Source organism: Erinaceus europaeus, chromosome 11 (genome assembly GCF_950295315.1).
Source record: "Erinaceus europaeus chromosome 11, mEriEur2.1, whole genome shotgun sequence".
NCBI lineage: Eukaryota > Metazoa > Chordata > Mammalia > Eulipotyphla > Erinaceidae > Erinaceus > Erinaceus europaeus.
The window spans coordinates 6,160,778-6,409,954 of record NC_080172.1 but is presented as its reverse complement, the minus strand read 5'-3'; the positions used below and the strand labels follow the sequence as shown (position 1 = coordinate 6,409,954).

The following is a 249,177-nucleotide window of genomic DNA, read 5'->3' as shown; positions in this document are numbered from 1 at the left end:
TTCACCATTCACAAAGCTTTCCCCAGCAGGTGTGGACTGGGGGCTCGAACCCAGGTCCTTGTGCACTGTAACATGTGCGCTCAACCAGGTATGCCACCACCCAGCCCCTGAACTCCACTTTTTAGTGGTAGCCATGAAATGTGTGAATCAAATACAAAATTTCATTTTTTAAAATATTTATTTATTCATTTTCCCTTTTTGTTGCCCTTTTTGTTTTATTGTTGTAGTTATTATTGTTGTTATTGATGTCGTCGCTGTTGGATAGGACAGAGAGAAATGGAGAGAGGAGGGGAAGACACAGAGGGGGAGAGAAAGAGAGACACCTGCAGACCCGCTTTATCATCTGTGAAGCGACGCCCCTGCAGGTGGGAATCCAGGGCTCAAACTGGGATCCTTACTACTTGTGCTTCATGCCACGTGCGCTTAACCCACTATACTACCGCCTGACTCCCCTATTGCTTCTTACCATATAAGGTGTGGTAAGCATCATTCATCTGCCAGCAATAAATGAAAGGTACTTTGGTATCCTCTGGTATTTGACTGATGACCAATATGTGTTTTAATTACGTTAAACAATTAATAAATCACTGTACTTTCTGTTGGTTACCTGTTTATGTCCTCAACACTATGTAGAGGATGGGGGGGGAGAATAAACATCTCTATTCTGAGCATGCTCAGTCTATTAGAAATAGCAATTAGGGGGACCAGGTGGTGGTACATCTTGGCAAGTGCACATATCACATACACAAGGACCTGGGTTCGAGCCCATGCTCCCCACCTGCAGGGGAAATGCTTCATGAGCAGTGAAGCAGATCTGCAGCTTTCTTTCTCCACCCTTCTCTGTCTCCCCTCCTCTCTCACTTTCTCTCTGTCCTATCAAATAAAAATAGAAAGAGAAAAAATGGCTGCCAGGAGCAATAGATATGTAGTGCTGGCACCAAGCCCAGTGATAACCCTGGAGGCAAAGAAAGAGAAATGAAATAGGGTTTAATATTAAGGTTCTCTTTACCTGGCTGCTCTCCTAATGCAGGGCTCTCCTGAACCCTGCTCCGCTCAAAAAGAGAGTTTATAGTCAGTAGGCACACAAAGGATCCATGAGCATTACCACGATGAATCTAATAACTGTTCTTGCTTGTGACAAGGATATGGACATATCTGCAAATACTAGACGTTCACAAGATTGGAAGCAACCGCTGGGCAGTCTAGAAAAACTGTATCTGTGAGTCTCTGCAAAGTATGTGTGGACCTTACCTCCTCGTCCCTGGAATGGTGCCATCCTGAAACACAAAGAGGGGGATCGAGCAGTAGCGCAGCAGGTTAAGCGCAGGTGGTGCAAGGCTCAAGGACTGGCGTCAGGATCCCGGTTTGATCCCACCTGCAGGGTAGTCGCTTCACAGGCGGTGAAGCAGGTCTGCAGGTGTCTGTCTTTCTCTCCCCCTCTCTGTCTTCCCCTCCTCTCTCCATTTCTCTCTGTCCTATCCAGCAACGAACAACATCAACAACAACAATAATGACCATGACAAGGCTACAACAACAAGGGCAACGAAAGGGGGGAAAGGTAGCCTCCAGGAGCGGTGGATTCATGGTGCAGGCACTGAGCCCCAGCTGGAGGCCAAAAAAATTTAAAAAGAGGTAGGAACTTAGGTAAATGAAGACCGCTCCTTCCCAGATGATCAAACAGGTTGGCAAAAAGGAGTAGGTTCCACGTGTGGAGACATGGTTCTTCCCTTTTGCATTCAGCGAGTTCTGTGAATTTGTTGCTCTTCCTTCTTAACACTTCCTGGACTCTTTCCTGATAAGGTCAGCTTAAGTTGTTTTTTAAGAGCAGCAAGTATTTCTCACTAAAAAGAATATAAATGTCTACTTTGCCTGTTTCTAGAAATTAGCCATGTACTGCTCCATCTGGACCTTAATTACCAGTTGTAAGAGACATTATCCACATCATTTGATTATAAAGAAAGGAGTAGAGGGGGAAGAGAGAAGGAATGAAAGAAATTTTTATTCTGAGTTATTCAAAACTATGATGAAGAGAGGAGAGGTAGGGGCAGGGAGCTGATCCCCAAGTGTAAAGCCTAATCAATAGCTTTTTAAAATCCCTAACTCAAACGTGACATTTTTAGGGGAGGGTTCTGGAGGTGTCTGTCTTTCTGTGACAGAAATTAGAAGTCGAAGGAAATGAAGAAGCAGATAAAGCAACAATAAGGAATCAGGCAGGGCGTGGAGAAAGTAGTATCCCAGGAGACAAATGAAGAAAATGTTTCAGAAAGAGGCAGTGATCAACTGTATCAAATTCGGGAGCTAGGCAGTGGTGCACCTAATTAACCATTCAGATTATAGTGCACAAGGACACGGGTTCAAGGCCCTGGTCCCCACCTGCAGGGGGAAAAGCTTCACGGGTGGTGAAGCAGGGCTGCAGGTGTCTGTCTGTCTCTCTCCCTGCCTCTCCCTCCCTCTCAATTTCTCTCTGTCTCTATCCAATAATAAATAAATAAATAAATAAATAAATAAATAATTTTTTTTTAAAAAGCACATCAAATCAAATTCTCATGCCAAGGTAGATATAGATGGGAAACTGACCACTGAATGTGACAATGTGGGACCATTGTTGTTGGTCATTGTGATAACTGCTATTTCAGCATAGTGGTGACGATAAAAAAGACTAAATAAGGTGGTACACACACACACACACTCTCTCTCTCTCTCTTTCTCTCTCTCTCTCTCTCTCTCTCTCTCTCTCACGATCTGGCTGTCACACTCAAATCCAGGATGTAGATCAAAATATTAGCAACACCTCTATTGACTCACTTACATATTCCAGACAGGAGAGTTTAACACTGAGGTCATCCCACTCTGAGCTGTTGAGTTTCAGCAAGTGGATAAGTACTAAGGACTTCCTGACATAGTCAGGTCAAATACGCTAGAACTTAAAAAGAAAACAGACATATTTTTTTTCCTGATGAAAACTGTCTAGACAAATAGATAAAAACACCACGTTCCTTTTCTGGAATATAAAAAACACTGCTCCCTAACCTTTCTGCCCTGTAACTAAAATTTGGACTAAGGGAGATGGGCAGGTGTGATGGTGCCTGTCAGTGCATCGGTCTCTGTTCTCTCGTCTCATCTGTAGTAAGAGTGAAACCATCAAAGTCATGAAGGTCACAAGATGGAAGGAACCAAAGGTCCAGAGTCCCTGCTTAGCTGAAGTTGCTAGGAGCAGTCCAACCTACATGAATTATCTCTCTTTATGTATTAGGTAGGGACAGCCAGAAATGGCAAGGGAAGGGAATGACGGAGAGGGGAGAAACAGACACACCTACAGCACTGCTTCACTACTCACAAAGCTTTCCCCCGCAGGTGGCAGCTGGGCATCTGAACCCAGGTCCTAACACATTGTCATGTGCACTCAACCAGGTGTGCTACCACCTGGCCCCTTGAAACTATGATGTAAATGAAACAAGTATGTCTTGTCTTAAGGCTCCGAGATGCTGGATATCTCTGTCTCTCCCCTCTGTCTTTTTTTATTTAAAGGATCAACATTTAAAAATTTTTAATATTATGCTTATTTATTGTCGGGAAATTGTGAGGATGTGGTTGAGCTTGGCAGGGTTTGACCTGAGGAGTGTGTCTATCCTGTTAGTCTCTCTCTCTACAGAGAGGTTGAGCAAGGAGGGACAGGAGTAACCCCAAAGGTTTGCCCTATCTATCAGACTCCCTGCCTTACAAAGCACCCTACATTCCTGATACTATGGTCATTAGATAAAAAGAAAGGGGGAGGGGTCGGGAAATTGTGAGGAGCCTCACAAAGCGTTAAGCCAGCTCCCCTGCCCCCCCCCCTGCATTCCTGATGCTATGGCCTATCTGCATAATCATTGTTTTGCCAGGGAGATTCCCCACCCATTCCATTCCTTTGATCTGTCTTCTTTCTGCCCTCTGAACCTTAGTAACAGTTGCTGGGGGGGGGGGGGGGAACTACCATTTCCAGCCCCTCCCACCTTCCCCCACCCCTCCTAGCCATGTATGGTATTGTCGAGCCACTTCTGTTTCTGTCTTGGCTCTTCAGTGTCCCGACCTGGAGGAGGGCGGGTGTGCAGACCAAGAGGCTGCTGCCAGCCATTGCTGTTGGCTCCACGTGGCTTAACCAGTTCTGCCACTGCCCGACTCTGGGGCGCTCACATGAATAAAGATTTGAATAGCCTTGCCGCCTCAGTCTTGGTTCCTGGGTCATCTCTAGCGTGCACAACGCTAGCCTGACACATCTGAAGCCCTGCTTTCACCACTTGTGAAGCTCTTCTCCTGCACGTAGGAATGGGGCTGAACCCAAGTCCTTATACACTGTACTGTGTGCATTTAACCAGGAACACCAGGATCCAGTCCTAGTCTATCTTTTTATAGATTATTTATTAACTTATTTATTTATTTATTGGATAGAAACAGAGAGAAACTGAGAAGAAAGGAGGAGATAGAGATGAAGAGAGAAAGAGAAACACCTGCAACACTGCTTCACCAGTCAAGAAACTTTTCCCCTGCAGGTGGGGACCAGGGGGCTTGAACCTTGGTTTTTACACATTGTTAACACGTCTGCTCTGCTAGCACAGTGTTGGATCTCTTATTACCACAATTAGTGTTTCTTCCCTTAACTAACATGTTTCTCTATGAAATTGAAATATTTCAAGAGATGGTTTAAGGTTCATGTTTTGCATATGGTTATCTGTTTCAGCAATTTGTTTGAAAAAGAAAATTCTTGGGAGTCGGGCTGTAGCGCAGCGGGTTAAGCGCAGGTGGCGCAAAGCACAAGGACCGGCATAAGGATCCCGGTTCGAACCCCGGCTCCCCACCTGCAGGGGAGTCGCTTCACAGGCGGTGAAGCAGGTCTGCAGGTGTCTGTCTTTCTCTCCTCCTCTCTGTCTTCCCCTCCTCTCTCCATTTCTCTCTGTCCTAGCCAACAACAACGACAACAACAATAATAACTACAACAATAAAACAACAAGGGCAACAAAAGGGAATAAATAAATAAAATAAATATTCAAAAAAAAAAAAGAAAAAGAAAAAGAAAACCTTTTCCTGTGAAATTATCTTGGTAAAATTGAAAGGAGATTTCTCCATTCTCTGGGTTTTTCTCAGACTAAATAAGCAACCCAGACACGGTTTGATCAGTAGATGGGGGAAATCGATTGGATAGCATACATGGGACTATTATGCGTGATGTGAAAATCTCTCCGTTATTAAAGTAGAGAAACAATTTGTATTCAAAACTACAACTTCATTGATGAAGAGAAGAGGCGACCTAGGTTCAAATATAGTCCCTGTTTCACTCCAGTGCTGTGTTATCTTTCCCTTTCTTCCCTCAACCCCGTCCTCTTTTCTGCCTGGAAAAAGTCAGTGTGAAATCCTGGAGAAAACAATAACAATAAAAAGCAAACAAAAACATTGTGCAAAGTGAACCAAGACAGTACACATCAATATCCACTTGTGCATACATGTTTATTGTAATGTGTAATCTTTATTGTTATATGTGACAGAAAGATAGAAAGACAACAGCAAAGGAACAAAACAGAGCCCCCAAACAGACCCAAATATATATATAGCCACTTGGTTTTTGACAAGGAAACCAAAGCTGCTTAAAACAGACTATCCTAAATCTTAGATCTGGTCTTCTCAAGAAAAGCAAAGCAAAGCAAATGCAGGGCCTGAATTTTCCAGACTAGCCAGCACTCCCCCACCCTTAGCAAAGTGAGCACATCATCATCATTATCTGCTTTCAGATTTCAGAAGAAGCCTTTGTTATTTCCCTTTTCCCTCTCCGTCTGTCCCCTGAAGGTCCTCTCTTCTGCTTCATTCAGTCCATTACAAATTTTAAGTAAGAGTTTTCATTTATTTTCTGGTTCTTTGTCGACAGTAAATAGAAGTAAAAATTATGTTGACATACCAGTCCTGTATATATGCGGTTAATTTCTTGCAAACTTTTCACAGATTATTTCAAATTTTCTATTCAGTCATTTACTCTGTTAATATATATATATATATTTCCTCCTCCAGGGTTATTGCTGGGCTCGGTGCCTGCACCATGAATCCACCGCTCCTGGAGGCCATTTTTTCCCCCTTTTGTTGCCCTTGTTGTAGCTTCGTTGTGGTTATTATTATTGCCCTTGTTGACGCAATTCGTTGTTGGATAGGACAGAGAGAAATGGAGAGAGGAGGGGAAGACAGAGAAGGGGAGAGAAAGATAGACACCTGCAGACCTGCTTCACCGCCCGTGAAGCGACTCCCCTGCAGGTGGGGAGCCAGGGGCTCGAACCGGGATACTTACGCGGGTCCCTGTGCTTTGCCACATGCGCTTAACCCGCTGCGCCACCACCCGACCCCCTAATATAGATATTTTTAGTTTTCCTTTTATATCAGTAGATCTTTTACTTTTTCTGCCTTTTGCTACAATGAAAAATTAATTAAAAAATTAATTTTGCTACCTCTAGAAAAATTAATTATGGGGCCAGGCGGTGGCACACCTGGTTAAACGCACATAGTACAAAACACAAGGACCCCTGCAAGGATCCCAGTTTGAGCCCCTGCTCCCCACCTTCAGGGGGGAAAGCTTCACAAGCAGCAAAGCAGGTCTGTGAGTATCTGTCTTTCTCTCTCCCTTTCTATCTCCCCTTGCCTCTCAATTTCTCTATGTCCTATCCAATAAAATGGAAAAAAAAAAAAAAAAAGGCCACCAGGAGCAGTGGACTTGTATTTGTATTGCTGCCACCAAGCCCCCAGACATAACCCTGGAAATAAATAAATAAATAAATAAATGGGGTACACGTAGTTAACCTTGCTTGTTACTAGTCTCAGGAGAAATCAGTCTTTAAAAAAATATTTATTTTACTTGACAGAACAGAGAGAACTTAAGAAGGGGTGGAAGATAGAGAAAGACATCTGCAGCACTATTTCACTACTCATGAAGCTTCTACCCTGAGGTGGGGACCAGGGGGCTTGAACCCAGGTCCTTAGGCATGGTAATATGTGCACTTAACCACCACCCAGCCCCAAGAAATCAGTCTGTTCAACTGGTAATATGATACTAGCTCTAGGCATTTCAGGTGCTTAAATCTTCAGGTTGAAGAAATTCCTAGTGATTTCTGGTTTACTGAGAGCACTTTTAAATCATAATTGGATGTATAATTTTAACAGATGCTATTTCTGACAGTCATGTGGTTTTTCCTTTTCAAATTGTTCAATATGGTGATATAATAGTTGTTGCTGTTTAATGTTAAACAAGCCATGCTTTCGCATGATACCTGCTGTTTTTTAATGTATTTAATAATGACTGACAATATTGTAAGATAACAGAGGTATGATTCCACACAGTTCCCACCACCAGAGTTCCATGTCCCGGTCCCTCCATTGGAAGCTTCCCTATTCTTTATCTCTCTGTGAGTACCAAAATTCTTTATGGGGTGCAGAAGATAGAAGGTCTGGCTTTTGTAGTTGTTTCTCCTCTGGACATGGGCGTTGGTAGGTAGATCAATACCCACAGCCTGTTTCTGCCTTTCTCTAGTGGGGCAGGGCTCTGGAGAGGTGAGTTTTCAGGACACGTTGGTGAGGTTGTCTATTCAGGGAAGTCAGGATGATGTCATGGTAGCATCTGCAACTTGGTGGCTGAAAGTCAGTAAGATATAAAGCAGGACAAATTGTTTAATAAACAAGAACCCTAAAGCAGGAATAGAGCAGATGAAACTAGGAGTCTTTGTATGGGAAGGATACCTGGTACTAACCTTGTCCAGTGGAAATTTCATCATCAAACTGCACTTTTTTTTTTTTGCCTCCAGGGTTATTGCTGGGGCTCAGTGCCTGCGCTACTAATCCACTGCTCCTGGAGGCCATTTTTCCCCATTTTTGTTGCCTTTGTTGTTACCCTTGTTAATGTTACTGTTGCCATTGCTGTTATTGGATAGGACAGAGAGATGTGGAGAGAGAAGGGGAAGACAGAGAGGGAGAGAGAAAGACAGACACCTGCAGACCTGCTTCACCCCTGCAGGTGGGGAGCCGGGATCTCTAACCGGGATCTTTATGCTGGTCCTTGCGCTTTGTGCCATGTGCGCTTAACCCACTGTGCTACCACCCGCCCCCTCAAACTGTATTTTTTCATATCAAAGGTTTGATTTGGGAATTTCTGTCTTCTATTTTCCTTCCTCTTATGCGCACACTCTCTTCTCCTTGAGCCTATAATTATGTGTTGATTTATGTATTGGATAGAGACAGAAATTCAGAGGGTGATAGAGAGGGGTGGAGAGACAGAGAGACACCTGCAGCACTGCTTCACCACTTTCCAAGCTTTTCCCCTGCAGGTGGGGTCCCAGGACTCGAACCCAGGTCCTTGCGCACTGAGACATGTGCACTCAATCAGGCGCACCACCACCCAGCCCCACTGAGCCTATACTGATTGTGGGTGTTTTAATGTCCTCATCTACCATTTGTCTGGGGATTGTATCACTTCTGGGTTTGCCTTGCTGATGGCATTTTCTCTTTCCTGTGAGATGCATTGGCCTGCTTCTTTGCTAGATTTGGTTGGGTGCCAGATATTGTGAAATTTGCTTTTGGGGGGTTAGTTGTTACTTGTTTGTTGTAATAGAAGCCTTTATTTGTGCACTTTTTATTGGTTTATAACTGGTAAAGAGATTGAAGATAATCTTATCAAAATGAGATTCATTTTTAAATTTAAAAATATATTATTCCTTAAAATATGTTTATGGTTATTTATTGGAGAGAGACAGCCAGAAATCGAGAGGGGAGGGGTGATAGAGGGCGAGAGAGATGGGGCAGGGTGGTGGCACACTGGGTTAAGCGTACATAGTATGAAACACAAGGATCCCAGTTCAAGCCCCTAGCTCCCCACCTGCAGGGGTGCTCACTTCCCAAGCAGTGAAGCAGGTCTGCAGGTATCTATCTCTCCCTCTCTATCTTCCCCCTCCCTTCTCAAGTTCTCTCTGTCCTATCAAAATATATATATATCAAAAAGATGACCACAGGAGCAGTATATTCCTAGTACAAACACTGAGCCCCAGCAATAACTGTGGAGGCAAAAAAGGGAAAGAGAGGGAGAGGGAGAGGGAGAGAGAGAGGGAGAGAGACCAACAGCACTATTTCAACACTAGCAAAGCTTTCCCCCTGCAGGTGGGGACTGGGGGCTCAACCTCGGCTCCGTGTGCATTGTTACATGTGCATTCAACCAGGTGCGCCACCACCCAGCCCTGTTTTTAAGTTCTTTAGGCTGGACCAGATCAGTCTTTATGGCTTAAGTAAAAGTAGCACCCCTGTCAAAGAATTCTACTTCATACCACCTACACTGGAAACCCTTTTCATGCTGACTATAGCACTTTCTGTAAACTATAGCAGAAAAATTCTGCAGATTTTTCCTCTTCTTGTTGGAGGTTCTTTTTCTGATTTTAGAGATTTTTCTCATATGCATGAGCTCATCACGGCTCGGATAAAGATTTGATTGGGCCCTTCTGCAGATTCTCCTGCAGACTGGAGCTGTCTCCCTAGGCGGCTGTCCCCTCTCTAGCAATCTGTCCTTTATATTCTAGCCAGTGGCTTCCCTGAACTCTCCATCTTTGATCCAGTAAGGCCTAGAGACCTTGCCACTGTCCCTCTCAGCACTGCAGCTTGACAGCTGTCTACTGACTATGAGGAAACCTTGACCACAGAGGTATAGTGCTATCCAGTAGGACCCTGGAGGCATGAGATGAACTGAAATGAATCAATTGGAAGAGGCAAAAGATAATCATTCTGAGCAGTCTGTTTGCAAGAAATGTTTGGCAAGAAGCAGTTAAAATGTTAAAAAAAAAACTCACACCCCTAAAACATTCTTGCTTGCCTTCAGAACAACGAAAAAAGATAAAACCTGTTGGAAGCTCTTTTTTTGTGTGTGTTTATTTCTTCCTTCCTTCCTTTTTTGATTTATTACATTTTATTTCTTGTATATCTTATTTAAAAAATATTAGTGATTTAATAATGCTTAACAAAGATTGTGGGATAACAGGGGTACAATTCTGTACATTTCCCACCACCAGAGTTCCGTGTCCCATCCTTTCCATTGGAAGCTCCCCTAATTCTTTATCCCTCTGGGAGTGTGGGCCAAAGTGCTTTTTACGGTGCAGAAGGTGGGGGGTCTGGTTTCTGTCATTGCTTCTCCACTGGACATGGGTGTTGGCAGGTGGATCCACACCCTCAGCCTGCTTCAATCTTTCCCTAGTGGGGCGGGGCTCTGGGGAAGTGGGGTTCCAGGACATATTGGTGAGGCTCTCTGCCCAGAGATGTCAACTCGGCAGGATTTCGTTTTGTTTTGTTCACGTTTCTCCCTACATGTTGGAGGAAGTACCACAGGAGTGGTAGGAAGAGTTCTTGAGAGCACAAAAGAAGCACTTTTACACTGTGGGAGGAGCCAAACCTGGAAAACAGTAGCCAATGAGGAAAGACAGGTAAATCTCAGCGAACCAATGAGAAGCGTGCTCCTGGTGGGACTGGAATCAAGAATTTAAGAGAAAGGAGAGCACATGCATCCAATTACTATTTCAATATGACTTCTACCTCACTTCTTCATAGTAAAATATTTACACGTGGGGGTCGGGCGGTAGTGCAGCGGGTTAAGCACACATGGCGCCAAGTGCAAGGACCGGCATAAAGGCCCCGGTTCGAGCCCCCGGGTCCCCACCTGCAGGGAAGTCGCTTCACAGGCAGTAAAGCAGGTCTGCAAGTGTCTGTCTTTCTCTCCCCCTCTGTCTTCTCCTCATCTCTTCATTTCTCTCTGTCCTATCTAACAATGATGACATCAATAATAACTACAACAAGAATAAGAGGGAGATAGACCATTGCAACCCTGCGTCACCACTCGTGAATCTTTCCCCCTGCAGGTGGGGACAGAGGGCTTGAACCTGGGTCCTTGTGCACTGTGGTGTGAGTGCTTAACCACGTGTGTCACTGCCTGGCCCCAGCATATTTCCTTATTTACTGCTACTCCTAAATCTTGGTGCTTAGACATTCTTCCTCTCTGCACGCACACACACACACACACACACACACGTATCTTTTTAAATCCACTGCAGTTTCAAGTTCACTTGAGTACTCGAGGGTGGAAGTGACAAACTGCCAGATGACCTGGGGCTTAACATGTTGGAGCTGGTCAAACCTTTAGTAGGCAGTTCAATTTCCATAGACTATCTTAAATTGTAAAAGTTTTTATGTTCCAAAGAAGTAAATGTGTCAGTCAAAAAAAAAAAAAAAAACTACTCAGAGTAACATATGTCTTGCCTAAAGCAAATAAAATGAGGTTCCTTGACTGCTACTCTTCATGCTCAAGTAGTGCGGGAAGTGAATCTCAAAATGTGGATTGTTATTCTTTGTGCAGTCTTTCATGCCAATGGCAAAATAAATACAAAGAATAATTGTGTGTGTGTGTGTGTGTGTGTGTGTTGATATTATTCATCCGCCATTAGAATACCATGTGCTCTGAGGTGATTTTCCAGAGCCACAGATGGACTTAGAGCTGCGTCCACATTCCTTTCTGTCAGTAGCATGGTTATAAGTCCCTGAAGAACAGGCCAGAAAAAAATGCCACCCTTTCTGAGTCATCCCTTTTCGTTTATCATTACTTAATCCCTGTGCTCTTACTAAAAGTGCATCTACTTTGACTAGTGGTACCCATCATTGCAGGAATGGCTTTATCACTCATAGTCCCCCATACAAGGAACATACATAGAGCATTATGAATACCTTGTATTAAAAAGAGGAAAAAATCAGATGGGATGGGATACAGAGCTCTGGTGATGGGAACTGTATGGAATTGTACCCTCTGATCCTATGGTCTTGTCAATATTTCCATTTTATAAATAAAAATTTTTAAAAAGAGGAAAATGGGGGGGAAGGAAGGAAGAAGTATAGATCTACAATTCCAGGCAAAATATATAGTTAAAAGCAGGGGTAAATAGCATAATGGTTATGCAAAGAAACTTTCATGCCTGATGCTCTAAAGTCGTGGGTTCAATCCCCTGCACCACCATATGCAAGAGTTTATCAGTGCACTGGTACACACACACACACACACACACACTAAAATTGAAGAACTGGGAGAAGGGACTTGGGGAGCTGGTATATCACTCAGGATCCAGTCAGAAAGTTTACAAATATGTTATCTAAGAGGACTTGATTCAGGGAAGGAAGACCATGAGCTCAGCATGATCTAGAGTAGGAAAGCAGAGATAGATGAGTTACCTTTCAGGAAGCCACTATAATTTCTGGATAAAACAGACAAAAAGGACAAGAATAACTCCTGGGGGCTACCGTGTCCTGGGAGAGCTGGAATCATGTGGCCTTGGGCAGGTTGCCCAACTCCTGGGAGCTGAAGCCATGATGGAAACTTGAGCACAGGAGTGAATTCCAACCAAGCTTTCAAACTCCACAGTGCCTCTCCTTGACTAAATTCAAACACCGACTGCTCAATGGAGACAGACACGGAACACACAAGTCCCAAAGTGGCAGACACCATACAGGAATGCTTCGTGACTTAGGTAAGGAGTGGCATGCTCAGAGCACAGGCACTCTACCCTTAGACTTCAAAACATACCACCTTGCAGTCAGCTCTTGAAAACTCCTAATCTTCTTTGCTCAATCTAGAAAGATTACTCTGTAGCCAGCTTGATGGTCTCTGTAATCCAGGTCACTAACAGGTCATTACATTCCTCTAGCTATGCAGGAAACAAGTCTGAATTAGGCACCAAAGCTTCTAAGAGTTTCTTATTTATTTACGTACACGCCTTTCTTTTCTTCTTACTTCCTTTTTTTTCTTTTTTGGTTGTTGCCTCCAGGGCTGGGTTGGCATTATGAATTCACTGATGCTCCTGAGAGCCATGTTTTTTCATTTTATTGGATAGATCAGAGAGAAATTGAGAGAGGAGGGGAGACAGAGAGGGAGAAAGAAAGACACTCGCAGATCTCTTTCAGTGCTTTGTGAAGGATCCCCCTGCAGGTAGGGAGCCAGGACTTGAACGTGGATCCTTGAGTAGGCCTGTCCGCATAATACTGTGACCAGTCAAGTACATACATAGCTGTTCATAGTACAAAGCAAGTGAAATGCCGGAAGAAATGTTACCTACAAGTACTAGAATGATATGGTCACTGTGGTGAGTAATGCAAAGAAATAGATTCCAAAATACAATTTGTGAGTATTTCCCAAACTGTTGAGATACAGTAAGACAGAAAATGAGACGGAGACTTGATGAAACTTATTAGTTCTTTTTTTAAAGTTTTATTATCTTTATTCACTGGATAGAAACATCTAGAAGAATGGATAGACAGAGAGGGAGAGAGACAGAGAGACATCTACAGCCCTGCTTCACCAGTTGTGAAGCTTTCCCCCTGCAGGGGGGGGGAACAGGGGCTTGAACCCAGGTCCTTGCACATTGTAACATGTGCTTTCAATCAGATGCACTACCACCTGGCCCCATTTTTTTTTAAATTTTAAATAACAGAAGCCCATGTTAAATTCCCTCAACCAAATTCTATTTCTGCCTAGAGTATACCCACATTTCTTCCCCTGACACCAGGGACCCACTATGATCTGCTCTGCTTTCCAGATTTCCTTCAGCTCCTGCCCATTCAAATACTAACCTCAAAGATTAGCCTCCAGTAACATCCAAATGAAAAAAAAAAAGAGCGAGTCTCTGGGATCTTCAAATATGTCATCTCCAGCAATTCCAAACTTGTAGTGGATTTCAGCTTCTACTGTGTTTCAAAGTGTAGTCTGTGTGTGTCTCTCTCTGACCTCTCTAGTTCCTGATTTGGTTACTTTTGTAGGCTCAGCCTTCACCTGGCAAGCAAATGCTTATTCTCCGAGACATGGCTTGGTGATTACTCCTCCTCTATCGGGGCTTCACAGATGTTCCAGCTGGATTTAATATTCTCTTCACATGTTCCGGCTGCATTCTTTCACGTGGCCTTTACCATACTGTTTGGGAATTGTCTGCCTGCGTGTCTGTGTCTGACATGGGAATGTAAGCTCTAGGAGGTCAGGTCTTACTCATTTCTGAGGCTGAGCAGAAATACGTGCCCTGGTTACTATAAAAAGGCTTAAGTGCAGAACTTGGGCTGGAGTTGGAGTATGGCACCAAAGTCAAAGACTCCGCAGTAGGGGGGAGGGTTCAGGGCCTGCAACATGATGGCAGAGAAGGACCTAGTGGGGGTTGAGTTGCTATGTGGCAAACTGGGAAATGTTATGCGTGTACAGACTATTGTATTCTACGGTTGACTGTAAACCATTAATCCCCCAATAAAGAAATTTTTTAAAAGGCTTAAGTGAATGTAACCTACTATCCACATTAGTGACTTCTCTACTTCCTTTTCCTCGCTTTTCTAGAAGCGACCTCCTACTTACTCCGGCCAGCCAGGACTTCTCATTTTTCCTAAGAGAGACAGGCTCAGGAGCTGGTGTGTGATATAAGCCACTCCAAATCAGGGTGACTCTTATCTAGGATAAAGTCTGAGATTTCTTTCCTTATCGAAGCACTGAGCTCTAGTGATAACCTTTGTGGCAAATCAAAAGGAGGGGTTAGAGGGTGAAGAAGACAGGAGAAGAAGAGGAGGAAGAGGAAGAAGAGAGAACGAGAGGAAGAAAGAAGTATAAAAATGTGTTGAGAATAAGAGTATTCAGACCAGTGTAAACCAAAAAAAAAAAAAAAAAAAGTTTACCCTGTTGAAAAATATCTACCATGACCAAATACACCCATCCAAAAAGATCTGTGTACACCTGTGTTCATAGTAGCATAGTTGGTAATAGACAAAACCTAGAAGCAACCCAGGTGTCCAACAACAGATGAGCGGCTGAGCAAGTTGTGGTCTATATACACAATGGAATACTACTCAGCTATTAAAAACGGTGACTTCACCCTCACCCCATCCTGGATGGAGCTTGAAGAAATCATGTGAAGTGAGATAAGTCAGAAACAGAAGGATGAATATGGGATGATCTCACTATAGACAGAAGTTGAAAAACAAGATCAGAAGGAAAACACTAAGCAGAACTTGGGCTGGAGCTGGTGTGTTGCACCAAAATCAAAGACTGGGGTGGGGGGAGGGTTCAGGTCCTGGAACAGGATGGCAGAGGAGAACCTAGTGGGAGCTGAATAGTTATGTGGAAAGCTGAGAAATGTTGTGTATGTACAAACTATTGCACTTTATTGTCAACTGTAAACTATTAATAGTCCAACAAAGACATAAAAAAAAAAAAGGAAAGGAAAGGAAAGGAGAGGAAGGGGAAGGGGAAGGGGAAGGGGAAGGGAAAGGAAAGGGAAAGGAAAGGAAAATATCTACCATGGTCGAAGAGGTGGCTCAGAGGATAAAGAATTGGACTCTCAGGCATGAGGTCTTGAGTTCAATCCCCAGCAGCACATGTACCAGAGTGATGTCTGGTTCTTTTCTCTCTCCTCCTATCTTTCTCATTAATAAATAAAGAAACTAAGAAAAAGAAAAGAAAAGAAAAGAGAGAGAGAGAGAAAGGAAGAAAGAGGGGCCAGGTGGTGGCACACCTGTTTGAGCACACATGTTACAGTGCACAAGGACCCAGGTTCAAGCCCCCAGTCCCCATCTGCAGGGGGAAGCTTCACAAGTGGTGAAGTAGCACTACAGGTGTCTCTCTGTCTCTCTTCCTCTCTATTCCCCTTCCTTCTCTTTTTATATATATTTTTATTTTTATTGTATAGAAACAGCCAGAAATTGAGAGGAAAGGGGGAGACAGGGAGAGAGAGAGAGAGAGAGAGAGAGGGACACCTGCAACCCTTCTTCACCACTGACTCACAAAGCTTTCTCCCTGCAGGTGGGGATCAGAGGCTCGAACCTGGGTTCTTGTGCATTACAACATGTGCACTCAACCAGATACACCACCACCCAGCCCTTCCCCCTTCTCTCTCAATTGCTCTCTTTATCCAATACATAAAGATAATAATAAAAAATTTTTAAATAAAGAATGAAAGAAAGAAGAATATTTACCTAGCCCCTTGCTGGATTGCCACAGAGGATACTGAAATTAAATTAATTTTTGGAGTAAAAAAACAAAGATGTTCCCACAGACATGAAAGTTGAATGTTCATATCTTCCCATTATCCCTGTGAGAAGCTGTTAGAAAAAGTATGGAATTAGGTGGGGCAGTGGCACAGCTGGTAGAACACGTGTTGCAATGCACAAGGACCCCAGTTCAAGTCCCCAGTCCCCGCGTGTGGGGGTTAGGGGGGCACCTCCATGAGTAGTGAAGCACTGCTGCAGGTGTCTCTCCTTCCCTCTTCCTTACAGTCCCCTCTCAATTTTTCCCTATGTCTATCCAAAATAAAGAAATTAATAAAGCACTTGTTCCCCCAGAGTTATCACGGGGGCCAGGTGCTGGCATGAGTCCACTACTCCTGACAGGCATTTCCCCCCATTTTTATTGGCTAGAACAGAGAGAAATTGAGAGGGAAGATAGAGAGAGAAAGAGAGACACCTGAAGACCTACTTCAGTGTTTGTGAAGCGTCTCCCCTGCAGGTGGGGAGCTGGGGTCTCCAACAGGGGTCCTTGCACGGTCCCTTGCACCTCATACTATGTGCACTTAATCCGATGTGCCACTGCCCAGACCCAGAAATATTTTAAAAGTATAATATACTGATGTCCCTGTGTCTAGAGGGATAGTTTTAGAATAAGAATGTCAAATAAATTCTGCTATTTAGGGGCTATTTGGTGACGCACCTGGTTGAGCACACATGTTACAATGTACAAGGACCCAGGTTTGAGTCCCCGGTCCCCATCTGCAGGGGGCAAGCTTCACAAGTGGTGAAGTGGAGCTGCAGGTGTCTCTCTGTTGCTCACCATCTCTATCCCTCTCTTTCCTCTTGATTTCTGACTGTCTCTATCCAACAAATAAATAAATAAAGATAATAAAAAAATAAAAAATAATAAATTCCACTATTTACATCTTCCCAAACATAGGTAACTCTGACTAAATGAACACAGAAAGATAAAGGGGTTAGTTTGAAGCGATGAACAGTCCTTTTCCTTTATCAGTGAACTTGGACGGTTAGATACAGATCTTTAGCAATATGAAAAAACTAACTGGTGGCAATTAACTAAATGTGTCCTTTTTGAATTTTGTTTATTTATTGAATAGAGACAGGTAGAAATTGAGAGGGTAGGAGAAGATAGAGAGGGAGAGACACCTTCAGCCCTTCTCCACCACTCGTAAAGCTTTCCCCTTGCAGGTGAGAACTGGGGGCTCGAACCCATGTCTTTGAGCATTGAAACATGTGTGCTCAACCAGGCATGCTACCACCTGACCCCAGCTGTCTTCTTTTCTATCAACAATTATGTATTCTTTCTGTGCATATAACATGTCTATCGGGGAAGCCATGACAGAAGCCAGACCTTCCGCCTTCTGCATCCCACAATGCCCCTGGGTCCATGCTCCCAGAGGGATAAAGAATAGCAAAGCTGTCAGGGGAGGGGATGGGATACGGAGTTCTGGTGGTGGGAACTGTGTGGAGTTGTACCCCTCTTATCCTATGGTTTTTGTTAGTGTTTCCTTTTTATAAATAAATTTTTTTTTAATTGTCTATATAACTGAAGCCCAATTCCCTGACAATGGGCACTGTCTTATACCTCTACTTGGCTCTGAATAACCTCTTCAATAAATTTCTCTTTTTCCTAAACTTTAGATTCACTCCCTAGCAGTGATTATTTCACCATGTGCACTGCCCGCCCCCAGCAGTGTTTATTTCAATCAACACCAGCAGTGCTTATGATAGCCCAAAGCTGGAAACTTCCCAACTGCCCATCACCATTACAACAACTCTATCAAATGTGTACAATACACAGCAATAAATGAAAGGATAACTGCATGCTACAGTATGGAAGCATTATGCTGAGAAAAAGGTCCAACGTGAAAGAATATGTAGTATGATTCCGTGCGTGTAACGTGAAAGAGCAAGCAACACTGACACAGGGTGACGGAACACAGAACTGTGGAAAAGTTTGTGGGATTACTCATCAGAAGGGTCTACGGGAGAGCATTCTAGGCTGCTGGCAATTTTCGAAATCATGTTGTGTTTGCTCGTTGCACTTTTTTTCCCACTTTGTGAAAATTCAAATAGCTATGTGTTTATGAAGCAGGCACAGTGTGTGTGTGTGTGTGTGTGTGTGTGTGTGTGTGTGTGAGAGAGAGAGAGAGAGAGAGAGAGAGAGAGCTCTGTTTCATTGAGGTAAGTCAGAAAGAGAAGGATGGAATTGGGGTGATCTCACTCATGGGTAGTAGTTAAGACACAAGAACAGAAAGGGGAAACATAAAGTCAAACTTGGACTGGGTTTGGTGTATTGCTCCAAAGCAAAGGCAGGAAGGGAGAGGACCTGGGGGGGGGGGGGAGTGTGGACTTGGAATCCTGGTGCCTGAAGATGAGAAGGGACCTAGGCTGGGTGTGAGAGTGTTTTGCAGACACCTATGTTCCAGCAACTGCCCTGTAACCATGAGCCCCCCCCCCCCCCCCCCCCCCCCCCCGCCTCCAAACAAAGAAAGTTTACTGGGGTCGGGTGGCAGCTCACCTGCCTGCTCGCGCATGTTACAATGCACAAGGATCCAGGTTCCGGCCTCCTGTAACCCGACCTGAGACGCGGAGCTTGGCAAATGGTACAGCAGTGCTCCAGATGTCTGTCTGTCTCTCTCTATTCCCCCCTTCCCTCTCAATTTCTGATTGTCTCTATCCAATAAATAAAGGTAATTGGGAGTCCGGCAGTAGCACAGCAGGTTAAGCGCACGTGGCGCAAAGCGCAAGGACCGGCATAAGGATCCCGGTTCGAGCCCCCGGCTCCCCACCTGCAGGAGCGTCGCTTCACAGGCGGTGAAGCAGGTCTGCAGGTGTCTGTCTTTCTCCCTCTCTGTCTTCCCCTCCTCTCTCCATTTTTCTCTGTCCTAGCCAATAACGAACAGCATCAACAATGGTAGTAACGATGACCAAAACGAGGCTACAACAACAAGGGCAACAAAAGGGGGAAAAAAATGGCCTCCAGGAGCGGTGGATTCATGGTGCAGGCACCGAGCCCAGCAATAACTCTGGAGGGGAAAAAAGAAATCAAGGTAAAAGTCTACTTAAATATGTGAAGAGTAGCGACATAAGTAATAGACATGACCAGTTGCCTTACTTTGTTTTCTCGCTCCCTGACCCCATTTACCAGTTCTCGCTTATGAATAAGTGAGCCCATCTGGTATGTGTCCTTCTTTTTGGCTTATCTTGCTTAACAGGATGTTTTCAGGTTCCCTCCAAGACGACGCAAAGGAGCTATGACTTCACTGTCTTTAATACTTGAGTAGTATTTCATCATGTATCGCATCAGAGCAAGGAACTCTAGGCAAGGAGGGGTGGAAGAGAAGTCTGGGGTCCCAGTGCATAAGGATATTACACTCATGTCACAGTGACTGTACAGTAAAGCATTAACCCCCTCAATTAAAAAGAAAAAAATGAGAAAGGGAGCTGGGCGGTAGCTCCCCAGATTAAGTGAACAGGGTACCAAGTTCAAGGACCTGCACAAGGATCCTGGTTCGAGCCCCCAGCTCCCCACCTGTGGTGGGGGGGTGACTTCACAAGCAGTGAAGCAGATCTGAAGCTTCTCTCCCCCTCTCAGTCTTCCCCTCTTCTCTCAATTTCTCTCTGTCCTATCCAACAATAATAACAGCAGCAGCAACAACAATGAAAACAAAACAAACAAACAAACAAAGATGGCCACCAGAAGCAGTGAATTTGTAGTGCAGGCACCGAGCACCCGCGGTAATCCTGGAGGTGATAATAATAATATTTTAAAATAAATTTAAATAATGAAAAAAAAATCTGCTCAAAAATACATCACCAGTTAGTTGTTCTCTTGCCATCCCCAGTATTGAGTGAAGAAAATACATCCTTCATTTTCATCCATCTCTTTCTCAAAAGCAGCAGTGGTTCTCTGTAGATGAGTAATAACTGAGCTTCTTAAAATTGTCCTGCAAGTTTTCACAATTAGGCCTCAACTTTGGTGTCCATCCTAGACTGAACTCGTCTGCCCGAACCTCTCATTTGAAGATCACCAGCTTTTCCAGAAGGGCCAACTAGACCCCGCTCTTCCCAGGGGGGCCACGCATGCTCAGCCTGTGAGCCCTCATCCCCCAGCCTCTTCTGAACTCCTCTCCTATACAGAGTTGGTGAAAATGCTCTGGCAATCCAAGTGACATCTCTTGAAACCTGCCTCCGCTTTTCTGTAGCTATCACTTTCATGCATTAAAAAGGTACTACTAGTCAGACTGTGTGTGAACTTTTGAAGGGTGATTATAGCTCACTCATCTATTTTTCCTGTTTCTGTGCCGGGTCTGGTCCAGGTAGGCAGTTTTCAGTAACATTTAGTCACATCGTTTCTGATTAAAAAGCTCAGGTTCCAGCAATGGTAGGGACAGCCCCACTTCCTCCAAAGGGAGGCTGGTCAGCCTGCTCTGCCACTCAAGGAAGACGGGTCCTGACATGAGTGCAGCCTAGAAGGTTCCCAGCTGTGACCATGGACTGGGAGCTCAGACTGATAGGGACTCAGAGGACACACAGGCTCCTGTGCTCAGTAGGACTAGATGTGGGTCCTGGGTCAGATCAACGGGCTAAGCAGTCAATGGTATTTACATACTTTTCTCATTTGACATGTGTGGGAGCTACTCTCTGCCCTAATCCAGATTTCTAGCCCTATTCTCAACTCTGACACCATCTTCCCAGACAATATTTTTAGTCTACCTGCATGTTAGCTGTCAGGCTGAGGCAAAAATTACTAAAGTCATGAGCCCCTTGGAACAGACCTAAAATAAAATAGACTTACTAGATTCTTCCCACACACAGACCCCTAATTTCATCTTCTCTATTCCTACTTTGGGGTTCCTGTTTATTCAACAGTTTGTCGTGCTTTACATCTTACTGCTTTTCGGCCGCCAAGTTGCAGACACTATTATGATACCATCTGACTTCCCTAGGCAGATGACCTCACCAACATGTCACCTGCCAACATCCATGTCCAGTGAAGAAGCTATTACAGAAGCCAGAACTCCCACCTTCTACTCCCCACAGAGAATTTTGGTCCAGGGCAGAGGGTAGATAGCATAATAATTATGCAAATAGACTCTCATGCCTGAGGTTCAATCCCCTGCACCACCATAAGCCAGAGCTGAACAGTGCTCTGGTAACAAAACAAAACAAAACAACATCAACAACAAAGAATTTTGGTCCATAATCCCAGAGGAGTGAAAGAATAGGGAAGCTTCCAGTGAAGGGGATGGGACATGGCACTCTGGTTGTGGGAACTGTATGGAATTGTTATCTGACCTCTGTTATCTGACAATCTTGTTAATCATTATTAAATCACTAATAAATTAAAATTAAAAAAGCTCCTGTTCCTGGTTCAAAGTTCACTATCACTTGCCGGCTATGACTCAAGGACTTGGGATCATAAAACATCCTTGAAAATGATCCTTTCTTTGCTAATGATAACTGACGTGTACTTCGCCAGGCAGACTCATAGGCCATGCACATCAGCTGTGATGAATAATTTCCTTTGTTCTTGTTCTTGTTGTTTTAACTCTTGAACATTTTTAAAGCTCACCAGGAATCAGAGTACTCAAACATACAGAGGATGGAGAGCCTGACTTTAGGTAGAAGAGAAGAGGATCTTTGCCAGTGAAAGGTTCAAAGGTGAGGAGACCAGGAATGTGGACTTCAGCACACACATGGCCAGCCCTCAGGACCCAGGTTCAAGGACCCAGCCCCCCACCCGCAGGGGAGAAAATTCACAAGCTGTGAATCAGCGCCGAAGGGCTCGCTCTCTCTCCTCTGTTTCCCCTTCCCACTCAACTTCTCGCTGTCTAGCAAATAAAATAAATAAGCAAATAAATATTAAAGCAAGGTGGCTGGGCAGTAGGGCACCTGGTTGAGTACACAGGTTCTAATACTCCAGGTCCCTCAAGCTCTAGGGGTAAATCTTTGAGTGGAGAAGCAGTGATGTAGGTGGTAGGTGTCTCCTCGTTCTCTTCCATTGATTGATTGATTGATTGATTGATTGATTTAGCCTCCAGGGTTATCGCTGGGGCTTGGTGCAGCACTGTGAATCTACTGCTCCTGGAAGACTTTTTTTTTTTTTTGCATTTTATTGGATAGGACAGACAGAAATTGAGAGAGGAGGGAGAGATGGAAAGAGAAAGAGAGACACCAGCAGATCTGCTTTACTGCTTGTGAAGTGACCTCCCTCGCAGGTGGGTAGTGGGAGCTTAAACCTGGGTCCTTGCGTGGATCCTTGAACATAGTACTATGTGCGCTTACCAGTTATACCGCCACCTGGCCCCCTTCTCTTTTTTTTCTATTTTCCCCTTCCTTCTCAATTTTGCTGTGTCTCTATACAATAAATAATAAAACAAAAAAGTAAAAAAAAAAAAAAAGAAGAAGAAGTGGCTTCAAGAGTTGTTGCCTGCTGGAGAGAGAGCATAAGGTTATGCAAAAAAGACTTTCATGCCTGAATTACCAAAGCTCCCAGATTCAGTCCCCAGCACCACGATAAGCCAGAACGGAGTAGTACTTTGGAGGAAAAAAATTAACCATGTTTTCAAGAGTCCTTGCTCAGACTTCTGTGTAGCCCAAGCTCTGTGTTGAGCAGTGATATTAATCTGACCTGGCCTAGCACATCTTAAGATTTATGTAGGAATTCATGTGGACAAATACATTAGAATTTGTAGAGGTTGATTACTTCTGACTTTAATTTTCACCCAGCTGAAGTCCACAGCCACATAAAAATTAAAAAGCATTATTTTCTGGGAATGTCAAGGGTGGTCATGATATGCTTGCATAATAGTAACCTCAGACTCTGAAGTCAGTCTGGGGGGCCAGGTGGTGGTGCACTTCGTTAAGTGCACACATTACAACACGCAAGGACCCAGGTTCAAGCCCCTGGTCCCCACCTGCAGGGAGAAAGCTTCATGAGTGGTGAAGCAGAGCTGCAGGTGTCTATTTCCCCTTATTATCTCACACTCTCCTCTAATTCTGTCTGTATCCAGTAATAAAATAAATGAGTTTAAAATATGTATATATAGGGAGTCGGGCGGTAGCACAGTGGGTTAAGCGCACGTGGCGCAAAGCACAAGGACCGGCATAAGGATCCCGGTTTGAGCCCCTGGCTCCCCACCTGCAGGGGAGTCGCTTCACAAGCGGTGAAGCAGGTCTGTAGGTGTCTATCTTTCTCTCTCCCTGTCTGTCTTTCCCTCCTCTCTCCATTTCTCTCTGTCCTAGCCAACAATGACGGCAATAATAACTACAACAATAAAACAAGGGCAGCAAAAGTGAATAAATAAATATTAAAAATTTAAAAAATGTATATATATATTTTTTCTCATCTTGTTGCTCTTGTAGTTGTACTTGTAGTTGTTATTGTTGTTGTTATTGATGTCATTGTTGTTGGATAAGACAGAGAGAAATGGAGAGAGGAAGGGAAGACAGAGAGGGGGAGAGAAAGATAAAGACAACTGCAGACCTGCTTCACCACCTGTGAAGTGAGTCCCCTGCAGGTGGGGAGCCGGGGGCTCAGAATGGGGTCCTTACCAGTCCTTGTGTTTCATGCCATGTGCGCTTAACCTTCTGTGCTACCGCCCGACCCCCGTGTGTGTGTGTGTGTGTGTGTGTGTGTGTGTGTGTGTGTGTATAATTTTTTTTTAAGTCAGTCAGGTGAGGGGTTGGCTCCTGGCCTGACCATTCATCAAAAGCAAGACTTGGGGAGCAACTTTATGAGTTGATGCCTTGGAATCTACTGGAAATGTATCTACAATTTCCCACACCTGTAAGGAAGGACGATGATGATATAATAATGATGGTGACATGGACCTCAAGACCTCAGAGCACTGCCATAAGAATTAGCTGATGTCAATGCTTAGCACAGTGCTGGGGGGGGCACACTATGCTTTCACTAGTGGGCTATCATTATTCTACCCACATAGTAATTCTACTCTATTTATTATTCCAAGACCATAACCCCGGGTTCTAGCCTGAGTGCCAAGAAAACAGCAGAAGCCCTAATTATCTCTACACAGCCTGCCTCCTTTGATCAGTCTCTAGTCATTGCCTTAATCGTTCATTCTTCATGAGGCTTTATGGTAATGGACAGCAAAGTATTTCCTGTGGGATAGAGTCGATCAGATTCCCTCGGCTGGGGACAAGCTCAGTTTCCTGAGAAGGACCAGCTGGCACTGCCCCAGGCTGTACTTTGGAACCTGGAACATTGGGTGGCAGTTTGCACAGGAGTGTTTGTTTCATTTTCTCTTCTTGGATAGTCATATTTCATTCAAATGACAGTTCCCAGTTCTGTTCTCTTTCAGGGCTGGGATCAAATGAACTAGCTGAGCCTGAAATGCACATTCATTTGTTTAAGCTGTAGTCTCTATGTCCCAGCAATCTCTCTCTCCCCCCCCCATCCTGCCATGCCTCCCTCCCCCTCCTCCTCCTCTTTCTTCTTCTTTTCTCTCTCCCTCTCAATCTCTCTCTCTGCCCCCAGGGTTATTGCTCCCCCCCATTTTATTGGATAGGACAGAGAGAAATTGAGAGGAGAGGGGGAGATAGAAAGGGAGAGAGAAATAATAGATACTAGCAGACCTGCTTCACTGCTTGTAAGCGTCCCCCCCCCCCACAGGTGGGGAGCCGGGGTCTCAAGCCTGTTCCTTTTGAGGGTCCTTGTGCTTCATACTGTGTGTGCCACTACCCAGCCCACTGTACCAGCAATCTCTGTATCTTGACCAAGTAACCTCATTGAGTGCAGGCCCCATCTAGGCCCCAGCTGCAGGGGGAAAGCTTTGTGAGTGGGGAAGCAGTGAGTGATGAAGTAGTGTTGCAGGTGTCTCTCTCTCTCTCTCTCTCTTTCTCTCTACCTCTCCTTTTCCTCTCAATTTCTGGCTGTCTCTATCCAATAAATAAATAAAGATAATAAAAAGAAGGCAACGTGAACTGACAGACACAAGGACAGAAGCCTCAGGAACCCTTCTACGTTGGCCTAGTAACAAAAGAAACTCCAGAAGACTTGTGTTCTGAGAGTTTTCCTACTATCTTGATTATGCGTTTTCATTTACTTCTATTTGCCTCTGTTTGCATGAGTTGTGTGATGTCATCTGTCAAAGAGTTTATTTATTTGCCTCTTCGGGTGTTGTAGTTGTTGATAGCTATTCACTGTGATCATTACTTATGACGAAAGTAACTCCTGTTGGTAAGCATCATGGGCTTTCCCTCAGTACAGTGGTGGCTGTGTTGTTTTCATCTCAAGTACAAATTGGCAAGCATTCTAATTCTAGGAGAGAATGACTTACAGATTAAGAAGCTGACTTATACATTGTCTTTATGGAACACAAAAATAACTAGGGCATACTTTGAATCATTAAAAAAATATTTTTCTTTTTTTCTTTAAACCTTTTGTTTATTTATTTACTGTTAGATAGAAACAGGGAAATTAAAAGGAGAGGGGGAGGTAGAGAGGGCAAGAGAGACACTTGCAGCACTGCTTCACCACTCGTGAAGCTTTCCCCCTGCAGGTGGGGACCGGGGGACTTAAACCTGGGTCCTTGTACATTGTAACATGTGTGCTTAACCAGGTGCGCCACCACAAGGCCCCTGAACCTTTTATAAGACGATAGCATCTGAGGAAAATTGAGAAACTTCCCCGAGTATAAGAATAACCCCCCTACCCCTGGATTTGATGGTACCATTTTGGAATTAAAAAAAAAATTGAATTTCAGCTGAGGATATCTTGGTCTTCATGCGTTGTTGCTGTAATTTCTTGCGTAACCAATGGAATATGTTTGAAAGCTCATGGAAACATTACAAATACATTCAGGAAGCCAGGAGATATCTCACTGGGTACAGCAAGCCACTTCCTGTGCACAAGGCTCTGGGTATGATCCTGGCCCCACAACAGAGCACCATGGAAGCCCAGAAGCTCCTCCTTGGGTAGTGGGGCAGTGCATTTGTGTCTCTTCCTCTCTCCACTCTGTCTCATCTTCTATTCTCTCAGCCTATGTGTATAGAATAAAAATATCAGACCAGGAGGCTGCTTGACGGTAACACACACTTATCATAAGGCCTTTGGTTTAATACTGGACACTCCATTGAAAAAAATTACATTTGGGGGCTGGGCCGTGGTGTACCCAGTTAAGGGCACACAGTACTAGGCTCAAGGACACGTGTAAGGACCTTCGCCCCCCCACCTGTAGAGGGGACCCTTCATAAGTGGCAAAGCAGGTCTACAGGTGTCTCTTTCTCTCTCCCTCTCTATCACCCCTTCTCCTCTCAATTTCTCTCTATCCTACCCAATAAAATGGGGGAAAAAAGGGCCTCCAGGAGCAGCAATGAGCCCCAGCAATAAGCCTGGTGGGGAAACAAAACAAAACAAATCAAAACAAAAGTACATCTCTGTGTGTGTACAGCAGTGTGCAGGTGTGTACACTTTGTGCAGGGCTGTGTGGATTTAGAAAAAGAGCTTCTCCTGTTCAGGCTGGCACAGGTGAACAGATGTCAGGATGCTGGGGAAGTTGAGGTTTCCAGTTGTGCTGGGGGCTTTAGTGCTTATTTTGCTGTGTGACATAGCAACATCCCTTGGGCATTTTTCCATTCTAAATTACAGCACTGGTCAAGAACACGTAATGACATTATGTTTCCAGGTCCTTTATCAAAGGCTTTTCTCTGATTAACTTGGGGTCGGCCCCACAAGAAGCAGTGAGACGTCTCCTGGGTCACATCCAATTTCTTCAGTGGCACCATTCGAAGCTCAATCTGAAGACTCATTGCCTGTGGAGGCTGGAGGCTGGGCCACAGTGACACTCCCACTAGAGCAACTGGCAGAATTATTCTCGGGCAATCGCACTTTCTGGGATTTCTAGCGGACATTTGTTTTAAAAAATGTATGCCAAAATGTGCCTATATGTCAGACTTTGGAAATACATGAGTCCATCTAGTTCATGGTTCTCAAATCTTGCTTTATAAGAAGTAGTACTGCTTCTCTTTGAAATGTGAAATGGACCATGTAGCACATTTGTAGTGCCATTAATTTTACGGATATTTGAAAGCCTGCACTTTACTCTGAAAAACCTGTCCTCCCTATTTTAGACATTAAACTGTCCTTTTAATATAAAATACAGCGATTATACAGATAACAGCTTTCTTAAATATGCCACCTTAAAGGAGAGGATTTACACACTAAGAATTACGAATCAGTCTTCAAGGAAATAGAAAGAGATACAATGAAGTGGAAAGACATCCCATGCTCGGGATTAGAAGGATTAACATCATCAAAATATCCCACCTATCTCCCATCCAGAGCCATATACAGATTTAATGTCACCACCATCAAAGTACCAACAAACTTTTTTTTTTTTTAAGGAATAGAACCAAAACTTCAAAAATTTATCTGGAACCAAAAAATCCCCAGCATTGCCAAAACAATCTTAAGAAAAAGGAACAAGACCAGAAAAAGGCACCATACTACCTGACCTCAAGCTATACTACAGAGCTACTAGAGCCAGAACTGCCTGGTACTAGAAACAAAATAGATGCACAGACCAGTGGGGTAAAATTGAAGATCCAGAAATAAACCCCCTACATCTACAGTCACCTAATTTCTGACAGGGGGCTCAAACCATTAAATGGCAAGAGAAGAATCTGTTCAACAAATGGTGTTGGAAAAACTGGATTGAAACATGCAAGTGGATGGAATTGAACCATCAGTTATCACCATACACAAAAGTCAACTCCAAGTGGATCAACGACATGGACATTAGGTCAGAAACTATCGAATACATAGAAGAAAATATTGGCAGGACACGTCACAACCTCTGCTTCAAAAAAACCTTCGAGGATAAAATCCAACAGCAAAGAAAACAAAAGGTAAAATAAACCAATGGGACTACATTACACTGAAGAGCTTTTGCACAGAGAAGGGTAGCAACACCCAATTAGAAATACACCCTACAGCATGGAAGAAGGTCTTTACACAACACACCTCAGGGCTCAGCAAGCTAGCACCAAGAAAACAGGCAACCCCATCAGAAAATGGGGCCAGAACATGGGCAGAAATTTCACTTAGGAAGAGACCCAGAAGGCCAGCGGATATATGAGAAGGTGCTCAAAGCCACTGATCAGAGAAGGGCAAGCAGAGACAGTAAGATACCACTTGGCACTGGTGAGGATGTCATTTATCAGAAAGGACAGAAATGACAAGTGTTGGAGAGGATGTAGAAGAAAAAGGACAGTTCTGCACTGCTGCTGGGAGTACAAATGGTCCAGTCATTATGGAAAGCAATTTGGAGACTGACTGGAACACTAGAAATGGATCTACCCTAAGACCCAGCAATTCCTCTCCTGGGGATTTACCCAAAGGAGACAGAAACATCTATCTCCAGACAGAAGAGATATATGTATACATATATTCATGGCAGCACAGTTTGTAATGATCAGAACTGGGAAGCAACCCAGATGTCCAATACCATATGAGTGGCTAAAAAAAAAAAAAAAAAATACCATTCAGCTGTTAAAAGTGAAAAAGTTGTCTTCTTTGCATCCTCTTGGATGAAACTTCAGGACATCATGTTGAGTGAGGTAAGCCAAAAATAGAAGGCTCCATGGTCTCACATATTAGTGGGACTTAATAAAGTACGGTACAGGGAGGGAGAGTACCAAGTAAAACACGGACTGGATATGGTGTATTTCACCAAAGCAAAGGACTCTGGGGAGGGAAAGGGAAAAAAACACCTCTGGGGGCCTGGTACATAAGGAAACTGTATGCATATGTCAATGACTACACTATAAAACATCAACACCCTCAGTACAAATAATAATAATAATTTTTAAAGTGGCATCTTAGCCACTGGGAGATAATTCCCAGGGCAGAGATATCACTTCATCCTTTGAAAGGACTTGGTTCAATCTTGCCACCAGCCTGTGACAGCATCATGCAGGGGGAAACTTCAGGAGAGGTGGAGTAGTGCTATCCTGTCTCTCAAAATTTTGTCTCTTTACCCCTTTCTCTCCTTTTATGTCTGTCACACTGTAGATGGAAAAAAAGGTGATCTTAGCATAATAAATAGAATTGAAAATTGGGGCCAGGCGGCGATTCTCCCGAAAGAGCACAGACATTACCAAGCACAAAGACCAGAGTTCAAGTTCCAAATCTTCACCTGCAGGAGACAAAGATTCAGGAGCAGTGGAACAAAGATGCAGGTGTCTCTCTTTCTCTTTTTTAAAAATTTTATTAGTTTTCTTCTTCTTTTTTTTTTTTTTAACCAGAGCACTGTTCATCTCTGGCTTATGGTGATGTGGGGGATTGAACCTGAGACTTTAGAATTTAGAATTTGTTTGCATAATCATTAAGCTATCTACTCTCCACAAACATTTTATTAGTGATTTAATATTGATTTACAAAATTACATGTAACGGGTATAATTCTACATGATTCCCACCACCAGAGTTCTGAATGCCCTGTCTCCCCACTGCAAAGCGCCACAGTTCCCCTAAGGCTGCAGACATGGGCCAACCACCATCTCTACAACTGTCTGTCTGCATTTGTACATAATTGCTCCCTTTTTCTTCCAGGTCCAGTCCTCTCTCCCCCTCCAGGTCTCTCATGACCCCATTACTACCTCCATATGTCCCTCTCCTTTTCCTCCTCTCTCTCTGGGTGCTGACGGAGCCGGAGTTCAGAACCCTCTTATCTTCTTCCTTCTATTACTTCTCCCCCACTAGGAGTATGGATTAAGATTGTTTTTGCTGTGCAGGCAGTGGGAGTTCTGGCTTCTGTCATTGCTTCTCCACTGGACATGGACTTTGACAGGTGGATCCACACCCCCCAGCCTGTTTCTGTCTTTCCCTAGTGGGGCAGGGATCTAGAGAGGTGAGGTTCCAGGACACATTGGTGAGGTCGCCTGCCCAGGGAGGTCAGGATGACATCATGGCGGCGTCTGCAACTTGGTTTCTGTGACTACAGATGTCTCGGTTGTAGTTGCTGGCTTTGATGAGGTCTTCCATTGTAGGTATTTGTTGTGTTTTTTCTTTTGGAGGGGGGAGGGGTCCTTTCTGTTCCCTTTTACTTCACTGCCATGCCTCCTGGGAGTCCCTAGTGTCTCTCTTTGTCTCTGTCTCTCACCCCTCATCACAAAAAGAAAATGAAAATAAACAGCCACCAGGAACAATGAGGCGTGTAGACACCAAGCCCCAGAGATAAAACTTGGGTGGCAAGAAAAAAAAAAAATAGACAATTGAAGTCATCCTCTGCTTTCCAACCTCTATTAAGCAATTCTTTGGGTCCACTGATCTGTTCTTTGCACAAGTATATCTGGACATTTAGGTCCTTCTCATGGACAGGAACCATGCTTCACTTATCTGTGTGTTGTGAATTCCTGGCCAGTGCCTGACACTTTGAATGCAGTAGCTTTTTGATAAATATTTGCTATCTGACTATTTTTTTTCCTTCTCCATTCATAGCAAAAACATTGCCAAGGGGAAACAGAAGGCAGCCTTTATTGAGTGGCGGCCAGGTAGTTTGAGATCCGATTATAACAGCCAAGTGGAGTACACGGGGAAATGGAGTCCCCCAGCAGACGGCTGGCTGTCGACTGCTCTCAACGTGCCTCTGGTTTTTAAGACTTTAGCTTCCTTTTCCTCACTGCTTTGCTTCTCCTTGGACTTGATTATATCCAATATGATATAATCAAAAAAAGTGGCCCCTTTTTGTTTAGCAGTATTGCATCTTGACTCATCTTGGCTCCTTCCTGTGTTCCATCAGGGATATCTGGAGGCTTAAGCCTGGTTTCTCATTCATGGTAAATTGCAAACTACCAGATGAGCCATTTCCTGGCCCCCACAACACATTTTAAAGGTTCTTTCCTATTCAATCATGCTGGTTTCCTGTTACATAAGTTCACTGTTGCAATATTTTGCTCTTATTCATTACTATAAAGAATTTTAGTTAGATGCAGGGTGGCACAGGCTTTATGAGCTTACCTCTAAGCCAAAATGCCTCTCTGTTCGTCTTGTTTGCAGAAACAACTGCACCCTAAGTAACCAGCTGGTTAAGTGGTAGAGAACTAGCTTTGCTGGGCTGAGGCTGTTCTGCAGACACCCATCATGAGACATTGTGCCCATGTATCAACAACTGAACTGTTAACCATTAACCCCAAATTTAAAAAAAGAGAGAGAGAGGGGTTTGGGTGGTGGTGCACCTGCTGGAGTGTACATGTCACAGTACACAAGTACCCAGGTTCGAGCACCCCGTCCCCACCTGCAGGGGGAAAGTTTTGCGAGTGGTAAAGCAAGGCTGCAGGTGTCTTTCTGGCTCTCTTCCTCTCCGACTCCCCTTTCTCTCTTGATTTCTGTCTGTCTCTACCTAATAAATAAATAAAGATAATAAAAAATTTAAAAAAGAGTACAGGCTCTTTGTACACCATTGACTATCATGAACCTATGACTTTGTTTTAAATAAAGACAGAGACTGCAGAGAGAAAGACAGAGGGGGTGGGGGAGGTAGGAGAGCACCCCAGGTTCCCTCAGCGCTTAGGAATCCGACTGGAACTATACAGCTCACATGGCAAAGCCGCACACCATCCAAGTGGGTTGGTTATCTCACTAGCCCAAGTCCGTTACTCTTATTCATCACGTGACGTGCAGCAACAAAGCTTTTAACTACAATGTGATGACTGTCCTCTCCACTATAGATATTTCATGATTTCTGTTCAGCTGATGCAAGAATGGAAATGCTCCAATAACCAAAAAGCCACAAGCAATCAATGACATTCCCTATCAACTCAGAGCATTAGACCGTGCAGAGAAAGTTTCACAGGACAATGTACAAAAGCAGCTCCTTCTATAAAATTATTCTGTATCTTTTAATATTAAATTTCTTTCTTAAAAGTTGTTTTCCTTAAATTTTTTTTTATTATCTTTATTTTATTTATTGGATAGAGACAGCCAGAAATCTAGAGGGAAAGGGGTGATAGAGAGGGAGAGACAGAGAGACACCTGCAACATTGCTTCACCACTCGCAAAGCTTTCCTCCTGCAGGTGGGGACCAGGGGCTTGAACCCGGGTCCTCAGCATTGTTACATGTGCGCTCAGGCAGGTGCGCCACCACCTGGTCCCTTTCTTAATTTTTTTTATGATCCTTATTTATTGGATAGAGACAGAACTTGAGACAGAAGGGAGAGATAGAGAGAAAAAGAGACAGAGAGACATCCGCAGCCCTGCTTCACCACTCCTAAAATCCATCCCCCCACCCCGCAGGTGGGGACCAGGGGCTTGAACCTGGGTCTTTGCACACACTGTAATGTGTATGCTCAACCAGGTGCCCCAACACCCAGCCCCTTATAGAAGATATAACTTTGAAAAGATATAACTTTGATTCAAGATATAAGTTTGATTAAGATATAACTGATTCAAGATATAACTTTGAAAAGATATAACTATGATTCAAGATACAAGTTTGATTAAGATATAACTGATTCAAGATTTAACTTTGAAAAGAATGTTGTGAGATCACCATTGCAAGAAGCAACAATACTTGACCCAGCAGTAGATTAACTGAAAAAAAATGAAAGATACAGAGAGTGGAAAAGAACCATAAACACAATAATAAACTACTATCTAATTTGTCATAGCCATATTAAAATAGGATAAAATGGATTAAAAATAAGATTTTTTTTTTTATGAATCTGAATTGGATTATTCAGGTAGAAAATCTGCACGACTTTAAGGACAAGTGGATTGTTCTTAGTGCATTTTTTCACAACAGTTACAAGGATTTTTATTAAATATCTATACAAGATGAGTTTGTATATTTGTCTTAGCTACTAGATTAAAATAAAAGTATATGCCAAAATAACTAAGATATTAGTTAAGTGTCTCCAGAAGATTACACTTAAAACAGAACATTCCTATCTGATGTCAAAAAAGTCATTCAGCCACGGCAAAAAGAAAAAAGGTAGTTTCGCAGGCTAGTGGGGTGGATCCACCCGCCAACACCCAGGTCCAGTGGAGAAGCAATTACCGAAGCCAGAACTCCCGCCTTCTGCTCCCCATAAAGAATTTGGGTCCATGCTCCTCATGGGGGAGAACTGATAGAGGGAAGATGACCAGAGGGCTCTGGACTCCAACTCTATCGGGAACCAGAAAAAGAAGGAAAGAGGGAGAGACATTTGGATGTAGTAACAGGTGTAGGTGTGACTTGGAAAGGAAGAGAAGACGGGACCATAAGGGGGAAAGGGGGGTAAACATAAAAAATATAGACAGATAGTTGTAGAAATAACAGTCAACCCATCTCTACCACCTTAGGAAAACTGCTGTCATTTATAACGGAGGGCATGGGGGCTCAGAACTCTGGTGGTGGAAACAGTGCTGAGTTGTACCCTTGCTATCTTGTCATTTTGTAGATCAATATTAAATCACTAATAAATTTTTATTTTTTAAAAAAAGGTAGTTTTAGATACTTCTTTAAAAAAAAAACAAACTCATACAGATGAACAAGAGGCATGTGGAAATAAATGCCAGGGAGCCAGGCAGCGGCACATTGGGTTAAGTACACATAGTAAGAAGCACAAGGGGGGTTGGCTGGCAGTGGTGCAGTGGGTTGAGCGCACATGGCATAAAGTGCTAGAACCGGCTCAAGGACCCCTGTTCGAGCCCCCGGCTCCCCACCTGCAGGGGGTCGCTTCATAGGCGGTGAAGCTGGTCTGCAGGTGTCTAGCTTTCTCTCCCCCTCTGTCTTCCCCTCCTCTCTCAATTTCTCTCTGTCCTATCCAACAACAACGAGAGCAATAACAACAACAATAATAATAACAACAATGATAAAACAACAAAGGCAACAAAAGGGAAAAAATAGCCACCAGGAACAGCGGAACCCAGTTCCCCATCTCTGGGAGGTGTGTGTGTGGGGGGAGGGGTTTACTTCACAAGTAGTGAAGCAGGTCTGCAGGTGCCTATCTTTATCTATCTTCCCTTCTCCCTCTCAATTTCTCTCTGTCCTATATAATCTATCTATCTATCTATCTATATATATATATGGAAAAAACAGTCGCCAGGAACAGCGAATTTTAAGTGTAGGCACCAAGCCCCAGCAATAATCCTGGAGGCAAATAAATAAATAAGAAAAATAAATGTTCCACGTCACTTACAATTAGAGAAATGCACATTTGAACCACAGTGAGATACCACCACCTATCAGAATGGTTGACTTTTATCAAAAAGACCAGAAACTTGTTGGAAAGGAACTCTACTAGTGTCTTCAGAGGACACAAGCTGGAGCCGGCCTTATGGACAGCAGTCTGGAGAGTCCTTAATTGTACATACACATCTGTGAGTGTGCAACACACTCCAGAGAAGGTGCCCTAAGACTGACCTCCTGGTTCAACTTCTGTCATCAAGAACACCAGCTCTTGCTGGTGGCATAGAAGGGGGCACTTGGCTTAAAAGCCCGAGATTCTGAGTTCAGTCCCCGGCATCACGTGAGCTAGAGTGATGTTCCGCGTCTTTCTCCTTCTGTCTCATCAGTAAACAACTAAATGAATAAACCTTTTAAAAATTAACACTAGTTCATCTATCCTTGCTTCCACTGACATGGGCACACTGGCATTAATCCTCTTGGTTACATTTCCAGACACAATATTCTTAAATGATGGCTTCCAAAGTTAAGTGTGGAGTTAAGTGGACACAAACACCTTTCATCACTCTTTGCAGAAAGGGGGAAAAAATGCCCGATTTTTCTTTAAAACTCATTGTTCAGAACTAGGTCACATACTAAGTTGTTCTGATTGGCTCAGAATCATCTAACTATTAGTTGGATCCACTGGAGTTGGGATGAAGTTGGTATTCTATTATTTATGAAGAAATGGCAAAACAAACAAACAACAAAGGCCTTTTGGAAAGAGTAAGCAGATAAATAATGAGAAACCTAAGCAAGGTGTTATAGAGACATCTTCAATGTTAATAATGGCGCTGTAGTGTGACTGAAAACAGGACACCAGTCAGGACAGGTAAGGACAACTTGAAGAAGAAACAGCTGCTTCCTGTTCAAGTTCCAAGTCTATTGTGAGGCAGTCACTCCACTCCCTGCACAAACCCAGTGCTCACACAGTAGTGTTTTTCTTTTCTTTTTCTTTCTGTTTCTTTTTTTTAAATCTCTTTATTAGGGGGATGTGGGGTACAGTAAATGGTTTACAATACAGCTGCTGACACACGGACACAATTTCTCATCTCCCTGTGGTAGGTGTCGGCAACCTGAGATGTCACTTGCTCGAACAGAGGAATGAGATGAAGTGATCCAAATGCTGATTCTTAAAAGTTTCTTCCCTAAAGCGATACATATCTCTTCTGTTAATAATTAATGGCTCACAGAAGGTCACTTGGCTAGTCCTGAGACTAGCCAAGACTTCCTCCTAAAGAGGAAGACACACTCAGACAGGGCCAACAAAGACTGCCTACTGATACTGACATCTACCAAAGAGAGTAATGTGTCAGCTATCATTCACTTCCATACAGTCATGCACATCTCTCAGCACTAAGCTGCAGTAAAGCTGCTGTCTCCAACTGTGCTGTTGACAGTCAAAGCCTACCAGCCAGATATTACCATTTATTCTTTTTTTTTTTTTAATACAAAGGAAACACTGACAAAACCATAAGATAAGAGGGGTACAATTCCACACAATTCCCATCACCAGAACTCTGTATCCCAACTCCTCCCTTGACAGCTTTCCTATTCTTTATCCCTCTGGGAGTATGGACCCAGGCTCATTATGGAATACAGAAGGTGGAAGGTCTGGCTTCTGTAATTGCTTCCCTGCTGAACATGGGCATTGACGGATTGATTCATACTCCCAGCCTGTCTCTCTCTTTCTCTAGTGGAGCGAGGTTCTGGGGAATCAGAGCTCCAGGACACAATAGTGGGTTGTCTGTCCAGGGAAGTCTGGTTGACATCATGCTATCATCTGGAACCTGGTGGCTGAAAAGAGAGTTAACATACAAAGCCAAACAAATTGTTGATTAATCATGAACTTAAAGGCTGGAATAGTGCAGGTGAAGAGTTGGGGGAGGTCTCTGTTTTGTAGATAGCTGGTAGGCATATTTTAGTTATATTCCAAAGGGCCTGTGGCTATACTAGTTGTTTTGTATTTCTCCTCTGAGCCTGAAATCTGAGATGCAGGTGGAATCCAGTTGTTGTCTGGCTGGAAGAAAAAGGACCAGAAAGCTGAATCAGGGAAGAGAGTAGCTCACAAATATGGGAAAGGTGTATACATATTGTTGACTGTAAACCCCACTGATTTGATGTGGAATCCAGTTGTTGTCATGGCTGGAAGAAAAAGGACCAGAAAGCTGAATCAGGGAAGAGAGTAGCTCCCAAATATGGGAAAGGTGTATACATATTGTTGACTGTAAACCCCACTGATTTGATGTGGAATCCAGTTGTTGTCATGGCTGGAAGAAAAAGGACCAGAAAGCTGAATCAGGGAAGAGAGTAGCTCCCAAATATGGGAAAGGTGTATACATATTGTTGACTGTAAACCCCACTGATTTGATGTGTGATCTAGGGCCCATATTCAACTTAGGAGCCTATGTGACCTCTGCATCCCTGTAGATCTGAGCTCACATTCTGTGGTCATGAGTAGGAATGTTCCAAGCTGCCCCAATATCAGCACCCATCTTCCTCAGGTGTAGCATAGAGTATGTTGTTCAGCCTCCTTCAGAGGATGGAACATTCTCTACCATTGTTGATCCAAGTTGAGGGTAATGGGAGCCCACAAAGGGGTCTACTGTGTTATTTCTGATAGAGATGACTGGTTAATAATGGAGAGAGATTACCATTTATTCTATGATAGGTCACTTGAAGAACCAAGGAAAGAACCAATAATGTTGTTTTCTCATATTCATGTTTTTTCAATAAAATAATCAATGCTCTCAGAGGGAGGCCAGTCCTGAAGTGAGTGCAGCCTAGAATGTTCCCAGCTGTGACCATGGACTGCGAGCTCAGACTGACAGGGACTCAGAGGTCACACAGGCTCCTGTAATAAATAGGACTAGATATGGGCCCTGGGTCAGATTGATGGGATAAGGAGTCACTGGTATTTATATACTTCCACCATGTTGGGGAGCCACTCTTTGCCCTAATCCAGATTTCTAGCCCTATTCTCAACTCTGACACTATCTCCCCAGACAATAATTTTAGTCCACCTGCATGTTAGCTATCAGACTCAGGCAAAAACTACTAAAGTCATGGGTTCTTTGGAACATACCTAAAATAGACTTTCTAGCTTCTTCCCACATGAAAACCCCTAATTTCATTTGCTCTATTCATAACATTGTGTTCCTATGTATTAACTAATTTTTCCTGCTTTATATCTTACTGACTTTCAGCTACCATGTTGCAGACGCTACTATGATTCCATCCTGACTTCCCTTGGCCGACGACCTCACCAATGTGTCCTGGAACCTCACCTCTCCAGAGTCCGACCCAACTAAGGAAAGATAAAAACAGGCTGGGGATATGGATCCAGTTACCAATGTCCATGTTCAGTGGAGAAGCAATTACAGAAGCCAGAACTCCCATGTTCTGAATCCCACAAAGAATTTTGGTCCATAGTCCCAAAGGGATAAGGAATAGAGAAGCTTCCAATGGAGGGGATGGGACATGGAATTCTGGTTGTAGGAATTGTATGGGACTGTACCCCTGTCATCTTACAATCTTGTTAATCATTAAATAACTAATAAAAATAAACATTGCCACCATAAGAAAATTATTTAAATGGCCATGACACATTTCCATTTCTCGATTTCCATCTCTTCTTTTCACCCTCAACTTTGAGCTCTTCTGAGTGAAGAGAGCATTTTAAACTCTCCTCTGAACACCTTATGCCCCCAGCCCATCTAGAATTAGGCAGGCTTAAGGCCGGGTTCTGATAGTCATAATATGTAGTTTATACAGTCATAATAGCCTAATCTTTTACAGTTCAGATATGGCCTTGCTGGAAAACCTTTGATGTTTTCTTGCTGAAAAGTCTGTTTATACTGGGGACCAAACCTACACTTTTTTTCCCCCTTTTGTTGCCCTTATTGTTGTTGTTGGTATTATTATTGTTGTTATTGCTGTCATTGTTGTTGGATAGGACAGAAAGAAATCGAGAGAGGAGGAGGGGAAGACAGAGAGGAGGAGAGAAAGACAGACACCTATAGACCTGCTTCACCGCCTGTGAAGCGACCCCCCTGCAGGTGGCGAGCCGGGGGCTCCAACTGGGATCCTTCTGCTGGTCCTTGTGCTACACTACCGCCCGGCCCCCACTTTCTAAAGCTCTATCCCAGTCCCCCCAGGACACAGCCTGATAAAGGCCTTATAAAGCAATTCTCCTAAAGGATACTTTGCTTCATATTGCTCCTGTGTTTGCAGGCTGAGAATCAGGGAAATTGTATAACTCTGCGATTTCTCTGCAAGTAGCTATGTGAGGGAGGAAATATACTTGTTGCCTAGGACTTTGCAAACACATTTGAAACAAACATTTCACACTTGCATTTTATTTTAATTTAGTTTTGACTGACAAAGTTCTGTGGCAATATATTATACAGAAATCCTATATGACTTCTTTGAAATAATTAGTAGATTAATCTATCTGTTCATTTTTTGTTTTGTTTTTCCCTTTTGTTGCCCTTGTTATTTTATTGTGGTGGTTATTATTGTTGTTGTTATTGATGTTGTTGTTGTTGGATAGGACAGAGAGAAATGGAGAGAGGAGGGGAAGACAGAGAGGGGGAGAGAGAGATAGACACCTGCAGACCTGCTTCATTGCCTGTGAAGCGACTCCTGTGTAGATGGGGGGCCGGGGGCTCGAACCGGGATCCTTACGCCGGTCCTTGCACTTTGTGCCATGCGCACTTAACCCACTATGCTACTGCCCGACACCCAAAGTAAGGTATTCTTAAAACAAAGGCTTTCTAAGAAAATACCAATCATCCTTCACAAACTTCCTGATATATATATATATTTAAAGGCCTTGTCAGTAGGAATAGTGAGTGAATTCATTCTTCTTTAAAAGAAATGAGCTGGCCCTGAAAAGTATGACTAAGATTTGAATTGGGGTCAACAATTTTGCCCAATAGTCATCATTCAAAAGGAAAGATTCATCTTCCAGGAAACATGTGAGTGAAACAAAAGATCTCCTCCACTGAAACCAATAGGGTCAAACACGAAGAAGGAAGATGACGTTTATCATAAAATCAGGCAACCAGGACTCACTCGATAGACTCTGAAACACACTTGTCAAATACACTGAAACTCAGATTAAAATAATAATAAACTGTCTATTTTCCTACCATGGTTTCTCTTTGTCCCTCCTCTGCAGTTTCTCTCCTATTGGCCTGTCATTACCAACCTATCCCATCATCTGGGGCCCTAATCAGGGAGTCCTTGGATTCCCATACAGATAGGATGGGTCTAGACCTCTAATGGATCCCTCCCTCCACCATCACTGGTCACTTCCATCAGGAACATCACTGTAAGCCCTCCTGTGGGCCCTCTCCAGGTCCTTGCCCTCACTGTAGAGAAGCAATGGTAGGAACTGCCCCACTCTCCAAAGAGAGGTTGGGTCATGTACCCTGCCACTTGAGAAAGACAGGTCCTAAAATGAGTGAATCTAGAAAGTTCACAGCTGTGACCATGGCATGTGAGCTCAGACTGATGGGGATACAGAGGTCACACAGGCTCCTGTGATAAATATGAACAGATATGGGCCCGAGGCCAGATCGATTTAGTTAATGGTATTTACATCCTTTTCCTATATCCGGGAACATCTCTCTGCCCTTATCCAGCTTTCTAGTCCTATCCTTAACTCTGACACCATCTTCCCAGATGATACTCCTAGGCCTCCCGCATGTTAGCTGTGGGACTCAGGCAAAAATTACTAAAGTCATGGACCCCTTGGAATATGCCTAAAATAGACTCCCTAGCTCCTTCCAACATGAAGACCCCCACATTCCAACTGCTATAATTTTACCTTTAGATTCCTGATTATTAAACCAATTGTTCTTTTTTAAATCTTAAATTTTTTTTTAAATATTTATTTTATTTATTTATTCCCTTTTGTTGCCCTTGTTGTTTTATTGTTGTAGTTATTATTGTTGTTGTCGTTGTTGGATAGGACAGAGAGAAATGGAGAGAGGAGGGGAAGGCAGAGAGGAGGAGAGAAAGATAGACACCTGCAGACCTGCTTCACCGCCTGTGAAGCGACTCCCCTGCAGGTGGGGAGCCAGGGTTCGAACCGGGATCCTTCTGCCGGTCCTTGTGCTTTGCGCCACCTGCGCTTAACCCGCTGCACTACAGCCCAACTCCTCAATCTTAAATTTTTTTTAGCCACCAAGTTGAAGATGCTACCATGATGCCATCCTGACCTCCCTGGGCAGACGACCTCACCAATGTGTCCTGGAACCTTACCCCCCAGATCCCTGCCCCACTAGAAACAGGCTGTGGGTATAGATCCACCTGCTAACACCCATGTCCAGTGGAGGAGCAATTACAGAATCCAGATCTCCCACCTTCTGCTCCCCATAAAGATCTTTGGTCCGTACTCCCAGAGGATAAATAATAGGGAAGTTTCCAATGGAGGGGATGGGACATGGAACTCTGGTGGTGGGAACTGTATGGAATTGTAGCCCTGTTATCATACAATCCTGTTAATCACTATTAAATCAATAGTAAATAGATAAATAACTGCTTCTTAAATAAATGAAATTTTAGAAAGGGGTGGGGAAATATGGCCACTAGGAGCAACAGATTTTTCCTGTAGGCACTAGGTCCCAACAATAAACTCTGGCAGTAATAATAAATAAATAAACTATAAAGACCACACAGGGCCTGATCAATGAGAAAGGTTTCCAACCAAGAATATTCTATCTTTCTAGAGTTTAATTCAGATTGGTCAGAAGACACACAGCTTTTCAGACAAGTGATAGCTGAAAAAAATTTCTCTCTACTAAAGTGGCTTTACAAGAAGCCCTCAAGGGAGGCATACTTAAAAAATATATGCAAGGACACTCAGGGCAATAAGATCTCTTAAATCCATAATTTCCCCCAATGTTAATGGCATTAACTCACTCATCAAAAGGTCTAGAGTAGCAGAGTGGGCCAGGGAACAAAACCCAACTATGTGCTGCCCTGTCTAACTTGGCGTGCCAAAAATGGGCTCAGCATGAAAGGTTTGGAAGGCAGTCATGCAAGCTACTGGGCCACAGACAGGACAGGGACAGCCATACTCATGTGTAAAACAATCGATTTTAAGAAACATAAATAAAAGATAGGGGTAGGTTTTTTTTTTTTTTTCCCTTTTGTTGCCCTTGGTTTTTTATTGTTGTTGTAGTTATTATTGTTGTTGTTATTGATGTCTTCGTTGTTGGATAGGACAGAGAGAAATGGAGAGAGGAGGGGAAGACAGAGAGTGAGAGAGACAGACAGACACCTGCAGACCTGCTTCACCGCCAGTGAAGCGACTCCCCTGCAGGTGGGGAGCTGGGGGCTCGAACAGGAAACCTCTGTCCTTGTGCTTCGCGCCACATGTGTTCAACCTGCTGTGCTACCGCTCCACTCCTATAGGATAGTTTTTGTTGTTGTTGTTTGTTTGTTTGTTTGTTTGTTTTTTGCCTTCAGTCATTGAGGCACTACAAATATACCACTCCTGGGAGCCTCCCCCCCATTTTTTTCTTTCCACTTTATTCAATAAGACAGACAGAAATTGAGAGAGGGGGAGGAGATAAGAGAGGGAGAGATGAAAGACACTTGCAGACAACTTCACTACTCATGAACCATTCCCCCTGCAGGTGGGGAGTTGCTGGGGCTCAAACCCGGGCCTGTGAGCACAGTACTTGGTGTGCTTACCTTGGTGCACCACCACCTCACCCAGGTAGGCATTATTTTTCTTAGTGATTCAATACTGATTTACAAAATAATGAGATAACAGGGGTATAACCCCACACCGTTCCCACCACCAGAGTTCTGTGTCCCCATTCCCTCCATTGGAAACTGCAGTAGTTTCCTGAAGGTCACAGATAGGGGGTGACTATTATTTCTATAACTATCTCTACTTATTTACACTGGCCCATTTTTTTCTATAGTTCTGCCTTCTCTTCCTTTCTAAGTCATACCTACAGCTGTTACTACTTTTTAAAAAATTAATTAATTAAATTTTTATTTAAGAAAGGATTAATTAACAAAACCATAGGGTAGGAGGGGTACAACTCCACACAATTCCCACCACCCAATCTCCATATCCCACCCCCTCCCCTGATAGCTTTCCCATTCTCTATCCCTCTGGGAGTATGGACCCAGGGTCGTGGGTTGCAGAAGGCGGAAGGTCTGGATTCTGTAATTGCTTCCCCGCTGAACATGGGCATTGACTGGTCGGTTCATACTCCCAGTCTGCCTCTCTCTTTCCCTAGTAGGGTGGGTCTCTGGGGAAGCTGAGCTCCAGGACACATTGGTGGGGTCTTCAATGCAGGGAAGCCTGGCTGGCATCCTGATGGCATTTGAAACCTGGTGACTGAAAAGAGAGTTAACATACGAAGCCAAACAAATTGTTGAGCAATCATGGACCCAAAGCTTGGAATAGTGGAGAGGAAGTGTTAGGGAGGTAGTCACTGCAAACTCTAGTGTACTTCTGCTTTCAGGTATATATTTTGCAGTAGTTTATGGATACGTGTGAACATATGCTCTCTCTCACAGAAACTAGTGTATATCTAGGTTTTGGGACTTTGTTAGAAAGTGAACCACCTGAGATATAATTAGAGTATACTATGAAAGGAAAGGTCTCACCCGAGTAATGAAGCTGAAGGGTTGTCATTCCACACGTGAAGTCTATGGACACAGTCTGAGGTGAAGCACGTTAAGGTGGCAATCGTTGTGTTGGTTAGGTTGTGATCGGCGGATGCAATATTATTTGATATGGATTGGGAGAGGCATACGGGAAAGTGGGCCCTATCCAAGGGTTCCAGGACTGGGGGAAGTAGGGGCTCTATAGTGGAGATGTGAGGTTCCTGCTGTCTTAGGGTTCAAAAAGACAATCGATAGTTAATGTTATCATCACATTATTTGGTAATTGGGTTAACTTTGAAAAGTCTTTTTGTTAGGGTTTGCTGTACAGTATCCAGTATCTTGTATATAGCTGTGCTATTGGATGCTTCTGATCTACTTGGTCTAGGCTTTTGAGAGAGTCCGCATATCAAATACACAGCCTGTAGACTTTTGAATGTCCTTCCTTTTTTTCCTCTGCTCTCTCTGCGTCCTGATGGAATTGGACTTCAGAGCCCTCTGTAATCTTCCCCTAACATTTCTCCCCTCTGGGAGTATGGACCAGAATTCTTTATGGGGTGCAGAAGGTGGAAGGCCTGGCTTCTGTAATTGCTTCTCTGCTGGATATGGGCTTTGGCAGGTGGATCCATACCCCCAGCCTGTTTCTATCTTTTCCTAGTGGTGCAGGGTTTTGGGGACTTAAGGTAGAGACAGGTATTTTTTAAGAAGTTGGTATTTACTGGGGGCAGGAACTGAAGCCCATAGAGAGAAGGTGATTAGTACAAATGATAGGAAAGCAGAGGTCTGAGCACAGAGAGAAAAGAGCAGCCAGTCAATAATGACATATGTAGCAGAAACGCAGACAAAGAGGAAGTGATTTACTATAACAGTAAAACAGATGGCAAAGAGGGAGAATTAGAAGCTTGATTCAGACGAAGTGATAAAATAACAGTTTGCAATTAATTTATTTGAACACAGGTCAACAAATTTATGCTAAATTTCTGTTCTGAAGGAGTCATTTTAGTTTGAAAAGATCTTAATTATGATTGGGCACTTGTGCAAAACTTGCCTTCTTTGGGGGGGCCAGAAATTCAATTGCTTGGATATAACTAGGCATCTTCCAATTGGCTAGCTACACTCACCTAGCGTCCATGAACACATTCCTGACATATAATTTAGATGCATGAAAGTCTCAAGGACTCACCTCTGTATAAGTTAGTTTTTTTCCAGTTTGTTTCTTCCACTAAACACAGAATAACTTTCATACTGAAAAAGAAGACAAACCCAGTAACTTTCTTTTTTAAAATTGTATCTCACTACGAAGTTTTTATCTGCGTAGGATTAATTGTGCTGGGACCATGTAACAGTCCAGGCACAAATCAAGTCACTGCTCACCAGTGTTACTGGCAGTAGGACCTGCACACCTGTTAGTTACAATGAGTCATTTCGCAGGCCCATCAGAAACTCTCTTCTGATTGACGCCATCATTGAATCGCATGTGAGAAACATCATTTTACAACCTAGCTTGTATAGCTGGCATAAATCTCTTGCTGAAAAATTATAGCGCACAAGGTCATGAAGCATAATTGGCACTTAGGGATATTTTCATTATTCCATTTTCTGATAATGTTATGTTGGTTGAAATGTTATTTAGAACATAGAGAGCCATTTAGCAGAGACTCTAGGGAGAGTCTGAGGACCTCTGCACATTCTTTAAAGGCATTGTTTTAAATCTCACAACATAACTCCCACAGCTTGAAATGTGCTTTTTTTTTTTTCTGATAAGTCACTAAAGAGAAATTAAAAGTTTGGAAAAATTAAAGTCTTGATACTATTTATGCTTTTTTTTTTCTAAGTCACTAGAGAGAAATTAAAAGTTTGGAAAAGTTAAAGGCTTGATACTATTTTCACAAGGGCCAATTACAGAATCCAGAACTCCCACCTTCTGCACCCCATAAATAATTTGGGTCCATACTCCTAGAGGGATAAAGAATAGGGAAGCTTCCAGCTGAGGGGATGGGACACAGAGCTCTGGTGGTGGGAATTGTGTGGAACTGTACCCCTGTTATCCTACAATCTTCTTGGTCATTATCAAATCATTAATAAATTTTTTTAAAGTTTCCTTTCTGTAATTTCTGCTTATTTATTTATTTATTTATTTAATTTTGCCTGCAAGGTTATCACTGGGGCTCGGTGCCTACACTACAAATCCACAGCTCCTGGAGGCCATTTTTTCCCATTTTTGTTGCCCTTGTTGTTGTTATTGTTGTTGTTACTGCTGTTATTGTTGTTGAATAGGAAAAAGAGAAATGGAGAGAGGAGGGGAAGACAGAGGGGGGAAAGAAAGATTGATACCTGAAGACCTGCTTCACTGCTTGTAAAGTGACCACTCCCCCGCAGGTGGCGGGGAGCTGGGGGCTTGAACCGGGATCCTTACACAGGTCCTTGGAACTTGCACTTCGCGCCATGTGTGTTTAACCCGCTGTGCTACCACCGGCCCCATTAATTTTTCTGTGAACTAAAAAACTGCTTTCGTTAGTGACTATCAGGTCACCCCATCATCTGGGGCCCTAGTCAGGGAGTCCTGAGATTCCCACACAGACATGATGGGCCTAGACCTCAAATAGATCCCTCTCTTCATTGTCATTGGCCATCTCCATCAGGAACAACACAATAGACCCCTTTGTGGGCCCCAATAGGACCTTGTCCTCAGTGTGGATCAACAATGGTAGGGAATGTTCCATCCTCCAAAGGGAGGGAGGCTGGACAACATACTTGACCACCTGAGGAAGATGGGTCCTGAAATTGGGGCAGCTTGGAATGTCCCTACACATGACCACAGAATGTGAGCTCAGACCTACAGGGATGCAGAGGTCACATAGCCTCCTAAGCTGAATATGGACCCCAGATCAAATCAATGGGGCTTATAGTCAACAATATTTACACACCTTTACCATATTTGGGAGCTATTCTCTTCCCTGATACAGCTTTCTAGCCCTTTTTCCAGCCATGACATCATCTCTCCAGACAATAACTTGGGTCCACCTGCATATCAGATGTTAGGCTCAGAAAAAAACTATTATAGTCATCGGCCCTTTGGAATGTAACTAAAATATGCCTACTAGCTACCTACAAAATTGAGACCCCAAATCTTCATCTGCACTATTCCAGACTTTGGCTCATGATTAGTCAACAATTTGTTTGGCTCAATATGTTAACTCTTTTTTCAACCACCAGGTTCCAGATGCTACCATGTTGCCAACTGGACCTCCCTGGGCAGACAACCCCACCAATGTGTCCTGGAGCTCCAATTCCCCAGAGCCCTGCCCCACTAGGGAAAGAGAGAGGCTGGGAGTATGGATCAAACTGTCAACGCCCATGTTCAGCGGGGAAGCAATTACAGAAGCCAGACCTTCCACCTCTGCATCCCATAGTGACCCTGGGTCCATACTCCCAGAGGGATAAAGAATAGGAAAGCTGGGCTGGGTGGTGGCACACTGGTTGAGTGCACGTATTACAATGTGCAAGGACATGGGTTTAAGCCTCCGGCCCCCACCTGCAGGGGGAAAGCTTTGTGAGTGGTGAAGCAGTGCTGCAGGTGTCTCTCTGTCTCTCTCCCTCTCTATCACCCTCTTCCCTCTTGATTTCTGGGTGTCTCTATCCAATAAATAAAAATAATAAAAAATATATTAAAAAAGAATAGTAAAGCTATCAGGGGAGGGGACAGGAAACACAGTTCTGGTGGTAAGAATTGTGTGGAGTTGTACCCCACTTATCCTATGGTTTTTGTCAGTGTTACCTTTTTATAAATAAAAATTAAAAAAATAAAAATAAAAAACTGCTCTAAGTGTAGACATAGCTTTACACCCATTGAGGTCACAAGATGAAATCAAAATGGATCATATACTTAAATGTAAAATACAAAAACATAGTATAGACATATAAACTCTTAGGTATGACTATGGCTTCTTAAATACCACACCAAAAGCACAATCTATGGGAGAAGTTGAGACAGTAGAGTTCCCCCACCTGGCAGACACATATCAACACCATGTATGCAGCCCTGGGTCTTGACTCTGCACCACACGGGAACACTATGGCATTAAGGGAACGGTGCTCTCTCCCTCTATTTAAAGACAAAAAGATGGGGCGGGCAGTGGTAGTGCAGCGGGTTAAGTACACATGGCGCAAAGCACAAGAACCAGCAAAAGGAACCCAGTTTGAGTCCCTGGCTCCCCACCTACAGGGGATTCGCTTCACAAGCACTGAAGCAGGTCTTCCAGCAGGTGTCTTTCCCCGTTTTCCCCTCCTCTCTCCATTTCTCTCTGTCATATCCAGTGACAGCAATAATAGCAATAATAATGACAACAAGATAAACAACAAGACAACAAAGGGGAAAAAATAACCTCCAAGGGAGTCAGGTGGTAGTGTAGCACATTAAGTGCACACTGTGGAAAGTGCACGGACGGGAGCAGCAGATCACTTTCTCTCCTCTCCTGTCCTCTCCCGAATCAACTAGGAATACCAAAGGAGACCACCTGAGACCGAAACAAGACAGGACTAGAATGACCACAGGAACCCAGTAAATCACCCATGAGTACAAACACGTGTGGCTGGTGACAGAGAGGAGAGAGGAGCCTAAGGAGAGATTAAGTGACTGCGAACAGTTCAGCAGTTTATCAGTTTATCTGCTCCACCAACAAGGGGACAGCTTAAGGGAGGAGAGGACTCCTCAGAGACTCACCAAGTGCAACTCTGAGTCTCCATTGCTACTACCCTCAGAATCTGAAGCAACGACAGGGAGGGACACCAGGGGACAGAGATCTAACCGGGAAACTCAGGAGAAGACCTATACCTCAGTGGCATAGCTGAGGGGCTGTGAAAGTCTCTTTGCATAACCACTGGATTATCTCTGCCACACCCTGCTTTATCTCTTGGTCAGGAGTCAGTGATTAAGCTAAGAAGCCTATTGATAGTTTAAAAGCCCTCAGGCTCCCATAGCCTACAGGGAAGGAAAAAAAAAAAAAAGAAAGAGGCTTTTAAACCACTGAGCTCCAACTCAGGGATTGAAACAACTGTTAACTTCCACCACTATGAACCCTTTAATTAACTTACTTAGATACAAGTCAATCCAGGCAATAGTGATCAATAATTTGAAAAGTACTGATACATGAAACTCATAACATAATATATAAAATGGTTAAAACAACAAGAAACAATATTGGAGAATCGAACCAGGACAAGAGTCCAGCTAAAAGTCCTCCAGAGGGTGAAGCACAAAATAACGAGTTCAACATCCAAACATTAGCTAAGGAAATAATAACAGGAGTGAGTAAAGAATTTGAAAAAAATTGTAATCAGAAATGCAGGAACAACAAATGAGAATATGGAAGAAAATACTAATTATCTCACGGTTATTAGAGAGCTGAAAGCTGAAATCGCTGAGCTAAGAATGCAACTAGCTGAACAAGCTAAAACAGTATCAGAGCAGGGCAACAAAATAGATGAACTCCAGAAAGCAGTAGAGGGCAGAGAGAATAGAATCTATGAGGCTGAAGACAGAATTAGCAAGATTGAGGATGAATTAGAGACAACTAAAAAAGAAGTAAGAGATCTCAAAAAGAGATTAAGAGATGCTGAAAACAACAACAGAGTCCTATGGGATGACTTCAAAAGAAACAATATATGCATTATTGGCATACCAGAGGAAGAACGAGAAGGAGAGGAAGAAAGTATTTTCCAGGCCATAGTAGTTGAAAACTTCTCTAGTCTAGACAACATCAAAGACATAAAAATTCAAGAAGCCCAGAGGGTCCCAAACAGAATTAACCCAGACCTAAAGACACCAAGACATGTCATACATAGAATGGAAAGGAATAAGGATAAAGAAAGGATCCTCAAGGCTGCAAGAGAAAAACAAAGAGTCACCTACAAAGGAAAACCCATAAGATTAGCAGCAGACTTTTCCATACAAACACTACAGGCCAGAAGAGAATGGCAAGGTATCTATCGAGTGCTCAATGAGAAAGGCTTTCAGCCAAGAATACTATATCCTGCTTTACTGTCATTCAGACTAGAGGGAGGCATCAAAACCTTCTCAGACAAGCAACAGTTGAAGGAATCAACTATCACCAAGCCTGCCCTGAAAGAAGTTCTGAAAGGTCTCCTATAAACAATCAGACCACCACAAATAGGACATATATCAAAACATTCTAAAACTCTACAAGAATGGCATTAAAATATCTTCAATCTTTGATATCAATAAATGTCAATGGCCTGAATTCACCTATTAAAAGACACAGAGTAGGAAGATGGATCAGAAAACACAACCCAACAATATGTTGTCTACAGGAAACCCACCTAACTCAACAAGACAAACACAGACTTAAAGTGAAAGGATGGAAAACTATCATACAAGCCACAAAAAAGGGCAGGAGCAGCTATTCTCATATCTGACATGATAGACTTTAAAATAGATAAGATTAAAAAAGATAGGAATGGACACTACTTAATGCTCAGAGGAACAGTCAATCAAGAGGACTTAACAATTATTAACATCTATGCACCCAATGAGAAGCCATCTAAATACATCAAACTTCTACTGAAAGAGCTACAGCAATATATTAACAGTAACACAATCATAGTAGGGGACTTCAACACCCCACTCTCTCAACTTGACAGATCATCCAGGCAGAAAATCAATAAAGACATAAGGGAGCTAAATGAAGAGATAGATAAACTAGAATTATTGGACATTTTCAGAGTCATTCATCCCAAGAAACTGGAATACACATTTTACTCAAATCCACATGGGTCATTCTCAAGGATAGACCATATATTAAGTCACAAAGACAGCATCAGCCAATTCAAGAGCACTGAAATCATCCCAAGCATCTTCTCAGACCACTGTGGAATTAAACTAACACTTAAGAATCAACAAAAGATTAGTAACAGTCCCAAAATGTGGAAGCTCAACAGTACACTTCTTAACAACTTCTGGGTCAAAGAGGAAATCAAGGAAGAAATCAAAATGTTTCGAGAGTTCAATGAAAATGAAGACACAAGCTATCAAAACATTTGAGACACAGCTAAAGCAGTCCTAAGAGGGAAGTTCATAGCTATACAAGCACACATTAGGAAACAAGGAAAAGCACAAATAAACAGCCTGATTGCACATCTTAAAGACCTAGAAGAAGAACAACAAAGGAACCCTAAAGCAACCAGAAGGACAGAAATCACTAAAGTTAGGGCAGAAATAAATAACATTGAGAACAGGAAAACCATACAAAAGATCAGCGAAAGTAAATGTTGGTTCTTCGAAAGAGTAAACAAAATCGACAAACCTTTAGCCAGACTCACAAAACAAAAAAGGGAGAAGACCCAAATAAATCGGATAGTAAATGAAAGAGGAGATATCACAACAGACACCGCAGAAATTCAACATATCATGCGAGGCTTCTATGAACAACTATATGCCACCAAGCTAGAGAACCTGGAAGAAATGGACGATTTCCTAGATACCTACCAACTTCCAAAACTAAGTAAAGAGGAAGTGGATAACATGAACAGGCCCATCACAGCTAATGAAATTGAAACAGTTATCAAAAATCTCCCCAAAAATAAAAGTCCTGGACCAGATGGTTTTACAAATGAATTCTACAAAACCTTCAAAGAAGAACTAATACCTCTACTTTTAAAAGTCTTCCAGAAGATTGAAGACACTGGAATACTCCCTGCCAGCTTCTATGAAGCCAACATCACCCTGATAGCAAAAGCAGATAGGGACACAACCAAAAAAGAAAACTATAGACCAATATCTCTGATAAACATAGATGCAAAATATTGAACAAAATTCTAGCCAACCGGATAAAGCAGTATATCAAAAAGATTGTTCATCATGACCAAGTGGGATTTATCCCAGGCATGCAAGGTTGGTTTAATATACGTAAATCAATCAATGTGATCCACCACATCAACAAAAGCAAGAACAAAAACCACATGGTCATATCAATAGATGCAGAGAAAGCCTTTGACAAAATACAACATCCCTTTATGATCAAAACACTACAAAAAATGGGAATAGATGGAAAATTCCTGAAGACAGTGGAGTCTATATATAGCAAACCTACAGCCAACATCATACTCAATGGTGAAAAACTGGAAGCATTTCCCCTCAGATCAGGTACTAGACAGGGCTGCTCACTATCACCATTACTATTGAACACAGTGTTGGAAGTTCTTGCCATAGCAATCAGGCAGGAGCAAGGAATTAAAGGCATACAGATTGGAAGAGAAGAAGTCAAACTCTCCTTATCTGCAGATGACATGATAGTATACATGGAAAAACCTAAGGAATCCAGCAAGAAGCTTTTGGAAATCATCAGGCAATACAGTAAGGTGTCAGGCTACAAAATTAACATTCAAAAGTCAGTGGCATTCCTCTATGCAGACACTAAGTTAGAAGAAATTGAAATCCAGAAGTCAATTCCTTTTACTATAGCAACAAAAACAATAAAATATCTAGGAGTAAATCTAACCAAGGAAATGAAAGACTTGTATACTGAAAATTATGAGTCACTACTCAAAGAAATTAAAAAAGACACAAAGAAGTGGAAAGATATTCCATGTTCATGGGTTGGAAGAACTAACATCATCAAAATGAATATATTACCCAGAGCCATCTACAAATTGAATGCTATCCCCCCCCCCATCAAGATCCCAAGCACATTTTTTAGGAGAATAGAAAAAATGCTACAAATGTTTATCTGGAACCAGAAAAGACCTAGAACTGCCAAAACAATCTTGAGAAAAAAGAACAGAACAGGAGGCATCACACTCCCAGATCTCAAACTGTATTATAGGGCCATTGTAATCAAAACTGCTTGGTACTGGAACATGAATAGACACACTGACCAGTGGAATAGAATTGAGAGCCCAGAAATGAAGCCCACACCTATGGATATCTAATCTTTGACAAAGGGGCCCAGACTATTACATGGGGAAAGCAGAGTCTCTTCAACAAATGGTGTTGGAAACAATGGGTTGAAACATGCAGAAGAATGAAACTGAATCACTGTATTTCACCAAATACAAAAGTAAATTCCAAGTGGATCAAGGACTTGGATGTTAGACCACAAACTATCAAATACTTAGAGGAAAATATTGGCATAACTTTTCCACATAAATTTTAAAGACATTTTCAATGAAACAAATCCAATTACAAAGAAGATTAAGGCAAGTATAAACCTATGGGACTACATCAAATTCAAAAGCTTCTTCACAGCAAAAGAAACCACTACCCAAACCAAGAGACCCCTCACAGAATGGGAGAAGATCTTTACATGCCATACATCAGATAAGAGTTTAATAACCAACATATACAAAGAGCTTGCCAGACTCAACAACAAGACAACAAATAACCCCATCCAAAAATGGGGGGAGGACTTGGACAGAATATTTACCACAGAAGAGATCCAAAAGGCTAAGAAACACATGAAAAAATGCTCCAAGTCTCTGATTGTCAGAGAAATACAAATCAAGACAACAATGAGATATCACTTCACTCCTGTGAGAATGTCATACATCAGAAAAGGGAACAGCAGCAAATGCTGGAGAGGGTGTGGGGTCAAAGGAACCCTCCTGCACTGCTGGTGGGAATATCAATTGGTCCAACCTCTGTGGAGAACAGTCTGGAGAACTATCAGAAGGCTAGAAATGGACCTACCCTATGACCCTGCAATTCCTCTCCTGGGGATAGATCCTAAGGAACTCAACACATCCATCCAAAAAGATCTGTGTACACATATGTTCTTGGCAGCACAATTTGTAATAGTCAAAACCTGGAAACAACCCAGGTGTCCAACAACAGATGAGTGGCTGAGCAAGTTGTGGTCTAGATACACAATGGAATACTACTCAGCTGTAAAAAATGGTGACTTCACCGTTTTCAGCCGATCTTGGATGGACCTTGAAAAAATCATGTTGAGTGAAATAAGTCAGAAACAGAAGGATGAATATGGGATGATCTCAGTCTCAGGCAGAAGTTGAAAAACAAGATCAGAAAAGAAAACAAGTAGAACCTGAAATGCAATTGGCATATTGCACCAAAGTAAAAGACTCTGGGGTGGGTAGGTGGGTGGGGAGAATACAGGTCCATGAAGGATGATAAATGACATAGTGGGGGTTGTATTGTTAAATGGGAATCTGGGGAATGTTATGCATGTACAAACTATTGTATTTACTGTTGAATGTAAAACATTAATTCCCCAATAAAGAAATAATTAAAAAAAAAAAAGTGCACGGACGCTTATCAGGATCCCGGTTCGAGCCTCAGGCTCCCCACCTGCAGGGGAGTCGCTTCACAGGTGATGAAGGAGGTCTGCAGATGTCTGTCTTCCTCTCCCCCTCTGTCTTCCCCTCCTCTCTCCATTTCTCTCTGTCCAACAACGACAGCAATAGCCACAACAATAAACAACAAAGGCAACAAAGGGAAAAAATAGCCTCCAGGAGAAGTGAATTCCTGATGCAGGCACCGAGTCCCAGCAATGACCCTAGAGGCAATAATAAATACATAAATAAATAATTAGAAAAATATGGAAAAAGTTGGCCTGGATTTATAGGAAGTGTACGAGGTCCTGGCACCACACACACGCACGCACACACACACACACACACACACACATCTTCATTTGATAGGTGTCTGGGAGATACAGCTGCCTCAGTGTAGGGCTCTCTCTCCTCTCATGACACCAGGAACTCAATGTCCTTTCATCTTATTCCTTTCCCTTCTTTCCCATAGTCCTCTGCTTTGGTGTAATGCCCCAAATTTCACCATATGTTTTTACTTTCCTGTTCCCTTGTCTGAAATTCCACCTATCAGTGAGATCATATGGTATTAGTCTGTCCTATTCTGGCTTATCTCACTTCATATGCTTTCAAGTTCTGACCAAGACACTGCAAAGAAGATGATCTCATCATTTTTGAATGACTGCATAGTAACCTATTGTGTATGTATGTACTACAACTTTCTTCGTCACTCGTCTGCTGTTGGACATCTGGGTTGCTTCCTTATTTAGATTACTACTAACTGTGCTGCTATGAATAGAGGTGTACATAGGTCTTTCTGGATAGGTGTTTCTCCTGGGTAGATTCCCAGGAGAAGGAATGCTGTACCAGAAGGTAAGTCCATTTTTAGAATTCTGGTGAATCTTCAGACTGTTTTCCATAGGGGTTGGACCAATTTACATTCCCACCATCAATGTCAGAGATATCTTTTCCCCATACCCTTTCTAATGGTTAATCGTTTTCTTTCTTTCTTTCTTTTCTTTTTTTTGTCTCCAGGGGCTCGGTGAGTCCACTATGAGTCCACTGCTCCTGGAAGCTATTTTTCCCATTTTTGTTGTCCTTGTGGTTGTTATCGCTGTTGTTGGACAGGACAGAGAGAAATGGAGAGAGGAGGGGAAGACAGAGTGTGAGAGAAAGATAAGACACCTGCAGACTTGCTTCACCACCTGTGAAGCGACCTCCCTGCAGGTGAGGAGCTGGGGGCTTGAACCGGGATCCTTACACCCATCTGCCATGCTTAACCCGCCGTGCTACCGCTGCCCCCCACACCCCCGTCTTTTCTAATGTATGACATTCTCACAGGTGTCAAATGGTATTGCTTTTTTTTTTTTTTTTTTCTCCCCTCCAGGGTTATTGCTGGGCTTGGTGCCTGCACCATGAATCCACCGCTCCTGGAGGCCATTTTTTCCCCCTTTTTGTTGCCCTTGTTGTTGTAGCCTCGTTGTGGTTATTATTATTGCCATTGTTGATCTTGTTCATTGTTGGATAGAACAGAGAGAAATGTAGAGAGGTGGGAAGACAGAGAGGGGGAGAGAAAGATAGACACCTGCAGACCTGCTTCACCGGCTGTGAAGGGACTCCCCTGCAGGTGGAGAGCCGGGGGCTCGAACTGAGATCCTTACGCTGGTCCCTGCACTTTGCGCCACATGCGCTTAACCGATTGCGCCACCACCCAATCCCCAGTATTGCTTTTTTATTTGCATTTCCCCGACCATCAGTGACTTTGTACATATATATATATATGCTGCTTCTTTGGATCTCTTCTTGAGAGAAGACTCTGCCCATATCAAGTCCCCATTTTTCAATATGGTTATTTGTCCACTTAGTGTTGAATTTGGTGAATTCTCTGTGTATTTTGGTTATTCATCCTCTGTCTGATACATGGCACATAAAGATTCCCTCCCACTCTGTGGGGAGTCCCTGTTACAGTGGTGATTCCTTCTGCTAGGCAGAAGCTATTCTGCTGTTGTGTCATTGGTTTGCTTTTTATTTATTTCTGTTTTCCTTTCAGCTGGGTTTGAGACAACTGTTCTGCTCTGGTGGCGGGCGTTGTTGGGGAGGCATACGCTGTTGTCCATGTGGCAGAAGTTATCTTTGTTGATTTTACTGTGAATCTAAAACTGGACTGAAAAATAAAGTGTATTTCGAAGAAATAATGAGGAGCTGGGTGGTGGCACATCTGGCAGAGCACACAAAGCTACAGGCCACATGGTCCCAGGTTCAAGCTCCTGTTCTTGGGGGAAAAGCTTCATGAGTGGTGAAGCAGAGCTGCAGGCCTCTCTCTCTCTCTCTCTCTCTCCCTATCTCACTTTCCCCTTTCAGGTTCTCTCTGTTTCTACACAATAAATAAACAAATAAATAAAATATTAAAAGAAACAATGAAGTTCCTTGAGTTGAATACTGTAAGATCATTCTATTTTCTTTTAATGATATAGTCAAAAGCTGTGAAGGGAAGATTGTGTGTCATGGGCAAAACAACCTGAATAAAGAAAGGGTTTGTCACAGGCTGGGGGTATGGATGGACCTGTCAACGCCCAAGCTCAGCGGAGAAGCAGCTACAGAAGCCAGAACTCCCACCTTCTGCTCCCCATAAACATCCTTGATCCAGACTCCCAGCGGGGGAGAAGTGACAGGATGAAGATAAGAGGACTCTGCACTCCAGCTCCATCAGCACCCGGAGAGAGAGAAGGGAAAGGAGAGGGACCTATGGAGGTAGCTATGATGTCATGAGTGGCTTAGAGGGAAAGAGAGGATTGAATCAGAAAAAGAAGGGGCAACTATGTATAAATGTGGACAGATAGTTGTAGAGAAGATGGTCAGCCCGTGTCTACAGCCTTAGGGGAACTGTGGTGGATTGCAGTGGGGAGAGTGAAGATTCAGAACTCTGGTGGTGGGACTGGTGTGGATTCAAACCCCTGTTGACATGTAATTCTGTGATATAAAAATACAAAACATAAAAAAAGAGAAAGGGCTTGTCCTCCACAACTCACTAACGATGTGTGCTAGAAGACTGTGAAGCTATGTCTCACAAAAGCATGTAGGTGCACAGTCTTCTCCTTGATTTCATGGAAATAAGACAGATGACAAATTATCATTGGGAATTCAGTCTCAAAAATAGTTTAGGTAGCAAAGCTCTGAAGTACTAATTAGCAGAGAAGTACAATTTCTAAATGCCACAATATCAAACATTTATTATGAATAGGTAAAGGCACTTGCAGATCCTTATTACCTAAGCTATCATCAAGTTGTAAAGTTATAGGATCCCATAAGGGCTACAGAATTTGCTCCCTGTCATGGCTACACACACATCTTAGATTTGTTTAGGTAACAAAGCTCTAAAGTACTAATTAGCAGAGAGGTATAATTTCTAAATGCCACAATGTCAAACATTTATTAGGAACAGGTAAAAACAATTGTAGATCTTATGGAGAAAAAAAAAAAAACCAGTTCATCTAAAGGATGAGAAAAAGGAATTCTTAAAGATGGCATTCAAACCTTTCACATCATTGAGTGTATCCAGGGAAGAGAGCCTGTCCCTTGGCTATGTGCCCAATGCAGGACACTTCCCAGTGGAAGAGATATTTAATATACGTATACATAGGAAAACTGGTGAAGACCAGGACTATCCTAGGAAAACCACAATGGATACCACCCTAACAACAGTACTTCTCTGGACATTAAGAAACTTAGCAATAACCATGTCTGCTAAATAACTACACTGTCCCAAGGAGGAATCAACCTTAATTACAAAGTTAGGAAGCATTATGTGGTGCCAATTCAACTTCCTTTTTCTCCCCACTCATACCTATGGTGTGAAACATTGAATAGTATTTTAATAATTACATAGCACAGTAGTGATTCATATTGATCTTGTAATTCAGAAAAGGTCAGCATTAATTTGTAGACCCCATTGGATTCCATGGAGTTGCTACTCTAATAATTCACGCAGTGGGCACTATTTCCATGGAGTTGCTACTCTAATAATTCACGCAGTGGGCACTATTTCCATGGAGTTGCTACTCTAATAATTCACGCAGTGGGCACTATTTCCATGGAGTTGCTACTCTAATAATTCACGCAGTGGGCACTATTTCCATGGAGTTGCTACTCTAATAATTCACGCAGTGGGCACTATTTCCATGGAGTTGCTACTCTAATAATTCACGCAGTGGGCACTATTTCCATGGAGTTGCTACTCTAATAATTCACGCAGTGGGCACTATTTCCATGGAGTTGCTACTCTAATAATTCACGCAGTGGGCACTATTTCCATGGAGTTGCTACTCTAATAATTCACGCAGTGGGCACTATTTCCATGGAGTTGCTACTCTAATAATTCACGCAGTGGGCACTATTTCCATGGAGTTGCTACTCTAATAATTCACGCAGTGGGCACTATTTCCATGGAGTTGCTACTCTAATAATTCACGCAGTGGGCACTATTTCCATGGAGTTGCTACTCTAATAATTCACGCAGTGGGCACTATTTCCATGGAGTTGCTACTCTAATTCACGCAGTGGGCACTATTTCCATGGAGTTGCTACTCTAATTCACGCAGTGGGCACTATTTCACCTGTCTTGTTACCATCACAGGCTCAAACTTGGACATATAGTCAGAGTCTTCTCCTCCTCTTCCTTCTTCTCCTTCTCTTTTTTTCCTATTTTAACTTCTAGTAAGCTTCTGCGTGAGACTTGAAACTGAGGTGAAAAATGATGTCTTCATTATGAAATCTTCTCACTTGAGTTTTCAATCTTTATTGGCTTGCCTTTTCTTTTCTATATCAACAAATTATTTGTTTGGGGTCTGTAGTATGCCACGCTTTGTCTAAAGTGACACATAAAACAGAGCAGAATGGGAGTCTTGGGAAGGAGGCAGGTGGTGGCACATCTGGTTAAGTGCACACATTACAGTGTGCAAGGACCTGGGTTCAAGCCCCTAGTCCCCACCTGCAGGGATGGATGGCTTCACAAGTAGTGAAGCAAGGCTACAGGTGCCTTTCTGTCTCTCTCCCTCTCTATGTCCCCTTCCTCTCCCAATTTCTCATTCTCTATCCAGTAATAAATAAAGGGAGCCTTAGTAGTTCTAAAAATTATGCATAAAACCTCACAGCAAAATCATTCATCATGGACAAAAACAAAACAAACAAACAAAAACCAGAAAGGAATAATCCAAGTGTATATTAGCTAGTGAAGGGTAATCAGCGGTGTCATTTAAATATATGGAACCATCATAACCAAGATAAAAAGTGAAGCATTGTTACTGTTGGGACTATGTGTAAGCCTGATAGAGCTTAGGGAGAACTCTCCCATCCTCGGATGGAGGTCTGAGAAGATCCCCTCTTGGTTAGTCTCTCTCAACCGAGGTGAGCAAAAGGGGAGAAACTCAGACTTAGTTCTTTCCTTCTTGACTCTCAGGCCCACAGAAACCCCAGTACTTCTCCCCATTAACTGCAGGCCACATGGCCGCCTACTTTAAGATTCACTTACTCAAAGTCACCTTACCTCCTGATCACAGAAGAACACACCTTATCACACACTCCATCATACACCTCAGACCCCAGACAAGAGAAATTCTAAACTATATGGCCTTTTGATATCCATCTTCTCTCTATCTCACCCTACTGGTTTAACCCCTATGCTTTTTTCAAATACCTTTGGATAATTAAGTTGCTTGCGTCATGGAGAATAACCGTCTTGTATCTCATCAATTCCTGTCATACCAGCCCCCTACCATAAGGGCAAGCTGATATTTAAGAAACCTGTAATTTCTGACATATTTCAATAATTCCCTTTGTTTGGTTTTCTATTTAACTCATGTCCACCTGCTAATAAATGAGATCTGAGCACGCTGCAGGTCTCCCTGGCGTCTTTACTCGAGAAAGAACCGGTCCATTACCTTTCCCCTGGAGATCACCCCGCCAGAGACCAGTTACGACATGGATGAACATCAACAATGGTCTGCTGAGTGGGAAAAGCCAAACACGTGGCACAGGAAATGGTGCGGTGGCTACAGAACTCGACTAACGAATACGGAGTCCCAAGTTCCAACTCCTGACAAGGATGCTCTGTTTTTTTTTTTCTCTCTCTCTCCCTTTCTCTTCTTCTTCTATCATAATAAATAAATATTTAAGAAAATACATATTTTGTTATTTAATTCACATAAAATGTCCCAAAGAGGCAATTCTATTAAAAAAAAAAAAAAAAAGACAGTGATTGTCAAGGACAATTTGGGAGAAAAACTGCAAGTGAATACAGGGCTTCAGTTTTATTTCTTTTTAATTTTTTGTTGTTGGTGGTGTTGTTGTATAGCTACAGAGAGAAATTGAAAAGGGAGGGGAAGATAGAAAGGGAGAGAGTCAGAGAGATACCTGCAGCCCTACTTCATCACTCCTGAAGCTCCCCCTGCAGATGGGGACCAGGGGCTTGAACCCAGGTCCTTGCACACTGTAATGTGTACACTTAACCACCACTTGGCCCCCAGGCTTCATTTTAAGTTGAGGACAATGTTTTAAAACTAATCGTAGGGGAGTCGGGCGGTAGCGCAGCGGGTTAAGCGCACGTGCTACAAAGAACAAGGACCGGCATGAGGATCCCGGTTTGAGCCCCCGGCTCCCCACCCTCAGGGGAGTCACTTCACAGGCAGTGAAGCAGGTCTGCAGGTGTCTTGTCTTTCTCTCCCCCTCTCTGTCTTCCCCTCCTCTCTCCATTTCTCTCTGTCCTATCCAACAATGATGACAACAATAATAACTACAACAATAAAAAATAGTAGGGCAACGAAAGGGAATAAATAAATAAATAAATAAATATTTTTTAAAAAAATGATCGTAGTCACCAGAGACATTTTTTCAGAATTTCACTAAAGTCTAGTGCTTCTGGAGGGAGGGATGGTGGAATCTGTCAAACTCTATTACACTCTAACTTGCAAAAGTTTGAGAATCAGATGACGAGTAAAGTGTAAGTGACTCAAAAGTAACAGCCAACCATTCTTTGGTAAATGAAAACTAAGCTGACTCTTTTTTCAGGGGTCATTATTAGGGCCGGTGTAAGTAATCACCTCAATGTGTCTGTCAAATCAATGAAATGTAACCGAAGGTTCAGAGATAAAGTATCACGTTACATGGATAGTCAATCTACAAAGAGGGGCCCAGAACATTGATTGGAGGACGGAAAGTGTCTTTGCTAGATGATGTTGGGACTGGGTATTTACAGGCAGAAGAATGAAAGAAGACCAGCTCAAGTCACCATGCACAAAAGCCCACTTAAAATGGACCAAAGACTTACAGAAAAAACTAAAGTAAATAAACCAACAGGATTACAGCAAACCGCAAAGCCTGACTGAGGAACCATACCAAAAACAGAAAGGCATCCCATGGATGGGGAAAGGTAATTCATGTGTCAAACCTCAAAGGGCTAATAACTATACCATATAAAGACCCCCCCCCCCAAACTCAGCAACAAAAGAACAAACTTTCCTATTAAAAAAAAAAAAAAGGAAAAAAAGAACTGAACAGACTGTTTAACCAAAGAAACTCCCCAATGGCCAACAAGCATATTAAAATACGCTCAAGGTCACTTATGGTCAGAGAAATGTAACTCAAAGCAGCAGTAAGATGCCACCTCACCACTGAGAGGATGGCCTCTATCAGAAAGGATTAGAAATGATAAGTTCAAAACTCCAACATTCAACAAGAAAACTCAAAATTTATTAAAAATTTTTTGGTATTATCTTTATTTATTTACTGGACAGAGACAGCCAGAAATTGAGAGGGAAGTGGGGGATGGGGATGGAGATAGACAGAAAGACACCTGGAACACTGCTTCACCACTCACAAAGCCTTCCCCCTGCAGGTGGGGACTAGGGGCTTGAACCCGGGTCTTTGCGCATTGTAACATATATGCTCAACCAGGTGCATCAACCACCACCCAGCCCTGAAAACTCGTAATTTCTAACAAGCACTCACTACACGTTTTATTACTTGAATGAACGATAGTTTATCCAGCAGTCTTTGAGCTCTTAAAAACAGAATTTTCAACTTTTCAAATTTCATATGATTTTATTCTTCTCGTGCTCATAAAGGCCAGATAATTCTATTCCTTATAAAAATATTCTTTGCTAACAGTGAATAAACTGGTAGCATTAGAAAATCATTCCAAGTCAGATGAAAAAGCACTTTTCTGCTAGACATCTCCCTTTTGCAAATGATCTGAACTGAAGCAAACACATTTAATTTCTGTATCGCTTGCTAAAAGTTCGTTCATCAACAGCACCTGCCACTTTAAAACTAACTTATTTAGAATGTTTTGGCTTTAAACAAAGTTTACCATGAAATTTCTTAACTCCATAACAAGCCTTAGTATTTGTCAATGGTGACTCTTTTTTAAAATCAGGGTTAACAGGAACCTGGAACAGATGTCCCACAAAAAAAGGTCTTAGTGTATCTAACAGGAATATATAGTGGTGGCGGTTTTATGCTCGTACCACAGAAAGACGAACTGCTACTGTGCAGTTGGCTCACAGTAACTTCAGCTCTCCACTGCTCCTTCGAAGGCGTCATCTGTGTTGTAATCAGGGAGAGAGCAGCTCATTGCTCCTCTCATCTGAACCTCTTCTGTCCACTTCTGCAGGTCCTTTGCGCCATTTATCTTCCATAAGTTTGCAAAACACTTTAGCCTGTTCCTGGAGGAGAAATAAAACGCCACCTATTGAATTCGTGAAATTACTGATGAGACATCTAATTGAAAGTTATAAACATTCACTAGATTCCCAGGCAGGGGCTCTGTGACTAGAAAGTCACGTTAGCATCAGCCTTCCGGTGGGAAGTGTTTTCAGTGTGTCGCAATCAATAGTCAAGAACCAAGGCATCTGAATTATTGATCAGCGCCACTGCCTCTTGGTCGGGAAGCCTACCTCCCTCCCCTTCGAACACAGTCATAGACCATGCATCTTTATCTATTCCTCAGAGGACAAAGAGCACATTGATTTAATAAAATAAAGCCAGCTAATGGAGGACTAAAATGGCAGCATAACATAGACCTACTTTTTTTTTTTCTTTTGTTGCCTACATACAGTAACTCAGTTAATCATTTAGGGTCTGGAGTTAAGAGTGACTGAGTTCCAGCTCTATCTGGACTAGCTATGTGACCCCGGCTTCCTGAGCACTTTCCCACCTCTGGCTTGGCCTCTCTTTCTGGAGCTCTAACAAGGGATCAGATCACCACAGTGATCACCTACATCACAAGGCAGCTGCAGTGTGGTGAGTTCCTTTCTCTGAAGCAGTAAGCACAGTAATTGCTACAGTATATCTCTCTGAAAACCAAAATACTACAGTTCAATATTTATTAGTATGATATTGTTCTAGGAAGATAGACCTTTAAAAGTATATCTCAGATTATATGTAAATATTAGTCAATATACTGACTACATATAAAGGGGAAAAGATGGAATGAATTCATGTAAATACTCTAGATGACAAAGAAAAGCCAGTTTTGAGGGAGCTGGGTGGTAGTGCAGCAGGTTGAGTGCTGGTGGTGCAATGCTCAAAGATGCCAGTTCGAGCCCCCAGCTCCCCACCTGCATGGAAGTCGCTTCACAGGTGGTGAAGTAGGTCTGCAGGTGTCTATCTTTCTCTCCCCCTCTCTGTCTTCCCCTCCTCTCTCCATTTCTCTCTGTCCTATCCAACAATGACAACAACAATAATAACTACAACAATAAAACAACAAAAGGGAATAAATAAATAAATAGGGAGGCGGAGCTACGAGCAGCAGATCACTTTCTCTCCTCTCCTCTCCTCTCCTCTCCTCTCCTCTCCTCTCCTCTCCTCTCCTCTCCTCTCCTCTCCTCTCCTCTCCTCTCCTCTCCTCTCCTCTCCTCTCCTCTCCTCTCCTCTCCTCTCCTCTCCCGGATCAACTAGGAATACCAAAGGAGACCACCCGGACCGAAATAAGACAGGACTAGAATGACCACAGGAACCCAGTAAATCACCCGTGAGTACAAACATGTGTGGCTAGTGACAGAGAGGAGAGAGGGGCCTAAGGAGAGATTAAGTGACTGCTAACAGTTCAACAGTTTATCAGTGGAGACACCACCTCCAGTCTGCTCCACAACAAGGGGACAGCTGAAGGGAGGAGAGGACTCCCCAGAGACTCACCAAGTGCAACTCTGAGTCTCCATTGCTACTACCCTCAGAATCTGGAGCAGCAACAGGGAGGGACACCAGGGGACAGAGATCTAACCGGGAAACTCAGGAGAAGACCTATACCTCGGTGGCATGGCTGAGGGGCTGTGAAAGTCTCTTTGCATAACCACTGGATTATCTCTGCCACACCCTGCTTTATCTCTTGGTCAGGAGTCAGTGATTAAGCTAAGAAGCCTATTGATAGTTTAAAAGCCCTCAGGCTCCCATAGCCTACAGGGAAGGAAAAAAAAAAAAAAAAGAAAGAGGCTTTTAAACCACTGAGCTCCAACTCAGGGATTGAAACAACTGTTAACTTCCACCACTATGAACCCTTTAATTAACTTACTTAGACACAAGTCAATCCAGGAAATAGTGATCAATAATTTGAAAAGTACTGATACATAAAACTCATAACATAATATATAAAATGGTTAAAACAATAAGAAACAATATTGGAGAATCGAACCAGGACAAGAGTCCAGCTAAAAGTCCTCCAGAGGGTGAAGCACAAAATAACGAGTTCAACATCCAAACATTAGCTAAGGAAATAATAACAGGAATGAGTAAAGAATTTGAAAAAATTGTAATCAGAAATGCAGGAACAACAAATGAGAATATGGAAGAAAATACTAATTATCTCACGGTTATTAGAGAGCTGAAAGCTGAAATCGCTGAGCTAAGAAGGCAACTAGCTGAACAAGCTAAAACAGTATCAGAGCAGGGCAACAAAATAGATGAACTCCAGAAAGCAGTAGAGGGCAGAGAGAATAGAATCTATGAGGCTGAAGACAGAATTAGCAAGATTGAGGATGAATTAGAGACAACTAAAAAAGAAGTAAGAGATCTCAAAAAGAGATTAAGAGATGCTGAAAACAACAACAGAGTCCTATGGGATGACTTCAAAAGAAACAATATACGCATTATTGGCATACCAGAGGAAGAACGAGAAGGAGAGGAAGAAAATATTTTCCAGGCCATAGTAGCTGAAAATTTCTCTAGTCTAGACAACATCAAAGACATAAAAATTCAAGAAGCCCAGAGGGTCCCAAACAGAATTAACCCAGACCTAAAGACACCAAGACATGTCATACATAGAATGGAAAGGAATAAGGATAAAGAAAGGATCCTCAAGGCTGCAAGAGAAAAACAAAGAGTCACCTACAAAGGAAAACCCATAAGATTAGTAGCAGACTTCTCCATACAAACACTACAGGCCAGAAGAGAATGGCAAGGTATCTATCGAGTGCTCCATGAGAAAGGCTTTCAGCCAAGAATACTATATCCTGCTTGACTGTCATTCAGACTAGATGGAAGCATCAAAACCTTCTCAGACAAGCAACAGTTGAAGGAAGCAACCATCACCAAGCCTGCCCTGAAAGAAGTTCTGAAAGGTCTCCTATAAACAATCAGACCACCACAAATAGGACATATATCAAAACATTCTAAAACTCTACAAGAATGGCATTAAAATATCTTCAATCTTTGATATCAATAAATGTCAATGGCCTGAATTCACCTATTAAAAGACACAGAGTAGGAAGATGGATCAGAAAACACAACCCAACAATATGTTGTCTACAGGAAACTCACCAAATCAACAAGACAAACACAGACTTAAAGTGAAAGGATGGAAAACTATCATACAAGCCAATGGCCCACAAAAAAGGGCAGGAACAGCTATTCTCATATCTGACATGATAGACTTTAAAATAGATAAGATTAAAAAAGATAGGAATGGACACTACTTAATGCTCAGAGAATCAGTCAATCAAGAGGACTTAACAATTATTAATATCTATGCACCCAATGAGAAGCCATCTAAATACATCAAACTTCTACTGAAAGAGCTACAGCAATATATTAACAGTAACACAATCATAGTAGGGGACTTCAACACCCCACTCTCTCAACTTGACACATCTTCCAGGCAGAAAATCAATAAAGACATAAGGGAGCTAAATGAAGAGATAGATAAACTAGAACTATTGGACATTTTCAGAGTCATTCATCCCAAGAAACTGGAATACACATTTTACTCAAATCCACATGGATCATTCTCAAGGATAGACCATAGGTTAGGCCACAAAGACAGCATCAGCCAATTCAAGAGCACTGAAATCATCCCAAGCATCTTCTCAGACCACAGTGGAATTAAACTAACACTTAACAATCAACAAAAGATTAGTAACAGTCCCAAAATGTGGAAGCTCAACAGTACACTTCTTAACAACTTCTGGGTCAAAGAGGAAATCAAGGAAGAAATCAAAATGTTTCGAGAGTTCAATGAAAATGAAGACACAAGCTATCAAAATATTTGGGACACAGCTAAAGCAGTCCTAAGAGGGAAGTTCATAGCTATACAAGCACACATTAGGAAACAAGAAAAGGCACAAATAAACAGCCTGATTGCACATCCTAAAGACCTAGAAGAAGAACAACAAAGGAATCCTAAAGCAACCAGAAGGACAGAAATCACTAAAGTTAAGGCAGAAATAAATAACATTGAGAATAGGAAAACCATACAAAAGATCAATGAAAGTAAATGTTGGTTCTTCAAAAGAGTAAACAAAATCGACAAACCTTTAGCCAGACTCACAAAACAAAAAAAGGGAGAAGACCCAAATAAATCGGATAGTAAATGAAAGAGGAGATATCACAACAGACACCGCAGAAATTCAACATATCATGCGAGGCTTCTATGAACAACTATATGCCACCAAGCTAGAGAACCTGGAAGAAATGAATGATTTCCTAGATACCTACCAACTTCCAAAACTAAGTAAAGAGGAAGTGGATAACATGAACAGGCCCATCACAGCTAATGAAATTGAAACAGTTATCAAAAATCTCCACAAAAATAAAAGTCCTGGACCAGATGGTTTTACAAATGAATTCTACAAAACCTTCAAAGAAGAATTAATACCTCTACTTTTAAAAGTCTTCCAGAAGATTGAAGACACTGGAATACTCCCTGCCAGTTTTTATGAAGCCAACATCACCCTGATACCAAAAGCAGACAGGGACACAACCAAAAAAGAAAACTACAGACCAATATCTCTGATGAACATAGATGCAAAATATTGAACAAAATTCTAGCCAACCGGATATAGCAGCATATCAAAAAGATTGTTCATCATGACCAAGTGGGATTTATCCCAGGCATGCAAGGTTGGTTTAATATACGTAAATCAATCAATGTGATCCACCACATCAACAAAAGCAAGACCAAAAACCACATGGTCATATCAATAGATGCAGAGAAAGCCTTTGACAAAATACAACATCCCTTTATGATCAAAACACTACAAAAAATGGGAACAGATGGAAAATTCCTGAAGATAGTGGAGTCTATATATAGCAAACCTACAGCCAACATCATACTCAATGGTGAAAAACTGGAAGCATTTCCCCTCTGATCAGGTACTAGACAGGGCTGCCCACTATCACCATTACTATTGAACACAGTGTTGGAAGTTCTTGCCATAGCAATCAGGCAGGAGCAAGGAATTAAAGGCATACAGATTGGAAGAGAAGAAGTCAAACTCTCCTTATTTGTAGATGACATGATAGTATACATGGAAAAACCTAAGGAATCCAGCAAGAAGCTTTTGGAAATCATCAGGCAATACAGTAAGGTGTCAGGCTACAAAATTAACATTCAAAAGTCAGTGGCATTCCTCTATGCAAACACTAAGTTAGAAGAAATTGAAATCCAGAAGTCAATTCCTTTTACTATAGCAACAAAAACAATAAAATATCTAGGAGTAAATCTAACCAAGGAAGTGAAAGACTTGTATACTGAAAATTATGAGTCACTACTCAAAGAAATTGAAAAAGACACAAAGTAGTGGAAAGATATTCCATGTTCGTGGGTTGGAAGAACTAACATCATCAAAATGAATATATTACCCAGAGCCATCTACAAATTGAATGCTATCCTCATCAAGATCCCAAGCACATTTTTTAGGAGAATAGAACAAATGCTACAAATGTTTATCTGGAACCAGAAAAGACCTAGAATTGCCAAAACAATCTTGAGAAAAAAGAACAGAACCGGAGGCATCACACTCCCAGATCTCAAACTGTATTATAGGGCCATTGTCACCAAAACTGCTTGGTACTGGAACATGGACAGACACACTGACCAGTGGAATAGAATTGAGAGCCCAGAAATGAGGCCCCACACCTATGGACATCTAATCTTTGACAAAGGGGCCCAGACTATTACATGGGGAAAGCAGAGTCTCTTCAACAAATGGTGTTGGAAACAATGGGTTGAAACATGCAGAAGAATGAAACTGAATCACTGTATTTCACCAAATACAAAAGTAAATTCCAAGTGGATCAAGGACTTGTATGTTAGACCACAAACTATCAGATACTAAGAGGAAAATATTGGCAGAACTCTTTTCCGCATAAATTTTAAAGACATCTTCAATGAAACGAATCCAGTTACAAAGAAGACTAAAGCAAGTATAAACCTATGGGACTACATCAAATTCAAAAGCTTCTTCACAGCAAAAGAAACCATTACCCAAACCAAGAGACCCCTCACAGAATGGGAGAAGATCTTTACATGCCATATATCAGATAAGAGTTTAATAACCAACATATATAAAGAGCTTGCCAGACTCAACAACCAGACAACAAATAACCCCATCCAAAAATGGGGGGAGGACTTGGACAGAATATTCACCGCAGAAGAGATCGTAAAGGCCGAGAAACACATGAAAAAATGCTCCAAGTCTCTGATTGTCAGAGAAATGCAAATAAAGACAACAATGAGATATCACTTCACTCATGTGAGAATGTCATACATCAGAAAAGGGAACAGCAGCAAATGCTGGAGAGGGTGTGGGGTCAAAGGAACCCTCCTGCACTGCTGGTGGGAATGTCAATTGGTCCAACCTCTGTGGAGAACAGTCTGGAGAACTCTCAGAAGGCTAGAAATGGACCTACCCTATGATCCTGTAATTCCCCTCCTGGGGATATATCCTAAGGAACTCAACACATCCATCCAAAAAGATCTGTGTACACATATGTTCTTGGCAGCACAATTTGTAATAGTCAAAACCTGGAAGCAACCCAGGTGTCCAACAACAGATGAGTGGCTGAGCAAGTTGTGGTCTAGATACACAATGGAATACTACTCAGCTGTAAAAAATGGTGACTTCACCGTTTTCAGCCGATCTTGGATGGACCTTGAAAAAATCATGTTGAGTGAAATAAGTCAGAAACAGAAGGATGAATATGGGATGATCTCACTCTCAGGCCGAAGTTGAAAAACAAGATTAGAAAAGAAAACACAAGTCGAACCTGAAATGGAATTGGAGTATTACACCAAAGTAAAAGACTCTGGGGTGGGTGGGTGGGTGGGGAGAATACAGGTCCATGAAAGATGATGAATGACATTAGTGGGGGTTGTATTGTTAAATGGGAATCTGGGGAATGTTACGTTGTACAAACTATTGTATTTACTGTTGAATGTAAAACATTAATTCCCCAATAAAGAAATAAATTATAAATAAATAAATATTCTTTTTGAAAAAAGCCAGTTTTGAATAAAAAAATTGCCACAATCTGCAAAATAACTGATATGTGGATACTGACTGCAATCGCATCATTACATAGTACTGTCATCTTCATTCCTATTCAGACAGAATTCCCAAAATTTTAATGCAAGAATTGCTACCTAGTACAACATATAAATTTAAAAAGTAGTCTGAAAGTATTAAATCTTCAAGTTTCTTTAGCCATTCTTTTTGTTTGTTTGTTTGCTTTTACAATTAAATACACTAAGCAACTAATGTGTTGGTACACACTGAAGAGTCCAGTTAATTCTTTAGCAAAATGATTTAGTCTTCTAATAAAGACTGCGACTGGAGAAGATGGACTAAATTCACCTGAGCTCTGCCAAAAGCTGTTTGTAATGACATGTTCTGGAGGACCAAAGAGACAGCTGATACTCATTCACAGGACAATGCTCCTCCTCAGGAAACCTGGAAGGATTTAAGCTAGACTGGAAACCAACTCACAATCATTCTGACCTTTTCATAGTTACTAATGCTTCCAGTTCTTTTGACTTGTTCGCTGCTTTCCTTAAAATTTCTCCAGGAACTTCTGCGAGTTTAGCCACATTTAGCCCATAACTCCTTGCTGCAGTTCCTCTGGTTAATTGGTAAAGAAAAGTGACAAAATCAGGGAGCTCTTCATCATCTACAAGATAAAGTTAAAAAAAATAATAAATAAAAGGAGGTAAAGTATTTCGAAATGCTGAAAGAAAAAAACATGAGAGTTCTTGTAATTTCACTCTATTCAGGTTTGAGATTTTTAAAAAATTGTATTAGTGATTTAATAATGAATAACAAGATTGTAAGATAACAGGGTACAATGCCACACAGTTGCCACTAACCAGAGTTCCCCTTCCCTCCACTGGAAGCTTCCCTATTCTTTACGAGGTGCAGAAGGTGACAGTGGCACACCCAGTGAGTGCACACAGTACTAAAGCACAAGACTCACACAAAGACCCCACCTGTGGGGGACACTTGCCAAGTGGTGAAGCAGGTCTGCAGGTGTCTTATTTCTTTTTCTCTCTTTCTCTTTCTCCCTATTTCCCCTCCCCTCTCAATCTCTCTCTGTCCTATCCAATAAAGCAGAAAAAATGGCCACCAGGACCAGTGGATTTGTAGTGTCGGCACCAAGCTCCAGTGATAACCCTGAAGACAAAAATAAATTGTACAAGAAAGAAAATTCACTTGCCTCCACACCTGGCTTATGAGTAAGCAACACTTACTGACAGTAACAGTAAAACTGAAACAAAGACTTCGGGCCTATTTATTGAATGATTTGATTTGTACCTTACCGTTTTTCAGCCACCAAGTTGCAGACAGTACCATGATGCCATCCTAACTTCCCTGGGCAAATGACCTCTCCTATGTGTTCCAAAACCCCACCTCTCCAGAGCTCTGCCCCACTAGGGAGAGATAGAAATAGGCTAGGGATATGGAATTACCTGCCAATACCCATGTCTAGTGGAGAAGCAATTACAGAAGCCAGACCTTCCACCTTCTGCATCTCATAAATATCTTTGACACAGGAGGCCAGGTGGTGACACACTTGGTTGAGCGCATGTGACAATGCACAAGGACCTGGGTTCAAGCCCCTGGTCCCCACCTACAGAGGGAAAGCTTCATGAGTGGTAAAGCAGTGCTGCAGGTGTCTGTCTCTCTCCCTCTCTATCACCCCCTTCCCTCCCAATTTCTGTCTGTATCCAATAAATAATTAAAGATAATTTTTAAAAAAATTAAAAAACGATTCTGGTCCATATTCCCACAGGGATAAAGAACAGGGAAGCTTCCAATAGAAGAGATGGGACACGAAACTCTGGTAGTGCGAACTGTGGGGAATGGTATCCCTGTTACCTTACAATCTTGTTAATCATTATTAAATCATTAATACAAGTTAAAAAATCTTAAGAGCGGGAGTCCGGTGGTAGCGCAGCGGGTTAAGCGCATGTGGCGCAAAGCGCAAGGACCAGCGTGAGGATCCCGATTCGAGCCCCCGGCTCCCCACCTGCAGGGGAGTCGCTTCACAGGCGGTGAAGCAGGTCTTCAGGTGTCTGTCTTTCTCTCGTCCTCTCTGTCTTCCCCTCCTCTCTCCATTTCTCTCTGTGCTATCCAACAACGAACGACATGAACAATAACGATAATAACCACAACAAGGCTACAACAACAATGACAACAAAAGGGGGAAAAAGTGGCCTCCAGGAGTAGTGGATTCATGGTGCAGTCACTGAGCTCCAGCAATAACCCTGGAGGCAAAAAATAAATAAATAAATAAATAAATAAATAAATAAAATGCCAAAACACCTCATGGCTTAGTCATTTACAAAGTCTTATCGTTGCTCCATCCCTGGCATAAACTCTCTCTTGTTCATCCCATTGGGTTTTAGCTTGTAAGTTCCTATGAATCCATAGGAATTGTTTCCATGGGGGCGAGGTGGTGGCGCCTGGGTTATGCGCACCTAGTACAAAGCACAAGGACCCATCGAGGATCCCGGTCTGAGCCCCTGGCTCCTCACCTGCAGGAGGGAAGCTACATAAGCAGTGAAGCAGGTCTGTAGGTATCTATCTTTCTCTCTCACTTTCTTATCTTTTCCTCCCTTCTCAATTTCTCTCTGTCCTAGTTTAAAAAGAATCTAAAAATTGCTGCAGGAGCAGTGAAGCCCTACCAATAACACCGGAAGAAAAAAAAGAGAAACTGCTTCCAAGGGAGAATCCATGGTATGTGTGTGTGTCTGAACAGTGCATTGCGGTAAAAGACAAGGACTGCCTGTTACTAAGTTCATTTTAAATCCACTGCTTTGTTTATTTTAGGCCAGTTGCCTAAATCCTTTTCCAGATCCAATCTTATTACTTTTTCAAAATAAAATTTGGATTCAGGACTATCTTGGATAGTGGATTTTCCATGGTAGCATGCCAACTGTGTTAACCATCCCTGGGTATTTGATTAAAAAATTAAAAATCGGGGCCAGGTGGTGGTGCATCTGGTTAAGAGCAAACATTATAGTGAACAAGGACCTGAGTTCAAGTCCCCAGTCCCTGCCCGCAAGGGGAAAGATTCACGAGTAGCGAAGCAGGGTTGCAGGTGTCTCTCTCTTGCCTCTCAATTTCTCTCTATATATATCCAGTACTAAATAAATACAAGATTTAATGTTAGATGTCAAGCTCAGGCAAAAATTAGTGGGGTCATGGGCCCCTTGGAATATATCTAAAATAGACCTACTAGCTTTTTCCAAACTAAGACCCCCAAATCTTCATCTGTAATATTCTTGTCTTTAGGTTCATGATTAGTCAACAATTTGTTCTGCCTTATATCTTAACTCTTTTTTCAGCCACCAGGCTCCAAACACTGTCATGATGCCAACCTGACTTTGCTGGACAGATAACCCCACCAATGTGTCCTGGAGCCCCACCTCCCCAGACCCCTACCCCACTAGGGAAAGAGAAAAATAGGCTGGCAGTATGGATGGAACTTTCAACACCCATGTTCAGCAGAGAAGCAACTACAGAAGCCAGACCTCCCACAATGATCCCGGGTCTATACTCTCTGAAGGGTGAAGAATAGGGAAGCTGTCCAGAGAAGTCTGGTCGGCATCACGGTAGCATCTGGAACCTGGTGGCTGAAAAGAGAGTTAACATACAAAGCCAAACAAATTGTTGACTAACCATGGACCTAAAGGCTGGAATAGTGCAGATGAAGAGTTGGGGGGGGGGGGTCTCTGTTTTGTAGATAGACAGTAGGCACAACCCCACCAATGTGTCACGGAGCTCTAACTCCCCAGAACCCTGCCACACTAAGGAAAGAGAGAAGTAAGCTGGGAGTATGGATCGACCTGTCAACGCCCATGTTCAGCGGGGAAGCAATTACAGAAGCCAGCCCTTCCATCTTCTGCATCCTACAATGACCTTGGGTCTATATTTCCAGAGGGTTAAAGAATAGGAAAACTATCAGGGGAAGGGGATGGGATACGGAGTTCTGGTGGTGGGAATTGTGTGGAGTTGTACCCCTCTTATCCTATGGTCTTGTCAGTGTTTCCCTTTTATTAAAAAAAAAAATAGAGAAGCTAACAAGGGAGGGGATTGGATAAGGAGCTCTGGTGGTGGGAATTATGTGGTGTTATACCCCTCTTATCCTATGGTTTTGTCAATACTTCCATTTTATAAATTAAAAAAAATGAATAAAAATAAGAAATCACTAATAAACAGGAAATAAATTACATTCAAACCTACTATATAACTTAGAACACTTGGATTTATTTCTATTGGTTAATGAATTCTTCATGAAATATTTCATTTCTGTCATATAAACAGTAGTTGGAAAGTCTAGAAGAAATCGTCTGTGTATCCCACACAGAAGTCCTATTAGGGAAGAGAAGCTGTGAGCAGAGTTCATGGATTCCAGCCTTAGTTCAAGCTCCACCCATCTGCAGACACAGTGAGCAACTTTGCCTATTGGAATGTCATCGCCTTATCAAATCAAAATAAACCATGTGTACAACAGTGAAGCATATGGAGGAGCTTAGACGTGATTAATGTTGAGCGATATTTTGGTAAGTATATTGGATTTTTTTTCTTTTAGATACTAATAGCACTCTGCAGGTGACTGGCACACCATCTTTCTCTCAGGATGAAACTATGAGGAAACTGCAAACATCCTTCCTGAAACTAGACTTTTCTCATAGAAAAATAAAATGAGCAATACTAGAGGACTTAGTGATGGCAAGGGTGAATGCAAACACTACTTACTCAAGCTTAGAAAGGAATGATTGTGAGAAGACACCATTTAGAAGAAAAATCTACAGCTATTACTATTAATAAACAATAATTTTAAGCACCTATAAATTAGCTACCAACAAATTTGAAAAAATCATTATCTTTATTTATTGGGCAGAGACAGGCAGAAATCAAAAGCGAAAGGGGAGACAGAGCAGAAGAGAGACAGACAGACAGACAGACACCTGCAGACCTGCTTCACCAGTCATGAAGCTTTCCCCTTGCAGGTGGGGATTAAGGGCTTGAACCCAGGTCCTTGCACATTGTAAACTGGTGCGCTCAATGTGCACCACCACCCAGCCACCGAAACCGACAAAGTTTTAGTTGTGACTACTACAAGAACGTTTCCTACCTGGATCCTGTGTGCTGTCATCCTCATTTACCAAGAACCCCATGTGGTAATTCCCCACATGCTGTGAGTAACATTTTTCTAATTCACAAACTGGAGGATAATGGGTGACAAACAGGGTTAAGGATTTCACCTAAAACAAAAGGACACACAATTAGTGCTACTTCATTATAACCGTAACATCTTCATAAAAGAGTTTTACAATTTTCTATTTTGAACAATTTCAGACCTTCATAAAAGCTCACAGAATATCCCTCTACTCTTTACCTAGACAACCGCTGGTATGTCCTCTCTCCCCTTCCTTCCTTTCTCCCCTTTTACACACATCTGTTTTTCCTAAGCCACCAGACAATTACTTACAGACATCATGACACTTCACCCTGAAATCCTTAACATTTTCTCACCTATGAACAAAAATATTCTCCTCTATTATCAGAATAAGTCACACTAAAAACTTATCATTAGTGTGTTACCATTGCCCAAAATATAGCCCGCTAAAGTGTCTCATGAGGGACAGTTCTTTTTGGACATTATTCACTTAAGAACAGCACCAACAAAACCCTTAGCTCTGTGTACCACACTTAGCCATGCCTCTCTCTTTTTAAAAAATATTTATTTATTCCCTTTTTGTTGGCTTTGTTGTTTTTTATTGTTGTAGTTATTGATGTCGTCATTGTTGGATAGGACACAGAGAAGTGAAGAGAGGAGGGGAAGACAGAGAGGGGAAGAGAAAGACAGACACCTGCAGACCTGCTTCACAACTTGTGAAGCGACTCCCCTGCAGGTGGGGAGTCGGGGGCTCGATCTGGGATCCTTATGGTGGTCCTTGCGCTTAACCGACTGTGTTACTGCCCGACTCCCATCATGTCTCTTTAGTCTACAATAATCTCTAGGCTTTTCTTCTTTGTCTCTGCTGACACTAACATTGTTGAAATATCCAGTAGAGGTGCTTTGCATAAAGTCCCTCAGTTTGAATTTGCCCATTTCCCCCAGATTATATTACACATTTATTTCAAGGAGTATTACTTTGAAACATGCACTCATTTGACAAAGAAGATACATGTGTAGGTGGGACACTCTCCTTCACATCAGAAGACACATGATTCAATTTGACTCACTACTGCAGATGCTGATTATAATCACTGACCTAAGTGGGTGCCCAGAGGTCTTCTTCATTCTACTGATTTGCTTCATTCTTTTCTCCTTTATAATTAGTAATATCTGGGTGATTCTTTGAGACTGTGGTATTCTTTCCTCTGATAATCTTTCATGCAAAAACTGTTGTGTCATCATTGATAAGTACTGCTGAATTATGTTGAATGTCTCTTTCTCTTCTCTATATATAGTCATTCATTGATAGTTTGTAGAATTTTCTCTTCTCTATACTTTTTTTTATCATTTTATTGAGAGTAGAGTTGTTGACACATGGGTACAATTTCTCCTCTCGTGATAGGTATCTATCTACAGGGCACTCTTAGCCCCCAACTCAGGTCCCTTTCCATCATCATGGACCAAGGCTCCAATGCCCTCTCCACTCCCTCACTCCCCCCTCCTTCCCTAGTGTCCTTTGCTTATTTTATTTTATTTTATTTACAAAAAGGAAACATCGACAAAACCATAGGATATAAGGGGTACAACTCCACACAATTCCCACCACCAGAACTCCATAACCCATGCCCTCCCCTGATAGCTTTCCTATTCTTTATCCCTCTGGGAGTATGGACCCAGGGTCATTGTGGGATGCAGAAGGTGGAAGGTCTGGCTTCTGTAATTGCTTCCCTGCTGAACATGGGCATTGACAGGTCAATCCATACTCCCAGCCTGCCTCTCTCTTTCCCTAGTGGGGCGGGGTTCTGGGGAATCAGAGCTCCAGGACACAATAGTGGGTTGTCTGTTCAGGGAAGTCTGGTTGGCATCATGCTAGCATCTGGAACCTGGTGGCTGAAAAGAGAGTTGATATGCAAAGCCAAACAAATTGTTGACTAATCATGAACTTAAAGGCTGGATTAGTGCAGATGAAGAGTTGGGGGGGTCCCCATTTTTTAGATAGCTAGTAGGCATATTTTAGTTATATTCCAAAGGGCCTGTTGGCTATACTAGTTGTTTTGTTTTTCTCCTGAGCCTGAAATCTGATATGCAGGTGGATCCAAGTTATTGTCTGGGGAGATGTCATGGCTGGAAGAAAAAGGACCAAAAAGCTGGATCAGGGAAGAGAGTAGCTCCGAAATATGGGAAAGGTGTATAAATATTGTTGACTGTAAACCCCATCGATTTGATGTGATCTAGGGCCCATATTCAGCTGAGAAGCCTATGTGACCTTTGCACCCCTGTAGATCTGAGCTCACATTCTGTGGTCATAAGTAGGAACATTCCAAGATGCCCCAATATCAGGACCCATCTTCCTCATAGAGTATGTTGTCCAGCCTTCCTTAGAATGGAACATTCTCTACCGTTGTTGAACCAAGCTGAGGGCAAGTTCCTATGGGCGCCCACAAAGGGGTCTCTTTAGTTGTTCTGTCCTTTACTTTCATGCAATATGCCACACCTAGTCCAAGTCTCACTGTGTGTGCTTCCTTTCTATGCCTGTTTCTTCAGCTCCACCTATAAGTGAGATCACCTGGTACCCAGCCTTCTCCTTCTGGTTTCTTTCATTTTAAATGTGTTTTAGAGGAAATCATAGAAATTGCCCAAACCTGTGAAGTAATATATGAATTCTACAATGATTAAAGAGAAGTTTCTCAGCTATGTGTGTATATCAAAGAAATCCTTTCTCAAAAAGTATAATGGGGGGCTGGGTGGTAGCACAGCAGGTTAAGCGCACGTGGCGCGAAGTGCAAGGACCAATATAAGGATCCCGGTTTGAGCCCCCGGCTCCCCACTAGCAGAGGGTCGCTTCACAAGTGGTGAAGCAGGTCTGCAGGTGTCTATCTTTCTCTCCTCCTCTTTGTCTTCCCCTCTTCTCTTGATTTCTCTCTGTCCTATCCAACAACAACAACAGCTATAATAATCACAATAACAATAATAACCACAACAAGGGCGCAACAAAATGGGAAAAATAGCCTCCAGGAGCAGTGGATTCATAGTGCAGGCACCGAGCCTCAGCAATAATCCTGGAGGCAAAAAAAAAGTATAATTTTTAAATCTCTTTAGATAGAGACAGAGAGAGACAAAAACAACCAAAGCTTCCTTCAATGCAGCACAGTCCAGCCTCTAATTTAGGTTGTGCACATGGCAATTCAGCACACTACCCAAGTGAGCTATTTTCCTGGTCCAATAAGCAGAATTTAAAGCAGAAAACACACCATCATCACCTGTGTTCTATATAAATGTGAGAATAATAACAACAAAAATGAAGGTTACAAGAGCTTAAGTAAAAAGGGTTTATCTTTTGCATTATTTTATGCAAAGAAATACGAATAAAATATGCTTTAAGTGACTATGGAGCGAATTTTAAAAAAGGAAGTAAGAAAAAGTAAAGGAACGGAGAATAAAATGAAAAAGAATGGAAGTTATGCAAAAAGGCTTAAGTGCCTGAGATTCTGAGGTTGAAAGTTCAATCCCTACTGCTACCAGAAGTTAGAGTTCAGTAAAACAAAACATAAAAGAAAAAGCAAAACTGGGAGTCTGGGCAGTAGCACAAGGACCCACAAAAGGATCCTGGTTGAAGCCCCGGCTCCCCACCTGCAGGGCAGGTCACCTGACCAGCGGTGAAGCAGGTCCGCAGCTGTCTGTCTTTCTCTCCCCCTGTCTTCCTCACCTCTCTCCATTTCTCCCTGTCCTATCCAACAACGAGGACGTCAATAACAACAACAATAATAACTACAACAACAATAAAAGAAACAAGGACAACAAAAGAGAAAAGGGAAAAAAAAATGTATCAAGGAGGGACATTATTGAGAGAACCTCTCTCTCTCTCTCTCTCTCTCTCTCTCTCTCTATATATATATATATATATATATAGATATAGATAGATAGATTTGATTTCATATGAAATCAAAGGCCTTATATTGAAATCTTTTAGAATATTGTTGAAAAAGCATCTTACATCGGGAAAATGACACTATCTCCTTTTTTGATCTTTCTAAAAGGACTGAATTGCAAATGGATGCTTCCTACTCTTTATATAGAGTTTAATGAAGATACTAAGATGGGAGGTGGTTTTTTTTCCTCTACTGCAGGCTAGGTTTATTTGCTTCAGCAAAGGAAAGGAAGACAGTTCAAAGAATTAGAAACATTTAGAGCCAATCTGAACTCTGTGTAAAGCATTCTCATGATCAGTCACAGGAATAGGGTCAAAGACAATAAAGAAAAGTGTTACTATTCTGGAAACTGAGGGTAAGAACATGTATGGGTCACCCCTGGACAAAACAGTGCACAAGATACTCACATCTCGAATAAAATGTTCAAGAGTAGCGTAAGCTATGGCAATTCCATCGTGGGTGCTTGTCCCTCTTCCCAGTTCATCCAAGATAACCAAGGACTTTGATGTTGCTTTTCTGATTATTTCTGCTGTGTCAGTCAGTTCTTCCATAAACGTACTCTGCCCTTTATAGATGTTATCTGCAGCACCCATCCTGCAAATAACGTAAAGACATGTTGATTTTCCTCTGAAGTCTATTCTTAGAAAGTCAGGCTTTTTTTTTTTTTTTTTTTTGTGAACAGCAAATATTAAAAGACTCCTAAGGGACTACATACTTCAAGCCAAAAACTGAAATGAGATATTAGATGTAAACAAAAGATATAACAGTTATATAGCTGTGAGTGAGGGCCTAACATCAAATTGTATCCTCTAGAAGAATTTTTGGTGAAATCTGATAGATTTATTGGATAAGCTTCCTACAGAGATATGGAAACCGGTGACTTTTCCTTTTTCCTGACCAATCACTGCAAACCAAAGTCTGGTACTCACAGGGGAACAGCAATTCTTCGTGCTGTTTAAGATGCTCTAATTTTACAATCTTGTAACCCACTATCACACACACACACACACACACACACACACACACACACACACACACACACACCAAAACTAGTATTAGGATATTGTATATAGCTCATAGTTCCTTCTAATGCTTCATAAAAACGATTTCACACTGATTAGTATTATGAATTGAAGTATATTAGAATAACTTGTTTTTTAAAGAGAAAACTGTACGTTTTTAGTAATCTCAGAAACTAATACAGTTTCCTCAAGTGGACTTCATAGAAATGGGCCCCAACGATGTCTTTCCTATTATAAGACTTGCTTGAGCCTTCAAGATGCTGCCACCACATACTGTGTATTTCCTAGAGAAGGGACAAGTACATAGCATTTTTCTTTTTCATTTTATCATAGACTTATGGAATTTCTCCCAGAAAAACTGTGACAGTAAGGGTCTACAGAAGAACACATTTTGGAAAAATGCCTGTTTAGCACAAAAGGTACCTGGGGGAGAGAGGGGGAAAAGATAATTGGATAAACTCATGCAGAAGTCAAGCAGTAAAAGCCAAACTCGGAATTCAGATTTTCAACATACACAACTTTGTGAATGCTGGCAACTATTTTCTCAGGAATATCACTTTATCAGTTAAGTTTTGCTTACTAACACTTCATATATGACAAAGAGCAGTGGAACTGATACCTTAGTGCCTTTTATTTAGGTAAAGCTCATGGTGAAATCAAGCCATCACCAGCTCTGTGGCTGGAACACATCGGAAGCCCTTCAAAATCCATAGATGTCACTTTAGAAGATGTAGGAAGGAAGAATGTACACTTAACTTCTCCTTAATGTTCTTTACTACAATATAAGAAAAATTAGAAGTCCAGGAAAAAAGAGAAGGCAATACTCTGATGGAAAATTATTCAACAAAAATTGAAACATTAGAATTTATGACCCCAGGAAATGATAACCACAAAAGTGATAATACTTGATTAACACAAGCCTTTATTTGGACTCCTAAGAAAGATTAAGAGCATTTCAGACTGAAAATAAAAATCGCCTACCACAAAAGGGAACAACAATTGGGCTGGATGGTGTGCTGCTTTGTCATAAACACAGCCCAGGTTGGAGCCTGGTCCCACACTGCACTGGGGGAAGTTTTGCTCCTGTGGCCTTTCTCCCCCCCTTCTTCTTTGTCTCTGCCTCTGGAAAAATTAAAGTCGGCCAGGAGAGGTGAAGCCCTGGTGATAAAAAAGAAAAAAAAAAAAAAAGGGACAGTTGTAGAAGAAATTTTGAAAATTCAAGATAATCAATGGAAAAAATATTATATAGGCAAGATTAGAATCAGGATCAGAGAAGCACTAAGCTTTTACAATCTGGAAGATACATTTAAAGAACTCTCTGGGAGTCAGGCGGTGGCGCAGCGGGTTAACCGCATGTGGCGCAAATCGCCAGGACCTGCGTAAGGATCCCAGTTTGAGCCCCCGGCTCCCCACCTGCAGGGGAATCGCTTCACAAAGTGGTGAAGCAGGTCTGCAGGTGTCTGTCTTTCTCTCCCCCTCTCTGTCTTCCCCTCCACTCTCCATTTCTCTCTGTCCTATCCAACAACGACAACATTAATAACCACAACAATGTTAAACAACAAGGGCAACAAAAGGGAAAATAAATAAATAAAGAACTCTCTGAGCACAGTGATAAATCAAAATGCAGAAAATATACACAAACAGGGAGGGAGGGGATATTGAACTATGTTCCTAGACCAGATGATTTTACAAATGAATTCTACAAAACATTCAAGGAAGAGTTATTGCCTATACTTTTTAAGTTCCTCCAAGACTGAAGACACAGGAATACTCCCTTCTACCTTCTATGAAGCCATCCTCACACTGATACCAAAAGCAGACAGCAACACAACACAAAAAGAAAACTACAGACCAATATCTCTGATGAACATAGATACTAAAATACTGAATGAAATCCTAGCCAACTAGACACCGGAGTGCCTTTAAAAGATTGTACATTACAACCAAGTAGGATTTACCCCAGAGATGCATTTACAATATATATGTAAATCAATCAATGTAATCCACCACATCAGTAAGAGAAAAAACCCAAACCACATGATTATTTCAATAAATGCAGAGGAAGCCTTTGATAAAATCCAACATTCCTTCATGATCAAAACTCTACAAATATGTGAACAGATGGGAAATTTCTTAATCTAGTAGAGTACATATACAGCAAACCTACAGTCAACATCATACTCAATGCTGAAAAAATGGAAGCATTCCCCTCAGATCAGGGACTAGACAGGGCTGCCCACTATCACCATTACTATTCAACATAGTGTTGGAAGTTCCTGCCATTGTAATTAGGCAAGAACAAGGAATTAAAGGGATAGGGGGCCGGGTGGTGGTGCACCTGGTTAGGCACACATAGTACAAAGCGCAAGGATCTATACAGGGATCCCGGTTCAAGGGCCCAACTCCCCACCCACAGGCGGGGTGCTTCACAAGCAGCAGGCAGATCTGCAGATGTTTCTCTCTCCTTCTCTCTCTCTCTCCCTCCTCTCTCAATTTCTCTCTGTCCTATCAACTAAAATGGAAAAAATGGCCACCAGGAGCAGCCGATCTGTAGTGCAGGCACTGAGCCCTGGCGACAACCCTTAAGGCAAACAAACAAAAAGGAATTAAAGGGATACAGAGTGGAAAAAGAAGTCAGACTCTCCTTATCTTCAGATGATATGATAATATAAATAGAAAAACCTAGAGAATCCATCAGGAAGCACCTGGAAACTATCAGGTAATATAGTAAGGTGCCAGGCTACAAAATTAACACACGCAGGTCAGTGGTGTCCCTTATGCAAACACTAAGTCAGAAGAAGAAGAAGAAATCCAGAAGTCAGTCTCATTCCCTATTGCAGCAAAAAACAATAAAATATCTAGGAACAACCCTAACAAAAGAAGTGAAAGGCTTGTATACTGAAAATTATTAGATACTATTCAATGAAACAGAAAAAGATACAAAGAAGTGGAAAGATAGTCCCATGTTCAGGGATTGGAAGAATTAAGACCATCAAAATGAATGTCCTACCCAGAGCCATATCCAAATTCAAGGCAATCCCCATCAAGGTTCTACCAGAGACGTAAAAATTAAAGGAAGATGACCAAAGGGCTCTGAACCCCAATTCTATCAGGACACCCCCCTGGGTGGGGGCTCAGGGGTGAGCCACTCATAAGTAGTGGGTGTGACTTAGAAAGAGAAAGAATGGGGGGGGGGATGGGCAAATATAGATAGGTTCCTATAGAAATAATAATCAACCCATCTCTGTGCTCTTGGGAGAAGTAGTGCAGTTTTCACTGGAAGGAAGGGGGACAAAGAGCTATGGTGAGAATGCTACGGAATTATATCCCGGTTGTCTTATAATTTTGTGAACCAATATTAAATCACCAATAAAATTTAAAATAAAGATATTATATAGGAGCTGGTAATGGTAACCACCAGTAGAACAAAATCAGGAGCCACTTGTGGGTGTCTGAGTGCACAGGGCTAGGGTTGGGGTTGGAGGGAAAAGGGGACAAAACACAGAGGAGGAAGAGAGAGGGTTTTTTTAAGTTTATTTATTTATTTATTCCCTTTTGTTGCCCTTTTTATAGTTGTGGTTATTATTGTTGTCACTGTTGTTGAACAGGACAGAGAGAAACTGAATTTGATCAACACTGACTGCAGCCTTGTTCACGAACCAGTTAAGCTGTGCCTGGACTTATAAACAGTAAGATTTTGAAATGATGTATGTGCAGTTCCTTTTAATTGCTAAATTTGTGAGAATTTATATATGCCATAGAAAACTAATTAAGTACCTTGGCTTTATCAAAAAAAAAAAAAAAGCTGAGAAATAAGAATAGAAAGGGGAAATACAAAGTACAACTTGGGCTGGGTTTGGTGTCTTGCACCAAAGCAAAGGACACTGGGAGGAGAAGGGGGCTTTTAGATCCTGCTGCATGATGGAAGACGTCCTAGACTGGGCTAAGAGTCTTTTGCAGAAAACTGAAAAATTCTACCCATGTATTAACAACTGTATTGACTGTACACCATTAATTCCCCATTAAAAAAAAAAGAAGAAAGGAAGGAAGGAAGGAAGGAAGGAAGGAAGGAAGGAAGGAAGAAAGAAAGAAAGAAAAAGTTGGCATTTAACTCTTCTTGGTCCTTTAATCGCCACTGTTATCTCTAGTATCTTCAATGCCACCAGTGTTTCCATAGCTTATATCACTTAGTCCAAACTTTGCCAAATACTTGACTTTCTTTTGATCTTTACTTTCTTTAGGAACTAACCATTTTTTTTTCTCCATTGTTGTTGTTGTTGCTGTTATTACAATTATTGTTGTTGCTGCTGCTGCTGTTGTTGTTGGATAGGACAGAGAGAAATGGAGAGAGGAGGGGAAGACAGAGGGGGGAGAGAAAGACAGACACCTGCAAACCTGCTTCACTGCTTGTAAAGTGACCCAGAGCCGGGGGCTTGAACCAGAATCCTTGGGCTTCTCACTAAGTGCACTTAACCTGGTGCGCTACTGTCTGGCCCCCGCTAACGTTTTCACCTTACTAGTACCGTTCGTATTCTAAAACTGAAACATCAACTCTTATATTTAAAAACAGCATGAAAAACCCACAGAGAAAGTAAAAATAGAACCACTATATTATTCAATAATCTACTTTCTGAGTATTTATCCAAGGCACTGAGACCAGAATCTCAAAGAAATATGTCCATACCTTTGTTCATTGCAGCATTATCCACAACATGATGGAAACATGATGCTCATGGATGGGTATAAATAAATATGGCATCTGCATGCACTGGGACATCACTTTTACTTTCAGAAATGGCAATTTTGCAATACTAGACAATATGGGTAAAGTTTGAGGGTATTAAGCTAAATGCATGTCAATCACCAAATGACAAACACTGCATGATTATTCTACTTATACAAGGGATCTAAAATAGACAAATCCATAAAAACAGAAAGTATAACAGTGATTGGCAGAGAATCGGGGTAGGAGCTAATGGGTAGCTGTAAATCAATGGGCAGAAAGTTTTAGTTAGGATAGACACATTCTAAAGTTTAGTTGCACAAAATTGTACCTATGCCCTACAACAATGTACAATTAAAAATCTGTTAATGTACACCAAAAATTATAACTCATGATTCAAGGAAACAGAGATTCAAAGAAATGGAAACATAAACCATGCTTTTGTAGAGAATTAGCATTGCCGAAATGACCAGGCTACCCAGAAACATACAGACTGGATGTGACTCCTATCAAGAGCCCACCAAATTTCCTCAAGGAAACAGAACAAAATCTTCACAGATTTATCTGGAATCAGACAATAGCTAGGATCGCCAAAGTAAAGAATTAAAAAGGGTTATTATAATCCAAACTGCCTGGTACTAGAACAAAAAAAGATACACAGGCATAATGGAATAGAACTGAAAGCCCAGAAATAAGCTCCTACACCCACGGGTAACTAATTTTTGACAAGGGGGCCCAGAACATTAAGTGGAGAAAGGAAAAATCTCTCTACCAATGATGTTGGGAAAGTTGGGTTGAAACGTGCAGAGGAATGCAACTGGGTTATCACACAGCACCAAGCACAAAAGTCAACTCCAAATGAATCAAAGACATCTTCATTAGATTAGAAACTATCAACAGTACAGAAGACAGAACTCTTGATGGTCTCAAGCTTTGGAAATGTCTTTGAAGACTCAAGCCCAACAACAAGGGAAACAAAAGTCAAATAAACCATCTGCACATCTCATAGCACCATCATCAAAGTAGAAGGAGACCCAACTGAATGGGAGCAGATCTTTGTAGGCCATACACCAGACAAAGGACCAGTAACCAAAATATTGGGCTGTCAGGAAAGACAGGACTCATTTTTATAACAGTGGCACGAGTGCATCTTTGGAAGTTCTAGGGTCAATGGGATGTCCATTATTGCTATGTCATTTGATAGGTGACCATTGTAGCTTCATTAAAGAAAACTGAGTGATTTGGTTGAGTTTTGGAGATTTTACAAATTGAAGATAGTAGGCCAGACTATATTTTTGCCATACTGTACTGTTTTACTTCTGCAAAGGGGGGGACCTTTCCTGGAAGCGCATCAAGCTTGTGGAAAGTTGTATCAGTGCCAACAGTGGTTCACGAAATTCCCTGCTGGTGACTTTGATCTCAATGACCCTCCTCAGTCAGGGAGGCTCACCAAGATTGATGACGACAAATAAAGGCATGGACTGAGTCATGTCCATGTTAAATGACATGAGACATTGCTGAACTCTGAACTGCAAAACCACCAACACCAGTGGCCATTTTCCCCTATTTTTATTTGACAGGACAGAAAGAAATTGAGAGGGGAGAAACAGAGGAGAGAGAAAGAGATACACCTGTAGGCCTGCTTTGCTGCTTGTGAAGTGTCCATGGTACAGACAGGAAGCAGAGGCTCAAACCCAGATCCTTGCCCTGGTCCTTGTGCTTAGTACTATGTGATAGCCAAGTCTGCCAACGTCCGGCCCCCATAAACACAAAATTTAATTACTACATACTTTTTCCTTTCTTGCCTTGGCTATAATTGAGTAACTCCCCTTCCTTTCCTTTGACTTCCCTCCTCCCCCCCTCCCTTCCTTCCTTCCTTTTTTCCCTCCTTCCATTTCTTCTCTATTTGTTTTTTACTGGACCACGGCTCAGCTCCAGCTTACGGTGGCTTGGGGGACTGAACGTGGGGCTTCAGGGTCTTAAATCGTTTGTATAACCATTATGCTATTTGCCTTGAATAATACTTAATAATAGAGAAAGCAGACTTTTTTTTTTTTTTTTTTTTTTTTTAACCAGAGCACTGTTTAGCTCTGGCTTATGGTGGTGTGGGGGATTGAACCTGGAACTTTGGAGCCTCAGGCATGAGAGTCTGTTTGCATAAACATTATGCTATCTACCCTCCACCCAGCAGTCCTAATTTTATCTGAGGTTTCTACCTCTATTTTTTTGGATCCACTGTTTTGAAATACCATTTTTACTCTTATCCTTATTTTATTTTTACTATCCTGGCTATATATTCAAGCAAATGACCTAATAGTGGGTCAAGGTACAGCACAGTATTATGCACTAAGATATGACACTGGATAATGATTAAGTAATTTTTCAAGTTTTAAAATATGTTAGTGATTTAAGGAACATATGTCATTACTATTCTGTCTTTAGATATAACTGTAGTAAAAGTAGAAAACTTTTTCTCATCATAAACAGTTTGCTCTGGCTAGACAGGTTATAGTTATGTGATTAAGAAAAAAAAAATCACTCTGATATTTTTAGAAATAGAGGCTGTCTAATCTTCCTAATCCCCTTACTCCCGCCACGCCTGTAACGGGTATATAGGTCAACAAAGCTTAATAAAACATTAATGGAGGGGAGAAAATACTGCTTTCTTTGAATAAATTTCTAAAATCATGAACACATTCAAGAAAATCTGCTTTGTTTTCACAAGATCTTGACACTCTGAAGTAACATTCTAGACATTTCCGAATCATAGCAAATGAAATCACAGCCAGGACTGTACACACAAAAAAAAACTCTAGCATGAGGGAACAATATTGCAATTAACGGGAATAAAGCGTTTTCTATATTGAATAATAAGTCATCGAGGCTTAAAGAATTGTTAAGCAAAGGCAGTGAATATCAACCGGCATGAGTGCATGAGTTTTTGTTGTTGTCATTGCTTTTTTCTTTTTTGCCTCCAGGGTTATTGCTGGGCTCAGTGCCTGCACCATGAATCCACTGCTCCTGGAGGCCATCCCTCCCCCCCTTTCTGTTGCCCTTGTTGTTGTAGCCTCCTTGTGGTTATTATTATTGCCATTGTTGATGTCGTTCGTTGTTGGATAAGACAGAGAGAAATGGAGAGGGGCGGGGAAGACAGAGAGGGGGAGAGAAAGACAGACACCTGCAGACCTGCTTCACCGCCTGTGAAGCGACTCCCCTGCAGGTGGGGAGCCGGGGGATCCAAACGAGATCCTTATGCCGGTCCTTGCGCTTTGCGCCACATGCGCTTAACCCGCTGCGCCACCGCCCGACCCCTAAATATTAATATTTTAAAAAGATATTCTTACTCATTTTACATTGCTAAAGAGTTATTAGAATTCTGCCTAGTGTATTTGTCTAACTTTCTTGTTGGTACATTTATGTACATTTCACAACGGGACACTAATCTCTTCTAATTTGTGAGAATGGTGTAAGGAACGAAGAAAAGAAAAACCCAAAAATTCAAGTTCAAGAAGTGAAAAAGCTGCAAAGGTTATTAGTTATTAAAAGATTTGTAGAGGGAGTCGGGCGGTAGCAGCAGGTTAAGTGCACGTGGCACAAAGCGCAGGGACCGGCAAGGATCCCGGTTGGAGCCCCCGACTCCCCACCTGCAGGGGAGTCGCTTCACAGGCGGTGAAGCAGGTCTGCAGGTGTCTGTCTTTCTCTCCCCCTCTCTGTCTTCCCCTCCTCTCTCCATTTCTCTCTGTCCTATCCAACAACAACAATAACAACAATAACCACAACAATAAAACAGCAAGGGCAACAAAGGGGAATGAATAAATAAATAATAAAATATTTTAAAAAACAAAAAAAGATTTGTAGAAAAGGGGGCTGGGTGGTAGCGCAGCAAGTTCAACAAGTTAAGCGCAGGTGGTGCAAAGTATAAGGACCCGAATGGGGATCCTGGTTTGAGCCCCAGGCTCCTCACCTGCAGGGGGGTCGCTTTATAAGCAGTGAAGCAGGTCTGCAGGTGTCTGTCTTTCTCTCCCCCCTCTCTGTCTTCCCTCCTCTCTCTTGATTTCTCTCTGTTCTATCCAACAACAACAACAACAGCTATAACAGCAGTGGCAACCACAACAAAGGCAACAAAATGGGAGGGATAGCCTCCGAGAGCAGTGGGAGCAGTGGGTTGAAAAAAAAAAAAAAAAGTAGCAATCACAAAACTGAAAGGCAGTAGATCTTTACTGACCTTAATCAAACATTAATGAAAATAAAAATGGAATTACAAACATTTTAGCATCACATGTTCTTTCTTTAAAGCTTGAGAGGTTACGTATCTTCACAATGATTTCCAGGTGGTGGAACTACAGGTGGTTAAAAATACTAATATTTTCCTCTTCTGAGATGGTGTATAGTTTTAACTTTTGCACAATGAACAAATGTTACCGTGTAATTAGCAAAACCAATGTTATTTAAAAACCACAAATGATACATTCAAGAATACATTTAAGAACACTTAATACTCCATGTCAAGACAAAGCGAATGATGCTAATTACCACGTTTAATAAACAGCTTTTTTTTAAAAAAAAAAATTGTTTATTTTTCTCATAGGAAGTAGAAAGAATTTCACATATGAAAGAGAAGGTGGGGGGTAGACCGCATAACGGTTATGCAAACAGACTCTCATGCCTGAGGCTCCAAAGTCCCAGGTTCAATCCCCTTCTCCACTATAAGCCAGAGCTAAGCAGTGCACTGGCAAGGGGGGGGGGGAGAAGTCAGAGTGGGGGTCAGGAGACAGCTCTCTGGGGTGCTGGGACCCAACCACCACATAAGAGCATCATGCAGTAGGGAAACCCCAGGAACAGTGGAACAGGGCTGTGCTACCCCTTTCCTCTTTATCTCTCTCACCAGTAAAAAAAAAACATATCTCTCAGTAGTAATGGAGTCATGCAGGCATGACACCCAAGTGAAAATCCTGGTGGCAAGAAAAAAATGTATTATCTTTACTTGTTTACTGGATACAAACAGCCAGAATTTGAGAGGGAAGGGGGTGATAGAGAGGGAGAGAGACACCAATCGCAAAGGTTTCCCTCTGCAGGTGCGGACATGGGACTTGAACCCAGGTCCTTGTGCATTGTAACATGTGCACTCAACCAGATGCACTACCACCCAGCCCCTATGGCAATTTTTTCTTTTTTTTTTTTAAGAAAAAATAGAGAAGCCAGAGCACTAGCCTGGTACATAGAGCATGAGGGATTGAACTGGGAGCCTCAGACATGCAAACCCTTCGTTCCACCAACTAAGTTATTTCCCCAGCCTCAGCTTTCTCCTAGTGTAACTATTTCCACTAAAACATGCAACAAGATCACAGTATTTAAAGTTCATTAGTGAATTAAAAGCTTTCTCGTAAAATATCATCATGAGTTAGGAATCTTACCACTGAGAATTGATATACCACTGATGAATATGACTGGGGATATTTAAACCATGGCATCTAATTATAAGTTGTTTTTGGACAAGTTAATATTTTAATATTACTGTGCTTGATTTTTTTGTTCTTTCCTTCTTTCTTTTTTTAATTTCTTATTTATTCATTTATTTATGTATTTATGTATGTATGTATTCATTGCCTCCAGGGTTATGGCTGGGCCTCGATGCCAGCACTGCAAATCCACTGCTCCTAGAGGCCGTTTTTTTTTTCTTCCCATTTTGAACAAAACAGAAACTGAAAGAGGAGGGGGAGGCAGGAGGGAGAGAGAAAAGGAAACACCTGCAGACCTGCTTCACCACTTGTGGCGGATCCCTCCTGCAGATGGGTAGAGGGGCTGGAGACCTGATCCTTGTGTGGGTCCTTGTGCTTAGTACTACGAGCACTTCACTCAGTGTGCCACCCCGCCCTCTCTTGATTTGTTTTTCCATTTATCACTGTAGTGCTAAAAACAGCACCTCAGCAAGCTTCACTTCAGACTGTGTCGGGAGACATCAGGTGTGGAATGTCAACCCTTCAGCCTCCTTACACAATGGAATGCTATGCAGCTATTAAGAACAATGAACCCACTTTCTCTGACCCATCTTGGATGGAGCTAGAAGGAATTCTGTGAAGTGAGCTAAGTCAGAAAGATAAATCCTACGTATATAATTTTATGTGGTCTACATACTTTTCCAAGGGTAGCAGAAAGACTGAGACCATGGGAATGGACAGAGATTCTCTGGGCATGCACATTAAAGACATCTGCTAGGACACTCGAAGCCCTGGCAAACTGCTATTCCAAACACACAGCACAGGAGAGAATGTCCTAGATTGCAGTGTTTAAATATTCACAATCAGCATCTTTTTAAAAATCTGATGAAACGATTCTCTGATAATTAATGCTTTTTTTTTTTAGGATTTCTATTTATTTATTTACGATTTAATAATGATCAATAAGATTCTGGGATAAAAGGGGTACAATTCCACATAATTCCCACCACCAGAGTTCCATATCCTATCCCCTCCACTGGAAGCTTCCCTATTCTTTATCCCTCTGGGAGTATGGACCAAAGATCTTAACGCTGTGATCAATCATGTACTCCAAGAGGTCGATAGTTTTGGGTCTGGTTCAGATTAATGAAGCTTCCACAGACATAAAAATTATTTTTATTTTGAATTAGCTTTACTTTACACCATTAAGACCTCTACCTACCACACTGGGTTGGCTATCAAATATAAAATGGAGGGGAATTATTACTCTCAAATAATAAATATACAATGTTATTACAGCATAGGATATCAGCTATGAATTTAAAATAGATAATGAAATAACTCCATAGACAAAATCAGCAGTCCTTTGGGTGTTCAGAGTAATTAGATCAATGCAGGTGAAATGGTCAAGTGAAGGTTCACTGAGATTTAAAAACAATGATATTTACCAGGAAACAGCTATATGCTAGTACTAGGTTAAAAGTTTGACATGTAGCACTTAATATAAAATCCAGAATAACCACAGGATATAAGTAGATTCATTTTACAAATAAGGAACTCAAGGTTGAGAGTTTAACTGCCAGTACAGTCTGATAAGCAGATTTGCCCGAGTCCCCCTCACAGACAAGAGTTTAGATCTGCCACAGATGAAGCAATGTCAGTTAACCTGGAATCTCTCTTTATGACACAGAAATGTATGGGCCATGATATGATGTATGGACTGACATCACACAATCTCACAGTGGTGAGGAAAAGGCCAATAAAATTGCAGAACTAGGAAACTATCTGCAGCAGTCACTTACTTCATATGAGACGTCTTACTTATCATATGAGATAAGCAAGCATTCTTTTATTTTCTGTTATTATTCTAACTAGTATTCTGCCCACCAAGATTCTCTTTCAGAAATATCACCCTGATTTTTCTTTCTTTGTTATTTATTTATTTGTTTGTTTGTTTTTAAGTTCCATCTATGAGTGAGATCATCCAGAATTCATCCTTCTCATTTTGGCTTATATTAGTTAACCTGATTCCTTCAACTTCCACCCTAGATAAGGCAAAGGAAATTCTTGACTTCATTTTTAACGGCTGAGTCATGTGTTCTACTGTGTATACACAAAAAAGATTTTCTTTTTCACTTGAAAATATTTTTATTTTGTTATCCTGCTTTTTTGTTTACTTTTTATTTATAAAATAGAAATATTGACAAGACCACAGGATAAGATTTTCTTTTAAGTAAGAGCCTAGTAATGAACTACTGAAGAGTAAGAACAAAATTCTTAGGTATTTTCTAGTATTTCTATTTTTTTTTTTCCTCCAGGGTTATCACGGGGGCTCAGTGCTGGCACTACAAACCCACTGCTCCTAGAGGCCATTTTTTTCCATTTTATTGGACAGGACAGAGAGAAATTGAGAGAGGAGAGGGAGATAGAGAAGGAGAGAGAAAGACAGACACCTGCAGATCTGCTTCATCACTTGTGAAGCCTCTCTTCTGCAGGTGGGGAACTGGAGGCTGGAACTGGGATCTTTGTGCCAGTCCTTGGTACTATGTGCGCTTAACCGGGTAAGCCACCACCCGGCCCCCCAGTACTTCTATTCATAATAAAATGATTTACAATCCTGAGTTCTAAACATTCTAAACATGAACCAATTCATCACCGTATACGCATAGAAAGGGAATTCACATGCCAACGTGGGTTTGTTTTGCTTTTACCTGGTAAAAATGCCATCCACAATTCCAATGGTTGCTTCCTCCGCAGGCACATAGGAGCCGATCTGAGCCATGATGGTAATCAAAGCCACCTGTCTGATGTAGGAACTCTTGCCACCCATGTTCGGTCCAGTGATGATCATTACCCTCTCGGAGTCCCCCTGGAAAATTGAAAAGCACCTTCAATCTCTCACCAGAGAGGCATTGTACTTTGGAAATGTCTATATCTCCTACAATAGGAAGTTCAGTAGGTAAAAAAACTGCTCTGTGACCTTTAACTATGTGGCCGATTAAGTATCACAGAGGGAAAGGACACCTCATTGTCTTCAACGTGAGCTGTGCTTTTGCAGGAAAGGGGATTCTCAGCAGCACATATAACGGCCTGGGGTATAATAAAGAAGGTAAGAAAAATCGCAAGTTACTCATAATATATTCATTAGCCTATGCGGTTTTTGTAGTAATAAAATCTAGTATCTACCAATCTCCACTTGTCCATCTTAAAACTACAGATATTATTTATTTGTTTGTTTGTTGATTTCCCAGGGTTATTGCTGGGGCTTGGTGCCAGCACTAGGAATCTACCCCACTTGGTTGCCATTTTTTCCTTTTGTTTTCTCCATTTTACTTGATAGGGCAGACAGAAATTGAGAGGGGAAGGGGAGAAAGAAACAGAGAGAGAGAGGAGCAGACCTGCTTTACTGCTCATGAAGTGTCCCTGCTGCAGGTGGGGGACAGAGGCTCGAACCCAGATCCTTGAGCTGAGTACTATGTGGGCTTAGCTGATGTGTCAACGCCCGGCCACACAGGTATTCTCTATCTATTTGCTCCAGGTCCTAAATTGAGTGGGTATCACATAACTTTTTTTTCAGTTATAAATGGATAACAACTCAAGACATTTACATAGAAAATTCTAGACGCTGGTTTTCCCAACACTTAATTATCCCTTCGCATCTCACTAGAGCACATGAAGGAAGCAGAAGAGCTAAAACATTTGTAATTACAATGTCTAAATCTCGCCTGTGTTCGTCAATTCGAAGATTTGTTGTTACAGGGAAAACTGTCCAAGTAGTTCTCCAAACGAGGAGTTAGTCAAAGGCACACATATGCTGTGCTATTGGAAACATTCAGTTACTATTTCTCCTGGCTAAGAACAGTCAACCCATAACCAACCAACCAGCAAAAAGGTGGCCTCACACAACATCGTTCCTGAAGCTAAGTCAGTTGAACGACTTCTCGGGAGTCTAAAATGAAAACTATGGAGAGATTCAGCCTGAGAGTAGCTGGAGCAGAGATTGAAAAGAAGCACAGAATGAAGCTACAAGGGTTGAAAGTTATGAAGAAACAAAAGTATAAAGAAAAAATTATAGGGGCCAGGCAATGGCACAGACCACTAAGTAAGTGCACACAGTACTTAAGTAAGTGCACACAGTACTAATCAAGGACGTGTAGAGGGGTCCCAGATTCCCACCTGCAGAGGGGACGCTTCACGAGTGATGAAGCAGGTCTACAGGCGTCTCTTTCTCTCCATCTCCATTTCCCCCTGCTCTCTCAAATTTTCTCTGTCCTATCCAATAAAATGAAAAAAAAAAAAAGGCCTCCAAAAGCAGTCAATTCATAGAGCCAGCAACTGAGCCCCAACTAAAAGGTGACTTGAGAACCTCCATTAAAAACGACGGAGGATCAATGTAAAAGATTATAAAAGCTTCCCATCAGCGCATGTTGGAGAGGCTTGTTTCCTCTCTAGTGATGTCATACATATGTCCTAATAAACAAGCATTTCCACTCTATGTAAAGCCAAAAGGTGTTAGGGGTCATGTTCCACCTGTGTAAATTCCTTTCTGCTATGGTTCCGTGTGGCTTTATGAGTTTAATAAGTCTAGAGCCTCACACACTAGAATAAGCAGAATGATAGCATTCAAGATTACAAGGAACTCTCCTACAGCTATTGGAAAACTAGAATGCCATAAACAACTAAATATTTCAGCATCATCAAATGTACTGAGATTCCTATGAAACAGACAACTTGCTTCTTAAGAAATGGAAAAGTGGGGACTTTTAGAGGGTATACACATCAAGGACCAAGGTTCAAGCCCCCAGACCCCACCCGCAACGGGGAAGCTTAACAAGTGCCAGCAGGGTTATTCCTGGGGTTTGTAGCCAGTGCTACAAAGTTTATCCTCTGACAGATAATCTCAAGTGGACACCTGCTCTACGGCAGGGAGCCAGAGTCACTGCGGGTGAAGGGAAGACCTGCTGGGACTCAGCTTTAGCATGTTCGGGACCGTTACGGATACGATATGGTCAATTAGACCATCCCTGAACACAGACGGTGGGTAGCAGAAAACAAAAACAACACAAGATGTAACATTGATTTCTATCATTTTGGTATAAGCTAAATTTCTGCACAGAAAAAAAAGTGTCTTCATTGCAGCTACAGATATTGACATCTTCAAAAAGAATCACAGTTGAACTATTTTTATAATAGCTACAGATTGCCAGAAAAGTTTGGCAGGACCAAAGGGTGTTATTCCCTGAAAATGTCAATCAAGGGCAGGTGATAGGAAGAAACTTTGTAATAAAATCCTCTAGCAGACAAGCGTCTGCACTTTTCCAGTTAGGTGCTGGCCACTTGGGAGAGCAAACATGTTACAACAATGTGTAGGGACCCAGCTTCAAGTCCTGGTCTCCGCCTGCAGGAGAAAAGCCTCAAGGACGATAAAGCAGTACAACAAGCGTCCCTCTTTCTCCCTTCCTATTCCCTATCAATTTCTCCCTGTTTCTATTCAATAAACAAATTGTACTTGTAATCCAAAGTGAAGTGCAAACGGAAAGGGGAAGCAGACCAAGGATGAAAAGGCTTAGAGGCTGTACTTTGAAATCCTGGGATAGTAAGTCCAAAGCTGATGCCACCCTATTCCTGAATTAAAATCCCACTCAGCTCACCTCCTCACTTTTTTTTGTTTTGTTCTATTTTACTAGTGATTTAATAATGATTAACCGAATTGTAAGATAAGAAGGGTACAATTCCATACAGTTCCCACCACCAGAGTTCTGTATCCCATCCTCTCCATTGGAAGCTTCTGTATTCTTTATCCCTCTGGGAGCATGGACCAAAGATCTTTATGGGGAGCAGAAGGTGGGAGTTCTGGTGTCTGTAATTCCATCTCCACTGGACATAGACATTGGTAGGTGGATCCACGCCCCCAGTCTGTTTCTGTCTTTCCTTTGGGGTAGGGCTCTGGGGATCGCCTCCTCATTTTACAGGTGAAATAACTAAAACCAACCAAGTACCATCGATGACCTACTTCTTCAAAATTACAGTAAGATAATACCAAAAAAGGATCTGAATTGTATACTTTTTATCACCACTCAGTACTTTCTCACACCACCTATATAACCAAAAATTAGTACATAATAAGAATTTTTAAAGAAGCACAAAAACAGTGTTATAAATGGAGACTGTTTCTGGTCAGAGTGGTGAAGGCTCTAAGCAGAAGGCAGTATATCTGGGGCCTGGAAGGATAAGTAGCAGTTCAGTGGGTGAAGGAGTGGAGAGAAAATATTGCAGAGAGATAGCTGCAGGTATCTGTCTTTCCCTCTCTTCCTTCTCATCCTCTTCTCTCTGTCCAATCCAATCAATAGAAAGGAAAAAGGGGGGGGGGGGAGAAATGGCCACCAGGAGCCGTAGATTCATTAGAGCCCCAGCAACTGGAGGGAGAAAACTCCACCCAGTGAAAGTCATTTGGATTCCTTTCTGGCCTTCTGGCTCAGCTCAAGTGCAAGAAGTCATCTGGTGACATGCACAAAAAATAAGACTTGGCAAAGGAGCTGAAGACAGGGTGGGTTGGGCTGTGGGTGTGCAAGAGGCAGGAATGGATCATTCTACACAGAAGGAAAACCATTTGCCAAGTTCCAAGGGCACAATAACTTGGAACATTACTTTGACTGGGAAAGTGATATTAAAGGTAAGGAAAACTGCTCTGGCAGCAGAGTGGGTATGGTGGAGGTCGGAAGGTGCAGTGACTACTTAGATTAGGTAGGAAATCAGGGGAGGGAACAAAAGTATTTCTAAGAGTATTCTTTCAAATCATGCTTGCAGAAGTCAAATAAGGCTTCCTAGAAGATGAGGTAGAGATAGGTTTTAAGGATAGAAACAAGGGGCAAAGAAAAAAAATGAAAGGAAGGAAGGAAGGAAAGAAGAAGTGAAGGGCCAAATATTTCTCTCTGTCTTATCTAATAAAAAATAAAATTAGAAAGAAAATGGCCACCAGGAGCAGTGGATTTGCAGTGCTGCCACTGAGCCCCAGCTACAAGCCTGGTGGCATTTAAAATCACAGAGAAATGAACACATGATAGTGTATTAGTATTACCAAATTATTGTTTTTGAAAGATGTCTAGACTTGACTACAAACTGTCAGAACTAGATAAGGATTGTAAGTTAAAGAGATGTTTGAAAAGTTCTTTTTATCTAAACATATCTTCAGTGGAGCTATTCCTTCTCTGTTCATTCTTGAGACAGCTTTTTCCAGCCTCCAGGGTTATTGCTGGGGCCTGCACTATGAATCCACTGCTTCTGGAGGCCATTTTTTTTCCATTTTTGTTGCCCTTGTTGTTATCGTTATTGTTGTCATTGCTGTTGGTGGTGTTGGATAGGGCAGAGAGAAATGGGGAGAGGAGGGGAAGACAGAGAGGGGGAGAGAAAGACAGACACCTGCAGACCTGCTTCACCGCCTGTGAAGCGAACTCCCTGCAAGGTGGGGATCAAGGGGCTCGAACCGGGATCCTTGTGCTGGTCCTTGCGCTTTATGCCATGTGTGCTTAACCCGCTGTGCTACCCCGCCCAGCCCCTCATCATATTTTCATATAATCTCCTGAGTGACAAATGTAGAAACTAAACTCTCTGTTCATCACTGTAACATGCACAGTTTCAGCTCAGATCTCTGTCCTGGTCTTTGTACCCACCAACACATCAGGAGCTCCAGCTAGCTCCCCATATCACCACCAAGTGACACTTCCTTGCTATTTAATTATTATTATTATTATTATTATTATTATTATTATTATTATTTTGCCTCCAGGGTTATCTCTGGGGATCGGTGCCAGCACTACAAATCCACTGCACCTGGCCCCATTTTTTTACCCATTTTATTGGCTAGGGCAGAGAGAAACTGAGAAAGAAGCAGGAAGACAGAGAGGGAGAGAGAGAAATAGATGCCTTGCAGCCCTGCTTTGCCACTTGTGAAGTTGGAGGCAGGAACTCAGATCCTCGAATGGGTGCTTAGGCTTAATACCATGTGTGTTTAACTGGGTGCACCACTACCCGGTCCCCGATTTTACTCTTTGTTTTATTCCTGTCAGAAAACTAAATCCAACAGGTTATCAAAAGGAAAATACAAAGTAAAACTTGAACTGGGTGTACTCAGCTATTAAAAATGAAGTCGTGGGGAGTCGGGCGGTAGCGCAGCGGGTTAAGCGCACGTGGTGCAAAGCACAAGGACCCACATAAGGATCCCGGTTTGAGCCCCCAGCTCCCCACCTGCAGGGGACTCGCTTCACAGGTGGTGAAGATCTACGGGTGTCTATGGGTGTCTGTCTTTCTCTCCCCCTCTATGTCTTCCCCTCCTCTCTCCATTTTCTGTCCTATCCAACAATTACGCCCTCACAACTACAATAATAACTACAACAATAAAACAAGGGCAACAAAAGGGAATAAATATATAAAAAAAAAAAACTTAAAAAAATGAAGTCGTCTGCTTGGATGGAATTTGAACACTTCATGTTAAGTGAAATAAGCCAAAAAGAGAAGGACAAAAACAGACCTACTAGCTTTTTCCAAAATGGAGGCCCCCAAATCTTCATCTGCAATATCCTTGCCTTTAGGTTCACTATTAATTAACAGTTTATTCTGCTTTATATATTAATGCTTTTTCAGAAGTTGCAGATGCTACCATGATGCCAACCTGACTTCCCTTGACAGACAACCCCACCAACGTGTCCTGGAGCCCCACTTCCCCAGAGCCCTGCCCCACTAGGGGAAGAGAGAGGCAGGCTGGGAGTATGGATCGAACTGTCAACACTCATGTTCAGCAGGGAAGTAATTACAAAAGCCAGACCTTCCACCTTCTGCATCCCACAATGACCCTGGATCCATATTCCCAGAGGGATAGAGAATGGGAAAGCTCCTGGCACTGAAGGAGGTTCTGTTGCTGCGGCACTGACTTTGTCACTATCTCCATTTTATTAAAAAAAAAAAAAAAAAAAAAAAAAAGAAGGACAAATACTGAATGGTCTCACTGGTACGTGGGACTTACTAAGTAGGGATGGGAAGAAGAGTACAAACTGAAATGTGGGCTGGGCATCAAAGCAAAGGACTCTGGGAAGGAAGAGGGTGAAGAGAATCTTGGGGGCTTTGTGCACGATGCTGTAAAAGGCCAAGGCTGTGGGTGCCAGTGATTTGCAGAGAACTTCACGGGAAGAGATGAAACACTCACAGGCCAACAACTGTGCTGTAAACTGTTAGCTCCCATCAACAGAATGAGATTTCTAAAAAAGAAATAAGTTTATTGACTAGTCAATACTGAACTCTCTACTTTGAAATGAATGTTCAAACCTACTTGCTATTTTTATTCTACTGGATAATGTTAATTTCTTTAAGAAATGTTTTTATTATCTTTTTTTGTTTAAATTTATTTATTCCTTTTTGTTGCCCTTGTTGTTGTTACTGCTGTTGTTGTTGTTGGATAGGACAGAGAGAAATCAAGAGAGGAGGAGAAGACAGAGAGGGGAGAGAAAGACACCTGCAGACCTGCTTTACCGCCTGTAAAGGTGGGGAGTCGGAGGCTCAAACCAGGATCCTTAAGCCGGTCCTTGCACTTTTCGCCACATGCGCTTAACCCGCTGCGCTACCACCCAACTCCCTGTTTATATTATCTTTAGGTATCCACTAGATAGAGACAGCCAGAAATCAAGAGTGAAGGAGAGTGACAGAGAGGAAGAGAGCCAGAGAGACACCTGTAACACTGCTTCACCACTCGCAAGGCTTTCCCCCTACAGCTGGGAACCGAAGGCTTGAACCCAGGTCCTTGTGCATTGTAACGTGTGCTCAACCAGGTGTGCCACCACACGGCCCTGGATAATGCTAATTCCTTATTGACCTTACACAGTTTTATTATTGTTAATTTAATAACTTCACTATTACTGATGGACTTCATTTCTTCCCCACATACAGAGAGACAGAGAGGAAATGAGGAGGGGTCAGGGGAGATACACAGCACCACTCCATCAGTCATGGAGTTTCCCAGGTGCCCTCATGGTATTCCCATGTGGTGCTGGGAATTTGAACCCTGGCCCCTTACACATGGTAATTTAATTTAATTATTATTTAATAATAATTTTATTATTATTGTTAATTTAATTGTTTTATCTCTCATCAGATTGGGAAGTACTATGTCTCTATAACTTCTGACATTAAGCACAGTACTGACAGAGAGTAACTTTGTATCAAAACCTATTAGAACAAAATAGTCATGAAATAATGTTCACAAAAAAAAAACCCACACATAAATGAGATTGTAAAATATGTGTGTAGACAATGGAATACTATGCAGCTATCAAGAACAATGAACCCACCTTCTCTGACCCATCTTGGTCAGAGCTAGAAGGGATTATGTTAAGTGAGCTAAGTCAGAAAGATAAAGATGAGTATGGGATGATCCCACTCATCAGCAGAAGTTGAGTAAGAAGATCTGAACGGGAAACTAAAAGCAGGACCTGACCAAATTGTAAGTAGGGCACCAAAGTAAAAGCCCTGTGGTGAGGGGTAGACATGCAGCTTCCTGGGACAGTGGGGGGTGGGAGTGGGTGGGAGGGATGGATCACAGTCTTTTGGTGGTGGGAATGGTGTTTATGTACACTCCTAGTAAAATGTAGTCATATAAATCGCTAGTTAATTAATACGAGAGGGGGAAAATTAATTGTATGTCTCGAAGTTTTTCAAAACACAAACTGAATCTTTTTAATATATAGGCTGTGCAATTGATATGCAGACTCTCTCAAAAGCCTAGACCAAGTAGACCAGAAGCAACCAATAGCACAGCTATATACAAGATACTGGGTACTGTACAGCAAACCATAACAAAAGAACTTTTCAAAGTTAATCCAATTACCAAATAATGTGATGATAACATTAACTATCGATTGTCTTTTTGAACCCTAAGATAGCAGGAACCTCACATCTCCACTATAGAGCCCCTACTTCCCCCAGTCCTGGAACCCTTGGATAGGGCCCACTTTCCCGTATGCCTCTCCCAATCCATATCAAATAATATTGCATCCGCCGGTCACAACCTAACCAACGCAACGACTGCCACCTCAACATGCTTCACCTCAGACTGTGTCCAGAGACTTCACATGTGGAATGACAACCCTTCAGCTTCATTACTCAGGTGAGACCTTTCCTTTTATAGTACACACTAATTCCATCTCAGGTGGTTCACTTTCTAACAAAGTCCCAAAACCTAGATATAGACCAGGTTCTGTGAGAGAGAGCATATGTTCACACGTATCCGTAAACTACTGCAAAATATATACCTGAAAGCAGAAGTACACTAGAGTTTGCAGTGAGTACCCCCCTAACACTTGCTCTCCACTATTCCAAGCTTTGGGTCCATGATTGCTCAACAATTTGTTTGGCTTCGTATGTTAACTCTCTTTTTAGTCACCAGGTTCCAGATGTCATCAGGATGCCTGCCAGGCTTCCCTAGATTGAAGACCTCACCAATATGTCCTGGAGCTCCACTTCCCCAGAGACCCACCCTACTAGGGAAAGAGAGAGGCAGACTGGGAGTATGGACTGACCAGTCAACGCCCATGTTCAGTGGGGAAGCAATTACAGAAGCCAGACCTTCTACCTTCTGCAACCCACAATGACCCTGGGTCCATGCTCCCAGAGGGATAGAGAATGGGAAAGCTATCAGGGGAGGGGGTGGGATATGGAGATTGGGTGGTGGGAATTGTGTGGAGTTAGTTGTACCCCTCCTACCCTATGGTTTTGTTAATTAATCCTTTCTTAAATAAAAAAGAAAAAAAAATATGTGTGTAGAAAAAGTATCCTTAAAAAAAAAAAGTTGAGAGAGGAAAAATAAGCAGAAAGTTGGCTTGCTCAAAAATACTATATTAAGTTCATATAACACAGAATCCAGAAAAGTAAACTTAGTTACATGTACAGAAGACCGTATCTTAAAATTACATCATCATTAAGAGTAGCAAAGCCACTTCCAAGAAATTATTTTCAGGGTAGATTTTATAACCAACACCTATAAACTATTTTAAATTGAGTTTTACATAGTAAGTTCTTTTTCAACACCATTCCTAAATATACACTTATACCCTGCAAAGTCGAATGTACTTCACCATGGCAACAGTTCTGTATAAACTCCTACTCAAGCTAGAAAGAGCACATGTGAAAGCATGAATATGCTGGAGTATTTTGAGGTGCCTGTTGAAATAAATCACCCCACCTATTCTGTAAATTTTTAAGTGTGTGTGCTTACGCTTCCTTAAAACATTTTTGTAACTGATCAGAATGTAACTTTCATTTCTAAAACCTTGTTTTATTAAGTAGCACAAGATGCTGCTTAAGTGTAAGGGACAAAGAATGTAAAAGAAATAAAACAATGTCAAGGATCATATATTGAGAATCAAGTTGGATGGCAGCTGAGAGATGGGAATAATAATAGGAAGTAATGTTTACGTGATTTGTTAAAACAAAAAAAAAAGGAGAGTGGGGAGAGATAGCAGAGTGGTTATGCAAAGAGACTCTCATGCCTGAGGCTCCAAAGTCCCAGGTTCAATCCCCCACACCACCATAAGCCAGAGCTGAGCAGTGCTCTGGTGAGAGAAAAAAAAAAAAAGAAAGAAAGGGGAGGCAGAGCTACCAGCAGCAGATCTCTTTCTCTCCTCTCCTCTCCTCTCCTCTCCTCTCCTCTCCTCTCCTCTCCTCTCCTCTCCTCTCCTCTCCTCTCCTCTCCTCTCCTCTCCTCTCCTCTCCTCTCCCAGATCAACTAGGACTACCAAAGGAGACAACCCGGACCAAAACAAGACAGGACTAGAATGACCACAGGAACCCAGTAAATCACCCGTGAGTACAAACACGCGTGGCTGGTGACAGAGAGGAGAGAGGGGCTTAAGGAGAGATTAAGTGACTGCTAACAGTTCAACAGTTTATCAGTGGAGACATCAGCTCCAGTCTGCTCCCCCAACAAGGGGACAGCTGAAGGGAGGAGAGGACTCCCCAGAGACTCACCAAGTACAACTCTGAGTCTCCATTGCTACTACCCTCAGAATATGGAGCAGCGACAAGAAGGGACACCAGGGAACAGAGATCTAACCGGGAAACTTAGGAGAAGACCTATACCTCTGTGGCATAGCTGAGGGGCTGTGAAAGTCTCTTTGTATAACCACTGGATTATCTCTGCCACACCCTGCTTTATCTCTTGGTCAGGAGTCAGTGATTAAGCTAAGAAGCCTATTGATAGTTTAAAAGCCCTCAGGCTACCATAGCCTACAGGGAAGAAAAAAAAAAGAGGCTTTTAAACCACTGAGCTCCAACTCAGGGATTGAAAAAACTGTTAACTTCCACCACTGTGAACCCTTTAATTAAATTACTTAGACACAAGTCAATCCAGGCAATAGTGATCAATAATTTGAAAAGTACTGATACAGGGAACTCATAACATAATATATAAAATGGTTAAAACAACAAGAAAAAATATTGGAGACTCAAACCAGGACAAGAGTCCAGCTAAAAGTCCTCCAGAGGGTGAAGCACAAAACAACGAGTTCAACATCCAAACATTAGCTAAGGAAATAATAACAGGAGTGAGTAAAGAATTTGAAAAAATTGTAATCAGAAATGCAGGAACAACAACTGAGAATATGGAAGAAAATTCTAATTATCTCATGGTTATTAGAGAGCTGAAAGCTGAAATCGCTGAGCTAAGAAGGCAACTAGCTGAACAAGCTAAAACAGTATCAGAGCAGGGCAACAAAATAGATGAACTCCAGAAAGCAGTAGAGGGCAGAGAGAATAGAATCTATGAGGCTGAAGACAGAATTAGCAAGATTGAGGATGAATTAGAGACAACTAAAAAAGAAGTAAGAGATCTCAAAAAGAGATTAAGAGATGCTGAAAACAACAACAGAGTCCTATGGGATGACTTCAAAAGAAACAATATACGCATTATTGGCTTACCAGAGGAAGAAAGAGAAGGAGAGGAAGAAAGCATTCTCCAGGCCATAATAGCTGAAAATTTCTCTAGTCTAGACAACACCAAAGACATAAAGATTCAAGAAGCCCAGAGGGTCCCAAACAGAATTAACCCAGACCTAAAGACACCAAGACATGTCATACTTAGAATGGAAAGGAATAAGGATAAAGAAAGGATCCTCAAGGCTGCAAGAGAAAAACAAAGAGTCACCTACAAAGGAAAACCCATAAGATTAGTAGCAGACTTCTCCATACAAACACTACAGGCCAGAAGAGAATGGCAAGATATCTATCGAGTGCTCCATGAGAAAGGCTTTCAGCCAAGAATACTATATCCTGCTAGACTGTCAGTCAGACTAGATGGAAGCATCAAAACCTTCTCAGACAAGCAACAGTTGAAGGAAGCAACCATTACCAAGCCTGCCCTGAAAGAAGTTCTAAAAGGTCTCCTATAAACAACCAGACCACCAAAAATAGGACATATATCAAAACACTCTAAAACTCTACAAGAATGGCATTAAAATATCTTCAATCTTTGATATCAATAAATGTCAATGGCCTGAATTCACCTATTAAAAGACACAGAGTAGGAAGATGGATCAGAAAACACAACCCAACAATATGTTGTCTACAGGAAACTCATCTAACTCAACAAGACAAACACAGACTTAAAGTGAAAGGATGGAAAACTATCATACAAGCCAATGGCCCACAAAAAAGGGCAGGAGCAGCTATTCTCATATCTGACATGACAGACTTTAAAATAGATAAGATTAAAAAAGATAGGAATGGACACTACTTAATGCTCAGAGGATCAGTCAATCAAGAGGACTTAACAATTATTAATATCTATGCATCCAATGAGAAGCCATCTAAATACATCAAACTTCTACTGAAAGAGCTACAGCAATATATTAACAGTAACACAATCATAGTAGGGGACTTCAACACCCCACTATCTCAACTTGACAGATCATCCAGGCAGAAAATCAATAAAGACATAAGGGAGCTAAATGAAGAGATAGATAAACTAGAACTATTGGACATTTTCAGAGTCATTCATCCCAAGAAACTGGAATACACATTCTACTCAAATCCACATGGATCATTCTCAAGGATAGACCATATGTTAGGCCACAAAGACAGCATCAGCCAATTCAAGAGCACTGAAATCATCCCAAGCATCTTCTCAGACCACAGTGGAATTAAACTAACACTTAACAATCAACAAAAGATTAGTAACAGTGTCAAAATGTGGAAGCTCAACAGTACACTTCTTAACAACTTCTGGGTCAAAGAGGAAATCAAGGAAGAAATCAAAATGTTTCGAGAGTTCAATGAAAATGAAGACACAAGCTATCAAAACATTTGAGACACAGCTAAAGCAGTCCTAAGAGGAAAGTTCATAGCTATACAAGCACACATTAGGAAACAAGAAAAGGCACAAATAAACAGCCTGATTGCACATCTTAAAGACCTAGAAGAAGAACAACAAAGGAATCCTAAAGCAACCAGAAGGACAGAAATCACTAAAGTTAGGGCAGAAATAAATAACATTGAGAATAGGAAAACCATACAAAAGATCAATGAAAGTAAATGTTGGTTCTTCAAAAGAGTAAACAAAATCGACAAGCCTTTAGCCAGACTCACAAAAAAAAAAAAGGGAGAAGACCCAAATAAATCGGATAGTAAATGAAAGAGGAGATATCACAACAGACACCGCAGAAATTCAACATATCATGCGAGGCTTCTATGAACAACTATATGCCACCAAGCTAGAGAACCTGGAAGAAATGAATGATTTCCTAGATACCTACCAACTTCCAAAACTAAGTAAAGAGGAAGTGGATAACATGAACAGGCCCATCACAGCTAATGAAATTGAAACAGTTATCAAAAATCTCCACAAAAATAAAAGTCCTGGACCAGATGGTTTTACAAATGAATTCTACAAAACCTTCAAAGAAGAATTAATACCTCTACTTTTAAAAGTCTTCCAGAAGATTGAAGACACTGGAATACTCCCTGCTAGCTTCTATGAAGCCAACATCACCCTGATACCAAAAGCAGACAGGGACACAACCAAAAAAGAAAACTACAGACCAATATCTCTGATGAACATAGATGCGAAAATATTGAACAAAATTCTAGCCAACCGGATACAGCAGGATATCAAAAAGATTGTTCATCATGACCAACTGGGGTCTATCCCAGACATGCAAGGTTGGTTTAATATACGTAAATCAATCAATGTGATCCACCACATCAACAAAAGCAAGACCAAAAACCACATGGTCATATCAATAGATGCAGAGAAAGCCTTGGACAAAATACAACATCCCTTTATGATCAAAACACTACAAAAAATGGGAATAGATGGAAAATTCCTGAAGATAGTGGAGTCTATATATAGCAAACCTACAGCCAACATCATACTCAATGGTGAAAAACTGGAAGCATTTCCCCTCTGATCAGGTACCAGACAGGGCTGCCCACTATCACCATTACTATTCAACATAGTGTTGGAAGTTCTTGCCATAGCAATCAGGCAGGAGCAAGGAATTAAAGGCATACAGATTGGAAGAGAAGAAGTCAAACTCTCCTTATTTGCAGATGACATGATAGTATACATGGAAAAACCTAAGGAATCCAGCAAGAAGCTTTTGGAAATCATCAGGCAATACAGTAAGGTGTCAGGCTATAAAATTAACATTCAAAAGTCAGTGGCATTCCTCTATGCAAACACTGTTAGAAGAAGTTGAAATCCAGAAATCAGTTCCTTTTTCTATAGCAACAAAAACAATAAAATATCTAGGAATAAACCTAACCAAAGAAGTGAAAGACTTGTATACTGAAAATTATGAGTCACTACTCAAAGAAATTGAAAAAGACACAAAGAAGTGGAAAGATATTCCATGTTCATGGGTTGGAAGAATTAACATCATCAAAATGAATATATTACCCAGCGCCATCTACAAATTTAATGCTATCCCCATCAAGATCCCAAGCACATTTTTTAGGAGAATAGAACAAATGCTACAAATGTTTATCTGGAACCAGAAAAGACCTAGAATTGCCAAAACAATCTTGAGAAAAAAGAACAGAACCGGAGGCATCACACTCCCGGATCTCAAACTGTATTATAGGGCCATTGTCATCAAAACTGCTTGGTACTGGAACATGAACAGACACACTGACCAGTGGAATAGAATTGAGAGCCCAGATATGAGGCCCCACATGTATGGACATCTAATCTTTGACAAAGGGGCCCAGACTATTACATGGGGAAAGCAGAGTCTCTTCAACAAATGGTGTTGGAAACAATGGGTTGAAACATGCAGAAGAATGAAACTGAATCACTGTATTTCACCAAATACAAAAGTAAATTCCAAGTGGATCAAGGACTTGGATGTTAGACCAGAAACTATCAGATACTTAGAGGAAAATATTGGCAGAACTTTTTTCCGCATAAATTTTAAAGACATTTTCAATGAAATGAAACCAATTACAAGGAAGACTAAGGCAAGTATAAACCTATGGGACTACATCAAATTCAAAAGCTTCTTCACAGCAAAAGAAACCACTACCCAAACCAAGAGACCCCTCACAGAATGGGAGAAGATCTTTATATGCCATACATCAGATAAGAGTTTAATAACCAACATATATAAAGAGCTTGCCAGACTCAACAACAAGACAACAAATAACCCCATCCAAAAATGGGGGGAGGACTTGGACAGAATATTCACCACAGAAGAGATCCTAAAGGCCGAGAAACACATGAAAAAATGCTCCAAGTCTCTGACTGTCAGAGAAATGCAAATCAAGACAACAATGAGATATCACTTCACTCCTGTGAGAATGTCATACATCAGAAAAGGGAACAGCAGCAAATGCTGGAGAGGGTGTGGGGTCAAAGGAACCCTCCTGCACTTCTGGTGGGAATGTCAATTGGTCCAACCTCTGTGGAGAACAGTCTGGAGAACTCTCAGAAGGCTAGAAATGGACCTACCCTATGACCCTGCAATTCCCCTCCTGGGGATATATCCTAAGGAACCCAACACACCCATCCAAAAAGATCTGTGTACACATATGTTCTTGGCAGCACAATTTGTAATAGCCAAAACCTGGAAGCAACCCAGGTGTCCAACAACAGATGAGTGGCTGAGCAAGTTGTGGTCTAGATACACAATGGAATACTACTCAGCTGTAAAAAATGGTGACTTCACTGTTTTCAGCTGATCTTGGATGGACCTTGAAAAAATCATGTTGAGTGAAATAAGTCAGAAACAGAAGGATGAATATGGGATGATCTCACTCTCAGGCCGAAGTTGAAAAACAAGATTAGAAAAGAAAACACAAGTCGAACCTGAAATGGAATTGGAGTATTACACCAAAGTAAAAGACTCTGGGGTGGGTGGGTGGGTGGGTGGGGAGAATACAGGTCCATGAAGGATGATAAATGACATAGTGGGGGTTGTATTGTTAAATGGGAATCTGGGGAATGTTATGCATGTACAAACTATTGTATTTACTGTTGAATGTAAAACATTAATTCCCCAATAAAGAAATAAATTATAAAAAAAAAAGGATGAAAGAGAAAGAGAGAGAGCTAGAGAGAGAAAGAAAGAAAGAAAGAAAGAAAAAGAAAGGAAGGAAAGAAGCAGTATACTCAATAGCACAATTACATCACCTTTTCAACAAAGCAAGTATTTCAAAACCACTTTCTTTTCTAAATCACCATATCTTTGTCATCCTTGTTCAAAGCCTAAGATGGTGCACTTGGTCTTTCCTTGCTGTTCTGAGCTTCTTTTTCTCTGAACTACTTTCTTTCTTTGTTTATAACGTGAACACAAATTCATTAAACCAAAAAAAAAAAAATCAAATCCATTTCTTAATTTCTAACTTTTCTCCTATGTCTCACACCTTAAATCTTCTATGGTCCACTGAAAAATTACCCAAGGTATTTTTGGGGGAAGCTGTGATCTCATGTACACATAACTTCACTATTACTGATGGACTTCATTTCTTCCCCACATACAGAGAGACAGAGAGGAAATGAGGAGGGGTCAGGGGGAGATACCACAGCACCACTCCATCAGTCATGGAGTTTCCCCATGTGGTGCTGGGAATTTGAACCTGGCCCCTTACACATGATAAAGTGTGTGCTCTACCAGTCAAGCTATTTCCTACTAACCGGTAAGACTTGTTATGTCGAGTCTCTGGGCCCCACTTACATAACCATTACCCTATCTCAACGTACATGCAGAATTATTTCCAGGTCAATGTTTTATTTGTGGCATCACACAAAAACCTACCGAGTATATGACCTCATCCTCAGTTCTGTCAAAATGTGCTCGTCTTCATTAAGGAATTTATAAATTACCTAGTTTATCAAACCCAATCAATACTGGTGTTTTGCTTTTAAAAGTAGACTGTATGAAAGTCAGAAAGAAAACTCAGTCATAAGGGGCCAGATGGCAGCAAACAATACAAATTTTTTAAAAGATCTGTAGTCATAAATCATCTCTCTGCCCCTTTGAATTAGAGATCTCTCTACCATGTAGAACAGTGTTCTCAAGGACACAAGAGCTTTCTTTGAAATATAAACATTCAGTGAGATAATTAACATTTTCCTGCCCATTCCTTGCAGGAGGGTTTAAGCACTCATTGCCAGTTAAGTCCACATGGATTTCATATTAACCAATCTTTTTTTCTCACTTTTTAAGAATTTATTTTCCCTGAGGCCAGACGGTGGCACACCTGGTTAAGCACACATAGTACAAAGCACAAGAACCTCTGCAAGGATCTGGGTTTGAACCCCCAGACCCCCACCTGCAAGGGAGATGCTTCACAAACGATGAAAAAGTGGCCGCTGGGAGTGCTGACACCAGGCCCCAGCTATAACCCTGGAGGCAAAAAAAAATAATTTTTTTTCCTTCTTCCTTAAATCTGCTAAAAACGTACTGCCAGCCTCCAGTAGGGTTCTCTGGTGAGTTCCCCTTTGAAATCTCTGGTCACTTCTGCATACATTGAAGTTGAGTTTATTTCCCGCCGAATTCTTTTCTCTGTTGTAATATTCATGAGGAGTTCAATTTACTCTTATTGTTTAATTATAGATTTATCTCTGACAATATGATCTACACACACCTTGCTGATCTTCCTCCATTTTTTAACCGAGAATGTTTCTATCCATTCCCATGGTCTGTGACGACTTGGTCTTAAAGCCAGTAGATTTTTATTTATTATTTACTTTTTATTATTTTTTGCCTCCAAGGTTATTGCTGGGGCTCATTGCCTGCACCACAAATCCACTACTCCTGGAAGCCATTTTTATCCCTTTTGTTGCCCTTGTTTTATCATTGTGGTTATTATTATTGTTGTTATAGCTGTTGTTGTCGGATAGGACAGAGAGAAATGGAGAGAGGAAGGGAAGACAGAGAGGGGGAAAGACAGACACCTGCAGACCTGCTTCACCGCTTGTGACGCGACTCCCTTGCAGGTGGGGAGTCGGGGGCTCAAACCGGGATCCTTGCGCTTGGCGCCACGTGTGCTTAACCTGCTGGGCTGCCGCCCGACTCCCCAGCCAGTAGATTTTTATCTCATTCCTTACCAAGTACACCCCATCCTCCAACATGACCTGGCTGACAGGTTCCACACTCCTGCAATGCCCTGGCTTCCTTTATCATGGCTCTCTCATCAAGCTGTACTGGAACAGACTGTGTTCTCTGCTAGATCACACACTCTCCTGCAGTGCTGGAGACTGAGCCCTGCGTTAGATGAATTCATGTCAAAGATGGCCAGCACCTTTCAACTTTTAGAATGAATGGGCGACGCTTCCCTTCCCCATCTGGGGAGCTCTCTGCAGTTCTAATGTGGTGCTGGTACGCAGAGCCTCATGTCTGCGAGGCAAACACTCCACACTGGACCACCAAGCTGGTCACCACTCTGTCTTAATACCTTCATCACTACCTGGGGCTAAAGAGACCCTCAGCAGACATGAGGAAAATAAATAAATGTTTAGCACATTAATGGGCAGTAAGAGAACACTAGTGAAAAACAAAAAAAAAATCCATTGTTGAAATCAGCTAGAGCAACTCCACTTTCCTCAGAGAACAAGCTGAACACAGGGTAACACAGACACAGCCCATAACACTACATGCAATACTGACGGAAAAACCATGGTATGATGCTAGCCCGTCTGCATAGGTGGGCATTTATTAAAAGAAGAATATTTTTTCTTGGCTTACTCAGGATAACCAGTTGAGATAAATCCTTTAGGTACTAAATATTTCCATTTATGGATAATCTTTCATTTAAAATAATACCAGTTCCATATTTGGAAACAAATATGGAACCATTAGTCCATGGTTAGTACTTTCAAAGTCAAAATTAGAACCTAAGTAACCTACAAAAATCTTTCTTTGGTATTTCAGAGTTTGGGGTCAGCAGCCATATATATATATATATATATATATATATATATATATATATATATATATATATATATATATGTATGTGCACGAGTGGGACTTACGGATAGATTTGTACTATTGGGAACATATTGGTCCTGTTCACCGAGCAAGACATCAATCACAGGGTGACGGCCACTTTTTATTATGATTTTTCTTTCATCTTGTACAGTTGGCCTGCAAAATAAGACACATATTTCAATGTCTGGGGCATGAAACTGTCCTTAGAGAGAAAGGAAGGGAGGCAGGGAGGCAGGGAGGAAAGAAGGATGGATGAATGGATTCTAAGATAGCAGGAAGGGTGTCTGCTATCAGAAAAACAGGTCCCAGCCAAAGCTCCTCCCACTGTACTGGGAGACTCTTCAGTGCTGCGGTGTCTCTCCTTCCTCCTTCCTCTCTTTCTCTCTGAAAAAGCTAGCCAGAGTGATGAAGCGCCAGTGATATCAAAAACAAAACCCTTTAAGACACTATGAAAAACGGATGTTAAGAATACAAATTTAGAACATGTTTTTCAGTACAAATGTTAAATTTTACTTATAAAATATCAATTAGGCCACTAGGGAAAAGATACAAACAGGCTGGGGGGATGGATCCACCTGCCAATGCCCATGTCCAGTGGAGAAACAATGACAGAAGCCAGAACTTCCACCTTCTGCTCCCCATAAGGAATTTTGGTCCCCAGGGCCAGGCGGTGGCTAAGTACTCACATTACAGTGTACAAGGATCCAGGTTCAAGTCCCTGGTCCCCACCTGTAGAAAGGAAGCTTCACAAATGGTGAAGCAGGGATGCAGGTGTCTCTCTGTCTATCCCCTGTGTCCTTCTCAACTTCTGTCTCTATCCAATAATAAATTTAAAAAAATATATTAAAAAAAAAAGAATTTCAGTCTCTACTCCCAGAGGGGGAGAAATCATAGGGGGGAGAAATCATAGGGGGAAGATGACCAGAAGGCCCTGAACTCCAATTCCATCAGGACCCAGAGACAGAAGAAGAAACAGGAAGGTCATCTGGAAATAGTAATAGGTATAGGTGTAGGTGTGACTCAGAAAGGGAGAGAAGGCAAATCATAGCAAAATGGGCAAATATATATAAATACAGATAGTTACAGGATTAGTAATCTTGGAATCTGTAATCTTGGGAGAACCACTGGAGTTTCCAATAGAGAGAATGGGGACACAGAACTCTGGTGGTGGGAACGGTGAGTAGTTATGCCTCTAATATCGTATAATTTTATAAATCAGTGTTAAATCACTAATAAAAATTTTTAAAAATTAACTACCAGGGGCCGGGTAGTAATGCAACAGGTTAAGTGCACATGGCACAAAGTGCAAGGACCGGTGTAAGGATCCTGGTTTGAGCCCCTGGCTTACCATCTACAGGGGGGATCGCTTCACAGGTGGTGAAGCAAGTCTGCAGATGTCTACCTTTCTCTCCCCCTCTGTCTTTCCCTCCTCTCTTAATTTCTCTTTGTCCTATCCAACAACAATGACAACAATAACAATAACAACAACAAGGGCAACAGAAATGGGAAAAAATGTCCTCCAGGAACAGCGGATTCATGGTGCAGGCACAGAGCTCCAGCAATAACCCTGGAGGCATAGTAATAATAATAATTATTATTATTATTTAACATAAAAAGTATTAATCTGCCACTTGAGGTGGTTCCATTATTGAGGCCAACCTTTATAAGATTTTTTTTCTACTATTCTCTCAGATAAATATTTTCACAAGTATGGGTCATAACTTAATGCTACTGAAATCATTTCCAATAATAACAATCATAAAGAAAATAATGTAAGGGCTAGGCAGTGGTGAACCTGATTAAGTGCACAAGGAGAGTGGTTCAAGCCCTCCTGCTCCCCATCTGCACAGGGAAAGCTTCACAAATGGTGAAGCAGTGCTACAGGTGACTCTCTTTCTCTGTCCTTCCCTCCTCCCACCTCGATTCCTATCTCTATTCAATAAAGAAATATTGTAAAAATATATATTTATAAAAAAAAATCAATGTAAAGTTATTTTTAGGTTTACTATACTGACAGAAACCATACACTGGACTTGGAGACCTAAGATTTTCTCATTCTGTTTATATAATAAAAACACTTTTCTGTGGCCATTGGTATCTTTCACTTTTTTAAAAAATATTTATTTATTTATTCCCTTTTGTTGCCCTTGTTGTTTTATTGTTGTAGTTATGATTGTTGTTATTGATGCACTCATTTCTGGATAGGACAGAGAGAAAAGGAGAGAGGAGGGAAAGACAAAGAGGGGGAGAGAAAGACAGACACCTGCAGACCTGCTTCACCGCCTGTGAAGCGACTCCCCTGCAGGTGGGGAGCTGGGGCTCCAACTGGGATCCTTCCGCCGGTCCTTGCACTTTGCGCCACGCCACATGCACTTAACCTGCTGCGCTACCGACCGACTCCCTATCTTTCACTTTTTAATAAACATTTTTTTTTTTTACACCTTGCTGGTTTTGTATTTTAAGTGTTGTTTTTAATTCAGGTCTGCTTAGGTACACAAAAAGACGTTCAACACCTCTTATTATGAAGGGTGCAAAGGAAAGCATCTGCATCTGGAGCTAGAGTGAACATTCTGCTTTGACTGCACACACTGACAGCAAGATGGAAAATTTTCATTATTTTTTAGAATTTTTTTATTATCTGTATTTATTTACTGGATACAGATAGCCAGAAGGCAAGAGGGAAGGGGGCGACAGAGAGGAAGAGAAAGACAGAGAGACACCTCCATCCCTGCTTCACTTGCAAAGCTTCCCCCCTGCAGGTGGAGACCAGGATCTCGAACCCAGGTCCTTGTGCATTGTCACATGTGTGCTCAACCCAGGTGTGCCTCCGCCTGGCCCCGAAATTTACTATTATTACACCAAGCACATACATGTGTAAACATTCAACTTAGTTCAGTCTATTTGAAGAATTTAAATATTTTATAATAAAACACTAAAATGGAGTAAGTACATATATTCTGAAGGACTGAAGGAGGCAGGAGCTAAGAGATGTTACCTGCAGTAATTCCCATGTTTAGCGACTTTGGCCAAGGAGAATATACAGTCAACAGTTGCTAGGTGATAAACAGCTTTGCATAAGAAGTAATAATGTTCACCAAAATTCCTGCAAGAGCAGCAGCAACAACAAAAAAAAAGGTAAATGAACAGAGTTCGGAGACCTGCCAAAGCTCTGTAAGTCAACATTTTATTAGCTAAAAGGAAGATACACGAAAGAACCAGCTATGCCTCGTGGTTAAGAAAGACCTTCCAATGAACTACTTTCCTGTTTAATATAATAATCTGAGGCTATCTTTTTTTGACATTTGATTAGAGTTACATACATTTAAAACAGTCTCTACACAAAGCCATCTACCATTCCATTTTTAATCTGACCGTGACATTTCTACTTAGACATAATTAGAGTATTCCCGTTTTTATTTAGTTTAAATTACATCAGTAACTATTTAAATGGGTCAGGTTTGCTTTGTGTTTCTCTAATATGGCAGAGTCAAACTAGGACTAAGAGTCACAATATTTTTTTTCCCCCTTACACTGAGTCACAAGTTTCCCAATAGCAGTACTCTTCTGTGACATCACTACAGCGCTACTCTCCAGCCAGTAACCTTGAAATAGAGTTGGGAGACTCTAATGCTTCTGTTGAAGGTAAGCAAGAAAAAAAAAAAAAAAGAAAGAAAAACCACACATTTCTTCCCAGTAATCTTCAACTATCTGATAGAAATCAAGTCAGGAGCCAGGTAATAAGACACCCAGTTGAGCAAACATAACCACGCACACGCATCCTGGTTCAAGCCACCAGCTCTCACCTGCAGGGGGAAACTTCACAAGCACTGATGCAGTGCTGCGGATTCTCTCTCTGTCTATCTCTCCTGTTCTACCTCTCTTCTCTCCCACTGTCTCAGTTCTATAAAAAACAAATAAACCACACCAAAAAAAAAGTCACCAGGAGTGGTGAATTTGTAGTGCATGCACTGGGTCCCAACAATAACCCTGTTGGCAAAAACAAAGGAACAAAGGAAGGGAGGAAGGATCAAATCTTATATTTGTTTTTTAAAAAATTAAGGACTGAGCTGGCAAGATAGATGCCCTGGAGAGTGAACCTGCTATGCCAGGCATACAGCTTGGGTTTGAGCCTGGCCCCAGGCACCCTCTATTCCTGTGTTATCTTTCACGCTGATTCTTTTTTTTTTTTTTTTTGCCTCCAGGGTTATTGCTGGGGCTTGGTGCCTCACTACCAATCCACTGCCCCTGGAGGCTATTTTTCCCCTCTGTTGTCCTTGTTGTTTACTGTCATTGCTGGATAGGACAGAGAAAAGTCAAGAGAACAGGGAAAGACAGAGAAGGGGGAAGAAGCATAGATACGTAAAGACCTGCTTCACGGCCTGTGAAGTGACCTCCCTGCAGGTGGGGAGCTGGGGGCTTGAACCAAGATCCTTATGCTGGTCCTCACTCTTGGTGCCACGTGTGCTTAATCGGCTGCGCTACAGCCCAACCCCACCTCCTTTCATTCTGATTCCTTGTCACTATGTGAAAATGTCAGCCCACAGAGCTGAAATCCTAATGACAACAACAAAAAACAACAATTGCCTCAAATCTTTAACTAATTAAATAGCTTGTGATACCTTTAAAATAGAGTTTTCAATACTTAGGGTTGGCGACATAGCTCACTTGGATAGGACTCTTACTTTGCCCACAGTCCAGGTTTGAGCTTCGGCAATGTGGTGTCTTTCCCTCTCTCTCTTTCTTTCTCTGTGCCTCTCTTTCAGTCTGGAAAAGGTAGTCCAGATAGTAAAGCCCCAGCAATGACCAAAAAATGTATATTTTGGAAAAAATTTTACTGACTCATTCAAAAAAAAGTATATAAATATATGCAGATCTCTCTCTCTCATCCCATCCCATGACCGCATTTCACAGTGATAACTATACTTTTGTTGTTGTTGTTGTCACTGGTGCATCCCTGTTCTAGCCCGACTTTATTAGACTGAAAGATAAATAAATAAAGAGACAGAGATAGACACTATAGCATCAAAGGTTTCTTCATTGTGGTTGGAGTCAGGCTTGAACCTGGGCTTTCTATATATTTTGTAGTGCAGTGACAGAACCAAGTCGAGAGAGAGAGAGAGAGAGAGAAAACAAAGCACTGCTCCACCATGCATGGCATTCCACTTTTTTATTTTTAATATTTATTTATTTTCCCTTTTGTAGCCCTTATTGTTTTTTTTTTTTTTATTGTTGTAGTAGTTATTGTTGTTGGATAGAACAGAGAGGAATGGAGAGAGGAGGGGAAGACAGAAAGGGGGAGAGAAAGACAGACACCTGCAGACCTGCTTCACCGCCTGTGAAGCGACTCCCCTGCAGGTGGGGAGCCGGGGGCTTGAACCAGGATCCTTATGCCGGTCCTTGCGCTTGGCGCCACGTGCGCTTAACCCGCTGTGCTACGGCCCGACTCCCTATTTTTATTACTATATTTTTTGGTCCTTGATGCTTTCAAGTGGTGCCAGGGATGAAGACAGGCCTTCATGCATGAAAGACACATGCTCGAAATATCAGCTGACACATGCTCCTGGTATCCCTACAGGAAAATCTTTAAAGGAGATTTTCACCAAAACAGACAAAAATACTATAGTAAACGATTCTCAAAAAAGAATTTCTCTATGATATGTGATTTTTGTGAAACTTTGAGGTTTACTTTAACTTAAAAAAGATCTATATTATCAAATTATGAAAAAGGATAGAAGCCAAGGACAGAGAGGCCTAGAGCAAGTTATAGACAATGGAATTGTGTTTTCTCCAGGCCTGCTTCTCATCCCAAATCTCCTAGTCTGTTAGCTTCTGAAACCAAGAGTTTTCAGAGTACCTTCAGCTTGAAAAGCACATCCAGACTAAGCTCCTCTGTGATCACTTATTCTTACATTAATGGGAAGCTGAATTTCTAAACCATCATTTATGATTTTGTTGGCATTAATAGCATAAAACAGTCTATGTAAACAACTATTTCAGCTACTAGAAATGACATGGTGACGGGCCCAATTTGGGGATGAGATGAGAACTTGTACCCATGAGCCAACTACTGTGCTATAAACCACTGTCATCCCCCCAAAAAATAAAATGAAATGATAATAATATAAGTGCCAACGTAACTGTGACAAAGAAGTTTATAATACAATGCTGCCCAGTGACTCTTGAAGTTTACACAGATGGAGATATTTTCATTTGCAAATGAGCTTCCACTGCAAATGCATGGACTACTGTATGATACCCACCATTCAATGCTTAAAAAATTTACAAATGAGGACGCTATTCAATGTCTGTAGTCCATTTTCTAGAACAGAAGAGACACCTTTTGAGAGTTTCATTCATTTTCTCATACCCTTGAATACTTGCAATTTTTAAATATATATACTTTCAATTTTATTTTTTCTCTTTTGTTACCCTTGTTATCGTCATTGTTGTGATTATTGTTGTTGATATTGCTGTCATTGTTGTTGGACAGGACAGAGAGAAATCGAGAGGGGAGACAGAGGGGGAGAGAAAGATAAGACACCTGCAGACCTGCTTCACCATCTGTGAAACGATTAACCTGCAGGTGGGGAGCTGGGGGCTCGAACTGGGATCCTGATGCTGGTTCTTGCGCTTTGCACCACATGCGCTTAACCCGCTGCGTCACCGCCTGGCTCCCGCAATATTTTGACTAAAAGGAACACAGCTAATGAATACCAGTTAGTGTCTCCGTAAGAGTCTCTGTACAACTGGTATTCAATCTCGGATGTCAGGTGCATAGAGGTTAAAGATTTTTCATGGCGTCACACCCTACCTACCATCTGGCGCTGCAGTGAATAAATAGTGTGTGTCACAGCCACTGCTGTTCTCAGAGGAGGCCTGTAGTTGCAAATGCTCTAAAATTTAGTCAATATTTTTTTTTACAATATTCTTTTTTTTTTCCCCTGCAGGCAGAAGTTAAAAATAAGACCAGAAGAGAAAACACTCAGCAGAACCTGACTGGAGTTGGTGTGTTGCACCAAAGGAAAAGACTGGGGTGTGTGTGTGGGGGGGGGAGAGTCCAGGTCCTGGAAAAGGATGACAGAGGACCTAGTGGGGGTTGTATTGTTATGTGGAAAACTGAGAAATGTTATGCATGTACAAACTACTGTATTTACTGTCGATTATAAAACATTAATCCCCCAATAAAGGAAAAAATAAATTAAAAAAAAAAGAAAAGAAATAGGGATTTAGAGATACGGCATCACACTTCACCCACCACTAAACTTTTGTGTTCCTCCCCCTCAAACCAGCATAGTCTCTCTCTTTTCTTTTCTCCTCTCTTCTTTTTCTATTGCCAGTGGGGTCACTGCTGTGGCTTGGTGTCTGCAGGAGAAAGCCGCTCGTCTCAGTGGTCATTTCCCCCTCTTTATTTGACGGCACAGAAATAAATGAGGGGGTGGGAAATGGACAGGGAGAGAGACAGAGTGGTACCTGCTGGACTTGCTTCATCACTCGTGGAAGCTTCCTGCCCCTGCAGGTGGGAGCAAGACTTGAAGCCAGACCGGAAGCCAGACCCGAAGCCAGACCCTTGCACATGGTACCATTTGCACTAAACCAGGTGAGCCACTGCCCAGCCCCAAACCCAAGTTTTTAGATAATTATCTAACTCATTATAGTTCCTCTCATGAGCTTAACATCGTGTATTTTTTTTTATTTGCATCATTTCTTCTGCTTGACTATTTTTTTAACTCGATATAGCTCCTAAATTATGTAACATATTTCGACTCAGAACAAGTACGACATCCTGGCATAAATAGCCACAAATACACAAGCAGGAGACTGTATTTCAAGTAGAACTTTGTAACTATCTTTGAATTTTCTGTATCCCTTATTGTTTTACTACTTTACCACCATAATTAGTCTGTCGCCTATACTGTTTTTCAAAAATATGTTTATTTATTAAATATATATACTTTTTTTTAGATTACAAGATTTCTTATTCTGAAGGTACTACAAAAACTTCTAAAGCCATATGTTTGCAAAGTAAATGAAAAGTCCTAGCAGTCTCACTATATAGGAAAAAAGTAATCAATATCTGAATGCAGGCTGTAAGAATATATAAAAAAAAAATGATTGATAATGAACACAAATGCCTAGCCCACCATGTTCAACTGTAAAAACATTAAGCCTTTATATAGAAAAGTAAGCCAACATTGCGAAAGGTGATGCAACTCTTCTACAAAACATCCGTAGAGTAACAATAAAGTATAGTATTGTCTCAGCCAAAAAGTAGGATGAGCTTACATTTGAATGTATTAAAAGTAACATCAGAGAACGCATGTACTCAACTATTTCATAGCAGGTCATAAGCAGCAACCTCTACTTTTCTTTCTGATGGAAGGATTTTCCAGTCTATTTCTCTTAACGAAAAAAAGAAAAAAGCCAGATTCTATTTCCATTGTAAACTCACTCGAGAAAGCCCAGCCACTCAGCACTGCAGTCAAGGACGAGACGCTCTCGGAGCTGATTCAGATGTCTATAGTTTTCCACAATGAAAGGGGAGTGAAAGCGACTCACAGCTTTTGTGCTGGAGGAGGAGGGAGAAACACAAATAGGGAACCAAGGTTATTGACAAATGAGTAGTGGCATCTGCTCTGAACATTAAAGTCTTTATTTCATTTTCTCCGAGAAACCTTGAAAACAAGTCGCTGTAAACAGAACATTCTTTAACTGTGGCCCTGAACTCCACTGAGCCCAAAGATTTTGTTGTACATAAAGTACTTGGATTCGCAGGACTTGGATCAGGAAGCTCTTCAAATGGACTTGAGGTTATATATCCATACAGCAAAGTCATTGTTGTGAATTCTTATTTCATAAGCAGAAAGCTTTTTCCCCCCTGTAAGTTAAACTAAATGAAAATGTTTGCTTTTTAAAGAAAAAAAAATCAGAAATGAATATGTCAAAGTAAGTCCTGACAAGGATGGGAAGTAAGTACTTTGCTGAGGGCCATACATTGTTTTTTACACTTTATATTTGTCGGTATGGTTGGAGTAATTCAGAAAAAAAAAGGGGGGGGGGGAGAAGGAGAAGGACAAGGAGAAGGAAGAGGAGGAGGAAAAGGAGACGATGATGATAGAGGGAAAGAAAGAGGGAGAAGGGGCCAGGCGGTGGTGCACCGGGTTAAGCGCACATAGTACAAAGAGTAAGGACCCACACAAGGATCCCCGGGCTCCCGGGCTGCAGAAGGGTTTTTTTTTTTTTTGGGGGGGTCGTTTCACAGGTGGTGAAGCAGGTCTGCAGGTGTCTTTCTCTCTTCCTCTGTATCTCCTCCTCCCCTCTCAATTTCTCTCCAGGAGCAGTGAATTTGTAGTGCCCACACCAAGCCCCAGCAATAACCCTGGAGGCAAAAAAAAAAAGAGAGGGGAAGGAAGGAAGAAGGAAAAAAAAGGGAGGGAGGAAAAAAGGAAGGAAGGAAGGGAGGGAGGGAAGAGATGAGCACGGCTCTGGATATGAAGAAATGCCATGCTCTCCTTTCTTGGACTTGAATATAAGAAGTTGAAGAGCAGAAGGTCGGGCAGTAGCGCAGCAGGTTAAGCGCACATGGCGTGAAACACAAGGACCGGTAAGGATCCCAGTTCGAGCCCCCGGCTCCTCACCTGCAGGGGAGTCACTTCACAGGTGGTAAACAGGTCTGCAGGTGTCTGTCTTTCTCTCCCCCTCTCTGTCTTCCCCTCCTTCTCTCTATCCTATCCAACAACAACGACACTAATAACAACAATAATAACCACAATAAAACAACAAGGACAACAAAAGGGAAAAAAGTAGCCTCCAGGAGCAGTGGATTTGTAGAGCCCCAGCAATAACCCTGGAGGCGAAAAAAAAAAAAAAAAGGAAGAAGAAGGAGAAGGAGAAGGAGAAGAAGTTGTAGAGCACAATGTAGGTATCCTAGGCACCCAGCCAGTGAATCCTTACCCAGGCTACAACTTTCCCTCTTACCTGCTAGCTAAGTGACTCCAGAGAAATACAACGAGCCTTCTTTAAGCATCCCTCTCCCCATTCTACAAAGTGGGAATAAAAGCAGTCTCTATCTACCTCTTAGGCATTACTGTGAGGATCTAACACTAGTACCTTAAATCAATACTAGTCAAGTGCATATAACAGCTTTTCATAATGGCAGAAATAATAATGGTGGTATTAAAGCTAAAGAAACTTGATTGCACCTTATGGATCCTTTGATAGTGGTGCTGGGAAAGAATTTTCTTCTTTAATAAAAAAATAGTAAGTTAATAATCATTCATACAACGCTATCAGAATTTCCTTCTGTCCTTCAGAGTTCTTCATCCCCTCACCAGTGACTAATCTCTCACATTATCCCAGGAAAATATGGTATTGTCATCTCATGTTCAGAAAAACTACTGACAACAGCAGTAATAGGCATTATAGGAAGGGAACAACTGAGCAAAGGACATATACTTTTCTAATACCACCTCTGGATATAAATCCCCTCTTGGGGACTAGTGTCTAACCAGAGACAAGGCAGAGTCTCAATACTCCTCTCTCATTTTGGTTTTCACTAACTGATTTCCACAAGTTCCTATTATACTTACAAAAAAAGAAAATGTGAAAAACTACTGTGAGTATGTGTTATGGGAAGCATTCAGAATTAAAAAGAAAATGGAGAACTCAGTGAAACAGAAAATGAAATTTGAGCTTCTAAAAAGGAAATGTCAACCCTAGCATTTAACAAGATGCTCAAACAAACAAATTAATCTTCTAATTGAAGGTTCAACTTAACTCCCTGGTGTTTAAAGTGTACTCTGAAGCTTTACAGTAACACAACGATTTATGAAATAGAAAACAAATCAATACAAATAAGATGTTTTTAAAACACCAATGATAAAAGGAGTTTTAAAAAATTTTCTTGTTGACTGGTTAAAAGTATCCCCCCAAAATAATAAAGAGGAAAAACTTCTTTTCTATCAGATGTGGTCTTTATCAGTCTAGTAGCACCCAGCAATACAGACGTCATTATAATTCACAGTGACAAGTAAAAAAGTAAAGTGAGCCTACCTTCCAACCTTAACCCAATCACTTGGTATACAAGATACAGCTGAATTCTTTACTTCAATCATAAACTAAAAAGAAATGAAAAGATATTAAACAATTAGTCATTGCATTTTCAAAGTTTTATCATTGTGTTATGATAGTTTCCATAACAGCATTCTTTATTTATTTATTTTATTTTATTATTATTTTTTAATGATGTCTCTGTACAGTCTGAGGTGAACCATGCTGAGTTGGCATTTCTTGCATTGATTAGGTTGGAATCGGCGGATGCAATATCATTTGGCCTGACTTGAGAGAAGCTTGCAGGGAAGTGAGGCCCACCCCAGGGGTTCCAGAATTGGGAGAAACATAGGCTCCATAGAGGAAGCGGGAGATTCCTGTTGTCTTAGGGTCCAAGAAGACAATAGATAGTTATTGCAATAATCACATTGTTTGGCAATTGGGTTAACTTTGAAAAATCCCTTTGTTAGAATTTGCTGTGTCATACACACCCTCACCATATTTTATGTCCTTTGACATTATTTGCATATAGCTGTGCCACCGGTTGCTTCTGTTCTCCCTGGACTAAGCTTTTAAGAGAGTCAACATATCAAAGACTCAGCCTATGTATTAAAAAGACTCAGTCTGTGCTTTAAAAAGTTTGAGACATTCAATCAGTTTTTTCCCCCTCCCAGATTACTTAAATAGTGGTTTATATGACTACAAATTAATGGGAGTGTACATAAACACCATTCCCACCACCAAAAGACTGTGTCCCACCTGCAACCCCCATGAAGCTGAACATCCACCCTCACCATTGCAAAGCGCAAGGACCGACCTAAGGATCCCGGTTCGAGCCCCCTGCTCCCCACCTGCAGGGGAGTCGCTTCACAGGTGGTGAAGCAGGTCTGCAGGTGTCTGTCTTTCTCTCCCCCTCTCTGTCTTCCCCTCCTCTCTCCATTTCTCTCTGTCCTATCCAACAATGATGACATCAATAACAATAACAATAATAACTACGACAACAATAAAAACCAACAAGGGCAACAAAAGAAAATTAAACAAATAAATAAATAAATAAATATGAAAAACTATCTGGTTCAGGACTTTTATTCTTGTCTGTACACCCAAAGATCATTAAATAGGGTTTCAGTGTTTAGAAAACCTTGCAATTTATGTTGGGCAAAGAGCAAGCATTCAAGGTCCTAACATGGCACGTACATATTTATTGCACTGCTATGTGCAAACTAATTTTCCTTCACTAGTGACCTCTTTCACTTACTAGTACGTACTTATTTGAAGAATTATATTCCTCAGTAATATTGATGTCTCTAAATAAATAAAATTTAAGATATTTTATTACTTGATATTAAACCAGTTTGCATACTGTACCTCTCCTATTGATAAGAGAAAATGGCAGAATGGTTTTTGTGGTGGTTGTTTAAATGCAAAGGCAGGGGGTGCGTCCAGGGGCTTACAGATGATCACATGTACAATACTACCAGGTGGTCTTCCCAGGTCCGGTTTCCTCCCTCCCTTCTTGAGAATGAAAGAGGTCAAAAAAGAGAGGAGAGGGGCTAGACAGTGGTGCACTCAGCAGAGCACAGGCATTGTCGCTATGTGTGAAAAACTAGGTTCAAGTCTCCCAGCTGCCCCTGTAAGGAGAAGCTTCACGAGGAGTGGAGCAGTGTTGCAGATGTCTCCCTTTCTGTCTCTCCCTCTGCCTTCCTGTCTCTTGCTTGTCATTAAAAAAAGAAAGAAAGAAAATAGCCAAAATAGCCACCAGGAGAGGTGGCCTGGTCGCAGGCACTGAGCAGCCTCAATGACAAGTCTGATGACAAAGACAAACCAAGCAAGCACAGCACTATTTCATCATCCCTGTGTCCCTCATGGTTTTCGTATCCTGCTAAGGTTTGAACCCAGGGACCTTGCATGTGGGAACGTGCATGTACTGCAGGTAAGCTAGCTCCCAGCATCCTCTTACAATAGTTGTAATGCAAGGAACCAAATTCCCCCAAAAGTACCTTCACTGAAATAACTGAAACTACACTGACTTCCCCAACTACTAAAAGAAAGACATTTCTCCTCACATGAAATTCTACTTATTTCACTGGTTCATATCAATTATAATTTTTATAATTCCAACTGTGTTCTGCAAGCCATTTTATTCCTAAGAAATCAACAGGAAACAAGTGACCTCCGTTTCATCTATCACACTTTTCATTTTTTGAATACTTACAACATAAATCATCTTTTCCTCCTACTCACATTCCTATAATCTTGCGATGAAATTAAATATTTCATGCAAACAAATACACTTTGACAAGACTAGAACCCACAGGCTCTGGAGTGACCACTAGTTTTGAGATGGTGACAGGAAACATGTTAATACCATTTATGCAACATTACAGATCTTGATGATACGAATAGCATCAGCCTAGATATTGAGATTACTTCTCTATTAATAGAAACAAGGTAGTTGTACATTAACGATAGTGAGAATTAACAGCCAGTTAAAAATTATTTTATTCTTAACAAACATTTTGGAACTAATGATGCCCTCTTGTGTGATGGGGGAGTAGTACCTGAGGACTCTAGGGAAGGAGGATGGGGGCGGGGGGGGGCTGTGAGGTCCTGGTGTATGATGATTGAAAAAAGACTTGGGTTTGAACTGTAATTAAACTAAAATCTATTCTCAAAAAAAAAGAAAAGAAAAGAAAAAAGAAAGAGAGAAAAGAAAAAGAAAGAGAAAAGAAAAAGAAAAAGACTTGGGTTTAGGGTGACAGTGCTTTGCAAGCACCTCTCATGGCAAGACAGGATACCTGTGTGCCCACAGATGCATTGTAAACTAGTCACCTCAGAATGAAAAGAAGAGTTAAACGTCTGATAGCTTGTCAACAACTTGACAGTGGTGCTGTCTGTCTAATTTTGTAATAATAATTTGTTGTTTTTGACGGGTTATGTTGTTTTCGCCGGGCTGGCTTCACAGGCTGGTAACAGACGACCAGGGACTCATGGCTGGGTTGTACGCAGTATCTCTTTATTCATGCAGGACGCAGCACTATCTAAGCTGAGCTGAGTTAAACTCAAAGTACAGTACAACTCACAATGCTGTCTTTATATATACTTGCCAAGTAGGGTGGAAACAGGATGTGACATAGAGAGGGTGGAGAGAAAAGTGACTGGTGAAAATCAGAGTGTGACAAAGAGGGGGCAGATTAGGCGAGAATCCTATCACTGAACCACAAATGCCCTGGAGGGAGGGTGGAACTTGTTAACAGTGGTTATGTAAATAGAATAGTGTTAAGCCGGAGGGATTTAAACCAAATGAAACAGAAGGGGTCTCATGCATACCAACAATAATTCTCAAAACAATCACAACATATTTCAAAGCGACAACATAGGAGATCTAAAAAACAAATGCTGACCTCCTAATATATCTAATTTATATTTTAAAATAGCTTTCCTATCTGTGGAACAGTAACACACAACACTTGTGTATTTGACATTACCTCCTGTCCTGACACTGTTACATATTGTGCAGAAGGATTTTTTAGGATTTTTCGTATCTCTTGCAAATGTACTTGGATCTTGTCAACAACTTCTTTAATTTCATCTTTCCTCTTTTTTATTAAAGGGAAGTCAGTAAGGTCTTTAAACAATTCAGTTTTGTCCCCAGTTCTGAAAAAAAAATGCAAATATTGAATCATATTATTATTATTATTTAAAATATTTTTATTTATTTATTCCCTTTTGTTGCCTTTGTTGTAGTTATTATTGTTGTTGTTATTTATATCATTGATGTAGGATAGGACAGAGAGAAATGGAGAGAGGAGGGGAAGACAGAGGGGGAAAAAAGATAAGACACCTGCAGACCTGCTTCACCGCTTGTGAAGCAACTCCCCTGCAAGTGGGGAGCCGGGGGCTCAAACCAGGATCCTTATGCCGGAAATATATTATATATACCAGTTATCAATTACTTTTCTAACTGAAGAAACTAAAGACCAAAAGATTGAGTAAAAAAAAATAGGCTAGTACCAGATCTGCTATTAAATATTTATGTGGAAATTTCTTACTTTCTTTGAGGACAAATATAACTAGTCTAATATCCTTTCACCCTACAAGTTCATGATTCCCACAATGACACCAAGAGATAAAATTATCTTATCTGCTCATCCTGAAAATAAACATAAATGTAAATACCATCACAGTTTTCTGTTATGCAATACAGATGGCACTGGGTGGGGGTAGATAGCATAATGGTTATGCAAAGAGACTCTCATGCCTGAGGCTCCAAAGTCCCAGGTTCAATCCCCAGCACCACCATAAGCCAGAGCTGAACCGGGCTCTAGAGAAAGAAAGAAAGAAAGAAAGAAAGAAAGAAAGAAAGAAAGAAAGAAAGAAAGAAAGAAAGAAAGAAAGAAAGAAAGGGAGAGAGAAAGAAAGAGAAAGAAAGAAAGAGAGAGAGAAAGAAAGAGAAAGAAAGAAAGAGAGAAAGAGAAAGAGAGAAAGAGAGAAAGAAAGAAAGAAAGAAAGAAAGAAAGAGGAAGGGAAGGAAGGAAGGAAGGAAGAAAGAAAGAGAGAAAGAAATCCAGAAAAAAAAAAAAAAAGAAATCCAGATGTTGGCAGCCACCAGGTGGTGGTGCACCTGGTAGAGCGCACATGTTACAATGTGCAAGGACCTGGGTTCGAGCCCCTGGTCCCCACCTGCAGGGGGAAAGCTTCATGAGAGGTGAAGCAGGGCTGCAGGTGTTTCTCTCTCCCTCTCTATCACCCCCTTCCCTCTCAATTTCTAGCTGTCTCTGTCAAATAAAGATAATAAAAAAATTTTTTTTTAAGAAAAAGATATCCAGGTGTCAAAATAAACATATACAGGGGAACCAGGTGGTGGCGCACTGGGTTAAGTGCACATAGTACAAAACACAAGGGTCCTGGGTTGAGTCCCCCACTCCCCACCTGCAGGGGGGTCACTTCACAAGTGGTAAAGCAGGCCTGTAGGTGTCTATCTTTCTCTCTCTGTCTCTAATTTTCCCCTCCCCTCTCAACCTCTCTCTGTCCTATCCAACAGAAAGAAAAAATAGGGAATCAGGCAGTAGAGCAGCGGGTTAAGCGCATGTGGCGCAAAGCGCAAGGACCAGCCTAAGAATCCTGGTTTGAGCCCCCGGCTCCCCACCTGCAGGGGAGTCGCTTCACAAGCGATGAAGCAGGTCTGCAGGTGTCTGTCTTTCTCTCCCCCTCTCTGTCTTCCCCTCCTCTCTCCATTTCTCTCTGTCCTATCCAACAACGACGACATCAATAACAACAATAATAACTACAAGAATAAAACAATAAGGGCAACAAAAGGGAATAAATATTAAAAAATAAAAAGAAAAAATAATAAAAGTAGAAATAAATATACTCCCAGAGGGATAAAGAGCAGGAAAGCTTTTAAGGGACAGGATGGGAAATGGAGTTCTGGTGGTGGGAACTGTGTAGAATTATACCCCTCTTATCCAATGGTCTTGTCAATATTTCCATTTTATAAATAAAAATAAAAAAATAAAAACAAACATAGATACACATCTTTGCATGTAGAGTCATAAGATAACTCTATCATAAAGAATAACTTTACTACCTCTTAAGTATACGGCAGACTATCCCTAGAGATCAAGCAAAAAGTGCGAGATGTTACCTGGTATCTGTTTTAGGATTAATAAAGTGCTTGTGTATTAATAAACTTGCAATGAATCAACTTCTTGTTCTTGGAAGTAGTTCATCTATCCTAGATGATTAACAGCCAAAGTGTTACTTCCAGTTATTTGAGAGATCTTAATACCCAACCACATTTCCAATCTCACATGCACCTTCTACCGTTACTTTATAGTGATGTTTAGGAGAATTGCTGCCTAGTGGCAAATGCACTAGGTTCCTTCCACTGCTGGGAAAGAAGAGCTAAGGGTCTGCTGCTTACTTGGCAGCATGTTCATTAAGTATCTTCAGGTAATGCTCCACCGGACTGAGCAGTTGTGGGATTTCCAAAATCAATGTCTGGAGTAGGTCCGACTGAACATGGGAGTTAACAGCAGGTATTAGTGCTTGAAATTCTGTCTGCAGCTGGTAAAGGGATCTGACAATCATGAAGAACTCTTGAGTAGAACACTGAAAATAGAAACATTTTTTTTTTCAGATTAATAGTATATAAGATACGCAATCATTAATTACTGATTTTTCAGAATTAGTGTCAAAAATGACAGTTACATTTTTTGTTGTCATGTGAGCATCACTGTTTCAGGCTGACTTCAAGGTTATTGCTGGGCTCGGTGCCTGCACCATGAATCCACCGCTCCTGGAGGCCATTTTTCCCCCTTTTGTTGCCCTCGTTGTGGTTATTATTATTACCACTGTTGACGTTGTTCGTTGTTGGACACCACAGAGAGAAATGGAGAGAGGAGGGGAAGAGAGAGAGGGGAAGAGAAAGACAGACACCTGCAGACCTGCTTCACCGCCTGTGAAGCGACTCCCCTGCAGGTGGGGAGCCTGGGGCTCGAACCGGGATCCTTATGCCAGTCCCTGCACTCTGCACCACATGCGCTTAACCCACTGTGCCACCGCCTGACCCCCTATAATTATTTTATGATCGAGTCAACTAAAGTATTATTAATACCTTCTTGGTGTTAGGTCGATTGCTTTAACACTTTATAAAGTATTATTTTAAAGCCATAAAGAAAAAGACGTGATCCCTTTCTCTACCGTTACTGGCCACACCCACTGGGAATGTCACTGCGACCCATCTGTAGGCTGCTACAGGAAGGCCCCACTCTGAAGGGAGGCAGGGTCACCCTACTCTGCCACTCTGGGATCTGAAATGAGCGCAGCCTACAATGTTCCCAGCTGTGACTACCGACGGTGAGTGTCTGACAGGGACTCAGAGGTTGTACAGGCTCCTGTGTTAAATATGAATGGGTGTTGTCCCCGGGTTCGATCACGCTGGTAAACAGTTAATTGCATTTATGTATCTTCTTCAAGTGTGTGAGCAACTTTCTGCCCTGATCCTGCTTCCTAGTTCTACTCTCAACTCTGACACCATGTTCCCAGACAAGATTTCTAGTCCATCCCCATTTTAGCTATCAAGCTCAAACATAGATTATTAAGACATAGCATCCCAGGAAAATTCCTAAAATAGACTTCCTAGCTTTCTTCTATCCTAAGGTCCTCACTTTCAAAGGCTCTATTCCTACTTTATGGTTCCTATTTATTAAGCATTTTGTCCTATTTTTTCATGTTACTGTATTTCAGCCACCAAGTTCAAGATGCTACTGTAATTCCATCCTGACTTCCCTGGGCAGATGACCTCACCAATGTGTCCCAGAATCACATCTCTCCAGAGCCCTGCCCCTCTAAGAAAAGATAGAAACAGGCTGGAGGTATGGATCCACCTCCCAACATCTCTGTCCAGCAAGAATCAATTACAAAAACCAGACCAGACCTCCCACTTTCTGCACCCCATAAAGAATTCAGGTCCATACTCCCAGAAGGTTAAACAATAGAAAAGTTTCCAATGGAGGGGGTGGGACATGGGTCTCTGGTGGCAGGAAGCATAGGGAATGACATCCAATAGTAGAATCACACCCCTTACAATCTTGTAAATCAATACTGAATCACTGACAAAAAAGTAAACATAAAAAAGGGTTTGAGTCAGAGACAGTGAAGTCAATATATTTTCAGTACATTTTTTTTCTTTACATTTTAAAATAAATCAACCGTTATATGGAAAACTGGAAAATGTTATGCATGTACAGACTACTGTATTGACAGTTGAATGTAAAACATTAATTCCCCAATAAAGAAATTAAAATAAAATAAATCAACCAACACAGCCAGGAAGGTGGCTCAGTATGGAGAATGCAGGACTTGTACAAACTGAAGCCCCAAATCTAATCTCTGGTACCATAAATGTCAAAGCAATGCTCTGGTTCCCCTACCCAACCCTGTCTCATAGTCAGTAAATCATTAAAAACTAAAATATATTGACAAAGATAAAAAACACAGCAAACGATGCTGAAAAAAAAAAAAGATAAATCTGGGGGAAATATTTACAAGATGTTTAAAGCAAAGGGTAAGAACTACCAACTACGTAATGAATTGACAGAAAAAGAAAAAAAAAAAGTGACAATCCAAAGAATTGAATGTACAGCTCGCAGGAAAAAGGATGTCCATGAGCACATGAGTAGCCAGACTCACACATAATTTGGATAGGCAGATTGAACTCAGGATAACATTATTTACCTATCAGAACATGAAACCTTAAACAACAGCCAAGTCACCCTGCAGATGGGGACTGAAGGGCTTGGACCTGGCTCCTCACACGTGTAACGAGTGTGCTCTAGTGGGGGTGCATACACCTGGCCCCAAGAAAGACACTTACTAACTACTAGGAAAAGCATGCAGAAAGCAAAAAGTTAGGCACAACTAAGCAAATGGTTTGGCTCAAAAGGAATCAGGAAGTCACCTTCAGCAAGGCTACTAGTACAGCAAGATCTTTGGGTTGGGTTTGGTTTATTTTTATTTCTTAATATTCATGTATTTATTATTGGGTAGAGACAGAGAGAAATTGAGAGGGAAGGGGAAGACAGGGAGAGAGACAGACAGACACCTGCAGCCCTGCTGCACGGCTCCTGAAGCTTTCCCCCTGGATCCTTGTAAGCTGCTATGCGAGTGCTTCACTGGGCGCTAGACTACCTCCTGGCCCTTGGTTTGGGGTTTTGTGAAACTAGGGTCTCACTGTACTGGTGTGTGTGGTGTGTGTGTGTGTGTGTGTGTGTGTGTGTGTGTGTGTGTGTGCATGTGCGTGTGTTTATTCAGGGAGAGAGAAACAAAGAGAGGTATAGAGAAAGAGGGAGCAGTATCGTAATAATGAGCTGTTCCCTGTCATTGTCCTTCCTGTCTCAAACCCAGGTGGTACACATAGCTACCAGTGAACTCTCTCTCTGATCCTGGATTGTTTATATAAATGTGGAGCCTAGAAGCTTTTTGGTCAATAGTCACTTTCTCACAAAATCTTTTTTTTTTTTTAATTTATTATATTTATTGGATAGAGATGGTCAGAAATCATGAGGGAAGGGGGAGATAGGGGAGATATATATAGAGAGAGACACCTGCAGCCCTGCTTCACCTCTTGTAAAGCTTTGCCCCTGCAGGTGTGGGACCAGGTGCACCACTGCCTGGCCCCATTCTCACACATTCTAACAAAGTAAAAAAAAAAAAAAACCCTAAATATCTTCAGTATAATTTGGGATAATAATTTTGTGTCATTATTTTGTGAAGAAAAAAAAGTCTGGTTTTCCATGCTCAGATATGATAAAAAGTTTAAGTTAGTGACAAAAGCAGAATGAAAAACACAAGCGTTTTATAATCAAGTCTTATTTTATTATTATTTTTTTGCCTCCAAGGTTATTGCTGGGACTCGGTGCCGGTACTGCGAATTCACTGCTCCTGGAGGCTATCCGCCCCATTTTTGTTGCCCTTGTTGTTGTTGTTGTTATTGATACGCTTGTTATTGTGTAGGACAGAGAGAAATGGAGAGAGGAAGGGAAGACAAGAGAGGCGGAGAGAAAGATAAGACCCCTGCAGACCTGCTTCACCGCCTGTGAAGCGACTCCCCTGCAGGTGGGGAGCTGGGGGCTCGAACTGGGATCCTTACACCAGTCCTTGCGCTTAACTCGCTGTGCTACCGCCCGATTCCCAATCAAGTCTTGTTTTTAAAACATTTTGTTTATTTTCTATTTGTTTATTATTGGCTAGAGAAAGAGAGAAATTGAGAGAGGCAGAGGAGGTAGACAAAGAAACAACTGCAGCCCACTTGTGAAGCTTTCCCCCTGCAGGTGGGGACCAGGAGCTTGAACCTGGGCCCCCGGGCACTTTAATGTGAGCCCTTAACCATGTGCGCCACCACCGGGCCCCTAATCAAGTCTTAAGTACCCAAGGCAGGTTATTCTCAAGTTTCGTAAGCAAAAACAACTCAACAGAGCTGTAAGCTCAGGATACGGGTAAAATTGTCCCTGAAGTCACTTATATTCAACCTCATTTGAGTAACCAAATTTCTCAGTGAAACAGCTTTCGGACAGGCCCACAGGGCAGGTGTGAGTCCTCACTAGGCCAGAAGAAGACCCATCTATGCACCACACTGAAAATGTGGTGGGGGGCTGACATCAGTCTGCTAGAAGAGTTTCAACCTAAAAACTCTAGAAAAAGTCTCAGAGTTTACCGAGTGCTAGCATTCTTTAAATGTACTTAATGGCCATCTTCAGTAGTCATGTTCCACTTTATTACAAATGAGTTGTTTTTTTTTAATCAAAATTAATTTAAGGTTTTACTATCAAAAGAAATGTTTGTTTTATTTCAGAGTTGGCTCTCTTGCTACCCTCTATTATTATATCATAAAAATACCGGCGCTGTGCCTATTCCTTGGCATTCTCCACCCAGACATATGGCCCAGGCTCACCATTTTAACTACATCCAAACTGTGCTTTTTAGCATTTTATAAACTTGATACAATTGGCACAGCCTGTACCAAGAATATCGCCCACCATTTGGTACGTACAGCAGGAGCTTAAAAGAAAGAATAGACATTTGTCTGATGGTGTGTTCTCAGAGCCCACTAGCTAATCTATAAAAACCTGGCTTGAAGTATTTAGAATTACTAAAGCTGGCCTATTCCCAAATCACTTCTAATCTTCACTTTTCAAACCACATATTTTTGTGCAAACATTAAGGCAGCAATTGCAACAGCATTGAAGTGAGTCAAGCTCCTTTAGTAGAAGTCATTCTTGTTCATATATTGGTCACTTTTAAAGTGAATTACATGCCCTACCAGAGGATCTCACATGAGGAATCTGAAAGGGGGAAAAAAAAAAGATTCATAGCTGCCGAGAACAGATAAGACAGTGGCCAGCGTTATTGGGAGGAGGAATTGGCTGAAGGGAAGTCAAAGATGCAAACTTGCAGCTCTAATGTAAATATTAGGCTGTTGGAAGAGTCACGACGTATTTTTCTATGTAAAAATGAGTCATGGCCCTTCCAACCATCCTGTAAGAACTGGGGGACCAATGAACGGCACGGCGACTATTTTTACCACTATTCTATTGTGTATCTGAAATGTGGGGGATGTCTCAGTGGGGAGAACAGACGTCTTACTTGTTTGAGGCCCTGTGCTGGATCTCCAACACCATATGGGAGCACCACGGACAACTACAAGGAAACTCTAAAGACAACAAAGCAGGATTTGAGCTCTGCTCTCTGTGTATTTCCCTATTCTTTTTCTTTTTAATTTTTTAAAATTTATTTACAAAAGGAGACATTAACAAAACCATAGGATAGGAGGGGTACAACTCCACACAGTTCCCACCCCCAGAGCTCCATATCCCACCCCCTTCCCTGATAGCTTTCCCATTCTCTATCCCTCTGGGAGCATGGACCCAGGGTCATTGTGGGGTGCAGAAGGTGGAAGGTCTGGCTTCTGTAATGGCTTCCCCACTGAACGTGGGCGTTGACTGGTCAATCCATACTCCCAGCCTGTATTTCCCTATTCTTATTTCCTCTAAGCATATATATTTTTTAAGTAGGAATCTGCTTGGTAGTATAAAAAGGAAAATGCTCTATTTGAAAGTTATAAGACAGAAGAGCTTAAAATTTCTCATCACAAGGGACTAAAGGAAAAAAACCTGCAAATGTGTGTTATTGTAGCATGCTAACTAGGTTTACTGTGATGACCACTTTACAACATATACATATACTGAATCGTTATGCTGTGCATACGTTAAACTGATTCCATACTGTATGTTAATTAGATCTAATTTTAAAAGAAATTACATTCTTTTACCAGAATTTAAAAATTTGCAGTTATGCAAACCTCAGGTAATACAGATAAGAAGGCAAAGTTTCAGGGTAGTCAGCAAGACATAATAGGATCAGGAGGTGGCACAGCTGATTTAGTACAAACACTACCCTGGGCAAGAAGCTGGGTTCAGGCTCCTGGCCTCATGTGCAGGCGAGGAGTGTAGGGGGCAGGGCGTTTTCATGAGCAGTGCAGGAGGGGTACAGGTGTGTACGTGTGTGTGTGTGTGTGTGTGTGTGTGTGTGTGTGTGTGTGTGTGTGTCTTTCTCTCCCTATCTCCCCCTTCCCTCTCAACGTCTCTCTGTCTCTGTCAAAAAAGGAAAGAGAAAAAGAAAAAGAAAAAAAATTACAGGAGCATAGAATCATACTGCTATTTTGATGTTGAGAATACTCTGGCTCAACTCCTTTGAGAAGTGATTAAACGTTTTCTTAAGTTGTGCTACTATTTCTACTTGAGAAAAAAAAAAAATCTTTAATGTTTGTCAATGAATCCTTGAGGTAGGGAAGGTGTTGGAAGACCTATTACTTGATAAGAACATACGCTGAGGGGGCTGGATGGTAGCGTAGCAGATTAAACACACATGGCGTGAAGTGCAAGGACTGGCGTAAAGATCCTGGTTTGAGCCCTTGGCTCCCCACCTGCAGGGGAGTTGCTTCACAAGCGGTGAAGCAGGTCTGCAGGTGTATCTCTTCCTCTCTCCCTCTCTATTTTACCATTCCCTCTCAATTTCTCTCTGTCCTATCCAACAACAGTGACAACAATAACAACTATAAAAAACAAGGGCAACAAAAGGAAAAAAATAAGCCTCCAGGAGCAGTGGATTCATAGTGCAGGCACCAAACCCCATCAATAACCCTGGAGCCAAAAAAAAAAAAAAGAAAATACACTGAGTAGTAAATATAATTTATAGTGTTTGACATGTTGCAGAAGCCACACACATCCATTAGATACTCTGTTTCTTGCCAAAACTGTGTGACACTGAAAAATACTATGTTTATCAATGTCCTCTCGATATGCTGAGGATAAAAAAGAAATATCAAATGCTTGACATCCACACCATAGCTTCAAAAGACTCAAATGGGCAGAGGGTAGAGAGCATAATGATTATATAAAGAGGCTCCAAAGCCCCAGGTTCAACCCCCTACACCACCATAAGCCAGAGCTGAAAAGTGCTCTGGTAAAAAAAAAAAAAAAAAAAAAATTCTGACCAAATTGAAGAGTCAATGACAATATATTGGAAAATTCTTCTAAAGTACAAACTTAGATTTCACCGTGTATGTAAAATACTGTTTACGCAGTCCTTGAACTCTTATAAATGGGTGCAGAGATGGAAATTTGCTTTATTGCATCGTGCCAATGTGAAAGCTGAGCTTGTAAGTTTACAAAGAGCTTGTACTGCTGACAAATACGGTATGCCACTACTATGTGTATGGTGTCCATAACTGAGAGGTACGTTCTAAATGTATTATAGAAGTACTTATTTTGCCCGGTCCAAGTGACAGTTGTTTTGTACATACACAATGGTAAATTTTAAGTGTGTGCTAAGACATACGAAAGGTTTTTTAATTTGCAAAAGATACTGAATTTTTTTTTTTTTTTTTTGGTCAGGAAACTGCTATCCACTTACAAGATAAACTGTGAACAGATTAGTAATGTTCTACTGAAGTTTTAAGTCTACTACAATCATAATAAACATGGGGTTCGTATATGTTCCTATTTTATTTTACTTTATTTTGACAAGAGCACTATTCAGCTCTGGCTTTCAGTGATAAGTGGGACTGAGTGTGAGGCTTGCTACATGCAAGTCCTCTATTTTAGCTCCCTGAGCTCTTAAGTTGATTTCTTTTTTCTAATCTATAACCACTAAAACACTTACATGGAGGTCCCTCCCTTTCGATTTCTGTCTATCCAATAAATAAAGATAACAAAAAAAAATTAAAAAAAATAAAAAAACATAATAATAAAGGTCTGGAGTGTTTTTCCTGTCTTGTGTTATAAAGATGAGAAACACTGTCAGTCTCAAGGGATTTGAATTCCATCACACTTACCTTTTTGTGATAAATGCTACAGAGTCCTTTCTCTATGTCGGGCAGTTTACGTAAATGATTTTCTATGTGGCCAAACACACCGGATTCTGAATGGAGAACTTCTGATACGGCATCAAGACGAGCATTGATTTCCCTGTGAGGATAAAGACAATGAGCAGAGACAATGACTAAGACCCTCTAGCCTGGGTCTACAGATGCCTTCTGTGCCATCTTTCACATATGCTGTTTCTTCCTTTGCCAGTTGAATGCTGAGCTACATGTTGTGATCTTGTGAGCTACATGTTGACATAATCAAGAAAGGAAAGAGAGAAAGGAAAGAGAGAGAGAGAGAGAAAGTAGATATCACAGCAGTGTCCCACCATCTATGGAGATTGATGGGTGCTCTCCATGGTGCTTCCTTCCATGCTAGGGGTTCAAGACAGGGCGTTACACAATCCAAAGCATGGCATCTACCAGGTGAACAATCATTCCCCACTACCCAAGCCAAGGTTGTTAACTGACCAACAAGTCAATGAATCCCTGATTATCTCTCAAGTCTCATCTCATAGGATCTGTTTTCCAAGAAAATTCATTTTCTCCCATTGTGTTGGTCACTTGTTTCTGCTAATAACTCTACTTGAAGATTCTTTTCCTTTAAAAAATTATTTATTCATTTATTATTGAATAGAGACACACAGAAATTGAGAGGGGAGGAGGAGGTAGAGATAAAGAGAGACACCTGTAGCCTTGTTTCAACACGCATCAAGCTTTCCATCTGCAGGTGGGGATCAGGGGCTTGAACCCAGGTCCTTGTGAACTGAAATGTGTGTGTTTAACCAGGTGCACCACTGCCTGGCCCGATCTTTTCCTCTTTGCTAAAGCTTATCAACTCCATTTGTGCCAGGCTTGCGTGAGGGTGTTTCTTCTCGGGCGCGTGCTCTCTGGGTTGGAGAGAACTCGACCGGAGCCAAGCTGGGCTGCTGCTCACCCAGCAATGCGGGAGAGAGACCAGGAACTCGTGGCGGAGTGGGAACGCAATGCGTCTTTATTGATCAGAGACAACACTTTTATCAATTAGAAACAGAAGTGGCAAGTCGGAAAAGGAAATGGCTAGAAAAGGCAATGGAGAAAGGAAAAGGGTGGGAAGGTAGAAAGCTTCCGTAGCAAAGGTTGCTAGGGTTTTCACTGGCAGATTAATGTGCCCTGCAGGCAGGGCAGGTCTCCAGGTGTAAAGAAGCTAGATCAGGCAACACAATGATTATGTAAACAGGCCATAGTGTCAGCAATGGAGGATGGAGCAGGGGGGCTGCCCCACACATTTGTTTGTGAAATTCAGATATTCTCCTCTCCTCAGAGGGCTTCCTAGAGTCACTACAGACATGATTCCTTCTCCCCCTATTTTGACTGCTCTCTACTTCCTCTCCATAGTGAAAGTCATGATGATTTTTACATCTTTACTGTCTTTTCCAGTACACTGCACATTCAGTAAAAACAGGGAGCATTTCTTCATCCCCACCCTGCTGGGAACACAGCATGTGCACGATAAATTGCTGGATTCAATCCAATTCATTCCCAAGATGACATAAAAAGCAAATCAAAATGAGATAGATAAAAACAAAGTAAAATTTTCTTTGCATGAGAATGTTGTGATAAAATAAATCCAAGTTTTATTGGAACACTTATCCAGAATGCTTGTATAGCATAAAATTTTATTTTAATGACTTACTCCTACATAAACAAAAGATGATATCAATTAGAAAAGACTGAGCTGACACTACAGATGATCTGAAGACAGGTTAAACAATGCCATCTGTGAACATGTAAGACAGCTAACTAAGACAGAAACTCTCAAAATGAAGGATATCTCAGATATGGAAAAATAAAAGCAAAGGTAGTTAGTAAAAGGCTTAATCTTGTAAAGATTAAGTTGACCTGAAAAAAAAAAACAACTTAGATGTAAATTTCTGGAAAGAGTTCAAAAAAAAAATATCTACGGAGGCGTCGATGGTATAGTGGTGAGCATAGCTGCCTTCCAAAAAAAAAAAAATCTCTTTTTATTGCTCCACTCTCCAACGGGAGGCTGGGTCAATATACTCTACCACTCAAGGAAGATGGGTCCTGAAATGAGTGCAACCTAGAATGTTCCTAGCAATGACCATGGACTGCAAATTCAGACCAACAAGGATGCGGAAGTTACACAGGTTCCTGTGCTTAATATGAATAGACACGGGCACCAGATTAGATAGATGGGCTTTACAGTTAATTGTATCTATACACTTTTCCCATATTTGGGAGCTATTCTCTGCCCTGATCCAGCTTTCTAGTCCTATTTCCAACTCTGACACCATTTCCCCAGACAATACCTTTAGCCCACCTGCATGTTAGTAGCTGTCGGGCTCAAGCAAATATTAGTAAAGTCATGGGTCCCTTGGAATATATCTAAATTAGACTTCCTAGTTTTTTCCAAGATGGAGACCCCAAATCTCATCTGATGTTCTTACTTTTGGGTTCCTGATTAAACAATGTGTTCTGCTTTTCAACCACCAGGTTGCAGATGCCACCATAACATCAACCTGACTTCCCTGGGCAGACAACCACACCAATGTGTCCTAGAACTCCACCTCTCCAGAGCCCTGCCCCAGTAGGGAAAGATTAAAACAGGCTGGGGGTATGGATCCACCTGCCAACGTCAATGTCCAGTGGAAAAACAGTTACAGAAAGCAGACCTCCCACCTTCTGCACCCCATAATGATGCTGGACCCAGGCTCCCAGAGGGATAAAGAACAGTAAAGTTTCCAATGAAGGGGATGGGATACGGAACTCTGGTGGTGGGAATTGTATGGAATTATACCCCTGATATCCTACAATCTTGTCAATCTTTATTAAATCAATTAAAAAAAAAAACTGTCTTTGGTTGGTTTGCAAACTAAACAAAAACAAAGATAGTTGCTTTTATTTTAGCCTAATGGTAGTGCCTCCCCCATAAGCACATTTATAATGAATCATTTGATTTTTCCCAGCCTTCTTTTGATAGGACAGGTTAAGAATTCAGGCTGTAGGGGGCAGGAAGCAGAGCACCTGGCTCAGCACACATGTCAAAATGTGCGAAGACACGGGTTCAAGCCCCCAGCCCCCTCCTGCAGGGGAAAAGCTTTGCAAATGGTGAAGCAGTGTTGCAGATGTATCTCTCTCCCTCTCGCTCTCAAATTAGTGAGGAAGACCTCACTAATTTGACTTCCCTGGACGGAAGACCTCACTAATTTGACCCAGAACCCCACTTCCCCAGAGCCCTGCCCCACTAGGGGAAGATAAAAACAGCTGGGGGTATGGATCCACCTGCCAACACCCATGTCCAACAGAGAAGCAATTACAGAAGCCAGAACTCCCATCTTCCGCTCCCCATGAAGAATTCTGGTCCATACTTCCAGAGGGATAAAGACTAGGGAAGCTTCTAATGGAGTGAGTGGGATATGGAACTCTGGTGGTGGGAACTGTACCCCTGTTGTCTTAAAATCTTGTTTATTATTAAATTACTAATAAAAAAATAAAAAAAGAATTTAGGTTGATAAGTGACTTTAGATCTACCATTGACCAGTTACTGAGCCTTGTCCAAGTGTCTCCATTTCTAAAATCAGGAGGAATAATGGTTGCTGACTTGTGAAGTGGCTAAAAAAACTCTGAAAGAAAGCATCCCTGCTAAGCATTTAGCACAGTTCCTGGAATGTGTTAACTATTCAATATGTCAGTTATTGTCAAGATTATGGTGATATTTATTTGCTTCTGAACTTTCTTTAATAGCTACCATAAAGTACAGCACGGAAGGAGAAAGAGAAGCAGCACTCAAAGTACAGGCCTGGTAATCACGACGCATAGATAAATCACTAGATAGAAATGGGCAAAATACTGCTTAAAAATTGAACAAGGAAGAAATAAATACTAAAAGAAAAAAAAATAACACCTAGTCCTGGGATCTCAAGGATTGGATGTGCAAAGTGGTAGTGATGTCAAACACAGTGTTGAGACTGAATGGCGAGCTGTCACAGGGCTACTGAAATCAAAACTAACTGGTACTGTAACAAAAACAGACACACAGACTAGCGGCACAGAAGTAAGGTCCCAGAAATGAGCCCTCACACCTACAGACAACTAATTTTTGACAAGGGAGTACGAATCATCACATGGAGAAAGCAGAGTTTCTTCAACAAATGGTGTGGGGAAGTTTGGGTTGAAAAAGTACAAACTGAAACTAGACCATTCCATCTCACCACTCATAAAAGTCACCTCCAGATGGTTCAAAGACATGGACATTCAACAAGAAACCAAACAAATGCACCGAGGAGACATCAGCAGGACAATCCAGGATGTTTGATTTGGAAATGAACTTAGTTCAACAGCAAACAAAATAAATCAACCAATGGGACTACAACAAACTGTTAGCTAAACAGAAAGGCACCCTACATAATGGGAGATAGTCACATGCCATTCAACAGAAAAAAGACTAACAATCAAAATATATAAAGAGCTCCCAAAACTTAGCAGTAACAAACAACCCCATTAAAAATGGGTAGAGAACATGAACAGAATCTTCACCGAAAAGAGATGCAGGCAGGGGTAGATAGCATAATGGTTTTGTAATCAGACTGTCATGCCTGAGGCTCCAAAGACCTAGGTTCAATCTCCTGTACTGCCATAAGCCAGAGCTCAGCAGTGCTCTGGTTAAAAAAAAAAAAAAAAAAAGGGAGAGAGATAGAGATATCAATTAGTTAACAAACATGAAAAATTGCTCCAAGTTATTGCTTAAGGATATGGGGAGAAAGAAACCCTTCTACACTGCCAGTGAGAATACATATTGGTTCAACTTTTGTGGAAAACAGTTTGAAGTTTTCTCGGAACTCAGGAAATGGACCTACATTATGATCCACCAATATCTCTGCTGGGAAGGTACCCAAAGTAAATAAAAACAACTAACCAAAGAAACCTACAACTATGTTCATAGCAGCACAATTCATAATAGCTCAAACTTCAAGTTCCATCCAAAAACGAGATGGCCAACAACAGATAAGTAGCTGAGAAAGTTGTGATATGAACACAGTGGAGTACTACTCAGTTGTTAAAAATGATAAAATCTCGTTTGCTTCATTTTTGGATGGAACTTGAAGGAACCATGTTAAGTGAGATAAATCAAAAAGAAAAGTACAATACTAGGTGATCTCACAGGTGGAAGTTAAGAAACAAGGACAGAAAGCAGAGGGAGATAGAATAATGGTCCTGAAAACAGGTTGATACCTGAGGCTCTGGGGTTCTCCCACACCACTATAAACCAGATCTGAGCAGTGTTCTGGTAAAAAAGGAAGGAAGGGAGGAAGGGGGAGAAGGGAAAGAGATGTAGAGAGAAGGAAAGAGAGACAGAAAGAGAAAGAATGAAAAAGAAAGAGACAGGGGGGAGTCGGGAGGTAGCACAGCGGGTTAAGTGAAGGTGGCACAACGCACAAGGACCAGCAAAAGGATCCCGGTTCGAGCCCCCGGCTCCCAAACTGCAGGGGAGTCACTTCACAAGCGGTGAAGCAGGTCTGCAGGTGTCTGCCTTTCTCTCACCCTCTCTGTCTTCCCCTTCTCTCTCCATTTCTCTCTGTCCTGTCCAACAACGACAACAACAATAATAACAACAATAAAACAACAAGGGCAACAAAAGGAAATAAATATTAAAAAATTTAAAAAGAGAGAGAGAGAGAGAGAAAGAGTACATAAAGTGAAACTTGGGCTGGCTGTGGTATACTGCACCAAAGCCTAGGACTCTGGGGAAGGAGGGTGGGAAGCAGGTGGAGAGGTGTTGGGCCCTGGTACATGATGGTCCAAATGGACCTAAGTTGGGGTGAGAGTGTTTTGCAGACACCTGTCACAGGGAGATGAGAAACTGCACCTCTGTGTTAACAACTGAATCATTAATCCTCAAGGAAAATTATTTGAACCACACACATACAAATAGAATAGCACAACCAGCTGCAGATGTTTAACGAAGGCAGCCAGAAAGCAAAAGGAAAGACACTACTGTTTACCACAAACTTCTCTTCATTAGAGCTGGTAGGACTTCATCTTTTTCCCCCCTTCTATGTAGATCAAAGTGCAAGGGACTACAATGAGGCGGTACTGGGGTTTGCATCTGCATAACCCACCTCTCCTGCTGTGCTCTTTCTCTCCCCAACTTGAAATCTCTAAAAAGAGACAGAGTAGCCGAGAGAACAGCACCACAGCACACTGGTCATGCAGGGTGCTCCCACCTGATGATGGAGGCTCACACCTGGGTCTGTGGAGTGGGTGTCACTCTACCATATGTGCCACCACCCCCGCCCCGTCCTAGTTATGTGTGTTTAATTTTATAAAAGGTGGAATTATTTTTAAAATGGGGTGTGTGTGTGGTGTGTGTGTGTGTGTGGTATGTGTGTGTGTGTGTGTGTGTGTGTGTGTGTGTGGTGTGTGTGTGTGTGGTATGTGTATGTGTGTGTGTGTGTGTGGTGTGTGTGTGAGTGTGTGTGGTGGTGTGTGTGATGTGTGTATGGTGTGTGTGTGGTGTGTGTGTGTGGTGTGTGTGTGTGTGTGGTGTGTGTATGGTGTGTGTGGTGTGTGTGTGTGGTGTATGTGTGGTGTGTGTGTGTGGTGTGTGGTGTGTGTATGTGTGTGTGTGTGGTGTGTGTGGTGTGTTTGTGTGTGGTGTGTGTGTGATGTGTGTGTGAGTGTGTGTGTGGTGTGTGTGGTGGTGTGTGTGTGTGGTATGTGTGTGTGTGTGTGTGTGTGTGTGGTGTGTGTGTGTGTGGTATGTGTATGTGTGTGTGTGTGTGGTGTGTGTGTGTGTGTGTGAGTGTGTGTGGTGTGTGTGTGGTGTGTGTATGGTGTGTGTGTGGTGTGTGTGTGTGGTGTATGTGTGGTGTGTGTGTGTGTGGTGTGTGTGGTGTGTGTATGTGTGTGTGTGTGGTGTGTGTGTGGTGTGTGTGTGTGGTGTGTGTGTGGTGTGTGTGTGTGAGTGTGTGTGTGGTGTGTGTGGTGGTGTGTGTGGTGTGTGTGTGTGTGGTGTGTGTGGTGTGGTGTGTGTGTGTGTGTAGTGTGTGTGGTGTGTGTGTGTGGTGTGTGTATGTGTGTGTGTGGTGTGTGTGTGTGGTGTGTGTGTGTGGTGTGTGTGTGAGTGTGTGTGTGTGTGTGGTGTGTGTGGTGGTGTGTATGTGTGTGGTGTGTGTGGTGTGTGTGTGGTGTGTGTGTGGTGTTTGTGTGTGGTGTGTGGTGTGTGCGTGGTGTGTGGTGTTTGTGTGGTGTGCAAGTACTCAACCAGATACTTAATCCGGGGCTTCATTGACATAAGGCCAGGTCCCACAATACACTGATCCCCTGGCACCAAAACATTCTTTACTCAGTAGCATGAATTTGTCAACTCTGCTATTTCCAAGTAATTATAATACAATAGCATGCCAAACCAGCAGAATCACAATTATTTTTATGAAAACAGAGAGAGAGAGACTTGGTGATTGTGTCAATAATAATAATAATAATAATACTAAGGAGTAAGACTACCAATTAGATGATGATAAAAACGTCATTCTTAAAGATACCCAATGATACTCTACAGCTGGTCTTGAAACACGATACATTTTACATGAATGGGAAGAAAGCGGCTGAATCATTTCATTCTTTATGACAAAGAGAAACAAAACAAAACAAAATTAAGAGTGTTAGGTGTTAGGAAAGATTCTTCTTCAAACCACCCAAGATCCAAGGACTAAATGCGGGTGTCACTACAGTCCTTCCCATCTGAAGATGAGATGTTGATGAGGTTGGTCTCTGTTGTGTCTGGCTGTCACTCAGGACTCAGGACCACAGAGCGTGACCTACATAGAGTGATCGTCATTTGCAGAGACATGTCACTGAGCCTGTAACAAACAGCTGCTACTTGTGGAGACGCCTCCAACATGTTATGGAGAAGGGAAAAAGGCAGAATACAGACTCCTGGGGAGATACAGGGTTTGTTGTTGTTGTTGTTTACTTGCTCGTTTTTTTTTTTCCCCTGAAAGCTTTCTCCAGACAGATGATTTAAAAATTAATTCAAACATTAACACACAGGTCAAGCAAAATAGCTACATCAGGATGGAGGGTAGCTAGCATAATGGTTATACAAAGACTCTCATGCCTGAAGCTCCAAAGTCCCAGGTTCAATCCCTGTTGTATGCTTTACATTGGGTTCTAGTTCTCCCCCGCCAAGAGAATTGGATCAGTCCTGCTAATTTCGCGGGCCGCTTGGCCCCGCCCCAAGGAACCCCGAGAGAGGGTTCCTGAGTTCCAGAGACAGAGTTAGAGAGTTCCACAGTGGGAGAGTTGAAGAGTTGCAGAGGTCCAGAGTTCCAGAGTTAGAGTGCTTGCGCCGCCGCAAAGAGACAGCAGAGTTCTGTTTGGTGATTAGTTTGTCTTAGTTTATGAATCGTTGTCCCAGAATAAAGAATTACAGCTGCCCTGCCCAGCCGTTGTCTCTGCGTCTCTGTTACCCGCCCGTGAAGCTAGGCCGGCCTGCTAGAGCCTCCGAATTTTAACAACAAATCCCCACCCTCCCCCACCCCCCCCCTGCACCACCATAAACCAGAGCTGAGCAGTGCTCTGGTAAAGAAAAAAAAAAAAAAAAAGGCTGAATCAACAGCCTAAACAGTTTTCCAGCAAAAACATGGAGGGCCTATGATTCCTTACACCGACACTGCTTTTTCTTTACATACAGCACTCCTCATTCATTTAACACACATGTTACTGAGAGCCTGCAAAGGAGGGAGAAACAGTCTGACTGCATCTTGAGAAACTAGAAAGATAAGCAGGGCCTGATTTGTGAGTAATACAGAGAACACGGGACCTTTGACTTGATTCTGAAAGCAACAGAAGCCAGTAGCTAGAGTTTGATAGAAGAACAGAGAGATGAAGACTTGAGTAACAGTGACCCGGGCGGCGCAGTGGAGAAAGGACTGGATTATCAAGCGTGAGGTCCTGAGTTCAACCATGTACCAAAGGGATGTCTGGTTCTCTCTCCTACCCCTCCTATAATAAATAAATAAAATATTTTAAAAAATCAATCAATAGGGAGTTGGGCAGTAGGGCAGTGGGTTAAGCGCACATGGCACAAAGCCTAAGGACCGGCGTAAGGATCCGGTTCGAGCCCCCGGCTCCCCACCCGCAGGGGAGTCGCTTCACAGGCGGTGAAGTGGGTCTGCAAGTGTCTATCTTTCTCTCCCCCTCTCTGTCTTCCCCTCCTCTCTCCATTTCTCTCTGTCCTATCCAACAACAATGACATCAATAGCAACAATCATAACTACAACAATAAAAAAGGGCAACAAAAGGGAATGAATAAATATTTAAAAACCAAACAATAAATTAAAAAGACTTATTAAATAACTGTTTCAGTAATCCAGGGGAGTAGCTTTAATGACCTGAACTTCAAAATAAAAAGAGAACATAGTTTCAAGAAATCCAGAGGAGGGAATATACCTGGGAAATGTTGTTTATTAGATAAGGGAAGGTGGGAGAGGGAAGAAGTAACTTGCTTAATAAGTTACACTACGGGAATCGGGCAGTAATGCAGCGGGTTAAGCGCACATGGTGCAAAGTGCAGGGACCTGCGTAAGGATCCTGGTTCGAGCCCCCAGCTTCCCACCTGCAGGGGAGTCCCTTCACAGGCAGTGAAGCAGGTCACAGGTATCTATCTTTTTCTCCCCTTCTCTGTCTTCCCCTCCTCTCTCCATTTCTCTCTGTCCTATCCAACAATGACGACATACATCAACAACAACAATAACTACAACAATTAAAAAAAAAACAAGGGCAACAAAAGGGAAAATAAATAATAAAAAAATAGTAAGTTACAGTACAACGCCAGCATAAATATCATGCTTGAAATCTTACAGACCATGAACGACATGGTGCAAAGTGCAGGGACCTGCGTAAGGGTCCTGGTTCGAGCCCCCGGCTCCCCACCTGCAGGGGAGTCCCTTCACAGGCAGTGAAGCAGGTCGCAGGTGTCTTTCTTTTTCTCCCCTTCTCTGTCTTCCCCTCCTCTCTCCATTTCTCTCTGTCCTATCCAACAATGACAACATCAACAACAACAACTACAACAGTTAAAAAAAAAAAAAAGGGCAACAAAAGGGAAAATAATTGTTTTACTTGTGAAATGATATTCTGTAGAGGTATTCCGAACATTTCCCTTGGTGCAAACTGTAATTCACCCAAAAAGCCTTTTAAGATTTTTTTATTACTATTTTCTAATGAGGCATCATTTTATATCTAGACATAAATCCATCCTTTTAGGAAAATTAAATAGACAATATTCTGACAGTGGCCTTCCATTACCAGTTCAGGTCATGGCGAGAGTCTCTGAGGGGAGCATGAATGTGATTTTTGCTTTGGGTAATAAAGGGAATGTGGACTTTCAATTCATCTCTCCCAGTGGGGATAATGTAAAAGGAAGAACAAAAATCAGTGAAACATAAAAGCATCAAAGAACAAAATGGTGTGGAATAACTATACAAAACCAAAAACAAAGCAAACACCCTAGGAAATAAATTCAATAGTCACAGCTGCTTTGCACGACAGAGCGAAGACAGAAGTATCAGCTGGCCTCACGGTAAGTGACCTGCACTGGGAGTCAAGCTGCAAGGCTGGATCAGCCTCATATGGATTAAACGAAAACATTAAACAATGGACTTAAATTATAATGGTTCCAGGGCCAGAAAGGTAGCCCAACGGGTGGGGCATGTGCCAGGTTCAAGCCCCAGCACCCCGTGGGAGGTGGCGCAGTACTGGAGGAAGTTCTGGTGTTGTGGTGTCTCCCCTTCTCTCTCTTTCTGTCTCTTTACCTGAATGAAAAAATGCCCTGGCAGACAAACTCACCAATGTGTCCCAAAGTCTCACCTCTTTAGAGCTGTGCCCCACTAGGCTGGGGATATGGATAAAAACAGGCTGGGGATATGAAGCCACCTGCCAACACCTATGTCTAGCAGAGAAGCCATGACAGAAGCCAGAACTCCCACCTTCTGCTCCCCAAAAAGAATTTTGGTCCATACCCCCAGAGGGATAAAGGATAGGGAAGCTTTCAATGGAGGGGATGGGACACGGAACTTTGGTGGTGGGAACTGGGCCCCTCTTGTCTTACAATCTTGTTAATCAGTAATAAAAATGAAAAAGAAAAGAAAAGGGCCCTGGGAGAAGTGAAATTGTGCACGTGCAAGGTTTCAATTGGAAAAAGAAGAAGAAGAAGAAGAAGAAGAAGAAGAAGAAGGAGGAGGAGGAGGAGGAGGAGGAGGAGGAGGAGGAGGAGGAGGAGGAGGAGGAGGAGGAGGAGGAGGAGAAGGAGAAGGAGAAGGAGAAGGAGAAGGAGAAGGAGAAGGAGAAGGAGAAGAAGAAGAAGAAGAAGATGGTCTCAGACTGGTAGTGCCAACAAGAATCTGGCCAAAGAAAACAAAAATCCTCTCTATGAGAAGACAACTTCATTCTCCCCTTCCATTATTCTTAAAAACAGGCGGTGAAGCAGGTCTGCAGGTGTCTGTCTTTCTCTCCCCTTCTCTGTCTTCCCCTCATCTCTCCATTTCTCTCTGTCCTATCCAACAACAATGACATCAAAAATAACTACAACAATAAAACAGGGAACAAAAGGGAATAAATAAATATTTAAAAAAAGAATCATGAGTAAAAAAATCAATAGAAATAACAGACAACAGAGACAGACACACAATCCACTGACTCTTGAAGGGGTGGGGGATAATGGACAAATGGAACAAAGAAAAAAAAAAAACGCACTCAATACATTCAAAAAATCATCAAGGGCTGGGAAGACAGCAGAATGGTTATGCAGAATGGCTTTTATGCCAACATCCCATGTTCAATCCCCAGTACCCCTTACTGCAGAGCTGAGCATTGCCTTGGCTTAAAAAAAAAAAAAAACTCATCAAAAGAAAGCAAAGGACAGACAGCACAGTGCAGTTGGGTACATTTGAAAACACATGCTGTGTTTGCTTTGCTTTTCCAGTGATCTTTCTCTGTTTTGGGGGTCTCCGGAAAGCTTAGTCATTTCCTTTCACTGTCCTTTAGTGAAAATGTTGGCTTCCTTGCTCGCATTAGTAGACTTAGCACTGGCTTCCAATACGATTTCAGGGGCACAGGTTCCCACACTTAAGTATTCCTTGATACACATCTCTGCACTCGCCACGAAAGTCCCAATGCCATCACTGTTGGTTTCTTTTATTATTTATTTACAACTTTGGGGCACCACACATGTGTGAATTTCACTGCTCCCAGAACAACTTTCTCATTCCTTTTATTTCAGATAGGGAGAGGGGTGAAGAGAGAGAAAGACAGAGAGGGAGAGAGAGAGAGGGAGAGGGAGGAGAGAGGAAGCTGAAGAGACAAATTTCCTCCGTGTGAGAAATAGCATTCCCAATTGCTGTTCATGGCGAGACACGTGCTCTACCAGGTGGACTCTTTGGTCGCCATCTTTTTAAAAAGTGTGCATTTATTATGAGAGACGCAAAGAGAATAAGAGAGAAGGGGGAGAGAGAGAGAGGCCAAAGCATTGCTCAGCTCTGACACGGAGAGGTGCCAAGGATTAGGATTGCATGGGCAGTGTTTGGGGCCTCACCCATGGGAGCCGGCGCTCCAACAAGGCGAGCTATCTCCCCAGCCTTCCTGGTTGTTTTCTTCTGTGTTTTGCCTGCAGGGTTATCATCAATGCCTGCACTACAAATCCACTGATCCTGGAGGCCATTTTTTCCATTTTCGTTGTTGTTGTTGGATAGGACAGAAAAATCCAGAGACGAGGGGAAGACAGAGGGGGAGAGAAAGACACCTGCAGACCTGCTTCACCACTAGTGAGGCTACCCTCTCCCCACCCTCCCCTCCGCTGGGGACTTGAACCAGAACCCTTGTGCCAGTCCTTGCACTCTGCACCATGTGTGTTTAACCCAATGCACCACCGCCCGAACCCCTCATAGTTCCTTTACAATTGCATTTGGATTTATTATGGCTCTGAAATCTAAGAATCCACAGCTTCATGACACATGAGAAATTGTCATCTTTCAACATTTCTTTAATACTGCCTGTTGGGTCTCTCTAATTTCTTTTTGAAATCTGATAAGGACTATGTTAAACCTCCGGATTTTCCACTTGCTTTCCAACCTTCAGATAGTTTTCATCTCTCTGCTACACTCTATGTAATTTCCTCAGATATCATCATGTGTTTCAATTACTGCAAATATTCCTACTGAACCTGCTGCTTTTTCTAGAAGTCAAATGTAGTTATTTCTAAAGACGCTCTTTGTTATTTTAGTTCATGTCCCCCCCCCCCTTTTTAAATGTCTTTATTGGGGAATTAATGTTTTACAGTTAGCAGTAAATACAATTATTTTGGACAAGCGTGACATCTCCCAAGTTTCCACATAACAATAGGTTCTCTACCGTCAGGTTCCAGGACTTGAACCCTCCCTCCATCCACCCCAGAGTCTTTTACTTTGGTGCACCATCACGTTTCCTTTGAACTCTATTTTGTATTTGTTTTAATTTGGCGGTTTGATATTCATCTCTATAGTCCAATTATGTGGAGGTTTTGGAATTCTAGTTCTGCTGTTCATAATTTCTAAGTAACTGTAAGCCATTAACCCCTCAAGAAAAAATAAGTAAATAGAAGAAAGGAAGAAAGAGAGAGAGAGAGAGAGAAAGAAAAAAAGAAATTTTGCAAAGTCTCATAGTTACTCACTTCCCCATGACGTGTTTTGTGAGCTTATTGGTAGAAATTTTTTTCTCTTTGAGATTCTTAGGAGGCCTAGACCGAGAGTGTAATCTTTCAGGACACTCCTGCATTGGCCTCCATTAGGGACACGAGGGCATAATGAAACCACTTAAAAGTACATCTTGGGGGCGAGGCGGTAGCGCCCGGATCCCGGTTCCAGCCCCCAGCTCCCCACCTGCAGGGGAGTCGCTTCACAGGCAGTGAAGCAGGTCTGCAGGTGTCTATCTTTCTCTCCCCCTCTGTCTTCCCCTCCTCTCTCCATTTCTCTGTCCTATCCAACAACAACAATAAAACAACAAGGGCAACAAAAGGGAATAAATAAATATTTTTTTAAAAAAGTAAATCATGCACGCACCTTGGAAACTACCAGATCATACAAATCGGAATAGAAAACCTGAGTGGAAATTGGGCCAGAGGTTACGAATTCTTGGGCCAGAGGTTACGACTTCTTACCTTACTGAGAAAGGGTGAGTACAGATATATTTCTTTCTCCCCTTCCCCCTTGCTGTTCGGATGCTTGGATTCATGATATTATATAGACGTCCTAACTGCTCATAGACACATCAAGTCCAGATTCCTTTCTCTTCTTCTTCTTCTAGCGTTTGCCATTCCTTTCTCTTAAAGATATTTAAAAGCCAGTATTATTAACTCCCAACATCTGCAAAGGCCTGGGAGGCAGCTGCAATGTCAGGAAATGCCTGGTATTTGCCTCATCTTTTCTGATCTGGTTCCTGAACCCCATCCCCACACTGCCACCTTAACAAACTTACAATTGGGCTGTCGGAAAGGTCGTGACGTATTTTTCTCTGCAAAAATGCATCAGGCTCAGGGGCTTTCTTGGAACTCGGGGAGTGGAGGGCATCGTGACTTTGCCAACAGCCCAATATATGCAGAAAGATGTCTGCTTTACTCTGTAGAGCCTATCTAGTTATTTTATATTGGAAGGTAATTTACCAAATTTTTAAGTGAGAGAATGAGAGAGAGAAAGAGGCCGGGTAGTGGCGCACCTGGTTGAGCGTACATGCTACAGTGCGCAAGGACCCAGGTTTGAGCCCCCAGTCCCCACCTGTAGGGGAAAAGCTTTGCGAGTGCTGAAGCAGGGCTGCAGGTGTCTGTCTGTCTTTCCCTCCCTCTCTGTCACCCCCTTCCCTCTCCACTTCTGGCTGTCTCTACCCAATAAATAAAGATAATACATTTTATATATATATTTCTAAAAAGAGAGAGAGGATGAGAGAGAGAGCGAATAGTGCTGCTCTGCCATGCATGAAGTTCCCCTCGAGGGTCACGATGCTCCCGTGTGCTGCCAGGGTTGAAACCCAGGGCCCCACAGATGGGAAAGGAGACACTCCAGCAGCAGAAGCATCTCCTTGATCTTCTCTTCCTCATTCCACTTTTCCTCCTTACAAATGCTATTTGTCACGCAATCATTTCAGGCAGTCTAGAACTCACCAGAGGGCCTGATACTAAAGAACGAAGTCAAAGATGGCGGCCAGAGGCTCTTAAAGATAACATCTCATTCGTTAATCTGCATACAAAAGGTACGAGCAGGCTTTTGGATAAGAAGCACTGAGTGTCACCTTTTCCTTGACTGCTGCTTTCCATGTTGTTCTCACATTCCGTACAACAAAGACAAGGAGACACAAGGTCAAGATGAATCAATCAGAGTTCTCAGTCATGTGCCACCTTCTTCTATCATAATTGTAGGCAGTGCAGTGTCTCACTGGGCGGAGTGAAATTAGCACCAGTAAACACTGCTGACAGGCTCACAGAGCATCATGGGAAACCACCAAGGAGAAGTAAGGCATTCGAAGGTAGCTAACTGTATGATGCTCCAAAAAGTGGCATTATCAAACGCTTATTAAATTTATGTCAAATTGCAAAAGAAATCTATGTCTATCACTTTATCCTTCAGACCGGTACTATAAACTAGAAGCACTATCATTCATACACCAAATGAGTGGCTATATCAAAATAAGTCATTTATTTATTCAAGAGCATTAACTATCACTAAAGCAAATTCAGGGCTTCAGAAAACTGCATGAAAAGGCAGTCAAGGACCTACTTCCTAAATCAGTAATTTTCCATTTTCTTCATTCAATTATTTGTGTGATTTAAAATGCCATGAATAAATTTTGCATGTGAGATCTCTTAAGCAATTTTCTGGAAATCTAATTTGAATGAGAAAGGCATTCTGCATCTGCTCTAATCATGGTATCACTCTATACAGTGAGTGACAGGTAAGGATTTTATTTTAGATAAGAAAGCTTCTTGTAGGTGCATCTCTTTCTCCTCCCTAGGAGATTATACCTCCACCACATTAGATATAAAAAAAAAAAACTCCTTGAGGATATGAACAAGATCTTGTCATTGAGACTGAATAATACAAGATTTAAAATAACTATCTTATACTGCTGAAGACAACCACAAAGGACAGAGCACTGTGTATACTGTGTTCTCGCCCATGCAAAAAGGGAGGGAGGGTTATAGAAGTATGGTTTTCTGTTTGCTTTTTAAAACAAAAGGTATATGAAAGCATGCACAAGAAAGCCATGACCATGAGGATCCAGAAGTTACTGGACAGAAGTGGAGGTGTTACTGTTGTGGGATGACTTTTTCAGATAGATAGATAGATAGACAGACAGACAGATAGATATAAAAATAGATAGAGGGTGGGGGTAGATAGCATAATGGTTATACAAAGAGACTCTCATGCCTGAGGCTCCAAAGTCCCAGGTTCAATCCCCCACACTACTATAAGCCAGAGCTGAGCAGTGCTCTGATTAAAAAAAAAAAGATAGATAGATACATAGGTAGGTAGGTAGGTAGGTAGGTAGGTAGGTAGGTAGGTAGATAGATAGATAGATAGATAGATAGATAGATAGATAGATAGATAGATAGATAGGATATAGCATGGAGCCATGCAGTGGTGCACCTGGTTGAGTGCACACATTACAATGCACAAGGACCCAGGTTCAAGCTCCTTGTCCCCCACTGCAGGGGTAAAGCTTCACGAGTGATGAAGTAGGCATGTGTTTATGTCTCTCTCCCTATCTCCCCTCTCCTCCCATTCTCTCTTGTCTCTATCTACTACACACACACACACACATATATTTTTGCCTCCAGGGTTATTGCTGGGACTCAGTGCCTGCACTACGAATCCACTGCTTTTAGAGGCCATCTTTTTTTTTTTCATTTTGTTGTTGTTGCAGCTGCTGTTGTTGTCATTCGATAGGACAGAGAGAAATTGTGAAAGGAGGGGAAGACAGAGGAGGGGAAGAAAGACAGACAAAAAAAAAAAAAATGAACTGAATATTTTGCACCCGGACCCATCAAGTGCAGAACATTTTTCAAAGATAAACTATATATGGGTGGTTTTTCAGAACAATATATTGTAGGGAAAAAAAAAATCAAACGGCATTTATAATGTATGAAATTCAATAGCTTGCGGCCTGGGAGGTAGCACGATGGATAAAGTGTTGGACTCTCAAGCACGAGGTCCTGAGTTTGACTCTCAGTATCACTCATGCCAGAGTGATGCTCTGGTTCTCCAGCCTCTCTCACTCATCAATAAATAAATACGTAAATAAGAAATGAAATTACTCCCTAAGGCCTTACTTTAGATGTTTAATATATGTGCAATACAGTTAAATGATGACCCAAACACCTCTTCCACTCAAAAGAGGAGTTCATTTCATCTGCTTAAGCTAAAAGGAGAGGAAAGATATTAAATAACTGAGCCAGGTAGTATGGGTTGAATTGTATCATTTCCCACAAAAAGTCCATGTTGACTACCTACCACAGAAATGGGAATTACTTGTGTCATTAGCTTCTTCTTCTTCTTCTAGCGTTTGCCGTGTCATTAGCTAATATGTGATCACACTAGAGTAATCTAGACTCCTAGTGCAATGTGACTGCATTTATTTAAAAGACTGTCATGTGACAAACCTGGTCCACACAGGGAGAAATCCGTATGAATATAACGGCTGAGAGAAAGGAGCTTCTTCTACAAGATCAGCAACACTGAGGCTGCCAGAAAATCCCCAGGAGCCAAGAAACAGATTGTGAAGTTTAACACGTTTTGAAGAGGAGCGAAACTATACTTCTAAAACTTTATAGTCTTGCAAACCCAAGTTACTTCAAAAACAAGTAAAGCTATTCCGAAATTTAAAAAGACCGTATAGGGCAAGCTCAATAGCTCACTTGGATAGTGTGCTGCTTTGCCATGAGCTCAACACAGGTTCACAGGTTCGAGTCCAGCCCCAGCCCCACCACACTGAAAGAAACTTTGCTGCTGTGGTCTCTTCAACTGAGCTCTCTATCTAAAAAAAAAAAAGTATAACCTATTAGTAAAAGACAATGTTGTTTCAGAAAATTAGAATACAATCTCAATTATCAAAGTAAATTCTTTGAATCAGCCAATAAGCATAATGAAAAAAAAACATTTATCCTTTTTTTTTCTTTTTTGCCTCCAGGATTATCACTGGGGCTAGATGCTTGAACTATGAATCCACTGCTCCTGGAGGCTATATTTTCCATTTTGTTGTTGTTGCTGCTGCTGTCATTGTTGTTGCTGGATAGGACAATGAGAAATTGCGAGATAAGAGGAAGACAGAGAGGGGGAGACAAAGATAGACACCTGCAGACCTGCTTCACCGCTTGTGAAGCAGCCCCCTGCAGGCGGGAAGATGGGGGCTCGAACCAGGGATCGATTGCACCAGTCCTTGCGCTTCTCGACATGTGCACTTAACCAACTGAGCTACAGCCTGCCTCCCCACCCCACTTAAAGCTTCTAAAAGCCACTAGGAAACAATGCCTTAAAAGGCCACTCTATATAAATAAAAAAGTAGCGGGGAGGGGGATGGCAAGCTGGGAGATGACTCAACCAGTAGAGCACATATTTCACTCTGCTAGAGGACTCAGGTTCAAGCCCCCAGCCACCACACAGGAGGGTTTGCCCAGGGGAAGCTTCACAAGTAGGTGAGTGGTACTGCAGTGTGTTTTTTCTGGGTTCTGGAATGATTGCTAACTTTAGAGGTAGGCTCTCCCAGGTGTGGACATTCAGCAAGTTGTGGAAGCTCACTGAAACTGTCTGCTCACTTAAAAGACCTCCAATAGAGGATAACTTTGGGTATTAAATGCTAGCACATAGTACAAGTAGAATAAACAAAAGCATTCATTCATCAAGCAAATATTAGCTGGTTCTGATTAAGTGCCAAGCACTGTATTAGGTTAGAATCCCCAAATTAAGGGGTCGGGTGGTGGTGCAGTGGGTTAAGCACATGTGGCGTAAAGCGCAGGGACCGGCGTAGGGATCCCGGTTCGAGCCCTGTTGGTCATATTGGTTTGTTCCCCTTCCCCCCGACCTCTGATAAAAATTGGTTTGGCCCTCGCTAGTTTTGTGGCCCGCTTTCTCCCCGCCCCCTATGCTAAGGATGTCAAGAGTCCCAACAGCAGCAGCGGCGGAGGGAGAATGATGAAGAAGCACATGGTGTGGTGATTTGCCCGTTCGTGAATAAAGATTAAACTGCAGCTTCTCAGCCCAGCCATGTGTCCCCGAGTCTCTGTCTCTGTCTACCGCCACGAAGCTAGCCCGGCCTGCTGGCGCCCCCGAACCTTAACAACAAATGGCACCCAACGTGGGGCTGACCTGTGCATCTCTCAGATAAGTGAAGACAATTTGGCTACCTAACCACTATGGCCTTCTCTTCTGCTTGTGAAGAGATCTCCAAAGGCCTCTGCCGTTTCTTCACGAGACTGTTTCGCTGTTTCTGGAACATTTATCTCTGGACCACTCTGTGGTTTCCGCCCAACGCCAGCCTGCAGGAGCCGGCTTTCCGATGCGTGACGCGGGGCATTGGGCGTGGGCTCCCTCCACGTTGCTCGGCCACTGGGAGCAGGGCAGCAGACATGGCAGGGCCATGGGACAGGGCCACGGCGGCCTATCCTGGCGGCCACCCCGTGGCACCTCAGCCCGCGCCTTCTACATGGCTGGCCGACCCGCCCTCGTGCTATGAAGTCTGGACAGATCCTGGACCACCTGGAGACAGCGGGTTCCCTGCTGAAACTGGGCCCCCTGGCAGAGATCCTCAGCTAGGGTCTGAAGGCAGATGAGCTAGAATACACAGAGATTCATGCAGAGATCGCAATCTGCAATTCCTAGAAGTGAAGCTGTCCAAGAAACCACCGCTGGACAGCGCAATCCCCGAACAGCTAAGGCAGTATAGATCAAAATTCGTGTTTAAAATGACATGTCTTCATAACAAAAGTTTCTTTCCTTGTGTATTAAAGACCATGTTTATGTGTGTGTTTAAAGTTTGGTAAACAGTAACTTTAAGGTTAAAAATGTAACTTTAACCCCCGGCTCCCCACCTGCAGTGGAGTCACTTCACAGGCAGTGAAGCAGGTATGCAGGTGTCTATCTTTCTCTCCCCCTCTCTCTCTGTCTTCCCCTCCTCTCTCCATTTCTCTCTGTCCTATCCAACAACAAAGCAACGTCAACAATGGCAATAATAACCACAACGAGGCTGCAACAACTAGGGCAACAAAAAAGGGGGAAAAATGGCCTCAAGGAGCGGTGGATTCATGGTGCAGGCACCGAGCCCAGCAATAACCCTGGAGGGGAAAAAAAAAATGTAACTTTAAGGCTAAATTCTTACCAGGCAAAGTTAAATGAAAAAGGTTTTCAATGTAATTCTCATAAAGATAAAATTAACTTACATTTAAAGTCTGAGGTAAAAATTAGTTAAAAATCAATATATTTTAACTAAGTTGGTCAAAAAAAAAAAACTGCGCACACCTAGGGTGTGTCTCCATCTTGAATGGGTGTAACAAAAGGTTAAAAAGATGTTGTTGATACGTAAAAGTCTCAAATTCATTCTCAATTAGAAATGTTAGGTTGCTAGGGTTATGCTAATAATTCTCATGCCTGAGGCCTTTTTCTTTCTATGGCTCATGTTTGCCTTTCCACATTTTATTGTTTGAACTTTAAATAGCCTTGGAATCGCGCTGGAAGGGACTTCCAATTGTGATAGAGTTATCAATTGTGATAAACTTCTAACCTGCTACAAGTTTTGTTTCATAAGTAAGTGAATTGCAGCTGTCAAGTTCTCTACAGAAAAGCAGAATTCCGGCAGCAGACCTTCCTCATACAATTCTCCACCCCCTGGCATTCTTCCGTGGACATCTGCTTTCGACTGGCACTCCTACTGGACTCACTGGTACACCCTTAGACACTTTGCACAAAAGTGCAAAAGTGCTGCTAGACTTCTCAAACACTGACTGCAGCCAGCTGCCTTTGGGACTCTAGGCCGTCCCTCGCCCCCATGCTACAAAATGCCCGTCGAGACAAGTACGCCCCCCAGAGGCAGGAAATTTTTTTAAGCTGATAAAGTTTTGCCCAGAGGCAAAAAATGGCCCCCTCAGGCCTTCCCTTGGCAGCACACTGGTTCTTGTTACTCGCTTACATGTTTCTCCATGTTTGTGCCAGTTTCTTTTTTGAAAATGCCTGTACGATATAGGTTTCTGTTCACCCTACACCCCTGATACTGTGGTCATTTAGTTAAAAAGAAAAGGGGGAAATGTTGGTCATACTGGTTTGCTCCCCTTCCCCCCGACCTCTGATAAAAATTGGTTTGACCCTCGCTAGTTTCGCACCCCGCTTTCTCCCCACCCCCTATGCTAAGGACGTCGAGAGTCCCAACAGCAGCAGCAGTGGAGGGAGAATGATGAAGAAGCACATGGTGTGGTGATTTGCCCGTTCGTGAATAAAGATTAAACTGCAGCTTCTCAGCCCAGCCGTGTGTCCCCGAGTCTCTGTCTCTGTCTACCGCCGCGAAGCTAGCCCGGCCTGCTGGCGCCCCCGAACCTTAACAACAGAGCCCCAGGCTCCCCACCTGCAGGGGAGTCGCTTCACAGGTGGTGAAGCAGGTCTGCAGGTGTCTGTCTTTCTCTCCCCCTCTCTGTCTTCCCCTCCTCTCTCCATTTCTCTCTGTCCTATCCAACAATGAACAACATCAACAATGGCAATAATAATAATGACCACAATGAGGCTACAACAACAAGGGCAACAAAAGGGGGAAAAAATGGCCTCCAGGAGCGGTAGATTCATGGTGCCGGCCCCGAGCGCAGCAATAACCCTGGGTGAAAAAAAAAGAATCCCCAAATTAATCTGCCTATCAGAGTCATCCTTAGTTAAAAGAAAAAAAATTAGACCTTCCCCTCCACCTTGACCCAGTCACACCAATGAAATCGCCATCTCTGGGGAACTGGACACAAACATTAGAATCTCACAACTTGTGATACTTCCCAGAAAAAAATTCAATATGCAAATAAGCTTGGAAATCACAGTGTTTTCTGCATTAGACTCTGTCATCTCCCCTGAAGATGATTCTAGTTTACTCATTTTAAATGCTGCGCATCTGACACCTGTGAAGCAGTGACTGCTACTAGTTTAGGTCAGGTTCTCAAAATACCTTCACGATCCCTAACTGAACCCCCACCCCTCCCCACCACCCCGTCATTTTGTTTTCTCCCAACACAAGTCTAGCTTGGATTCTGTCACTTTCCTGCTGGGAGTCCTTAATCTGAAGCTACCTCATCCTCAGTCTAGCCTTCAAAGTCCTCTTAGAAAAAACCGGCACCCCACCTCTCTACTGCCAGTCCATGCCACCTTCCAGTCTGCAGGTAAATTCTCTCCTGGGGGTAAGGGGGAACAAACCTACAGCGTTGGATAGTCTCCTCACAAACACAAAATTAATTCTCCCTAACTTAAAATTGTTTTCATATAAACTAGGGTGACCTTGGCTTTGAGGAGGTTAATGAAGACTTAATTTTACATAATTTCAGATTGTGTAAAGTACACACACACACACACATACACACACACACACACACACACACACCCTTTTACCTTAATTTCAAAAGTGGTTGAGTCACCCAATGCTTTAACTTCCGTCTCCCGAATGAAGTTCTAGTGTGGTCTAAAACCCAAAATAAGCTTCCTTTGGTTTTCTTATCAGTCTAAAAGAACACCAAAAAACAAAGATTTATTAGACAGTTGCACTTGTACCAAAAGCGCTAGCTGTTCACAGGTTCTAATGATTCTATACACAATAATTTTTTTTTTCCTCCAGGGTTATTACCAGGGCTTGGTGCCTGCACCATGAATCCACTGCTCCTGGAGACCATTTTTTCCCCTTTTGTTGCCCTTGTTGTTTTATCATTGTTGTGGTTATTATTATTGTTGTTGCTGTAGTTGGATAGGACAGAGAGAAATGGAGAGAGGAGTGGAAGACAGAGAGGGGGAGAGAAGGAGAGACACCTGAAGACCTGCTTCACAGCCTGCGGAGCGACTCCCCTGCAGGTGGGGAGCCGGGGGCTCGAACCAGGATCCTTACGCCGGTCCTTGCAACATAATAATTTTTAATGTCACATACTAAGAATAAAGTAGAGGTCATATTGGGTATATATATATATGTGTGTGTGTGTATACATGTGCGTGTGTACATATATATATATGTGCATATAACTATATATATATAGTTATATGCACATATATACATACCTATAAGTACATACATATATACAATATGAAATATGGATATTTTACACAGAAAAGAAATAGACTCTGGAGTTTTTGGTATAGTCTGTGTGTAGCTGCTTATCTAAGAAAAAAATTATTAAAAAGTCTATTTTGAAATACAGATTTATACTATGCACCTTAAAAATACAACTGCAGAGTGCCAGCAGGTGGCCTACATGTTACCACGGACAAGGATTCGAGTTCAAGCCTCAAGTCACAACACGGGAGTGTCTGGTGGGTAGGTGGGGGGGGGGGCTCATGAGCAGCAGAGTGATGCTACAGTGTCCGTCTGTCTGTCGGTCTGTCTGTCTCTCTCTCTCTCTCTCTAAAAACGGAAGGGAGGGAAGAAGGAAAAAAGAGAGGAGAGGAAAGAAGAGGAAAAATGGCCATGGGAGTCATGCAGGCAACAAGCCCCAGCAATAACCCGTAGTAGAAATTAAATAAACACAATAACATTATTTCCTGCATTGGGAAGTACAATGAAGATAACTTTTGTTTATCTCTGTCAAGCCAAAGCCAGGGCTGAACAGTTCTCTCCTTTCTCTCTCTCCCCCCCTTCTCTGTATCTCTCTCACTAAAACAAATAAAGACAACATTTTAAAAAGGATAGTGGGTGGAAAAATCATACTCCAATTACCTAGTGTCCTCAGCAACTTGGGTATTGGTCATCATTTCTCCTTTGGCCAAGTCTGCTTCTAAGACCCCTTTTCTTTCTATCCATGTTGGTCATCACGCCAGGTTCCCCTGCATTGCTTGATGCTGTGGTCTATTTCCATAATCACTGTTTTGCCTGAGACCCACCCTGCCTGCAGGGTATTGGTTTAATCCCCACTGGTTAGATGGAAGCTTGCTATCTTCTCGCTCTTTTTCTTCTCTCCACCCACTCTCCTACCCATTTCCTATCCCGAACTGCCACTTCCGCTTCAGAAGGTAGAAAGGCATTTTTCTCTGATCAATAAAAAATTGCATTGCGGACTTCCGGAGGCGGAGCTACGAGCAGCAGATCGCTTTCTCTCCTCTCCTCTCCTCTCCCGGATCAACTAGGAATACCAAAGGAGACCACCCGGACCGAAACAAGACAGGACTAGAATGACCACAGAAACCCAGTAAATCACCCGTGAGTACAAACACGCGTGGCTGGTGACAGAGAGGAGAGAGGGGCCTAAGGAGAGATTAAGTGACTGCTAACAGTTCGACAGTTTGTCAGTGGAGACACCACCTCCAGTCTGCTCCACAACAAGGGGACAGCTGAAGGGAGGAAAGGACTCCCCAGAGACTCACCAAGTACAACTCTGAGTCTCCATTGCTACTACCCTCAGAATCTGGAGCAGCAACAGGGAGGGACACCAGGGCACAGAGATCTAACCGGGAAACTCGGGAGAAGACCTATACCTCGGTGGCATAGCTGAAGGGCTGTGAAAGTCTCTTTGCATAACCACTGGATTATCTCTGCCACACCCTGCTTTATCTCTTGGTCAGGAGTCATTGATTAAACCAAGAAGCCTATTGATAGTTTAAAAGCCCTCAGGCTACCATAGCCTACAGGGGAAAAAAAAAAAGGCTTTTACACCACTGAACTCCAACTCAGGAATTGAAAAAACTGTTAACTTATATAAAATGGTTAAAACAACAAGAAAAAATAATGGAGACTCGAACCAGGACAAGAGTCCAGCTAAAAGTCCTCCAGAGGGCGAAGCACAAAACAACGAGTTCAACATCCAAACATTAGCTAAGGAAATAATAACAGGAGTGAGTAAAGAATTTGAAAAAATTGTAATCAGAACTGCAGGAACAACAAATGAGAATATGGAAGAAAATTCTAATAATCTCATGGTTATTAGAGAGCTGAAAGCTGAAATTGCTGAGCTAAGAAGGCAACTAGCTGAACAAGCTAAAACAGTATCAGAGCAGGGCAACAAAATAGATGAACTCCAGAAAGCAGTAGAGGGCAGAGAGAATAGAATCTATGAGGCTGAAGACAGAATTAGCAAGATTGAGGATGAATTAGAGACAACTAAAAAAGAAGTAAGAGATCTCAAAAAGAGATTAAGAGATGCTGAAAACAACAACAGAGTCCTATGGGATGACTTCAAAAGAAACAATATACACATTGTTGGCTTACCAGAGGAAGAAAGAGAAGGGGAGGAAGAAAGCGTTCTCCAGGCCATAATAGCTGAAAATTTCTCTAGTCTAGACAACACCAAAGACATAAAGATTCAAGAAGCCCAGAGGGTCCCAAACAGAATTAACCCAGACCTAAAGACACCAAGACATGTCATACTTAGATTGGAAAGGAATAAGGATAAAGAAAGGATCCTCAAGGCTGCAAGAGAAAAACAAAGAGTCACCTACAAAGGAAAACCCATAAGATTAGCAGCGGACTTCTCCATACAAACACTACAGGCCAGAAGAGAATGGCAAGATATCTATCGAGTGCTCAATGAGAAAGGCTTTCAGCCAAGAATACTATATCCTGCTAGACTGTCATTCAGACTAGATGGAAGCATCAAAACCTTCTCAGACAAGCAACAGTTGAAGGAAGCAACCATCACCAAGCCTTCCTTGAAAGAAGTTCTGAAAGGTTTCCTATAAACAACCAGACCACCACAAATAGAACATATATCAAAACACTCTAAAACTCTACAAGAATGGTGTTAAAATATCTTCAATCTTTGATATCAATAAATGTCAATGGCCTGAATTCACCTATTAAAAGACACAGAGTAGGAAGATGGATCAGAAAACACAACCGAACAATATGTTGTCTACAGGAAACTCACCTAACGCAACAAGACAAACACAGACTTAAAGTGAAAGGATGGAAAACTATCATTCAAGCCAATGGCCCACAAAAAAGGGCAGGAACAGCTATTCTCATATCTGACATGATAGACTTGAAAATAGATAAGATTAAAAAAGATAGGAATGGACACTACTTAATGCTCAGAGGATCAGTCAATCAAGAGGACTTAACAATTATTAATATCTATGCACCCAATGAGAAGCCATCTAAATACATCAAACTTCTACTGAAAGAGCTACAGCAATATATTAACAGTAACACAATCATAGTAGGGGACTTCAACACCCCACTATCTCAACTTGACAGATCATCCAGGAAGAAAATCAGTAAAGACATAAGGGAGCTAAATGAAGAGATAGATAAACTAGAACTATTGGACATTTTCAGAGTCATTCATCCCAAGAAACTGGAATACACATTTTACTCAAATCCACAGGGATCATTCTCAAGGATAGACCATATGTTAGGCCACAAAGACAGCATCAGCCAATTCAAGAGCACTGAAATCATCCCAAGCATCTTCTCAGACCACAGTGGAATTAAACTAACACTTAACAATCAACAAAAGATTAGTAACAGTGCCAAAATGTGGAAGCTCAACAGTACACTTCTTAACAACTTCTGGGTCAAAGAGGAAATCAAGGAAGAAATCAAAATGTTTCGAGAGTTCAATGAAAATGAAGACACAAGCTATCAAAATATTTGGGACACAGCTAAAGCAGTCCTAAGAGGGAAGTTCATAGCTATACAATCACACATTAGGAAACAAGAAAAGGCACAAATAAACAGCCTGATTGCACATCTTAAAGACCTAGAAGAAGAACAACAAAGGAACCCTAAAGCAACCAGAAGGACAGAAATTACTAAAGTTAGGGCAGAAATAAATAACATTGAGAATAGGAAAACCATACAAAAGATCAATGAAAGTAAATGTTGGTTCTTCGAAAGAGTAAACAAAATCGACAAACCTTTAGCCAGACTCACAAAACAAAAAAGGGAGAAGACCCAAATAAATCGGATAGTAAATGAAAGAGGAGATATCACAACAGACACTGCAGAAATTCAACATATCATGCGAGGCTTCTATGAACAACTATATGCCACCAAGTTAGAGAACCTGGAAGAAATGAATGATTTCCTAGATACCTACCAACTTCCAAAACTAAGTAAAGAGGAAGTGGATAACATGAACAGGCCCATCACAGCTAATGAAATTGAAACAGTTATCAAAAATCTTCCCAAAAATAAAAGTCCTGGACCAGATGGTTTTACAAATGAATTCTACAAAACTTTCAAAGAAGAACTAATACCTCTACTTTTAAAAGTCTTCCAGAAGATTGAAGACACTGGAATACTCCCTGCCAGCTTCTATGAAGCCAACATCACCCTGATACCAAAAGCAGACAGGGACACAACCAAAAAAGAAAACTACAGACCAATATCTCTGATGAACATAGATGCGAAAATATTGAACAAAATTCTAGCCAACCGGATACAGCAGTATATCAAAAAGATTGTCCATCATGACCAAGTGGGGTTTATCCCAGGCATGCAAGGTTGGTTTAATATACGTAAATCAATCAATGTGATCCACCACATCAACAAAAGCAAGACCAAAAACCACATGGTCATATCAATAGATGCAGAGAAAGCCTTTGACAAAATACAACATCCCTTTATGATCAAAACACTACAAAAAATAGGAATAGATGGAAAATTCCTGAAGATAGTGGAATCTATATATAGCAAACCTACAGCCAACATCATACTCAATGGTGAAAAACTGGAAGCATTTCCCCTCAGATCAGGTACTAGACAGGGCTGCCCACTATCACCATTACTATTCAACATAGTGTTGGAAGTTCTTGCCATAGCAATCAGGCAGGAGCAAGGAATTAAAGGCATACAGATTGGAAGAGAAGAAGTCAAACTCTCCTTATTTGCAGATGACATGATAGTATACATGGAAAAACCTAAGGAATCTAGCAAGAAGCTTTTGGAAATCATCAGGCAATACAGTAATGTGTCAGGCTATAAAATTAACATTCAAAAGTCAGTGGCATTCCTCTATGCAAACACTAAGTTAGAAGAAATTGAAATCCAGAAATCAGTTCCTTTTTCTATAGCAACAAAAACAATAAAATATCTAGGAATAAACGTAATCAAAGAAGTGAAAGACTTGTATACTGAAAATTATGAGTCACTACTCAAAGAAATTGAAAAAGACACAAAGAAATGGAAAGATATTCCATGCTCATGGGTTGGAAGAATTAACATCATCAAAATGAATATATTACCCAGAGCCATCTACAAATTTAATGCTATCCCCATCAAGATCCCAAGCACATTTTTTAGGAGAATAGAACAAATGCTACAAATGTTTATCTGGAACCAGAAAAGACCTAGAATTGCCAAAACAATCTTGAGAAAAAAGAACAGAACCGGAGGCATCACACTCCCAGATCTCAAACTGTATTATAGGGCCATTGTCATCAAAACTGCTTGGTACTGGAACATGAACAGACACACTGACCAGTGGAATAGAATTGAGAGCCCAGAAATGAGGCCCCACACCTATGGACATCTAATCTTTGACAAAGGGGCCCAGACTATTACATGGGGAAAGCAGAGTCTCTTCAACAAATGGTGTTGGAAACAATGGGTTGAAACATGCAGAAGAATGAAGCTGAATCACTGTATTTCACCAAATACAAAAGTAAATTCCAAGTGGATCAAGGACTTGGATGTTAGACCAGAAACTATCAGATACTTAGAGGAAAATATTGGAAGAACTTTTTTCCGCATAAATTTTAAAGACATTTTCAATGAAACGAATCCAATTACAAGGAAGACTAAGGCAAGTATAAACCTATGGGACTACATCAAATTAAAAAGCTTCTTCACAGCAAAAGAAACCACTACCCAAATCAAGAGACCCCTCACAGAATGGGAGAAGATCTTTACATGCCATACATCAGATAAGAGTTTAATAACCAACATATATAAAGAGCTTACCAGACTCAACAACAAGACAACAAATAACCCCATCCAAAAATGGGGGGAGGACTTGGACAGAATATTCACCACAGAAGAGATCCAACAGGCCGAGAAACACATGAAAAAATGCTCCAAGTCTCTGATTGTCAGAGAAATGCAAATAAAGACAACAATGAGATACCACTTCACTCCTGTGAGAATGTCATACATCAGAAAAGGTAATAGCAGCAAATGCTGGAGAGGGTGTGGGGTCAAAGGAACACTCTTGCACTGCTGGTGGGAATGTCAATTGGTCCAACCTCTGTGTAGAACAGTCTGGAGAACTCTCAGAAAGCTAGAAGTGGACCTACCCTATGATCCTGCAATTACCCTCCTGGGGATATATCCTAAGGAACCCAACACATCCATCCGAAAAGATCTGTGTACACATATGTTCTTGGCAGCACAATTTGTGATAGCCAAAACCTGGAAGCAACCCAGGTGTCCAACAACAGATAAGTGGCTGAGCAAGTTGTGGTATATATACATGTATATACATATGTATATACATGTATATATATATATATACATATATAGTATATATATATACTACTCAGTATATATATATATATATATAGTATATATATATATACTACTCAGCTGTAAAAAGTGGTGACTTCACCATTTTCAGCTGATCTTGGATGGACCTTGAAAAATTCATGTTAAGTGAAATAAGTCAGAAACAGAAGGATGAATATGGGATGATCTCACTCTCAGGCAGAAGTTGAAAAACAAGATCAGAAAAGAAAACACAAGTAGAACCTGAAATGGAATTGACGTATCACACCAAAGTAAAAGACTCTGGGGTGGGTGGGTGGGGAGAATACAGGTCCATGAAGGATGATAGAGGACCTAGTGGGGGTTGTATTGGTATATGGGAAACTGGGGAATGTTATGCATGTATTTACTGTTGAATGTAAAACATTAATTCCCCAATAAAGAAATTTTAAAAATCTGATTTAGTCATCTGTGGTGGGTATTACCTCGAATGCTATAACTTCTGAGTATTTTCTATTTTTTATTCTACATATTTTTAAATTTTATTTTATGTATTACTGGATAGAGACAAGTTGAGAAGAGAAGGGGAGATAGAGAAGGAAAGAGACAGAGAGATACCTGCATACTTGCTTCACCACTCATGAAGCTTTCCCTCAGGAACTTGAACTTGCATTCTTGTACACTGTAGAGTGCAATTAATGAAGTGTGTCACTGCCTGGCCCCTTTGAGTATTTGCTAATCATGGCAAGATCTTAGATATTGTCTGTTATTTCATTTAATCTTACACAATTTGTAATAGCCAAAACCTGGAAGCAACCCAGGTGTCCAACAACAGATGAGTGGCTGAGCAAGCTGTGGTATATATACACAATGGAATACTACTCAGCTGTAAAAAATGATGACTTCACCGTTTTCAGCCGATCTTGGATGGACCTTGAAAAAATCCTGTTGAGTGAAATAAGTCAGAAACAGAAGGATGAATACGGGATGATCTCACTCTCAGGCCGAAGTTGAAAAACAAGATTAGAAAAGAAAACACAAGTCAAACCTGAAATGGAATTGGAGTATTACACCAAAGTAAAAGACTCTGGGGTGGGTGGGTGGGTGGGGAGAATACAGGTCCATGAAAAATGATGAATGAAATAGTGGGGGTTGTATTGCTAAATGGGAATCTGGGGAATGTTATGCATGTAAAAAAAAAAGAAGTAGAAACACAAAGCAGAAATTGACTGAGTTTGGAGTATGGCACCAAAGTAAGAAAGCAGAAGTATACTAGAGTTTGCATCACCAGGTTCCAGGTGTCATCTGGATGCCGGCCAGACTTCCCTGGATTGAAGACACCACCAATGTGTCCTGGAGCTCAGCTTCCCAGAGACCCATCCTACTAGGGAAAGAGAGAGGCAGACTGGGAGTATGGACCGACCAGTCAACGCCCATGTTCAGCGAGGAAGCAATTATAGAAGCCAGACCTTCTACCTTCTGCAACCCACAATGACCCTGGGTCCATGCTCCCAGAGGGATAGAGAATGGGAAAGCTATCGGGGGAGGGGGTGGGGTATGGAGATTGGGCGGTGGGAATTGTGTGGAGTTGTACCCCTCCTACCCTATGGTTTTGTTAATTAATCCTTTCTTAAATAAAAAAAATAAATTAATTAAAAAAAAAAAATTGCATTGCGTTCCCACTCAGCCACGTGTTCCAGAGTCTCTCTCTCAGGCGGCGCTAGCCCGGCACTTGGGCTCAGACGAGAGAGAGACAGAGACAGAGAGAGAGGAGAAATGAATTCTCATGATACTTTCACCCTCGAAGACACCTAACTCTCCTCATTACCCTTTTCATTATTCCAAGTAGGGAGGCCAAAGCTGAAGTGCCAAGTTAAGATGTTAATTCTCAGCTTCTCTTTCTTAGAAGGACCCAAGTCAGAATAATGAAAGAACCCCCCACACACACTTGGGTTATCGCTGGGGCTTGGTGCAGACACTAAGATTTCACCACTCCCTGCAGCCTTCCCTGCCCCTTTTCTGTTTTATTGGATAGGTCAGAGAGAAACAGAGAGAAGGAGAGATAAAGAGGGAGAGAGACACACAGCAAACATGCTTCACCATTTGTGAAGTGTTCCCCCCTGTAGATGGGGGGCCCTCGCTGGGTACACCACCCCATGCAGAAAAGATATTAAATGACTAACAGGTGACTACTGCCGTAGGGGTCTGATTTAGCACTGAGTGGCCTGCCATGAACAGGAAGGCTGTGACAGATGTGAGAAGTTTGGTGGGCTAGGGCTGTGTGTCAGGCTCTGATTATGAGCTCTTCTTCACTCCGCAAGTTATTCTATTCCTGTTCCTCCTTCTCTATCGTGGAGATGTATATGCACTTGATGAGAAAGTCTAGTGGAAGAGGCCAGGTGGGCATACCTGGTTGAACACACATTACAAATGCACAAGGACACAAGTTCGAGCCCCTGGTCTCTGCCTGCGGGGGGTGGGGGGGAAAGCTTCACAAGTGCTACAGCAGGGCTGCAGGTGTCTCTTGGTCTCTCTCTCTATCTCCCTCTTCCCTCTCGATTTCTTACTATCTCTATCCAATAAAGAAATATGGATGATTTTTTTTTATTCTTTTTTAAAATATTTATTTATTTCCTTTTGGTTGCCCTTGTTGTTTTTATTGTTGTTGTAGTTATTATTGTTGATGATGTTGTCATTGCTGGATAGGACAGAGAGAAATGGGGAGAAGAGGGGAAGATAGAGAGGGAGGGAGAAAGATAGACACCTACAGACCTGCTTTACTTTCCTGCAGGTGGGGAGCTGGGGGCTGGAGCCGGGTGCTCGAACCAGGATCCTTATGCCAGTCCTTGCGATTTGCACCACGTGCACTTAACCCACTGTGCTACTGCCCGACTCCCATAAGGATAATTTTTTTAAAAAAAGCAGGGGGGGCAGGCAGTGGCCACACCGGGTTAAGCACATATAGTACAAAGCACAAGGACCCAGCTCAAGGATCCCAGTTCGAGACCCAGCTCCCCACTTGCGTGGGGGTGGAGGTGGGGAGGTCACTTGACAAGCAGTGAAGCAGGTCTACAGGTGTCTTTCTCTCTCTCTCTCTCTCTCTCTCTCTCTCTCTCTCTCAATATTTCCCTCCCTTCTCAATTTCTCTCTATCCTATCAAAAAAAAAAAAAAAAAGGAAAAATGCCACAGGAGCGGTGGATCTGTAGTGCAGGCACTGACCCCAGAGATAACTGCAGAGGCAAAAATAAAAAAATTAAAAAAACAAACAAAAAAAACCCAGAAAGTCTTGTGGAAGAGATTATCAACTTCTGGTTGTAACTGCATATACGCCTAACTCAAATATAAACTGGTAGGTTGGAACAGATGGTAGAAAGTAAAAGGGAGAAACTAAAGGAATAAGTTAATAACCAACACATTTAGGAGCCAGGAGAGTAATTTCAGCATTGGTTTTAATTTTTAGGAGTAATAAAAGTTTCTTGAAGAATTTTAAACAATTTAATTCAAATTGTTCAGCTTTCCCACTCTTTAAATGACTTGGAATTACATTTTAGTCTTATGACTTTATGTTATAATAAAATTAGTTTGCAACAGATCCTGCATTCCCAAGTGATAATTTAATAAATGAAAACAATAATTTTAATTTCCCCCTTCATCATTCTAAGTATTCAATAAAGGGCAAACAAACAACGCTGAAAGTCTGTACTGTGAAATATTATGCACTTTGCAATCAAACTGAATATTAATATGAGTTGCTTATATGCTGATAATGAAATAAGACTGTAAAACATTTCAATAAAAAGTATACAGAAAAAAATAACAAAGGGAATAAAAAAAAAACATCTACTTCATACAAATTTTCAGATTACAACTTTTTCAAAGAAATGTTGTATACAAAAATTGTCAAAATAGAGGGCTGCGTGGTGGCATACTCAGTTAAGTACACATAGCACCATGCTCAAGGACCTGGGTTCAAGCACCCACTCCCCACCTGCAGGGGGAGTGCTTCACAAGCGGTGAAGCAGGTGTGCAGGTGTCTATATTTTCTTTCTTTCTCTTCCTTTCTCCCTTTCTTTCTTACCTCCTTTCTATTGATCTATCTCTCACCCCTCTCAATTTCTCTCTGTAATGTCAAAGAGAGAAAGAAAAAAAAGGGAGGGTGGATGGCTGCTGGGAACCGTGGATTTGTAGCCAGACACCACGCCCCAGTGATTAAAAAAAAAAATATATATATATATATATATCAAAATGGGAGTATCACTTATTTATTTATTTATTTTCCCTTTTGTTGCCCTTGTTTTTCATTGTTGTTGTAGTTATTGTTATTATTGATGTCGTCGTTGTTGGATAGGACAGAGAGGAATGGAGAGAGGAGGGGAAGACAGAGAGGGGGAGAGAAAGATAGACACCTGCAGACCTGCTTCGCCGCCTGTGAAGCGACTCCCCTGCAGGTGGGGAGCCGGGGTTCGAACCAGGATCCTTATGCCGGTCCTTGTGCTTTGCGGTCCTTGTGCTGCGCTTAACCCGCTGCGCTACAGCCCGACTCCCAGAGTATCACTTCTATCACTAAAAAGCAAGGTAACCGCCACACAAGCATTTGACTTACGATTCTCTAATGAAATGAGGCCTGTCACTTGTCAGGTAATAGATGACAAGCAAGACAGTCATCTGAAGAAAGTTTTTACCTACGCTCCTAGCAACAAACTTACTTTATTCTGAATTCTTTTCAAAATCTTGTTGTATCAACTAACCCTTAGTTTTACCTGACCTGATTCTGAAGGATTTCCAGGCTCCTCAGTGCTGATCCGTTTATTGTCATAAACTCTGTTTCACTTGACAACTGTTTGAAATTCCTATAGGAAAATGGAATGTGAGTAATACCATAACACGCCTAAAGAAAAAAAAAAGTTCTAATGTAGCTACAAGAAATACCCAATAACATGATAACAAACATCATCCCTCAGGGCCGGCTGATGGCGCACCTGGCTGAGTGTGCATGTCACAATGCACAAGGACCAGGGTTCAAGCTCTCTGGCCCCCATCTGCAGGGGGAAAGCTTTGTGAGCAGTGAAGTGGGTCTGCAGGTATCTCTCTGTCTCTCTCTCTCCCGTTCTCTCAATTTCTTCTGGTCTCTATCCAATGAATAAAAAGAAAATTAAAAAAAAATAAGTAATTTTAAAAAATGCCAAAGGTCATCCCTCAAGTTTTGTGCAGCGGCAGTATCACAGCCAATGGGGTTTCTCCGGGGTGTGATAACTGCTGACTGAAAAAGTCACCCCTCGAAGGACAGAAACAGGCCAGGGATATGGACTGACCTGCCAATGCCCACAAGCCATCGGAGAAGCAATTACAGAAGCCAGAACTCCTGCCTTGTGCACCCCCAAAACAACCTTGATCCACACTCCCATAGCGGGAGAAGTGATAGGTAGAAGACAGAAAAATCGATCCCAGCTAAAGGGATCAAGAACATTCTTTGGGACTGGGCAGCTGTGTCCCTGTCAGTACATACAAGGAGCTTGGTTCAAGCCCTGGTTGCAACATGCAGTGAGGGTAGTTTCACAAGTGTTGAAGATGGGTCTTCCTCTCTATCCCCCTTTGCTCCCAAATTCTCTGTGTTTCCATAATAAAGAAATAAATCTTTTTTAAAAAAAGAAAATTCTTGGGAGTCGGGCTGTAGCGCAGCGGGTTAAGCGCAGGTGGCGCAAAGCACAAGGACCGGCATAAGGATCCCGGTTCGAACCCCGGCTCCCCACCTGCAGGGGCGTCGCTTCACAGGCGGTGAAGCAGGTCTGCAGGTGTCTGTCTTTCTCTCCTCCTCTCTGTCTTCCCCTCCTCTCTCCATTTCTCTCTGTCCTATCCAACAACGACAACAACAATAATAACTACAACAATAAAACAACAAGGGCAACAAAAGGGAATAAATAAAATAAAAAAAAAAAAAAGAAAATTCTTTAAAAAGTCACCCCTCTAATAGGAAATGAAACCAAGCGAGTGAGTAACAAGCAGTGGAAGATGGCCTGCCAGTGGTGCTGGTGCTGATCAAGGGAATGGTATCAACGAAGGACAACAATGATCTCACCAAAACTAAGAATGAGGAAAGGGACGTGTTGATACCAACAATTCTCTGTTTTCTACATTTCTAGGAACAGAACCCAAAATAGTCTTTTGTCACTGGCAGATCCACTGGTGGTATATTCAGGCAAAGCTATGCAATTAGCTTGAAAAATATGTCAAGATGCTTAAAAAAATGTCCTCCTAATTCTTTAGCATGAGATAATCTTGATTTAAACACACACACACACACACACACACACACACTCTCTTTAAAAGCTTTTAACCAACATTCTGCTGTGTAACAAATGTGATTTACTCTATAATTAACAGCCCATTTGACTGTTAATTACTTTGACTAATGTTTTAGTGCAGAACTGGAAAAGTAGCAGAAATTATTTAGGCTAAAACATTCATTCTCCTTACATCTCTTTAAATCTCCCAAACTAGATTAAAAGTTTGGTACATTGCAAGTAGACTGAGTTAGAATATGTTTAATAAATGTTGCATGCAATTTCAATTTTCTCCTTCCTTACTAGTCTTTCCTGTTAAAAGTATATTCAGCAATGCACTATTAAAGCAGTAACTTAGAATCAGTCTTTACATATTTATAGTAATAGCATGTACAGACTTGGTGAAGTTTTTTTTTAATCATTTCATCGGGGACTTAAAGTTTGTGAACTACAGCACAGTTGTTGACACACAGGCCCAATTTCTCATCTCCCTGTGATAGATGTCTGTGAAACCCTCCCACCCCTAACGTGGGTCCATCTCCACCCCCTCCCTTACTCTTGTTTTGCAGTAACATCACACACCCTGCTCAGGGTTCATTTTGTGCTTTCCCTTTCTGTCCTGGGTTCCACCTATGCGTGAGATCATCCTGTATTTGTCTTTCTTCCGTCTGGTTTATCTCACTTAACACCGATCACTCAAGTTCTATCCAAGGTATGGCAAAGGAGATGACCTGATCATATCTTTAATACTTTATTTATTGCTCAATAAATAGAGACAGAGAAATTGAGAGGGGAGGGAGGGACAGAGAGGGAAAGAGACAGAGACACCTGCAGTCCTGCTTCATTACCCATGAAGCTTTCCCCCTGCAGGTAGAGACCAGGGGTTTGAACCTGGGTCCCTGAGCACTATAGTGTGTGAGCTTAACCAGATGCACCACCGGCTGACCCTCCAATACTACTTTTTAAGTCCACTGCTTACTATTAAGGATAAATTTCCAGTTTTGTATTCAAAAGGAATCAGTCAATATTTTCATATCAAGTCACTAAAATATTTTCCTAGTAACCTTCAATAACATTATCATTTAGTTAGTTCATTTTTCTCCTGAAGCAAGGTATCCTTTTACAGCAGGTATATTTCTGAGTATGGTCCTTAACTACTTCAATTTAAGAAATGTTTTTATAGGTCAAGAGGGGACTCAGTGGTAGACTGCATGCCTTGAATGACAGAGGGACTGAGTTTGATCCCTAATACTACATAAAGTGGTAGTAAGGTGCTCAGGTTCTCTATGCCTCCTGTCTGTCTGCCATTCACACACACACACACACACACACACACACACACCATAAATGATAAATAGTGTTTTGTTTGGGTTTTTTTTACCTCCAGGGTTATCACTGGGGCTCAGTGTCTGCACTATGAATCCATTGCTCCTGAAGGCTATTTTTTTCATTTTTTGGAAAGGACAGAGAGAAATCGAGAGAGAAGACAGAGGGGGAGAAAGATACTTGCTGACCTGCTTCACGGCTTGTGAAGCGACTCCCCTGCAGGTGGGGAGCCGGAGGCTTGAACCTGGGTCCTTGCGCAGGTCCTTGAGCTTTGTACTATGTACGCTTAATCTGATGCACCACCGCCTGACCCCACAAATGTGTTTGTTTGTTTGTTTGTTTGTTTTAATTTCACCCTTTTATTTATTTTTTTTTTTAAATACTTACTTGGGTTTGGAGAGGATCTTTTCCAAGTTAAATTCCTTGAGGTATCTTATTATGGCAGCCAGACAGCAAATCACAGGCTTCTCCAAGTTAATAATGTTAGAAAAACCTTGAGAATCTAAAATCAGGAAAAAAAAAAAAAAAAAAAAAAACCATCATCGAAAGTACTTAGCACTAAAAAAAAAAAAAAATTAAGAAAAATAAAATTTACTTGGGGTGGGCTGGGGATATAGCATGATGGTTCTGCAAAAGATTTTCAGGCCTGAGGTTCTGAGGCCCCAGGTTCAATTCCCAGCTCACCACAAGCCAGAGTTGACCAGTGCTCTGATCTCTCTATTTTGTCAAATTAATTAATTATACTAATATTTATTTTGGTCTTGAAATAATTTAGATAATATCTCCTAAAGTAACACTTCAAGGAAATGTAGGTGGTTGTGAATGCCTAAGACACAGAAGAAAGGGAATTGAAAACAGGAGATTTTATCTTTCTTTTTTTGTTTTCAAGAAACCTGATAATGATTAAGTACAGATATATTAGGAGGTCACACTGAATGTGATAAAACATGATGTCTGCTTGAAGCTCCCTTATTCTTTATCCCTCTTGGAGTAGGGGCCAAAATTCTTTCTTGGGTGGAAGACGGTGGGAGTTCTGGCTTCTGTCATTGCTTCCCCACTGGACATGGGTGTTGGCCGGTGGATCCATCCCCCAGCCTGTTTTTGTCTTTCCCTAGTGGGGCAGGGGAAAGCCTCTTTCTTTGAAGCTGAGTTGTCAAAAGAGAGAGAAGAAATCAAAGTAATCAGTAGCTCTGCAGACTGCCACAAAGTCTGCTGTGGAGACCCCTCCTACGGAGAAAAGCATGCACCCTGTCAGCAAGCCCATTTTTCTGATACACATTCTTCTAAATCAGTCTGATAATAAGAGTGGCTTCCAGTGGCTTTGCTAAGTCTTATCTTCAGTAGACCACTGATGATGACAATCACTGGTGATAGCAGACTGGTGCTCAGAGATTGTTGTCACTCTTTCAGACATTTCACTGAATTTGGAACTTTCAGTGATCTTACCAACAAATCTATTCCTGCAATTCCAATTAACTCTATCCCCTCTGAAGATTCCTACAGGCGCTTCGGCCAAGCCATCTTCAAAGCTGCTTCCCAAGCCATTCCTCGTGGGAGACGTGCTAACTATACGCCTTGTCTTGATGCTGAATGCGAGCAACTACTAAAGCAGTATGATGAGTCGGGCGACCCAGATGTGGCCGACCATCTCATTGCCTCCCTGGATGCAGCACGCCAAGCCCGCTGGCAACAACTCACGGAAAGTCTGAACTTCACCCACTCAAGTAGGAAGGCCGGGAAGCTTCTTCACAGTCTGGGTGCCGGTAGCCAACCCCCTCCTGTCTCCCATCCTCCCGTATCTCCAAACTCAGTGGCCAGTCACCTAACTCAAGTTGGACGTGCTAAGATCGACCCAGTCTGGAAAAGAGAAATTTCCCACGAGTGGTCATCCCACTTCCGGGTATCTTGTCCATCTCCAAAACTCTCTCCCTTTACACTGTCTGAACTGGAAGACGCTTTGTAGAGGGTTAAACCGGGAACGGCTGCTGGCTATGATAACATCACCCCAGAACTCATTCTTAACCTGGGCCCCGCGGCAAAGAAGTGGCTCGCTTCATTCCTGTCCCACATCTTGGAATCTGAGTCTATGCCCAAAGTTTGGCGTCGTGCGAAGATAATAGTGGTTTTGAAACCAAAGAAAGACCCAACACTGGCCGCCAGCTAGAGACCAATTTCTCTCCTCTCCGTGTGTTACAAACTCCTTGAGAGGCTGCTTCTGTCACGTATTTCTCCTCTTACAGAGAAATTCCTATCACCCGCCCAGGCTGGTTTCCGCCCAGGAAGATCTACCTGCAAACAAGTCCTGGCCCTCTCAACTTACATTGAAAATGGATTCCAGAAGAATTTAAAGACGGGTGCTGTCTTTGTTGATCTCACAGCAGCCTATGACACGGTCTGGCACCGTGGTCTCCTAGTCAAGATCTCAAGATGCCTGGCTCCATGGGTGGCCAACACTATATTGTTTCTTCTCCAAAACAGAAGATTCCGGGTGCATCTGGGTGACAAGTCTAGCAGATGGAGACTTGTCTCAAGTGGCCTCCCCCAGGGCTCTGTTCTGGCTCCTACGCTATTTAATATTTACATCAATGACCTTCCAGAAACTTCTTCAAGGAAGTTCATCTACGCCGATGACATCTGCTGTGCTACTCAGGCATCCAAGTTCGACATCCTCGAGGAAACACTCACGAAAGACATGTCTCTGATATCTGACTACTGTAAAAAATGGCGACTAATCCCTAGCACTGCAAAAACGGTTTTCCATCTGTTTTCCATCTACACCATGCCTTGGCCTCGCGTGAGCTTAATGTGCAGCTTGGCAATACGAGAATCCGGCATGAAGCCCAGCCAGTCTATCTTGGTGTTACTCTCGATCGCACCCTGTCATTTCACGAACATCTCATAAAAACTGCAGCAAAGGTGGGCGCGAGGAATCACATCATTGCAAGACTGGCCAGCTCCTCATGGGGCGCGAGCGCTGCCACACTACGATCATCATCTCTGGCATTCTGCTATTCCACTGCAGAATACTGTGCCCCAGGATGGTTCCGTAGCCCCCATGCCCACTTGGTCGATTCCAAATTATATTCCTCCATGAGGATCATTTCTGGAACCATCCGTTCCACCCCGGTTCCATGGCTGCCAGTTCTTCGCAACATCGCCCCGCCAGATATTCGTTGGGATGCGGCATCATCTAAGTTCATTTCCCACGTCTACGCTCGACCGGACCTGCCAATATACGGGGATATCTTCGCCCACCCTGTCCAACGCTTGACGTCTTGTCACCCAATCTGGTCCCCTACACCTACACTGAACTTCTCTGTTCCAGACTCTTGGAAACAGAGCTGGCAGTCAGCTGAGGTCAAGAACAAACACCTCATCACAGAGCCCTGCGAGCGTCAACCCGGCTTTGACCTAGCACGTTATGATCGGGCCCTCCTCAATCGCTATCGAACAGGCCATGGCCGGTGCGCCGCTATGTTCCATCGCTGGGGAGCCAGAGACGACCCGAACTGCCCCTGCGGCTCCAGACAGACTATGACCCACATAGTCAACGACTGCCACCTCTCCAGATTCAAAGGAGGTCTCGAAACTTTACATCAGGCTCAACCTGACGCTGTTGACTGGCTACGGAAGAAGGGCAAACGCTAGAAGAAGAAGAACTGAATTTGGCAAAAGCATTATTAGATTAAAAGGGATTAAGAGAGAAATAGTAATAAAACATGTGGGCAGCCAGAGAAATTGAACTCTCTGTGGTCTCATGGAGAAACTCTAGACCACGTGATATTTTTTTCCATTAAAAATTTTTTTTTTAATATTGATTTATTTATTCCCTTTTGCTACCCTTGTTTTTTATTGTTGTAGTTATTATTGGTGTTGTCATTGTTGGAAAGGACAGAGAGAAATGGAGAGAGGAGGGGAGACAGAGAGAGGGAGGCAAAGATAGACACCTGCAGACCTACTATACTGCTTGTGAAGTGACTCCCCTGCAGGTGGGGAGCCGGGTGCTCGAACTGGGATCCTTATGCTGGATCCCACATGCGCTTAACCCGCTGCGCTACCTCCGACTCCCTAGACCATGTGATTAAGGATAAACTTGGATCTTAACTTTGGCTGGATTATCAATGACAGGAGAATACAGACCAACTCAAACACTGATAACTAGCTAAGTAAAAGTGAACTAGATGAACAGTGACTGTATTCAGACCCTGCCACTTTAGCATTTTAATTCCAGCCGTTAATCTTTTAAATTGTCAGCCTCCATCAGGTGACTAACCCAAACATAGAGTGACAATCTATGAAACGACCAAGAAAATAATGAACCATCTTTTAAAAGTGACAAAAAGGAAGGACTGAAGGAGGGGCATCTGCTAGGGCATGTTTCAATACGTAAGGACCCGGGGTCAAACCCCTGGTCCCCATCTGTAAGGGGGAAGTTACATAAGCAGTGAGGCAGTGCTGCAGGTGTTTATTTCCCTTCCCCTCTCCCTTTCTATCTCCCCTTTCCCGCTCAATTTCTCTCTATGCAATAAATAAATAATAAAAGCGTTTAAAGGCAGCAAAATAAATCAATAAATGACAAAGCTAGTGGGAACTAACTCTTTGCGTTCCAATCAAGGTACCAAAAACATCAAGTTATTAAAAGTGTCATAACTGAGCCACGGAGACAGCTCACCCAGACAGTGTGCCTGTTTTTTCATTCACACAGCTCCGATACACGTCTAGCCCCTACTCCACTCGGGGAAACTTCTCTCCCTCTGTCTCTGTCTCTCTTTTTCTATCTGAAAAGTAATCTTCTTGTGGTGAAGTCCCAAAACCACCAAAAAATTAAGAGAAAATAAAAGGTCTAAATATAAAAGTTAAACTAACTATCTATCTAAAAATAAAAGTTAAACTGCAAAGAAAGCAGCTGTGGTGGTGTTTGCAAGAACAGAGAACACCTCCCCTACTCCTCCTACTTCCACAACGGTAACTATCTAACCTTCATTACATGCAAAGGCAAACTCACCTTTTATCCAAATCTCAACTAGGTAAATTTGAGGGAAAATGGTTGAGAAACATATTTACCTTTGATGTCAATGACATCTTTTGCATAAAACTCCGCAACAGCCTGGAATGCGTGGCTATATTCAAAATACATGGGATCCATCCTTTCTATTCGGATTCTGTCATCCCCCACACTGAAAGAAAAAAAAAAAAAAAGATCCAAGGTTCTTCGGTCAAAACATGCCACTTCATAAAATATAATGATTATGTTGTACTACTGGCATTTTATATCACTTAATATCATTTTATATCAGCACACCAAACCTTACATATGTTACCCAGAATCAATGAAACCAAGTCAACTACCCCAGCAAAAGGATCAGGGTTCATGCATCACTGTAACTCAAATGTACTGTTCAGATATTCTAGAAAAGAAACACGCCATCACTAAATGTATTCTTCGAAATGAATCAGAGCACATGCGCTTTACCAAGAGTGTGTGCCGACTGTTTTTTTCTGTCACAATCTCCAGTCATAATATAAATAATATAATAAACTCTCTCAAGGCCAACTCAAATGCCTGAGATGAAGTAGTTCTATAGTCTTTAAGATATAGAGATAGACATATGTGTGTCCTTAATTTTATTGTACTTATTTACTAATGGATAGAGACAGAGAGAGATTAAGAGGAGGGGAAGAGATAGAGGGAGAGAGACAGAGACGCGTGCAGCCCTGCTTTAATGTTTGTGAAGCTTTCCCTCTGCAGGTGGAGACCAGGGGCTTGAACTTGGGTCTTTCCTCACTGAATATGAGCATTTAACCAGATGCGCCACTGCCTGGCCCCTTAAGTGTTCGTGTAAGGATATAAACAAACTTCTGTCGCGCATGAGAGACTGCGCGTTTGCTTTTACGTTTTCTCTCTGCTTGGTTCTCCAACTCCCCTCACGCTCCTTTTCACCCTTTCATACTGCCCCCTCCCAACCCATGCTAACAGCCTCAAATGAATCTTCCTTTTCTCCTGTCATGTTTATATGACCATACGCCAGTGCATCACATACATACATACATACATACATACTCACACATGCCACTGTCTTACAAAAATGGGATGAACTTATACAGACTTTGTCTGCATCTTGGTTTCTTCACAAAGTGATCTACCAAAAACTTGTTCTGTTTAATAGTTGGAAAAATATCTCATAGTATTTTTTAAAAAACAATGTAATCAGCCATTTCTTCCGTTCTTTTTTTTTTTTTTTTCCCCACCAGTCACTGCTTGAGTCCAGTGTCTACATAAGGAAATCAAACATAGAGCAGAGATGTTAAAAAACCTATTCTGAAACAAACTACTCTTCTAAAAAAATTGTGAAAACTGACTTCACATTTGTTTACAAGTAAAAGTAAAGATTTTGCTCATACTCCCAGAGGGATAAATGTTAGGGGAAGATGACCAGTGGACTCTGAAATCCAATTCCATAGGATCCGGAGAGAGAAAATGAAAAAAAAAAAAAAAAAAAAGACATTCAGAAGAAATAAATAAATAAATATAAATATATATATATATATATTGCTGTTATCAACATTTTACATTTTAATAAAGCTTAGAGGAAAATCAGTAAATAATAGATAATAATAAGCAACATAGTAATATAATAACAAATATATTTATTATAATAATAAGCAAGTGTGACATCATGGTAGGATGATCATTTGACCGTTATCACCTCTTTAAGTTCATTCTCCCCTGTACTCAGCCTTACCCCTGCCTGGATCACACTAAGACTCTCTGAGGAATCCCTCAATGACACTGTCAACTTTACCTGAGTTACTTTCCTTTTGCCTAAAATGTTCTTCCCTTGATACTCCTCTGACTCACACCGTTCCCTCCTGCGGGTCTTCATTCAAAAGTCACTTTCCCAGCTCAGACTTTATCTTTGACCTTGTACAAAAAGGCATCCTTTTCTGGAACTTGTGTCTGCACACTGATACAGAGGGAATCTATGAAAGCCATGGCAAAGTTTCACAAGGCACAGGGTCATTTCTGCTGTATCTAATGACTAGTCTGGTACCTGGTACAGAATGAACATTCAAGCGACTGACACACAGTGTCAATAAAAACTTTGCACTGAGTCTCCTGACATGTACCTCCCCCTCAAGTACGTGGCAAACAATCAGATCCTTTAAAATTACTATCACTTTGAGAGTTTAAGTGCAATGTCCAAGGTCATAAAAAGATCATAAGTTAGAAGATAGTCATAATCTTTCTCCCCTCTATATCCTCTTCTCTCAATTTTTCTCTTTCTTATCCAATAATTAAAAAAAAAAAAAAAAAAGGAAAGAATGGCCGCCAGGAGCAGTGAATTCATAGTGTAGGCACTGAGCCTCTTGGAGGCAAAAAAAAAAAAAAATCCCAATCCAGCATACCTAGCATCCAAAATCTTGTTTCTTTTATTTTATTTTAATATATGTATTTATAATATTTATTTATTTATGTATTTCCCCTCTTGTTGCCCTCGTTGTTTTATTGTAGTTATTGCTGTTGTTATTGATGTCGCTGTTGGATAGGACAGAGAGAAATGGAGAGAAGAGGGGAAGACAGAGAGGGGGAGAGAAAAAGAGACACCTGCAGACCTGCTTCACCGCCTGTGAAGGGACACCGCTGCAGGTGGAGAGCCGGGGGCTCAAACTGGGATCCTTACGCTGGTCCTTGCACTTTGCGCCACATGTGTTTAACCCACTGTGCTACCGCCCGACTACCCCAAAGCTTGTTTCTGTTTTACTACAAGAAGAGGCAAACAAAAGTTGATTCAGGAAAACAATCCACGAGGAAGGCTCTCTCTCCTCCCATCTGTGGCGGTAAAGGAGGACTTTTCCACCCTAATCCAAAGGACAGAGAGTATTAGACTAACTACTACAAACCTCTCAATTTTTTTCTTTCTGTAGACCCCCCCTAATACCTAGATTCTTAGAGCCTGCACCAAAGTTATTTAGCAATTCAAAAAAGTAGCAAGTGCACAAGACTCCTGTGTTTTCACAGGAATAGATGTGGGGCCTAGGTCAGATGGATGGGGTAAACAGGTAATGGTATTTCTTTCTTTTTATTTTATTTTATTTATAAAAAGGAAACACTGACAAAAACCATAGGATAAGAGGGGTACAACTCCACGCAATTCTCACCACCAGAACTCCGTATCCCATCCCCTCCCCTGATAGCTTTCCTATTCTCTATCCCTCTGGGAGTATGGACCCAGGGTCATTGTGGGATGCAGAAGGTGGAAGGTCTGGCTTCTGTAATTGCTTCCCTGCTGAACATGGGCGTTGACAGGTCAATCCATACTCCCAGCCTGTCTCTCTCTTTCCCTAGTGGGGCAGGGCTCTGGGGAAGCGGGGCTCCAGGCCACATTGGTGGGGTTGTCTGCCCAGGGAAGTCCGGTTGGCATCATGTTAGCATCTGGAACCTAGTGGCTGAGTTAATAGTATTTCTATACTTTCTTCATATTTGAGAGGTACTCTCTGCCCTGATCCAGCTTTCTAGCCCTATTCTCAACTCTGACACCATCTTCCCAGACAACACTTTTAGTCCACCTGCATATTAGCTATCAGGCTCAGGCAAAAATTACTAAAGCCATGGGAACATGGGAGCATGCCTAAAATGGACTTCCTAGCTTCTTCCCTCACAAAGGCTCCTAATTTCATCTGCTCTATTCCTACCTAGAGTGAACACAAGAGGCAACTAGTTACTCAGGTACTATTTTAATTAATATTTTGTTTAATTATAAAATAAATATCTAGAAATCCATTATATTTAATAAAACTGGTTTGGTCAGTTCTCCTTAAGACTCCTTTAGAAGCATAATCAGAGTGTTAAATTTATCCTTTTGCAATCTGTATACTGAACAACCTCATGAAAACACTTTTTTTTTCCCACGCATGGGTTGGAGTTATAAAATCTTATAACTGTGTTTCCTAGATCTCCTAATGAAAGAAAGTCATGGTTAGCAGCCAGGCAGCGGCGCACCTGATTAGTCGCTCATATTACAGTGCACAAGGACACTGGTTCAAGCCTCTGCTCCCCACCTGCAGAGGGAAAGCTTTCACAAGTGTGAAGCAGGGCAGCAGATGTCTCTCTCTCTCTCTCCCTATCTCTCCCTTCCCTCTCAATTTCTCTGTCTCTACCCAATAAAATAAATCCATTAAATGAAATAATAATAATAAAAAGGTAGTGATGGTAATTCCCAGAGGACAGGTCTGTTGAGAAGGGAGAAGGAGTACTAAGAATTTCCCCACTCACTGTGTGAACTCCGTGGGGCTCCAATGCGCAGGCACAGGAAGTTATCAGGCCTGCAAACATGGCCACTATGTTGTTGTTAAGTCTAACAGATGGAAAGCATTGTCTTCAAGTAAGAAGTCTACATTAAGTAAAATAATGTTTCCAGATCTTTCTTCTTTTTAGTGAGCATTATTTTTTTGAAGTCTTTTTTTTTTTTTTTTTTTTTTGGTATTGCTTTTATTTATTTATTGGAAACAGCCAGAAAACCAGAGGGAAGGGAGCAACAGAGAGGAAGAAAGACAAGGAGCCAGGCAGTGGTGCACCTATTTAAGCACACATAGTATGAAGCATAAGGACCCCTGCAAGGATCCAGGTCCCCTGCTCCCCATCTGTAGGGGGACACTTCACAAGTGGTAAAGTAGATCTGCAGGTGTTTATCTTTTTCTTCCTCTCTACCTCTCCTCTCTCAATTTCTCTTTGTCCTGTCCAATAAAATGGAAAAATTGGCCATCAGGCACAGTGGATTCATAGTGCCAGCACTATGAATTCGTGATAACCTTGGAGGCAAAAAAAAAGAGAGAGAGAGAGAGACAGAGAGAGAGAGAGAGAGAGACAGAGAACTGTAACACTATTTCACCACTCACAAAGCTTTGCCCTTGCAGATGGGGACCGGGAGATTGAACCCAGGTCCTTGTACACTGTAATGTGTGCACTCAACCAGGTGCATCACCACACAGCCCCATGAGTTTTTTTTTTTTTTAAGAAATTAAAATCCCCATCAAAAAAATTCTAATTTGTCTTGACAAATCTGACAGGACAAAGTACCTCAATGTACAATGACATCTGGAAATCTAAGATGTTTGAAGTTCCCAAACTTAGATACCAAAGAAAAGGGGAGAAGTTGAAGAAGAGTGAGGAGACAGAAAAATCCACAGGCCTAAAGATGTAATCACTTTATCATCTCCTCACTCTCCTTCCTCAATCCTAGAGATGTTCTCTAAGGATGAATAAAAACTCCCTCCATCGTCTGGGAAATGAGGTCCATTGTTGTCCAGAGAAGAATGTGGACACAGTCACTGCTCCCTTGTAAAAAATATCCAAACACTTCCATTCCTACGATTGTGCAGCCCATCAAAATCGTAGGCCTTTTTTGTTTTTATAACTAACCATTTCCAGATACCATACATGAATTATTATTCTAAAAGTGAACCGAGATGCACCTCTAGAATACTTTCCCAGAATAACCACAGGCTAGATGGACAAACAGCCTGTGCTTTCTACTGAAACATGGTCTGTGGTTTGTAAAGCTATGCCTTTAGGAAAAAAAAAAAAAGCTCCTTTGTTGTCAGTACATATGCTTTTTGTCAGGAACCTTACTGCCAGAGCTAGAAATGCAAAGCATTGCCAAGGAACAAAATGTCATGAAACACTAACCAAAATAATGTCAGACATTGCATCTCTTGAAGTTCAGAAGCAGAGAAGTTAAATAAGAAAATGGTTATTTCCTTGTGTGCTTTTCCTAAGAGGTTCCCGTTCCCTGTTAAGGTTAAGAGCACCAGGAGGTGTTGCACCACGAGGACGTGAGGATCAAATCTCACGCCTGCCTCTTACCAGTTATAAAACCTTGTTCTCCCCACCGATGTGTCCTGGAGCTCCGCTTCTCCAGAGATCCACCCTACTAGGGAAAGAGAGAGAGACAGGCTGGGAGTATGGACCGACCAGTCAACGCCCATGTTCAGCGGGGAAGCAATTACAGAAGCCAGACCTTCTACCTTCTGCAACCCACAATGACCCTGGGTCCATGCTCCCAGAGGGGTAGAGAATAGGAAAACTATCAGGGGAGGGGATGGGATACGGAGATTGGGTGATGGGAATTGTGTGGAGTTGTACCCCTCCTACCCTATGGTTTTGTTAATTAATCCTTTCTTAAAAAAATAAATAAATAAAAATAAAAAATAAAATAAAATAAAACCTGAAAAAAAATTTAAAAATAAATAAATAAATAAACCCTTGTTCTGCCTAAGTCTACTCATCTATAAATATGTGAGGAAAGTCCTTAGAGGAGGTAGAAAAGCAGGGGGAGAGCTTTTAAGCACATGTAATTAAGCAGGGCAGGTAAAGAACTTGGGGCCCGAGTAGTAAAAAACAAACAAACAAAACCACAAGTATAATCATGGGTCCCTTGGAACATAACTAAACTATTTCTATGAACTATCAACAAAACGGAGACCCCAATTCATCATCTGCACTAGTCCAGCCTTTAGGTTTATGATTAGTCAACAATGTGTTTGGCTTTATATGTTAACTGTCTTTTCAGCCACCAGGTTCCAGATGCCAGCAGGATGCCGGCCAGACTTCCCTGGACAGACGACCCCAACAATGTGTCCTGGAGCCCTGCCCCACCAGGGAAAGAGAGAGACAGGCTGGGAGTATGGATCAACCTGCCAGCACCCATGTTCAGTGGGGAAGCAATTCCAGAAGCCAGACCTTCCACCTTCTGCATCCCACAATGACCCTGGGTCCATACTCCCAGAGGGATAAAGAATAGGAAAGCTATCAGGGGAGGGGAGGGGATTCGGGGTTCTGGTGGTGGGAATTGTGTGAAGTTGTACCCCTCTTATCCTATGGTTTTTGTCAATGTTTCCTTTTTATAAATAAAAATCATATATATATATATATATATATGGAATGATGGAATGTGCAGCAACTACAACTCTCATGCCCTGATGGTGAAAGTATATGGCTGAACTATTATTTTGTTTTTGGGTTTTGTTGTTTTGTTTGTTTTACCAGAGCACAGTTCGGCTCTGGCTTCTGGTGGTGTGGGGAACTGGACCTGGGACTTCGAATGAGAATCTGTCTGCATAACCATTATGCTATCTACCCCCCACCTGCTATTACTTTGAAAAAGAATTTGGTCCATTCTTATATAAATATCTATTTCTCCACATAGCGATTCTATTTCTACATACTTGCTCAAAATAAAAACATAAAAAGATGAGCACACAAATGTTTAGAAACTGTACAGAAAATAGTCAAGACACTAAGTGCTGAACAAGTTAGAAAGTGCCTAAAATAGACCTGCTAACTTTTTCCAAAATGGAGAAAAACAATAGATATCAACTGGTATTTTGTGTGTATACAAACATTCTAACGCAAAGTAAAGTTTTTAAATGTTCTATCTTCTGTAGTTCAAAAAAAAATTTTTTTTTCCCCAAGAGGCAGAAGATCGCTCACCTGCCATCTTTCACCATGCTCAGGGATGCGGGGCAGCACCATGGGAAGCACCTAGGGGAAGCTCCATAAACAGTGCGGCAGTGCTCTGGTATCTCTCCTGCTCTCTCCCTCTATCCCAAACTAAAAGAAAAGCCCACCAGGAGCACTTAGAATCATGCAGGTGCAAGCCCTTGCAGTTGAAAAAAGAATTGTTTCAGTCATTACCTGTCATTATCTTTGCATTTAAGAGAAAGCCAAAAGCAGTCCCCTCCCCTTTTTTTTCAGAACTCTATAATCTTACATAGTCTTGAAGAGGAATATTAGCATTTAGCACTGCCGGATCAGTGGAATTCATCTCCGACACTTTTCCGTACAGCATCAAAATCATTTTCACAAAACCAAGATCATCTCCTCAGAATATATGCTTTAGATTTTGTTAACAAGTTTATGCCTACCTCAAATAAAGAAATGTTTATAGCTACTATTTTTCTCTACAAACACCAACTCTGATACTATCCCCAAAGAGCTGTTTCAAAAATCAACACAGCGACTTTCTGAAATTCATAGCACAATGGGAAAAAATATATATATATATATGATACACAGTTAGCTGGTACTTTCAACAACTCAATTAAGCTTTACTATACAAGTTGTATAGAAGCAAAAGAAAAAGAGAGTGTTACCCCATGTTATGGGTTGAAGTGTGACTCACTAACATGTATATATATGTTAAGTTGAAGTGTGACTCACTAACATGTATATATATGTTAAGTTGAAGTGTGACTCACTAACATGTATATATATGTTAAGAGCTGGGCATAATGACTGCGCAAAATACTGTCACACTTGAGGCTCCAATGTCCCAGGGTCAATCAACAGTGCCACCTAAGCCACAGCTGATTGGTGTTCTGGGAAAAGTCACTAACAACATGTATAAGCCCTACCCCTTAGTACCTCAACATGTGACCTTATTGGACCTAAGGTCTTTATATTGGTGATTAAATAAAAGTAAGGTCTTTAAGTGGGTCCAGTATCGTTGATGCCCTTTGCCAAGAGGTGAAATCTGGACAAACATTCACACTTGAGAGCCAATGTGAACTGACATAGGAAACTGGCTGTTGATAAGCACAGGCAGAAAGTTGGAACTGATCCTTCCCTCTAAGGGCTTAAAAGGAATCAGAACTTGGGTGCTTTCAGGCACCCCATATGTGGCAGCTGGGAGACAATGCTGTCTGTTTGAAGCAAGCCACAAAGATACACACACATATCCCAAAAGCTCTGTATCTATAAAATAAAGAGGCTTACTTATTAAAATCACTAGAGTGCCAAGTAAATCGGCAGGAAACCTACCAGTTTCAAGAATGTAAATATTCCCACCAGGACCAATTTTAAAGCTATCAATGCTTTAACAGCCTGTTCCAAAAAAAAAAAATCCATTCTCACAAACCAGCTCCAGCTCAAACAATAAATTCAGACATCAATATTTAATAGTCACTAGTGAGTCCAATGTGTACCCAGGGTTAAAATTGCAACTGGAAACTCGAAGACAGCTTCATAAAAGTAAAGAAGACTATTTGGGCACAGAATTTTTAAAAGTCAAATATGGGGAAAACACACAGCACAAGCACAATGCTTACAAGTTGTGGAAAACTAAACAATGAATGAAAACCACCTAGCTCCAACTCTATAAAATAGTTCTGTTGTTATGTTGTGTTTGAATAAAGAAACTGAGCCAAAGAGAGATAAAAATCCACCGCTAACTGGTATGAAGCCAGGATTCACACACAGGTTGTCCAATCCCAGGCTCCATGTATACCACTGCCCACTGTGACCTCTCAAGCTGTACAGGACACGTTGACAGAATTGCAATGGGTCTGATGCAGCTATGGTCAAGGGTGTGGGACAAGGGACCAGGAAAGAGAAAGTGAACCACACTTCCGGCCTCCTGTATACATTCTCTTTATACAAGTAATTGATTTGCCAGTCAAGCTTTTGCAAAATGGGTCATCTTAACTTTTTTCTTTTTCCTCCAGGGTTATTGCTGGGGCTCAGTGCTTGCACTATGAATCCACTGCTCCTGGAGGCCATCTTTTTTCCATCGTTGTTATTGCTGCTATTACTATTGTTGTTGTTATTGCTGTCATTATTGTTGGGTAGGACAGAGAGAAATTGAGAGAGGTAGGGAAGACAGAAAGGGGGAAAGAAAGATAGACACCTGCAGACCTGCTTTACCATTTGTGAAATGGTCCCCCTGCTGGTGAGGGGCTCGAACCGGGATCCTTGCACGAGTCCTTATACTTTGCAACATGTGCACTTAACTCAATGCACTACTGCCCGGCCCTGATCTTAATGTTTCTGTACAGCCTGCTGTTTAAATGCATCAAGTCAGATTAGAATCTAGATAATATATCAGAGTCTACAACAAGTGAATAGCTCTCTGCAAAACAAAATCACTTTGCTCCTTGTTTATCTCGAGTCTAAATACTGCTAAGAATTGCTGAGCAGGTCAAACGCACCTGCAACCACACTGAGGTATTCTGCATGTCCTAAGAGAAAGACCACAGCTTCTCTAAGCCACAGACAGTTTTGGAAATCAGGCTGCACTCACGAAGCAACCATAGCAAAGGCAGCACCAACCAGGAAAAGCACATTCTCTTTTAAACTTCTCAAGTTAAAAGATACCAAAAATGGGGTTGGGTGTGGCATCCTGGTTGAGCGCTCTTTACAGTACACAAGGTACCAGGTTCGAGCCCCCAGTCCTTCCGGCAGGGGGAATCTCGAGGGGTGAAGCAGGGTTGAAGGTCTCTCTCTCTCTCTCTCTGTCTCTCATCTTTCTCTTTCTTTCTCTCTCATCTCCCCCACCCTCTCAATTTCTGGCTTTCTCTATCCAATAAATAAAGATAACTAAAAGAACTTTAAAAAAAATGATACCAAAAACTTCTGTCAACATGACACTAAAAAACTCGTGAATTCCTCCATTGTTCTCTTTCTTCCTTTAGTTAGTATTTAACTCTAGAATTGTACTTCTGGGGGGGGAAGGTTCTTCTATAAAAACACTTTAACTTTATTTAATGTGATAGGTCAGAGAGAAACTGACAGGAAGGGGGTGGGGAAGGAGAGAGAGACACCTGCAATTCCATTTGCCACTCGTGAAGCTTCCCCCCTGCAGGTGGGGACCAGGGGCTTGAACCCGGGTCCCTGTGCATAAGAACACATGCACTTAACCAGATGCACCACCACCCAGTTCGAAAAAATACTCTTTATATGTTCTTTTTTAAAAATATTTATTTATTTTCCCTTTTGTTACCCTTGTTGTTTTTATAGTTGTAGTTATTGTTGTTGATGTCCTCGCTGTTGGATAGGACAAAGAGAAATGGAGAGAGGAGGGGAAGACAGAGAGGGGGAGAGAAAGACAGACACCTGCAGACCTGCGTCACCGCCTCTGAAGCGACCCCCCTGCAGGTGGGGAGCCGGGGGCTCAAACCGGGATCTTTAGCCGGTCCTTGTGCTTTGCGCCATGTGCGCTTAACCCGCTGCGCTACCGCCCGACTCCCTCTTTATGTGTTCTTAAAAGCTCTGTACAATTTCGGTACTTTGAGAAAGGACTTTTAGTAATAATAACAGTAGTGAATAAAACATACATTCCTGAAGTGAGCATACACTTTTACATTGCTAGTCCAGAGGGGGAAAAAAGCTGAAGACGGAAGGAGATATACAGGCAGGAAGCAAGATGAGTGGCCTTAGCTAATATATATCCTCTCCCAGAGCATTTATACTTCCATGTGCACAAGGCCATGGAACTAACCCTGTTGGAAGCCTTTTTCCTCTGCAGCCCACAAAATGACAGAATGTGATGAGAGGCTAAGCTCCGTGTCTCTTTGTAACAGCAAGTAGGTAGGAAGGAGGCAGAAAATGACAATCAACCTACAGGTCAGGCTGTTCCCACTATTCTCTGAAAAGCAGGAGAAATGAGATTGTATTCTGCATGGGTGGGAAATCTCTTGTCTTACTCAATTTAATCACCCACAAGTAAACTTTGTGATATCTGGGGGTTGAGAGTTAAAAGTTACATAAAAAATGGTAAAATATACTTAGCTATATGGCAATTCATACCTAAATGATACCCTGGCTTGGCAACCAGAAATAGTTCAGATATTAAAAGTAATCAGAGCCAAGAGGTAGCTGGCTCATTCAAATGGCCAGTGCCACACAGGAGGATGGCTATCAGGAGAGCCTTCATGCACCGTGACTGCATCGGTGCTCTGAGGACTTTCTTCCTCTACCCTACCCACCTTTGAAAAGAAGAGAGGGAGAGAGAGAGAGATTACTAGATTACTGGGAGCAGTAGCATCATACAGGCACAAAGCACTGGTTGGCAAAATAAATAAATGTGCAGTAATCACTTTAACAGGTACTTCCAAAATGCCTAATATTTAGTCTAAACCACAACTCATGGTTTCCATTTACAAGTTGCATCTACTTAAATAATATTAAACACCAAATTCATTTTTCAGCCAACAGGAACAACAAGGCTTCAAAGACCTAGCCCACAAGAAATGAAGAAGCAGTCTTGGTTAATTACTGAAAATAATGGCCAAACAGCAAATGATTCTTTAAATCCTCAATTCATGTTAAGAAATCTAGGGGCCGTGTGGTAGGCACACCTGGTTGAGCGCACATGTTACAATGCTCAAGGACCTGGGTTCGAGCCCCCGTCCCCACCTGCAGGAGGGAAAGCTTTGAGAGTGGTGAAGCAGGGCAGCAGGTATCTCTCTGTCTCTTTTCCTCTTTATCTCCCCTCCCCCTCTCAGTTCCTGGCTGTCTCTATCCAGAATGATAAGTAAAGATAATTTTAAAAATTTAAGGTACTGGGGAGTCAGGCAGTAGCGCAGCGGGTTAAGTGCAGGTGGCACAAAGCACAAGGACCGGCATAAGGATCCCGGTTTGAACCCCGGCTCCCCACCTGCAGGGGAGTCGCTTCACAGGCGGTGAAGCAGGTCTGCAGGTGTCTGTCTTTCTCTCCTCCCCTCTGTCTTCCCCTCCTCTCTCCATTTCTCTCTGTCCTATCCAACAACGACAACAACAATAATAACTACAACAATAAAACAACAAGGGCAACAAAAGGGAATAAATAAATAATAAAAAAAAAAAATTTAAGGTACTAAAAAAAAAAAATGGAAATGCAATCTAATTTGTGACATCCTCACAGGCAGTGTCACAGATGATGGGTGAACGGCTAGGAAGCTCTGGGACGGCCACACAGGGAAGGACCATGCAGCTTTGGGGAGTGATGAGGTCGTCTCCTTTGCAATGTCACGGTCAGAACTTGCAGGCATCATGCTGAGTGAGACAGGCCAGAAAGACAAAGACCAAAACTGAATGAGGGCACTTACAGGTGGAATTTAAGAATACGAGACAGTAAGGGAAAACAAAGATGACACTTGGACTAGGTATGGTAATACTGCTCCAAAGCAAAGGAATCTGGGGAAGGAGAGAGAGGGACAGGATGACGGGACATGGGGTCCTGGTGTGTCTCCTAGACGCAGGTATGAGATGAGAGGCTGTGCCTGTGTGGTGAAGACTAGACTATAGAGTCGGGTGGGGAGCACCTGGTTGGTCATACATGTTACAATGCGCAAGGACCCAGGTTCAAACCCCCGTTCTCAGCTGCAGGGGGAAAGCTCTGTGAGTGGTGAAGCAGGGCACTGCAGGGGTCTGTCTCTCTCCCTCTCTATCTCCTCCAACCCCCTTGATTTCTGGCTGTCTCTATCCAATTAATAAAGAAAAAAATTAAGACTATATTATAAACAATGAGCCTCTCCCCCCAAAAAAAATCTTTTTTAAAACATAATTGTTGGGAATACTGTGATCCATTATGACTGTTAATAGTTAAAAGCCGGGCTTTATTATTTTACTATTGGGAAGACAGCATAATGGTTATGTAAAAGAGTTTCATGCCTAAGGCTTGGAGGTACCAGGTTCAATCCCCAGCACCACCATAAACCAGAACACAGTGTCTGTTTAGGCTCCATGTCCCCATGTCCCCATGCAGAGTCCAACTCAGCCTGGCCAAGGTGAGCTGCTCAGCACAGAAGGTACACAATAAGAGAAGGAGTTCATGGGGGTGCTGACAGGTACAAACAGGGCCAAGCAGTGTATCAGAGTTTTCTCAACGGCTAGACTAGGGCAAGTCCTCAAGTGAAGCTGGAAAAATACTACAATATCACTTCAAATTGCATTATTATACCTAATGGAAAATAGGGATGTTTTTTAAAGATTAGGTTCTTTATTATTATTATTTTATTTTCCCTTTTGTTGTCCTTGTTTTTCATTGTTGTTGTAGTTATTATTGTCATTGTTATTGATGTTGTCATTAGATAGGACAGAGAGAAATGGAGAGAGGAGGGGAGGACAGAGAGGGGGAGAGAAAGACAGACACCTGCAGACCTGCTTCACCGCCTGTGAAGCGACTCCCCTGCAGGTGGAGAGCAGGGTCCTTGTGCACTGTACTGTGTGCGCTGAACCAGGTACACTACCGCCTAGCCCCCCGGAAGGTATTTTACTTAAGCAAAAGAAGAGCTAAGAAAGGAAGTTTTTAAAACATAGACTGAATCTTTTTAATATATAGGCTGTGTATTTGATATGCGGATTCTCTCAAAAGCCTAGACCAAGTAGACCAGAAGCAACCAATAGCACAGCTATATACAAGATACTGGGTACTGTACAGTAAACCATAACAAAAGGACTTTTCAAAGTTAACCCAATTACCACATAATGTGATAACATTAACTATCGATTGTCTTTTTGAACCCTAAGACAGCAGGAACCTTACATCTCCACTATAGAGCCTCTACTTCCCCCAGTCCTGGAACCCTTGGATAGGGCCCACTTTCCCGTATGCCTCTCCCAATCCATATCAAGTAATATTGCATCCGCCGATCACAACCTAACCAACGCAACGATTGCCACCTCAACATGCTTCACTTCAGACTGTGTCCAGAGACTTCACGTGTGGAATGACAACCCTTCAGCTTCATTACTCGGGTGAGACCTTTCCTTTCATAGTATACTCTAATTTCATCTCAGGTGGTTCACTTTCTAACGAAGTCCCAAAACCTAGATATACACCAGTTTCTGTGAGAGAGAGCATATGTTCACACGTATCCGTAAACTACTGCAAAATATATACCTGAAAGCAGAAGTTACACTAGAGTTTGCAGTGAGTATCCCCCTAACACTTCCTCTCCACTCTTCCAAGCTTTGGGTCCATGATTGCTCAACAATTTGTTTGGCTTCGTATGTTAACTCTCTTTTCAGTCACCAGGTTCCAGATACCATCAGGATGCCGGCCAGGCTTCCCTGGACTGAAGACCCCACCAATGTGTCCTGGAGCTCAGCTTCCCCAGAGACCCACCTTACTAGGGAAAGAGAGAGGCAGACTGGGAGTATGGACCGACCAGTCAACGCCCATGTTCAGCGGGGAAGCAATTACAGAAGCCAGACCTTCCACCTTCTGCAACCCACAATGACCCTGGGTCCATGCTCCCAGAGGGATGGAGAATGGGAAAGCTATCAGGGGAGGGGGTGGGATATGGAGATTGGGCGGTGGGAATTGTGTGGAGTTGTACCCCTCCTACCCTATGGTTTTGTTAATTTATCCTTTTTTAAATAATAAAAAAAAAAGAAATACATTAAAAAAAAAAAGAAAGAAAGAAAGGAAAAATGGTGGGGGGCGGGGGGAGGGTAGTACTAGGGCTTCCCAGACTTTGTATCAGATCAAAGTATGGACTTGTAGTTAAAAAGAACACCCAAAAAGAGGATGGGAGGGGGAGGAAATCTCTGGTGTGAAAACAAGAGATAAGAGAATTATCTCAGAGTAATCAAGAAAAAATAATGGAAATTAGTGTATAATCTCCCAGAAGCATAAAAGTTTAACAATGAGCAGCCATTGAAAAGACTAGAGGAGAAATCTAAATGTACAAAGAATCAGAAATAAGGAAGCCAGAGGGGTCCAGAATCTAAACAGCTTCAAGTTTCTGAGTCAGAAAAAATAATGAAAGGACATTTTGATAGAGGAGAGTAAAGGTAATCTCTTTGGTTCAAGGCGAGGAAAAAGGAAAGAACTGGATAGTGAGAATGGAGGGCGGACGAACGTTCTATTAAGAATATTTTTACAGTTAATAATAGTATAAGACTCTACCATTTAAATTATCTTCATGAGAAAGAGTGCTCTCATAAAACAAACGCAAATCTTAATCTACTTTAAAAATAAATAAAAGCTGGATTTTCGTATATGTGAATCGCATACATTAAACATGCTAGCTAAATATACAAAAGCTATTAGTATCAGAATAACCGAAAAGAAATGGTGCTCCTAGCAGAGAATAAATAAATGGAGTGTTTAAAATGAAGTCAATATGAAACAGATTTTTATAATCAAGACATCCTAAAGATACTCCCCTACTTTGTATGAGATTTAGTTCTTTTACTTAACCCATAAACATCTGTAGGACTGCAATCAATTTTCTAACTCTGGATTTTCTAACAAAGTGGAATTGTTATAAGATAATCATAAGGAAAAACGAATCAACTCTATACTAGTCTACTACTCTAGAAAGAAGTAATAAATCAGCAAGAGAACAGGAAGAGAAAAAGAGAAATCTCTATTTCCTAAGCACTACATAAAAAGACTCCAAGTGCCTCCGATGAGGTTGGGACAATACTGTCATAAATATTTATCTTTAAGATAGTTACTTAACTCCTGACTAATACCATTTACCTGTAGACTGCATTAATTTTTATTGTAAGAGAATGTCCATGGAAATAGCAAGATAGTTAAGTAAACTGATATTTAGCCTTTTTTTTTTTTTGTCTCCAGGGTTATTATTTCTGGGGCTCAGTGCCAGCTATGAATCCACTACTCCTGGTGGCCATTTTTTTTCCATTTTGGTGGATAGAGACAGAGAGAAATTGAGAGGGGAGGGGGAGATAGAGAGGGGGAGAGAAAGAGAGACATTTGCAGAACTGCTTCACCACTTGTGGGGAGCTGGGGGTTTAAACCAGGATCCTAGGGCAGGTCCTTGTGCTTTCTACTGTGTGTGTTTAACCCGGTGTGCCACCCAGCCCCCCAGAATTCAGATCTCCCTTTCTCCCTCCCTCAAAAGTAATATTTTTAACAGAACATCCTTAAAAAAAATTTTTTTTTTTTAAAGAAAGCACAGAAAAATGTGAAAGGAAACTCTTCACAAAATAAAGGAACTGACAATATCCATACCATTTAAAGACATTTTATCAGGGGTCTATGTGGTGGTGCACCTGGCTAAGCGCACACATTACAGTGTGCAAAGACCCAGGTTCAAGTCCCAGGTCCCCACCTGCAGAGGGAAAGCCTGACAAGTGGTGAAGCGGGACTGCAGGTGTCTCTTTGTCTCTCTCCCTCTCCCTGCTAAATTTCTCTGTCTCTATCTAATAAGTAAGTAAATAAAATATAAAATAAAATAAGAACATTTTCTCAGGGGCCAGGCAGTGGTGCACCTAGAAGCGGAAATATTACAAGCTCAAGGACTCAGGCATGAGCCCCCGCTCCCCACCAGTAGGGGGAGACACTTCACAAGTGGTCAAGCACATCTGCAGGTGTCTCTCTCTCAAGTGCTCCTTCTCTCTCTCTCTCTCTTTCTTCCTTTCTTTCTTTCTTTCTTTCTTTCTTTCTTTTCTTCTTTTCTTCCTTCCTTCCTCCTTTCCTTCCTTCCTTGCTCAGCTCTGGCTTATGGTGGTGCATGGGATTGAACCTGGGACGCGGGAGCCTCAGGCCTAAGAGTCTCTTTGATGATAATGATGCTATCTACCCCAGCCCATCTTTCTTTCTCTGCCCCTCTCTAATTCCCCCTCCTCTCTCAATTTCTTTCTGTCCTATTTAATGAAAATTAAGGGGAAAGAAAGAAAAGAGAAAAAGGGAGGAAAGAGACACCGCCAGGAAGAGCAGATTCATGCGTAGAACACACAGCAACAGCCCTGTCTGCAAAGCAAGGACGACAAACACCATTTTCTCATTCTGGGACATGTACGGGCCGGCCTCCAGCTACTACAGCAACCTCCTAGGTGGAGAAAGCCCAATTCATTTCTCCTAAGAAAAGCAAACAGAAGGGAGTCGGGCAGTAGCGCAGCGGGTTAAGGCGCACATGGCACAAAGCACAAGGACCGGCCTAAGGATCCCGGTTCGAGCCCCCAGCTCCCCACCTGCAGGGGAGTCGCTTCACAAGTGGTGAAGCAGGTCTGCAGGTGTCTGTCTTTCTCTTCCCCTCTCTGTCTTCCCCTCCTCTCTCCATTTCTCTCTGTCCTACCCAACAACAGCAACATCAATAACAACAACAATAACAATAATAATAACTACAACAATGAAACAAGGACCAAAAAAGGAAATAAATATTTAAAAAAAAGAAGTCAAAAAAAAAGAAAAGCAAACAGAAAATACTTTTTTTTCTTTTAGTAATTTGATTTTTTTTCTTTCTTTATTGGGGGATTAATGTTTTGCAGTTGACAGTAAATACAATAGCCTGTACATGTGTAACATTTCCTAGTTTTCCACACAACAATACAACCCCCACTAGGTCTTTCTCTGCCATCATGTTCCAGGACCTGAACCCTCCCCCTCACCCACCCCAGAGTCTTTCACTTTGGTGCAATACACCAACTCTGGTCCAAGTGTAAATACTCTTTTAACTGATTATTCCAAAAGTTACTTGTTTGGTGAGCAACTCATAAATCATTTATTAATTACCCACAACTAACTGATATGTGACCTACGACCGTGTCTGCTGCCAGCTCTCCTCAGCCTTCTCACCCAGCCCCTTTCTCTCTTACCAAAGCTTGTTCTCCACGCGTCCACCCTTGAGACTCTTTCATTTCCACATCAAATAACCTTTCTCTCCAAAGGCCACATCTGTGTTGTGTCAGAATACCATGCTCACTCCCGCAGAGTAGCCAATGTAAAGGAGCATACCATCTAAGTTTCCTTCTGTCTGTTTTATTTACTTATTTTAATTTTTTACTTATCTTTATTTATTGAACAGAGACAACCAGATCGACAGGGAGAGAGACAGAAAGACGCCTGCAATACTGCTTCACCACTCGTTAAGCTGTCCCCCTGCAGATGGGGACCGGGGATTCGAACCCGGGTCCTTGTGCATTGTAACGTGCACTTAGCCAGGTTTGCAACCACCTGGCCCCCTTCTGTCTATTTTATGGTTGCAAGTGCTACTTCAAAGTCATTGATCCATTTTGCACTAATTTTTATGCATGGCATGTGATGATGAACTAATTTCATTCTTTGCATGCAGGTGTCCAATTTACCTCAACACCATTTGTGAAAGACATTTTCTTTGTTGTTGTTCTGAGCCCTTTATTATAAATTAAGTGTCCACATATGTGTGGCTTTACTTCAGGGCTCTCAATTCTATTTTCAGTGATCCATGTGTATTTTTATTTCAGTTATGATTTCTATTGTTTGGTAGAATAGTTTGATATTGGGAAGCATGATACTGCCACTTCTGTTTATTTTTAAGGAATGTTTTTGTTATTCTAAGTTTTTTTTTTTTTTCCTTTCAATTGATTTTTTTTCCCCTTCCCATGTAGGCAACAGACCCACCTCTTTTTGTTTTGTTTTGTTTTGTTTTTACCAAAGCACTGCTCAGCTCTGGTTTACTGTGGTGCAGGGGATTGAACCTGGGACTTTGGAGCATCAGGCATGAAAGTCTGTTTGCATAATTATTATGCTATCTACTCTTGCCCTAGATGCACCTCTTCTGTCATCCCATTCCTTGCCCAGAAACCTTATTACCTTCTGTTAGGATTGAAAACCCCCTTGCTGAATTTTATGGCTCCCTATCCATTTTTTTATTAATAATGATTGACAAGTCTGTTGGAGAAAGGGGTACGATTCCACACGATTCCCACCACTAGAGCTCCATACCCCATCCCCTCCACTGGAAGCTTTCCTATTCTTTATCCTTCTGGAAGCATAGACCCAGGATCATTATGGGGAGCAGGAGGTAGGAGGTCTGGCTTCTGTAACTGCTTCTCAGCTGGACATGGGTGTGGCAGGTGGATCCACATCCCCAGCCTGTTTCTATCTTTCCCTAGTGGGGCAGGGTCCCTATCCATTTCCCCTAATTCTCAACATGAAATTTTTCCCTCATCAGAAATTCTCTCGTATCTTCATGTCTCCTCAAATACTTGCAGCCTGTGAGCCTCAGAGTTCATACAGTGTCCATAGGCCAGGGAAGTGGCTCCGTGGGTAGAGCAGAGGAATTACAGGCACAGTCAGTGCACACACACACACACAACACACCTTCCCTCGTCTCCAAGACCAGCTGAAATCTCCCCATCATGTAACTGTCGCCAGATCAGACCAGCTCCTCAAGGTCTCCCTTGGCAAAACCAGGGACCAGAAGCACTCACTTCTCTGAGTGCAAAATTGAGTATCAGAAGGGGCTAGGAAGTGGTGGACCTGGTTAAGCATACACATTACATTGCACAAGGACCCAGGTTCAAGTCCCTGGTCCCCACCTGCAGGGGGAAAACTTCAAGAGTGGTGAAGCAGGGCTGAAGATGTCTCTCTGTTTCTCTCCCTCCCTCCCTTCCCCTCCCCTCCCAATTTCTCTGTCTCTATCCAATAATAAATAATCAAAATTGAGCCTTATTTGCTGTGTTCACTGGAGTTGTCTCAAAGAACAGTTTCTTTGAGACATAACTCTTCACTAGTATTTGCTTTTTACTTTCTCTCAACAAGCTGTGTACGCACAGAACGTCTCTGCGATAAAGCAGTCATCACTGCCTAACATGATGCTTTCCCTTTCTTTCTTTGTATTCTTACAAGGGAAAGGGTGATAATTAATATACTAACACTGACATCCTGTGAGACAGACTGGAATCTTATAACACATTCACAAAGATAATTAGCCTGGGGGGCAGGGGGGTGATGCACCTGGTTAAGCGCACACATTACAGTGTGCAAGGATCTGAGTTCAAGCCCCTGATCCCCCACCTGCAGGGGGAAAACTTGACAAGCGGTGAAGCAGGGCTTCATGTCTCTGTCTCTTCCTCCTCTATCTCCCCCTCTCCTCTCAATTTCTATCTCTATCCAATAATTTTTTTTAAAAAAAAATTTTTTTAAAGGTAATTCATGGTAGACCGAGAAGTAGCTCTGTGGATAAAGTGTTGTTCTCTCAAGCATGAGGTCCTGAGTTCAATCCCTGCCAGCACATGAACCAGAATGATGTCTGGTACTTTCTCTCTCCTCTTATCTTTCTCATTAAAAAATAAATAAAATATTTTTTAATATTTATTTATTTATTCCTTTTGTTGTCTTTGTTGTTTTATTGTTGTGGTTGTTATTGATGTTGTCGTTGTTGGACAGGACAGAGAGAAATGGAGAGAGATGGGGAAGATAGGGAGGGGGAGAGAAAGACAGACACCTGCAGACCTGCTTCACCATTTGTGAAACGACTCCCCTGCAAGTAGGGAGCCGGGGTTTGAACCAGGATCCTTACAGCCAGTCCTCGTGCTTTACGCCATGTGTGCTTAACCCGCTGTGCTACCACCCGACTCCCATAAATAAAGTATTTTAAAAAGATAATTTATGTAATAAAAACTAAGTTTATTATGATTTAAAATATTATATAAATTAACATACTCTAGTTTACTATGACCTTTGGCTAAAAATTATTCTAAATTACTATGATACAGAGTGAATATATCTGTACCTTGAAATATAAAAAATACTTGTAAAGGTTTCAGTAGTCCCCTAAATTGCAATTCGTAGAATATAAAATCCTTTGGAGACCTCTTGTGGGCAAATATATATATCTACTCCCCAAAGCCTAATACTTTAAAATGCGTATTTTATAATTCATACTATTCTTTTGCCTTTTCTCACATAGATTTATCACTATTTAATTTTAATAAACTGTCAACCTGTAGCTATTTTTTTTTTCCTCCAGGGTTACCACTGGGGCTCGGTGCCTGCACTACGAATCCACTGCTCCTAGAGACCATTTTCTGCCTTTCTGTTGCCCTTGTTGTTTATCGTCGTCGTTGTTGGATAGGACAGAGAGAAATGGAGAGAGGAGGGGAAGACAGAGAGGGGGAGAGAAAGACAGACACCTGCAGACCTGCTTCACCGCCTTGTGAAGCGACTCCCCTGCAGGTAGGGAGCTGGGAGCTTGAACCAGGATCCTTACACCGGTCCTTGAGCTTCAGGCCACCTGCGCTTAACCCGCTGCGCTACCGCCCAGCCCCCGACCTGTAGCTATTTTACCATCAGTTTTCCGTAGAAGATAAAGGGTGCTGTAGAGAATAATGAGGAAAAAAAATAATAAAGTGACACTGTTGGAGTGGGGGTGGCCTATTGCAAAGAACTCTGGAGAAGGAGGAAATAGGACAGGATGAAGGGATTTGGGGTCCTGGTGTGCCTCCTAGGACATAAATCCAGGGGAGATGAGAGGCTGGGCATGTGTGTAAAGACCACACTATACACCATTAACCTCCCAATAAAATCACTCTTTAAAAAAAGGCCATTTTGGGAGCTGGGTGATAGTACAGCGGGTTAAGCGCACATGGCGCAAAGCATAAGGACCGGCTTAAGGATCCCGGCTTAAGCCCCCAGCTCCCCACCTGCAGCAAGGTCGCTAAAGGTTTCAGTAGTCCCCTAGAAGTTTCAGTAGTCTATCTTTTTCTCTTCCTTTCTGTCTTCCCCTCCTCTCTCCATTTCTCTCTGTCCTATCCAACAACGATCACATCAATTACAACAACAATAACTACAATAATAAAATAAAACAACAGTCAATAAAAGGGAATAAATAAATAACATTTTTTAAAAAGGCCATTTTATATCTGAGACACTGTTTAAGACAGGCAAAAAGATATGACTTAAAGCAAAACAAATCTTATTAAACACTGAGTGTTACACTATTTATTTCTTAATTAATTTATTTATTTATAATTGGGTAGAGACAGGGAGAAATGGAGAGAGCAGCTGGAGATGGAGTGGGAGAGAGACAGAGAGACACCTGCAGCCCTGCTTCACTGCCAGTGAAGCTTCCCTCCTGCAGGTAGGGGACCAGGGGCTTGAACCTGGGTCCTCATGCACTGTAATGTGAGCGCTTAACCAGGCGGTACGCCACCACCTGGCCCCGATGTTATACTATTGATTAGAACAAATACAGAATAGAACTTTGACAAGCTGATAGGTTTCTCTTCTTTTTTCAAAATAGTTTTAGAACTTGTTTCGCAGGTTTTGTGGATGTTGAAGCAACCCTACTTACTGTCTCAGCAGGCAACACTCCTAGCCTACCTGCATGTTAGCTGTCGGGCTCAGGCAAAAATCAGTAAAGTCATGGGCCCCTTGGAACAGACCTAACATTGACTTCCTAGCTTCTTCCCACACAAAGACCCCTAATTTCATCTGGGATACTCTTGCCTTTAGGTTCCTGATTATTAAACAGTTTGTTCTGCTTTATATTTTAATGCTTTTCACACCTCTGCAGTGAGCATTTCAGTCACCAAGTTGCAGGTGCCACCATGACGCCAACCTGACTTCCCTGGGCAGATGACCTCACCTAATGTGTCCTAATTTAAAAGAAAGTGGGTCTCCTAACTTTTGGCAAGGAAACTGAGACTGGCAAATATCTCACACAGTAAAAGAACGCAAAGGGAAAAGCAAAGACCTGAATGCTAAAAATTATATTTAGAAAGAAAATTCATAAAATAAGATATAGATGATGAGGTGCTTTTAGAACAGGGAGATGTCTTTTGAAGTATACAAGTTACCATAATCACAGAGGAATTAATTTCTGGACAGTACTAAAAGAATATGGAAATAAACTAAAATATCATGTGAGAATGTACTCTGTATGTGAGATGATACCATAGCCTTTCACAATGCACAGAGGGGACTAAAAAGCTTGGATACATTTCTGATAGGAGTTCCAAAAGAGAACAGGGGAAATGTATTATTAAAATCCATAATGGAGGGGCTGGGTGGTGGCAACCATGCTAAGTGCTCACATTACAGTGCACAAGGACCCAGGTTCAAGCCCCTGGTTCCCACCTGCAGGGGAAAAGCATTACGAGTGGTGAAGTTGGGTTGCAGGTGTCTCTCTGTCCTTCTCCCTCTCTCTCTCCCCCCCCCTTCCTCTCAATTTCTGGTTGTCTCTATCCACTTTAAAAAAAGATCCTAAAAGAAAAAAAAAAGATAAGACATTTTAAAAAAAGGTTCTAGGAAAAAAAAAGAGTTGTAAAAGACTATATTAAAAATGGTTCAGGGGTAGAGGTAGACAGCATAATGGTATTCAAACATATTCTCATGCTTGAGGCTCCAAAACCCCAGGTTCACTCAAGAACAATAAAATAAAATAAAAGAGGTTCAGAGATTTTATTTAATTTTTTTTAGATTTCTAAAGCAGTATCTCTTACAGGTCTTTTAATTAATTATTTTAGTTTGAACACACTGTCAGAAAAAAAGTTAAAAAGGATTATACACAGAAATTATTCAGGTAATCACCTCAATGTTAGCAGGAGTTCAGCTGTTCTACATTATTATACGTGGAGCACAAAATGATATTTCCAGTTCTAGCAAATATTCAAGAGTTCATTAATGTCATTTTCAGTAACTTAGCCTAAAGACCAGAAATATGTACAAATATTCACGATAGCAATATGTCATCCATAAAAGGAACGGATAAAATCATGATCCATTTTTATGACCAAATGCCATCAAGTCACTTTGGTTTCCATAAACGCTCACTGAAATCTTAGCAACTAAGATGCTGACCAACCAAATTTGCTTCAAGTAAATAATCGACATAGGGAAAGAGTAGGACAAAATGAGATTGTTTAGGTTTGTAGATGTGAGAGAGAGTTTTCCAAAAAAAACAAGTTAAAGAAATGCATTCCCTCTAACCCTTGCCTACATAAGAAATACTAAAAAGATTTGTATCAACTGAAAATACTGAAGAACCTCACTCCTGTGGCGTGTTTAACGAAACAAAGCCAAGGGAAAAGAAAGTCAAATGACAAAGTTTAGGGGTCGGTCTGCAGAACTGAGCCTACCAGAGGGCTGGGGGTTGCCAGAGTCTACTAGGGGACCAGTCAGGAGACCCCTAGTTGAGCGGTGGGTATGGGACACGATCAAAGCTGGGAGACGTGACGCTGTACTGAAACACGCAGAGTCTCATAAGACAAGGTTACCTCAAAACTAAATAAATTTATTAAAAAAAAGAAGAAGAAAAACTAAAGAAAATTGCTGGGGAGCAGGGTAGTGGTGCACCCAGCTAAGTGCCCATATCACCATGTGCAAGGACCGGGGTTCGAGCCCCAGCTCCCCACCTGCAGAGTGGCGAAGCAGGCCTACAGGTGTCTATTTGTCTCTCTCCTTCTCTCTCTCAATTTCTCTCTGTCCTGTCAAATAAAATAGAAAGGGGGGAAAAAATCAGCCACCAGGAGTGGTGGATTCATAAGAACCAGCACCAAGCCACAGAGATGACCCCAGTGGCAAAAAAGAAAGACTTTCTAAAGTGAGACAGTAAGATGATATTATGAGTAACTTTGTTTTTGTTTTTCTTTTCTCTCTCTTTTTTTTTTTTTTTTTGAAATGTCTACTGCTAATACTGAAATATTTTTTTACTAGCAAAAACTTCTTGATGACTTTAATAAGCATAAGTTCGGGAATGAAATTGGAAGTTTCGGAATCAACAGCTTTCCAGCCACGTGTCCACTTACCTGACCGCCGTGCTTCTTCGGATGAGTGTTTCTGTTTGATCTGACAGGCGTGACGGGAGCAGCAGCTCCACGGGCTGCAGGCACACTATGCGCGTCTCCAGCTGTGCACGGGAAGCAGAGTCCTGGAAGCTATCAAACACAACCTCACCTGTGGCAGGTTGTACTCCCTGCAAACAGCAGAAGAGAATGTCACCGCGGAGGCATGTGCCCCGGTTTTAACTGTGGCGCTGCATATGTAAACAAGAAAACAGTCAAAATCACACATTCACTAGCATGGACTCCCTTTCTTTTTCTTTTCTTTTTTCTTTTTTTTTTTTTTTTTTTGGCCTCTAGGGTTGTAGCTGGGGCTCAGTGCCTGCACTATGAAGCCACTGCTCCCGGAGGTCATTTTTTCTATTTTATTGAATAGGACAGAGAGAAATTGAGAAGCCCCTGGTCCCCACCTGCAGGGAGAAAGCTTCATGAGTAATGAAGCTGGGCTGCAGGTGTCTCTCTGTCTCTTTCCCTTTCTTTCTTTCTTTTTTTTTTTTTTCTTCCTCCAGGGTTATTGCTGGGCTCGGTGCCTGCACCATGAATCCACCTCTCCTGGAGGCCATTTTTTTCCCCCTTTTGTTGCCCTTATTGTAGCTTCGTTGTGGTTATTATTATTGCCCTTGTTGACACAATTCGTTGTTGGATAGGACAGAGAGAAATGGAGAGAGGAGGGGAAGACAGAGAAGGAGAGAGAAAGACAGACACCTGCAGACCTGCTTCACCGCCTGTGAAGCGACTCCCCTGCAGGTGGGGAGCCGGGGGCTTGAACCGGGGTCCTTACACCGGACCCTGCGCTTTACGTCACACGTGCTTAACCCACTGCGCCACCGCCCGACCCTCTCTCTTTCCCTTTCTATATCCCTCTTCCCTCTCAAATTCTCTGTCTCAATCCAATAATAAATAAATAAATATATTTTTTTAAAAAAACGTCCCAAGATAAAGGAAGGAGAAGACAAAGCTGAGAAACTGGAATGGGAGTCGGGCAGTGGTGCAGTGGGGTAAGTGCACATGGTGCAAAGTGCAAGGACTGGCGTAAGGATCGCGGTTCGAGCCCCCATCAATAACCACAACAATATTAAACAACAAGGGCAACAAATGGGAAAATAAATAAATAAATATTTTTTTTAAAAGCTGAGAAACTGTTACCAGTCCAACTGGTCTGGTATTAACCTATTGCACTTGTCAAAACAAACAGAAATGCTCACCCACCTCTTTCTCAGTGCCACCGTCAGCATTTCTGAGCTAAGCGGTTCTGGGCTGGCGAGGGATGGGAAGTGAGGGACGCAGGAGAGGAGGGTACCTACCTTTGTTTTTCTCTTCACAAAAACAGTTGCTTCTCTGTATGTGGTTAGCCACCAAAACCCATGTCTGGCGACACTGCTAGTTGTAATAAATTACTATTTCACTATGTAAAATTAATAAAGATCCTGAATTTTGTATCAAATCAGATCAAATGTAACAGTCTCTAAATGCCAAGTCTACCCAGGCAAATAACCATAACTAAATGCCACCCCCTAGTGCCCTCTGGCCAACACTAACAAAGACAGACTAGAAAAGACCGTAGTCTGGAAGAGATAAGAGAAGGGTCTTCTTCACCTTTCTTAGTGGTGGAGCCAAGATTCAAATCTATGTCATTTGATTCCACAGGCCATGTTCTGATCCATTACTGATGTTTAAGAAATGCATGGAGACACCAAATCTCATCTGCTATATGTTTGCCTTCAGACTCCTGATTATTAAACAGTTAGTTCTGCTTTACATCTTAATGCTTTTCAGCCACCAAGTTGCAGATGCTACCGTGATGCCAACCTGACTTCCCTGGGCAGACGACCTCACCAATGTGTCCTGGAACCCCACCCCCAGAGCCCTGCCCCACTAGGGAAAGACAGAAACAGGCTGGGGGTGTGGATCCCCCTGCCAACACCCATGTCCAGTGGAGAAGCAATGACAGAAGCCAGACCTTCTACCTTCTTCATCCCATAATGATCCTGGGTCCATACTCCCACAGTGACAAAGAACAGGAAAGCTTCCAATGGAGGGGATGGGATACGGAGCTCTAGTGGTGAGAATTGTGTGGAATTGTACCACTTTATCCTACAGTCTTGTCGGTCAGATTAAATCAATTAAAAAAAAATTTTTTAAAGAAATGCATGGGGGTCGGGCGGTAGTGCAGTGGGTTAAGCGCACATGGCACAAAGCGCAAGGATAGGCAGAAGGATCCCGGTTCAAGCCCCCAGCTCTCCACCTGCAAGGGAGTCGCTCCACAGGCGGTGAAGCAGGTCTGCAGGTGTCTATCTTTCTCTCCCCCTCTCTGTCTTCCCCTCCTCTCTCCAATTTTCTCTGTCCTGTCCAACAACAAGCGACATCAACAACAACGATAACCACAACAAGGCTACAACAATAAGGGCAACGGGGGGGGGGGGGGGGGGAATGGCCTCCAGGAGCAGTGGATTCATGGTGTAGGCACCGAGCCCAGCAATAACCCTAGAGGCAAAAAAAAAAAAAAGAAAGAAAGAAATACATGGGGGTGTAGGACACAGGGTACCAGCAAGAGAAAAGCCAGTCCTGACACTGATACACTATTGCTAGAAAGTCAACTACAGTCTCTTCAGAACTGTCCGAACTGGAGCCACTCAAGAGCGCAATGGGTTACGCACACATGGCGCAAAGCTTAAGGACCAGCGCCCTGCCCCACACCACCCTACCCCACCCCTCACCCCGCTCCCCATCTGCAGGGGGTGTCGCTTCACAAGCTGTGAAGCAGGTAAGAAAAAAAAAGAATCATCCGTACCCTGTATCTTATTTCCAGCCCCAAGTTCGTTCTCTCTCTCTCTCTCTCTCTCTTTTTCTCTCTCTCTCTCTTTCCACTGGGTATGGTGGAGGAGGACCTGGGGGTGGAGGGGGACTAGAATGTCATATGCAAAGCTGAGCAGTGTTACCCATGCACCAACTACCGTATTTACTGTTGACTGTAAGACATTAACCTCCCCCACACACACCATTAAAGAAAAAAAAAAGTAATTGAACATATGATACCATGAGGGGGAAACAAAGTCTTCTAGTATGGTTACCTACAGGCACACTTCTTCAGTTATCCTGACTCTGAGCCATTCACAATCACGCACACTTAGAGATACAGCCAAAACTGACTCTTCATCTTCATCGACAAAGGACTTACCACCACCCCAATGAAGACACTCCCTTTAGCGTCCTTGGCGTTCTCCTTATTTTCACAGATACACAGAAGAAAGCTGGTAGAAGTATCAGTCATTATTTCATCGACATTGACAGCATCATCCAGTTTGATTAAAGGATCCACATGTAACGTGGAGTAAAGAAAAATATCTACTGGAGTGGGATGGGTAGCAGAATGGTTACGCTCACAGACTCTCATGCCTGAGGCTCGAGCTTATGGCCGTGTTAGGGATCGAGCCTGAGAACTCTGGTGCGTCAGGCGTTTAGGCATTTTGCAAAACCATTCTGCTATCTCCCCCTTTCAATTCTTTTAACGGATCACTACTCTGCTGGGAATTTAACTTGGGAACTTCAAACCACAAGCCTAAATGTCTGTTTAGAAAGCTGTTGTGCTGGGAGTCGGGCGGTAGCACAGCGGGTTAAACACCCATGGCTCAAAGCGCAAGGAACGGCATAAGGATCCCAGTTCGAGCCGCCGGCTCCCCACTTGCAGGAGGGTCACTTCACAGGCGGTGAAGCAGGTCTGCAGGTGTCTGTCTTTCTCTCCTCCTCTCAATCTTCCCCTCCTCTCCATTTCTCTCTGTCCTATCTAACAAAGACGACATCAATAACAACAACAATAATAACTACAACAATGAAAAACAAGGACAACAAAAGGGGAAATAAATATAAAAAAATATATTAAGAAAAAAGAAAACTGTTGTGCTATTTTCCCAGTCACTTATTTATTCCCTACAGATCTCAACGAAGGGGGAATTTATAAGTTATTATTTTTAGGTATCGTGCTAGGAGTAGCCCTGCACACTGAATCACTAACTAGAAAAGTTTAAGGAAATTGTGATTTCAAACCTGTTGCTAGCCAGCCATCTTTTTTTTTCCTTGCTCTCAGACTATAATGAACTCACCTTTTACTGTGGCATTTGGAAAATGCCACATTTTTCACCCATTACCAACCATTTCCTCTTCAGTTGTTCACTAACCAAAGGTCAGACAGACATACTGCCTTATTTCACCAAAAGGTACCCATGCAAAGAACAATTAGAAAAAGGAAGATTATTTAAAGGGGGAAAAAAAAATGACAGTATTTAAGAGGGGTAAGGATATCTTCTCCAATGAGTGTAGCTTTGGTATAAAGAGCGGTCAGTTTCCGGGTGAAGACGGAACTCTTGTTGTCCCCTATGGCCTTTAATGCAGCTGTTTCCACTTGCTTTACCACCCCAACCTTCAACAAAAATAACAAGTCGTCAATATCAAATAGGACGAGAATTCAATTTTTTTTCAAGATTTTAAATGACTGATTCTAACACATGTACCAGAGATCTTTTAAAATCATGACCCTAAGTATCTAGTATGTCCACACCCATAATGAAATAATGCTAATCGCTGTTACAGATTCTCCAATCAGTTTCCACCTTCCTAAACACTGTGGCTCTCGGGAAGGAAAAGAATATTCTCTCCCATCTCCCACGCCCCGCAGTGAGAGTGAATGCTGACCTTATATCCTTTTGCCACAAGGCGGCGCACATGAACAAACAGTCTGTGTGTAGGTATGCTGGCCGTCATGAAGTTGTGATCCAAGTGACAATAAATATTCAGCTCCCGGGCTGCAATCTGAAGAGGAAGAGAGAAAGAGAATATCAATAGGTTTCTAGTTCAATACTTCATGTGTGGTGTTTGTTCACGCGGTTAAAACCCCATTCATGTACTTTTAATTAACTGTGCGGTATACCATTTAATATTTTACTTTTTTAAAAAATAAATTTATTTATTTATTGTAGTTCATTGTTGTTGGATAGGACAGAGAGAAATGGACAGAGAAGGGGAAGACAGAGGGGAGGGGGAGAAAGAGAGACACCTGCAGACCTGCTTCACCGCCTGTGAAGCGAATCCCCTGCAGGTGAGGAGCCAGGGCTCGAACCGGGATCCTTAAGCCTGTTCTTGCACTTTGCGCCACGTGCGCTTAACCTGCTGCGCTACCACCCGACTCCCCAATAATTTACTTTTTTTAAATATTTTTATTTATTTATTATTGGATAGAGACAGAAAGAAATTGAGAGGGGGAGGCAGAGAGGGAGAGAGACAGAGAGACATTTGCAGCCCTGCTTCACCACTTGTGAAGCTTTCCCCCTGCAGGTGGGGATCAGGGGCTTGAACCTGGGTCCTTGAGCACCATAACATGTTTGCACATAACCAGGCGTACCACTGCCTGGCCCCTAGTTAATACTTTAAATATATTTTCTGTGTATAAGCCTATAGTTTAATCTACTTTTTTTTTGGGAGGGGGCATTTTCCATGGCCTAATTTGAGGGCCAGCATCTATACTTAAAGAGAAAAACAGGTCAGCCCTTCTGTGACCTCAGATAGAACAAAACCTGAACCTGCTGGGCTTTCTCTACTGTAACTGTTCAATGCAGCAAGGGTGAAGCTATAAGGAAATAAAAACACGCTACATAACGCATGCAAGGAAACTGGAAATTCAGAGCTGTATACACGTGTAATGTAGACATGAATCATGAGTCTGGATCAGATGAGTCTCAGAGGCAGTCAGAAGAAAGGACCCTGGCCCGGTTAATGGGCTAATCTTGCACGATTGATTTGCATGATTGAAATGCTGAAGAGGCAGAAACACCCGATTACTACTTTTTTTCTGTAAAGCACATGACTTGGATATGATACAGTGGAGCCATGGAATCCTAATTCCTGTTGTGAGTTTGTTCTTCTGCTAACTTAGTGTTTGCATAGAGAAATGCCACTGTCTTTTGTATGTTAGATTTGGTAGCCTGATACCTTACTAAACCACCTGATGATTTCCAAAAGCTTCCTGCTGGATTCCTTAGGTTTTTCCATGTATACTATCATGTCATCTGCAAATAGGGAGAGTCTGACTTCTTCTCTTCCAATCTGTATGCCTTTAATTCCTTGCTCCTGCCTGACTGCTATGGCAAGAGCTTCCAACACTATGTTGAATAGTAATGGTAATAGTGGGCATCCCTATCTAGTACCTGATCTGAGTGGAAATGCTTCCAGTTTTTCACCATTGAGTATGAAGTTGACTGTAGGTTTGCTATATATAGACTCCACTATCTTGAGGAATTCTCCACCTATTCCTATTTTTGATCATAAGGGTAATTTGGATTTTGTCAAAGGTTTTCTCTGCATCTATTGATATAGTCATGTGGTTTTTGGTCTTGCTTTTATTGACGTGGTGGATCACATTGACTGATTTCCATATTAAACCAACCTTGCATCCCTGGGATAAACCCCATTTGGTCATGATGAATACTCTTTTAAATATCCTTTTTAATATACCATGTAACATAGTATCTGGCTGGCTAGAATTTTGTTCAGTATTTGAGCATCCACGTTCTTTAGAGATACAGTCTGCAGTTTTCTCTTTTTGTTGTGTCCCTGCTCATTCCAGCACTCCTGCTCTCTTTTGCCACCCATCTCTAATCAATACGTGATTGGTTTATCACAGCAAAGAAGGTAAACATCAGTACTTATTGTTGGTCAGCACTGGATTTACTCAACCTAGAAAGGAGGGCACCCCACCTATAGGGGGAAAGCTTTGCAAATAGTGAAGCAGTGCTGCAGGGGTTTCTCTTGTCTCTGTCTCTTTCTATTACCCCCTTCCTTCTGGGCTTCTGACTATCTCTATCAAATAAATAAAGATAATAAAAAAAAACTTTTAAAAAACACTTAAAAAAAAAGAGGGCATAGAGAGCAGCATTTTCTTTCTTTCTTCCTTTCTTTCTTTCTCTCTCTTTCTTTCTTTCTACAAGAGCACTGGTCAGCTCTGGCTTGTGGGGTAGTGCGGGAGATTGAACCTGGGACTTCGGAGCCTCAGTTGTGACAGTTTGTTTGCATAACCATTATGCTATACACTCCCACCCAAGAACAGCATTTTCTTTCATCCATTTGCTGTGAGGACACCAATTATGTCCTCAGCAACAAAGAGACTCATTTTCAAAGTCTAATTTCATAGCAGAACACAGCACCACACTATCCCAGCTAAAGAACACACTTCCCCACGACAAGAGGATCTAGAAAACTGAAAGAAGAAGAAAAAAAACAAATGACCAAGTATTCATTTCCCACTAATACTGCGGCAGGCGGGCCACTGACTCTCTCTGCTGCTGCCTGATGCAGCAGGCCCCGAACTGAAATCACCATCAGCCACGATCCCACAAGCGGTTTCATCAGCTAATGCTTTTCCTAAGCTTGCTCGTAGACCCCGAACTGAAATCACCACCATCAGCCACGATCCTACAAATGGTATCATCAGCTAATGCTTTTCCTAAGCTTGCTCGCTAGATGCTAAGTCACTTCTTTTTTTTTTTTCTTCCACTTTCTTAATAATGATTCTTTGGTATTTGTTACTTAATTTATTGTCTTTATTAGATAGAAACAGTCAGAAATCAAGAGAATAGGAGAAGACAGAGGAGAGAGAGTGGGGCAGGGGTAGACAGCATAATGGTTATGCAAAGAGACTCCTGTGCCTGAGCAGGCTCCAAAGTCCTAGGTTCAGTTCCCTGTACTACCATAAGCCAGAGCTGAGCAGTGATCTGGTTAAAAAGAAAAAAAAAGAGGGAGAGAGACAGAAAGACACCTGCAGCACTGCTGAACAACTTACAAAGCTTTCCCCCTGCAGGAGCAGACCAGGGGCTTGAACCTAGGTCCCTGTGCATTCTAACATGTGCACACTCAACCAGGTGTGCCACCACCCGGCCCCTAAAATCACTTCTTTTTTTTTAGTCATTGTTGAGGTCAGCTTTTTTCAGACAGACAGACAGAGAGAGATGCCACCAAAGCTTCTCCCAGTACCAAGAGCACTACAAGCCATGTTGAACCTTCCTAATATGGGCCTACATCAAGTCTTCAAACACAAATCCAATATAGACAAGGTCTTAAAGGACCCTTGTCATATCAACTCCTGACATATCGAAGTCTCTAAGATTTTAGATGCCTTCTGTTGGTGGCCAGTACAATTAAAGTGTTTTTCTATTAAGATTCAGTTATGATCCTGACTGACAGTTCATTAATTATGAGTAAACAGAACGTTTCATACAACTCTTCTTTTTTAAAAAATATTTATTTATTTCCTTTTTGTTGCCCTTGTTTTTATTGTTGTTGTAGTAATTGTTGTTGTTATTGATGTCATCATTGTTGGACAGGACAGAGAGAAATGGAGAGAGGAGGGGAAGACAGAGAGGGAGAGAAAGACAGACACCTGCAGACCTGCTTCACCGCCTATGAAGCGACTCCCCTGCAGGTGGGGAGCCGGGGACTCGAACTGGGATCCTTACACCAGTCCTTGAACTTTGCACTATGTGCACTTAACCTGGTCTGATGCCACCTGAGCCCTGTGACAGAATTTTTTTCTTAAGAATTTATTTATTTATTTATTCATGAGAAACATAGGAGGAGAGACAAAGAACCAGACATCACTCCGGTACATATGCTGCTGGGGGATTGAACTCAGGACCTCATGCTCGAGAGCCCAATGCTTTATCCACTGCGCCACCTCCCAGACCACCGTGACAGCATTTTTATTTCTTTATTATTATTTTTAATATTTATTTATTTATTCCCTTTTGTTGCCCTTGTTGTTTTATTGTTGTAGTTATTATTGTTGTTGTCGTTGTTGGATAGGACAAAGAGAAATGGAGAGAGGAGGGGAAGACAGAGAGGAGGAGAGAAAGATAGACACCTGCAGACCTGCTTCACCGCCTGTGAAGCGACCCCTGCAGGTGGGGAGCCGGGGGAACCGGGATCCTTACATGCCAGTCCTTGCGCTTTGCGCCACGTGTACTTAACCCGCTGCGCTACAGCCCGAGTCCCCATAACAACATTTTTAAAGGTTACATGAATACATGGGCTTTCTGAGAAGGTCGGAAAAATGAAACAAAACTACTGAAAACTTTAAATATTTAAAGTTAGACGAGAAAAACATGAAACTTTGTTTTCTACAAAGTCCTTACCTCCGCATCTTCCCCAAAGAACCTGTACTTATACCCACACTCCACACACAGGATGGCGTCTCTCTGCTGCTGCTTCATCTCTATGTACTGCAGTTCCAGTGGCGTGTACATGCTCTTGGTTCGTCTGTTAGGTGGTTTTGGGTCAGAAGTTTTCTCAGAACTCCTGGTTGATGATCCCAAATGACTGACATCCAGAACTGTCTTGTGCTGGCAACCAAAATATGTTTTTATCATGATTTTAAAAATATTACCATAACAATAGTGCCCAAGGAGAAAGAATACAAATTTAGCATAAAATTAATAATTGGTAAATCAAAAGGAAAAGTTTACAGGAATACATGACAATTATTTTATTTTATTTTATTTTTATTTTTTTGTCTCAAGGGTTATTGCTGGGGTTGGTGCCTATACTATGAATCCACTGCTCCTGGAGGCCACTTTTACCCTTTTTTTTGCCATTGTTGTTCATCATTGTTGTGGTTACTGCTGTCGTTGTTACTGGATAGACAGAGAGAAATGGAGAGAGGAGGGGAAGAAAGAGAGGAGGAGAGAAAGATAGACACTTGCTGACCTGCTTCACCGTCTGTGAAGCGATCCCCCTTCATGTGGGGAGCTGGGGCTTGAACTGGGGTCCTTACATGCCAGTCCTTGCACTTTGCACCATGTACGCTTAACCTGCTGCGCTACTGCCTGACCCCTGACAGGCAAATTTTTGTGTTTAAAGATTTTTTTTTCAGGGGCAGGGTGGTGGTGCACCTAGTTGAGTGCAAATGTCACAATATGCAAGGACCAAGGTTCAAGCCTGCAGACCCCACCTGCAAGAGGAAAGTTTTGCGAGTTCTAAAGCAGTGATGCTTCTGTCTTTCTCCCTATCACCTCATTCCTTAATTACTGGCTATCTCTATCCAATAAAGAAAGATTTAAATATATATATATGATTTTTAATGTAAAAACTAGGAAAATTAGCAACTATACGATTTTTTAATTTATTTTATTATAATAAGAGCTATTATGAGGGAAAGACACAGAGAGAGAGAGAGAGATCAGAGCACTGCTCAGGTCTGACTTGTGCTGCTGCTGATAGAACCCGGGGCCTTAGGGCCTCGGGTATAAATGTCGTTTACATAATTATTGTTCCATCTCCCCAGTCCAACTACTACATAATTATTTAGGCAAGTTTTGAAATTAGACATATTTTTAAGTTTTATATAATTCTTTCAAAATTGGCTTTATTGAACTCGTAACTAAGGCGTTTTCTTTGTTTATTCCCAGATGGGTAAGGCACAAAAAGTAACTGAAGTTGAAGTTCTCTCTTTCTCAGTGAGTAAGACAAGATGACTTTCAACATCTAGCCAGCAAAAGAAGTTGCACTGAGGGTTTTACATTTCCAGGTTCAAACTAAAAGTCAGTATAGAGTATAAATCTTTATTTTAAGAACAAACCACAATTGGTGGAATTATGGGATTATGGTAAAGAGCTTCTGGAAAGAGGGCTGGGGAGACGGAATAATGGTTATGCAAAAGATTTTCATGCTTGAGGCTCTAAGGTTCCAAGTTCAATTCCCAGTACCAACATAAATCAGACCTGAGCAGTGCTCTGCCCTTTCTTCTGTCTTTCTCTATGGATCTCTCTCTCTTTCTCATTAAAATATATAAAAATATTTTTTTTAATTTTTAAAAGAGCTTTTGGAAAGAATAAAGTACAAATTGTCCCCCAACACTTCATCTGCACTATTCCAGTCTTTAGGTTCATAATTATTCAACAATTTGTTTGGCTTTGTATGTTAGCTCTCTTTTCAGCTACCAGATTCCAGATGCCATCAGGATGCCGGCCAGGCTTCCCTGGACTGAAGACCCCACCAATGTGTCCTGGAGCTCCGCTTCCCCAGAGACTCATCCTACTAGGGAAAGAGAGAGGCAGACTGGGAGTATGGACCGACCAGTCAACGCCCATGTTCAGCGGGGAAGCAATTACAGAAGCCAGACCTTCCACCTTCTGCAACCCACAATGACCCTGGGTCCATGCTCCCAGAGGGATAGAGAATGGGAAAGCTATCAGGGGAGGGGGTGGGATATGGAGATTGGGTGGTGGGAATTGTGTGGAGTTGTACCCCTCCTATCCTATGGTTTTGTTAATGTCTCCTTTCCTAAATAAATAATTTAAAAAGTACAAATTGAAATTTTTAGGGGCCAGGCAGTGGTGCACCTGGTTGAGCACTCACATTACAGTGCACAAGGCCCCAGGTTCAAGCCCCTGGTCCCCACCTGCAGGGGGAAAGTGGTGAAGGAGAGCTACGGGTGTCTCTCTGACTCTCTCTCTCGCACGCCTCTCCATTTCTGTCTCTATTCAGTAATAGATGAAGAAAAATATTTTAAAAATTAAAATTTTAATATTAATATTCCTGCTACTTACTTTGACGTAAAAAACTATTTAGTTCTAATAGTGTAGAGCAAATTCTTTGCTAATGAGACGAATTTGTACAAAAGAGACAATTAGACAGCTCTCCTGATTAGCATGGTTTCTGGCTTATAGGGATATTTTGAAGTTTTCAGGTTGGAAATTTAGTTCATATACTAGTAAATTCAGGGATAAACTACATGAAAATGGCTGCTTCTACTGTTTCTGATTCATTACTGGTTTTCATGACAGCGTCACAAGGGAATTTAACTTTTGCTCCATCACTGTAATCTGCATTTCAGAATAGCTAGAGAGCTCTACCATAATTTTAGTGATGTGGTACCTGTCTCTCTGGCTCACCTTAAAACAGCAAACCGGGGGTCAGGCGGTGGCACAGCGGGTTAAGCGCATGTGGCACAAAGCGCAGGGACCAGTGTAAGGATCCCGGTTCAAGCCCCCGGCTCCCCACCTGCAGGGGAGTCACTTCACAGGCGGTGAAGCAGGTCTGCAGGTGTCTGTCTTTCTCTCCCCCTCTCTGTCTTCCCCTCCTCTCTCCATTTCTCTCTGTCCTATCCAACAACGAATTGCATCAACAAGGGCAATAATAATAACCACAACGAAGCTACAAGGGCAAGAAAAGGGGGGAAAAAATGGCCTCCAGGAGCGGTGGATTCATGGTGCAGGCACCGAGCCCAGCAATAACCCTGGAGGGGAGAAACACACACATAGCAAATCAGAATGTCTACTGATTTAAAAGAACCAAAGCTCCCTCAGGACATTCATATGCTCAGCAAAGCCTGAGAGCCGTTACCCTCTGTGAACCGACAAAACCAAACAGACTCAAAACCAACCACTTCAGGTTCAGGGACATTTGCCTGTGTAACAGTCACATACCGTCTGACTAACCTGGGGCTTGACATCATCAGAAGAAGCTGCGTTCTTTGCACGTTGCAGGGTGATATCCTCAAAATCAGTACATCTTGGCAGGACTGCAAATTTCTCATGGGGTGGTTCTATCTCAACTCTAGTTTGAGGGAGGGCGGAGTCACAGCAGAATGCTTTCAATTTTTCCAGCGACTTTAGAACACTCCTGGTCCTCAGACATTTCTTCGGCTCTTAGAAAAACATAAAAAGAAAAACAATACTTGCCTTTTGATTTCATGCTGTCTATTCAGTAACAGTTTAGAATTTTTAGAGGGAGGTACTCATTGAAGCAATGATCGAATTCTAAGGTGATGAAGAAATAAAGAAATATCATGGGGGCCAGGCAGTGGCGCAGCTCGTTAAGCGCATGTGTCACCACGCAGGAGGACCCAGGCTCAAGCCCCCGGTCCCCACCTGCAGGGGGGAAGCTTCACGAGTGGTACAGCAGGGCTGCAGGTCTCTGTCTTTCTCCCTCTCTATCACCCCCTCCCAATTTCTCTCTGTTCTATCAGATCATAAGGGAGTTGGGCGGCAGCGCACCGGGTTAAGCGCAGGGACTGGCATAAGGATCCCAGTTCGAGCCCCCCCAGCTCTCCACCTGCAGGGGAGCCGCTCCACAGGCGGTGAAGCAGGTCTGCAGGTGTCTGTCTTTCTCTCCCTCTGTCTTCCCCTCCTCTCTCCATTCCTCTCTGTCCTATCCAACACCAATGACAACAATAATAACTACAATAATAAAACAACAAGGGCAACAAAAGGGAAAATAAATAAACAAAATTAAAAAAAATAAGTTAATAAAGTTTAAATAAAAGACAGAGAGAAAGAAATATGTGAAGCAAGAAAAAAGGAAAAGCCAAGCCATTGTGCTAGATGTCCACACCCCAAGTCATAGTTCTTCTAGCGTTTGCCCTTCTTCCGTAGCCAGTCAACAGCGTCAGGTTGAGCCTGATGTAAAGTTTCGAGACCTCCTTTGAATCTGGAGAGGTGGCAGTCGTTGACTATGTGGGTCATAGTCTGTCTGGAGCCACAGGGGCAGTTCGGGTCGTCTCTGGCTCCCCAGCGATGGAACATAGCGGCGCTCCGGCCATGGCCTGTTCGATAGCGATTGAGGAGGGCCCAGTCATAACGTGCTAGGTCAAAGCCGGGTTGACGCTTGCAGGGGTCTGTGATGAGGTGTTTGTTCTTGACCTCAGCTGACTGCCAACTCTGTTTCCAAGAGTCTGGAACAGAGAAGTTCAGTGTAGGCATAGGCGACCAGATTGGGTGACGAGACGTCAAGCGTTGGACAGGGTGGGCGAAGATATCCGTGTATATTGGCAGGTCCGGTCGAGCGTAGACGTGGGAAATGAACTTAGATGATGCCGCATCCCCACGAATATCTGGCGGGGCGATGTTGCGAAGAACTGGCAGCCATGGAACCGGGGTGGAACGGATGGTTCCAGAAATTATCCTCATGGAGGAATATCATTTGGAATCGACCAAGTGGACATGGGGGCTACGGAACCATCCTGGGGCACAGTATTCTGCAGTGGAATAGCAGAATGCCAGAGAGGATGATCATAGTGTGGCAGCGCTCGCGCCCCATGAGGAGCTGGCCAGTCTTGCAATGATGTGATTCCTCGCGCCCACCTTTGCTGCAGTTTTTATGAGATGATCATGAAATGACAGAGTGCGATCGAGAGTAACGCCAAGATAGACTGGCTGGGCTTCATGCCGGATTCTCGTATCGCCAAGCTGCACATTAAGCTCACACGAGGCCAAGGCATGGTGTAGATGGAAAACAGATGATACCGTTTTTGCAGTGCTAGGGATTAGTTGCCATTTTTTACAGTAGTCAGATATCAGAGACATGTCTTTCGTGAGTGTTTCCTCGAGGATGTCGAACTTGGATGCCTGAGTAGCACAGCAGATGTCATCGGTGTAGATGAATTTCCTTGAAGAAGTTTCTGGGAGGTCATTGATGTAAATATTAAATAGCGTAGGAGCCAGAACAAAGCCCTGGGGGAGGCCACTTGAGACAAGTCTCCATCTGCTAGACTTGTCACCCAGATGCACCCGGAATCTTCTGTTTTGGAGAAGAAACGATATAGTGTTTTTTTGGTTTTGAAACCAAAGAAAGACCCAACACTGGCCGCCAGCTATAGACCAATTTCTCTCCTCTCCGTGTGTTACAAACTCCTTGAGAGGCTGCTTCTGTCACGTATTTCTCCTCTTACAGAGAAATTCCTATCACCCGCCCAAGCTGGTTTCCGCCCAGGAAGATCTACCTGCGAACAAGCCCTGGCCCTCTCAACTTACATTGAAAATGGATTCCAGAAGAATTTAAAGACGGGTGCTGTCTTTGTTGATCTCACAGCAGCCTATGACACGGTCTGGCACCGTGGTCTCCTAGTCAAGATCTCAAGATGCCTGCCTCCATGGGTGGCCAAGTCATAGTGAAGGGAACCAAGAACAGAACCCAGTCACGCAAACAAAAAGAAACGCTCGTGAGACAGGGGACCGGCTCTGAAGATGAAATAAGGGGAATATTCTAAAATAAAGACGACTGGCTCAAAAGCAGTATGACTCCCAGAGCCCTCCCCAACTCCGAGTTCAGAGCAGTGGTCCACCCTGCACCTCCGGAGAGGACTAGAGGCTCCTATGGAAAAGGCAATGTAGGCGCTGCTGCTTAGGGATTTCTCCTCGGATCTTGTTTTTCAGCTTCCGCCTGAGAGTGAGATCATCACATGTTCATCCTTCTGTTTGCAACTTATTTCACTTCACATGATTTCTTCAAGCTCCATCCAAGATGGGCTGAAAACGGTGAAGTCACCATTTTTAATGGCTGAGTCGTATTCCACTGTGTATATAGACCACAACTTGCTCAGTCACTCATCTGGTGTTGGGACACCTGGGTTGCTTCCAGGTTTGGGCTTAGACTGGAGTCGGTGTATTGCACCAAAGTTAAAAAGACTCTGGGGTGGGTGAGGGGGAAGAGTTCAAGTCCTGGGAACAGGATGGCAGAGGACCTAGTGGGGGGTTGTACTGTTGTATGGAAAACTGAGAAATGTTATGCATGTACAAACTGTTGTACTTACTGTCAACTGCAAAACATTAATCCCCCAATAAAGAAATAAATAATAATAACAACAATAATAGGGAAAATATAAAATAAACATATTTTTTAAAAATTGCTGTACTAGGACCAGGGCTTGAGCACACTAGACCACGTGGAAACACCTGCAGAGGGCCGCTTCACGAGAGAAGCACTAGGGACGTTAAAAATATTTAACAAAAATTAATTACCACATGCAAAGACCCAGAAATGAGCCCCCACTCCCTACCTGCAGGAGGGAAGCTTCACATTCAGTGAAGGAAATACTACAGGTGACTGTCTCTCTCCTTCTCTATCTCCTTCTCCCCTCTTAATTTCTCTCTGTCCTGTCAAATAAAAAAAAAAGGGAGGGGATGGCCACCATGAGCAGTGGATTCATCATGCAGGCACTGAACCACAGCAATGACTCTGGTAGAAGTGAAAAAAATATTTAAAAACAGACATATATATATATAGTACTAAAAACAATTGCAGGTGGTTTCACTGACATGTGGGATATAAATAACTAAAACAAATGAACTTGTTAAAAAAATAAAATGTGGAAGAGGGAGATGGGCCCATCGGATAGGTCAGTGGCAGGGTTCCCACCTCACACCTCCCAGGTCCCAGGATCAGATCCCTCCCACCCCACCCCCAAGGAAACAGAGTTGGTTTTTTTTTATTTTGTTTGGGTGGGGAGGGTAGATAGCATAATGGCTATGCAAAGAGACTCTCGTGCCTGAGGCTCCAGGTCCCATGTTCAGCCCCCTGCAGCACCATAAACCAGAGCTGATCATTGCTTTAGTAAAAAGAAAAAAAGAATCAAGAAATGAGGAAGAGAAATGGGAGTAATAAATAAAAAGAGGGGACCAGGCAATGGTGCACCCAGTTAAGCACACATAGTATTAAGCACAAGAATCTGGGTTTGAGCTCCCTGTCCCCACCTGCAGGGGGAAAGCTTTGCGAGTGTGGAAGCAGGGCTGCAGGTCTCTCTCTCTCTCTCTCTCTCTCTCTCTCTCTCCCTCTCCCTTTCCCTCTCTATCTCCCCCTTCCCTCTCGATTTTTTTTCATGATCACCATTTTAATCACAATGTGTCAACAGAGAAGTGAATGCAACATGTATATTATAGAAAGATGTTCCATAGAAGTCTGTGAAAACAGAGCAATCTGGCATCCTCAATGCACTGGATAGAATGCTTCATGAATTTCACTGTAAGTTTTCTTCAAAAATATGGAACGCTTCACGAATTTGCATGGCATCCTTGCGCAGGGCCATGCTAATCTTCTCTGTATCGTTCCAATGTTAGTATATGTGCTGCCGAAGCGGGCATCCCTCTCGATTTCTGACTGTCTCTATCCAATAAATAAATAACGATGATTTTTTTAAAAAATAAAAATAAAATCTTTAAAGAGAGAGAATTCAAGACCATCAGAGCCAAGGTTGACAGGCAAGAAGAGTCCGAACCCCAGAACTCACCCGGGCTTCCCGATGACACGGAGGCCCTCCCTCCCTCCTTTTCTTGCACTTTCTTTGCTTTCTTTTTAGCAGGCCCATCATTCTGCCGTGGTCTTTTCTTGCTTTTGTCACTTTGTGTGATCTATATCAAGGTCAGAACAGGGTGTGGCATTGTTAGCAGGAATGTAAATTGGTCCACCCCCTACAGAAAACAACACAGAGGTTTCTCCAAATGTTAAAGATAGATCTGCCATGTGATTGAGCAATTCCACCTTTAGGTATCTATTCAAAAGGCCCAAAATCGGGGTCGGGAGGTGGCGCAGCGGGTTAAGCGCATGTGGCACAAAGCGCAGGGACCGGCGTAAGATCCCGGTTCGAGCCCCCGGCTCCCCATCTGCAGGGGAGTCGCTTCACAGGCGGTGAAGCAGGTCTGCAGCTGTCTGTCTTTCTCTCCCCCTCTCTGTCTTCCCCTCCTCTCTCCATTTCTCTCTGTCTTATCCAACAACAAACAACATCAACAATGGCAATAATAATAACCACAAGGAGGCTACAACAACAAGGGCAACAAAAGGAGGAAAAATGGCTTCCAGGAGCGGTGGATTCATGGTGCAGGCACCGAGCCCAGCAATAACCCTGGAGGGGAAAAAAGAAAAAAAAAAAAAAAAAAGGCCCAAAAAACTAATCTGAAAAGATACTAGAACCTCTCTATTCATTGACGTGCTACGAACAATAGTCGAGATATAGTAAAAACAAGTGTCAGGGGCCGGGCAGTGGCACAATGGGTTAAGCGCACATATTTCCAAACACAAGGACCCGGGTTGGAGCCCCTGCTCCCCACTAAACGGTAAAACAGACTGTTTTACCTCTATCTATCTCCTAGTCCTCTCTCAATTTCTCTCTGTCCTATCTAACAATTACGAAGAAACTCAAGTGCCAAACACCGGATAAGTAAACAAATAAGATGCAATTATATATATATATATTAGGACATTACTTGGTTGGTCCAAGAGGTAGTGCAGTGGGTAAAGCATTAAAGTTTCAAACAGGAGGAAATCACTTGGTTATGGGAAGAGAAATCGTATCCGAGCTACAGCATGGATGAAGCAGACAGTCATCTCCAATAAAGGGAGAGCAGGAGAAAGGCAACCAGCAGACGAGCTCATGCGTGTGGGATCTGAAGAAACAAAGGGAGGGAACACACGCATCTCTGACGCTCTTACTGCAGAACTGAGGTGATCACGCAAAAGGAGGAAGAGTGAGGCCAAAGGGTAAAACGGACGCAGCACACTGTGTGGCCACGGCGTAGGGACACTGGTGGTGGGTTTGGCGTGGCGGTGACCAATATTTTGGAGAGGTGTGAAGTTGAACCCCTAAAACACATGCAGTCTTGGGGATCAGGTGGTGGCTCAACCAGCTGAGTGCATACCTTAGCATGCACAAGGACCTGGGTTCAAGTCCCAGCTCTCCACCAACAAGAAGGAAACTTCCCAGCACCGCCCCAGGTGTGTCTCTTCTCTGTCTCTCACCTTCCAGCTTTTTTTATTTAAAAAAAAAAATCTTTTTATTTACTTATTTATTATTGGATAGAGTCGGAGAGAAATTGAGAAGAAAGGGACAGAGAGAGAAAGAGACAGACACCTGCAGTCCTACTTCACCACTCATGAAGCTTTCGCTCTGTAGGTGGGGGCCAGGGGCTTGAACCAACGGCCTTGGTGCACTGTAAATGTGCGCTCAACCAGGTGCGCCACATGGCCCCCTCTTACCTTCTGTCAAAAAGTTACCTGGATGATGCACATGAAACAATTTAAACCTTACTTCTCTGACTCAAGATCCAAGCCATGCACATTTCATAGAAATTTTTATTCCCCTTAGGGATTCACTAAGGCTTTTTTTTTTCATCTTTTTTTTTTTTTACCTCCAGTTGTCGCTGGGGTTCAGTATCAGCACTATTAAGCCACTGCTCCTAGTGGCCTTTTTTTTCCTTTCATTATCTTGGATAGGACAGAGAGAAATTGAAAGAGGAGGGGTAGATAGAGAAGGAAAGAGAAAAAGACACCTGCAGACCTGCTTTTTTAAAAACTACAGACTTACCTTCTGTATCTCATAAAGAATTCTGGTCCATGCTCCCAGAGGGATAAAGAATAGGGAGGCTTCCAAAGGAGGGGATGGGACACGGAACTCTGGTGGTGGGAACTGTGCCCGTTATCTTACAACCTTGTTAGTCATTATTAAATCACTAATAAAAAACAAAGTAGAAGGAAAAAAAAAACTACATATTTAAAAGTAGTTTTCTTATAATAAACTAACCAAAAATGGGGTGTGGGAAGGAGATGACCTAAAGGTGTATCCTAAACTCACAGATCCCTATCTTCATCAGAAAGGCCGTCAGAAGACCAGAGTTCCTGTCTCACATCTGCCACCAGGGGCTCCAGGAGGTGGCGCAGTGGGTAAAGCATTGGACTCTCAAGCATGAGGTCCTTAGTTCAATCCCCTGCAGCACATGTACTAGAATGATGTCTGGTTTTCTTTTCTTTTTTCTTTTTTTTAATCTTTTATTTATTTGTGAGAAGGATAGGAGGAAAAAGAGTGTGAGAGAGAGATGGAACCAAACATCACTGTTACATGTGCTGCTGGGGACTGAACTCTCGGGATCTGGTGCTTGTGAGGCCAGTGCCTTATCCACTGCACCACCTCCTGGGCCACTCTGGTTTTTACTCTATCATTAATAAATACGGCTCCTCTCTCTCTTTTTTAACCAGAGCACTGCTCTCTCTCTCTCTCTCTCTCTCTCTCTCTGTCTTCCTCCCTCTCTCTCTCTTTTTACCAGAGTACTGCTCAGCTCTGGCTGATGGTGGAGCTGGGGATTTGAACCTGGGACTTGGGAGCCTCAGGCATGAGTCCTTTAGTGTAACCATTATGCTATCTCCCCTGCCCAGTCTCTCATTAATAAATAAAATACTAAAATTAAAAAAAAAAAAAGTTTGCCATTAAGAGCCTATGTGAGCTCAGCTTCAACGCTATTTATGACCCCAAGTGGAAACTACAATCTTTAAACAGCCCTAGGCTGCCCACCAGACCGACATTTCCCGCCTTTTCCTCCCCGGCCCCGCCCCTTTCTTCTCAAGCTCCCCCCCAATTCGAGCGGCCCCGCCTCCTCCCGCCAGGCCCACAAGCCCCGCCCCTTCCCCTACTTGGCCCCGCCCCGTCCTGACCCTGACCCACCACGTGAGGCGGGAAATTGGACGCTGGGGGCGCTGTGGAGTCAGAGTCCCGGGCCGCCTCCAAGGCTGCACCCGGGGGGTAGGCTGTGGTTTTCAGGCTTCCCGTCGATTGGAAGAATCGGCTCAAAACCGCTTGCCTGGCAGGAGCTGAGCCGGCGGCCGCGGTGCCGCCTGAGGCAGGTTTCCGACGTGACATCGCGGAGCCGGGAAGGACAGCCCGGGGACAAAGCTGGGGACGAGCGGGACCGCGCCGCACCTGATCGTCTGCAGGCGCGAGCACGTAGCGACCCAGCCGAGCGCCTAGGGGCGGGGCCTGGCGGGCAACGGGCGGGGCCTTGACGGGTACCGGCGGGTCCTGATTGGGCAGAAGGCGGGACCTCGTCTGACAGAGGGTGGAGTCTGTGGGCCTGGGGGCGGGGCCTTTATGGGTAGTGGGGGCTGGCGGGGTCCTGATTGGGCAGGGGGCGTGGCCGGGGAGCAGGGGCGGGTCCCGGTGGGGACGGGGGCGTGGCCTTTATGGGTAGTGGGGGCTGGCGGGGTCCTGATTGGACGGGGAGGGGAGGGGGGGTGGCGGGGGGAGCAGGGGCGTGGCCTTTATGGGTAGTGGGGGCTGGCGGGATCCTGATTGGACAGGAGGCGTGGCCTGGGGAGTAGGGGCGGGTCCCGTGGGGCCGGGGGCGGGGCCTTCACTGGTAGTGGGGGCTGGCGGGATCCTGATTGGACAGGGGGCGTGGCCGGGGGAGCAGGGGCGGGTCCCGGTGGGGTCGGGGGCGGGGCCTTCACTGGTAGTGGGGGCTGGCGGGATCCTGATTGGACAGGAGGCGTGGCCTGGGGAGCAGGGGCGGGTCCCGGTGGGACCGGGGGCGGGGCCTTCACTGGTAGTGGGGGCTGGCGGGATCCTGATTGGACAGGGGGCGTGGCCGGGGGAGCAGGGGCGGGGTCTCTCCCTGGCAAATAGGCCCGGAGAGGGCGGGCTGGCCCCAAGTTTGCAGCGGGCTCCGCGGGCCTTTCCGCCTTTTCTGTGCAACCCCACATGGTGCGGCCGCTCAACTGCATGGTCGCCGTGTCCCAGAACATGGGCATCGGCAAGAACGGGGAGCTGCCCTGGCCTCCGCTCAGGTACTTGCGGCGCTGGGGAGCTCGGCAAGTGAGGTCTGGGGGCTCCCAAGCCTGGAAGGAGCTCGCCTTGCTGGAGACTTGCGGGCTCTGCGGGGCTCCTGGGCGGGGAGGAGCTGCGGCAGCCTGGAGACACTCTGGTGGCCGGGACTGCTAGGGGCTGGGCCCGGGTTTCTCTGGGGGGGGGGGGGGGGATCCCGGAGGCCAGGGCGCTGATTGCCGTGGTGCTCCTGCTGCCCTGCCTGGCCTGACCCCATGGACCCCGGAGCAGAGTCCCAGCCCAGGAGAACCCTCTTCCTCCTCAGCCTCTGCGCTCTCTTGGACTCCAGCCAGAGTGTCAGGGAAAACAGTTTTTATTTATTTATTTTCCCTTTTCTTGCAGTTATTATTGTTGTTGTTGATGTCATCATTGTTGGATAGGACAGAGAGAAATGGAGAGAGGAGGGGAAGACAGAGAGGCGGAGAGAAAGACAGACACCTGCAGACCTGCTTCACCGCCTGTGAAGCGACTCCCCTGCAGGTGGGGAGCCGGGGGCTCGAACCAGGATCCTTATGCCGGTCCTTGCGCTTGGCTCCATGTGCGCTTAACCCGCTGCGCTACCGCCCAACTCCGAAGGGAGAATATTTTTAAGTAACTCTGTTTCTCTCTTTCTCTCTCTCTCTCTCTCTTCCTGGGCCTCAGTGAACAATCTGAGTACGTGTGCAAGTAACATTATTGAGTCCATTTCTCAAATGGGAAATCATGGGGTAAATGATACTTGTGTTTTATTTTTCATGGCTGATTTAATAATGATTAACAAGATTGTAAGATAACAGAGGTACTCTCTGTGTGTCACTATAACACCCTTCTCTCTCTATTTCTGGCTGTCTCTATTCAATAAATAAATTAAAGTAATTTTAAAAAATTTGTAAGGGCCCAAGACTAGTTGCACACCTGGTTGAGACATGTTACCAATGGAAATTAAGTTGCATACTGCTATGTAACTAACTCATGAGGCAAGGATAAACTTGCAAATAAAACAAATGTGAAAAATAAAAAGATTTTATGAAATATTCATATCAAAAACCATGAAATGTAGATAGCAGTGCTGTTACCATGTGCAAGGCCCCAGTCCCACCTGCAGGGGGAAAGTTTTGCCAGCGGTGAAGCAGGGCTGCAGGTGTCTCTCTGTCTCTCTCATTATAACACCCTGGCTGACTCTATTCAATAAATAAATTAAGGTAATAAAACAATTTTTAAAAAAAGATAAAAGGGGCATAATTCCATAGAGTTCCCACCACCAGAGTTCCATGTCCCATCCCCTCCAGTGGAAGCTTCCTTAGTCTTTATCTCGCTGGGTATATGGACCAGAATTCTCTTTGAGGTGTAGAAGGTTGGAGGTCTGGCTTCTGTAATTGCTTCTACAGTGAACATGGGTGTTGGCAGGTAGATCCATCCCCCCAGCCTCTTTTTTTTTAAATTTTTTTAATATTTATTTTCCCTTTTGTTGCCCTTGTTGTTTAACATTGTTGTGGTTATTGATGTCATCGTTGTTGGATAGGACAGAGAGAAATGGAGAGAGGAGGGGAAGACAGAGAAGGGGAGAGAAAGACAGACACCTGCAGACCTGCTTTACCGCCTGTGAAGCGACTCCCCTGCAGGTGGGGAGCCGGGGGCTCAAACGGGATCCTTACACCAGTCCTTGCACTGAGACTTTGGAACACATTGGTGAGGTCTCTCTGCCTAGGGGGATATATGTATTTTAAATTCTGAAGTATAGTGCCAAACTGCCCACCTTGGAAACCTTAAAATTTGAAGTCTCATGGCCCGGGAGGTGGCGCAGTGGTAAAGCTTTGGACTCTCAAGCATGAGGTCCTGAGTTCGATCCCTGGCAGCACATGTGCCAGAATGATGTCTGGTTCTTACTTTCTCCTCCTATCTTTCTCATGAATAAATAAAATCTTACATTTGTAGTCTTACCAACTTTTATAAATGAAAAAAAAAAACATTTAAGGTATATGTCATTGTGCCAGGTAGTTTTAAACAACTTTGACCCATATTCTCAGTGGGAAAGAAGTCACAGGAGGAAGAGGAGAAGAGGGCTCTGAAGTCCAGCTCCACCAGGTCCCCCAGAGAGAGGGGCTGAGAAGGGGAGAAATATTTGGATGTAGTAATAGGGTGATGTGTGGCTTGGAAGGGAAGAGGGCTGGACTGGAAGGAAAGGGGGCAAATATGTGCCAATGTAGACAGCTGTAGAGATGACGGTTAAGCCCTGCCTGCAGCCTTGGGAGGGACTAGGGACTCAGAACTCTGGTGGTGGGAACTCTGGTGGGTGTAGAATTATTCCCCTGTTGACATGTAATTTTGTAAATCAGTATCAAATCGCTGATTTGAAAAACAATTTAAAGAGGTCTTTCTATATTGAGTATAAATAAGAGAAAAATCAATGCAAGGCCACAGCAAATAAAAAAGAGTTGAATCTCAGGTATTATTTAATTTTTTAATTGTCTTTGTGTATTGGATCGAGACAGCCAGAAATCAAGAGGACCGGGGAGACAGACAGGGAGAGAGACACCCGCAGCCCTGCTTCACCACGGGTGAAACTTTGCTCCTTGCAGCTGGGGACTGGGGGCCTGGGGACTGAACCCAGAGCCTTGCACGTTGTAGCATGTGCACTCAGCCAGCTGTATTACCACCCAGCCCACCCACCCTCAGTAACTCTACGTTTCTCTAACTTGCAGAAATGAATTCAAGCATTTTCGAACAATGACCTCAACCCCCTCAGTAGAAGGTAACGTGGAGTTTGTGGAGGATTGTTGTTTTCGATGGGTTATGTTGTTTTCACCGGGCTGGCTTCACGGGCTGGTAATAGACGACCCGGGACTCATGGCTGGGTTGTAGGCAGTATCTCTTTATTCATGCAGGACGCAGCACAATCTAAGACGAGCTAAGCTAAGCTAAACTCAAGGTAAAGTACTGTAAAACTCACAATGCTGTCTTTATATATACTTGCCAAGTAAGGTGGAAACAGGATGTGACATAGAGAGGGTGGAGAGAAAAGTGACTGGTGAAAATCAGAGTGTGACAAAGAGGGGGCAGATTAGGCAAGAATCCTATCACTGAACCACAAATGCCCTGGAGGGAGGGTGGAACTTGTTAACAATGGTTATGTAAATAGAATGAAGTGGTTATGTAAATAGAATAGTGTTAAGCAGGGGGGATTTAAACCAAATGAAACAGAAGGGGTCTCATGCATACCAACAGAGGATTTGCGATCTCACCAAAAGGTCTTATTTATGGGGGTCAAGTTGCCCATGCAACTGTTGCTTACCTGACACTTTCCATGTTGACTTGGGATCTTTTGTGTTTATCTTGTGCAGTTTGCAAGGTGCATGTATGCTCTTTGGGGAGAGGAATAAGAAAAAAAAAAAAATAGAAGAAAAAAGCTGTTTGGAATTTTGTGTGTGTTCGGGTAAAATTGGAGGTGTTGGCCAGATTGGACAGCTGGGAAGGAAACGCAATGGGCCTAGCTGGTCTGCCACAGAAGATCTGGGCACTGGTGACAGAGGTTGTCCTCAGGGGAAGAAAAGAGGTTCCAGTGCTCTAAGGTGGAGGAGGAGGCTTGGTGAAGGAGAGTGAGCGTTGGGGGCTGGGCAGTGGCACACCAGCTTAAGCTCAGACATCATAGCACACAGGACCCAGCATCATGCCCGGGTCCCTGCCTGCAGGGGGAAAGCTTCACTCGGAGGTGTCTGTCTCTGCCTGTCTCTATACCCTTCCTTCTGAATTTCTCTGTTCTATCAAATAAATAAAGTTTAAAAAGAAAGAGAGAGAGGATATTAGAAACCAGAGGCTAGGGGCCAGGTGCAGGCACCCCTGGTTGACTGCGCATGTTACAATAAGCAAGGACCCGGGTTCGAGGTCCTGATCCCCACTTGCAGGGGGAAAGCTTTGTAAGTGGTGAAACAGTGCTGCAACTGTCTCTCCGTCTCTCTCTCCATCTCTGTCACCACCACCACTCCCTTCCCTCTTCTGATTTCTGGCTGTCTCTGTCCAATAATTAAAAATTTTAAAAAAGGGAGTCTGCCGGTAGCGCAGCCGGTTAAACTCACATGGCGCAAAGCACAAGGACCGGCATAAAGATCCCGGTTCGAGCCCCCAACTCCCCACCTGCAGGGGAGTCGCTTCACAGGCGGTGAAGCAGGTCTGCAGGTGTCTGTCTTTCTCTCCCCCTCTCTGTCTTCCCCTCCCCTCTCTATTTCTCTCTGCCCTAACAACAACTATAATAACTGCAACAATAAAAACAACAAGGGCAACAAAAGGGAGAATAAAGAAAATTTTAAAAATAAAAAAAATTAAGAAAAAGAAACCCAGAGTCTGCATTTGAAATAGCCGCTGGGAGAATGGAGAGGAGCACAGAGAAGCAATTTGTGTATACAATACTCGATTTGGAGATCAATTCTGTAGGTGGCGGCAGGAATGCACGGTGGGTTTTCAGTTGGAGACTCTTGGTGATGTGAAAGATAAAGGAGTTCAGAATACTGTGCAATTGTAACGATGACTAGTTTATGTTCTTGGAGGAGGAAGGCTATCAAGGATCATTTCAGGCACAGGGAACCTAGGGGCCTTTGGAGGGGAGGGAAAAAAGATAATCAAGGAGAAGGAATCCAAAGGTGGAGAATACTCCTAGCCCAGCGGGTCACCTTTGATCCCAATAGCTGGTGTTTTCTTCTAAGTAATTAAACTGATTATTAAAATTATATATATATGAAGTTCTTTGGCTTTTTGTTTATTGGTGAGGGCCAGACTCAAGCCTGAGCACAGAGGAAGGAGCCACACTATCTGGCCAGGCCTATATAAAAGGCTGTTACAGGCACATTATACTTGAAAGAAGATAAAGGTACAACTCAAAGTGTTGCAAGTCATGCAAAATGTTCAGCAGTTGTCTTTAAAAGAGCCACTACTAATGTACAAAGTGCATGAATATGACGGTCGTGTATCCAGCAGATGTGACAGCACCCAATAGCTGGACTAGGTAGCGCGGCAGTAACTATTCAATTCCCACAGCAGCACTAGCAGCAGCAATAACTGTCAGGACCATTTTGTAGATAGCTAAAGTAAATCACTCCGGACCTGGTGATGGTGTACCAGTGAGTGCAAGTTATCATACATGCCAGGGGTAGTTAGCATAATGGTTACGCAAAGAGACTCTCATGCCTGCGGCTTTGAAGTTCTAAGTCCAGTCCCTTATACCACCCTAAGCCAGAACTGATCAGAGCTTGATTTAATAAAAACTTATACATGAAGACATGGGTTCAAGCCCCTAGTCCCTATTCCCTACCTGTATTTGAGAAGCTTCCCAAACTGGTGTAGTGTTACAGAGATCTCTTTCCCTTCTCTCTGTCTCTCGTTCTCTCCCCCTCCTCCCCAGGAAAACACAGATGATTTTAGGGCTTGCTTAGTATAATAGCGTGCATTCAATTTGAATATACTTGATTCAGAATCAAAGCAAAAGGGAAATCTGTTACTATGTTTAGGTAAAATTCTTTTTAAATTTTCATTTTTCATGCACACCCACTAGAGGTCACTGTTGGCATTCATGCATATTTGAAAATAATACATGTATTTCCAATAATACATATTCCCAAAATATGATTTTTTTTTCTTTGTGGTCTTACAGGCAAACAGAATTTGGTGATCATGGGTAGGAAGACCTGGTTCTCCATACCAGAGAAAAACCGGCCTTTAAAGGACAGAATTAATTTAGTTCTCAGTAGAGAACTCAAGTAAGTATTATGACAAGAAAATCATGTTCCGTTTCTTATGGCGGTCAGTATTACAGGAAAACCAGTGTGGGGTGGAGGGAGACAGCATGATGGCTATGCAAAGAGACTCTCATGCCTGAGGCTCCAAAGTCCCAGGTTCAATCCCCCGCACCACCATAAGCCAGAGCTGAACCGGGCTCCTGTGTTTCTCTCTGTGTCTTTCTCTCTCTGCATCTCTCTTAAAATAAATAAAATACTTTAAAAAGACAAAAAAAACAGTATGAATATAACTTTTTTCTATGTATTTTTAAAATTATCTTTATTTATTGGAAAGAGACAGCCAGAAATTGAGAGGGAGGGGGGTGATAGAGAGGGAGAGAGACAGAGACACCTGCAGCCCTGCTTCACCACTTGTGAAGCTTCCTTCCTGCAGGTGGGGGCCAGGGGCTTGAACCTGGGTCCTTGCACACTGTAAAGTGAGCGCTCAACCAGGTGCACCACTGCCTAGCCCCTAGTTATATACAGTAGTATTAATAACTTTGTTCAGTTTCACATAAAACCAAAATGTGTATGTAATGAGTCTTGCCAGTATGAAGTGGCTGTCCTCTCTGGACTCAGCCCTGAATGAGTAAGGGGACCTACAAACTAGACATCTGTGCACTATTATTCCTTTTTTTTTTTTTTTAATTTTATTTATCCATCGGGAATGATACGAGAGAGGAAGAGAGAGACTACAGCACTAAAACTTTCTTCATGTAGTAGGGGCCAGACCTAAACCTGGGTCACTCACATAACAAAATAGTACAGTATCCAAATAAGCTATTTTAATAGATGGATGGACAGACATCAAAGCACTGCTTGACTCTGGCTTTTAGTAGCGCTAAAAGGGGACTGAGCCAGACACCTTCGGTACCTCGGGCATGAACATCTTTTTGCATAACCATTATGCTACCTCCCCAGCCCCCAAATAATGCTTTGTATCCTGTTTGTGTCTGTATAGGCAGCATTCCTGGGCTTAACTGCTGCATGGTTTCTCTGCTTCCTTTTAGATGGGAGGAGAGAGAGAAAGAGAATACAGCAACTATTCGTCAACCATAAACATTTCTCCTGCATGGTGCTCTCCATGTGGGAGCGAGGGCTGGAACCTGGGTCCTCACAGATCACAAAGTGTACTCCTTACCAGATAAGCTGTCTCCCAAACCCCCATACTTGTCTTTCCTTAACCACTGCCTGAAGTTCGATTTTTCAAATGACTGAAGTGGTCCTAGAGATGCTGAGGAGGAGCGTCTCCCAGTGACCTCTGCTAAGACTTTTCTCTTCCTCCAGTCCAACACGAAGTTGATAATTCTTGCTGCCGAGAAATAAGCTGGGGGAAGCAGTTACAGAAGCCAGACCTCCCACCTTCTGTTCCCCATAATGACCCGGAGTCCATACTCCCAGAGGGATAAAGAATAAGAAAGCTGGGCAGGGGTAGATAGTATAATGGTTATGCAAAGAGACTGTCATGCCTGAGGCTGCAAAGTCCCAGGTTCAATCCCCTGCACCACCATAAGCCAGAGCTCACAGTGCTCTGGTAAAAAAAAAAAAAAAAAAAAAAAAATTGAAAGAAAAAAAGAACAGGAAAGCTATCAGGGGAGGGGATGGGCTATGCAGTTTGGTGGTGGGAACTGTGTGGAGTTGTGCCCCTCTTATCCTATGGTCTTATCAATATTTCCATTTTGTAAATAAAAATTAAAAGGAAGAACGAACCTGGGGGTATTAGGAGTGGGGATTTAGGATTGGTTAATAGCATTACAACTACCACTAAATGCAGCTGCACTGCTTTGACCGTCCCCGTGCTGTCCACATCATTTACTCTGTATTTGATCCCCATTCCTCTTTACAGTGTGCACGTTACAGTGTGCACGTTACAGTGTGCACGTTACAGTGTGCATGTTACAGTGTGCACGTTACAGTGTGCAAGTTACAGTGCACGTTACAGTGTGCATGTTACAGTGTGCAAGTTACAGTGTGCAAGTTACAGTGCACGTTACAGTGTGCAAGTTACAGTGCGCGCGTTACAGTGTGCAAGTTACAGTGTGCGCGTTACAGTGTGCACGTTACAGTGTGCAAGGACTTGGGTTAAAGCCCTCAGCGCCCTCCCTCCCTACCCCCCCCCCCCCCGCAGGGGGAAAGCTTCACAAGTGGTGAACCAGTACTGCTGGTGTCTGTCTCTCTCCCTCTCTGTATCCCCTCTTCCTCTTGATTTCTGGCTGTCTCTATCAAAATAAATAAAGATAACTTTAAAATTAAAAATAAACATTTTTTTTAAAACATTAATGCACATCTCAACATCTGCCTCGATCTTCTCCTGTTCTTTTTCTGCTGGTGGCTACGGTATTGTGAGTGTCCCTTCACTTGGTACAGTCCAAATGCAGACATAGTACTGTCATCCCCATAAAGTCTTTAATGGTCCATCAAACGCTACCGAAGTGTTTTTATGGCTAACTGGTGCTAAAACAAAGACATCGCATTGGGGGGTATGCTCAGTTGAGCCAGCAAATCTCCCCAAGTGATGCATCTTAATTTCTGCTATATGAGCCCTGTGGTGTACGTAATTGGGTCTGCTTGTTTCTTATGTGTTCACATACATCATCAGTTGATGCATTGGGCTTTTTTTTTTTTTAAGGCAGAAAAAAAATAATGAAAAATAAATAACGGGGGGGGGCTGGGCGGTGGCACACTGGGCTAAGTGCACACAGTACAAAGCACAAGGACTGACATAAGGATCCAAATTCAAGCTCCCGCTCCCCACCTGCAGCGGCGCGGGGGGGGGGGGGGGTTGCTTCACAAGTGGTGAAGCAGGTCTGCAAGTGACTATCTTTTCTCTATCTCCTCTTTTTAAATTTTTTTTATATTTTATTTACTAATGCGAAAGGAGGAGAGAGAGAAAGAACCAGGCATCACTCTTGTACATGTGCTGCCAAGGATTGAACTCAGGACCTCATGCTTGAGAGTCCAGTGCTTTACCCACTGCGCCACCTCCTCCTCTCTGTTTCTCTCTGTCTTATCCAATAAAGTGGGGGAAAAAATGGCCGCCAGGAGCAGTGGATTATAGTGCAGGCACCAAGCCCCAGCAATAACTCTGGAGGCAAAAGATAAATAATGGGAAAAATTGTAGAGTATATATCTTGTCTTTCTGCCTCCCTACTTACTGGTCAGTTCTAGATATATCCTGAACACCTACTGCATAGATCACTTTGGGTAGGTGTTTTTGTTGCCTTTGGATAAAAGAATCCCTAGGAGAGAAAATACTGGGTCTTTAATTCTAGTTCTAATAAATTAACACACTAGAAAAAAAAATGTTCACAAATGATAAAGCAGGGCTGCAGGTGTCCCTCCCTCTCTATCATCCCTTTCCCTCTCAATTTCTCTGTCTTGTCAAATAAATAAAGACTAAAGAAAAGAAAGAAAAAAAAAAAAGTTCCTCCTCTTAAAGATACAACTTACTCCCAGATCTTAGAGATTCACACACTTTGAGGAGATTTGCTGAGCTGGTGTGCATCTAATACTTAGTAACTTTGTAATTTCAACCATCCTAAGTCTTGCTCACACACTTTGAGGAGATTTGCTGAGCTGGTATGCATCTAATACTTAGTAACTTTGTAATTTCAACCATCCTAAGTCTTGCTGGCACTCAGTTTCTCTAACTGCTAACTGGAACTAGCAGTGACAAAATCTTAGGATAATTTCAAGAATGAACTGAAATGCTGTATGTTTAGTTTCTGATACACAGAACATAGCTTACAAATATTAAGTCCAGCTCCTCCAACCTTTGCCACTTTGGCAAGTTGTCCCCTCCCCTTATATGTTATCAGGAAGGTCATGTTGATTATCACTGTGCTTTCTTTCCTTAATCTTACCCCCTTACCATGACTTCACATACCCACACAACTCCAAGTGGACTCTTTTTTTTTTTTTCATAGATCCAGGAGGTGGCACAGTGGATAAAGCATCAGATTTTCAAGCATGAGGTCCTGAGTTCAGTCCCCAGCAGCACATGTACCCAAGTGATGTTTGCTCTTTCTCTCCTCCTATTTTCTCATTAATAAATAAAATATTTTTTAAAAAATAAGGAACGGGAAAAGATAGAGACAAGGTGGGGGAGTTAGCATATGGTCCCCTCCTCACCGCATTGGGGCTTAGAGGCGAACTAAGTCACACACAGGGCCAGAAAGGTACCTCCCGCGTGAGCTATCTTGTGAATCCTGTAGTTGACATTTAGTTCAGTTTTTTCTTCTTTGGGGATAAGCATTACGTACTTTTTGATAGACAAGTCTCATGTGTCTCGTGTACGTGGAGGTGCTGGGAAGAGAAGCCCAAGACTGTGTACATATGAAGCATCCCAGCCTCATGAAATCTACAACCCCGGAGGATACATCTGACAAGTGTGTGTTGTCAAAAAAAAAACACGCAGCTGGAGGCCGGGTGGTGGCGCACCTGTTTGAGCGCACACATGACCATGTGCAAGGACCCAGGTTCAAGCTCCTGGTCCCCACCTGCAGGGGGAAAGCTTTGAGAGTAGTGCTTCAGTGCTCTAGGTGTCTCTCTGTCTCTCCATCTCTATCTCCCCCTTCCCTCTCGATTTCTGGCTGTCTCTACCCAATAGGTAAAGATACTATTTACAAATTTAAAAAAAAAAAAAATGTTTGTTGTAATTAGCTAACTCTCTATCAACACAGAGCCTTACCATCACCCCCAGAAAGTTGTCCTGTCTGTGCCTCGTCTGGCAAACTTACCCAATGCCTCTAGGGTCAACTACTGTCTCTCCGATTTATTTCCATCGTAGTACTAATGAGATACAAAAAGTAGCTTTTTAAAGTTCATGTTGGTCAGTATACAAATGTAGGTTAAATTCTTAGTCAAAGGTCATGATACTAGATTTGTTAGAAGAATCCATATTTATGATGGTTTTATAAATCACATGCAGACTATTTGACTAGTAAAAATGAGTTGTATAGAAATTACATGTAATTATCTTTTGACCTTAGGGAACCTCCACAAGGAGCCCATTTTCTTGCCAAAAGTTTGGATGATGCTTTAAAACTGATTGATCAACCAGAACTTACAAACAAAGTAGACAGGGTCTGGATAATAGGAGGCAGTTCTGTTTACAAGGTAAGTGTAGTTATCTGTGGATTCGTACGGTTTACCTTTCTTTCAGTTTCACTGCCAACTAAACTTAAAAAACATAATAAAGGGGAGTCGGGCGGTAGCGCAGCGGGTTAAGCGCACGTGGCGCAAAGCGCAGGGATCGGCTTAAGGATCCCGGTTTGAGCCCCTGGCTCCCCGCCTGCAGGGGAGTCGCTTCACAGGCGGTGAAGCAGGTCTGCAGGTGTCTATCTTTCTCTCCCCCTCTCTGTCTTCCCCACCTCTCTCCATTTCTCTCTGTCCTATCCAGTAACAACATTAATAATAACTACAACAATAAAAAACAAGGGCAACAAAAGGAAATAAATAATAAATATTAAAAGAGAGAGAGAAAAAAACATGACTTAACATAATAGGGGGTCGGGCGGTGGCACAGCGAGTTAAGCGCATGTGGCGCAAAGCGCAGGGACCGGCGTAAGGATCCCGGTTCGAGCCCCCGGCTCCCCACCTGCAGGGGAGTCGCTTCACAGGCGGTGAAGCAGGTCTGCAGGTGTCTATCTTTCTCTCCCCTTCTCTGTCTTCCCCTCCTCTCTCCATTTCTCTCTGTCCTATCCAACAACGAATTGCATCAACAAGGGCAATAATAATAACCACAACGAAGCTACAACAAGGGCAACAAAAGGAGGGGGGGGGGAAATGGCCTCCAGGAGCGGTGGATTCATGGTGCAGGCACCGAGACCAGCAATAACCCTGGAGGAGGAAAAAAAAAAAAAAAAACATAATAGAGTGGTTTGGGAGGTGGCACAAAGTGTTGGACTGTCATGTAGGAAGTCCTGAGTTCAATCCCCAGCAGCACATGTACCAGAATGATGTCTGGTTCTTTCTCTCCTATCTTTCTCATTAATAAATTAAATAAGATCTTTGAAAAAAATAGAAATAAAAAATAAGCATGATTAATGGAAGCATGTATCTCTACTTCTAAGCTGTGTTGTCAGTTGGAATTACTTGTTTTGTAGACTATCATAGAGACTGAATAAAATATAAAAAGGAAGTTCTTAAACTTGGGTGGTGGGCGTGGTGTGGATCTGTAAATTGTTGCCTTTTTTTTATTGTTGTAGTTACTATTGTTGTTATTGATGTCCTTGTTGTTGGATAGGACAGAGAGAAATGAAGAGAGGGGGAGATAAAGACAGACACCTGCAGACCTGCTTCACCGCCTGTGAAGCGACTCCCCTGCAGGTGGGGAGCCGGGGGCTGGAACCGGGATCCTTAAGTCAATCCTTAAGTCGATCCCCAGTATGGTTCCGTAACCCCCATGTCCACTTGGTCGATTCCAAATTATATTCCTCCATGAGGATCATTTCTGGAACCATCCGTTCCACCCCAGTTCCATGGCTGCCAGTTCTTAGCAACATCGCCCCGCCAGATATTCGTCGGGATGCGGCATCATCTAAGTTCATTTCCCACGTGTACGCTCGACCGGACCTGCCAATATACGCGGATATCTTCGCCCACCCTGTCCAACGCTTGACGTCTCGTCACCCAATCTGGTCCCCTACGCCTACACTGAACTTCTCTGTTCCAGTCTCTTGGAAACAGAGCTGGCAGTCAGCTGAGGTCAAGAACAAACACCTCATCACAGACCCCTGCAGGCGTCAACCCGGCTTTGACCTAGCACGTTATGATCGGGCCCTCCTCAATCGCTATCGAACAGGCCATGGCCGGTGCGCCGCTATGTTCCATCGCTGGGGAGCCAGAGACGACCAGAACTGCCCCTGCGGCTCCAGACAGACTATGACCCACAGAGTCAACCACCTCTCCAGATTCAAAGGAGGTCTCGAAACTTGACATCAGGCTCAACCTGACGCTGTTGACTGGCTACGGAAGAAGGGCAAACGCTAGAAGAAGAAGAAGAAGAAGAAGAAGAAGAAGAAGAAGAAGAAGAAGAAAGTCGATCCTTGCACTTCACACCACATGATCTTAATCCACTATGCTACCACCCAACCCCCTTGTTTCATTTTTTAATCTTTTTTATTTTATTGTGTTTTTTACTATTTATTATTGGATGGAAACAGAGAAATTGAGAGGGGAGGTGGAGATAGAGAAGGCAAGAAAAACACCTGCAGCCCTGCTTCACCACTTGTGAAGTTTTTCCCCTGCAGGTGGGGACCAGGGGCTTGAACCCAGGTCCTTGTGCACTGTAATGTGCACACTTCACCAAAAGCGCCACCGCTTGGCCCCAGGATGATCATTTGGTAGCACTCACCCACCTCTTGTCACAGTAGCTTGTAGAGCACGTTAAGACTGGGTCTCGTGACCAAATTAGACATACTGGCTTACTTTTGTAAATGGCTTCTAATTGTTAGTACAGTAAGAGTTGGTGCAATATTTGCTTCATTGGTGTAAGAGAATGAGTGATCTGAGAGAAACTGAGGCATTAAAAGTAGAACATGTGACCAGGACGGTAGCTCAACCGGTAGAGCAAAAGATGGTCATGCCTACGCAGCCTGCTTTGACACCTGATGCTGCGGGCACTGGCCTGACCCTCCGGCTTATCTCTCTTTCAGTGTGAAATAAGTTCAATGGAAGCTTTGAAAGTAGAAAGAGAATTTCATGCTATTCCCGTCTTAGGAACTTTTCTGATAAACACCTAAAAATGTACAGGTGTGCAATTTTCCTATAAGCTATTTGAAGAACAAGAGTTCTTTTCTTTCTTGAAGCTGCAAATAGAACCTTTATTGATTTTTAATCCCTTCAGAACTTTAAGACATTCATTGCTATCAATAAAACTTTAGCCAGTAAAATAGAAGGCCAAATATAATCATTAGCAGTAAGAGTCAGAATAAATCATCTACTGTCACTGTAACTATCTCCTGTTAGATGACCGTCTTAAATTTCATGGATGCCCTTAGGATGTCCATTGTATGAGTAACCGCTCACAATGAAACTGTCTTCTCTGGATATACAAGTGTCCATTTTTCCATGAAAAGCCACTAGATAATGTGGGATTCTGAACAACCAAAGAAAACAGACAAAACTGAATACTAAAAAACAGACAAAACAAAAAGTTTGTGTCCAAATGGAGACGAGAGACCAGAATCTGTCTTGAAACACATTTCTCATAAGTCTTGACAATGATGGGTGTTATTCTCAACTCAAGCAGACTTTGGAGGTAACAGCTTATGTACATATATTTAATACATTATACCTTATAGTTAAAGCAAACACAGATGATGGGTGTGTGTGTGTGTGTGTGTGTGTGTGTGTGTGTGTGTGTGTGAGAGAGAGAGAGAGAGAGAACTGATAGGAAGCCAGGCGGTGGTGTACCCAGGTAAGCATATGTATATGCAAGGACCCAGGTTCAAGCCCTGCTCCTCACCTGCACCTTCCTGAGGAGTGAAACAGGTCCGCAGGTGTCTGTCCCTCTCTCTTCCTCTCTGTCTCCCCTTCCACTCTCAGTTTCTCTCTGTCCTATCATATAAAATAAAGAACAAAAAGACGAAGCAATTGTCTGCCATTCCCAATGGGACTTAAAATAATTTGTGGCTAACTAAAAAATAATAATAATAATAATAAAGAAACTGATGTGTTGTGTTTTGATTTCGAAGGAAGTCATGAACAGACCGGGCCATATTAGACTATTCGTGACAAGAATCCTACAAGAATTTGAATGTGATACATTTTTTCCAGAAATTGATTTGAAGAACTACAGACTTCTCCCAGAGTAAGTTTTATTAACTAATCAGAACCACTTTCAAGTTGCAATTTTAAGAATTATAGAAATGACTATGTCTCTTCACACTGAATTCAGGGCAATAATGTGTTTTTATTTTATTTTATTTATTCCCTTTTGTTGCCTTTGTTGTTTTATTGTTGTAGTTACTATTGATGTCATTGTTGTTGGATAGGACAGAGAGAAATGGAGAGAGGAGGGGAAGACAGAGACGGGGAGAGAAAGACAGACACCTGCAGACCTGCTTCACTGCCTGTGAAGTGACTCCCCTGCAGGTGGGGAGCCGGGGGCTCGAACCAGGCTCCTTATGCTGGTCCTTGAGCTTTGCGCCACCTGTGCTTAACCCGCTGCGCTACCGCCCGACTCCCGCAATAATGTGTTTTATAGACAGATACAATCCTTTAACAATCTTGGGGCTCTACAGGTTCTAAAGATTTTACTGCTATCTAGAGAGAAGAGTATGAGATTCCTATGTAGCATCATGCTGCCCTGGGCGCTGAGAAGACAGTGTTTACTCAGGCAGATTCCTTCCCTGCTCAACAAATGTGACACTTTGTAGTAGGACAGAGTGGCCAATGATAAACATCCAAGAATTATGTGGAAAACTGAAACATTTTAATGTGGCAGATAAAGTTTAGGCTCTAGTGGGGGGAGGTAGAATAATGGTTATAAAGAGACTCTCGTGCCTGAGGTTATAAAAGTCCCAGGTTCAATCCCTTGTACCACCATAAACCAGAGCTGAGCAGTGCTCTAGTAAAAAGAAAAAGAAAAAAATATATATATATAGGCTCTAAACAGTGATGTGTGAGTGCCAGGAGATAGCTCACTCACTAGACTGTCTGCTTTGCCAAGTGCAAGGTCCTGGAGCCGGAGCTGGAGCTGGGGAAATGCACATTATAAACAGTAGGACTCTGGTTGGTTTGTCTTTGTCTCTAGGGTTACGGCTTGCTGCCTGCACTACAAAGCCATTGCTTCTGTGGCCTTTTTTTCCTCCCCTTCAATTTTTTGGATAGAACAGAGAAAAACTGAGAGAGGAGGGGGAAGATGATAGAGAGGGAGAGAGAAAGACACCTGCAGACCTGCTTCACCACTTGTGAAGCATTTCCCCCCCCCCCCCCTGCAGGTCGGGAGTCAAGAGCCTGAACCAGGATCCTTAAGCCAGTCCTTATGCTTCGTACTATATGCACTTAGCCCACTGCGCTCCTGTCCGGACCCCTTGGTCTTGTCTTTAAAAAAAAGATCTCTCACTCGCTCTAAATAGCTAAAAGCCAGCTATGCAGAGAGCATTAAAGAGATTTCCAGGGACCAGCAACAGCTAGTACAGGGGAACCCAACTCAGACTTCCAGAAGGTTCTAAAATGAAAGTGACACTGTTCTGGCTCTTCGTGGGGAAGGACCAGAGGGGACAGGAGTGAATCAGGGAGACACTGGGATCCTATTGTGTCTCCTGGACACCAACCAAGAGGAGGTGAGAGGTTGTGCCTGTGTGCTAGAGACTACACTGCAAGCCAGTAAGCACCCCTTAAATAAGCAGATCTTCAAAGGAAGGATGGAAGCTAGAGAGGAAGGAAGGAAGGTAAAAGAAAAATGGATGGATGGATGGGTGGATGGATGGATGGATGGATGGATAGATAGATAGCAGTGGTAGAGATGTCCTTTGTCAATAAGCGACTTAAAGCAGGTTGGAAAGACTTGGTTTATTTAAGTGAAGTGTCACAGGATGACATTGCAAATGTTTCAGGCGTGCATCATTGAAAAATCAGCGTTTAGGGGGCTGTGCGGTGCTATGCCTGGTTAAGCGCACATAGCACTAAGCCCAAGGACCCGCTCAAGGTTCCAGGTTTGAGTCCCTAGCTCCTCACCTGCCATGGGGAGGGGGGAATGACACAGGCGGTGAAGCAGGTCTGCAGGTGTCTGTCTCTCTTCCTCTCTGTCTTCCCCTCCCCTCTCAATTTCTCTCTGTCCTAGCCAATAAAACGGGGGAGGGGGGAATGGCTGCCAGGAACAGGGGATTCCTAGTGCTGGCACCAAGCCCCAACAATAACCCTGGAGGCAAAGAAAGAAAGAAAGATCAACACTTGTACCCCTCTGAAGCCCCCCCACACACACACACAGCCTTTTCCTTCCCCTTCTGGTAACCACTAATTAGATTTAGAATCCAAAAGTTGATTAAATTTTATCTTGGTTCCTTCGTTTGTTTTCTACATAGGCATACTAGGCATGAGTGAGGTGTTTATCATCTCCCCCTTCTGGTTTATCTCAATTCAGGTCATTCCCTTTTAAGTCTACCCACATCAACACCAATGACGACAGGGTTTCATCCCTACTATAGTAGAATCATCGTCCATCCCATACATTAGCCACAACTTGATCTACTTGTAAGTTGATGGCACTTACGTTGTTTCCTGTTCTTGGCTGTTGTAAATAATGCTTCAGTAAAAAAGCAAGCACATACATCCTTTCAAATTCGTGTTAGGACTGGTTAGACCAGCCCTCAGTGGGGAGCCTGGTCTTTGTTGTTGGTGGTAGTTTTTTCACTGGAAAACAGGTTTGTTTTTTTTTTCTGGTAAGTGTGCAATGTAAGATCTAAGACTCAAATGTATTCAGTACAATACTGTGCTACTGATTACAGATATTACAGATATTACAAAAATTCGCTGTTGTACAGCGAATTTTTTTTTTAATTTTTACTTGTGATTTCATATTGATTTACAAAATTCTAAGATCACAGGAGTATAATTCCACACCTTTCCCACCACCAGAGTTCTGTGTCCCCACTCCCTCCATTAGAAACTAATCTCCCAAGATTTATAACTCTCTCTATTTACATATATTTGCCCTTTTTTCCCCCCTATGGTCCTGCATAAGAAAAATGAAAGGAAGAGACTTCCTTTTTTTATTTTTTATTATTACTTTTTTGTATCTTTATTTATTTATTGGGTAGAGACAGCCAGAAATTGAGAGAAAGGGGGAGATAGAGAGACAAAGAGACAGCTGCAGCCCTGCTTCACCACTTGTGAAACTTTCTCTTCCTTTCTAAGTCACACCTACTACTTCTGAGTGTCTTTCCACACTTTTCTTTCCAGGTCCTGATGGAATTGGAGTTCAGAACCCTCTGGTCATCTTTTCCTAACATTTATCCCTCTGGGAGTATGGACCAAAGTTAATATATATTATTGGATAGAAACAGAGAAATTGAGAGGGGACATAGAGGGAGAGAGACACCTGTAACACTGCTTCACCACTTGTGAAGCCTTCCGCCTGCAGGTGGGGACCAGGGGGTTGAACCTGGGTCCTTGAATGCCATAATGTGCAGCACATTTTCTAAGTCATGCATCGCTCACAATTGAAACTTGACCTTCTCTGAATAGCAGCTCCTTTCTTCTTCCTGCTCCAAGCCCTGCCACCCATCTTTCCACTCTGTTCCTAGTAGTTTCACTAGTGTAGGTACCTCATCAAAATAAAATTACATTGTCTTTGTCTCTCTGTGACTATTTTTACTTAGTGGAATATCCTCCAAGTCTATCCAGGCTGTGGCATATACTGAACTTTCTTTTTAATTAGTTTACTGTTTACTGGATAGAGACAGAGAGAAATCCAGAGGGAAGGGGGAGGGAGAGAAAGAAAGAAAGTCACTATCAGAGCAGCTTCCCTGCTCATGAAACTCCCTCAGTAGATGGGGACTGGAAGCTTCAACCTGAGTCTTTGCGCTGTGGCCCATGAGTGGCCAACCAAGTATGTCACCAGCTGGTCCCCAGTTACTTTATTTCTGTGGCTGAATAGTAGCACGCTGCATATATGTACCACATCTGGTTAACTCATCTTCTGTCAGTAGGCATTTAGGTCGCTCAACTCCTCATAAACATAAGAGTGAAAAATAAGAGTGCGGCTATTGTTTCAAAAGCCTGTCTTTGGGAGCCGGGTGGTGGCGCACATGTTGTGTGCACATGTTATAGTGCTCAGGGACCCAGGTTCGAGCCCCCGGTCCCCACCTGCAGGGGGAAAGCTTGGCACGTGGGGAAGCAGGGCTGCAGGTGTCTCTCTGTCTCTCTCCTTCGCTATCTTCCCTACCTTCTCAATTTCTGGCTGTCTCTATCCAATAAAGATAATTTAAAAAAAAAAAAAAAAGCCTGTCTTTAAAAAAAAGAGAAGAAGAAGGACAAGTATTATCGAGGATATGGTGACAGTGGAACTCCTGTGTACAGTGTTGATAGAATATAAGATGGTATAGCTCCTGTGGAAACAAGATGATTGACCATCTCTGAAAAATTCATCCAACACCCCCAGACTGACATACACAAAGGAGGAGCTGGGAACACCAGCCTCATGAAAATAGAGAGGAGAAAAGGTCAGATAACACAGTCCTAGCAAAGGACTTGGGGATTAGGGCAGTCCATATGTTTAGATAAACAGCGAAAATTGACTCATGGGAGGGGCCAGGCGATGGTGTACTTGGCTAAGTATACATGCTACAAGGACCCAGGTTCAAGCCCCAGGTCCCCACCTGGGTGGGGGAAGCTTCACAACTGGTGAGACAGGGCTGCAGGTGTCTCTCTGTCTCTCTCCCCTCTCTCTGCCCTTCTCCTCTCAATTTCTCTGTCTCTATCCAGTAATAAAAATTAAATTAAAAAAATTTAAATAAATAAAAAGATTGCCTCACGTAGCACGTAACTTCAGTTCTTCTCTAAACACCTAAGCAATGTAAATTCTTTTTCCCTTTTTCTCAGGCAATACTAAGAGTAAGATAGGGTGGAAATACAAATGAAACTACTAGTGGTGCTTTGTTTTAAGGAGAGGAATTAAGTAGAAAGAAAAGGAAGAAGAATTACACTTTTTCTTTTCTAACTTTCTACAGAGTTTGAGATTTTTTTCTTACCAGTTTTTTATTTACAGATTAAAGTTCAGAAATCCTTAAGACTTGTAATAATTTAACAATTTGAGGTGTTTTTTTTAACATGTTTTATTGTCTTTATCTTAGACAGGGAGATGCCAGCACACTGTTCATCTTGTGGTGGTGCTGGGGACTGAATCTGGGACCTCAGAGCCACAGGCATGAAGGTTTTTGCAGAACCATTATGCTGTCTCCCCAGCCCACTCTTCCCACTTTTTTTAATGTGGTCTGTTTGCATAATATTCACTCAACAGTGTCTCACAATTATGAAGAAAAAAGGAAGAGAATGCTTTTTCTTTTATGCATCAGTGATGCCTTTTGATTCGGAGTCAGGAACCTTATCTTTTTTCCTCTTTCATTCTTTTTTTCATTATTGCCACTAGGGTTATCTTGGGTTCAGTACCTACACAATAAATCCAGATCCACCACTCCCCATTTTTTCCTTTCCTTTCCTTTATTTTTTACATTTTTTTTTATCTTTATTTATTTATTGAATAGAGACATCCAGAAATCAAGAGGTAAGGGGGAGACAGAGAGGGAGGGAGACAGAGAGACACCTGCAGTCCTGCTTCACCACTTGTGAAGCTTTCCCCCTGCAGGTGGGGACCAGGGGCTGGAATCTGTGTCCTTGCACATTGTAACACATGCTCAATCAAGTAAGCTACCGTCTGCCCCTCCCTTTTTTTTTTTATTTTGATATGGCAGATAAAAATTAATCAAGGAAAGGGAGAGAAAGAGAGACACGCATACGGGTTGGCAAGCAGGTCTTAGCTCATAGTAGTGTTTGCGGTCAACCAGATGCTCCCAGCCAGCCAGGCAGTAATCTTTTTAACGGATGTATCACTTAACTGTGTGTTGTTTATTTGTTTATTTTACAGATACCCTGGTGTTCTTTCTGATATACAGGAGGAGAAAGGAATTAAGTACAAATTTGAAGTCTATGAAAGGAATGATTCAAGCGAAATTATGTTCTGATTTATTTCAAAATGAAAGCTTTGTGTCTAAAAAGTTGTCTTCTGTTTAAACATTAAAAAGAGACATCTGCTGACTTCAGATCTCTGGACACTTCTTTCTATGCAATGTGGCTGCATTCTCCAGCTCCCTGCAGGTGAGAACAGACAGCACTTGTGAAACGTTTCCTGCTGTGACTTTGGAGGCAGAATCAGACTGCTCGCACCTGACTCTGGTAACTGACATCTGCCAAGGGCAGCCTCAAACCAAAGGCAAAAATTGCAAAGGGAAAGAAGCAAATTGTGTGTATTTTTGAAATATATATGTTTTTTCCTCCAGGGTTATCTCTGGGGCTCAGTGCCAGCACTATGAATTTAAGGCTCCTGCTGGTCATTTTTCCCTTTTTTACTAGATAGGACAGAGAGGAACTGAGAGAGGAGGGTAGATACAGAGGGAGCGAGAAAGACAGACACCTGTTTTGACTCTTATGAAGGGACTGTCTGCAGATGCGGGGAGTGTGCTCCTCCAACTGGGAGTACAATGTGTGCTTAATCCAGTACGCTACCGCCGAGCCCCCTTAAAATAATTTTAATTATCAGTGTGTTAACATTGAGTTGTGATTTCAGGGATATAGTTTCACACCCATAAATATGTACATAATTTTTTATATGTACTGCCAAGGCTCGAACCCTACAGCCTTGGCATATGCAAGGTATGCACTCTATTCCTGGGCCATATTCCTAGCCCCCTTTTTAGATTTACAGAAAACTCAAATGGCCGATACACAGGCAAAAGTTTGCATTCCCATTAGTAACTGGGGGAAATGCAAATTACAACTGCACCGAGGCACCATTTCAAATCATCAGATATGCCATTCTCACCAATACTTGGCTTTGCCAGACCCTTAACTTCATGACAGTATTCATTAAAGATGAAGACACGCGCATAGCCTGAAGCCTAGAATTTCCACTCATGGAAGAAAACCAAGAGAAAAAATATATGTGTATGCATGTGTGCGCATATGTGGGATTATGTGAGAGCATGGTAGAGCATAGGGGAACTCCCCCATCCTTGAGATGGAGGTCTGATAAGAAACCCCACCTGTCAGCCTCTTCCTTTCAGGGATAGAGCTTGGCGGGGAAACGCTTTCCGGACTTGAATTCCCTTTTGTTAGTCTCTCAGGCTTCACAGAGAACTGCAACTTCTAACACTTAGCTCATTCCCCTGCTACAAACCAAATGGTTGCCTGCTTGAATACTCTGCCACACTGCCTTGCAAATAACATAACAATGAGACCCCCCACACACCTCTTCCCGGTTCTTTGTTCATCTCGACTTACATCAATACTCTGCCATTCTCTGCTTTATCTCACTCTGCTGGTTTAACAACCATATTTCTCTTAACACCTTTAGATAGTTAACATTTCTTGCCTCATGGAAACTAATTGTTTTGACCTTTTGTATCTCATCAATTCTAGTCATTCCTTAGCCCTCCCCACCGTAGGGGGACTGATTTTTTGAAAACCTGCGATTACTGACATATGTGAAAAATGCTTTGTTCCACTTTGCTATGTAAGCTTTGTCCTCCTCTGAGTAAATTGGAAGTTCATACCTGAATTTCTCCTGGCATTTCTTTCTGCATCATGCAATCACTATAATCGGTGTTGGGGAAAGCCAGTGGCTTACCTCTGTTGCGAGACCACCCACATGAGCACCAGCACACATATAGAGAGAAGGGGGTGGTGAATCAGGGGTAGATAGAATAATGATTATGCAAAGAGACTCATGCCTGAGTCCCAGGTTCAATCCCCTGCACCACCATAAGCCAGAAAGAGAAGAATGAATATGGGATGGTCTCACTCATAGAAATTGAAAAATAAGACCAGAAGGGAAAACACAAAGCAGAACTTGGTCTGGAGTTGGTGTATTGCACCAAAGTAAAAGACAAGAGGCGGAGGCTATTTCAGGTTCTAGTGCACACTGGTAGAGAACCAAGGTGATGGGTTAAAATTCCTTGCAAAAAACTGAGAAATTTAATATTTAATACATTTGTACCTACAACTGTATTTACTGTTTATAAACCTTTAATCCCAATTTTTTAAAAAATGTTTAATTATGAAGTCATCTCCTTTGCCATAGCTTGGAAAGTCCTTGAAAGTGTCACGTAGGGAGCCGGGCGGTGGCACAGTGGGTTAAGCACACATGATGCAAAGCGCAAGGACTGGCAGAAGGATTCCGGTTTGAGCCCCTGGCTCCCCACCTGCAGGGGGAGTCGCTTCACAGGCGGTGAAACAGGTCTGCAGGTGTCTTTCTCTCCCCTTCTCTGTCTTCCCCTCCTCTCTCCATTTCTCTATCTGTCCTATCCAACAACAACGACAGAAATAACAACAACAACAAGGGGGGGGGGAGGGAAATAATAGCCTCCAGGAGCAGTGGATTGGTAGTGCAGGCACTGAGCCCCAGCAATAACCCTGGAGGCAAAAAGGGAAAAAAAGTGTCATGTTGAGCAGGGGAAGATATCATAATGGTTCTTCTTCTAGCGTTTGCCCTTCTTCCATAGCCAGTCAACAGCATCAGGTTGAGCCTGATGTCAAGTTTCGAGACCTCCTTTGAATCTGGAGAGGTGGCAGTCATTGACTATGTGGGTCATAGTCTGTCTGGAGCCGCAGGGGCAGTTCGGGTCGTCTCTGGCTCCCCAGCGATGGAACATAGCGGCAAAGAGACTCTCATACCTGAGGTTGCAAAATACCAGATTCAATCCCCACCACCACCACAAACCAGAGCTGAGCAGTCTCTGGTAATGGATGGGGGGGAGTCATATTGAACAACATAAGCCAGGGAAAGGACAAATACTGAATCATCTCACTCGTGTAAGTGGAAATTAAAAAACAAGGACAGTAAGGGAAGCATAACATGGGACCGGGACAGAATACGGTATAGTGGCCCAAAGCAAAGGACTCTGAGAAAGGTGGGATTGGGATAAGGCAGAGGGGGCTGGGGTCCTCAAGCATGATGATGGAAAGGGACTTTGGCTGGGAGAGCAAGTATCTTGCAGACACCTATCATGGGGGAGATAAGAGGTTATGCCTGTGTCACGCCTGTGTCAACCGTACTGTAAACTATTAACCCCCCACCCTTAGGGAGTCGGGCAGTAGCACAACAGGTTAAGTGCACATAGCGCCAAGCACAAGGACCCGCATAAGGATGCCAGTTCGAGCCCCCGGCTCCCCACCTACAGGGGAGTCGCTTCACAGGCGGTGAAGCAGGTCTGCAGGTGTCTGTCTTTCTCTCCCCCTGTCTTCCCCTCTCTCCATTTCTCTCTGTCCTATCCAACAAGGACAACATCAGTAACAACAATAACTACAACAATAAAAAAAAAAGGGCAACAAAAGGGAATAAATAAACTATTAACCCTCCAATAAAGTGGGGAGAAAGAAATTTCTGAGGAGAAAGATGTATTTAACTGATAAATCTATACTCAGTCAAGTTATCAGGGATGCAGACATTTTTAGATGAAGGCTCAGCTGGTGAGCAAAGACCAAGACCCGGCCGGGTTCAAGCTCCTGCTCCCCACCTGCAGGAGGAAAACTTCATGAGTGGTGAAGCAGGTCTGCAAATGTCTCTCCATCCCCCCTCCTTGCTCAATTTCTATCTATCCTATCAAATAAACAAAGGGGAAAATGGCCACCGGGAGTGGTGGATGTGTCATGCAGGCACCAAGCCCCAGCAGTAACTGATGCCAAAAGAAGAAGACTCAAGGGAGTCGGGCGGTAGCGCAGCGAGTTAAGCGCACATGGCGCAAAGCGCAGGGACCCGCGTAAGGATCCCGGTTCGACCCCCCGGCTCGCCACCTGCAGGGAGTCGCCTCACAGGCGGTGAAGCAGGTCTGCAGGTGTCTGTCTTTCTCTCCCCTTCTCTGTCTTCCCCTCCTCTCTCCATTTCTCTCTGTCCTATCCAATAACAACGACAACAATAATAACTACAACAATAAAACAACAAGGGCAACAAAAAGGAATAAATAAAAAAATAAAGTAAAAAGAAAAAGACTCAAATGGTACCTTCATGCACCCTTTCTTGGTAAATACTAGAGAAAATGGAGGGGAGGAAGGGGGTTTTTGTGGAAGGAGGGAGGGTTGGATCCTTGTGCATGATGCTGG

General features: G+C 42.5%; 2 protein-coding genes and 1 non-coding gene across 4 annotated transcripts; 1 reads left to right on the top strand and 2 right to left on the bottom strand.

Moving 5' to 3' along the window:
- Positions 1 to 6,447: 6,447 nt before the first annotated feature.
- MSH3 (mutS homolog 3) lies at positions 6,448 to 223,759 on the bottom strand. 2 transcript variants are annotated; one of them, XM_060201098.1, is made up of 26 exons: positions 223,457 to 223,759; positions 220,256 to 220,376; positions 215,691 to 215,899; positions 212,388 to 212,594; positions 207,901 to 208,017; positions 207,511 to 207,628; positions 206,390 to 206,532; positions 203,179 to 203,345; positions 177,999 to 178,111; positions 173,322 to 173,436; positions 170,093 to 170,177; positions 158,318 to 158,427; positions 135,639 to 135,771; positions 127,668 to 127,855; positions 125,230 to 125,398; positions 121,745 to 121,809; positions 119,145 to 119,261; positions 113,691 to 113,798; positions 110,740 to 110,851; positions 91,940 to 92,097; positions 80,049 to 80,225; positions 78,453 to 78,639; positions 74,069 to 74,198; positions 69,430 to 69,598; positions 61,687 to 61,884; positions 6,448 to 7,641 (listed from the first exon to the last, which is right to left on the bottom strand). In XM_060201098.1, the coding sequence occupies exons 1-25, from the start codon at positions 223,649 to 223,651 to the stop codon at positions 61,731 to 61,733; spliced, it is 3,567 nt and encodes a 1,188-aa protein (XP_060057081.1). In that variant the 5' UTR covers positions 223,652 to 223,759; the 3' UTR covers positions 6,448 to 7,641; positions 61,687 to 61,730. The 2 variants fall into 2 exon arrangements, with proteins under 2 accessions (XP_060057081.1, XP_060057082.1); XM_060201099.1 differs by lacking the exons at positions 6,448 to 7,641; positions 80,049 to 80,225 and having other exon boundaries at positions 60,889 to 61,884.
- Positions 220,004 to 220,107, bottom strand: LOC132541554 (U6 spliceosomal RNA). Its single transcript, XR_009552700.1, has one exon. It is a non-coding gene; the product is annotated as a U6 spliceosomal RNA (small nuclear RNA).
- Positions 223,760 to 224,405: 646 nt separating the features above from the next.
- Positions 224,406 to 245,118, top strand: DHFR (dihydrofolate reductase). Its single transcript, XM_060201097.1, has 6 exons — positions 224,406 to 224,574; positions 227,293 to 227,342; positions 230,232 to 230,337; positions 235,347 to 235,473; positions 239,055 to 239,170; positions 244,949 to 245,118. The coding sequence occupies exons 1-6, from the start codon at positions 224,489 to 224,491 to the stop codon at positions 245,043 to 245,045; spliced, it is 582 nt and encodes a 193-aa protein (XP_060057080.1). The 5' UTR covers positions 224,406 to 224,488; the 3' UTR covers positions 245,046 to 245,118.
- The last annotated feature ends 4,059 nt before the right edge of the window (positions 245,119 to 249,177 follow it).

Bases quoted from the DNA above. Each gene is read 5' to 3' on its own strand.
- DHFR (XM_060201097.1), top strand. From the start codon at position 224,489: ATGGTGCGGCCGCTCAACTGCATGGTCGCCGTGTCCCAGAACATGGGC. The intron at 227,343-230,231 runs GTAACGTGGAGT...GTGGTCTTACAG, and splicing joins CTCAACCCCCTCAGTAGAAG to GCAAACAGAATTTGGTGATC. The intron at 235,474-239,054 runs GTAAGTGTAGTT...TTGATTTCGAAG, and splicing joins GAGGCAGTTCTGTTTACAAG to GAAGTCATGAACAGACCGGG.
- MSH3 (XM_060201098.1), bottom strand. From the start codon at position 223,651: ATGTCACGTCGGAAACCTGCCTCAGGCGGCACCGCGGCCGCCGGCTCA. The intron at 215,900-220,255 runs GTGAGTTCTGGG...TGTTTTTCTAAG, and splicing joins CGTGTCATCGGGAAGCCCGG to AGCCGAAGAAATGTCTGAGG. The intron at 113,799-119,144 runs GTGAGTTTACAA...CTGCTCTTGCAG, and splicing joins GAGTGGCTGGGCTTTCTCGA to GAATTTTGGTGAACATTATT.